The sequence below is a fragment of the Somniosus microcephalus genome, chromosome 11 (assembly GCF_052327205.1).
Source record: "Somniosus microcephalus isolate GS21.2 chromosome 11, FLI_Smic_1.0, whole genome shotgun sequence".
NCBI classification, from domain to species: Eukaryota; Metazoa; Chordata; class Chondrichthyes; order Squaliformes; family Somniosidae; genus Somniosus; species Somniosus microcephalus.
The window spans coordinates 14,749,981-15,038,338 of record NC_140997.1 but is presented as its reverse complement, the minus strand read 5'-3'; the positions used below and the strand labels follow the sequence as shown (position 1 = coordinate 15,038,338).

Genomic DNA, 288,358 nt, shown 5'->3' with positions numbered 1-288,358 from the left:
TGATCAGGCTGCAACGCTATACACTGAATGTTGCATACACACCGGGTAAGCTGATGTATACAGCAGACACGTTGTTCAGAGCTGTTGACCCAAGTGAGCCCGCAAACACCAAAATGGATGAAAAAGTGAACGCCTACGTGGACATGATCACAAGTGCACTGCCCATAGCAGATGCAAAAATGGAGCTCATAAAGACAGAGACAAACAAAGATGAAACAATGAGACGACTGAGGAAAAGCATCTTGGATGGATGGCCCAACATGAAGCAAGACTGCTCACCTGACATGGCAGAGTACTGGAACTGCAGGGCGGAACTATCAATGGTCGAAGACATCATCTACAAAGGAAGTAAAATAGTTATCCCAAAGAGTCTGAGAAAAGAGATGCTAAAAAGGATCCATGGAGGACATCTGGGAATCGAAAAGTGTAAGAAAAGAGCACGAGAGGTGATGTACTGGCCACGAATCAACCAAGATGTGACAAATGAGGTGTCAAACTGCACAATATGCCTGAAATATCGAGCAAGCAATCCGGTAGAACCACTAAAGCCACACCCAGCGCCAGACAGACCTTACCAGAAGGTAGGCGCTGACCTATTCGTATGTCAAGGGAAGGACTATCTTGTAGTCACAGACTATTACTCCCTGTATCCAGAGGTTTGTAGACTGTACACCACCACTGCAAATGCTGTGATAAGATGTATGAAAGACATATTCTCCAGACATGGCGTGGCAAGCGAGGTCTTCACAGACAACGGACCCCAGTTTTACAATGCAAGTTTCCGACACTTTGCCAAAGAGTGGGACTTTGTCCACACAACGTCAAGTCCTCACTTTCCACAGTCCAATGGACTAGTGGAAAAATCGGTCCAGACAGTGAAAAGACTGATGTACAAGGCAAAAGACAGTGGAACTGACTTCTACCAGAGCATGCTTGTATACCGCACAACGCCGCTCGAGTGTGGTATGTCACCAGCCCAACTCCTTATGGGACGTCTGCTAAGGTCAAACCTACCCATCCCGGAGAACCTCCTGAAAACAAAAGAGGGGGAGAAAGTGAGGAAGTTCAAAGAACAACAGAAAGAAAAGCAAAAGTACTACTATGACAGAGGAACACAAAACCTACCTGAACTCCACACTGGTGACCAAGTAAGGTTCAAAGATAAAACAAACATATGGACTCAGAAGGGAACTGTCCTGAGTGAAGTTCAACCAAGATCATACACCATTCAGACAGATGAGGGTGCTGTTCTGCGAAGAAATCGTCGGGATCTTCTCATGGGACCAGCCACAGCAAGTCAAAAGACTGATACTGTTGAACAACCTGATCACACAGCAGGTCAAAAGACTGATACTGTTGAACAACCTGATCACACAGCTGAGAAACCATCATCTGAGGCAACAACTCAGATTCAAGGACAATCAATCAGAAAATCCTCAAGACACGTGAAGCCTCCTGAGAGACTCATTGAGCAAATTTAAGGACTATTGTTATAGAAGGAAGTAATGTTATCTTATTCTTTCTTCAAGTTCTAGGTATTTACATATTTCATGTGAACACACAAAACAAGGTTAAAAAACCTTGATCATAATGATAATGTAAGTTCATTAAGTGTTACAGTTAAAATGCAGAGTAATACAAAGAAAACATGTTGTTAGATAAAAGTAAAATACTTTTGTTTTAAGAAAGGGAGATGTAATGATATCAGCAAATAATGATGGTATTTGCCTGTTTGATTATGATGCCTTACCAGCATATTTGCCTGATTGATTATTTATGCCTGACCAGCAGAGGGCATGTGAGAGACAAGCAGTTTAGTTTTGGTTTCGTTTTAGATGGATCTCTAAGATGATGTCTCCTGTTTAGCTGTTAACATAGTTGAACAAGCTTTAGATTAAAAGGCATTCTCTTTCATGAATGTGTCGTCATTGAACCCACATACAAATCAATACAGTAACCAGCGGCCAAATAACCGTTCTCCGTGGGTGAGCCCAGACGGCCAGTGCCAACGGGCTATTGTACCAGGGTGGGCCTTGCGGCGGAGTGCCGCCCTGGCCTCAACCCTAAGCGCATGGAATTCGCGGCAGAAGCAGGAATCCTGGCTCATTTCCCCACGCCCCTCCTCTCTAACTGAGGGGTGCTCAACCGAGGCCAATTGTTGCACCCCTACTGCCACCCTCGGCTGGGATTGGATATCTCAGAACAGAGCGGGGGTTGAACCGCATTCGATCCTGGTCTGGGTGCTGCCTGTTGGCTGTTTTCAAGTGATTATTTGCCGGAACTTTTATCAGTCCCTGATTTTAGTGAGGCCTGAAAGGAGGAACCTACAGTGCGCCCCTATTCGAAATGGCCCGAATTATCTTTTTCCAGCAGTTTGAACACACTGAGATAAGGGAGGACTAAAACATACCAGTAGGTGTATAAGTATCTCCCTTTAACTCCACGATGCTGACTTAATGCTGGAGCTTGAAGCTTCTCTTGAGTGCCAGGCTCTTTTGCCAGCACTCGATCCCTGGCGGCCCAGCTGGGCCCCGGGTTGCGCTGTGCTAAGCCCCTCCCCTTTAATAAGGGGAGGAAGGCGTGACGTGCTGCAGTGTGTGGTGCTGCGGCACGTAGCGCCGCGACATTCACTCGCAGCGGCCCAAGAGGGAGGCGGGGCGCTTCCCGTAGCACCCCGCCTCCCTCTTGGTGAATTTCGGCCGCGGGGGCACTAATTTTGTTCGGGGCGCTACTTTTAGTAGCGACCCAACTTTTCCCCCCTAAGCTCTTTTAAATAGTTTTAGTACCAATCCAGAACCAAATCAGAAAAGAGCCCTGGGTCGGATTATTCCAACTGAACCCGTGAATTGGCAATGAGCTCCTAATGCACCTCAGATCTGCTGCACTCCTTCTTCATTAATGTGCCTGGATAGTTTACCTATTTTTGTCATTAAAATAATTGGAAAGTAATTACGTGACAGCTGTCTCCCAGTGGATGGTGGCCTGGGACAGAATTACCTTCTAACTGGGCTTCACTAGCAACTTAGGAAGGGTTCCTCGATGTCCTATTACCTCCTAGATCATGAATTATATTACCATTATGGCTTATTAAACCCAGAGCACTGCAGATTGACTGTAGGAATGAACTGAAATGCATCAGTCAAGCTCCACTGTACTGCGTCAGTGTGCGGGTTCACACTGGTGATAACCTACAGCTGAAGGAACCACAGTCTAAGGAGCAATGGCTCCACCTTCCTGGTCTCAACTACGCTATCAAGAAGAGGTAGTGAGGCTAATGCCAGGAATAAGTCAACTTAAGTCAGTATCGTGGAGCTTCAAACACTAGCGTCAAGTCAGTATCATGGAGTTGAAGCTCTGCAGTAGTCAGTATCGTGGAGCTTCAAACACTAACGCCAAGTCAGCATCGTGGAGTTAAAGCTCTACACTAGTCAGTATCGTGGAGCTCCTAGTTCTATGTATGAGTCAGTATCACAGAGTTCCTAGTTCTATGTCCGAGTCAGTATCGTGGAGTTCCTAGTTTTACATTCATGTCAGTATCGTGGAGCTCGTAGCTCTATGTACGAGTCAGTATCGTGGAGCTCCTAGCTCTATGTCCGAGTCAGTATCACGGAGCTCCTAGCTCTATGTACGAGTCAGTATCACGGAGCACCTAGCTCTATGTACGAGTCAGTATCACGGAGCTCCTAGCTCTATGTACGAGTCAGTATCACGGAGCTCCTGGCTCTATGTCCGAGTCAGTATCGTGGAGCTCCTAGCTCTATGTCCGAGTCAGTATCGTGGAGCTCCTAGCTCTATGTCCGAGTCAGTATCGTGGAGCTCCTAGCTCTATGTCCGAGTCAGTATCACTGAGCTCCTAGCTCTATGTACGAGTCAGTATCGTGGAGCTCCTAGTTTTACATTCATGTCAGTATCACAGAGTTCCTAATTCTATGTCCGAGTCAGTATCGTGGAGCTCCTAGCACAACTGACGCCATTCTATGAGACAAAGTTTAATTTAACCTATAAAGCTTCACCTTTACTTTGTCATGTGCAGCTCACTCAATAATGTAAGTGAATAATCCTTTACAAACAGTTTTCTCCACGTTAAGCAATAAATCCCAAAGTTGAGACATTGATACTGCTCTCCCTGACAACAAGGCCATCACAGAAGTGATGTCAACCCGACTTCCAATACTGAAAATGTCCAGGTTCAGTGGAGTAGCTCACAATTATTGACATGTTTCATAAGGAATCCATTGCAATACTTTTTAGAATGAAAGCTAGAGCTTGCGTTTATATAGCATCCATCACCTCCTCAAAATATCGTGGAATCTTTTCTTCTTCTTAGGCAGTCCCTCGGAACCGAGGATGACTTGCTTCCACATTAAAAAATGAGTTCTCAGGTGACTGATGAGTCCAATGTGGGACCTACAGCCTCTGTCACAGGTGGGGCAGACGGTGGTTGAAGGGGCAGGTGGGTGGGGTGCTTGGGTTGACTTGCGCTCCTTGCGCTGCCTCCGCTTGGCTTCCGCTTGCTCCCGGCGAAGAGACTCGAGGTGTTCGGCGCCTTCCTGGATGCTTCTCCTCCACTTTGTGCAGACTTGGGCCAGGGATGCCCAGGTGTCGGTGAGGATGTTACACTTTTTCAAGGAGGCTTTGAGGGTGTCCTTGAAGCGTTTCCTCTGCCCACCTGGGGCTCTCTTGCCGTGCTGGAGCTCCGAGTAGAGCACTTGTTTTGGGAGTCTCGTATTGGGCATGCGGACAATGTGATCCGCCCATCGGAGCTGATCGAGCGTGGTCAAAGCTTCGATGCTGGGGATGTTGGCCTGAGCAAGAACACCGACGTTGGTAAGCCTATCCTTCCAATGGATTTGCAGGATCTTGCGGAGGCAGTGTTGGTGGTACCTCTCCAGTGCTTTGAGGTGCCTGCTGTACATGGTCCATGTCTCTGAGGCATACAGCAGGGCAGGTATCACTGCTGCTCTGTAGACCATGAGCTTAGTGCCGGGTTTGAGGTCCTGGTCTTCAAACACTCTCTTCCTCAGGCGACCGAAGGCTGCATTGGCACACTGAAGGCGGTGTTGGACTTCGTTGTCGACGTCTGCCCTTGTTGATAGTAAGCTCCCATACCTTGGGAGCCTACTGGAATCTTTTACACCCACATGCACAAGCAGACAGAGCGTTGGATTATCGTCTTATCTGAAAGACAGCGTTTTGGACAGTGCAGCACTCCCTCAGCACTGCACCGGGAGTGTCAGCCTGGATTATTGTGCTCAAGTCTCTGGAGTGGGATTTGAACCCACAACCTTCTGACTCAGAGCCAAGGGTGACACATCAATATTTTAATATTAAATCAAATATTAATATTTCAGCATAAAATCAAATCTCTGACTCACTGTCCTTTCCTAACTGCATTTCATGTAAGATAAAGAAAGGAAGTCTAATTTGCATATTGTGTAACTTAATGGAAATGTGTAGTTATGGTCGTGTAGTGGTTATGTCAATGGACGAGTAATCCAGAGGTCTGGACTAATGATCTAGAGCACGCGGGTTCAAATCCCACCATACAGTTTTAGCTAACTCCCTCCCTAACAGCATTGTTAGAGTTTCTTCACCACACGGACAGCAGAAGTTCAAGAAGAAAGCCCACCTCCACCTTCTCAAGGGCAACTAGGGATGGGCAGTAAATGCTGGCCTTGCCAGAGATGCCCACATCCTGAAGAATGATTAAGGAAAAAAAGGTTGCACGAGGTTGGCATTACTGGATTTCACAAGGTTGGCCTCATTAGTTAATAGCGAGTCTGCTGGTGTGGAATGGACCTGCCAGTGGCTCAGTGGGTGGCACTCTCGCCTCTGAGTCAGAAGGTTGTGGGTTCATAGTCCCACTCCAGAGACTGGAGCACAAATATCTAGGCTGGCACTTCAGCGGCAGTACTGACGGAGTGCTGCACTGTCGGAGGTGTCGTCTTTCGGATGAGACGTTAAAACCGCGGCCCCGTCTACTCTCTCAGGTGGACGTAAAAGATCCCATGGCACCATTCGAAGAAGGGAAGGGGAGCTCTCCCCGGTTTTCCTGACTAATTTTTATCCCTCAACCAACATCACTAAAAAAAAAAGATTATCTGGTCATTTATCTAATTGCTGTCTGTGGGACCTTGCTGTGCGCAAATTGGCTGCCACGTTTCCTGCATTACAACACTTCAAAAGTACTTCATTGGCTTTGGGACGTCCTGAGGTCATGAAAGGTGCTATAGAAATGCAAGTCTTTCTTTCAGTGGGAGATTTCTGTCAGAAGGGTTGAGTGTGGAAACAATGTCCAGCTGCAGCTCTTCAGAACATAGGAACAGGGGGAGGCCATTCAGCCCCTTGAGCCTGTTCCGCCATTCAATGAGATCATGGCTAATCTGCGACCTATGTCCATATACCTGCCTTTGGCCCGTATCCCTTAATACCTTTGGTTAACAAAAAGCTATCAATCTCAGATTTAAAATTAACAATTGATCTAACATCAATTGCCGTTTGTGGAAAAGAGTTCCAAACTTCTACCACCCTTTGTGTGTAGAAGTGTTTCCTAATTTCACTCCTGAAAGGTCTGGCTTTAATTTTTAGACTATGTCTCCTGGTCTTAGAATCCCCAACCAGCGGAAATAGTTTCTCTCTATCGACCCTATCTGTTCCCCTTAATATCTTGAAAACTTCGATCAAGTCACCCTTTAATCTTCTAAATTCTAGGGAATACAACCCTAGTTTGTGTAATCTCTGCTCGTAACTTAACCCTTGAAGTCCAGGTATCATTCTGGTAAACCTACGCTGCACTCCCTCCAAGGCCAGCATATCCTTCCTAAGGTGTGGTGCCCAGAACTGCTCCCAGTGCTCCAGGTGTGGTCTAACCAGGGTTTTGTACAGCTGCAGCATAACTTCTACCCCCTTGTACTCTAGTCCTCTCGATATAAAGGCCAGCATCCCATTAGCCTGTTTGATTATTTTCTGTACCTATTCATGACATTTTAATGATCTATGTACCTGGACCCCCAAGTCTCTTTGGACATCTGCTGTTTTTGCTTTATACCATTTAGAAAGTACCCTGTTTATCCTTTTTAGGTCCAAAATGGATGACCTCACATTTGCCACAGTTTTGCCCATTCACTTAATCTATCAATATCCCTTTGTAATTTTACGCTTTCATCTACACTGCCTACAATGCCGCCTATTTTTGTGTCATCGGCAAATTTGGACTTTCTATGCCATCATCCAAGTCATTAATAAATATTGTGGATAGTTGAGGCCCCAACACAGATCCCTACAGGACACCACGCGTCACATCCTGCCAATTTGAGAACCTACCCATTATCCCTACTCTCTGTCTCCTGCCGCTCAGCCAATTTCCTAACCAGGTCAATAAATTGTCCTCAATTCCGTGGGCTTTTACCTTAAATAACAGTCTCTTATGTGGGACTTTATCAAATGCCTTCTGGAAGTCCATATAAATGACATTCATAGACATTCCCCTGTCCACTACTTTAGTCACCTCTTCAAAAAATTCAATCAAGTTTGTCAGCCATGGCCTACCTTTCACAAATCCATGCTGGTTCTCTCTGATCAACTGGAAATTTTTGAGGTGTTCGGTCACCCCATCCTTAATTATAGACTCCAGCAATTTCCTGACAACAGATGTTAGGCTAACTGGTCTATAATTCCCTGGTTTCCCTCTCTCACCATTCTTAAATAGCGGAGTGACACACGCAATTTTCCAATCTAAAGGGGCGGTTCCTGAATCGAGAGAACTTTGGAAGATTATCTTAAAGATGGAATCTTAAAGACGTTGGGCTAGAAATTGACTTTGGGGCGGCCAGCTCGCTTGCGCCCAGAAATTACCGCTGCGCGCGGAGCCACTTGCGCCCGCCGGAAATTCAGTTTCAGCGCCCCAAGTCGAAGCCGGCCGCAAATCAAGGGTTTCGGCGCCCCCGCTTGGGGCGCTGATACTGAATATCGGTGCGCTAAGTGCCGCAGCGCCACCCGCTGCGGAGCGGCAGGCTGCGGTACTGCAGGCCTTCCTCCCTCTCTTAAGGGGGAGGTGCCTGCAACAGCGCGATCGCCGCTCGCTAGTGCCGGCAAATAAGCCCGGCACCACAGAGAAGTGCCGGGCTCCCGGAAAACAGCCGGCAATGCCGCAGGGGGGGGTGGAGGAGGCCGGGGAAGGAGGTGCGGGCAGGCGGCCGCCGAAAAAGCGGCCGGCCGCACATCCGCCTTAACTCGCCCCACTACCGCATCAGGTAGGCCCCGTTTTCTGGTCGCTGTTTGCGGCCGCCGCGGAGAAGGCGGCCGCAACTCAATATGGCGGTCGGGCCGGTAGCAGGGCGGTAGCGGGGCACTGCGCACACCGATGATGTCATCGGTGGCGGCGCAGCGCTACTGGCTAACGCCGCCATTACCGCACCGCTGAATATCAGGGGAAGTTTAGCAAGTGGCGCAAAAGCCCTCTTTGGGCGAAAACTGGGCGCAAAGCCAACCGAATTTCTAGGCCGTTGTCTCTAAGGTGTTAACTTAAAGACAGAATCCTCACGTTCTGAAAGTTAACGCCTTCAGGAAAGGAGGGGAGAAAACTGAGAAAGAAAAAAACATCTTTAAAAAAATAGGGTCACCACCTTCGTGGTTGGGAAACCTGTCGGCACCAGTACGTGAATTCACAGCACGGCGATGCTGATCACATCAAACTGTATCTTCGCACTAAGTGTGCAATTTGGCACTTGTGACACAACTTGGCACAATTCCCCTCGCCCAATTATTTTCACGCAGTCAGTTGCTAACCCAATACTCCCTGGGACGAGAGCTTGGCGGTCTGTCTGAGTTGGCTGCTTGAGCAGAGGTCTTCCAAGTAGAGGTTTACGTTTTCCATCCCTGCTTTTATCTGGGGCTTTGCTTACGGCTTCCTAAAAGGAAAGCCGAAGCCTGCACAGCGTGATGCGCGAAAATAACCAGGGTGGGTGAAACGTTACAGATGGGCTGATATTCTCAGTCACGTTTTATTCCATGCTGTGTCTTTCTCCATTATATCCACTCATTCTCCCTTATTGCCCAGCCCTAGGACCTGCAATCATAGAACCATAGAATGAGACAGCACAGAAGGAGGCCAATTAGGCCCATCGTGCCTGTAGAGCTATCCAATTAGTCCCGTGCCCCTGCCTTTTCCCCATAGCCCTGCAACATTTTTTCCCCTAATAGTGGTCTTTAAAATTATGAAGGGGTTCGATAGGGTAGATGTAGAGAAGATGTTTCCACTTGTGGGAGAATCCAAAACTAGTGATCATAAATATAAGATAGTCACTAATAAATCCAATAGGGAATTCAGGAGAAACTTCTTTATCCAGAGAGTGGTTAGAATGTGGAACTCGCTCCCACAAGGGAGTGGTTGAGACGAATAGCAGAGATGCATTTAAAGGGAAGCTGGATAAACACATGAGGGAGAAAGGAATAGAAGGATACGCTGATCGGGTTGGATGAAGTAGGGTGGGAGGAGGCTCATGTGGATAAACACCAGCACCGACCAGTTGGGCCGAATGGCCTGTTCCTGCGCTGTAATTTCTATGTAATCTCTCCAGCCGCAGGCAAAACATGAATAAAAACCACAAAATCAGCAGCCTTTTCATGACATCCAACTCAATTGTCCTGTAGCGACCCCTGCTGGAAGTTGCCCACATGGGGTCATTGAGCAGGGACAAAATGGAGGTGGCCTTCTGGTCAAATGACCCGACAATAGTGACTTAGGCCTGAACAATAAATGGCCATTTGAATGAGGTGCTGGCAGGTGGGCGGAGCCCGTGGAACCGCCCTCAGCAACAGTCACCTCCTTCGAGCGAGGAGGGGGGAGAAAAATCACACCTCCGGCCCCCCTGGATGCTTTCACTCAAGTGAAACACCGTCTGGTTTTCTTGTTTGGAGAGCGAATTCCTTCTATTTTGTCCTCCCCGCGCTCTGAAAGATGCCCGAGACTATCGGCCGGCCTGTAACTTTGCCCCTCTCGTGTACTGCCAATGTCCCATCTGATGCCCTCTGTGTAGTGTATGTGCCTTTAAGAGCCCCATGTGTACTGTAATGCCGGTAATGGCCACTCGGGCTATATAAGCCTGTATGTTGTGTTGTATCAGTTAGTTCCCCTCCAGACTTTGTTTAGTAAACACCTGTGAAACCAACTCCTGTCTTCAGTGTCTCTATCAACACACGGACACAACAGTGGCGACGAATTGGAAACGGACTTACCTGCAATTCGGCAGCACCTCAAGGACATCGATTCCTCTGGCGTCCAAAGTTGAAGAAAAATCAAGAAAAATAAAAAGCTGTGGTTTCACCAGCTAGCCAAGCTGGTGGCAGGTACTGCAATAATCCTTCCTGGGCGTCGGGCTGGGGCTCCAGTGGCTGGCTCTGCAGCTAGGCCAAGCAGCGAAAGCGGAGGCAAGCAGTAACAGACGGGGAGGGAGCACTCGGGAGACGGCCGGCGCTGCAAGCAGGTCGGCGTTCAGACCTAGAGAGAGAGTCCGGCGGGAACGAGTCTCCAACTGTAAATAAATAAATAAAAAGAACGGAAACCGTGGGAAACAGCGTTGTCATCGGCAGCAGCGGCGGGGAAGCGCGGGAAGCGCCATATCTTTTCTGCAGAAAAGAAAGAGAAGCGCGGGAAGCGCCATTTTTTTTTCTAGGATGCCTAAGTCTGGCAATATTGATGCTTTTGATAACGAGATAGAGGATTGGACCACATATGTGGAAAGAGTGGAGGTATATTGCACCGCAAATGGAATAGAAGATGAAAAAAAAGCTTCAGTACTGCTAAATCTAATGGGTGCAAAGACATACGGGCTGTTACGAAATTTAATCACTCCAGCCAAACCAAAGGACAAGAATTTTAAAGAAATTGTTGATACCCTACAGGAGCACTTAAACCCAACACCGCTGCTGATAGCGCAACGATTCAAATTCTTCAAGAGAAATCAACACAAGAATGAAAGTAACGCTGATTACCTCACCGAATTAAGAAAGCTATCAAAACACTGCCAATTCGGGGCAGGACTAGCAGATTATCTTCGAGACAAATTTATCTGCGGTCTCCTAAGTGAAGGAACACAGAAAAGGCTGCTTTCTGAAAAAGATTTAACACTGGACAAGGCTTTCAGTATGGCTGTATCATACGAAGCGGCCACAAGAGGAGCTGCAGAGATACAACAAAAGGCACAGGACTTCGGCACCCATGAAATGACACAGGGTTTCGAGAGATGTTATCGCTGCGGCAGATCCACCCATGGCCAGAGGGACTGCTGGTTCAAGGACAAAGCATGCAGGCAATGCGGAAAGATTGGACACATTGCACGGGTATGCTGATCTGGACAAAAAAAATCCACGGACAGGAAAAAAAAAATCAATAAAGAAAAGTACAGAAAGGTACAAATGATGACGGACAGTAGCTCCAAAGACCAGAAGAGCGATAGTGACTCAGAAAACAAGAGACTAAGCTGTCTCAAATTACATAATGTAATTGCCAAAGATGATTACCAGACCATTTGGGTTACCCTCACGATAGCAGGGTCCCCAGTTAAAATGGAGCTAGATACAGGATCAGCTCTGACCGTCATAAATCGATGGGATTACGAGCGGCTATTTCCGCATATACCTTTAAAAGACACATCCATTATCTTGAAAACATATACGGGGCAGAAAGTATACCTCAAAGGAAAAATAAAGGTGCCTGTTGTATACAACGGCAAGGAAATACAAAAGTTGTATTTATACATTCTACAAGATGGTGGTCCACCGCTGTTAGGACGTGAATGGATCAGGAAAATACGTTTAGACTGGCACTCCATTCAGGCACTGACGGTGACCAGTAAGAAAAAAAATGATGATGACGTCATACCTGAACGATTAAAAGACATCTTGGCCAACGCCAAAGAAGTGTTTCAAGAGAAACTAGGAACCTTGAAAGGCATCACCGCCTCAATAAAAGTGGAAGATGCAGCAATTCCCAAGTTTTTTAAGGCAAGACCGGTGCCATACGCAATTCGTCCAGCAGTCGAGGCAGAGCTGGAGAATTTGGAAAAGGCAGGCGTATTATCCAAAATAGATTGGAGCGAGTGGGCAACACCCATCGTCCCAGTCATGAAGAAAGCATTGAATAATGATAAATCTGAAGAACAGAGAAAAATTCGCATCTGTGGAGACTTCAAGGTGACTGTAAACCCGGTCCTTCACACGGTACAGTATCCTCTTCCGAGGATAGAAGATATTTTCACCTCACTATCCGGAGGGAAACGTTTCACCAAAATTGACTTGGCACAGGCATATTTACAGATGGAGGTTGAAGAGGCCTCTAAAAAATATCTCACGATAAATACACACAAAGGTCTGTACCAGTACAATCGACTGGTTTTCGGAGTAGCATCCGCTCCAGCTATCTGGCAAAGAGCTATGGAGCAAGTCCGCCAAGGGATTCCGGGGACTCAATGCTACCTAGACGACATCCTTGTAACAGGAGAAAACGACAACGAGCACCTTGCCAATTTGGAGCAGGTGCTCACTAGGCTGAGAGAACGGGGCCCACGAGCAAATCGCTCCAAGTGCCAATTTTTCCAAAATCAAATATCATATTGTGGCCACATAATTAATAAGGAAGGGTTGCATAAGTCACCTGAAAAAATTGAAGTGGTCATAAAAGCCCCAGCACCTGAAAATGTTTCACAATTAAGGTCGTTCCTGGGATTAATAAATTACTATCATAAATTTTTACCGAACTTATCAACTCTTCTACACCCTCTTAATGAACTGCTACAAACAGGAGTAATTTGGAAATGGAGCGAAGACTGTAAACATGCCTTCCATAAATGCAAAGACTTAATCACGTCCAAAGAAGTTTTGGCTCATTACAACCCATCACTGCCAATCAGACTGGCGTGCGATGCATCCCCTTATGGCGTAGGAGCAGTATTATCGCATAAATTCCCCGATGGCTCGGAACGGCCGATAGCTTTTGCGTCACGCTCATTGAACTCAGCTGAGCGTAACTATGCCCAAATCGACAGGGAAGCACTCAGCCTGGTATGGGGAGTGAAGAAATTCAACCATTACCTACACGGACAAAAATTTACCTTGTTGACTGACCATCAACCCCTCATCTCCATATTCAACCCTAAAAAGGGTGTTCCCATTATGACAGCGCAAAGGCTACAGAGGTGGTCCCTTTTTCTAGGGGCACACCAATACAACATAGAATACAAAGGATCAAAACAGCATGGGAATGCTGACGGGTTATCGCGCCTACCGTTGCCAATGGTAGAAGAAGCACCTACCGTAGACCCAGTGGAGATTTTCCACTCTACCATAGTCGAATGTCTACCAGCAACAAATTCTGTCATTGAAAGGGAAACTAGAAATGACCCGACTCTCTCGCGAGTCTACGATTTAACAGTGAAGGGATGGCCAGCACATGGCGAACCACTGTTGCCAGCATTCTCGCAAAGAAGAGAACAGCTGTCAGTGTGCCGAGGAACCTTGATGTGTGGATCCAGAGTGGTGATTCCACCCAAACTCCAGGATAAAGTGCTAAAGGAGCTTCACGAGGGGCATCTGGGTGGAGTGAAAATGAAGAACCTAGCCAGGGCGTTTGTATGGTGGCCAGGTATCGATGGAGACATCGAAGAAATGACCAAGAGCTGCCTAGGATGCCAGAAGGTCCAAAACGCTCCACCACAAGCCCCTCTACATCCATGGGAGTGGCCCTCATCTCCCTGGCAGAGGGTACACATCGACTTTGCTGGTCCATTTATGGACTCAATGCTCTTAATCGCGGTTGATGCACACTCCAAGTGGCCGGAGGTAATAAAGATGTCCTCCACCACCACGGAAAAAACCATCACAGTATTAAGGACCATATTTGCCAGGAATGGGCTGCCGGAACAGATCTGTTCTGATAATGGACCACAATTTGTGTCCGAAGAATTCAGGAAGTTCTTAAAAAACAATGGGGTTAAGCACTACACGTCCGCCCCATACCATCCCGCCACCAATGGATTGGCTGAAAGGTTTGTCCAGACCTTCAAGAAGGCCATAAAGGCCATGGGTAATGAAGACATAAAACTTCAGCACAAGGTGGATAACTTCTTGTTCGCATACAGGAATGCAACACATATGGTTACAAACCAAACTCCCGCCATGATGTTCTTCAATAGAAGCCTAAGATGCCGGCTGGATTTGATCAAGCCAAACATCAGAAGGGACGTGGAGAACCGGCAATTTCAAGGCATGAATGAAAGGCCAACTAGAACCTTCCAGATAGGTCAACAAGTTTTGGCCCGGGACTACCGTACCGAGAAATGGCAGCCTGGAACTATCTGCACACGACTAGGACCGCTGATGTATACCGTGGACATCGGAGAAAGCATAATAAGGCGCCATGCTGACCAAATCATAGAGTCATCCAAAAAGGGACAACCTACACCACAACTCTATACGCCTAATGATGAAGTAGAGATACCCATATCTACCTCCGATCCGGCGATACTGGAGCCCGATGAACCCGACACTGGCATTCAAGCCGAATCAGCCTTGCCAAAAGAACCTACTACACCACCAGAAACTACTACACCACCGAGGCGTTATCCGGACCGAGTCAGGAAGCCTCCAGAGAGACTGACTTATAATTAATTAACTGCAGCAATGTGTAGATTATTTTTCTTGTAACATGTAATTAATGATTACTTAAAATATTATGTACTGGTTGGCTAAAAGGGAAGGAATTGTAGTGTATGTGCCTTTAAGAGCCCCAGGTGTACTGTAATGCCGGTAATGGCCACTCGGGCTATATAAGCCTGTATATTGTGTTGTATCAGTTAGTTCCCCATCAGACTTTGTTTAGTAAACACCTGTGAAACCAACTCCTGTCTTCACTGTCTCTATCAACACACGGACACAACACTCTGTATGGCTCACAATTTGACTTTTTAACTCTCTGTTGGGTGGGGGGGTGTGATGGTGGGGAGCGGTCACCTAACCCCATTCCCCTCAGTCTGTCCCCATAGCAAATATAATCGCCCGGATTTTACGGGGCCTATGGCCGGGTACGCTGTCGTAAGTGCCCCGCAAGTTCCGGGTCTTCACAAGCGCTGCACGTGCACGAAAACCCGGCACTTGCGATCTGTCAAGTTTCAGTTTGACAGATCATCCGCATGCGCAGGAAACGGACATTCGCTGGCGGAAAGTCGGGCGATTTTCCCCAACTACTGCCCGGCGAATGCCCACGTAACTCTTACGCCCGGTAAAAGCGGGCCTAGAGCCTTCTTTTACCAGCGTAAGGGCTTAAATAAATATTCAAATAACATTTTTTTAAACCTTTTAAACATTCAAAAACCTTGAAAAATAGTTCAGGTTATTTTTGGCCCCGTTAAAAATGTTGACATTTATTTTTCAAAAAATTAAATTTTTGTTTTAAATCTTTAATTAAATTGTATTTTAATTCATTCTAAAACATCTGATGATTTCTTTTTATTTTGGTTGCGTGAAAGTGTTTTTTTTTAGGGCATTCCTAAAATGCTCATGGAGATCCCGTATATAAATGGAATCCACAGAAGCACAACGGGAATCCCCCTTTGTGATTGGTTGGCCTGGCCCATAGAAACATCGAAACATAGAAGATAGGAGCAGGAGTAGGCCATTCGGCCCTTCGAGCCTTGATGTGCCAAATAACTGCCCGAATCCAAAGTTAAAGCTTAATAATAATTCAACTTTATTGTCATTGTACAATGCACAAGTACATGAACAATGAAATGTGATCTTGCAAGCTCCCATGAGTCCAGTACAAATAACATTAACATTAAACGTAAATAGCACCGTCCTGGGAGAAGCAAAGCCACTGCATCTGTGCGCGCCGCCATTCCATTTCCACCATTCCTCCTGTCCAACAATCTTCAGCCCAACGCCCGGGCCTGCTCACCAGCCGCCCCTCCTGGGGCTCCTTCCGTGACCTTCTGCATCTGGTCTTCCCTGATGGTCACCCCTCCAGGTACTAACCAGGCCTGACTCTTGCTTAGCTTCCAGAAGCCTTGCCAGTGACCCTGTCCCTAGTCCCAGGAACAGGGAGACTGAAGCCTTTTATTAAATAAGAATCATGGCAGAGTTAACAGAGTCCATCATCGACCGAGCCCTTGGTAGAACATACCAGAAGAGGGGCGGGGCCAGGGAGGAGCATTAGTGGTTCCCCCTAGTGGAACATTCCAGACATTACAAGTGCAAGTACAAATATCAGAACACAGTTATTTCATCACAAGCCTGCTCCGCCATTCAATGAGATCATGGCTGATCATTCAAATTCAGTACCCTGTCCCTGCCTTCTCCCCATATCCCTTGATTCCTTTAGCCTTAAGAAATATATCCAACTCTTTCTTGAATATATTTAATGAACTGGCCTCCACCGCCCTCTGTGGCAGAGAATTCCACAGGTTCACCACTCTTTGGGTGAAGAAATTCCTCCTCATTTCAGTCCTAAATGGCCTACCCCTTATCCTTAGACTATGACCCCTGGTTCTGGACTCCCCGACCATCGGGAACATCCTTCCAGCATCTAGTCTGTCCAGGCCTGACAGAATTTTATAGGTTTCGATGAGATCCCCTCTCATTCTTCTAAACTCCAGTGAGTATAAATCCAATCGACACAATCTCTCCTCATACGTCATTCCTGCCATCCCAGGTATCAGCCTGGTGAATCTTCGCTGAACTCCTTCCATGGCAAGAACGTCCTTCCTCATGTGATCCCAGGGACACTTGCGAACCGCCTGCGCTCCTGGGATTCGTGGGCCTTTGCGCAGGCGTACGCCCGCGGGCCCAGGACTGCAAGAGTCTGCAGATACGGAGGCACCGGGTAGGCGCGTACATTTCTTGCGGATCGGAGGCATTCGCCCGCGGGAAGCCTCCGACCCCAACTTCAGGTCCATTGAAAATAATGGCGACAAGCAGTGGGCTAAACTCGTCCTAATATATTTTCAGTGCAGAGAATCCATAGGCCATGTCTTTATACCGGGCATCTGCCAATATTTCAAAGCCACTCCGTTTATACTTCTCATGGTGTAGAGAGTGGCCATTTAATAGCTTGCCATTATAGCTCTGAACTGACATAAATTTCGATCTGAATGTACTGCTTATTGCTGATGATGAAGAGTGGGTGATGGGCTGATAGATGAGAACGTACTTCCCAGTGCGACTGTCACTGGGTATTTTGGGATCACTGATTCTGCAACATCAGCAGGCTGAAAAAGCGTTCCTTTCTCCGTGTCAGATGATTTGTTATTTCTTGAACCGAAATGACACTTCAAGTTGACAAATTGAATCTCTGCTGGCAGTGAAGTCAAAAGACATTCCACTCCAAAGTCAAGTCACTTTTACTCAAGCATTGTAGAACTTTAGCAACTAAACGATGCAACAAGGAGAAAGAAAGAAGGAAACATAGAAACATAGAAGATAGGAGCAGGAGTCGGCCATTCGGCCCCTCGAGCCTGCTCCGCCATTCAATGAGATCATGGCTGATCATCCAAATTCAGTACCCTGTCCCTGCTTTCTCCCCATACCCCTTGATCCCTTTAGCCTTAAGAAATATATCCAACTCCTTCTTGAATATATTTAATGAATTGGCCTCAACTGCCTTGTGTGGTAGAGAATTCCACAGGTTCACCACTCTCTGGGTGAAGAAATTCCTCCTCATCTCTGTCCTAAATGGCCTACCCCTTATCCTTAAACTGTGACCCCTGGTTCTGGAGGAAGGAGGAAAGAAAGAAAGAGATAGATAGATACAGTTATATAACCTTTCAGGATGCCCCAAAGTGCATTACAACCAATGAAGTACTTTTGAAGTGTAGTCATTGTTATAATATAGGAAACGCAGCAGGCAACTTGCACACAGCAAGCTCCCACAAACAGAAATGAAATAAATGGTCAGATGATCTGTTTTGTGTGTTGGTTGAGGGATCATTATTGGCCAGGACCCCGGGGAGAACTCTCCTGCTCTTCTTCAAGTAACACCATAGGATATTCTACGTCCACCTGAGAGGGCAGACAGGGCTTGGGTCATCTGAAAGATGTCTCATCTGAAAGACGGCACCTCCGACAGTGCAGCACTCCCTCGGTACTGCACAGAAGTTCCAGCCTAGATTACACGCTCCAGTCTCAGGAGTGAGGCATGGACCCACAACCTTTGGACTCAGATGCGAGAGTGCTGCCCACTGAGCCATGGCTGGCACTTGAATGAAGACAATGGGAATATACGTCTGGGTATTTTTATAGCTTCTCCTCCTACCCCCATTGTTCCGACACTTAGGGCAGGGTTTTCATTGGGCCGTGGAGGCGGGATTGGAGGCATGTGGGGGGTTAAAATCGTGAAATCGGGGGGGCACGAACCCATCCCGTCCCCAACCCGCCTCCATGCCAGTTTCAAAGGAGGCGGATACCCGACCCACACTGGGACCCACCTCCCCGAGGTGGGAAGGGGATTAGTGCCAATTAACTGCCTGTTAACAGGTAGTTAACAGGCAGTTTTTAGCCTAATCCCTATTTTTATTCCTGAAGTGTGGGATTCCCGACGGCTCCAAACCACGCCAAGTTAACGAGGTGGACCTTCGGGCTGAAGGGCTTGGAGGGTCCGAGATGTCCGGTGTTCAGGTGAGTGATGGCTGCATGAGTGCAGAGGTAAGTGTGTTTGGTGTGTGTAAAGTGTTTAAATAAGTTTGATTACCTTTACTTACCTTTACAGCCTTCCTTCCTTCAGGTCTCGGGAGTCCCTCATCTCACTGGCACAGAAAGCAGAATGGCCGCGAGCTGTCAAAAGTTGCAGCATTCAGCTTTCTGTTCTGGAGAGATCTCTAAATCAGCCTGAGAGGAAGGAATTAACTTAGAGTACAGATTGTCAGTGTTTGACAGCTTCAGATGAAATGTCAATCTGTGACGTTACCTGTTGCCGGGTGGCCCTTAATTGGCCTGCTGAGCCCGCTGGGCGGGCTCAACCAGGTCAATCAAGTGAAAATCGCGTGGGTTGGCCACGACTCGATGGAGGCAGGACTACAACCCCAAAGGTTGTAGTCCTGCCTCCTACACGCCTCTAGTATCAAAATCCAGCCCTTACTGTTACCTCCTGCCAACGTTTTGCTCCCTAGCCAGGAGATATGAACATCCAGGCCAACAACTGCCCACTGCACGAGAACTGCTACATCGTTAGCCTAAACTAGTGTGGGTCTGCTTGGGAAGGTTGGTAACATCAACTTCTTCCTCCCGCACTGTGCAAACCATCAGATTTTTCTGTTGTGTCATTTCTATTAACCTCACAAGACAATCAATCTGTTGACCATCTTGGCATCCTATTCAATCCCTAGCTGAGCTTTCATCCTCCTATCTTCTGCATCACAAAGATTGGCTACTGCCGCCTCTGTAGCATCGCCCACCTCCGCTTCTACCTCAGCCCATCTGCCGCTGAAATCCTCATCAATACATTTGTCACCTCCAGACTCGACTATTCCGATACTCTCCGGGTCGGCCCCCCATCCTCCACCATCCATAATCTTCAGCTCATCCACAACTCTGCTGCCTGTATCCTATCCCACACCAAGTCCCACTCGCCCATCAGCCCTGATCTTACATTAGCTTCCGAACCCTCAACCCCTCAAGTTTAAAATTCTCATCCTTGCATTTAAATCCCTCCATGGCCCCGTCCTGCCCCCTATCTCTGCAATTTCCTCTAGTCCCACAACTCCACCTCTTCTTCACCCCCTGCCCACCCACCCACCCCCCCCCCGCTCCCCCAAACTCTCCAATCCTACAACTTTGCCCTGTTATGCATTTCTCCCCTCCCTTTGCCCCACCATTGGCTGAGGTACCTTCAGCTGCCTAAGCCTCATACTCTGGCATTCCCTTCCTAAACACCTCTGCTTCCCTCTCCTTTAAACCTTCCTTCAAACCCACCTGTTTGATCAAACATTTGGACAGCCCCCTTAATATCTCCTTCTTTGACTCAACGCCCGATTTGGTATTTTTTTTATTATGCCTCCGTGAAGTGCCTTGGGATGTTTTCCTACATTATATGTTCTATATATATACTGTATATATGCAAGTACTTGTTGATAACCTCATTTTCCTCGTTTGATGTTTTTCAAAGCCTTGCTGCCTAGATAACAACAGCAACACGCCAGAATTGCAGGTTCAAAAAATAGTAATGAGTTAGGAAGCACTTTGGGATTTCTTGATGAAGTGTTAACGCAATAATTGAGTGTTGGCCAATCCACATGTGGCTAATTGTACTTCCGATTAGTAAATTAAAAAATGAGTAATAGACCGCATTGTTGGGCCTGTGATCTCAATACTCATATTCGCACAGCGTGTGAACGTGAACTTCAACCTTTTTGTGTGTTTGTTGCTAAAATGGCAAGATAAAAATCAGAGAATGCGAGTGTTTCTTGATCATTGTGAGTGCTTTACTTTCTTGGTTACTGAATGGTGGTAGAGGTTTGTTAAGTAAATATACACACGTGAAGGATATTTACCTGTATTGGGTGTAAGGCATTTTCTATTAAGATTAGTGCATGCAACTAAAACGGTGTCGCCATAGCCACATCTGTGGCTAGTCAGCGATTTCTACTGGACAACACTGGGACAGATGCATCCAAATCCTTTCTAAATTTATTTATCACAAATTTAAACTCGTGTCCTCTCGTTCAGAAGTAATATTCCGGGTTTATCCAATCTAAGCCAGTTTCAGATGTAGTCCCCTCAGACACAGGGATCACTGAGAAATGGTAAATCTATTTTGATGCTCTATAAAGAGAATACAAAAAAGGAGCTTTTAAGTCTGGTGCTGCTATTGATAAAAGCACTTAAAGGAGTCTGGTGGACTTTGAACAACATTACTGGGGACCTGAAAGGAGAAAAGATGCTCGACGGGCTCTGTTATTAAAGGGCAAAGGGAAATATTAGTCCAGAAACCTTCTTTAAGTGAGTAAAATGGACAACAGTTTGGTGCCCTGTTTAAAATCAACTTCAAATGAATTCACGGCTTGTGGTCTGAGAGAAGGGAATTAAAATATATTACAGTGAAATATTCTGTGCAGAAATATCATGGAATACCATCAACAACTTGCATTTATATAGCGCCTTTAATGGAGTAAAACCTGCCAAGGCCCTTCAAGATGTTCATCAGACAAGGTTTGACACCGAGCCACATGAGGAGATACTAGGACGGAGGTAGGTTTTAAGGAGCATTTTAAGGGAGGTAGAGAGGTGGAGAGGTTTAGGGAAGGAAGTCCAGAGCTTAAAGTCAAGGCCACAGAAGGCACGCCTGCCAATGGTGGGGCGAAGGAAGTGAGGGGTGCACAAGAGGCCAGAATTGGAGGATCACAGCACTCTTGGAGGGTTGTAGGGCTGGAGGAGGTTACGGAGATAGGGAGATACCAGGCAAATCACAATCTTAAAGCCTTGTAACATGGCAGGCTCTACATCAGGACTGTCCAAACTGTGACCCGTGAACCACAGGCAACATCCAAGACCTATCTGTACTTACATTTTTTAATTTGTCCTGTTTGAATTTTACAGGCCTGGAGGTTTGGAAAGTATTATGTCCGTGTATAATTGAGACACGGACTGCAGGAGTTGATTATAACAAGTCTTTACTGAATGGAGACAACCTGGAAACTGAAACTGCAGAAGCCTGCTAGGGCCTTTTATACAGGGGTGGTCACTGCCGGTACTGCAGTCTGAGACCAGTTATTCCCTTAAAGGTACATACACAACAATTCCTCCCCTTTTAGATAAACAGTACATAACATTAATTTAACAACTAAATAATAACTAATTACAATTACAATTACGGTTGCTAGATACATTGGTTGAAGTTAAGCAATTATAAGTTCAGTCTTTGAGGAGGCTTCCTGATTCTGTCTGGATAACGCCTCTTTGGGATATCAGGTTCTTCTGGCAGCGTTGAGTCGGGATCAATGTCGTTGTTTGGTTCGTCTGCTTCCAATATCACCGATTCTGCGGTAGATGCAATTGGTACTTCGGTTTCATCACCAGGTGTATCAGATCGTGGTGTGGAGTTGACGTTTTCCAGTGACTCTAGAATCTGGTCAGCATGGTGTCTTACAATGCTCTCTCCAACGTCCACGGTATACATTAGAGGTCCTTGCCGTGTACAGATCGTTCCTGGCTGCCATTTCTCTGTGCGGTAGTCCCAGGCCAAAACTGGTTGACCTATCTTAAAACTCCTGGTCGGCCTTTCATTCATATTCTGAAACTGCCTGTTCTCCACATCTCTTCTGACGTTCGGCTTAACCAAATCCAAGCGGCATCGTAGTCTTCGATTGAAGAACATCATGGCTGGAGTTTGGTTGGTAACCGCATGTGTCGCATTCCGGTAGGCAAACAGGAAGTTATCCACCTTGTGTTGTAGGGGTATATCTTCATTACACATTGCCTTGATAGCCTTCTTGAATGTTTGAACAAACCTCTCGGCCAATCCATTAGTGGCTGGATGATATGGGGCGGATGTGTAATGCGTAACACCATTGTTCTTTAAGAACCTCCGGAACTCTTCAGACACAAACTGTAGTCCATTGTCAGAGCAAATCTGTTCAGGCAGCCCATTCCTGGCGAATATGGTTCGTAAGACTGTGATTGTTTTTTCTGTGGTGGTTGAGGACATTTTTATTACCTCTGGCCACTTTGAATGTGCATCCACCGCAATTAAAAACATCGAGTCCATAAAGGGACCAGCAAAATCAATGTGCACCCTTTGCCATGGAGATGAGGGCCACTCCCATGGATGTAGAGGGGCTTGTGGTGGGGCGTTTTGGACCTTCTGGCATCCTGTACAGCTCTTGGTTATCTCTTCGATTTCTCTATCGATTCCTGGCCACCACACAAACGCTCTGGCTAAGTTCTTCATTTTTACCCCTCCCAGATGACCCTCATGAAGCTCATTGAGCACTCTATCCTTCAATTTGGGTGGAATTACTACTCTGGATCCACACATCAAGGTTCCTCTGCACACTGACAGCTGTTCTCTTCTCGGCGAGAATGCTGGCAGCAGTGGTTCGCCATGTGCTGGCCATCCTTTCACCGTTAAATCATAAACCCAGGAGAGTGTCGGGTCATTTCGTGTTTCCTTTTCTATGTTTGCATTCGTCACAGGGAGACATTCGACGATAGTCGAGTGGAATAACTCCACTGGATCCACTGCCAGTTCTTCTTCCACCGTCGGCAACGGTAGGCGCGACAATCCATCAGCATTCCCATGCTGTTTAGTTCCTTTGTACTCGATGTCATATTGGTGTGCCCCTAGGAAAAGGGACCACCTCTGTAGCCGTTGTGCCGTCATTATCGGTACGCCCTTCTGAGGGTTGAAAATGGAGACGAGAGGTTGATGATCAGTTAGTAGAGTAAATTTCTGACCGTGCAGGTAGTGATTGAACTTCTTCACCCCCCACACCAGGCTGAGGGCCTCTCTGTCAATCTGAGTGTAGTTACGCTCGGCTGAAGTTAACGAGCGTGACGCAAAAGCTATCGGCCTCTCTGAAGCATCAAGGAATTTATGTGACAGTACCGCCCCAATGCCGTAGGGAGACGCATCACACGCCAGTCTTATCGATAGTGATGGGTTGTAGTGAGCCAATACTTCTCTTGAAGTGATTAGGTCCTTACTCTTCTGAAAGGCCCGCTTACATTCATCGCTCCATTTCCATGCTACTCCCGTTCGTAGTAGGGCATTCAGTGGATGCAGAATTGTGGACAAATTCGGCAAAAACTTATGGTAGTAATTCACCAATCCGAGGAATGACCTCAGTTGCGACACATTTTCAGGCACTGGAGCCTTAACTACCGCTTCAATTTTGTCAGGGGACTTATGCAACCCCTCTTCATCAATCACGTGGCCACAATACGATATCTGTTTCTTAAAAAACTCGCACTTGGGGCGATTGGCTCGTAGCCCATGTTCACGTAGTCTAGTGAGCACCTGCTCTAGGTTGGCAAGGTGTTCACTGTCATCTTCACCTGTCACTAGGATGTCATCCAAGTAACACTGAGTCCCCGGAATCCCTTGCAGGACTTGTTCCATCGCTCTTTGCCATATCGCCGGAGCTGATGCTACTCCGAATACCAGTCGATTATACTGGTAAAGACCTTTGTGAGTGTTTATCGTGAGATACTTCCTAGAGGATTCTTCAACCTCCATCTGCAAATATGCTTGTGCTAGGTCAATTTTTGTAAAACGCTTCCCTCCAGATAGTGAGGCGAAGATATCTTCTATCCTTGGCAGAGGATATTGTACTGTGTGAAGGACTGGGTTCACCGTCACCTTGAAGTCCCCACAGATGCGAACCTTCCTTGGCTCCTCAGACTTATTGTTTAACGTTTTCTTCATGACAGGAACGATGGGTGTTGCCCACTCACTCCAGTCTACCTTAGATAACACGCCTGCATTCTCCAGATTCTCCAGCTCTGCCTCGACGGCTGGGCGAATTGCATATGGTACCGGTCTTGCTTTGAAAAACTTGGGAATTGCATTCTCCTCTATTTTTATCGAGGCGGTTACGCCTTTAAGAGTGCCCAGTTCTTGTTGAAATACCTCTTTGGCGTCAGCTAAGATTGTTGACAATCATCCAGGAGTGACGTCGTCATCCTTTTTACCAGCCACCGTCAGTGCCTGAATGGAGTGCCAGTCTAAACTTATCTTTCTGATCCATTCACGTCCCAATAACGGTGGTCCACCATCTTGCAGAATGTAGAGATACAATTTCCATATTTTCTTGCCGTTGTATTCGACAGGCACCCTTATTTTTCCTCTGGGGTATACTTTTTGCCCCGTATATGTCCTCAAGACAATAGATGTCTCTCTCAAGGGTATGTGTGAGAATAGCCGCTCATAGTCTCGTCGATTCATGCCGGTTAGAGCTGATCCTGTATCCAATTCCATTTTGACTTGGGACCCTGCTATCGTGAGGGTGACCCAAATGGTTCGGTGATCCTCTTTTGCGATTACGTTGTGAAGTTTGAGACAGCTTAGTCTCTTGTTCCTGGATTCACTATCGCTCATCTGGTCTTCGGAACTACTGTCCGTCATCTTTTGTACTTTCCTGTACGGTTCCTTAGTAGCCTTTTTGTTGTCGTTGGTCTTCTTCCCAGACCTGCAAACTCATGCAATGTGTCCCATCTTTCCGCATTGCCTGCATATTTTGTCCTTGGACCAGCAGTCCTTCTGGTCATGGTTTGTTCTGCCGCAGCGATAACATTTTGCCAATCCCCGTGTCATTTCGTGGGTGCCGTATTCCTGTGGCTTTTGTTGTATTTCCGCAGCTCCCCTTGCTGCTGCTTCGTACGATACTGCCACGCTGAAAGCCTTATCTAGCGTCAGCTCTTTCTCTGAGAGTAACCTCTTCTGGGTTCCTTCACTCAGGAGTCCACAGACAAATTTGTCCCGTAAGGTATCTGCCAGTCCTGCTCCGAACTGGCAGTGCTTTGATAGCTTACGTAGTTCCGTAAGGTAATCAGCATTGCTCTCATCTTTATGCTGATTTCTCCTGTGGAATTTAAATCTTTCTGCTATCAGCAGCGGTGTAGGATTTAGGTGTTCCTGTAGGATAGCAACAATTTCGTTAAAACTCTTCGCCTTCGGTTTGGCTGGAGTAATCAGGTCCCGCAATAGGCCGTACGTTCTTGCGCCCATTAAATTTAGCAATACCGATGCCTTTTTCTCATCGGCTATTTCGTTTGCCTCGCAATATACCTCGACTCTTTCCACATACGTGGTCCAGTCTTCTATTGCATTATCGAAGGCAGTGATATCGCCAGTCTTTGGCATCTTGAAAATCTAAGATGGCGCCTCCCGCGCTTTGCCTTCGTCCCCAACGGATCAAAATGGCGCCTCCCGCGCTTTTCCTTCTTCCCCGCCGAGTTAAGATGACGCCTCCCGCGCTTTCCCGCCGCTGCTGCCAACGCTGTTGCTGGCGATTATATTTATTTCACTATCCTGTAATGGCGACGCCCTATGGTCTTCGCGCCTCCCCGATCGCTGCTGCCAACGCCGCTCTCCGCGGTATTTTTATTTTTCTATCGCGCTTCAATATTTGCTCCGCTAATTGAAAAACCGTTCCCGTCGTGGAGCGGACCCTCTGGGACACTTCCCTCCCTCTTCTTAGGTCCGAACGCTGCCTGGCTTCGAAGCACCGGCCGCGCCCTATGTGCTCCACCCTCTCTCTCTCTCTTTGCTTCCCGACTTGCTGCCCGGCCCCGTTGCAGAGCCACCCAATTGAGCTCTAGCCCGCCGCAGCCCAGGAAGGATCAGTGCACTACCTGCCACCAGCCCGATTAGCTGGGAAACCACAGACTGGAGAACCAAGCCTGGCTCTCGACAGTCTCTCCTGCACTTTTCAATTCGATGATTTGGAGGACGGTTGCCCACGGTCGACGCCCGTTTCTCGAGTTTCTTTGGATTATTTTTTTTTTTCTTTCTTCTGGCTTCGACCTTCAATAACGTCGTCTGAGGTGCTGCCGAGTTGCAGGTAAGTTCGTTTCTTACTCGTCGCCAGTATTATGTCCGTGTATAATTGAGACACGGACTGCAGGAGTTGATTATAACAAGTCTTTACTGAATGGAGACAACCTGGAAACTGAAACTACAGAAGCCTGCTAGGGCCTTTTATACAGGGGTGGTCACTGCCGGTACTGCAGTCTGAGACCAGTTATTCCCTTAAAGGTACATACACAACAGAAAGGCCTGTTCTTAGAGCTGTTGCCTCACTTGGGGATAAATCATGGATCCGAATCCCAAGATCCGTTCGTGTCAGCAAATTGAGATATATGCAAATTAATGGGTACAGGTAGTTAGACTTTACGTGCAGTTGTACTATGGAGTCCATAAAGTGCAAAAGTTTGGACTTCTGCGGTCTACATCACAGGCAGGCAGGTGAGTGTATTTCAAGTGGACTGTCTCAGGGATGATCTAAAGACCTCGGGGCCTTTTGCCTGCTGTTTGCCAATACTCCTGATTCCTGCCCAATTTTCTTGTGCATGGCCCAGTCCATGTAAGTGGCCCTCAACCAGAAATGTCCCGAGATCCTGCTTTCCCACCCCCCCCCCAAGGCCCAGGGCACCTCAAAGTCCATTGTGCCAGTTTGGTGGTGCCAGGTGGTATCTATCTCTGTAACCTCCTCCAGCCCTGCAACCCTCCCAGAACGCCGCGATCCTCCAATTCTGGCCTCTTGTACAACCCCCACTTCCTTTGCCCCACCATTGGTGGCCGTGCCTTCAGCTGCCTGGGCCTTCAGTCTGGAACTCCTTCCCTAAACCTTTCCCACCTCTCCACCTCCTTTAAGACACTCCTTAAAACCTACCTCCATCCTAATATCTCCTCATGTGGCTCGGTGTCAAAACTTTGTCTAATGACGCTCCTGTGAAGGGACTTGGCAGGTTTTACTCCGTTAAAGGCACAATATAAATGCCAGCTGTTGATGGTATTCCATGATATTTCTGCACAGTATAATTCACTATAATATATTTTAATTCCCTTCTCTCGGACCATTGCGGTGCAAGCAGAGGCTACCCGTGAATTCATTTGAAGTGGATTTTAAAAGGGGCAACAAACTGTTGCCCGTTTTACCCACTTAAAGAAGGTCTCTGAGTTGGAGTTCTACCCCAATACGTCCAACTCAGAGCAGGAGCAGTCAACGAGAGTGGAGAATTCAGCGCGCAGAAAGGAAGGCACCATTAACGGTAAGATCCATTAACAAGTTTTTAATTGCTAATGTTAAGGAGTTAGCACTGAAGTAATGACAGAACTGTGATGCTAATAAGGCTTTTTTTTTATCTCACAAGGTATGAAACTTGGAATAACGTCAAACGCACCAGCAGGCACTGTTAGCACAGCGTTTATTTTGGCTTTGTTCCCTGTTTACACCAATTTCCGTCAGACAGAGATAGAGAGAGAAATATAGAAAGGTATAGAGAGAGAGAAATATAGCGATATTAGTTGATCGCCCTTGCCATTGCTCACAAATAGAATGCCTTAAGTTATAAATGAATGAGTACAGAGAGAAAGGTAATTCTTAATTTTAGCAAGGGACTAATTCATTTATGAACTTTATCCCATATATGGATTGTTTTAATGTAATAAGTGATTAAATTATCAAGTGCAGACAATAAGTTAAGTAATTATTAAAGGCAATGAGCAACTTAATTAATTATGAAATGCAACCATTAAATTAACAATAAAATTCAGTGAGTTAATTAAATGTAGTGAGTAATTATCAAATGTAGTTATTTATAACACACAGTGGACTGAACAGATATAGATCTCCATCTGCCAAGCATTGAGATAGACCTGAAATATTTTGAAAGTAAGAAGGAAATCCTTTGTTTTGATGATTTGTGTAAGATTCTCAGTGATCACCAGGGCTTTTCCAATCTATTGGTGCCCATTTCAACTTCCAACAGCCCCACTTACTTTCAACTCTCACCTGGATCTTCAGCTTGAGCCATAGCACAGGCCTGTCCGAATGGCAATTTGTTCTTGCTGTCGATAGCAAGTGAATTGCAATATTTCAGAAGCCAGAGGTCCAGAGTGGTCAGTGCCGGACCCAGGAGACAATAGAGGTGGCCTCGTTCGGACTTGGAGAGGCTGCATCGCCTGACGAGCAGGAACATGGCTCAGGCGCCGCAGAACTATTGAAAGCCACAGAGTACACGGCGGTGCTGGAGGACCTAAGGAGAAAGGAAGTGCCTTTGAATGAGGACTGACACCAGAAAGGAAAGCAGAGGAGGTCCGCTTGCAGCCTCGTTCCTGGAGACTAAGCCAGCCTCTTACATGGTGCCAGTCGGCATTGAGGTGGACATTTCAGCCATGGTGCGGATCTTCAGGTTTCATGTGCAGCTGTGCATGCGTTGTAGCATTGAGCGGCTCATGTGACGCTTCCCGAGAACTGTTGTCTAGGGAATGGGACGCCATGTTAAAAAGATCATGGCGTATTTACTTGTACTTCTTGCAATCTAGTATACTGTATTCGCTGCTCACGATGCAGTCTCCTCTACATTGGGGAGACCAAACGCAGATTGGGTGACCGCTTTGCGGAACACCTCCATTCAGACCGTAAGGGGGACCCCGAGCTCCCGGTGGCCTGTCACTTTAATTCTCTGCTCCACTCCCACTCTGATCTCTCTGTCCTCGGCCCTATTACACTGTTCCAATGAAGCTCAACGTAAGCTCGAGGAACAGCACCTCATCTTTCGATTAGGCACTTTACAACCTTTTGGGCTCAACATTGAGAGCAACAATTTCAGACTTGTGATGAAATAACTCTGTGTTCTGCCATTTTTTATTGTTGTTGTTGATGTTGTTGTACTTGTTAATGTCTGGAATGTTCCACCGGTGTAACCACTAATGCTCCTCCCTAGCCCCGCCCCTCTTCTGGAATGTTCTACCAAGGACTGGGTCGGTGATGACTGTGTTAACTTGATGCCATGTTCTTACTTAATAAAAGCCTTTAGTTTTAAGCTTTAACCTCATGGATTCAGGCAGTTATTTGGCACATCAATTTTATTAAGTAACAACTTTTGGAAGATGGATCGATTTTTGAAACCAGAGCATCTGGATATCGATCCCCATTCGGCAGATGCGTCGAAGAAATTTACGCATTGGCTTCGATGTTTTGAACACTTCATCGCATCGGTCGATTCGACGGTTAACAAGTTGGGCCTTCTAACCAACTTGGTAAGTCATCAAACTTACTCGATAATTGAAGATATTACTACATATGAAGAGGCCCTCGCAGCCCTTAAGGCCCAGTACCTTAAGTCGGTTAACGAAGTATACTCCAGGTATCTTTTGTCTACTCGCAGGCAATTACCCGAGGAATCTCTGGACGATTTCCTGCAGGACCTTAAGGCTTTGGCTAAGGATTGCAACTACAAGGCTGTCTCTGCCATAGTGTATCAGGAAGAAGCCATCCGCGATTATTTCATATCTGGCCTCCAATCTAATTATATTAGACAGAGACTCCTCGAGAACGACTCGTTAGTTTTAAAAACGGTCGTCGCTACTTCTCGATCGTTAGATGTAGCCCAGAAAAATTTAGAAGTGTATGCATCAGCCCATGCGTCTCTCTCAGCCTCGTGTGTTCCGAGTATGGAGGCATCCATAACACCAATGGAGCCTCCACTTAATCCTATTGTTGCGGCTGTACCCCATGCGTCTAAGTGTTATTTTTGTGGCCAATCTAAACACCCCAGGCAAAGATGCCCAGCCAGAGAGGCTACCTGTTTTAAATGTAAGAAACAGGGACATTTTAGTAAAGCGTGTAAAGGTAATCCTGTACCCAATGTCTTCTCTGCTGCCGCCCATCGTTTTACTCTAGCCTCGGCTACAGTTGACCAGACCATACCGTGTTCCTTGTCGAAATCTATGATGGACATCAAGATTAATGGTCGTCCTACTGGGTGTTTGATAGACTGTGGCAGTACTGAAAGTTTTATACACCCCAACCTTGTTAACTCCTGTTCATTGAAGGTGTATCCTACTTGAAGTGAAATTGTGATGGCGTCCAAGTCCCTTACTTCGGAGGTAACTGGATATTGTAAAGTCACATTGACCGTTAAGGATACGGAGTATAAGGACTTTAAACTCCTCATATTACCTCAGTTGTGTGTGAACTTAATTTTAGGCTTGGACTTCCAGTGTCAGCATGAGAGCGTTACCCTTAAGTATGGTGGATCTCAGCCTCCACTCACAGTCTGCGGCCTTTCTACTTTAAAAGTAAGTCCGCCTTCTTTGTTCGCGAACCTTGCTCCTAATTGTCGACCTATAGCGACTAAGAGTCGACGGTATAGTTCAGAAGATAAAACATTTATAAAAGAGGAAGTGGACAGGCTTCAACGGGAGGGAATCATCGAACACAGTAATAGCCCGTGGCGTGCCCAGGTGGTGGTGGTTAAAACTAATGAAAAGAAAAGACGTGGTCGATTATAGCCAGACTATAAACTTGTATACCCAATTAGACGCCTATCCTTTGCCTCATATTTCTGAGATGGTGAACCAGATAGCTCAGTACCGCGTGTTCTCCACCATTGATTTAAAGTCTGCCTACCATCAACTCCCCATTAAAATAGAAGACCGACCTTATACGGCCTTCGAAGCTAATGGGTGCCTGTACCAATTCCTTAGGGTGCCCTTTGGAGTGACGAATGGGGTATCTGTCTTCCAACGGGAGATGGATCGTATGGTGGATGAATACGCGTTGGAAGCAACATTCCCGTACCTGGACAATGTTACTATCTGTGGGCGCGACCAACGGGAGCATGATCAAAATCTCGCGAAGTTCCTAGAGACTGCAAAGAGGTTAAACCTGATCTACAACGAAAGCAAGTGTACCTTCAAAACTACACGTTTATGTATTCTTGGTTGTGTTGTGGAGAATGGGGTAATCGGGCCAGATCCTGAAAGATTACGCCCACTTAAGGAATTACCTTTACCTCACACTGTAAAAGCTTTAAGAAGGTGTCTGGGATTCTTCCCGTACTATGCCCAGTGGGTGGCTAACTACTCAGATAAAGTCCGACCTCTTATTAAGTCGACGTCTTTTCCGCTATCGGCGGAAGCTCAGGAGGCTTTCCTTAATATCAAAACGGGACATTGAGAAGGCAATGGTATGTGCCGTGGATGAGAAGATCCCTTTTCAAGTGGAAAGTGATGCATCTGATTTTACGTTGGCAGCAACTCTTAACCAAGCTGGTAGACCCGTAGCTTTCTTCTCTCGTACATTGCAAGGACCAGAAGTTCGACATTTTTCAGTGGAAAATGAGGCACAGGCGATTATCGAAGCAGTCAGGTATTGGAGACATTATCTCGCTGGCCAACGTTTTACGCTCATTACTGACCAGCGGTCCGTGGCCTTTATGTTCAACACTAAGCAGAGAGGCAAGATCAAAAATGATAAGATTTTAAGATGGCGAATAGAACTGTCAACATATGACTATGATATTCAATACAGGCCTGGAGTATTTAATGAGCCATCGGATGCTTTGTCACGAGGAGTATGTGCTAGTCTAGGTATAGATAAGCTTCAAAGTCTCCACGACGCACTCTGCCACCCTGGGGCTACCAGAATGAACCACTTCATTACGTCCCACAATCTACCCTACTCTATTGAGGAGGTCCGGACAATGACCAGAACCTGTCGTGTTTGTGCTGAATGCAAACCCCGCTTCTATAAGCCGTCCAAGCCAGCTCATCTTATTAAAGCAACTCGACCATTTGAGCGTTTGAGTCTCGATTTTAAAGGTCTCCTTCCATCAAGCGACCGTAATGTCTATTTTCTTAATATTATAGACGAGTACTCTCGGTTCCCTTTTGTTATCCCCTGTCCGGATGTGACTAGTGCTGTTGTAATTAAATGCCTCTGCCAACTGTTTTCCTTGTTTGGCATGCCTAACTATATACATAGTGATGGGGGTTCTTCCTTTATGAGCGAAGAATTGCGACAGTTTTTGCTATCGAAAGGGATTGCAACGAGTAGAACTACCAGCTATAACCCTCGTGGTAATGGGCAGGTCGAGAAAGAAAATGCGACAGTGTGGAAGGCTATCGTACTGTCTCTGAAGTCGCGAAGCCTGCCGACCTCTCGCTGGCAAATGTCCTGCCAGACGTGCTGCATTCCATAAGGTCTCTTTTGTATACAGCGACGAATGCCACCCCTCATGAAAGGATGTTTAGTTTTCCAAGAAAAGCTACTAATGGAGTAATGTTACCCACATGGTTGACGACCACGGGCCCTGTGTTGTTGCGCAGACATGTGAGAGGCCACAAGACTGATCCACTGGTGGAGGAAGTACAATTCCTCCATGCTAATCCCCAGTATGCGTATATTCAATATCCGGATGGGCGAGAGGATATGGTCTCTATTAAAGATCTTGCACCTGCTGGAGCTTGAAAAGAGTTCGACTCTGAGAGTAGAGTTTTCAATCGTGGTATTGGACCTTCAGAGACACAAACCCTCAGTGTGGAAAGTACTGATGATTCTGGGAATTCGAACGAACCGGAGTTAGTACTCCGGGAGGAGCCTCAGCAAGAGTTACGTCGTTCCCAGAGGATTATTAGACTTCCTGACAGACTGAATCTATAGCAGGGGGTGAATGTGATGAAATAACTCTGTGTTCTGGCATTTGTATTGTTGTTGTTGTTGTTGTACTTGTTAATGTCTGGAATGTTCCACCGGTGTAACCACTAATGCTCCTCCCTAGCCCCACCCCTCTTCTGGAATGTTCTACCAAGGGCTGGGTCGGTGATGACTGTGTTAACTTGATGCCATGTTCTTACTTAATAAAAGCCTTTAGTTTTAAGCTTTAACCTCATGGATTCAGGCAGTTATTTGGCACATCAAGACTATAACCTCTGCCCCCCATTTTTCAGGCTGTTGATGATTCTGCCCTCCCCATTTGCAACATTTAATCTCTCCTACCTCCTACCCTAGCACAGAATGTTCCTTCAATTCCTTCCTCCCCTCCCCTCCCCCTTTCCCTGCCTCTGCACCTGCTTAATATCTGTTACATCTCTAACCTTCTCCAGTTCTGACGAAGGGTCCCAGACCTGAAACGTTAGCTCTGTTTCTCTCTCCACGGATGCTGCCTGGCCTGCCGAGTGTTTCCAGCGTTTTCTGTTGTTATTTCAGATTTCCAGCATCCGCAGTATTTTGCTACTGTAAAGAATAGAAGTGCCTGGAAGACAAGCGGAGGCCCGAGAGAGAGGGGAGTCCTATGACAGGACAAGTTGTTTTCAGTACTGGAAGATGATACAGAAAGAAGAAAAAGAAAGACTTGCATTTTAACAGCATCTTTCACAACCTCAGGACGTCCCAAAGCACGTTACAGCCAACGAGGGACTTTTTGAAGTGTAGTCACTGTTGTAATGTAAGAAATGCGGCAGCCAATTTGCACACAGCAAGGTCCCACAAGCAGCAATGTGAGAATGACCAGATAATCTGTTTTAGTGATGTTGATTGAGGGATAAATATCGCCCAGGACACCGGGGAGAATTCCCCTGCTCTTCTTCGAAATAATGCCACGGGATCTTTTCCATCCACCTTACAGCAGACAGGACCTCGGTTTAACGTCTCATCCAAAAGACGGCACCTCCGACAGCGCAGCACGGCCCTGGGAGAGTCAACCTGGATAATTGTGCTCAAGTCCCTGGAGTGGGACTTGAACCCACAACCTTTCTCACTCAGAGGCGAGAGTGCTGCCCACTGAGCCACAGGAAGTTTAATGATTTTTTTCTGAAATGCTTTTTCTTATTTGTAGTTATTAGGCAAATTATTCATGCTGTAAATACTTTGTAACCTCTAGTATATTTCTATCACATTATGACAGTAACATCATTGGGATAGTATTGGAACAGAATGAAAGGCAGTATTACAGCAGTCTGTATCTGCTAATTATTCCTTTCAGCTGTATGCTTCATTATAATGTTCTATATTTTGTTACAAAGTTTTGCAAATATTTAATCCTCACTTTTATTTGTTTGAAAATATCCCAGATTTCCATCGTTGCTGAGGTGCTCCTTCAAATACCCTAAAGCAAACCAGAAGCCTGTGGATCCGTGTGTGCCAACACACATCAACTGTGACACACAAATTCAACTCTCAGTTCGACAAGCAGTGCCTCCAGGGGCACGTTGACTCTCCAACCCCCGTCCCCTGTATTATATTGGCCCAGAAATTTGGGTCGGGGGCTTCCCGCAGGTGCAAGCCCCCAACCTGCACTTACCTAGCGCACCGGCCGTTGAGCTGTGGGCCCGCGTGGGATTCCGATCCTGGGCCTCCTCCAACTGCCGGCGCGCAGGGCTTGCGTATCCCAGGGGCGCAGTTAGTTCGAAGCGTCCCCTGGGATCACGTGGGCCATGGAGAGCCAATGATAGCAGGGAATCTCCATTCATAAATTTGACAGGAAGAGCTGTCAAACCTATAAATACAATTCAACCCCAAAACATCACTAAATCTTCAAATAAATGTTTTAAAAATCACATTTTTAAAATAAACTATAAATGACATGAAATAACTATTTTAAACAATAATTTAAATTTTTGAAAAAATTAATTACATTTTCTAACGGGGCTAAAAATAAACGTACCTTTCTTTAAAGTATTTAAAAATAATAAACCTGTGGAAAAAATGTTTTAATTTTAAATTAATTCACCACTTACCTTGTAAAAAGCAGGCCTTACGCCTGCTTTTTACATGTCTAACTTCTGGGCCTAGAAATTCAGTTAAGGCCCGCCAGCAGGCTCACGCCCAAAAGTTAGCGCTGCGCGTGGAGCCAGGTGCGCCCGTCAGATATTCGGCTTTTGTGCCCCAAGTCGGAACCGGGCGCTATTCCAGGGTGTGCCCACCCCCGCTTGGGGCGCTGAAACTGAATTTCCGCGCTGTAGGCCCTGCTACGCCACCCACTGCGGAGCGGCAGGCTGCGGTACTGCAGGCCTCCTCCTTCTCTTAAGGGGGAGGTGCCTGCAACAGCGAGATCGCCGCTGGATTGTGCCGGCAAATGAGCCCGGCACCACGGAGAAGTGCTGGGCTCGCGGAAAGCAGCCGGCAATGCCGCGGGGGGGGGGGGGGGTGGTGGAGGAGGCCGGGGAAGGAGGTGCGGGCAGGCGGCCGCCGAAAAAGCGGCCGGCCGCACCTCCACCTTAAAGCGCCCCAGTAGCGCAGCAGTACGGCCCCGTTTTTCAATCGCTGTTTGCGGCCGCTGCAGAAGAGGCGGCCGCAACTAAATATGGGGTTTGGGCCGGAAGCGGGGCGGAACCGGGGCACTGCGCACACCGATGATGTCATCGGTGTCGGCGCAGCGCTACCGGCTACCGCCACCATTACCGCAGCGCTGAATATCAGCGCACCCTCTTACACTGGCGCAAAAACCCTTTTTGGGCGGTAACTGGGCGCAAAGCCCACTGAATTTCTAGCCCCTGGAGACTTACCCTCCCGGAGAAACCTGCAAAAAAAACATAAGTTCAATGCGCACGCACTGCATCGCATCTCCGGCGCATGCGTTCGACCTCTGAACCCCTTCTTTCAGGGGAACGGAAATGCCGGTTTCCCGCGCATGCGCAGTGCATGCAGGAAACCGGCACTTCCATTGGGCTTACGGGTGAGTACTCCATGCGTACTCACCCGTGGAGACCCGATTCAACCTCAGTATTATTCAGTCTCTCCAGCTTTCCTGCCTTATACATAGAATTTTACAGCACAGACACAGGCCATTCGGCCCAATTGGTCCGTGCCGGTATTTATGCTCCACACAAGCCTCCTCCCACCTCTCCATCTCACTCTATGAATATAACATTCTCTTCCTTTCTTCCTCATGTGCTTATCCAGCTGTGCTTATCCAGCTTCCCCTTAAGTGCATCTATACTATTCACCTCAACCGCGCCACAAAAGTGCCAGTCAATGACTATCTCCAACAAGCGAGAGTCTAACCACCGCCCCTTGACATTCCACGGCATTACCATCGCCGAATCCCCCACCATCAACATCCTGGGGGTCACCATTGACCAGAAACTTAACTGGACCAGCCACATAAATACTGTGGCAACAAGAGCAGGTCAGAGGCTAGGTATTCTGTGGCGAGTGTCTCACCTCCTGACTCCCCAAAGCCTTTCCACCATCTACAAGGCACAAGTCAGGAGTGTGATGGAATACTCTCCACTTGCCTGGATGATTGCAGCTTCAACAACACTCAAGAAGCTCGACACCATCCAGGACAAAGCAGCCCGCTTGATTGGCACCCCATCCACCACCTTAAACATTCACTCCCTCTACCACCGGCGTACCGTGGCTGCAGTGTGTACCATCTACAAGATGCACTGCAGCAACTCGCCAAGGCTTCTTCGGCAGCACCTCTCAAACCTGCGACCTCTACCACCTAGAAGGACAAGGGCAGCAGGCGCATGGGAATACCATCACCTCCAAGTTCCCCTCCAAGTCACACACCAAACCTGACTTGGAAATATATCAGCATTCCTTCATTGTCACTGGGTCAAAATCCCAGAACTCCCTCCCTAACAGCACTGTGCAAGTACCTTCACCACACAGACTGCAGCAGTTCAAGAAAGCAGCTCACCGCCACCTTCTGAAGGGCGATTAGTGATGGACAATAAATGCTGGCCTTGCCAGTGACGCCCAGATCCCATGAACGAATTTTAAAAAAACACTCCCTGTGGTAGCGAGATCCACATTTTAACCATTCTGGGAAAAGACATTTTTTCCTGAATTCCTTATTGGATTTATTAATGACTATCGTATATTTATGGCCCCTAGTTTTGGTCTCCACCACAAGCAGAAACATCTTCTCTACGTCTACCCTATCAAACCCTTACATAATCTTAAAGGCCTCTATTCGGTCACCCCTCAGCCTTCTCTTTTCTAGAGAAAGGAGCCCCAGCCTGTTCAATTTTTCAAAGTTTTGAGATTGCAGATTGAGGGAGATATATGGAAAGATTTCTCATGCCTCTCTTAATAGTTGTCGTGATTTTAAAATTCAACGGACTGGACAAATGTCACCTCCGTGTGGAAGTCGCCAAGGTTTCCAATTATAAGACACTATTTGTGAAGCCGGCATGTGTGGATTCATGAGGCTAAACCCGGGCTGAAGCAGGAGGAACTGCTGTATTGTCCGAATATCTCCTTCTCTGGCTCGGTGTCAATTTTTGTCTGATTATAATCCTGTGGATTAAGCGACCTTTGTTCGTTTTCTGACAATAAAGGCACTCTATAAATGCATGTTTTTGTTGTTCTACTGTTTCATCGGGTAATCATGTCTCCATCATTTTTCTCCATGTCTCTTTTACTGTTGTGGACATGCAAGGTAAAATAAAGAAAATACTATAAAGAAGGGCAGATGGAAAAATGAGTAGCCTGCGGGGCAAGCCAGGAATCCCGCAATTTATTGCTTTAGGGTGGTGTTGCTTGCTAACCTCTTGTCAAGGCCTGCAATCCCAAGCAATGACCATTCCCAATGACCATTCTCAGGATTACTCGCACCTGTCATACTGTGGAGTGAGGTGACTCGGCTCCACACGGGCAGCCCCTCATATGGTGGCCTCCTCCTTCCAATCATGTCACAGTGGGCAGTTTCCAGGTGGCCATTCTACTTGTGCTACGAATTCTGGGATTGGCCGACCTGCTACGAGCGATCCCTCGTTTTCTGCCGCTGGAGAGCAAGCGAGGCATAAGCACAAAGGAACAGCAGTAGGCCATTCAGCCCATCAAGCCTATCACAAAGGAACAGCAGTAGGCCATTCAGCCCATCGAGCCTATCACAAAGGAACAGCAGTAGGCCATTCAGCCCATCGAGCCTATCACAAAGGAACAGCAGTAGGCCATTCAGCCCATCGAGCCTATCACAAAGGAACAGCAGTAGGCCATTCAGCCCATCGAGCCTATCACAAAGGAACAGCAGTAGGCCATTCAACTCCTCGAGCCTATTCCTCCATTAAATTAGATCATCCTCCATCCAATTCTAGCCCCTTGAGCATCCCCGATTTCCATCGCTCCACCATTGGCGGCCGTGCCTTCAGCTGCCAAGGCCTCAAGCTCTGGAATTCCCTCCCTAAACCTCTCCACCTCCCTTTCCTCCTTTAAGACCACCCTTAAAATCCACTTCCTTGACCAAACATTTAGTTACCTGTCCTAATGTCTCCTTCAATGGCTTAGTGTCAAACTTTGTCTGATAACACTCCTGCGAAGTGCTTTGGGACGTTTTACTACATTAAAGGCGCTACATAAATACAAGTTGTTATTGTTTTACCCACCTTGGTTCAAGGTACCCTTACTTAACAACAATCTAGCGATCTCAGTTCTGAAATTTTTAACTGACCTGGAGCCTCAACAGTTTTCTGTGGGAGAGGGTTCCAGATTTCCACTACCCTTTGTTAGGAAGAACAGCATCGAATCCAACTCTCACCAAGTCTTTCAGTCGCAAGGACCATGAATGGAGGCCCAGAGACACAGGAAAGCAGAGCATATCGTTGAAGAACACAGGAGACGGGGATGTGAAAGAGGTCTTTGGGCCGAACTATGAATACCACTGTTTTAGTGCAATAACCCTGCAGTGGGCCTTGAATAGTAAGTTGCCTCAAAGGCAGTTCACTGATTGAGATGATAACGCAACCTTAATGAGTACAATTTTTTTTCCCCCTGTTTGAAAGCTGCCCCAGTTAATGACCGAATTGTAACTTCAGTAACTAGACTTCATTAAGATGCTGCGGTGGAACTGAAATGAAATCATTAAGGCAAATGAACTGCATTGTCGCAGCTGATGGGGACACTTCAGCTCACAGTTATTGCCAGCGACCTCATACCTTCTGATGGGAAACTTCAGAAACAAAATGAGCTATGTGTGGACTCATTAATTAAAAAATAATGATTGCGTGCATATTCAATTATACACAGATTACAACTTCTCTAATTAACGCTTAAAATGGTGGGTCTCTGGGTCTTTGTGAGTCAATTCACTCCCATGCTTCTTATATAACTGCTGCTCGAATGAGCAGGCTTTTTCCGTTTCCAGAGTTCCTACAGCTGAGAAAATATCATAGAAAGTTACAGCACGGGAGGAGGCCATTTCGGCCCATCGTGTCCATGCCGGCCAACAAAGAGCTATCCAGCCTAATCCCACTTCCCAGCTCTTGGTCCGTAGAACCTGCAGGTTAGAGCATCCCAAGTGCACAGCCAAGTACTTTTTTAAATGTGGTTCGGGTTCCTGCCTCTACCACCCTTTCAGGCAGTGAGTTCCAAACCCCCACAACCCTCTGGGTGAAGACATTTCCCCTCAAATCCCCTCTAAACCTTCCACCAATTACTTTGAATCTGTGCCCCCTGGTTTTTGACCCCTCTGCTAAGTGCTGAAGTCTTGTACCGACACTGTAGTCAGTGTTCCTGAGTGATTGGCTGATGGGTGCCCTGTGGTACAAAAATTTCTCCTTCCATGTTTGCCTAACTTCCATAAAACTGCTTCTTATTGTTATGGACTCCTGGAACAGCACCACCTTGTGTGTATGTGTATGTGTGTGTGTGTGTGTGTGTGTGTGTGTGTGTGTGTGTGTGTGACTAACAACAACAACTTGCATTTATATAGCACCTTTAACGTAGTAAAACGTCCCAAGGCACTTCACAGGAGTGTCATCACAGGAGAATCTAGAACTAGGGGTCACTGTTTAAAAATAAGGGGTCGCCCATTTAAGACAGAGGTGAGGAGAAATGTTTTCACAGAGGGTCGTGAGTCTTTGGAACTCTCTTCCTCAGAGGGCGGTGGAAGCAGAGTCTTTGAATATTTTTAAGGCAGAGGTATAGATTCTTGGTAAGCAAGGGGGTGAAAAGTTATCGGGGGTAGGCGGAATGTGGAGTAATCAGATCAGCCATGATCTTATTGAATGGTGGAGCAGGCTCGAGGGGCCAAGTGGCCTGCTCCTAATTCGTATGTTCATAAAACAAAATTTGACACCGAGCCACATAAGGAGGTATTAGGACAGGTAAAGAGGTAGGTTTTAAGGAGTATCTTAACAGAGCAGAGAGAGAGATAGAGAGGTTTAGGGAGGGAATTCCAGAGCTTGGGACCCAGGCAACTGAAAGGACGGCCACTAATGGTGGAGCGATGAAAATCGGGAATGCGCAAGAGGCCAGAATTGGAGGAGCGCAGAGACCTCGGAGGGTTGTAGGGCTGGAGGAGGTTCCAGAGGTAGGGAGGGGCGAGGCCATGGAGGGATTAGAATACAAGGATGAGAAATTTAAAATCGAGGCGTTGCCGGAACTGGGAGCCAATGTTACTCAGCGAGCACAAGGGCGATGGGTGAACGGGACTTGGTGCGAGTTACGACATGGGCAGCAGAGTTTTGGATGAGCTGAAGTTTACAGAGAGTGAAAGGTGGGCGGTCGGCCAGGAGAGCCTTGGAATAGGCGCGACTGGAGGTAACAAAGGCATGGATGAGGGTTTCAGCAGCAGATTATGCCCCAGTTATCATGGGATATATTTTCATCTACCTGTAGAGTGTTATAAAAAATGTAAACACTAGTCAACAAGAAGGCCAGCAGCAAGTGTAAACCAGGGATGTTTCTATCCATCTTTGTCCTGCTCCCATCATAAAAGGGCTGAAAGGCAATTAATTAAAAAAAATTCTCCTTGAAGATTTCTCAGAAAGGATTATTATTCAAGAGAGACAGAAACAGGTTATATAATACCAATTATAGAATTATTAAAAGGAATAAAAGCAAAAAACTATCCTTTTATTGATCTTGCAGATGGCAAGATTCTTTAGCGTGGATTCTTTAGCGCAGTCAAGACCACTTACGGCCCAAGCACCCAAGGTCCTACCCCACTGTGGGCCAAGAACGGAGAGGTACTCATCAAGGACAGAGAGGCAGTCAGTGCCCGCTGGAAGGAGCACTTCGAAGATCTCCTTAACCGAGACTCTGTCTTCGACACGAGTGTCCTCAACTCCACCCCGCAGCATGCTACCCGCCACCACCTCAGCACAACCCCAGCCCGGCATGAGGTTGAAAAGGCCATCCGACAACTGAAGAACAACAAGGCCTCAGGAGCAGATGGCATCCCCGCCGAGGCGCTAAAACATGGCGGAGAAGCATTATTGGCACGAGTACATGAACTCATTTCTCTTATTTGGAAGGAGGAGAGCCTGCCAGAGGATCTCAGAGACGCCATAATTGTGACCATCTTCAAGAAAGGTGACAAGTCCGATTGCGGTAATTACAGAGGAGTCTCCCTGCTGTCTGCCACAGGGAAAGTCATCGCAAGAATCCTCCTCAATCGCCTTCTCCCAGTGGCTGAAGAGCTCCTCCCAGGGTCACAATGCAGATTCCGCCCACTAAGGGGCACAATGGACATGATCTTCACCGCGTGTCAACTACAAGAGAAATACAGGGAACAGCACCAACCGCTGTACATGGTCTTCTTTGACCTCACAAAGGCCTTCGACACTGTCAACCGTGAGGGATTATGGAGTGTCCTCCTCAAATTCGGCTGCCCTCAAAAGTTTGTCACCATCCTCCACTTGCTTCACAACGACATGCAAGCCGTGATCCTGACCAATGGATCCACCACAGACCCAATTCACGTACAGACCAGAGTCAAGCAAGGCTGTGTCATCACACCAACGCTCTTCTCGATCTTCCTGGCTGCAATGCTCCATCTCACCCTCAGTAAGCTCCTCGCTGGAGAGGAGCTAATCTATAGAACAAACGGGAAACTGTTCAACCTCTGTCATCTCCAGTTCAGATCCAAGATCGTCCCATCCTCTGTCATCGAATTACAGTATGCAGATGACGCTTGCGTCTGCGTACACTCGGAGGTCGAACTCCAAACCATCGTCGACACCGTCACCAAAGCTTACGAGAGCATGGGCCTTACACTAAACATCCATAAGGCAACGGTCCTCCACCAACCTGCCCCCGTCACACAGTACTGCTCCCCGAATATTAAAATCCACGACGAGGCCTTGGACAATGTGGACCACTTTCCATACCTCAGGAGCCTACTGTCAACAAGGGCAGACGTCGATGACGAAGTTCAACACCGCCTTTAGTGTGCCAGTGCAGCCTTCGGTCACCTGAGGAAGACAGTGTTTGAAGACCAGGACCTCAAACCCAGCACCAAGCTCATGGTCTACAGAGTAGTAGTGATACCCGCCCTCCTGTATGCTTCAGAGGCAAGCGCTCTACTCAAAGCTCCGACACGGCAGGAGAGCTAAGGTGGGCAGAGGAAATGCTTCAAGGACACCCTCAAAGCCTCCTTGAAAACGTGCAACATCCCCACTGACACCTGGGAATCCCTGGCCCAAGACCGCACAAAGTGGAGGAGAAGCATCCGGGAAGGCGCCGAACACCTCGAGTCTCTTCACCTGGAGCAAGCGGAAGGAGCGCACGTCAACCCAAGCACCCCACCCACCCGCCCCTTCAACCACTGTCTGCCCCACCTGTGACAGAGACTGTAGGTCCCGCATTGGACTCATCAGTCGCCTGAGAACTCATTTTCAATGTGGAAGAAAGTCATCCTCGGTTCCAAGGGACTGCCGAAGAAGAAGAAGATGGCATTTTCGCAAGTTACAAAAACGACTGAGGTGATTTGTTAAATAACAGCACAGGCTTGCTAAAACAGCAATAAACTTAATAGAATTCAAAATAATGAAACCCTTAAGTTGCCTGGAGAGCCTCAATTACAGACATCCAGGTGTCACCAATGATAAATCTGTCTGTGGAATTAATAACACAATTGTTCCTAACCCCGATTTCCACAGCTTCTCCCAGTTTCTTCTGCAATTCCTATCAAATGGGAACAAACAATTTGTTTATATTGAAGTTCAGTTTATGACCCTCCTCCTGGGCTGCAAGAGGTTGACAGATTCCGTGTTCCTCCAATTCTGGCCTCTCGAGTATCCCCTACTTCCTTCGCCCCACCATTGGTGGCCGTGCTTTCAGCTGCCTGGGCCCCAAGCTCTGGAATTCCCTCCCTAAGCCTCTCCACCTCTCTTTCCTCCTTTAAGACCCTCCTTAAAACCTACCTCTTTGACCAAGCTTTTGGTCACCTGTCCTAATGTCTCCTTATGTGGCTCGGTGTCAATTTTTGTCTGATAATCACTCCTGTGAAGTGCTTTGGGATGTTTTACTATGTTAAAGGCGTTGTATAAATGCAAGTTTTTTTTCAGAATGGCATCTATGCATTATTTCTCAAATCGTGTCTTCAAAGGGCAGCTAGTCTCACTAATGTAATCTTAGTCTCACGAATGTAATATTTGTCACGCCAGTCTGTGCCCCTCATTGATATGAAAAATCAAAGGTATCAGGAAGCCAGTTTGAAATATTCAATACACTCAGTATTCTATACTGGGCCTTTACTACAAAAGCTTCAGTGAAGCTTTGATAATGCCATCCATCAGCCGACTCAAGCATTTATAGAGAATGGCAGAGTTACCATCTTTACAGCAATCCGACAGCTTCACACTCGCTTATTCCGATGCCAGGGGCGCGATCTTGCCAGCCCTGGGGAGGCGGGTCTGCCGGGAAAATGGCAGAATTTGGGGGCGGGTGCCCAACGTCGCACGCCGGGTCCCGTCTCCTTGGAGGCAGGAAGGGATTACAGCCTCTTAACTGCCTGTTAACAGATAGTTAACAGGCAGATAAGAGGATTATTCCCCATTTTAAACACACAAGTGCGGGCTTCCCGAAGGCTCCGAAACCCGCCAGGATCACCGAAGCGAGCAGTGGGTCTACGGGGGTTGGAGGGGTCCAAAAGTGCGCTGTGGAGGTGAGTGATGGGTGCAAGTGTGGAGAGGTGAGTATCTGAGGTAAGTGCAAAGTGTTAGAAAAAGTGTACTTACCTTTGTTTCTTCCTGCAGGCTTCAGTCGGTGGGTATGCGGAGAGTCTCGCACCTCCGCAGTAGAGGTGACAGATGGCCATTGCACTCTCCAATGCAACAACCATCTAATTTCGGCAAAAGAAAGAGGTTTGATGAGTTCTTGTTTTCAAGAACTCATCAAACTACAGAGAATGTCAGTATTTGACAGCTTCAGAGAGAATGTCAAACAATGACAATTCATTTGTCAAAAATTTTTGACAGATGAAACGTCATGCGCTGGCGTTCTCTGTAACCGGCTTCCCCTGCTGGGCCTGCTGGGTGGGCTTAACAAGGTCAATCAAGGGAAAATAGCGTGGGTTGGCCTGAAGTTGGAGACGGGACTGAAACCCGACAAGTGGGAGTCCCACCTCCAAAAGCTCCCCACTGAGAATATCTATTTATTGCTTAAACTGAATTCAAATTCTCAAACTACCATGGTGGAGATTTAAACTCACACTCGCTGGATTATTAACTCAAGATCTAGGATTACTAGTCTAGTACCCGAACCACTACACTACCGTAACCTACTTGGGCTGAATGGCCTTTCTCACCCATAAGCATCTTGTGAATGCCTTATACAGCAACAGTAGAATCCCCTTTGATTTTTCTTTTCATTGCTCATGTTCATCTGTTCGAGCGTCTCCAGCAATCAACCTCCTTAACACAACCTTTGATACATAGATTTCAAAGTGCTTTGGGAAAAATTGAATTGAATCAGCCTGTTCAGTAAATGTTCTAATTCTCATAGCAAGAACTGGTCACCGGGAAACCAATTTTTATTTTGTGCTATCTGGAGGCCACTGGATCAAATCCACTTATTAATTCAACACAGACACTCCACCCTTTAAGGCTAATGGGTTTCCCTCAGATGTCAGGAACTCGCTTTGAAATATTCAATACTCCTAATATTTTATAATGGGCCTCGACAACAAAAGCTTCAGTGAAGCTTTGATAAAGGCATCCATCAGCCTACTCAAGACAACATTAAGCATTTAAAGAGCACGGCAGAGTTCTCCATTTTTGCCACAACCTACTAGCCTTCCAGTCACCTCTATACCTGGTGATCCAGAAGTACAAAGGGTCTTAATTCTGCTTCTCAGAATACTCAAAGAAAAAAGAGGACTTGCATTTGTATAGCACCTTTCACGACCACCGGACGTCCCAAAGCGCTTTACAGCCAATGAAGTACTTTTTGAAGTGTGGTCACTGTTGTAATGTAGGAAACGCAGCAGCCAATTTGCCCACAGCAAGCTCCCACAGACAGCGATGTGATAATGGCCAGATAATCTGTTTTAGTGATGTTGGTTGAGGGATAAATATTGGCCCAGGACATATCTCTGAGAAGAAGCAAGGCTGATTCATAAACTCCCTGCCATCCCCCCATCCACCCAGGCATGACTCAATGCCGCCAGTCAGCACAAGAACAGCGAGAGCCTTTTACGCCAGACTCTCGGTAACACCATTTTTTTTCTGGCCACCTCCCCAGCCCCACACTCCAGCACTGGGTAGGAGTGGACCTGAAGTGTGCTGCTCCTGCCCAGCACCTGGATCATGACATTTCCCATCTCAAACCATTTACATGGCCTGGAAGATCTCTCCTGATCCATTGATTTCTACTCATCTCAAGTTGTTGATGCTAAAAGATCTTGGCGTTTTCATTTGGTATTTATCTGCCAATGAGATAATAGCCCAAAGAAAGAATTTGCATTCATATAGCGGCTTTCACAACCTCAGGATGCCTCAAAGCTCTTTACAGCCAATGAAGTACTTTCTGAAGTGTAGTCACTGTTGTAATGTAGGAAACGCAGCAGTCAATTTGCACACAGCAAGATCCCACAAACAGCAATGTGATAATGTCCAGATAATATGTTTTGATTGAGGGATAAATATCGGCCAGGACACCGAGGAGAACTCCCCTGCTCTTCTTCGAAATAGTGGCCATGGGATCGTTTATGTTCACCTGAGGGCAGACAGGGCCTCGGTTTAACGTCTCATCCGAAAGACGGCTCCCCCAGTACTGCACTGGGAGTGTCAGCCTAGATTTTTGCGCTCAACAAATACCGAACCTTTTAACTCAGAGGCAAAAGTGCCACCAACTGAGCCATGGCTGACGACTTATTCTATAAGAGTTGCAGAATTAAGTCCCTTTTTACTTCTGAATCACCAGGTACAAAGGTGACTGGAAGGCTAGTAGGTTGTGGCAAAAATGGAGAACTCTGCCATGCTCTTTAAATGCTTAATGTTGCCTTAAGTAGGCTGGTGGATGCCTTTATAATAAAGAACAGCCCTTTCCAAACCTCCAGGCCCAACACAAACCAGCGAATAAGGAGAATGACGTAAGAAAACTACTAGGCACTTGGTCTAAGCGTTAAACAAGGCTTTAATCAACTGTTTTTCAACATGGAGATCGAGTTGTGTCCTTCACTAGTTCCTGTTAAAGAATGTCCTGCACAAGCTGGGCCCATGCCCGAGTATTTATGCTCTCCCTGGACAGCGCCACCAGCAGGCCGCCCAGTATTATTTCATAAGTCATTTCTGTTGTGTATGTACCTTTAAGAGAAGAACTGATTCTATACCGCAGTACCGGCAGTGACCACCCCTGTATATAAAGCCATAGCAGGCTTCTATACTTCAGTCTTAAGTTACCCTCTGTTCAGTAAATACCTGTTATTATTGTTCTCCTGCAGTCCGTGTATTATTGATACTCGGACACTACACTGGCGACGAACAGGTTCGAACTCACCTGCAGTACTGCATCACCTCACGGAGATCTTTCCCGGAGAAGAAGCTTCTTGGAGGTCGAAGTCAGAGCAACGGGCGTCGACCGCGGGCAACCGCCCAAGGATCCATCGGAGTTCGGAGAGTTGCAGGAGAGGCTGTGGAGAGCTGGGCTTGGCTCCCCAGTCAAGGTGTTCCAGCAAATCGTGCTGGTAGCAGGTAGTGCGCTGACCCTTCCGGACTGCGGCGGGCTCGAGCGGCTCTGCAAAGGGGCCGTGCAGCGTCGTCGGGAGGAAAAAAGAGAGAGAGAGAGAGAGAGAGAGAGAGGGTGGAGCGCACAGGGCACGGTTGGTGCTCAAGAACCGGGCAGTGTAGCAAAAACAAACGAGGGGGAGGAAAAGTGAGACGCACCGAAGCCGCGGGTCACCGCCATTACCCTGTAGAACGCTAGGAGCAGCGTGGCAGAAGGAAAAGTGCGGGAGGCGCCATTTTATTCCATTGGGGAAGAAGGAAAAGCGCGGGAGGCGCCATTTTAATCCATTGGGGAAGAAGAAAAAGCGCGGGAGGCGCCATTTTAAATCACCCAAGATGCCGAAAAGTGGCAGTATCACTGCTTTCGACAACGAGGTAGAAGACTGGACCACGTATGTGGAAAGAATTGAAGTGTACTGCAAGGCAAATGAGGTGGCTGATGGAAAGGCGGCGTCGGTATTATTACATTTGATGAGCGCGAGAACGTACGGCCTATTGCGGAATTTAATTACCCCAGCTAAACCAATGGAGAAAGGTTTTGAAGACATTGTCAATATCTTACAGGAACATCTAAACCCTACACCGCTGCTGATAGCAGAAAGATTCAAGTTCCATAAAAGAAACCAGCACAAAGATGAGAGCAATGCTGACTATCTTATGGAACTACGCAAGTTATCGAAGCACTGCCAGTTCGGAGCAGGACTGGCAGACACCTTACGGGATAAGTTTGTCTGCGGGCTCCAGAGTGAAGGAACCCAGAAACGACTACTTTCGGAAAAGGACCTGATGCTAGAACAGGCTTTCAGCGTGGCAGTATCCTACGAAGCAGCAGCACGGGGAGCTGCGGAAATACAACAGAAACCACAAGAATACAGCGCTAACGAAATGGCGTATGGAGCAGAAAAGTGCTATCGCTGCGGCAGAACAACCCATGATCAGAAGGACTGCTGGTTTAAGGACAAAGTATGCAGGCAATGTGGGAAAATGGGACACATAGCAAGAGTCTGCAGGTCGGGAAAGAAAACCAACACTACAAGAACTACTAAGGAAAAGTACAAGAAAGTAAAGAAATTGACAGACAGTAGTTCGGAAGATCAGGAGAGTGATAATGGCTCCGGGAGCAGGAGACTAAGTTGTCTAAAGTTACACAACGTGATCGCAAAGGAGGATCACCGAACCATTTGGGTCACCCTCATGATAGCAGGGTCCCCAGTAAAGATGGAATTGGACACAGGATCAGCCCTAACTGTCATGAATCGACAAGACTATGAGCGGCTATTCTCACACATACCCTTGAAGGACACGTCTATTGTATTGAAGACATACACGGGGCAAAAAGTCTACCCCAGAGGAAAAATAAGGGTGCCAGTTAAATACAACGGCAAGGAAACACAGAAACTGTATCTATATATACACTACAAGATGGAGGACCACTATTATTGGGACGTGAATGGATCCGAAAAATACAATTGGATTGGCATTCCATTCAGGCGCTAACTGTGACTGACAAAAAGGATGATGACGTCACACCTGGACGACTGTCAAAAATTCTAACTGACGCGAAAGAGGTGTTCCAACAAGGACTTGTGACGCTAAAAGGAGTAACGGCAACGATAAAAATCGAAGATAACGCAAACCCAAAATTTTTTAAGGCCAGACCGGTACCTTACGCGATCCGCCCAGCCGTTGAAGCAGAGCTGGAGAGTCTGGAGCATTTGGGTGTGCTGTCCAAGGTGGACTGGAGCGAGTGGGCCACACCCATCGTTCCTGTAATGAAGAAATCATTGAGCAGCACGCCTGGGGAGCTGAAGAAGGTTCACATCTGTGGGGACTTCAAGGTAACTGTGAACCCAGTCCTGCACACAGTACAATATCCACTTCCACGGATAGAAGATATTTTCGCCTCACTATCTGGAGGGAAACGCTTTACAAAGATTGATCTGGCCCAAGCGTATCTACAAATGCAGGTGGAAGAAGCATCAAGGAAATACCTCACGATAAACACTCACAAAGGCCTTTACAAGTACAATCAACTGGTATTCGGGGTAGCATCAGCCCCGGCTATTTGGCAGAGGGCGATGGAACAAGTCCTGCAAGGGATCCCGGGGACCCAGTGTTATTTGGACGACATCCTGTTTACGGGCGAAAATGACAGTGAACACCTTGCCAACCTGGAGCAGGTGCTCACTAGATTACAGGAATATGGGCTACGAGCCAACCACCCCAAATGCAAGTTCTTCAGGAGACAAATCTCGTATTGTGGCCACATGATTGATGAGGAAGGGTTGCATAAGTCGCCGGACAAGATTGAGGCTGTCGTCAAGGCTCCAGCACCGGAAAATGTGTCGCAACTGAGGTCGTTCCTCGGGTTGGTGAATTACTACCATAAGTTCTTGCCGAATTTCTCCACAATTCTACACCCACTGAACGCCCTACTGCAAACTGGAGTAACATGGAAATGGAGTGATGAGTGTAAGCGTGCCTTTCAGAAATGTAAATGCCTAATCACTTCAAAAGAAGTATTGACCCACTACAATCCAACACTACCGATTCGGTTAGCATGTGCTGCGTCTCCCTACGGCATCGGAGCGGTGCTGTCACACAAATTCCCTGACGGTTCAGAGAGGCCAATAGCCTTTGCGTCGCGCTCGTTAACCTCAGCCGAGCGTAACTACGCCCAGATTGACAGGGAGGCCCTCAGCCTGGTGTGGGGGGTGAAGAAGTTAAATCACTATCTGCACGGGCAGAAATTCACCCTACTGACTGATCATCAGCCCCTGGTCTCCATTTTTAACCCAAAGAAGGGTGTTCTGGTGATGACGGCGCAACGGCTGCAAAGATGGTCACTTTTTCTAGGGGCACATCAGTACAACATAGAGTACAAGGGTAGGAAACAGCATGGAAACGCTGATGGGCTGTCGCGCCTACTGTTGCCTACGGTAGAGGAAGCACCTGCAGTGGACCCTGTTGAGATGTTCCATGCGACCATAGTCGAATGTCTACCTGTTACAAACTCAAGTATAGAGAAGGAAACCCGAAATGACCCGACACTCTCTCGGGTCTATGATTTGACGGTGAAGGGATGGCCAGCACATGGCGACTCACTGTTGCCAGCATTCTCGCCAAGGAGAGAACAGCTGTCAGTGTGCCGGGGGACCTTGATGTGTGGATCCCGAGTGGTAATTCCACCCAAGTTGAGAGATAGAGTGCTCAATGAGCTTCATGAGGGTCATCTGGGAGGGGTAAAAATGAAGAGCCTAGCCAGAGCGTTTGTGTGGTGGCCGGGAATCGATAAAGAAATCGAGGATATGACCAAGAGATGCACAGGATGCCAGAAGGTCCAAAACGCTCCACCACAGGCCCCGCTACATCCATGGGAGTGGCCCTCATCTCCATGGCAACGGGTACACATTGATTTTGCTGGTCCATTTATGGACTCAATGTTCCTAATCGCTGTGGATGCACATTCGAAAAGGCCAGAGGTCATCAAAATGTCCTCCACCACCACGGAGAAAACTATTGCAGTCCTACGGACCATCTTCGCCAGGAATGGCTTGCCAGAACAGATTTGCTCCGACAATGGGCCACAGTTTGTGTCAGAGGATTTCCGGAGGTTTCTGAGGCATAATGGGGTGAAGCATTGCACATCTGCCCCATATCATCCAGCCACAAATTGATTGGCTGAGAGGTTTGTTCAGACCTTTAAAAAGGCCATAAAGACAATGCATAATGACGACATACCACTACAACACAAGGTGGATAATTTCTTGTTTGCTTACCGGAATGCGACATATGCAGTCACCAACCAAGCTCCAGCCATAATGTTCTTCAACCGAAGGCTAAGATGTCGCCTGGATTTGCTCAAACCAAACATAAGACGAGATGTTGAGGATAAGCAATTCCAGCACATAAATGAGAAGCCAACCAGGAGCTTCAAGATAGGGCAACCAGTCTTGGCCCGCGACTACCGAACAGAAAAATGGCAGCCAGGAACGATATGCACACAGCAGGGACCACTAATGTACACAGTGGACGTTGGAGAGAGCATCGTGAGACGCCATGCTGACCAGATTCTAGAGTCACAGGAACAAGCCAAACCTGTACCACAAGCATGTGCACCTGGTAATGAGCCTGAAGTACAGATTGCGTCTACCTCAGAAGCAGTGGTATTGGAAGCTGACGAACCAACCAATGACAATGAGCCAGAATCAACTCCGCCGCCAGAACAGGATACTCGAGAAAGGCGCTATCCAGTCAGGATCAGGAAGCCTCCTCAAAGACTGAACTTATAAATGATTATTTCAGTTGATGTATATAGTACAGCGAAAATTGTAATTGTAATTAGTTATTATTTAGTTGTTAAATGAATGTTATGTACTGTTTATCTAAAAGGGGAGGAATTGTTGTGTATGTACCTTTAAGAGAAGAACTGATTCTATACTGCAGTACCGGCAGTGACCACCCCTGTATATAAAGCCATAGCAGGCTTCTGTACTTCAGTCTTAAGTTACCCTCTGTTCAGCTGCAAGCACGAGTAGAGGGAGCAGCCAGACTTTGGAGAGTGGATTAAAGTGGTGGTCCCCTGACCAGGAAGAGGAGGAGAACGTTGGACCACCACCACCAACTCCACCATCATTACATCAACTGAGGTGCCTGGAGAGAGAGGACAGAGGAGGAGAAGGAGAAAGGAGGCCTACATCAACATCAACCAGGGGAGAGGCCTTTCTATCACTGCCTCCCCAATTTGGCCTCCACTTCAGGAGAGGGAGAGAGGGGAGAGAAACCAACTGCTTGAAAGGAGGGAAGAAAACTTCATCCGGAACATCTACAGGTGGGTGTTATTTGGGGCACTCTCCCAAGACTTTGTATTTTAGGTGGGGGGAGAAAAGAAGAAGCAAGGCCGGATCATCAAGGGGTGTAGTGTGTGTGCTCTTGTTAAAAGCTAGGCCACACACACCACTAATTAGCATCCCTTCTATTGCCTGCCCTGGGAGAGCTTGGAGCTGCCCAAGGTGAAGTCCTTAATTTAATTTAATTACCTCGTTAAGACCTGTTGCAGGACTAAGCCTGGGCTTCTCCAGCTTTTCCAGGTGAAGACGTCTTCTCCCCCTGCCAGAAGACCACCATCACCAAAGACTTTTTCCATCGGAGAGTGCAACCCTGCCTACACCCACCCACCATCCTGAGTGGCAACACTGCCCTTTGCGGCCTCCCTCCTTCCCACCCCCCCCACCTCTCTCTCTCTCTCTTTGTCTCTCTCTGCCTGTCTTTCTAAGGCACCTTAGTTTCATCTATTTTATTAATTGCCAATTGAAGCAGAGGGGCGAGGGCTCCTCTCCCAATTTAAATTAATAAGGAGAGAGGTGTGTCCTCATTTTAATCAGCTCCCTCTGCTCAATAGAGGACAAAAAAATATATATATACACCGAGGCCATTAACACCTTCAGGCCTGTGACTTGGGGTGAGTGTAGCCCTTAAAAAAAAGCACCCCAGAATGGCGACTGCATCTTCGCCGGTGGCGGGGCCAGCCGGGACCTATGCGAGAGTGGTAGCCACAGCCACAGCTGCTCCCGCTGTTCCTGCTGCCCCGTCACCTTTTCGATTAATAACAAAAAAGCTTGGGGTGAAGAGCTACACTCACCCCACTATGACCATCGAGGCCTGCGTCAAGGCCATGGCTGGGGTTGTCGGCCCCTCAGCCATCGTCGCGGCCTCGAAAATGTATGGGAAGGCTGTGTTCTTCCTGGGGTCGGAGCGGGCGGTGTCCCTGGCTGTCGCCAAGGGGCTCACCGTGGGCGGGACTTTCCTGCCGGTGGATCCTCTCGAGGCCACCGCGCAGAGGATCATTATTTCCAACGTCCCGCCCTATGTTCCTGGTGAGCTCCTCCTTCCCCATTTGCGACAACTTGGGGAGGTGAGGTCGGGGATCACGCCCATCCCGCTCGGCTTCCGGGAGGCCAGCCTTCGCCACGTCTTCTCCTTCCGGCGCCAGCTGTTTATCCAGCTGGCGCGGGAGGAGGACACTGAAGGGGCGTTCGTCGTCCTCCACGAGGGGACCGCCTACCGCGCCTTTTGGACGTCGGACGGTGTGAGGTGCCATGCCTGCAGGGAGGTGGGGCACATCAGGAGGAACTGCCCTGCCTCCAAGGCCGCCGGACCGTCTCGTGCGGCCGAGGCTGGCGCCGCCGCCGCCGCCCTTCCCCCCGGATCTGCCCGCGCGTCAAGTACGTCTGATGCGCGGTTGACGTCGGGGGCCGATGCCACCAAGGCCTCCGACGGGGGGGAGGGAGCGTGTCCGGCCGGAAAGAAGGCGCGGGGAAAAAAGAAGCACCTTAGGGCAGGTCCGCCCGTGGATGGTGAGCCCTTGCCCCTTGAGCCCCTTACACCCGCGCTCCTCGCGGAGTTGATCAGGGCAGATGTGAGCGGGAGGGGCCCCGTGCCCGAGCCTGTGGCCGCAACCGCCGCAGCGGTAATGCCAATACCTGCGGCCGGGCTCGGGCCCGAGGAACCCGACAAACCTGCTCCGCCGGAGGGAGTCGAGGAGGAGGCCTTTGCAGACATGGAGGTCTCCCTCGCTCCCTCCGTGCTAAAAAGAAGGCGCGACCCCCTGGATGAGGAGGAGGACCGGGAGGAGGAAGGTCCCTCCGAGCAGGGGGAGTCGTCGCCCGCCGCGGGTACTGCGCCCCCCCGCCCCCCCAGCGCTGTCGTCATCACCAGCGATCGGCAGGGGTCGCCTGTCCCTCGGGAGGCTGAGGCAGATGTGTCTGTCCAGCACGTGCCTCCCGGGGATGGGGATGAGACCCTGCCCGTGGGGGGGGTTGCGGAACAACCCGCGGCAGTAATTGAAGTTGACCTTTTATCGGTGTCGTTACCCCTCGCCGGGTCGGGCAGCCTGGGGGCTGGGTCGGGCGAGCTCGAGGATAATGAGCTCGCCCAATGCGACCCGGACGTCTCCCAGGGGATGCTCGTCCTGGTGGAGCTTTTAATTCAAAACCCCCCGTCCGCTGGGTCGGAGGTTGGTGGCGGGGAGGAGGATGGCCCCCTGGCTGCGTCTCTGGTGCCGGACGTACTGGAGGAGCTGGAAATTGTTCTCTCCCCGGTTTCTCCGGTCATTCCGGCGTCTGAGGCGGAGGGGAGCTCTGAACCGCCGCCGTCTTCTGGCCCGGCACCCCTAGAGGAGCCCAGGGAGAAATCCTCTGCCGCCGATCCTGGGGGTGGGATCCGGGCGGAGGCGGGGCTGGCTGGCGCGGCCGAGTCGTTCGCTTCGCACTGCGCGGCGGACGGGTCGGCCGCTGGTGACGACCCCCTGGAGGAGGATGGGGACTCGGTGATGGGCACGGAGGACGATTCGGACTCCAGCGCCGACGTGGCGATGGATGACCTCGTGCCCCTTGCCGAGTCTCCCCTCATTTCCGTAAGGGAACTCCGGGATTTTATGGCCACGTGCCTGGGTCAGCGCAATAAGGTCCGGCTGGCCCTCGACAGGTGGTCGGAGCTGGCGCTGCTCATCGATTCCGTCCGCGCCGCCGTTAAGATCTTGGGCGCGGACGAGGGTGTGAACCCGCTCGAGCTGCGTCGGCTCACAACGTTTCTCACTGGGCTGCTGAGGAAGTGGCGGCTGACCAGCGGCTGCGCTTCCTCGCCCCGTTAGGTGTAGGTAGAGGTTGCACTATGCTTCTGACATGAAGATAACCATAGCCAGCCTCAACATCAACGGCAGCAGGGAGGCGCGCCGCAGATTCAATAACTTCTCGGTCCTTCGGGACGGGAAGTATGCGGTGTGCTTCCTGCAAGAAACCCACACCGTTCCGGGAGACGAAGCCACGTGGCTCCTGGAGTGGCAAGGAGGGGTCAGCATGAGTCACCTCTCCAACAATTCCAGCGGGGTGGCTATCTTGCTGGCCCCGCATTTTCAGCCGGAGATCTTGGGGGTCAAGGAGCACGTGCCGGGCCGCTTGCTCCATGTCACTGTTCGCCTGGGGGGCGTGCCGCTCCATCTAGTGAACGTGTACGCCCCTCAGACCAGTGCGCAGCAAGTGCGCTTCTTCGAAGAAGTGTCCGCTCTCTTGGGCTCCATCGACGTGGGCGAGTGCGTCATCCTCGGGGGGGATTTTAACTGCACCCTCGAGGCGAGGGACCGTTCGGGTCCCCCGCGAAGCCCGGCGGCGATGGAGAAGTTGAGGGACCTGGTTGGGTCCTTCGACTTGGTGGACGTCTGGCGAAATCTCCACCCCGACTCCAGCGCCTTCACTAGCGTGAGGTCTGGGGGAGGAAGGTCCAGAATCGACCGCCTCTACATTTCCCGGGCGTTCGTCTCCTGCGTTCCGGCAGCTTCCATGCGGCCGGTGCCGTGCACGGACCACCACCTGGTGTGGGCGGAGCTCGCTCCGCTGCGCGCGCGGGGGGGGTCCGTGTACTGGCATTTTAACAACCTGCTGCTGGAGGACGCACGGTTCCGGGATTCGTTTCGTCGATTCTGGGCCGACTGGAGAAGGAAGCAGGGGGGCTTCCCCTCCTTGAGGCTATGGTGGGATGTGGGCAAGGCTCACATCCGTCTCTTCTGTCAGGAGTACGCGAAGGGGTCGACCAAGAGGCGGGAGGCCCGGGTCGGGCGGTTGGAGAAGGAGGTGCTCGACCTGGAGTCCCGTCTCGGTCAGGTCGTCGAGGACCCGGCCCTGCGGAAGGTGTACGAAGAGAAGAAGGGCGCGCTGAAGGACCTGCAGCTCGTCGGGTCCCGAGGCGCGTACGTGAGGTCGCGGATCCAGCTCCTGCGGGACCTGGACCGCGGCTCCCCCTTCTTCTACTCGCTGGAAAAAAGACGGGGGGTCCGTAAGCAGCTCTTGGGGCTGCTGGCCGACGACGGATCTCTGGTCTCGGATCCGGAGGGAATCAACGCGGAGACCCGCGCCTATTACGGGGCTCTGTTCTCTCCGGATCCGTCCAGCGAGGATGCGCGCAGAGTTTTGTGGGAGGACCTGACGAAGGTTGGCCCGGAGGGCGCCAAAAAATTGGACGCTCCGCTAAGTCTGGCGGAGCTGACCGGCGCCCTCCGCCAGCTCTCTAGGGGAAAGTCCCCGGGGCTGGACGGGCTGACCGTGGAGTTCCACAGGGCGTTCTGGGACGTCTTGGGGGGCGACTACGCGCGGGTCCTGGGGGAAAGTTTGGCGACCGGGGAGATGCCCCTCTCTTGGCGCAGGGCGGTCATTGTCCTGCTGCCTAAGAAGGGCGATCTCCGCCTCCTTAAGAACTGGCGCCCGGTCTCCCTCCTCAGCACGGACTATAAAATCTTTGCCAGGGCCATGTCTGCTCGCCTTGGCACCGTGCTGGCCCACATGATCCACCCCGACCAGTCCTACACGGTCCCGGGCCGGACCATCCACGATAACATCCATCTGGTCCGGGACCTGGTCCACCACTCCCAGAGGGCTGGTCTGTCGGTCGCCTTCCTTTCCCTGGATCAGGAGAAGGCGTTCGACAGGGTGGATCACGAGTATCTCTTCGGGACTCTGCGCGCATTCGGGTTCGGGACGCATTTCGTCGCCCGGATCCGACTTCTGTACGCCGCCGCGGAGTGTCTGATTAAAGTTAACGGGTCCTTGACGGCGCCCCTTCGCTTCGGGAGGGGGGTGCGTCAGGGATGCCCCATGTCCGGTCAGTTATATGCCATTTGCGTGGAGCCTTTCCTGCGCCTCTTGCGGAAGAGGTTGACGGGACTGGCTCTGCAAGGGCCGGGCGTGGAGGTGGTCCTCTCGGCTTACGCCGATGACGTGCTCCTCACGGTCACGGATCCCGCTGACTTGCGGAGGATGCGGGAATGCCAGCAGATTTACTCGGACGCATCCTCCGCCAAGATCAACTGGGAGAAATGTTCCGGACTCCTGGTGGGTCAGTGGCGGGTGGACTCCCTGCCGGAGGAGTTCAGGCCTTTCGCCTGGAGCACCACGCACCTCCTCTATTTGGGAGTCTACCTTAGCCCTGCCGAGGACGCTTGGCCGGCGAACTGGCAAGAGCTGGAGGCCAAAGTCACCGCTCGCCTAGGACGCTGGACAGGACTGCTCCGAGTGTTGTCCTACAGGGGTCGAGCGCTGGTCATAAACCAGCTGGTGGCCGCCATGTTGTGGTACCGGTTGGTCACTTTGATCCCTCCCCCTGCGTTTGTCGCCAAGATTCAGAAGAAGCTCATCGACTTCTTCTGGGACAAAAGGAAGCACTGGGTCTCTGCCGCGGTTCTGTGTCTCCCGCTTAGGGAGGGCGGTCAGGCGCTGGTGTGCCTTCGCACCCAGGCTGCGACTTTCCGTCTTCAGACGCTGCAGAGATACCTGTACGTCGAGAATCCTCCGAGATGGTGTGCGCTGGCGACGTTTTTCTTCCGCCAGCTGCATGGCCTCAATTACGACACGCAGCTCCTGTTTGCGAAAGTGGGCAGCAGGCGTGCCGGCCTGCGGGAGCTGCCTGTCTTCTACCAGGAACTACTATGGGTTTGGAACTACGTCGCTTCCAGGCGGAGCTCTCCCCCGTCAGGAGCGGCGGCTCTCCTTCGGGAGCCGCTGCTCAGGAATCCGCACCTCCACGAACACGGGTTCGGGCGGCTGGCAGAGGGTAGGGCTGTGGCTGGCAAGGTGACCAGAGTCGGGGACCTGCTCGATGGCGGAGGAGCGGGCTGGATGGCGCCAGAGGAGCTGGCGCGGCGCCTGTCCTGGGCCAACGTCCAGCTCGCGGTCGAAACCATCGAATCGGTAAAAGCGGCACTGGGCCCCGACTCCACTAGGTGTATCGAGGCGGCTCAAGCACGTGGGGCGATCCCGTCCGAGCTTACCCCCGTTCGGACGGAATTCCTCATCGGCGCCCGGCCCCGAAACTCCCCTCGGGAACCGGCGCCTCACAACTTGAGCCGTCTCGAGGAAATACCCTCCGTGCCTTTTCATTCCGCGCGGAGGGGTTTCCTGTACGGGCTGCTCCTGCACACTCTCCACTTTGCCATCTTCGTCTACCGTCCGGACACGCCTTGGCGTGGCGTTTTGCCGACCGGCGGTAGCGGAGGTCCCCAATGGAGGGCTCTCTATGCGGGAGTCCTCCCTTGTTCCATCGGGGACTTGGCCTGGAGGGTGTTGCATGGAGCGGTCCTGTGCAATAAGGTTTTAAGTAGGTTCACGGACTCCCAGGCCGCCTGCATTTTTTGCGGCCTGGAGGAGTCCGTGTTTCACGTTTATATGGATTGTGAGAGGTTGCAGCCCCTCTTTCACTACTTGAAGGGGCTGCTCCTCGATTTTTGGTTGCACTTCAGTCCCACGCTCTTGATCTACGGTCACCCGGTGCGGAGGGGAGCGGACAGGTTGGAGGACCTCCTTGTGGGCCTGCTCCTGGGCCTGGCTAAAAGAGCCATCAATTGGTCCAGGCAGCGGGCGGTCGAGGGGGTCGTCCAGCCGGATTGCCTGCATCTCTTCCGCGGCCATGTTCGCGCCCGGGTGGCCCTGGAGATGGAGCACGCGGTGTCCGCCGGTGCGCTTGAGTATTTCCGCGACCGGTGGGCGCCGCGGGGACTGGAGTGCATCATCAACACGGAAAACCAAATTTTAATTTGATTTGTTAAGCTTTAGTTGAACTTTTGTTTATTTACAGTCGAATTGGTTTTTTTTGGGTCCAAATAAAAGAGTACCCTCTGTTCAGTAAATACCTGTTATTATTGTTCTCCTGCAGTCCGTGTATTATTGATACTCGGACACTACAATTTCCACATGAATGACAAGATTCATGTCAGAGAACAACTGCAAATGGGACTGAGTTGCCTGGACTTTGAGGCCCAGAATCCCAAGGATTGAGGGCTGCAGTTCGGACACCCTGCATTGGACAATGGGAAATCTGCAAATCCCCGGTCGGTGCTTAATACACACATGTCTTTGAATGATGTTAACAGCCATTAAAGAGGCAAATGTGTAGCAGATCAAGCCTCAATACAGTTGCCTCGGATTTCCCCTTGGCCTGGATTTAAAAAAAACATCCCCCACAGCAGCTGTTGAAACCACTTCAAAAATCACTCTGGTAGGTTGTCGAGGAGGTCAATTCAAAGGACTCATTAAAAACAATTTTTTTTTTTTTTTTTTTAAAAAGCAGTGCGATTGCTTCTAGGAAGCCGTATGTAATATTTATTGACAGAGTCAAAAGTACTTTCAAACAGAATGTCAGGCAGCAGAATTTAGCTCATCTAAGAGCCTGTGACTGTTCCGAGAACAAAGGGATACCAGATAGGGTCCCTCCGAATCCCCACTGCACACTTCAAATGCTGTTACTACCACATCCTGTCGATCCAGCACGATAAGCTCATCTGCAGAGCGGGCTCGAGGGGCTGAATGGCCTCCTCCTGGTCCTATGCTCCTGTGTACAAACTGAGGCTCTTGTGCAATGAAACGTCCGCGATCGAGGTTTGCACAAGCATCCCGCGTCCCGCTTTCAGATTTTTGACTACTTAGCCCGAGAGGAATTTCAGGTCAGTTATATTAAGACGTTGCTATCGGGTAACATTTAGCTCTCAAGGGGATTAAATGCACAACGTACAGCTTCCAGTAATGCAGATTGGATTCAGACGCGATGTCTGTCCAGAATGGTTCTTCCCACGTACCACACCAGCTTGAGACAATGGAGGCTCTTTAAAGAAAGACTATAGGCCCGGAAATTACATTTGTAATGAGGGCAAAACTGTCAGCGTTTGCCGTCATTATTCTGCGAAACTGACAGCAACTTCTGGCGTCCGCATGTGTGCAGTTAAACGCGGAAATCCAGAAGTTGCTGTCAGTGATTCCCCGCTCCTCCACAGGGCGCGGTGCGCTGTTGAAGTCCCCGCAGATGGCAATCTTTAGAAATCAGTTGGACTGACGTGAACTTCCCCTTTTATGCTGTAATACCACTATTAAAATACCCCCCGAAAAAGTTACCTTTTGAATGTGGTGTAGCTGGGTTTTTAATGGCATACTTAGTCATAATTACTGTTGAACAACCTCTCTGGCCCTGAAAAACGAATTTTATATTTGTGGAATGTCATATTTTTCCATTTTGATAAAAAAAATCCATACATTTTAATATAATAAAAATTAATTCTTTTAAAAAATGTGTTTATGCTATTTTAGCATCTACCTTAATCGCATGTGTATGTCCCAATCTTTATTTTGCTCTCTGTAAAATTTATAAAAAGTGAAGGATAATCAGTGCATTTTACTTCCTGGTTTTCTGTCTGTGAGAATTCTTCAATGTGATTGGCTGCTTAGCCTGCTTGGTAACATCACTGTTGCTGGATGCTGGAGATCCCCTTGAGTTAGCATGTGAAGCCAGCAGGGAAAATAGACAAGTGACAAATCCCATCTTAGGAATGTCTGTCATACCAACATCATTTTAGTCTCCAGAGCCTCTTATTTATTCATTGTGAGATGAACATGCATGAAGACAAGGTACCTTTGGCTCCTCTTCATCACTGCGATCAGATACATAATCTCATTAATCTGGGTCTCACTGATCTAACGCAGTCTGTTTGACGGCAGCAACTTAATAAAAGGCTTTTCTTCAATATTTATCTGTAGTTAAGCTACTTAAAAGCCACATCTAGAGACAAGATGTTCAAGCGCCTATTAGTAATGAGAAATTAGACTGCCGCAGCCTTGAAATAGGAGCTTTCCTGTTGCCAATCTCACTTGTCCCACTATCTGGTGCTAAATTGAGTCGGCTTTTAATAAACAAATTTAAATTGACATTGCTAAACGCGTCCCATGTATCATATAAAACATAACTGGTGGATACTGGATGTAAGAGTTTCTACAGAGGGGCCCAGCCTGCATTATGGCCATCCATTTGATTAAGACTTTCAATTTGGTTATAAAAAGCTTCCTACATTACAACAGTGACTACATTTCAAAAGTGGCTTTTGAGGCGGCTCACCTCCACCTTCTCAAGGGCAATTAAGGATGAGCAATAAATGCTGGCCTTGCCAATGACACCCATGACATGAATCAGTCATTCATGAAAGAAAGGCTTATGAAATAATACTGAGCGGTCTGCGGGTGGCGCTGTCCGGGGAGAGTATAAATACTCGGGCCCAGCTTGCGCAGGACATTCTTAACAGGAACTAGTGAAGGACATAACTAGACCTCCATGTTGTAAAACAGTTGATTAAAGCTTTGTTTAACGCTTAGACCAAGTGCCTAGTAGTTTTCTTACATCAGCCCACATCCCGTGAATGAATTTTTTAAAAGTACTCCATTGGGTGTTAAGCGCTTTGGGACGTCATGAGGTGGTGAAAGGCGCTATAGAAATGCAAGTCTTTCTTTCTAAAATAAAAACCTCTCTACCGCGCAGTGCTGGCATAGGGATCGGACTGAAGCAGGAGAAACAATCAATTCTGTCTCACTTACTCCAAGTCAGAAACGTGATGGAATACTCTTTACTGGCCTGGATGGGTACAGCTGCAACAACACTCAAGAAGCTCGACACCATCCAGAGCAAAGCAGTCCACTTGATCGGCACCTCATCCACTAGCTTAAATATCCATTCCCTCCACCACCGGCGCACCGTGGCTGCAGTGTGTACTATCTACAGGATGCACTACAACAATTCACCAAGGCTTCTTCAGCAGCACCTCCCAAACCCGCGATCTCTACCACGGGAACACCATCACCTCCAAGTTCCCCTCCAAGTCACATACCATCCTGACCTCGACATATATTACCGTTCCTGTAGAACTGAACCCCAGCATAAGTCAGCACCTTCAGGAGAGGGAGAAAATGGGGCAGCAGGACAAATCAGACCCCTGAATCACACCCTTCAGTCGAGGGTAGAGAAAGAGGGAAAGGGACGGGGGGGGGGGAAGGGGCAGGTAAACTACTGTACGGAAGACTTTCACCGATAACATGAAATTGGGATGGTGCTTTGCTGTACATAAGTAAAACAGAGCTGAAGTGAGACACTATTTACAGTCTGTAAAGGTCAATTCAAACATTAAACTTGGCGCTCCCGACCTGTCTGTTCCAGATCATTTGGACTGACAGTCGTGGCAGTGAGCCTATTGCTACTGTCACTGTTGTGCAGTATGTGTTCTTTCCTTGTAAATAAAATGCAGTATCAAGTGGTACGCTGGCCCCTCAGATTAAATCATCTTACTCAACAGCAGGAGGCCATCACCCTTCACTGTCCATCACGATCCCGTCCGCTGGACTGAAGTTAAATAAACAAACAATGGCTTGCAATAGGTGTCAGCCTTGGCTCAGTGGGTAGCACTCTTGTCTGTGGAGGCGGAAGGCTGTGAGTTCAAGCCCCACTCCAGAGACTTGAGCACATAATCTAGGACTAACACTCCCAGTACAGTGCTGAGGGAGTGCGGCACTGTTGGCGGTGCCGTATTTTGGATAAGACATCAAACCGAGACCTTGTCTACTCTCTCAGGTGGATGTAAAATATCCCATGACGCTATTGTGAAGAAGAGCAGGGCGAGTTCTCCCCGGTGTTCTGGCCAATATTTATGCCTTAACCAACATCACTAAAACAGATTATCTGGTCAATTGAAATTTTTAAGACTAAGATCAATAGATTTTTGTTGGGTAAGGGTATCAAGGTGTATGGAGCCAAGGTGAGCAAATGTAGTTGAGATAAAGATCAGCCATGATCTAATCTCGAGTGGCTGAACGGCCTACTCCTGTTCCTAAATTTATGACCCATTAGAAAGGAATGGAACATGAATCTACGCTATGTGGATGGGAGCACTGGAAAAAATCACATTTTCGTCTAAATAACCTCAGGAGGACTTAACTTCAAAATTAAAACTGAACTCCCACCTGTTCCAAGTGGGACTTTCCTGCTGCCTTGTAATCTGGAACCAGAAAAGTGCACGATGCATCAAATGAGTGGAGATCCAGCATTACGGTTCCTCGCTGCATTTTCCAATCAATACTTTACGGCTGAAAAGCATCAGTTACCCCTCGGTAAGTCTACCCTACATTGACCAGTGGAATGAATCTTTTAATCTTCCCATCATTTTGATCACTTCTGATACGAACATACGAATTAGGAGCAGGAGTAGGTCACTCGGCCCTTCGAGCCTGCTCCGCCATTCAATAAGATCATGGCTGATCCGATTACTCCACATTCCCGCCTACCCCCGATAACTTTTCACCCCCTTGCTTACCAAGAATCTATCTACCTCTGCCTTAAAAATATTCAAAGGCTCTGCTTCCACCGCCCTCTGAGGAAGAGAGTTCCAAAGACTCACGACCCTCTCAGAAAAAAATTCTCCTCACCTCTGTCTTAAATGGGCGACCCCTTATTTTTAAACAGTGACCCCTAGTTCTAGATTCTCCCACAAGAGGAAACATCCTCTCCACATCCACCCTACCCAGACCCCTTAGGATCTTATGTTTCAATCAAGTCACCTCTTACTTTTCTAAACTCCAGCGGATACAAGCCTAGCCTGTCCAACCTTTCCTCATAAGACAACCCACCCATTCCAGGTATTAGTCCAGTAAACCTTCTCTGAACTGCTTCCAATGCATTTACATCCTTCCTTAAATAAGGAGACCAATACTGTACACAGTACTCCAGATGTGGTCTCACCAATGACCTGTATAACTGAAGCATAACCTCCCTACTTTTGTATTCAATTCCCCTCGCAATAAACGATAACATTCTGTTAGCTTTCCTAATTACTTGCTGTACCTGCATAGTAACCTTTTGCGATTCATGCACTAGGACACCCAGATCCCTCTGCATCTCAGAGCTCTGCAATCTCTCACCATTTAGATAATATGCTTCTTTTTTATTCTTCCTGCCAAAATGGACAAATTCACATTTTCCCACATTATACTCCATTTGCCAGATCTTTGCCCACTCACTTAACCTATCTATATCCCTTTGTAGCCTCCTTATGTCCTCTTCACAATTTACTTTCCTACCTATCTTTGTGTCATCAGCAAATTTAGCAACCATACCTTCGGTCCCTTCATCCAAGTCATTTATATAAATTGTAAAAAGTTGAGGCCCCAGCTCTGATCCCTGTGGCACACCACTCGTTACATCTTGCCAATCAGAAAATGACCCATTTATGCCTACTCTCTGTTTCCTGTTAGCTAGCCAATCTTCTATCCTTGCCAATATGTTACCCCCTACACCATGAGCTTTTATTTTCCGCAATAACCTTTGATGTGGCACCTTATCAAATGCTTTCTGGAAATCTAAGTACAGTATATCCACCGGTTCCCCTTTATCCACAGCACATGTTACTTCCTCAAAGAACTCCAATAAATTGGTTAAACATGATTTCCCTTGCACAAAACCATGTTGACTCTGTCTGATTACTTTGAACTTATTTAAATGCCCTGCTATAACGTCTTTAATAATAGCTTCTAACATCTTCCCTATGTCAGATGTTAAGCTAACTGGCCTGTAGTTTCCTGCTTTCTGTCTCCCTCCCTTTTTGAATAAAGGAGTTACATTCGTTATTTTCCAATCTAATGGAACCTTTCCCGAATCTAAGGAATTTTGGAAAATTAAAACCAACGCATCAACTATCTCACTAGCCACTTCTTTTAAGACCCTAGGATGAAGTCCATCAGGACCCGGGGACTTGTCAGCCCGCAGCTCCAACAATTTGCTCAGTACCACTTCCCTGGTGATTATAATTTTCTTGAGTTCCTCCCTCCCTTCCATTTCCTGATTTACAGCTATTTCTGAGATGTTACTTGTATCCTCTATAGTGAAGACCGATGCAAAATACCTGTTCAATTCAACTGCCATCTCCTTATTTTCCATTATTAATTCCCCAGACTCACTTTTTGTAGGACCAACGCTCACTTTGTTAACTCTTTTTTAAATATCTATAGAAACTCTTACTATCTGTTTTTATATTTCTAGCTAGCTTTCTCTCGTTCTCTAATTTTTCTCTCCTTATTAATCTTTTAGTCATTCTTTGCTGTTATTTATATTCTGTCCAATCTTCTGACCTGCCACCCATCTTTGCGCAATTATATGCTTTTTCTTTAAGTTTAATACTATCTTTTACTTTTTTAGTTAACCACGGATGGTGGGTCCTCCCCTTGGAATTTTTCTTTCTTGTTGGAATGTATATATTCTGTGTATTTTGAAATATCCCCTTAAATGTTTGCCACTGCAACTCTATTGACCTATCCCTTAACCTAATTTGCCAGTTCACTTTAGCTGGCTCTGCTGTCATGCCCTCATAATTGCCCTTATTTAAGTTTAAAATACTAGTCTTGGACCCACTCTTCTCTCTCTCAAACTGAATGTAAAATTCAATCATATTATAATCGCTGCTGCCTAGGGGCATCTTCACTATGAGGTCATTAATTAATCCTATCTCGTTGCACAATACCAGGTCTAGTGTAGCCTGCTCTCTGGTTGGCTCCAGAACGTGCTGTTGTAAGAAACTGTCCTGAAAACATTCCATGAACTCCTCATCTATGCTACCTTTGCCCATCTGATTTTTCCAGTCTATATGCAGATTAAAATCCCCCATGATTATTGCCGTACCCTTCTGACAAGCTCACATTATTTCTTCCTTTATACTCCATCCTACCATATAATTTCCCATATTAAAACCTTTCTCTATTGCCTTGTCTCTAATCTTTGAATTACCACATCTTCCCAAATTTGATCCCATGCCCCCAATATTTAGTTTAAAGCCCTCTCTATCGCCCTAGTTATACGACTCGCCAGAACACTGGTCCCAGCACGGTTCAGGTGAAGACCGTCCCAACGATACAGATCCCACTTTCCCCGGTACTGGTGCCAGTGCCCCAGGAATTGAAACCCATTTCTCCCACACCAGTCTTTGAGCCACGCATTCATCTCTCTAATTTTATTTACCCTATGCCACATTTGCTCATGGCTCAGGTAATAATGCAGACATTATTACCCTTGAGGTTCTGCTTTTTAATTTAGCCACTAGCTGTTCACACTCTCAGCAGAACCTCTTTCCTAGTTCTACCTATGTCGTTGGTACCTACATGGACCACGACCACTGGTTCCTCCCCCTCCCACTGCAAGTTCCTCTCCAGCCCAGAGCAGATGTCCCGAACCCTGGCACCGGACAGGCAACACAGCCATCTGGACTCTCGCTCTTGGCCGCAGAGAACTGTATCTATCCCCCGACTATGCTGTCCCCAATTAGCACTACATTCCTATTAACTCCCCCCATTTGAATGGCTTCCTGTACCTCGGTGCCATGGTCAGTTTGCTCATCCACCCTGCAGCCACCGCTTTCATCCATACAGGCCGCAAGAACCTCAAACCTGTTGGACAATTGCAAAGGCTGAGGCTCCTCCACTTCCTGGGTCCCCATACCTGCCTCACTCGCAGTCACATCCTCCTGTCCCTGACCACTGACCAAATCAGAAGACCCTATCCTAAGGGGTGTGACTGCCTCCTGGAATAAAGTGTCCAGGTAACTTTTCCCCTTCCTGATGCATCGCAGAGTCCGCAGCTCGGCCTCCAGCTCATCAACTCTTAGGCCGAAGCTCCTCAAGCCGCAGACACTTACCGCAGACGTGTTCGTCCTGGATCACACTGGCGTCCAGGAGCTCCCACATACTGCAGTCGCAACACATCACCTGCCCTGCCATCTTTATTGAGTCTTACTTAATTTATTTTTTATTACCCTACTACACCTAATAAGATTTATTACTGCTAGTAAACTAGCACTAATGAAACCTTACAATTACTAATAAATTTCCTGGGCTTTAAAAGATAAGAGAAGTGAGCAAAATACTCACCAACCAATCACTTACCCTTTTCCCTGTGATGTCACCTTTTATTTTTCTCCAAATGCGGTTGGGGGGCGATGTAAGAAAACTACTAGGCACTTGGTCTGAGTATTAAACAAGGCTTCAATCAACTGTTTTTCAACATGGAGATCTAGTTGTGTCCTTCACTAGTTCCTGTTAAAGAATGTCCTGAGCAAGCTGGGCCCATGCCCGAGTATTTATACTCTCCCTGGACAGTGCCTCCAGCAGGCCACCCAGTATTACTTCATGTCATTTCCACATGAATGACAAGATTCATGTCAGGGGGTGTCACAGAGCAGAACTCCTGCTGGTTCTCTGTCCCCTCTTGTGCAGCTTTTTAACTCCTGCTCTCCTGGAAGCTGACAAAGGTAGAAAAAGAAAGGAACACCTCCCTCCCCGAACTCCCTCACTCACCAAACTCGCAGCTTTACACTCTGTTCCGAGCTGCACTCCATGACAAAATGCACTCTAGCCTCCCTTATTTATACTGCTGACATTTAAATAAGTGAGCTCTCTGGCAGTTACAGAACCCGATTAGACCAGTCAATTAATTAACTACTCTCACCTGCTCTCCAGCACAGAGCTTGCTTAGCCCTGCCCAAGCCTGGAAGAAACTTAAAACTTGAAACAGTAAATTTAAATTTAAGCTAAATGCTAATTGCAAGCACACAAGACTAGATTTTATTTAAAAAATGAGATTAACCTTTAAGATTCACTCCCTCACTCACCAAACTCGCAGCTTTACACTCTGTTCTGAGCTGCACTCCGATAGATCCCTCCTTAACCTTTTCTGCTTCAGTGTATAGGGCCCTAGGTATTTTTTTTTTAAAGCCTCCCATCATCTCTATTCTCATCCGAGTGAATTGTTGTAGAGTGAGGCTGAGAGGAAAGGCATGCCAAGCCAGCGTAAAGATGCTTAATTCAAAATGCCAAGTAAACAGTTTTGGAAAAATAAATCTGCAGCAAAAAATCTACCTTCAGTTTTTCTTCATGCTGTGTTAGGATTCCGTTGTGTTCTGTGTGTAATTCTTAGCTTAAAGTACAAAATTCTGCTTTCCAATGCTTGCCTGAGAGTTTTCCGTGGTGCAATTGCAATTGACTGGAGGGGGCAGAGTCAGTATAAATTAGAGCTGTTTGCAATTCTGAAGTTCTTCGATATTTAAAATCATTATAATATGTTAAATTTAAGGAACGGTGCATGTCTTAATTGGCTTTGCTGAAAGTAGGATGCAGCTAATATTGAGATTCAGCTCCCAATATTCTGCCACTTAAAAATATTAAATTACGAAGTGTTTTTTTTTAAAAAGAAATATCGTTTCAACTGGGCTGGGGTTTTGCAGCTGGACAACAACAACAACTTGCATTTACATAGCGCCTTTAACGTAGTATATCATCCCAGGGCGTTTCACAGGCGTGATTGTCAAGCAAAATTTGACACTGAGCCACATAAAGAGCTATTAGGACAGGTGACCAAAAGCTTGGTCAAAGAGGTAGGTAATTAAGGAGCGTCTTAAAGGAGGAGGGAGAGGTAGAGAGGCGGAGAGGTTTAGGGAGGGAATTCCAGAGCTTGGGGCCCAGGCAGCTGAAGGCACGGCCGTCAATGGTGGAGCGATTATAATCGGGGATGTGCAAGATGCCGGAATTGGGGGAGCGCGGAGATCTCGGAGGGTTGTAGGGCTGGAGGAGGTTAAAAAGAAAGACTTGCATTTCTGTATCGCCTTTCATGACCACCTGACGTCCCAAAGCACTTTACAGCCAATGCCTCAAGCCATTTTACAGCCAATGAAACACTTTTTGAAGTGTGGTCACTGTTGTAATGTGGGAAACGCGGCAGCCAATTTGCGCACAGCAAGCTCCCACAAACAGCAATGTGATGATGACCAGATAATCTGTTTTAGTGATGTTGATTGAGGGATAAATATTGGCCGGGACACCGGGGAGAATTCCCCTGCTCTTCTTTGAAATAGTGCCGTGGAGTCTTTTACGTCCACCTGAGGGGGCAGATGGGGCCTCGATTTAACGTCTCATCCGAGAGATGGCACCTCCGACAGTGCAGCGCTCCCTCATACATCTTGTCATTCAGGGAGGTAGTCGCATGCCTTATAAGGACATTTCAATTGGTGATTTGTAGCTCAGAAATCTATAAAAAGTTGGCAAATTGTAACAGGATTTTGGATTCGACCCAGGAAGATGGAGCTCAAAGGCCACATATATTACATAGTATTCACAGCACAGAACAGGCCATTCGGCCCAACAGCTCTGTGTCGGTGTTTATGCTCCGCACGAACCTCCGCCCGCCTTCATTTAATTCTATCACTCTATCAGCACATACTTCTATTCCTTTCTCCCTCATGTGTTTGTCTAGCTTCCTCTTAAATGCATCTATACTGTTTGCCTCAACCACTCCCTGTGGGAGTGAGTTGCACATTCTCACCACTCTCTGGGTAAAGAAGTTTCTCCTGAATTCCCGATTGGATTTATTAGTGACTGTCTTATATTGAATGCCCCTAGCTTTAGATTCTGGGTCTTGATGGACCTTTCTCCCCTGAAGCTTGATTTTGTAAGGACTTTACCTTATTTGAAGGATTTAACTTTGAGTAAGTGAATCACTGCTTGTCTGCCTGTGGTCTTACCGTCACTCAGTGGTGCCCTAGCCACCTGCATTAATTAAATTACAACAGTGACGACACTTCAAAAAGTACTTAATTGGCTGTGCGCTTTGAAACATCCTGAGGTCGTGAAAGGCGCTATAGAAATGCCAGACCCTTACTTTTTCCTTCCTGTAAGCTGCACGGTGCCATTTACCACACAGGAAGATCCCAGACGCAGCGATTAGATGAATCACCAGTTAATGTTTTTTGGTGCTGGAGAGAAGACCGGGAGAATTCCTGCTCTTCTTTGAATAGCTATCTAAATGCAGGTTCTGTTTTTCTTTGTGGCTAGCTGACACAAGAAGCATCCGCTCCCACTTCTGGCGCAATTTGTCTACGTTTGAGAAAAAAGGCCGGCGAACTGGGTCGAACTAAATCCCACCCCAAATTCCGCCCGGGCAATCGGCCCCAATTACACTGCTGCTGTGCCGCGTCCGCCCCCCCGCACCTTAGGAATCTAGAGCCCAACTACTGGGCCTGTTTGATTGGACTGAGCGCTTGGCCTAGGAGTCGGCAGGTAGGAAATGGCGACTGGCGTCCTGGCTGGGGCATCCCAAAGACCACCTGCTCAGGTGGACCTTCGAGTCTCTCGGCAGAGAGAGAGGGGGGGGGGAGCAGCGCCGGCTCCTTTTGAGGCCTTTAAAAGGGGTAAGCCAGGCAAGTACACGAGAGAGAAAGGATTAGAAGGATGTGTTGACAGGGTGAGATGAAGTAGGGGTGGGAGGAGGCTCGTGCGGTGCACAAACACTGTCACAGGCCTGTTGGGACGAATGGCCTGTTCCTGTGCTGCAACATTCTATGTAATTTTACGCTTACTTTACAACAGCATCGCCAAAAATCAGGGTTGCCACCAGCAACGGGGAGGTGCAGCGCAAGACGCGTCAGCTGTCTCCAGGCGCAGCCTGTTCAGAGCCTGCGGACGGCCTGATTCAAACACAATCTGAAACCAGCTGCCTTCACACACTGTTTATTATTTAAACCTCAGGAGCTGAACGCCCAGCAACTGAAAGCCGTAAAACCTTCCCCCTTGCAGGTATATTTAACCAAATAGATTGTGCGCGTTTAATTAAAATAATTCACAATAAGCCCTCTCTCTCCAGACGCATGAATCATAGGTAGAATTAGCACGCTGCAGAGTGACAACACTCTGAGCTACCTGATTATCATATTGCATAATATCTACCTTCCTCTCCACTGGGCAGAGAAGAGTGCTTTGTTGCTAGGGGAAAACGGGCCTAAAAAAAACTTGTCTATTCTGGGAGCCTGCGAGAACAATTGTTACAAACTACATGAGGAGGTGGTGCCCAGGTCACGGCAATACCTTGCCGTCGTCTAAGTAGATGAGGGGGACAGTGTGCGTGAAGGGTCGGTTGTTATGTAACACCTCCTGCTGGAGGACAACTTGACATAATTGTTAGCTCCGGTTCAAACAAGGCACACAAAAAAAAATATGAGGGGAGAGGTACTGTGTCCTGCGACCCCGCTGATAAATTAGGGAGTTGTTGGAATAGCTGAACAAACAGTGTACTCTGTGTAGGCATTCAGCTGATAAAATGTTCAATCATTTAAGAGATAATCACACAGAAACAAAGGTCACTCTTAATAGTTAACAGTGCAGACGGCTTAGCAACCCAAAGACTGTCGTTGAATTTACTGTTAATAATAGGCCGTGCATTTTAAATCCTGCTTTGCCTGCTAGCACCGAACCAGTGCTGTAATTTGCACTTTTGTCAAACCTAATGGACACAGCTGTTGCTGAGATGCTGATTCACTGCAGTGACTATTTTAGCTGTTTTTAATTGTCTGAGTGCACTCTGGGGGTGAATTCCACCCCCCACTCCTTTCCTTTTAAGACTGTGCCACTGTAAACAAAGAGGTCCCACTCCGATCCATCCAGGAGATTCACCTTGCTTCTGAGTTGCGGTCGTTGTTCCATATGACGGGGAAAGCTTACGATGGGATGCCTAATTAACAACAGAAAACGCTGGATAAACTCAGCAGGCCAGGCTACATCCATGGAGAGAGAAACAGAGTTAACGTTTCGGGTCGAAACCCTTCATCAGGACTGAGAAAAAAAGTAGGAAATGAAACAGATTAAAAGGCCAGTTTGGGGGCAGGGAAATGGGGGAGGGGATGAAAGAACAAAAGGGAAGTGAAGAGACATTAAGAGATATTCAAGACGAGACGAGATGGTAATAGGACAGGTAAAGAGACAAAGGATGGCTCTAGATGAAGTGTGAAATGCGCTGGCAGAGTGAGAGACAGCTGCCATGTGGGAGAGAGAAAAAGGAAAAGGATGGGATGCCTAGTTTGGCTACCCATTCGATGCCCTCCCGAGATGCCGAGTGGAGAAATGAGGTGCCTCCCGCAACAGATCTGAGTGGACAGGTTGGTGTGATGTGTTCCCTGGTCTGGGACTCAAGGCCACTTCGGGCCGTCCCCTCATCTTCCACTGGTGGAGCGGGAGGCCGCATCGCCCGTGCCCTGTGCGGATTGGGTTGAGCACGGTCCACTGCTTTCGAGGGAGGTCGAAGCCAGGGGACCTCTGCTGTTGGGTCAGTGATGAGGTGTTGGTTGGTTATGTTGCATGTGTCCCACGATTCCGTCCATCTGGATGGCGGAGCGATACCAGCTGCGTGAATATTGGCTGCTGTTTCCTGGAAAGGCCGGCAAGATTCTAAGCGCTTTCCTGGTGGGTTTTTCGAGTCTTCGTGAACGGGAAGGTTGATGTTGCTCACGATTTTTTCCATCTCACGGAGCGCGGCGGCGAGCGGCAGGCAGGGCAACGTGGGACAGCATCAAGAGCCACTCAGTTGGAGTGGACTTGAGCATCGCTGACACTGTCCTCATGGCGGCATTTAGCTGCACGCCCACGACCTGTGTGTGGTGGATGCAGGACCAGGAGGCAGAGCTTCGGAGTTCGGGTTGCCAACTCTGGTTGGACGTATCCCTGGAGGTTTCATCACATGACCGCCTGCCTCCACAATAGCTCCACCCCCCCACACTCCCACCATTGGTCGCCCGACACGTCCATCCTCACAGCGCCCCGCCTTTCCAAAGGCCAATCAGAGAGCGAATAGACTCTTCATTACCTCATTGGATAGAATCATAGAAATTTATGGCACAGAAGGAGGCCATTCGGCCCATCGTGTCTGTGCTGGCCGATAGAGCTATAAAAAAGAAAAAAAAAGACAGACTTGCATTTATAGAGCGCCTTTCACAACCACCGGACGTCTCAAAGCGCTTTACAGCAAATGAAGTACTTTGTGAAGTGTAGTCACTGTTGCAATGTAGGAAATGCGGCAGCCAATTTGTGCACAGCAAGCTCCCACAAACAGCAATGTGATAATGACCAGGTAATGTTTTTTTTTGTTATGTTGGTTGAGGGATAAATATTGGCCAGGACACCAGGGATAACTCCCCTGCTCTTCTTCGAAATAGTGCCCTGGGATCTTTTACGTCCACCTGAGAGAGCCTCGGTTTAACGTCTCATCCGAAAGACGGCACCTCCGACAGTGCGGCACTCCCTCAGTACTGCACTGGGAGTGTCAGCCTGGATTGTGTGCTCAAGACCTTGGAGTGGGACTTGAACCCACAACCTTCCAGCCTAATCCCACTTTCCAGCTCTTGGTCCGTAGCCCTGTAGGTTACAGCACTTCAAGTGCATATCCAAGTACTTTTTAAATGTGATGAGGGTTTCTGCCTCTACCACCCTTTCAGGCAGTGAGTTCCAGACCCCCACCACCCTGTGGGTGAAAAAAGTTCTCCTCAACTCCCCTCTAATCCTTCTACCAATTACTTTAAACCTTGGCGGTCAGTCAAACTGCCTTTTTTCCCCCATGTCCAATATTTTTATATCAATAACCAAAAGTGTTGAAAGAAATTTTTTTTAAAAACTTTTTATTGCCCCTGTGGTTTTTCTCCCGGGTGTTGCTGGCGGCCGTGTTCTGGAGATTAATCTTCATTTCCTGGAGACTCCAGGACGGTCCTCGAGGGTTGGCGACCCTATTCTGGGCTTATTCTATGCTTTCTTACGAGTCACTGAAAGTGAAGGTGCAGGTGCAGCAAGCCATTAGGAAGGCAAATGGTATGCTGGCCTTCATTACAAGAGGATTTGAGTACAGGAGTAAAGAAGTCTTACTCCAATTATATAGGGCCTTGGTGAGACCACACCTGGAGTACGGTGTACAATTTTGGTCTCTTTACCTAAAGAAGGATATACTTGCCATAGAGGGAGTGCAACGAAGGTTCACGAGATTGATTCCTGGGATGGCGGGACTGTCGTATGAGAAGAGATTGAGTAAACTAGGCCTGTATTCTCTTGAATTCAGAAGAATGAGAGGGGATCTCATTGAAGCATACAAAATTATTACAGGGCTTGATAGGGTGGATGCTGGGAGAATGTTTCCCTTGGCTGGGGAGTCTAGAACCAGGGGCCACAGCCTCAGGGTAAAGGGTAGGCCATTCAGGACTGAGATGAGGAGAAATTTCTTCACACAGAAGGTGGTGAATCTTTGGAATTCTCTACCCCAGAGGGCTGTGGAGACTCAGTCATTGGGTAGATTCAAAACAGAAGTTGATAGATTTCTAACTAGTAAGGGCATCAAGGGATATGGCGATAGGGCTGGTGAATGGAGTTGAGGCAGAAGATCAGCCATGATCTCATTGAATGGCGGAGCAGGCTCGAAGGGCCGAATGGCCTACTCCTGCTCCTGTTTCTTATGTTCTTACCTGTTGAATCATCCCCTCAGTGGCTCAGTCGCTGAATCTGTTGAAAATGAAAAGCTAGGGCGAATCGGGTTCGCATCTGCCCTTTCAACTCAAATTCAAAAACTATACTGCGGAAACAATACTTCAGTGAGCGAGTGGTCCCACTCCAGGGACTTGAGCACATCATCTAGGCCGATACTCCCAGTGCTGCACTGAGGGAGCGCTGCACTGTCGGAGCTGCCCTGTCAGATGAGACGTTAAACCGAGGCCCCGTCTGCGTTCTCAGGTGGACGTCAAAGATCCCACGGCCACTATTTCGAAGAAGAGCAGGGGAGTTCTCCCCGGTGACCTGGGCCAATATTTATCCCTCAACCAACATCACTAAAAACAGATGATCTGGTCATTATCACATTGCTGCTTGTGGGACCTTGCTCTGCGCAAATTGGCTGCCGCGTTTCCCACATTACAACAGCGACCACACTTCAAAAAGTGTTTCATTGGCTGTAAAATGGCTTGAGGCATCCTGTGGTCGTGAAAGGCGCTATATGAATGCAAGTCATTTCCTTTTTCCTTTCTCTGTTGTATATGGCCCAAATTTTCCACACAGGAAGATCCCACATGCAGCGATTGGATGAATGACCAGGGAACCTGTTTATGGTGCTGGGATGGACACTGGGAGAGTTCCTACTCATCTTTGAATAATGTCTGGGGATCTTTAAGGTTCACCTGAAGAGTAAAGCAGGGCTCTCTCTCTTTAGAGTGGTAGCACCTCTGAGAGGACAGCAGCAGCTGCCAGCCTAGGTTACGTGGCCAAGTTCTAGAGTTGACCTTACACCCACAGCCGCCTGAATCTGAGGCGAGAATGCTGCCAACAACAACAGATTGCATTTATATAGCGCCTTTAACGTCGTAAAATGTCCCAAGGCGCTTCACAGGAGCGATTATCAAACAAAACCTGACACCAGTTCAAAGAAGGAAGACATCAGGGCAGCTGTCCAAAAGCTTGGTCAAAGAGGTAGGTTTTAAGGAGCGTCTTAAAGGAGGAGAGAGAGGTAGAGAGGCGGAGAGGTTTAGGGAGGGAATTCCAGAGCTTAGGGCCCAGGCAGCTGAAGGCACGGCCGCCAATGGTGGAGCGATTATAATCAGGGATGCTCACGAGGCCAGAATTGGAGGAGTGCTGAGATCTTGGAGGGTTATAGATTACAGAGAGTGGGAAGGGGGCGAGGCCATGCAGTGATTGAACACCAAGATAAGGCCCAGGCAGCTGAAGGCACAGCCGGCAATGGTGGAGCGATTATAATCGGGGATACGCCAGAGGCCAGAGTCGCAGGAGCGCAGAGATCTCGGAGGGTTGTAGGTCTGGAGGAGGTTACAGATACAGGGAGGGGGGCCGAGGCCACGGAGGGATTTGAACACGAGGATGAGAATTTTAAATTTGAGGCGTTGCTGGAGCGCCAGTCAACGCAGGTCAGCGACAAAAGAGCCTTTAGGGGAGTGGGACTCGGTGCGAGAGAAGATCCGGGCAGCAGAGTTTCCGATCAGCTCAAGTCAGCCAAACCCCAATGGAGGAAATGCAGCTAACCAGTGTAAGGTACAGCTGGTTTCCGTTGAGTTTCCCCCCTGTAGTTGCAAGTTTAAATAGAAGCACAAACACCATTAGCGGAGTGTTCGATAGGATGCATCCATCTTGTTTGGGGTACTGGACCTCCCTCAACCCTACAACCCTGTGAGATCTCTGCACTCCTCCAATTCTGGCCTCTTGCGCATCCCAGATTTTCATCATTGCACCATTGGCTGCCGTGCCTTCAGCTGCCTGGGCCCTGAGCTCTGGCATTCCCTCCCTAAACCTCTCCACCTCTCCTCCTTTAAGACGCTCCTTAAAACCCACCTCTGACCAAGCTTTTGCTTATCTGTCCTAATATCACCTTACGTGGCTCGGTGTCAAATCTTGTCTGATAATCGCTCCTGCGAAGCGCCTTGGGACGTTTTACTACGTTAAAGGCGCTCTATAAATACAAGTTGTTGTTGTGTGGGTGACTCGCCAGATCAGTTGTAAAGTTTTTGTTCTGCTGACGCTCACTGAAACAGGCGTTATTTTTACTCGATTATAATAAGTTGCTCTTGGGTTGATGCTGTCGCCTGCGAGCTTGAAATGTTTTTTTCCGCTTTCCTCCCCTGTTATCAGTCAAAGTCTCCGAGTAACTCTCAGAGCTGCTATTTTAAAACTTTGTCCTGGTTTTTCTGGAGAGTCGCTTCAATTTTTCTTCCTGTCCTTGACTTTTCCCTGCGTCACGCACCGTTCCCTGACCGGGAGGGGGGGAGCGGGCAGGTGGGGCTAGTCTCGGGCCTCCAGCAGGCACAGGGGACGCCAACCCCCCAGGATTGCCCTGGAGTCTCCAGGAATTTACAATGAATCTCCAGGGCACCGTTGCCAGCAATATCCGGGGAGAAAAATCCATTGGGGCATTTTTTTTTTTAAATGTCCCCATTTTCTTTGCGCGCTTTTGTTAGTTATGAACATTTTGGAGGGCTGTTTGATGGGGGTGGGCTTGCTTGGAGGCAGGAGGTGCAGGTGCTGAGGCCGCCAGGAGTACAGCCACCAGAGTTGGCAACCCCAACCAGGCGGATTGGTACACGGGTACGGTCCAGGGGCAACTCACGCTCCGATTTCCTGTTCCCTTCTCCGCGGCAAGGAAGCGCCAGGTCGCTGCTTTGTGCCAAGGTCAATGGTCAGGCCTCTGAGCGAGACCTCATCGAGCGGGGAGTTACGGCAGATGCAGCCATCTCCGGCCACTCTCTAGGGCACAGGGTGTCGTTCCTGGGTGAGCCTTCAGGCTTCAAGATGGGCTTTGCAGATTGCAAGTAAAGGGGCCGAACGGCAGTCTGAGACACGCCCCCCCGCCCCCCGTGGAAAGTAGGGCTGCCCTGAATACAGCCGTCAACTGCGTTCAGGAAAACCAGGCCTATCCGGCGTGTCTGTAAAGGGCCTCCACCAAAAAGGTAGATTTTAAAAATCTACTCGCCTGCATGTGGAGCCGAGAGGAGCAGACGTGCCCCACCGCCCCATACCCCACCCCCACACCCCTACCCCCCCCACCCGCATTAAAACCATAAAGTACTGCCACCACCTCTCCCATCCCCTACAGAACGTCACCTCGACCCCCCTCCAGGTCTCCCCCTCCCCCTCCCCTCCTCTCCCCATCGCCCCCCTCGCCCTCCCAAGCACCTCCCTCTACCGATAGACCCCCTCTCCCGATAGTCCCCCTCTCCCCATTGCCCCCCCACTCCCCATTGCCCCCTCTCCCCATCGCAACCCCCTCCCCATCGCCCCACCTCACCCCATCGCCCCCCCTCTCCCCATCGCCCCATCCCTCTCCCCATCGCCCCATCCCTCTCCCCATCGCACCCCCCTCCCCATCGCACCCCCCTCCCCATCGCACCCCCCTCCCCATCGCACCCCCCTCCCCATCGCACCCCCCTCCCCATCGCACCCCCCTCCCCATCGCCCCACCTCCCCATCGCCCCACCTCACCCCATCGCCCACCTCTCCCCATCGCCCCCCCTCTCCCAATTGCCCCCCATCGCTCCCCCTATCCCCATCGCCCCCCCTCTCCCCAGCGCCCCCCCTCTCCCCATCGCCCCCCCTCTCCCCATCGCCCCCCATCCCTCTCCCCATCGCCCCCCCTCCCCATCGCCCCCCTCTCCCCATCGCCCCCTCCTCTCCCCATCGCCCCCTCCTCTCCCCATCGCCCCCCCTCCCCATCGCCCCCCCATCGCCCCCCCTCCCCATCGCCCGCCCCTCTCCCCATCGCCCCCCCTCTCCCCATCGCCCCCCCTCTCCCCATCGCCCCCCCTCTCCCCATCGCCCCCTCTCTCCCCATCGCCCCCTCTCTCCCCATCGCCCCCACCTCTCCCCATCGCCCCCTCCTCTCACCATCGTCCCTCCTCTCCCCATCGCCCCCACCTCTCCCCATCGCCCCCTCCTCTCCCCATCGCCCCCTCCTCTCCCCATCGCCCCCTCCTCTCCCCATCGCCCCCTCCTCTCCCCATCGCCCCCACCTCTCCCCATCGTCCCTCCTCTCCCCATCGCCCCCACCTCTCCCCATCGCCCCCTCCTCTCCCCATCGCCCCCTCCTCTCCCCATCGCCCCCCCTCTCCCCATCGCCCCCCCTCTCCCCATCGCCCCCCCTCTCCCCATCGCCCCCCCTCTCCCCATCGCCCCCCCTCTCCCCATCGCCCCCCCTCTCCCCATCGCCCCCCCTCTCCCCATCGCCCCCCCTCTCCCCATCGCACCCCCTCTCCCCATCGCCCCCCCTCTCCCCATCGCCCCCCCTCTCCCCATCGCCCCCCCCTCTCCCCATCGCCCCCCCTCTCCCCATCGCCCCCCCTCTCCCCATCGCCCCCCCTCTCCCCATCGCCCCCCCTCTCCCCATCGCCCCCCCTCTCCCCATCGCCCCCCTCTCCCCATCGCCCCCCTCTCCCCATCGCCCCCTCCTCTCCCCATCGCCCCCTCCTCTCCCCATCGCCCCCTCCTCTCCCCATGGCCCCCTCCTCTCCCCATGGCCCCCTCCTCTCCCCATGGCCCCCTCCTCTCCCCATGGCCCCCTCCTCTCCCCATGGCCCCCTCCTCTCCCCATGGCCCCCTCCTCTCCCCATCGCCCCCTCCTCTCCCCATCGCCCCCTCCTCACCCCATCGCCCCCTCCTCTCCCCATCGCCGCCTCCTCTCCCCATCGCCGCCTCCTCTCCCCATCGCCCCCTCCTCTCCCCATCGCCCCCTCCTCTCCCCATCGCCCCCTCCTCTCCCCATCGCCCCCTCCTCTCCCCATCGCCCCCTCCTCTCCCCATCGCCCCCTCCTCTCCCCATCGCCCCCTCCTCTCCCCATCGCCCCCCTTCTCCCCATCGCCCCCCTTCTCCCCATCGCCCCCCCTCTCCCCATCGCCCCCCCTCTCCCCATCGCCCCCCCTCTCCCCATCGCCCCCCCTCTCCCCATCGCCCCCCCTCTCCCCATCGCCCCCCCTCTCCCCATCGCCCCCCCTCTCCCCATCGCCCCCCCTCTCCCCATCGCCCCCCATCCCCCCATCGCCCCCCCATCGCCCCCCATCGCCCCCTCCTCTCCCCATCGCCCCCTCCTCTCCCCATCGCCCCCTCCTCTCCCCATCGCCCCCTCCTCTCCCCATCGCCCCCGCCTCTCCCCATCGCCCCCGCCTCTCCCCATCGCCCCCTCCTCTCCCCATCGCCCCCTCCTCTCCCCATCGCCCCCTCCTCTCCCCATCGCCCCCTCCTCTCCCCATCGCCCCCTCCTCTCCCCATCGCCCCCTCCTCTCCCCATCGCCCCCTCCTCTCCCCATCGCCCCCCCCTCTCCCCATCGCCCCCTTCTCCCCATCGCCCCCTCCTCTCCCCATGGCCCCTCCTCTCCCCATGGCCCCTCCTCTCCCCATCGCCCCCTCCTCTCCCCATCGCCCCCTCCTCTCCCCATCGCCCCCTCCTCTCCCCATGGCCCCCCTCCCCATCGCCCCCCCTCTCCCCATCGCCCCCCCCCCTCCCCATCGCCCCCTCCTCTCCCCATGTCTCCCCATCGCCCCCACCTCTCCCCATCGCCCCCTCCTCTCCCCATCGCCCCCCCCTCTCCCCATCGCCCCCCCTCTCCCCATCGCCCCCCCTCTCCCCATCGCCCCCCCCTCTCCCCATCGCCCCCCCTCTCCCCATCGCCCCCCCTCTCCCCATCGCCCCCCCTCTCCCCATCGCCCCCCTCTCCCCATCGCCCCCCCCTCTCCCCATCGTCTCCCCATCGCCCCCTCCTCTCCCCATCGCCCCCTCCTCTCCCCATCGCCCCCTCCTCTCCCCATCGCCCCCTCCTCTCCCCATCGCCCCCTCCTCTCCCCATCGCCCCCTCCTCTCCCCATCGCCCGCCCTCTCCCCATCGCCCCCTCCTCTCCCCATCGCCCCCTCCTCTCCCCATCGCCCCCCCTCTCCCATCGCCCCCCCTCTCCCCATCGCCCCCCCTCTCCCCATCGCCCCCCCTCTCCCCATCGCCCCCCCCTCCCCATCGCCCCCCCTCTCCCCATCGTCCCCCCTCTCCCCATCGCCCCCTCCTCTCCCCATGGCTCCCCATCGCCCCCTCCTCTCCCCATCGCCCCCTCCTCTCCCCATCGCCCCCTCCTCTCCCCATCGCCCCCTCCTCTCCCCATCGCCCGCCCTCTCCCCATCACCCCCTCCTCTCCCCATCGCCCGCCCCTCCCCTCCCATCACACCCTCCTCTCCCCATCGCCTGCCCCTCTCCTCATCGCCCCCCCTCTCCCCATCGCCTCCCCCCATCGCCCCCTCCTCTCCCCATCGCCCCCCCTCTCCCCATCGCTCCCCATCGCCCCCTCCTCTCCCCATCGCCCGCCCCTCCCCATCGTCCCCTCCTCTCCCCATCACACCCTCCTCTCCCCATCGCCTCCCCCTCATCGCCCCTCCTCGCCCCATCGCCCCTCCTCTCCCCATCGCCCCTCCTCTCCCCATCGCCTCCCCCTCTCCCCATCGCCCCCCTCCCCCCATCGACCCCGTCCCCATCCCCATCGCCTCCCCCTCTCCCCATCACCTCCTCTCTCCCCATCACCCCCTCTCTCCCCATCACCCCCTCTCTCCCCATCACCCCCCCTCCCCATCACCCCTCCCTCCCAATCACCCCCACTCCCCATCACCCCCTCTCCCCATCTCCCCCTCCTTCCCGATCGCCCCCGTCCTATCGCCCCCATCTCCCCATTGCCTTCCTCTCTCGATCGCCCCCTCTCTCCCCATTGCCCCATACTCCGTCCCAAGCACCTCCCTCACTCGATTGCCTCCCCTCTCCCCCCGATCGCGACCCCCCCCCCTTACATGACCTATCTACATCACCGCCAATGACCAAAAATACAAGTGGTCTCCTCCAGCGAGCTGCCTTGGAGGCCGAGCAGGCGTCTGCAGCTTGCCAGTCTGAGGTGAATGAGGCTCGAGGCGGCGCAGGGCTCAAACTCTGCACCCAGTACACGACAGTGGAGCAGTGCAATTTCTAGGTCTTGTTATCTTCGATGCACAGATCAGCGAGTGTGAGCTGATGGTCAGTTCAACCACAGGCAATGAGATGGTAAAATAGTGACACCATGTGGTAGCTGCTTTGAATTACAATCGCGTTCAGATGAAACGCTGCAGTTTTCCAAAGCTGTTCCACAAATCAATGGACCGGATTTTGCGATAGGAGTAATGGTGAGGCTATCAGCGCTCACCTTTATTAAAGTATAAATCGGACAGCAACCTCCTGGAGTTCGCGCACGTGCAGCTGAACGTGGGAACCAGGAAGTTGCTGACCGAGTTACCCTGCTCCTCCGCAAGCTTCGCTACATCGGTACCTCAACGAGAGACTCAACATTCAAACACATGAAGGGCGTGAATTTACGGTACTTACCCACTAAACACGCCAGAAAATGTTAGGGCTTGTCCATTCAAGTGTAAGTGAATTTTTCACAGCATGATAAGCAATGCTCCCTTTAATTTTTGGGGGGGTGCACGGCCCCTTTAAGGGGCAGCGCGGCCCATTCGAAATACCACACGTGCACGGTTTTTCCAATTTAAAAGCCGTTGTGCCGACTGCGCGGGAGCTGCATGGCTGCGCTTCTTAAAGGGAACATTGGTGATAAGTCTTAATTACTGCTAAACAACCGCCCTGGCACTGAAAATTAATTTTTACAAGTGTGGAGTCTCATTCCTTCAGATTTTAAATTATTGTTGGAAATGAAAAAAAATTAAATAAAAATGTTCCTTTTTACTTTTTCTTTCTGTCTCTTTTATCACTCTCTCATGATCCCATTTTTCCTTCCCTCTCATTAGTTCGCTTACTGCACACGATTTTACATTGAATGAACTATTCGAACGGACACTTCCTGGTTCAGACTCTGCGTACTTCAGCAAGGATTCTTCAATCTGATTGGTTTAAGAGACTCACTGTTGTTTGGTCTGTTCACACAGGTCCCAGGTCGCCTGTAGAGGGCGCCGCGCTGTTTTTTGATTTCTAATGACAGCAAGTTCCAGTGTAAAAGCCCACGGAAAGTCTGTGGACGATCAGGGGGGCACGGTGGCATAGTGGTTAGCACTGTTGCCTCACAGCGCCAGGGACCCGGGTTCAAATCTGGCCTCGGGCGACTGTCTGTGTGGAGTTTGCACATTCTCCCTGTGTCTGCGTGGGTTTCCTCCGGGTGCTCCGGTTTCCTCCCACAGTCCAAAGATGTGCAGGTTAGGTTGATTTGGCTATGATAAATTGACCCTTAGTGTTAGGGGATTAAATACGTGGGGTTACGGGGATAGGGTGGGATATGTGTCGGTGCAGGCTTGATGGGCCGAAATGGCCTCTATCTGCACTGTAGATTCTGTGATTCTGTGATTCTGTGAACGTACGTGTAGTGAACGGCTGGTGCGCTTGCTCGTTCGGGTAAAGAACTAGTACTTATACAACGTCGCACCACACTGAAATGACTCAAAGTGCGTCACGCAATGAATTACTTTTGAAGTGTTAAGGCGGTTACCTAGGCAAATGCAATGGCCATTTTGTGCCAGACCCATCCCATAAATGGCAACGAGATGAATGACCAGTTAATCTTTTATTTTGTTGGTATCGATTGAGAGCAATGTTCCCTCTAATTTTTTTTTTGGTGCGTGGTCCCTTTAAATTTGCTGCGCGGTATGTTTTCCACTGGCAGCAGCTGGTGAGCGGCCTGCGCGGGAGTCGAGTTCGACTGGATCAGCCCCCTACTGATTACTCCGAGCCATTCTTGTGGCACGCTCGCGTTATTCACCAGCTCCGCGAGCTATCACGTGCACAGGTTCTAAGAGGGGTCCCGTCAGTTCTCAGCCACACTAAGGGCATTAGTAGAAAACTTGGGTTAGTTGCCGGGTAAAACTCGCTCTACTCTGCACCAACAAAGTGCCTCGGCCTGAACCTCCGAAGAGGAAAGCGCCAGTGAAACATTTTCTCCCACCGCAGCCTCTGAGCGAGATTGCCAATTTAATGCCATCTTTGGGACAGTTTAAGCCCCTGCCCACCGCAAACTGGGTGGAGACCGGGCCAGAACTCATTTCATAAAGGGCAGCAGTAAAGACTCGTCCCACCCATTTGGATTTAACGATATTTAACGGTCTTTGGGCCACAGCGAGTGACCATGTTTTACACTGCTGCCGTCGCTCTCTCTTCACTTATCAAACGCAAGTACATCAAGACAGAAACACTTCATTAAATGGAACCAACTGGAATTTTAGAAAGATATCCTCAGATATATTGCAGAATCCCTCCACAATTACGTAAGTCGGTAACACATCGAGTCTCCCTCATTTCCCTTCTTTGGACATTTTAAAGGGACATCTCCCTTCATAAAAACATCTCACAATCCTTCATTTGTCTACAAACACAGGGCTCAGTGATGTCCAAACACATTACTGCATCACTTGTGAGCCGCTACATAGGAACATAATAAGAAATAGGAGGAGTTCCTCAGGGCAGTGTCCTAGGCCCAACCATCTTCAGCTGTTTCATCAATGACCTTCCCTCCATCATAAGATCAAAAGTGGGGATGTTCGCTGATGATTGCACACTGTTCAGCACCATTCGAGACTCGTCAGATACTGATGCAGTCCGTGTCCATATGCAGCAAGACCTGGACAACATTCAGACTTGGGCTGACAAGTGGCAGGTAACATTCGCACCACACAAGTGCCAGGCAATGACCATCTCCAACAAGCGAGACTCTAACCATCTCCCCTTTACATTCAATGGCATTACCATCGCTGAATCCCCCACTATCAACATCCTGGGGGTTACCATTGATCAGAAACTGAACTGGACCAGCCATATAAATACTGTGGCTACAAGAGCAGGCCAGAGGCTGGGAATTCTGCGGCGAGTGTCTCACCTCCTGACTCCCCAAAGCCTTTCCACCATCTACAAGGCACAAGTCAGGAGTGTGATGGAATATTCTCCACTTGCCTGGATGAGTGCAGCTCCAACAACACTCAAGAAGCTCGACATCATTCAGGATAAAGCAGCCCGCTTGATTGGCACTCCATCCACCACCTTCAACATTCACTCCCTCCACCACCGGCGCACTGTGGCTGCAGTGTGTACTATCTACAAGATGCACTGCAGCAACTCGCCAAAGCTCCTTCAACAGCACCTTCCAAACCCGCGACCTCTACCACTTAGAAGGACAAGGGCAGCAGACGCATGGGAACATCACCACCTACAAGTTCCCCTCCAAGCCACACACCATCCTGACTTGGACCTGTATCGCCGTTCCTTCACTGTCGCTGGGCCAAAATCCTGGAACTCCTTTCCTAACAGCATTGTGGGTGTAGCTACACCATATGGACTGCAGCGGTTCAAGAAGGCGGCTCACCACCATCTTCTCGAGGGCAATTAGGGATGGGCACTAAATGCAGGCCTAGCCAGCGACGCCCACATCCCATCAATGAATAAAAATTTTTTTAAAAAGGAGTCGGCCATACGGCCCCTTGAACCTGCTCCGTCATTCAATGAGATCGCAGCTGATCACAACTCCACTTTCCCGCCCGATCTCCATATCCCTTGATTCCCCTAGAGTCCAAAGATCTATCGATCTCAGCCGTGAATATACCCAATGACTCAGCATCCACAGCCCTCTGGGGCAGAGAATTCCAAAGATTCACAACACTCTGAGTGAAAAAATTGCTCCTTATCTCGGTCTTAAATGGCCGACCCCTTACCCTGAGACTATGCCCCCTAGTTCTAGACACTCCAGCCAGGGGAAACAACCTCTCAGCATCTACCCTGTCAATCCCCCTCAGAATCTTGTATGTTTCAATGAGATCACCTCTCATTCTTCTAAACTCTGGAGAGTAGAGGCCCATTCTACACAATCTCTCATCATAGGCCAGCCCTCTCACCCCAGGAATCAATCTAGTGAACCTTCGCTGCACCGCCTCCAAGGCAAGTATATCCTTCCTTAGATAGGGAGACCCAAACTGTGCACAGTACTCCAGGTGTGGTCTCACCAAGGCCCTGTACAATTGGAGCAAGACTTCCTTACTCCTATACTCCAACCCCCTTGCAATAAAGGCCAACATGCCATTTGCCTTCCTTATTGCTTGCTGTACCTGCATGCTAGCTTTCTGTGAGCACCAACGTTTGAAAGTTTCTCACCATTTAAAAAATGTTCTGTTTTTCTATTCTTCCTACCAAAGTGAATAACCTCACATTTCCCTACATTATACTCCATCTGCCACCTTACTGCCCACTCACTTAGTCTATCTATATCCCTTTGCAGACTCTCTGGGCTTGATTTTAACTCAGCCGTCAGGTGGGCTTTGAGGCGTGTGGGGGGTTAAAATTCGCAAAACCCGAGGGTCGGGGACCCCCCCCCCCCATGCCTGGTTCCCGACACCTAGCCATTTTGTCTGATGGTCTCGAATCAGTCCCGCCTGCAACAGGCGGGACTGGGTCTTTAGGGCCCTTAAACAGCACTCATTGGCCTTTATAATCCCATTTTAACAGGCCCTTGCCTGTTTAATCCTTTTCCCACGTAAAACACGCCTGGTGGGGACCACGCCTGTGAAACCTGGCGGGAGCACTATTGGATTGCTGACTATCAGCTGCAGGTCAACCATTAAAGAGGAGATTTGATCAGCCATGATTTGCAGGTGGCAGGACTTTGTTGTTTCAGGCCTGGGGCAACTTTTACCAGGCTTAACCATACCTGTGGAAGGTTGGAGCCTGACACACTTCTCCAGTGTGACCTCCTGCAAAACCCCTCTCGCCAGCCTCACTCAGCACTTCCTCAACTGAGGCATCTACCAGAAGCATGGGAGGCCTTTTTTTCCTTCCCTTCTTGGCATTAGAGGACCTCCAGCCCCATTCGCGAAATGACACACGCCACAACTGCAGAAGTTGCCATCAGAATTTTTATGCAAAACAAACAATTGATGGCATTTTTACAGAATACACAACATTTCACCCAAGTGACTATCCTTGTGACTATTTGTGCTTTATTTTCCTCTTACGCGTGCTCCTATGTAGTGGTTCCCCTGTGGCTTCAGCAGATGTGGAGGCCCCTTGCTCACTTTCCTGCTGCTCCTCTGGGGTGGCGAGCCTGTGAGGGCTTGTCAGCATTCTGCTGCTCCTGCGGCTGTGCAGGAGTTGAGACGTCTATCTCCGGCGGGGCTCTGACCGAGGGCTCTGCAGTGGCATGGAAGTGTGAGCGCTTGGAGAGGAGCCCCCACTTCCTTGAGGTCTGCCACCAACCTCCCTCTCATGGGTCAGGTCCCCCTCAGTGCCTGCAAGTGGCTTGAGAGCACCTTGCTGCACATCAGGGGGGCCATGGGGACCCGTATCTGCAATGGCAGTCCTACTCAGAAGGATTTCCATGAAGGTCTGGTTTCTCTGTTCAATAGATGCCCATCGCTCCTCAAGAGATGTCATTCTATTCTGAACACTCACCATGTTTTCCATACTCTGGCGACTAACCTCCTCCATGGCCGTGGCCCTCCTCTCCTCTACGGTAGCCAGCCTTACCACGGAGGCAGCAATCATTTCCACGTAGGTAGCCATCCTTTCCGTGTTGATGCGTTCATGCGCCAATGACTCCACAAAGGCTCTGCTCATGTTCGCTATGGACTCCTCCATTCGCTCCACACTCGCAGCAACCCTGGAGACAAAACCTGCCAGAGACTCCTGCATCTGTGCATGGAGTTCCATCACCTCTGATCTTATGGATGGACCCAGAGGCAGAGGGTCGACATGCAGCTGAGCCGAGCTGGCAGAGTCCTGCGCCCTCCGACAAGGACTCTCCACTGCTGTCCCTGTCTCCACAATCTGCTGATGCTCACTTGTAAGCTGTGATACACCAAGTGATAACTCTACTCTATGTCCCGAAGGTCCCACCGAGGTGTGAGTGTCTGCGCTGGTGCTGGGTGCGCTTATTTCTGCTGATGCTGCGCCCTCAGAGGTTGCAGATTCCTCTGAGGAGTGTGGAAGCTCAGGCTCTTCCTCCTGCACACTGGGGACGGGGGCTCTCGATGGTCCTGTGGAGGAGTCAAGGAAAAAGTTAGAGATGTGATGCCAAGGTTACATGCACATTGCATTTTGCAGATGATCATAAGTCCATATGATGTAGCTTCAGAATCATTATCAGCGACTCATGCAATGTCAATGAGATGGAAAACGATTCTGTCACCAGCTTGCGGGGATGCACCTGTCTCTCCTTCCCCAACTTCCACATCTATGTCAGCCCCGACAATCTCCAGGACGCCTTCCTCCCAAGGGGTGAGCTGGGCTAATGAGGGCGGCCCTCCTGTCCTGGCTCGCTCTCTCCTGTTGTGAGCTCTCTTTTCCTGCAATGAGGGAGACAAGTGGAGGTTGAGTGAGAATGAAGGAGTGAGTGCAGAGATTGCATAGCATTGATACTTAGAAGGAGACAAAGATGGAGTGAGGTTGCAAGACAAAGGGCCCTCCCAGTGTGTAGTCAGTTGTGTTCAAAGCATCAGAGTGAGAGGGAGTGTGAGGGCTGCATGGTGGAATAGTTATGTGATTGTGAGCATAGAGAGAGAGGGAATGGGTAAGGGTGCATGGATGTGAGTGTCTAGTGGGATGTGGAGGAAGAGATTTCTAAAGCTGAGTGCTGGTGAGGAAAGGCAATGGGGATCAGATTGGGGGTGATGGAAACTTCATACTTACTTTTCCAGTGCGATGAAGATCATGGAATTTTTCCCTGCACTGCATCCAGGTGCGCCGTGTGAGCCCCAAGTTGACTTCACCAGCCATCTGTAGCCACACAGCCTTGGTCTGACTGGGAGGCCTCTTCCTCCCTGAAGAAGGGAACAGGACCTCCCTGTGGGCCCTAGCACCATCCAGCAATGCCTGGAGTGAAGCCTCATCAAATTTGGGGGCAGCTCTTGCCCCCCCGCTGGCCGTTGCTCCTGTGCCATCTCAATGGTGAAGTTTGGAAGCCTGCAGAAGCAGCAAGGCTTGCTGTGGACCTTAAAAGCAGCAGCAATGATGACGTCATAATCTGCGACTTTCTGACTGGAAATACTCAATTGCCAAAGCTTCCCACACATTGGAAATCAATTGGCCAATTGAGTTAAAATTGCATCAATCTCACACACCCATTTAGATTCGTGTGGGAAACACCAAATTCGGGGAACCCGACAATTCCCCGCACCCGAGTTAAAATCGACCCCTTTGTGTTCTTCTCACACCTTACTGTCCCACCTAGCTTTGTAGTAAGGCGTGTAGCTCAGTTGACACGCTCAGTTTTGAGTCAGAAGGTTGTGGGTTCAAGCCCCACTCCAGAACTTGAGCACATAAATCGAGGCTGACGCTTTAGTGCCGCATCGAAATGCGTTGTGGGAGGTGCTGTCTTTCAGATGATACGTTAAACCAAGTGCCCAATCTACCTGTTCAGGCGGATGTAAAAGATCCCTCGGCACTATTCAAAGAACCGTCGGGGGGGGGGGGAGCTCTCCCAGTGTCCTATTCAACATTCATCCCTCAACCAACACCACCAAAACAAAATAACCAGTCATTTATCTCATTGCTCTTGGTGGCATCTTGCTGTGCACAAATATGCTTATTGATAGTATCCACACTTCCTATATTACAACTATATTACTTCAAATAAAGAACTTCATTGGCTGTCGAGCTCTTTGGGACGTCCCGAGATTGTGAAAGGCGCTGTATTCAGTTGTGATCTGGAACGCACTACCCGAGAGGGCAGTAGAAGCAGGTTTTATAGTAAATTTCAAAAGGGAATTGGATAAATACTTGAAGGGGAAAAAAATTTACAGGGTACTGGGGAAAGAGCAGGGGAGTGGGACTTATTGGATAGCTCTGCCAGAGAGCTGGCACAGGCACGATGGGCTGAATGGCCTCCTTCTGTGCTGTATCATTCTATGATTCTACATAAAAGCAAGTGCCTTCTTTCTTTCAACAAGCTGTGACGTGCTTTGGGATGCTGAGAATGTTACAGGTACTGCACAAACGCAAGTTCTTTCTTTTAATTAAGTGAGACACAGCTCTTCAACCTCAAACAAACTAAAGGTTTGTCTCAGACCTATCATGAGATCATCGTCCCTTTAGCAACTAACATCAGTTCACTGCTGTATAAACCCCAGTTGATAGTTCCTAGTATCAGAAATTAGTGCTAATAATTTCAAACTGGCCAACTCAGCCAGTGGTGAGGATCTGGAATGCGCTGCCTGAAAGGGTGGTGGAGGCAGACTCGATCACAGCTTTCTAAAGGGAATTGGATAAGCACCTGAAGGAAAAAAAATTGCAGGGCTACAGGAAAAGGGCAGGGGAGTGGGACTAGCTGAAGTGCTCTTCCAGAGAGAGCCGAATGGCCTTCTTCCGTGCTGTAACCATTCTACGATTCATTTGCACTGCACAATTTTTTTTTACCTCAAAATCGGTCAAATTACTACACAGGTCATTCAGCCAATTATAATTGAGAGTTGAGTTTTCAAATACAATGCAGATTCTGTTAGATCTAGAGAACACTGCTGTGCACAAGAATGCAGGGTTCAATTGCTCCCATTTTTCTTTACCGTGCTGCTACTGTCAATCACACCGGCCGAACCCCAAGACGAAGGACACCCTTTCTAGACTTTGGACTGGGCCCCTGGTGCCTGTGGCCCAGGTGGAGATGCGGCCTTCAGCTGAGGAAGGTTAGAGGGAGAAAACTGGATCTATGAATAACAAAGTGCACACATACACGAGCACGTATCCGATATCCTCTGTCAACATGAGGCCATTAACAGTCTGCTGCTGCTGCGCCAGGTGTATTAATAATTAATGAGGAATACTTCAGACAATGAAGGCTGCTTCCCCTCTACACAGTCTAAAAACACCAGCGCCTAAAACAATTCCCCATTCCCGATAACAACCATTATGTGCTTTGGAGAGATTATCTGCCAATTTGTCACACGATTCGTACTCGATGAAGAGTCCCACCCGAAACAATAACCTCGCTTTCTCTTTTCTCAGATGCTCAACTTCTGTCTGCGTTCCCTGCCTTTCTTTTAATATCGACACTTTTACAGTCCCCGCACTACTTCGTGGCACTTTAAGACATTTTGATGTGAGAAAGTGCCACAGAATTGCAAGCGATTTAGTGTACGGTGTTTTTTTTGTATTTGAGTATTCTGTTACTTAATGGTCCCATTTTTCTATATCCACAGAATTGAATTAATAGCCATTCAGGCCATTTCTCTTTTGCAAATACTGCCACGGGAGGCTGTACTGGTATATGAACGGCCGTGAAGCCTCTGGCAACACAAGTACCAACTCGCGAGGTACTTTCTCCCAATGCTGCTGGAGGCAAGGCTCACCGATGTCAAACACGACCAGGGGGGCGGGGGGGAAGGGGATTGGAGGGAAAGGGCGCATGTCGACTGCGACTCGCAAGTAAGCCTGCTGCCAATTTGTTTCAGCTGCGGGCAGGTTCTCACTCTGGCAGGCATCGCGGGGCCTGCAAGGTTCTCGCTCTGCTCGTAGGGCCCTCGGTCCTCACTCTGTCTATCGTCTTTGAATTGTTGCTGATCCCACTCTTCCCACTGAATAGAAGAGACAGCACTGGTGAAATACCAGTTATAAAGCAGGCTAGAAAATCATTACTGTAGCAGGGCTAATTTGCTTCATTTTCAGCTAAGGTCATGCTTGTGATGGAAGTGTGTGAGAATTGCATGTTAGTGTGACTCAATATCCTGTCTCTCAGTGCCAGCTTTAGGCAGGCAAGAATCAGTGAAAGAGAGAGGGTTAAGGCAGGAGATTAAATTACTTGGGGGCGGATGAGTGCTTTCAGAAGTACATGACTCAGAACAGTTCACAGATGTGTCACTAATGGAGTATATTACTCCACTTAGGAGAGGAAAGGGCATTGGCAGTTCAGAGAGAAGCAGTGGAGAGTCGATGATGAAAACGGAAAGGGGAGGTCTGTTGGAGCGAGGCAAGGAAGATCAAATGGACCAGGGTAAGGAGCAGACACGAGCAACGGGGACGCAATGCTGAAGGTAGAAGAATGGCTCAATGGGAGGGAGGGAGAAAGAAGATCCGAGATGGAATAGGGAAAAGAAATGGAGGCAGGCGATTGTTGTTGCGGCGGGATCCGTCACTCAGTCACCATAACCTCATGGAGCTTGCTCGATAAAATCATCGAAACTTACGGCACAGAGAATCAGAGAGGAATTTCCCAGAGCTTTCCCCCTAAATTAGCCCAAGGAATTTTCTCCAAGTTCACTTCATGAGCGCCAAGCAGTTAAGTTTGCTGCATGGACGGGTTTAACACTGAGGCCCCGATATTAATGGGGAGAATGCAGGGAAGCCCGGCAAGGGAATATGCTATTGAGATAGAGGATCAGCCATGATCATATTGAATGACAGAGCAGGCTCAAAAGGGCCGAATGGCCTACTCCTGCCCCTACTTTTCTTTGTTTCTAAGACCTCATTTGAATAATTCTGGGCCCAACAGCTGGCCAGATTGATTGCCTGGGCTACAGCGTGGGACCCACCCCGGCACTCAGTGGGGGGAGGATGGGGGGACAGGATCCAGATCCGGACCCTGACCAGCAAGGGGGGGGGGGGGGAAAGCCTGCTGATGGCTGCGATCGGGAGGGGGAGATCGGGAAGACCAAAGGCTTCCATGTGAGGCCTGGGGGGCGGTGGGGGGAGCACTCCTGCTCCTCCTGGCCCACAAGTTTAAAACCGGGCATGTAGTGTATGTGATGTGCCTCAATTATTCCGAGACTCGAAGTTAGCAGAACAAAAGTAAGGCTTTTATTAACTCAGAACATAACACGTAAAATAGAGAGATGTCTACCTTCAGGAGGCTGATGCCGGACTGAAGTTAGATTACAAAGGAGCCAGGTATGGGCGGAGCCCTGCACACAACCAGTTCCAGCACATTCCAATGCATAATACATGAGGACTGGGGGAAGGGAAAAGACACAGAAAGCAGGCAGTTAGAAGACACAGAAAACAGGCAGTGATGAATGGAATATATTTCATCACATTCACCCCTTCTATAGATTTAGTCTGTTCGGGGGTTTGATAGTCCTCTGCGACCGACGTGGCTGTTGTGGTGCCGCGGGTGTCGGCTGGGTGTCCCCGGTAGCCTCCTGGGTCTCTGCCGGGGGTGCCGCCGGGGTTGTTGAAGGGGTAGTTGGTGGGGGTGCCGTTGGTCGATGTTCTTCCGGGGGTGATGAAAGAATAGTGGGTGGGTAAGGGTTGTTGTGATCGTCGTCGCTGCTATTGCCGTGGTTGTTGTCGATGCCGGCTGGGGCGACGTCTTTTATGGACACGGTGTCCTCCCTTCCGTCGGCGTGCCGGACATATGCGTATTGGGGGTTGGCGTGGAGTAGGTGTACTGGCTCCACGAGAGGGTCCGTCTTGTGGCCCCTCACATGCCTTCGCACGAGTACCGGACCTGGGGTGGAGAGCCATGACGGCATGGATACGCCCGAGGTGGATTTCCGGGGAAAGACAAACATTCGTTCATGAGGCGTGGTATTAGTGGCCGTACACAATAGCGACCGTATCGAATGGAGCACATCCGAGAGGACTTCCTGCCAGCGGGAGATAGGGAGGCCCTTGGTCCTTAGAGCTAGAGTGACTGCTTTCCACACTGTCCCGTTCTCTCGCTCCACCTGGCCGTTACCCCGGGGGTTGTAGCTGGTGGTACGGCTCGTGGCGATCCCCTTGGACAGCATGTACTGGCGTAGCTCTTCACTCATGAAGGACGCCCCCCTATCCGTGTGGATATAGCTCGGCATACCGAACAGGCAGAACAGGCTGTTGAGGCATTTAATGACCGTGGCGCTGGTCATGTCTGGGCAGGGGAAGGCGAATGGGAAACGGGAGTATTCGTCCACAATGTTCAGGAAGTAAACATTGCGGTCGACGGACGGGAGGGGGCCCTTGAAATCTAAGCTGAGCCGCTCGAAGGGCCGTGTAGCTTTGATTAAGTGGGCTCTATCTGGGCGGTAGAACCGAGGCTTGCACTCAGCGCAAGTGCGGCAGTTCCTGGTCAGAGACCGAACTTCCTCAATCGAGTAGGGTAAGTTACGGGACTTTATGAAGTGGAACAGCCGCGTGACCCCTGGGTGGCAGAGGTCGTTGTGGAGGGTCTGTAGCCGATCCTCGGTGGCGCTGGCACACATCCCTCGTGAGAGGGCGTCAGGGGATTCGTTAAGGGCCCCTGGCCGGTAAATGATGTCGTACTCGAAAGTGGAGAGCTCGATCCGCCACCTAAGAATCTTATCATTTTTAATCTTCCCCCTCTGTTTATTGTTGAACATAAACGCTACCGATCGCTGGTCGGTAAGTAGGGTGAAGCGTTTGCCGGCTAGGTAGTGGCGCCAGTGGCGCACTGCCTCCACGATGGCTTGGGCCTCCTTTTCCACGGAGGAGTGTCTGATCTCGGGGCCTTGGAGGGTCCTCGAGAAGAAAGCTACGGGCCGCCCCGCCTGGTTGAGGGTGGCCGCCAAGGCGAAGTCGGACGCATCACTTTCCACTTGAAATGGAGTGTTCTCGTCCACTGCCTGTAGCGTGGCCCGCTCAATATCCTGCTTAATGCTTTTGAAGGCGGCGTGGGCCTCAGCAGAGAGCGGAAAAGAGGATGCTTTCAAGAGGGGGCGGGCTTTGTCGGAGTAGTTGGGGACCCATTGGGAATAGTAAGAAAATAACCCCAGGCACCTTTTCAGGGCTTTGGGAGTGTTGGGCAGGGGCAGCTCCCGTAGGGGGCGCAATCGGTCGGGGTCTGGTCCGATTTCCCCATTCTCCACCACGCTGCCCAGTATGCAGAGGCGCGTGGTGTTGAAAACGCACTTGTCCTCGTTATAGGTGAGGTTGAGTTTTTGTGCGGTTTTCAGGAACCTCTCGAGGTTCGAGTCGTGATCCTGCTGGTTGTGACCGCAGATGGTGACGTTGTCGAGGTAGGGGAAGGTTGCCTGCAAGTGGTGGTCATCGACCATGCGATCCATCTCCCTCTGAAAGACCGAGACCCCGTTCGTCACCCCAAAGGGGACTCTGAGGAATTGGTAGAGGCGTCCGTTCGCCTCGAAGGCGGTGTACGGGCGGTCCTCTGGTCTGATAGGGAGCTGGTGGTACGCTGACTTGAGGTCGATGGTGGAGAACACCCGGTATTGGGCGATTTGGTTCACCATTTCTGATATGCGGGGTAGCGGGTAGGCGTCTAGTAGGGTGTACCTGTTGATCGTTTGACTATAGTCGATCACCATCCGTTTCTTCTCGCTACCCCTTACCACTACCACTTGGGCGCGCCACGGGCTGTTGCTGTGTTCAATAATGCGCTCTTTCAGGAGCCTGTCTACCTCGGTCGCGATAAACCGCCTGTCCTCCCAGCTGTACCTCCTGCTTTTGGTCGCTATTGGCCGGCAGTTAGGGGTAAGGTTCGCGAATAGCGAAGGCGGCTTTACCTTCAGGGTAGCCAGACCGCACACTGTGAGGGGCGGCTGGGACCCACCGTACTTGAGCGTGATGCTTTGGTGGTTGCACTGGAAATCCAAACCCAAGATCACGCTCGCACATAGATTCTTCATGATTAATACTTTAAAATTATCATACACAGTTCCGTTAACGCACAATTGTACCGTGCAGTAACCCAGAATGGTCGATGTCTGGGTTTTATCGGCCATAGAGATGGTACCCTGAGCAGGGACCACCTTTAGGGAGAGTTGTTGTGCCAGTTCAGGGTGGATAAAACTCTCCGTGCTTCCACTGTCAATTAAGCATTTAACCCGGCACCCGTTTACCTCGATGTCCACCATTGATTTGGATAGCGGATGCGGCCTGGTCTGGTCCACTGTGACCGATGCCACTGTAGGGCCCTGATCGAGACAAGATGGCGTCCACGCTGTCTGCTCATAAGATGGCGGACCCCACGAGGTCGGGCAAGATGGCGTCCAAGATGGCCGCTCCCACGGCGCACACGCGGCGGTGGCGGGTTTTCCGGCGGTTGGTTTTCCGGCGGGGTTCCCTCTGCACACCTTCCCGAAGTGCCCCTTCTTACCGCACTTAAAGCAGGTGGTGCCTTTCGCCGGGCACAGGTTTCTGGTGTGCTTTGGCTGCCCGCAGAAGTAGCAGTTGGGTCCTTGACGCGTCGCGGCTGTCGTAGGGCTTCTGGGGGGAGAGCTGGGCCCCGCCGGTGTCGGGCTGCCGGGCGGGGAAGATGCCTTCCAAGATGGCGGTGCCCTCGGCGCACACGTGGCGGCGTGGGCGGCGCGGGCTGAAGAGTAGGCGTCCGAGTTTCTCTGGGCCATCTCCAGGGACCGCGCGGTGTCCGCAGCCTGTTTCAGGTCCAACCCCGTTTTTTCCAGCAGTCTTTGCCGGATGTGAGTGGAGCTGAGGCCTGTGATAAAGGCATCGCGAACAAGCTCGTCGGTGTACACTGCGGCTTTTACATCTCGGCACTTACAGTCCTTGCCAAGCTTTTTCAGGATGCTTAGGAACTCCTCCACCGATTCCCCAGGTCGCTGTGCGCGAGTAGCGAGTAGATGCCTAGCATACACCTCATTCGTAGGCTGCTGGTAATGCGCCTTTAAGGTGTTGCAGGCGGCCAGGTACGTATCGGCGTCTTGGATGAGGGGGTAAACCCGGTGGCTTACCCAATTCCGTAGCATTCCGAGTCTCATCTTCGCAGTGTCCGTAGCGTCTTTGACGGCTGCGGAATTGCCCAGGAAGAATTCCATACAGTCAAACCAGTGTCCGAAGCGTGCTGATGCGTCCGGAGCATGTTGATCCAAATCCAAACGTTCGGGTTTCAGGAGTTGATCCATAGTGTTGAAAATTGAGTTAATAAAATTGATGTGCCTCAATTATTCCGAGACTCGAAGTTAGCAGAACAAAAGTAAGGCTTTTATTAACTCAGAACATAACACGTAAAATAGAGAGATGTCTACCTTCAGGAGGCTGATGCCGGACTGAAGTTAGATTACAAAGGAGCCAGGTATGGGCGGAGCCCTGCACACAACCAGTTCCAGCACATTCCAATGCATAATACATGAGGACTGGGGGAAGGGAAAAGACACAGAAAGCAGGCAGTTAGAAGACACAGAAAACAGGCAGTGATGAATGGAATATATTTCATCACAGTATGTGCCTTTAAGTCAGAACTACTTTTACAGCTCCTGTATACTGTAGTACCGGCAGTGACCACACCGGTATATAAGCTTTGCGCATGCTTCTGTACCCCCAGTCTTGAGACTACCCTCCTCCAGTAAAGACCTGTTTATTGTTAATGTACAGCATCCGTGTGATTATTTAATAACAGCATATCCACTGAATCACGGATCCAACAGTGGCGATGAGTGTCGATTCGAATCTACCTGCAACATAAAAAATAAAAAAATAGTCGAGGCCAGGAACACGGGCGTCGACCACGAGCAACCGCCCAGCTGTCAGGCAGAGATTGAACTTCGCAGGGGAGGCTGTGGAGAGGCGGGCTTGGTTCCCCAGCCACGACGAGCAGCAAGAGACCGACGACAGGTCCAGCGCAGACCCTTCCCGAGCAGCGGCGGCTGGAGCCGACCGACGGCGGAGAGAAAGCCAAGCAGCGTCGACGGGGTAAGACAGAGGGTGAAGAGCGCAGGGCGCAGCCGGGGGTTGAACACCGAGTGGCGTCGAGAAAAAGAAAACAAACCGGAGGGAGGGCAAAGAAACAGCCGGGTTCTAGACTGAGCGGCGTCAAAAAATATAAAAAGAACGCGCAGAGCACAGCCAGGGCTCACGGGCTGAACAGGGTCCGCGGGGCGAAGAAAGGGGAGCGCGGGAGACGCCATTGAGCCGCGGAGAAGGAAGAGCGAGGGAGGCGCCATTTGTAGGAGCCGCAGCGGAGAAGAAGGGCGAACGCGGGAAGGAAGGAAAGCGCGGGAGATGCCATTTTGTGCCAGCGGAGAAGAAGGGGAAGTGCGGGAGGCGCCATTTTTGACAGTTAACTCACACCCAAGGATGCCGAAGAGTGGCAGTATCTCTACGTTCGACAATGAAGTCGAAGATTGGGCGACATATGTGGAACGTATTGAGGTGTACTGCAGGGCGAATGAAGTGCCAGATGTTAATAAAGCACTGGTTCTGTTAAATTCCATGGGTGCAAAAACTTATGGGTTACTGCGAAATCTAATAGCCCCAGAGAAGCCGGTAAACAAGAATTTTGAAAGCATAGTAGAAATCCTACAGGACCACTTAAACCCCACACCGCTGCTGATAGCAGAACGATTTAAGTTCCATAAAAGGAACCAACACAAAGACGAAAGCAATGCTGAGTACCTAACGGAACTGCACAAGCTATCGAAACACTGCCAGTTTGGAGCGGGACTAGCAGGTTAGGTTGATTGGCTATGATAAATTGACCCTTAGTGTTAGGGGATTAAAGACGTGGGGATAGGGTGGGACATGTGTTGGTGTAAGGGTTACGGGGATCGGGTGGGATATGTGTCGGTGCAGGCTCGATGGGCCGAAATGGCCTCTATCTGCACTGTGTGGTTTCTGTGATTTCTGTGATATGTTAAGGGACAAGTTTGTGTGTGGGCTACAAAGTGAAGGAACCCAGAAACGGCTTCTATCAGAAAAGGATCTTATGCTGGACAAAGCTTTCAGTATGGCAGTATCACACGAAGCAGCCGCAAGGGGTGCTGCAGAGATACAACGGAGACCGCAAGAATATGGCACCAATGAAATGTCCTATGGAACAGGGAAGTGCTATCGCTGCGGCAGAACAACACATGACCAGAAAGATTGTTGGTTCAAGGACCAAGTGTGCAGACAGTGTGGGAAAGCAGGACACATAGCAAGAGTCTGCAGGTCTGGGAAGAAAACCAACAGTAAGAAATCTCCACAGGAGAAGTACAAAAAGGTACACCAGGTGCTGGACAGTGGTTCACACGAACAGAAAAGTGACACAGACTCCGGAAGCAAGGAGCTGGGTTGTCTGAAACTACATAAGGTAACCGAAATGGAGAATCACCAGACTATCTGGGTTACACTCAAGATAGACGGAGTCCAAGTGAAAATGGAATTGGACACAGGGTCAGCTCTAACAGTCATAAATCAAAGAGACTACAAGCGGCTATTTTCACACATACACTTGAAAGCTACAGAGATTGTCTTGAAGACGTATACGGGGCAAAAAGTCTACCCCAAAGGAAAAATAAGGGTGAAAGTGACATATAAAGGCCAGGAAATACCTAAAATGGATATATATGTATTGCCAGATGGAGGACCACCACTGCTAGGATGTGAATGGATCCGGAAGATACAATTAGATTGGCATTCCATACAGGCACTGAAGGTTGAGGCCAAAAAGGATGACGACGTCACACCTGGACGACTGTCAAAAATGCTAACTGACACAAAAGTAGTGTTCCAGGAGGGACTAGGAACACTAAAAGGAATAACAGCAACGATTAAAATAGAGGAAAATGCAAGCCCAAAGTTTCTGAAGGCCAGACCAGTGCCTTATGCGATCAGACCAGCTGTTGAAGCAGAGCTGGAAGGGTTGGAATGTTCAGGAGTACTGTCCAAAGTGGACTGGAGTGAGTGGGCTATACCCATCGTTCCTGTAATGAAGAGGTCGTTGAGTAATACGCCTGGGGAACCAAAGAAGGTCCGCATCTGTGGGGATTTTAAGGTGACAGTGAACCCAGTCCTTCACATGGTACAATATCCACTTCCACGAATTGAGGATATTTTCGCCTCGCTATCTGGAGGTAAAAGCTTCACCAAAATTGATCTAGCCCAGGCGTACTTGCAAATGGAGGTAGAAGAAGCTTCGAAACAATACCTTACGATCAACACTCAAAGGTCTCTATCAATATAACCGGCTGGTGTTTGGAGTAGCCTTGGCTCCGGCTATCTGGCAAAGGGCGATGGATCAGGTCCTGCAAGGGATTCCAGGGACCCAGTGTTATTTGGACGACATCTTGGTCACGGGCGAAAATGACGGTGATCACCTCGCCAACTTGGAGAAGGTGCTCACCAGATTAAAGGAGTATGGGCTACGAGCTAATCGCCACAAGTGCGAGTTTTTCCAGAAACAGATCTCGTATTGTGGCCACGTCATCGATGAAGAGGGGTTACATAAGTCCCCTGACAAGATTGAGGCAGTAGTCAAGGCTCCAGCACCGGAAAATGTGTCACAACTGAGGTCGTTCCTCGGCCTGGTAAACTACTATCAGAAGTTCTTACCAAATTTTTCTACGGTATTACACCCACTGAACACCCTACTGCAAACAGGGGTACCATGGAAGTGGGATGACGAACGTAGACGAGCTTTCCAGAAGTGTAAAGAATTGATCACATCAAAAGAGGTGTTGGCCCATTTCAACCCAGCACTACCAATTCGTTTGGCATGTGATGCATCACCCTATGGTATTGGAGCGGTGCTGTCGCACAAATTCTCAGACGGGTTGGAGAGGCCAGTAGCCTTTGCGTCTCGGTCACTAACCTCAGCCGAGCGCAACTACGCCCAGATTGACAGGGAGGCCCTCAGCCTAGTATGGGGAGTAAAAAAATTCAACCACTATCTGCATGGGCAGAAGTTCACCTTGCTGACTGACCACCAACCACTTGTCTCCATCTTTAATCCTAAGAAGGGCGTTCCAGTGATGACTGCACAGCGGTTACAAAGATGGTCAGCCATGATGTTATTGAATGGTGAAGCAGGCTCGAGGGGCCGATTGGCCTACTCCTGCTCCTATTTCATATGTTCTTATGGTCCCTGTTTCTAGGGGTGAATCAATATGAAATAGAATATAAAGGCACGAAACAGCATGGGAACACTGATGGGCTATCGCGCCTGCCACTGCCTACTGTGGAGGAAGCACCAGCAGTGGACCCTATCGAGATATTTTATTCGTCAATAATTGAACGATTGCCAGTAACAAACGCAGATATAGAGAAGGAGACCCGCAATGATCCGACGCTGTCACGGGTATATGAATTGGCGGTGAGGGGATGGCCAACACATGGCGACTCACTGTTGCCAGCATTCTCATCCAGAAGAGAACAGCTGTCAGTATGCCAGGGGACAGTGATGTGTGGATCCAGAGTGGTGATTCCACCCAAGTTAAGGGAGAGAGTGCTAACTGAGCTAGATGAAGGTCATCTGGGGGGAGTGAAAATGAAAAGCCTTGCTTGGGCTTATGTGTGGTGGCCGGGACAGCCCAGCCCCGTAATGTGCTCCTCCTGCTCTATGTGGGAAATCAGGGACGCTTTCTGCGTCCCTGACGACCATGTGTGCGGGAAGTGTGTCCAGCTACAGATAGGGAATCGATCAACAAATCGAAGACCTAACTAAGAGCTGCTTAGGATGCCAGAAGGTCCAAAATGCACCACCACATGCACCTCTACACCCATGGGAGTGGCCCTCCTCTCCATGGCAACGGGTGCATATTGATTTCGCTGGTCCATTCATGGACTCAATGTTCTTAATAGCAGTGGATGCTCATTCAAAGTGGCCTGAGGTGATAAAAATGTCTTCAACCACTACAGAGAAAACGATTGCAGTCCTACGGACCATATTTGCCAGAAACGGTTTGCCAGAGCAGATTTGCTCTGATAATGGACCACAGTTTGTGTCCAAGGAGTTCCAAAAATTTATGAGAAGGAATGGGGTAAAGCATTACACATCCGCCCCGTATCATCCAGCCACAAATGGATTGGCTGAGAGGTTCGTACAAACCTTTAAGAAGGTGATAAAGGCCATGTGCGATGATGAAATTCCACTACAGCATAAGATGGACAATTTCTTATTAGCCTACCAGACCCCAGCCATGATGTTCTTTAACCGAAGGTTGAGATCTCGTCTGGACTTGCTCAGACCAAATGTGCAAAGAAATGTTGAGGACAAACAATTCCAGCACATCAATGAGAAGCCGACAAGGAGCTTCAATGTAGGGCAACCAGTCTTGGCCCGTGACTATCGAACAGAGAAATGGCAACCCGGAACGGTATGTACAAGGCAGGGGCCACTAATGTACACAGTGGATGTCGGGGAGAACATTGTGAGACGCCACGTCAATCAGATCTTAGCGTCACAGGAACACGGCAACCCCATGTCTCGAGTACCTGGGGATGAACCCGACATACCGGTAGCATCTACTTCAGACCCAGTAGCAGTGGAACCCGATGAACTACCCGATGAAAAGGGGTCAGAATCGCCTCTGCACCAAGAACAAGAACCTCCGGAAAGGCGCTCTCTCGAAAGGGTCAGGAAGCCGCCCCAAAGACTGAATCTATAAATGGACTTTTGTTGTTTAATGTACGTTAATTGTTATTTGAATATTAGGGGTACTACTAATCTAAAAGGGGAGGAATTGTAGTGTATGTGCCTTTAAGTCAGAACTACTTTTACAGCTCCTGTATACTGTAAGTACCGGCAGTGACCACACCGGTATATAAGCTTTGCGCATGCCTCTGTACCCCCAGTCTTGAGACTACCCTCCTCCAGTAAAGACCTGTTTATTGTTAATGTACAGCATCCGTGTGATTATTTAATAACAGCATATCCACTGAATCACGGATCCAACAGGGCAAAGTACAAAAACCTACCTTGGCCTCTTCTGGGCAGTCGACTCCTCCCAGTGTTGCTGTTGCCAGGTAACAGAGCACGGGACTTCTCGTGTGGTGTGTTACTGTTGTCGGGTAACAGACAGCGCGGGATTCCCGTGTGTGGAGGTGAAAAATAAGTCGCGCCGCCGATGACATCATCGGGCCTCAGTCTCTAGGCCCACATATGAGCAATGCCCACTTGGATGCGATACTTTGGGCTGTGGATTACGGAACAGGAGGGTTGGCACGGGGGGGGGGGGGGGGAAATAGGAGCAAAAACGCCAAGCAATAAAACACAGAAGCCATTATTAAAAACAATGCCTTTTTTTATTTTTGTGTACATATGCGAGGAAAAAACTGCTTTGGCGTAACAGCCACTGAACTGGCACACCGTATAATCTCAGACCAGTACCCCAATCACATTAACACACATGCTCAGCAAGACAGCGAGACAGCAAAATAAAATAAAAATTATACAGTGTCAAAACATTGCAATATTGAATTAAAACACAAAGGTGAAGTAAATGGCACCGTCCCAGACAAGGTTACTGGACCTCACATCCTATCAATACATAATCCACATGGCCTCTGATCCCCGTGCAGTGGAGAAGGTGGAACAGTTTGCGACTCTCTATAAATCCTTGCAGCATGCACACCAGCTGTGCTATAATTTCTCCAGGTAAAGTGGGAAAAAAAACAGCGATACAAATAAAAAGTCTACAGGTTTTGCTAGATGGGGGAATCTGAACACAGTTGGTGCCTATTACGTACAGCCTGCATCAATGCACCAGAACATGGAGGGGTTGAGGCGATGCTTGTTGCTACAGATACCAGGCCCTGGTTAGAGACATGCTGCCTCGGCAGATCTGACCTGCTCTGCCAACTCCCAGGTTGCTCTCTGCCAATGAAAAAAAAAGAACCTTTTCCTTGGGCACAACTTAACCTTGGCTTTGCACCAGCCTGTAGTTATATTGCAGTGGGTGCACAGCTCAAACAGAGTGACCGCTGGAGATGCTCTCACATTTCAACTAAGGGGCCTTCGCGCCTGAATTACACTTCGACGCAAAGCTGAAAGCTATTATGCATCAACATGAACTGTGCAACTGGCTTAAGTAGACCATGTGAGCAAAGGCCAAGCAGTTTATTAACAGGCTCTCAACCTCCAACGGGATCACGTTCCAGAGCGTGTTACTGTAAACAAGCTCTAGAAACTTGGGGTGGAGGGAGGGGGGTGAGGAATGTAGGGTAGATCATTTGCCCTGCCCGCTATATTTAGTGAATAAGTAGGTGCTGGTTTAAAGTGGTATTTCTCGCTACTCTGTACCTAAAAAGGAGCAACGCATAGCCCTCTACATGTTTTCTTCCCTTCCTTAACGCAAGACTATGGAGACCAACTGTATCACTGCCTGCCTGTCGACACAGACCACAAACTGCGCTCAGTACCAGACAGATCAGAGCATTTATTGAGCCGTTGAGGGAATTCCTTGCCAGCTTTTTCTGACAAGTAAATTAAACTTTTCATGGACTTTTGGTAGACTCTAATTTTAGCAAAAGCATTAAAAAAACACACATGGGGTTGGAAGGTAGTTGGCTGCAGTACATGGGGGTGGGGGGAGAAAGAGAGGAGAAGAGAAAGGGTGGGAAGGCCCCTTCAACTGACCAGGTCTCTCAAGGTGGTGTTCATAATGGAAGCAAAAAAATGAATGACCGCAGCAGTCACTGGACATGTCCTTGTTTTTTCAAACCCGGACACCAGGCAGTTCTGACGAAAGGTCACCGACCTGAAACGTTTTAACTCTGTTTCTCTCTCCACAGATGCTGCCTGACCTGCTGAGTATTTCCAGCATTTTCTTGGCCATTCAGTATCTCATAATCCTAATGAAACTTGTTGGATCTCAACTGTTGGGATTTCACGATGGCTTCTAAATGGGGAGTACCCAACACTTTTTCAGGAGTGGGTGGGCGTTGGGTTGAGAGCAGCAGATTGTGAATCCACAAGCCCTAGACCTCATCCACTTATGATCTGCTGCCAGAGAGAACACGTCTTCCCACTTCCTAGCTCCATCAGGCATAATGCAATGAGAGGTATCTATAGCAGGTGGGGCATCCAAGCCTCAGGCTGACTGCCCTCCCAACCCCCTATGTCCTATTATTTTAAAAGTGTGACTTTAGAACAAAACATGCCAATGAGCAAGGATCCAACTTCAAAATCTAACTTCAATATCGTGAACAGCAATTGGAGGCACCAGGCGTCTGTCCAACTGTGGAAACGCCATCATGCAATTTCATTTATGGGACATTTCCTTATCCAATTCACAGCTATTTATTCCCTAAACATTCAGGGGCTCTGTCCCCATCGTAGGTTTTATGTTAGTTAAAGGGTCCGACCTAGATCCTCTGTCAAGGCATCATCCTTTTATTTTCATGTGATATTATCGCGTTTCAGAAATAATTGACAATATTAAAAGAATGTTTAACAATATTCGACCCGTCATTAAATGCATGATTTAGATTTTAAAAACATCTTTAAAAGGCTCTGAAAACTGCGGTCTATGCAAATAGTGTTTTCTTGTTAAACGTAACGCACATTTATATTTTTGTTTAAAACTTGCCGTCCTTTCAGTCATGAAACAAAAAGTTGAACATACATTCCGGTATAATGCTAACAAATGGAATACAATCCCCTGGGTCAATGGGAAATCCTCCATCTGTGCTTGGGCTACATAACTCCAGAGGTGAGCTAACGAGGGGTGAATCAACCTAGTGGAAATTTAAAAAACAGAACATGTGGAATAGGCTGACCTAGCATCGGAGAGAAAGATAGATTAACGCTTCAGCTGGGAGTCTTCACCAGAGTAGAGTTCCAATGCAAGACAGCACCCAGAGCGTCCACCATCTCCTTCAGATACCAATCGACCCGCTGTGGATTCACGGCATTCGTCTGCCCTTCCGATGATTGCGACAGGCAAACCAACAACTTCTCTGCCCTTTTAAGTAATAAAGGCACGCGCAAATCACACAATCCAACGCCACCCCTCCCACTTGGTAAAATAAAAAACTTAGGATCAAAAAAAAAAAAATCACAAATCAGCTGCTCACCCCAGAGCTCACGAGCAAACAGATTAATCTGTTCACACCAATTCCTACACATCACATTTGCCATCCTCGATCTGGAGACCCAGGGGGCAATTTTAAATAAACCTGTCAGTCGGGAAATCCAGAGGATTGGTTTAACACCCCACCCGACATTACTCTCCACTGATACAAAAGCAAAATACTGCGAAAGCTGGAAATCTGAAATAAAAGCGGAAAATGGTTGAAATACTCAGGAGGTCAGGCAGCATCTGTGGAGAGAGAAACAGAGTTAACGTTTTCAGTTCTGATGAAAGGTCATCGACCTGAAAAGTTAACTCTGTTTCTCTCTCCACAGATGCTGTCTGACCTGCTGAGTGTTTCCAGCATTTTTTTTGTTTTTATTTGCTCTCTAACTGACTTCAATGGAGTGTAAAATCAGGCGGGGCGTAAAACCAGCGTCGCACCCGACCCCCTCGGTTTCCCGGCAGGCGTGTAAATTCTAGCTAATGTTCCCTTTACGTGGCGCAGTCACGCGGCTGTGCAGCGCTCTGGAGGTCCCGCGCAGCTGGCTCACCGGCTTTTAAATGGAAAAGCTGGGCGTGCGTGGAATTTTGAATGGGCTGCACAGTCCGTTAAAGGAGCTGCGTGGCCCCAAAAATAAATTGGAGGGAACATTGTATCTAGCCCACATCAAGTGTGTATAGTATATATTGCATACAGCGGTCACTCAAATATGATCTTCGGCTACAAGACATTTTGATTTGGTGGCAACTTGACCTTCAGATAAAGTAGTCTTTCTCCTCTACCCCCTCCCTCACCATGACTGAGAATCTTAATTCTGTATATTCGGACCAACGTGAGAGAAACCATTAGGGATATATATGCCCACTTATTAAGAAAACCTTTGAAGTAGCCAGGCGCCTGAAACACTGCACTAATATACAATGGTTGCAAATCTGGCCCATGGTACTTCCTATTCTGAACGTGTATTAAACCTAGGGACCCAAAAATATAGAATTCTTTTTCTTAAAAAAAAAATTCAATAAAAGATCTTATGCAAATACATTCACTCCACCACTCCAGAGTAGAAAATCAGGTAAAATTATTCCTCTACAAGTTCATAAAAAGTTAATTCTTTAAGTAACTATAAACTATATACAGCTGATATAGCCACGTTAAATACCTGTATAGTTTATAGTGTACAAAATATAAGTGTCGATCATTGGTGAAGCTTCAAGTAGGTTTTCAAAATGTAAAGCCGTGTTATTAACGCTCTACACAATTCCCAGAATTGATTACCTTTAAAACCAATGAAAACAAACATTTGCCAAAGATTAACTGGCGAATATTAATTGACATTTACAATGACCAGGTTGCCCAGTCTGGATATTTCAGCGTGACACAAGCCTGTAATGAGGAGCTCAGCTACATTCACATTAGAATTCGTATGCAAGTCCAATCATTAAAGTATACCCAATACCCATGTAGAATTTTAAAAAGACTTTTCTTTGGTAAATTGAATTAATTTAAGTGTAAAATTATCTAAATCGGGAATTAAACTATATTTAAAAAGCGAACTACGGCAAATACAGTTACTTTCCAATCTCCTGCAGACATTGGCCTAGAAATTGGATTGCGCTGTGCCTGTTTTACACTTGTAAAATGGGCGCCTTAATGTCCAATATGGCAGGCGGCTGGCGTGCGCTTATTCCACGCCAGCCGCTATACTGGTTAGGACTCTTGCACAGGCGTCCAGGGCGCGCACCTGAAACAGGCGTTGGGCACTTTGCATATGCAAATCAGGGACCTAAACCCCGTTCCAAGCCCCCCCCCGTTGCAAAATTTATCTGCACAACCGCAGCATTCGCCGTGCATACTGTGGTCAGTTTCTTCAGGTGCTTACAGCAGGCAAACCAGTGGCCCTTAAAGGGACCTCAGGAGTGCTCCTCCTGGCTCCTCATTAAATCTGAGGGTCACAGACGGCCCCTGATCGCGCCCCAACCCAATTGCCTTCCAACCCCCCCCCCCCCCACCAGACCCTCTAAAGGCCCTCGGACCAGCGCGAGTGCTGGCTGTTCCCCCCCCCCACCCCCCTTAACTGGCGCCCGCAGCTCGCTGGTAATAAGCAAATGAGTCCGCAGACCAATTTGCCGTGGTCTTGTCGCTCGCCTCATTAGGCGCGTGCGGTGCACCAGGATCGCACCCTAATTCGGACGCAATCCAATTGTAGACCGCTGACTCTTGTGTGGGGGTACGAATCCACAGGCGCTAGTTGCCCTCCAGTATCTCCCCCAAGTGGTCAGCATTCATGTGCGAACCTTGATGTTGAGTGTTGGCAGGTTATTTGACTGCAGAGGCATCACGGTTGAGCCTTCCTGCCCTCGCCCAATCTTCACAGGATTGCACATCCAGGGTCACCTGAAAGTCATCAGGGTATGGGACCCCTGGCTGATTTCCCCACACCCCCCCCCCCCCAAAAACGCAGAGAGACACACGCCAAGGCCAATTTACAGCACCTCTGCTGCAGTTACTTAACACAGCATGACATGGCAATCGGACCTGCGACCTTCCTGGTTTAACTACCTGCGAGATAAGCTCGCTGAGCCATCTTGGAGCCCACAACTGTAACATATTAATAAGCAAATATCAAAGTGTTTATGGACTTGATTCCTAAAAGGACTCAACTGTTTAATAAATGGCACCCCTGCCACCATCCTTGACTGAGATTCGCTAACTCTGCACAGGTCAGACATTGAACCTGGGATCTTGCCAGTCTATCTGGCTCAGTTCCACACTGGGCAGTGCACTTATTAACTGAGTAACCGAGGGAGCTATGCAGTGTGTTTCTAAATTATATAATTCTACTTGGTTTACAGTAGATCAATGGTATGAGATTGTATTATTCCTGACAATACAGACTGCTGTATAAATTTGCATCTTTTAAAAAAAATGTTTTGTACAGTTGTGCAGCTTCGACGTCAGTGTAACCTTACACTAATGTGATTTATAAAGTATGCTTAAAAACAGGGATTTTTCTTCTGCACAGGCCATTTTGTGCGGATTCGCATAAATTGTTATCATGTTACAGCATTGTCACAGTACGTGGAGCAACCATGTGCGAAGTCAAATTTTTTTTTTGTTGGAAAAAAAAAATCAGCACAGCAATGACAGCTCCTCACAGAATGTACCCAGTGGTTTCTCAATGTAGGTCTCAAAGTGCAAAGGACTATACAAGCTCTGCAGGGACCTCGAAACACTTATCAACGCTTATAAAACAAGGAGCAGATGTAACACAGCTGGGCGCAATAAAATGGCGCACGTGACAAGAGCAATGAAGTAGGAATGGCTCTTTCCCAATCATTCCCGAACATCTTTTTATAAAGTTGGGATATCCCAACTTTCAATTCCTGAAGGAAGTTAGGATCCAGTTTGTTCACATTCCAATATTTTTTTTTGGGGGGGGGGGTACATTTTTGCAGGTCACTATAGACTTCATATCATTTAATTTTCTTTCTACACTTTTTTTTTTTGCACTCCCTCCTTAGGCTGCACTACCACGCCTGCACCCCCCCTCCTTTATCCTCTACAGCACCCAGTATTTAGGCAACAGGTCGATACCAATGTGGGTGGCTGTTGGAGTATCCGATGGCAAACTCATCCTCCTATTTTCCGTGGCATGTGGACTCCACTCAGCACCTTTCCTCTCGCACAGCCACAATAGTACAGGTGCGACCTGACCTCCCATGTGGGGAGGGCAGCAGCGAACCCTCATCATTCCATTCTGCCGCGCAACATAGCGTGCTGCCCCGGAATTCAGTTGTGGAATTTTTTTTGCCATTTTGTATTTTTGAAAAACATAATTTGCCCTGACCCAGATGTCCTGATTGCTATCAAGATGAATTGCTTATTGTATGGCTACATATCTTTAAATACAGCAAATCATGTTTTTGAGAGGCGAGAGACTGATTACTGAGATTAGAAAACTTGGCACCACCACAGTAAGAATCGCCAACCTGAAGACGCCATTTCATTTAGTAACCATGCAAGTTACATTGCCTGGGGAGATCTTTCCTCAATTACTACCTAGGATTGCCATTAAATCGCGCACCTTTTCACAGCCGGTTGTATTAACTCTGCTGGTTTTCACAGTAACTGGTCTACTTCGAGATCCTTGCAGATTTCTGAAGTGCTACACGTTTAAACCCCATCAGTGACACTCAGAATGATAAACCATGCAACAAAAAAAAAAAACGATAAATTTAATCAAGAGCATATGTGTCTGTCAAAAATAAGAACTTTTTTTTTTCTTTTTCTGTTCTTTACAACCAGGACTCTTTCACTTAAATATATACAAATGGCCACCACTAAACTGACCGGGAGTGGAATTACCAAGAGTTTATGGCTGCTTGGGCTTGGACTGAATGTTAACCTAATTGAGAGAAGCAAAGAACATGGTCTGGAACAGGGGCAATAGACCATCTCATCTCCAGGCCAGGCTTGCACTGGGAGAGGCAATAGTTGGGCTCTTCTCCTCCTCCTCCTCCTCCTCGCTCCCCCCGTCAACAGAGGGACAACTGGGCTTGGATTTGCTTTTAGATTTGCAAGTCCTGCTTTTGGATTTTTACAGCCAGTGCCAGCTTGGGTTTAAGTCACAAAGGTGCAAACAAAAGCCCCTCAGAATCTTTCGGGTGTAGCACAGAGATTTCTGCCCGGCACGGAGCAATTTGCACAAACGGCCATAAACTCAACTGCCTCTTCTTAAGTAACTAGGTTCATTCTTAAATAGAAATTCCGTTGGATGATAAGTGAGAACAAGAAAGGAATCAATGCTGGATTTAGAATTCACTCAGTCGTCAGATAGGGTCATCTCCTAAAACCTCTTTTACAAAGGAGGCCACATCTGTTTCGTTGGCATCGTGTATTTTGAAGAAGGGGTGCTCCTGTTGGAACAAAAAAAAAGAGGGAAAATTCACACATCACACTGCAAGACTGGGAAATGCAAGCCGCACATTCAAACTGCAAATGACAGAAGGAGGAGTTCTCACCATAAGGTCAATGTAGTTCATTCGTTCTTTGGGGTTCTTCTTTAAACTAAAAAGAGGAATAGGAATAAAATCAGAATTGGGTATCACAACATTAATAATGCTAGGATGTGCCGTGGGGTGACATGACGCTGCTTCACAATGACAATTCCCCACAGTCTCTGTTACGTTCCCCATTTCTATCCGTCCCTATCGCTGTAACCTCCTTCAACCCCACAGCCCTCCGAGATCTCGGAGCTCCTCCAATTCTGACCACTGGCGCATCCCCAATTTTCAATCGTTCCATCATTGGCGGCCGTGCCTTCAGCTGCCCGAGCTCTGGAATTCCCTCCCTAAACCTCTCCGCCTCTCTATCCTCCTTTAAGACGCTCCTTAAAACCTACCTCTTTGCCTGTCCTAATATCTGCTTGTGTGGCTGGGTGTCAAATCTTGTCTGATAACGCTCCTGTGAAGTGCCATGGGGCGTTATACCATGTTAAAGGCACTGCATAAATGCAAGTTGTTGTTTAGCAAATTCATTTGGCGTGAAAGCCTAAACCGAGGTCTTGTGCAAGGTTATTCTGCCGCTTCTCAAAGGCATGAGGAGGATCTGTTGGTGGCAAGGGTTAGCACCAGTAGCTGAAGCGAACAAAAGGGTTTTTTCTCTTCATTACCATGGGGATACCAGCAGAGATATGTAGATGTCAGGGCAAGTGCCAACACTCTCAAGAACACAGAATGAGCAAGAGCTCACTTATGAGAGTAGCTAGAAAATCAGATGCTAAAAATGTCTAGAATAATTGAAGTCATCGCAGCAATATCATCAATAATCAATTCATTATTGGGCGTTATTGATGGTAATAACATTTTCACATGAGCAGAAAGGATATGCCTACTTCTCTCCCCAAGTCTGTTTTAAGAAATTAAAATTAATTTCTATATCGAACGTAACATTCTCCAGAGTACTCGAACAAATTTGACAAACCTGAAGTGTAACTGATTGTAAATATTTAAGGAGCTTACTCAATTTCCTCATTCAAAAACTAAAAACAATGACACTTAATATTTGTGAAATATTACCCTACACCTGCCTCCCCCCCACCCCACTCCATTCATAATTGGATGTTGGCCCCCACCGCCGCCCGAACCTCACCAAGAAGCCAAGCAACAAGAATTGGATTTCCACACTGTTATAGTTTGGCCTGTTTAAAAGTCCCAAGGTAAGAAGTAACATTTAAACCGGTTTGCACGCTCCACAAACTCACCACTGTGCCGTGAATTCCACAAACTCCTTGGAGAAGCGGTCTATGGGTAACTGTGGCGAAGGCTCTTCCACAACCTGCTTTAGCTGTTGGAACGGTGTCCCCCAGGAATCGTAGGGAAACCGTAGGATTGCTAATTCAATCTGCAACAATATTTTAAAAAGATTAAAATCCTTCGTTAATATTATATATACAAGGAAACGCTCGTTTAAATGCACCTAAGTATCCGGAATTCTCTATTAACCGGCAAAATTCTCGCTCCGAAAATAACACCTCAATAACCGGCAGTGTTGCCGAGTCCGAGTCTCCCGCGGTGGCCGAGTGAGTCAGTGGGGGTAGTTCTCCAAACTGCCACTACTTGACTTCTTGTGGGAAGTCGGAACACCTCAATACCCCTGTAACAGGAGTCTGACTCTCCCGCGCTGCCGGTAGTCTCTTCTGATCCGCCATTTTACAGGGGTACTGTGCGTCTCCCACGCTGCTGGTAGTCATTGCATTGCATTACCCTCAGCTGGCAGTACTGTACTTAATCAAGCATCTTCCACCATCCATTTAACAACATTCTGTAGGTGAGTACCCAATTACTGTATACTGCACATTTCTTGATTTTTTTAAAATTTTCTTTGTTAAAAATAGCCTCGGTAGATAACCCTCTCCGTCATCCGGAATTTTTGATCAACCGGCAACACGCCGGTGCCAGATAAAAGAGTTTCCTGTACACACACACGCGCGCACACACACTAATTAACTGCAACACTGCAGAAAAAACAAGCGGTCACTCAGGTACCTTAGCTACAGCTATTTTTTAAATCGGAGTTATGAGTACAGTTACAGACTGCAGTCTAACTGTACTCATATCTCCGATAGAAAATTGACCCTTAAATTTATTAATACAGCCCTTTCTTGTTATACCAGCAGTTACAATTCCACTATATCTTACCAACATGACAATCATCTTTTCATTATATTGTCCAAGTGCTGATAGCATCAACAAGGCTAATCTGGTTTTTTTTTTTACGATGTTGATTGAGGGATAAATATTGGCCAGGACACCGGAGTTAACTCCCCTGCTCTTCTTCGAAATAGTGCTATGGGAGCTTTTACGTCCACCTGAGAGCGCAGACTCTGGTTAACGTCTCATCCAAAAGACGGCACCTCCGACAGTGCAGCACTCACTCAGTACTGCACTGGAGTGTCAGCCTAGATTTTTGTGCTCAAGTCTCTGGAGTGGGACTTGAACCCACAACCTTCTGACTCAGTGGCGAGTGCGCTACCAACTGAGCCACAGCTGACACGATTATTTGGTTATGGAGATCGGGCGGGAAAGTGGAGTTGAGGTTGATGATCAGCCATGATCTTATTGAATGGCGGAGCAGGCTCGAGGGGCCCTATGGCCTACTCCTGCTCTTATTTCTTATGTTCTTATTATCACATTGCTGTTTGTGGGATCTTGCTGTGTGCAAATTGGCTGCCACAGTTCCTACATTACAACAGTGACTACACTCTAAAAGTACTTCAATGGCTGTGGAGCGCTTTGGGACGTCCCGAGGCCGTGAAAGGCGCTGTACAAATACAAGTCTTTCTTTTCTTTCTTTTTTTTGGGTCAATTATCTCTCCCTTTGTCTCTCCTCCTCCAATGAAGATGACAACTGTCATTGGGGTACAGTTCCACATGCGCTATAGCCCTCCTGTACCCATCCCAAGTTGTCTTTCTTCATGTCCGAGTCTAAACGGAAAGAACCAGCAGTCTGTTCAATTACAGGCCAGCCGGTCCTTTCCTCATCCATCATCCGCATCCATGCACATCCAACAGGAGAGACTGCATGGTGCAAAGGAGCAAGAATCCAGACTTCCCCATTCAATAGACCAGGGATTCTGAGGTAAAAAGTGTAGTGCCCTGATTGTTTTCCTGGCTGAGATCCCATACAGACTGGGTATCAAAGCATGGGCTTTCTGATCTGTATGGCTTAGTACCAGACTGGATTCATCCACGTGGCCATGTTTGAAGCCTACGGTTAAGTGGAAGAGCTATAAAATAATGAAAAATAAATTTATAACATATTAGGAAGAACTTCAAATTAAAAGAGTGAGCGATGTTTGTGATAATCTGCAAGTTATAGACATAAGGGGTGTTAAAAATGGGCTTGGAGAGAGTGTACTAGAGGGACAAGCATTGATGAGCCAATGAACTGTTCCTATCCCTTACTGTATTTGAGCTCCTTTGCTGCTGGAGTTAGAGGAGCTGTGGTGGGAGTAGGGGAAATATTGTCTTCATCACTGAAAACACAGCTGCCCAAGATCTTGCAGGAGACGACATTCTAGGGAATGCAACCTCTGAAAATCTTCCCATTAAGAATAAGCCGGCTGATTTCTTCACGTACCATTGTGATTCCTAAACTCCAGACATCAGATTTCACATTGTATCCTTTCTGGTTCAGATCTGGGTTAATCCTCTCGGGCTGCAAAATAAAACAGGCACACACCATGATCAACTGGCAGGAATGCATGCTGCAAATACCCTCACCATTAAAAAAGGGAGTGCATGAATAGTGTTACAGAACCATTAGAGTTCAACTCTGACTGGAGGTGCAAAGTCCAATAGGACTGACTCCTATCTCTGAAGGCATCAAGACTTGCAACTTTCCCCTCTCACTCCTGGATTCATGGAACCTACATGCCACTAAACCCAGGTCATATTGGGCGCAGATCCACAGCAGCAAACCACCAGTTATTGAGCTCTAAATTGGCAACCTTTCCCTACACAGCAATCACTGTGTAAAGCACTTAAGAGACATTTCAGCACGGCTCAGATTGTAGCACACTCGCCTCGAAGTCAGAAAGTTGTGGGTTCAAATCCCACTCGAGACTTGAGCACAAAATCCAGGTTGACATGCAGTACTGCACTGTCGGAGGTGTTGTCTTTCGGATAAGGCGTTAAACCGCGGCCCCGTCTGCCCTCTCAGGTGGACGTATAAGATCACACGGCCCGGTTTCGAAGAAGAGCCGGGAGTTCTTCCCGGTATCCAATATTCAGCCCTCAATCAACATCACTAAATCAGATTATCTGGTCGTTATCACACTGATATTTGTGGGACCTTGCCTAGTGAAAATTGGCTGCCGCATTTCCTACATTACAACAGTGACTACACCTCAAAAGAACTTAATTGGCTTTAAAGCACATTTGGACATCCTGAGGTGGTGAAAGGCACTATATAAATTCCCCCCCCCCCTCCCCCCAATTGTATCTTTCCAGCTGAAAATCAAGGTAGGCAAATCACACAGTGGGAGTCTACTGATCCTTCCCCCTCCGCAACATTAAATCCATGCAGCTGGACTCTGCAAGGTACAAAGTGCACCTAATCATGTCTTTCTTTAAGGGTGACTAGTGTGGGAAAGGGAAAATCTACATTGATGTGGTGAGGGGTCTTCTACAAAGATTGGGGCTAGGACAGTGCAGAACGAGCTTTACTTCACTACACCTGAACTGAGCGCGCTTGATGCCCAACTGAGAAAGTGTCCCATCCACAGCACTGACACCCAGCACATCGATGGGTACAGATATTCACTGAGAAAACAGTGATCTTGGCGGATATAAATACTGGAGGATAAGAGAGTCATAATTCCAAGATTTCACTCACAGCCATGTACGGTTTGCAGCCTGCATCCATCGTCTTAGCAACAGAGTCTACCAGATATCCACTAATGCCAAAGTCGCACATTTTCACATGCCCTTCTTTGTTGATAAGAACATTTGAAGGTTTCACATCTGTAAAGGGTAACAGATGATAAATACCAGTTACACAGATAATTCTTTCAGTATCAATATGCCCTCCTGAGAAGAGAGGGGGGGGGGGGGGGGAAAAGAGAGGAAGGGAATAAATTAATGTTGTGTAAATATTAAGATTGAAACTTCATAAAAAAAGTGTGGGACAAATCACAGAGCTATTTAAAATCAGGAGAATATGTTGACCCCCTGGCTATTGTTTATCTAGACAACTGGGCAGGTAAAGGCACACCCCAGACCATAGAGGACATGAGGTCCACCAACATGAGTGTTTTGTGACACTGAACCAGAGTACAGGAAACTTTGTGCTATCCGGCACCGACGGGACCGAGCTGTTGCCGTCCCATCAAAACTGCCGGACAAACCAGCGCTAATGTTGAAACATACGGAGATTTTGAGCTCAGTATCTGGCAACAAACCCTGTTGCTTAGCAACAGCTTCTAAACAGTCGGCCGTACCTTGCAAGCGTCTCTGTAGCTTAGCAACAGCTTCAGCGAGACCTTGCAGAGCCTGACTGGTGAAAAAAAAGCAACGAAAAGAAAAAAAACCCTAACGAAATGGCTCCTGATTTTTGCCGGTGACTCGAGCATTCCGGACAGTTAACCTCTGGATAAACCAAAGTTTCCTGTAGAATATTTAATCTAAAAACCGAAAAAGCAACAGCAAGATGTATCAACACACATATCGCAAGAGGATTTAGTTTATTGAAAAGGAAACATTACAGGTACTTTTGCCAATTGTGCACATTTCTTGTATTTTGTTTGATACTCAGCCACAGTCTGTCTACTTAGAGCACTGATTCCCACTCTTTACTACTGGTTCTACCTACCACAAAACCAAAAACCAAAGGCAAAGAGCAAAGATCAGTGCTGTGGTGCAGAAAGCATTTGCGTCCTGCTCCGATTTCCTGCTACAAAGTTAAACGTTGGTTTTGCAGCTGGAGTCATTTTCAATTCTGAAATTAAAAACTAAAGGATGAGGCTATTGTGGAATATTGCAACTTCAGTTGGCTTTAATGTCTAAAAGTGTCCATTAACTCTCCTCTTTCCACATCTTCAGGAAGCAGGTAAAAGGGTGTAATTTTTAATTGAGCAGTGTGTTGGTGCTTCAGTGCTGGTAACACAAGAGCTGTCACAGAGAGGTACCAAGCTTAGGCCCGATCCTACCCCACAGGAATACAGTCAGATAGTCAACGCAGATCACCTTAACACAACTCAACTACCAGCTGCAGGGCAGCATTGAGAGGCCAGGATATGGTTTGTGGCTGTAAGGCACCAGAGGAAAGAAAGAAAAATGACTGTAATAAACACTGCAGGTTCCACTCAGAAGCTTTCATAAAAAAAACTCCAAATTAGTGGCACCGTCCATCAGTGCTACAAAAGCACCTGGCTGCCACCTACTGTAGAGAACATTTTCGCTCTTAATTAACTTGAACACGACATGCTTCACTCATTACCTCCTGTCTGAAGTGGCAGTACTCACCTCTGTGAATCACTGACAGCTTGCTATGCAAGTGTTCTAATGCTTTTACAATCTGCAAAGAAAAAAAAAAGCACAAAAACAAACCTTTACTGACTTTCCGTACATACCACAATACCGTCGTCAATACTACGCAGACTTTCCGAAAGGGTGTACATTCCTTACTGTGTAAAATTACAGAAAAATTGTTTTATTAAACATTATAAACCAATGACTGGTCTGACAAAAGGCCTCTATTTTAAAAGTTGACCCATCTTTTCTCTTGAGGTGCTGATGGACCTGCTGTGTAATTCCAGCATGGTCTGGCTCTTTTCAAATTTCCAGCCTTTGCCGTTTTTCCTCTTTTTATCCCTTAAACATACCCCTCCATTTTAAAGAGGCACCAAGGAGATCATTACAGCCATGTGGCATTTTCACCACAACCAAGTGATGCGATGGCACTCTTTTGTCACAACCCGAGACAACGTACGTCATTGCATTGCAGCATTTATGGCGTCCATTTCCCTGTGCTCATCAGCAATTGACGAGCTAATTATGGATTGGCTGAGCGACTTCTGGTTTTTGAGTGGCAGAAGAAAAGCTGTCTTGCACCTAATTTTAGTGGTAACAGTAGGTGCGTTAAAATATATGTGTCTCAACACCTGCACAGCAGGCCAAACACTATGGAGTCACAATAATCAAAGCAGAGTAGTGCTTGTTAAGTGCATCAAGTATCCATTTAAACCAGAGACAAAAGGGAAGACTAGTACGGTGGGATTTCACAGCATTAAATACAAGGGATAAGAAAGTATGCTGGTGAACAGAGCAAGGGGGTAATTTTGACTTTGCGCGATAGTATAAAACGGGCAATAGTAAATCGGCAGCCCGTTTTACACCTCTCCCCATTTTTTATTCCATTGAAATCACTGGGAGAGACGTAAAACAAGCTGCCGATCCACTACAACCCACTTTACACCATCGCACAAGGTCAAAATTAGCCCCGAAGAGTTTAGGTCTACTCGCTGTTTTCATGAAGTAGCAGCTAATGGGTTTAATAGCCTATTAACCACTTTTAAAATGCTTGACAGACATGTGTGAAGTGATGCACATTAGATGAATTTTGCAGGAAGTAAATGACCAATATTCTATTTACGTCCTGAAAATTCAGACACCGACAAGTCTATTTCAAATGAAGTTTCATCTACGTCATTACTCCACAGTTCCAAAAACGGTATGTGACACAGACACAAGGCACTGCTGCAATGCGCCGGGACGTTCCATGTAACCTGAACTCAGGTCACATGCCATTGCAGTTCCCTATGTGTTGGCAGATTCATTCCTTTAGACAGGCATTCACAGTTTTGCCCACAAATAAATAGCAAGCAGAGGAAACCGTCTCCCAAGATGTTCAAATACAACGAGCAGACAAGGGGGTGTGGCTCTTCAACGCCGATTACATAACTCCGTTGCCATGTTAGTATTTGGCCTCCAAGCTCAGGAGCAACGCCCATCAGAGTCTGGCGCATCCAAGCTACCTTGAGCTAAAGCTCTCAAGAGTAACCTGGGAGCACTTTGTTCAGAACCATGCTGGGTCCAGATAGTATCTAACTCCAGCTCGCAATTTAATTTGAACTGACATTTTTTTTTTGGCAGGATTTACTAGCACTTTTTTGACGGCTAAGCAACGAGCAAGGTCAAAACTATTGCATATTATGTAGCTGCTGGGCCAGTTAGCTCAGATGGTTAGAATGTGGTGCTAAGAACTGCAAGGTCGCTGGCAGGTAATTTCAGAGCTTCTCCGATGCCTCAATGTCCAACGTGAAACTGAGCCAAACTGATCAGCCACGACCTTATTGAATGGCGGAACAGGCTCGCGGGGCCGTACGGCCCACTCCTGCTCCTATTTCTTACGATCAAGTCCCGGGTTCAATCCCCAGTCTGTACATAGATATGGTAGCATCGTGGTTATGTTGCTGGTCTAGTAATCCAGAGGCCTGGACTAATAATCCAGGGAAACAAAGTCAAATCCCACCATGGCAGCTTGCGAAATTGAATTCAGTTAAAATCATCTCTTGGCTGCGGTTGGGGTAGTGCGATTTTGTTCTCAGCATTTTAGGGAATATTTTAGCAGTTCGACCGATATATGCTTGCATATTTTCCCTGCTTATTTGCAAATAAATTACAAAGTAAAAACAGCACATAACTGCGGAGTCCATGCACACAGAATTATGGGGGTTTATGTTCCCAACTAGCACTGTTCCAGCATGAATACTTAACACATTTGCACGAAATCCTTCCCCCCACCCCCAGCAATGTCAGACCGACCTGCCACCCACTCCCCGGCTGCTTTCCAGCCCCGACAGACAGCCAGCCTGTGAACCTGGCTGGCTGTCGGGTGGGGAAACCTGTTGAGCAATGTTCCCTCTAATCTTTATTTGCCCTGCATGGGCCCTTTAAATTTGCTGCTGCAGCTCTTCCAGTGGCAATGCTCGTGGGCGGCCCGCGCAGGGACCCCGCAATCGGTGCACGGCCACACACCTCGGAGGGAAGAACATTGCTGTTGATATCATTTAAAACAGGTCCTCCCGTTAAATTTGACAGGACCGGCGGGAAACCCTCACTTACGGATTTCCCATCTGCAAATCCTTCCCTCCCCTGCTGCTCTCTTCCTGGCTCCGAGTTATTAATCGGGCCCCATAGGTTTAAGATCAAATTGCAGAGTCCCTACCTCCTCCGAAATTATCTTGCTTTAGGAAAATAGAAATTCTACGGTGTAAAATTCTCAATAGCTTGGTTTGGAGACTGTTAAACATGCCAATGGGTCTCCATTGTTCTTAAACATCTGGCTGACCTTAAAAAAAAAAGTAGAACTGGACGTTCCATTCCCTTGCACCACACAAAATTCATTGCCAAAAAAAGCTTCAGGAGATGCTAGAAAAGGAGAACTGCTCAGCATCTATCGATCTACACCCACTGTGGAACTCAGGTGTCATAGGGAGCATGTAAACCAAACGCTAAAGGCATTTATTGATTTGCATGTGAAGAGTCCACAAGCGTATTTACTTAACGGTTTTAAAATAGACGAGTTAGTCACTGGAGTAAAAATGCAGTGGACAAGTTGGTAAGCAGCGTCATCTAAGCCTACCAAAGAGCCACCCTGACACCAATGTGGGTCTCTAGATGCAATGGTTAATTGGACAGTGAATTCAGTACCAATCAGAGCATCAAACTTACAGACACAGCTATTTTTCCCAAAATATCCTCAGGAAACGTTTTCCCTTTCTCAATCACTTTTTTGTAAAATTTGTCCAGCGAGGTGTCCAGTAGTTCCATACATATCCACACGTCACCCTGAAATTACAAAACAAGACAATCAAAATTACAAACACTCCAGTCTGCGAGCTCGGAAGTTGCAGAGAGGTAAAAAGTAATCGGGGTGTGACGTCACCAGGGAGCAGGTAAGTGATTGGTTGGTGAGTATTTCTCTCTTTTCATTACAAGCTTGAATTCTGTGGTGTTAAATTTCTAGGGGCTCTGTGTTGTAGTGAGGACAGTTGGTAAATAAAGCGCCCTAGAGTATACTTGTAACTGGGGTATTGAATAAATTTTTAGATTAATTAAAGGAGTAAGTCATGGCAGGAGAGCTCAGACCCGTGTTCTGCTCCTCCTGCTCTATGTGGGAAATCAGGGACACTGCCAGTGTCCCTGGCGACCATGTGTGCGGGAAATGCATCCAGCTGCAGCTACTTGTAGACCGCATTGTGGCGCTCGAGCTGCGGGTGGATGAGTTTTGGAGCATGCGCGATGCTGAGAGGCTCGTGGATAGCACGTTTAGCGAGTTGTTCACGCCTCAGGGTAGGGCTGCACAGGGGGTGACCATCAGGCGGAGCAACAGAGGCAGGCAGGAAGTGCAGGGGCCCCCTGCGGACATCCCCCTTTCAAACAAGTATACCAAGTTGGATACTGTTGAGGGGGATGACTCACCAGGGGAAGGCAGCAGCAGCCAGCTTCCTGGCACCAGGGACGCTTCTGCTGCTCAGAAAGGGAGGATAAAGAGTGGGAGAGCAATAGTGGTAGGGGATTCTATCGTAAGGGGAACAGATAGGCGTTTCTGTGGCCGCAAACGTGACTCCAGGATGGTTTGTTGCCTCCCTGGGGCCAGGGTCATGGATGTCACTGAGCGGCTACAGGGCATTCTTAAGGGGGAGGGTGAGCAGGCAGAGGTCGTGGTCCACATTGGGACCAACGACATAGGTAGGAAGGGGGATGAGGTCCTGCATCAAGAATTTAGGGAGCTAGGTAACAGATTAAAGAGCAGGACCTCAAAGGTTGTAATCTCTGGATTACTCCCAGTGCCACGTGCTAGTGAGTATAGGAATAGGAGGAGAGAGCAGATGAATGCATGGCTAATGAGTTGGTGTAGGGGGGAGGGTTTTACTTTCCTGGATCACTGGGCCTGCTTCTGGGGAAGGTGGGACTTGTACAAGTTGGATGGGTTGCACCTGAACCAGAGCGGGACAAATATCCTTGCGGGGAGGTTTGCTAGCACTGTTGGGGGGGGTTGGGGGGGTTTAAACTAACTTGGCAGGGGGATGGGATACAGAGGGGAGCTGAAAGAGGGGGTGATGTGCTGCCAATTATAGAGAAAAAAACAAGTCAGCTTGGTAGACAGGGCAAATATACAAGGGCAAGGCTGGATGGCATCTATTTTAATGCAAGGAGTCTTGCAAATAAGGTGGATGAACTGAAGGTGTTGATAAACACATGGGAGTATGATATTGTTGCTATCACGGAGACATGGTTGAGGGAGGGGCAAGACTGGCAGCTCAATATTCCGGGGTACAGAATCTTCAGGCGAGACAGAGGGGGGGGGTATAAGAGGAGGGGGTGTAGCAATATTAATTAAGGAGTCAATTACTGCAGTAAGGAGGGATGACATATTAGCAGGTTCGTCTAATGAGGCCATATGGGTGGAGCTTAAAAACAAGAAGGGGGCAAGCACTTTGCTGGGAGTGTACTATAGGCCTCCAAACAGTCAGGGGGAGATAGAGGAACAGATATGTAGGCAAATCTCAGAAATGTGCAAATAATAGGGTAATAATAATGGGGGATTTCAACTTCCCCAATATTAACTGGGATAGTCAGAGTGTGAAAGGCACAGAGGGTGTAGAATTCGTAAAGTGCATCCAGGAGAGCTTTTTGAGCCAGCATGTAGAAGGTCCTACAAGAGAGGGGGCGGTACTGGACCTAATTCTAGGGAATGTGGCCGGCCAAGTGGAAGAAGTGCTAGTAGGTGAGCACTTTGGTGACAGTGACCATAATATGGTGAGATTTAAGGTGGCCATGGAAAAGGACAGGGATGGGCCGGAAATAAAGGTTCTAAATTGGGGGAAGGCCGATTTTAATAGGATAAGGCAGGATCTGGCCAAAATGGACTGGGATCAGCTACTGGTAGGAAAATCCGCATCGGAGCAATGGAAGGCTTTCAGAAGGGAGATTGAGATCACACAATGGCAACATGTTCCCGTAAAGGTCAAGGGTGGTTCCAAAAACCACAGGGAACCGTGGATGTCAGGGGATATACGAGAATGGATTAGAAAAAAAAGGAGGGCTTTTGGCAGATACAAAAGGCTAAAGATGGAGGAAGCCCTAGAGGAGTACAAAAAGTGCAGGGGGATACTTAAAAAAGAAATTAGGAGATCAAGGAGGGGCCATGAAATAACACTGGCGAGCAAAATAAAGGAAAATCCTAAGATGTTTTATAAGTATATTAAGGATAAGAGGATAACTAGGGAAAAAATAGGGCCCATTAGGGACAAAAGTGGCAATGTGTGTGTGGAGCCGGAAGACGTAGGAGGGGTTCTAAATGAATTTTTTGCATCTGTTTTCACTATGGAGAGGGACGATGTAGACATAGAAATAGGGCGGGGGGACTGTGATATGCTCGAACACATTAACATCGAGAGGGAGGAGGTATTGGCGGTTTTAGCAGGCCTAAAAATGGATAAATCCCCAGGCCCGGACGAAATGTATCCCAGGCTGCTGTGTGAGGCAAAGGAAGAGATTGCGGGGGCTCTAACACACATATTCAGAACCTCTCTGGCCACAGGGGATGTGCCAGAGGACTGGAGAACCGCTAATGTAGTTCCATTATTCAAGAAGGGGAGTAGGGAAAAACCGGGGAACTACAGGCCAGTGAGCCTAACATCAGTGGTGGGAAAATTATTGGAAAAAATTCTGAGGGACAAAATCAGTCTCCACTTGGAGAGGCAAGGATTAATCAGGGATAGTCAACATGGCTTTGTCAAGGGAAGATCATGTCTGACTAATTTGATTGAATTTTTTGAGGGGGTGACTAGGTGTGTGGATGAGGGTAACGCAGTGGATGTGGTATACATGGATTTCAGTAAGGCCTTCGATAAAGTCCCGCACAGGAGACTGGTCAAGAAGGTAAGAGCCCATGGAATCCAGGGTGCCTTGGCACGTTGGATACAAAACTGGCTTAGTGGCAGAAGGCAGAGGGTGATGGTCGAAGGTTGTTTTTGTGACTGGAAGCCTGTGGCCAGTGGGGTACCACAGGGATCGGTGCTGGGTCCCTTGCTGTTTGTGGTCTATATTAATGACTTGGATATGAATGTAAAAGGTATGATCAGTAAGTTCGCAGATGATACAAAAATTGGTAGGGTGGTAAATAGCGAGGAGGGTAGTCTCAGTCTGCAGGACGATATCGATGGGTTGGTCAGATGGACGGAACAGTGGCAAATGGAATTTAACCCGGAAAAGTGCGAGGTGATGCACTTTGGGGGGACTAACAAGGCAAGGGAATACACAATGAATGGTAAGACCCTAGGCAAGACGGAGGGTCAGAGGGATCTGGGTGTGCAAGTACACAGATCCCTGAAGGCGGCGGAACAGGTGGATAAGGTGGTAAAAAAGGCATATGGGATACTTGCCTTCATTAGCCGAGGCATAGAATATAAGAGCAAGGAGGTTATGATGGAGCTGTATAAAACACTGGTTAGGCCACAGCTGGAATACTGTGTGCAGTTCTGGTCACCACACTACAGGAAGGATGTGATAGCTTTGGAGAGGGTGCAGAGGAGATTCACCAGGATGCTACCAGGGCTGGAACGCTTCAGCTATGAAGAGAGACTGGGCAGATTGGGTTTGTTTTCCTTGGAGCAGAGGAGGCTGAGGGGGGACATGATTGAGGTGTACAAAATTATGAGGGGCATAGATAGAATGGATACTAAGGAGCTTTTTCCCTTAGTAGAAGGGTCAATAACTAGGGGGCACAGATTCAAGGTAAAGGGCGGGAGGTTTAGAGGGGATTTGAGAAAGAACTTTTTCACCCAGAGGGTGGTTGGAGTCTGGAACTCACTGCCCGAAAGGGTTGTGGAGGCTGGAACCCTCACAACATTCAAGACGCATTTGGATGAGCACTTGAAATGCCATAGCATACAAGGCTACGGACCAAATGCTGGAATATGGGATTAGATTAGACAGGGCGTGATGGCCGGCGCGGACACGATGGGCCGAAGGGCCTCTATCCGTGCTGTATAACTCTATGACTCTATGACCAACACAAACATCTTCAGCTTTTACCATTTCCTCATACAGGAAACTTTCGATTTACCGGCACCTAAATAACCGGAAATCTCGGTTAACCGGCAAAATTCAGGAGTAGGTTTGATTTCATATTGTATTTGCCTTCCTCCGTCTGTTGCTGTGCAAGGGTGTGGCTGCAGCTGTTGCTAAGCTACAGAGATGCTTGGAACTTGTGGCCATTCTAAGCAACGGGGTTTGTTGCTTTACACGGAGCCGTCAGCTCTCCCTATCTTTTACTATAGCGTTCGGTTATCCGGAATTTTTGATGAACCAGTACCACGTCGGTCCCGTCCGTGCCGGATAAAAAAAAGTTTCCTCATACTCTTTCTGCTGCATTGAATAAACAACCACTGAGTTTCAAAGGATTTCTGGGCAAGGCATTTGTTATTCTCCAATTCCATGACTAACCTTATCCAGTGTCGAAGTTGTCAGACTGCTTGTCCGACATACAGTTCTGGATGAGCAAAAATTTTCTCCAATTAAATATTGGGAAGATCGAAGCCATAGTTTTCGGTCCCCGCCACAAACTCCGTTCCCTAGCCACTGACTCCATCCCTCCCCCCAACATCTGTCTGAGGCTGAACCACACTGTTCGCAACCTTGTTGTCATATTTGACCTGGAAATGAGCATCCGACCACATATCCGCAGCATAACCAAGACCGCCTACTTCCACCTCTAACATTGCCCGTCTCCGCCCCTGCCTCAGCTCATCCGCTGCTGAAACCCTCATCCATGCCTTTGTTACCGCTAGACTTGACTATTCCAACGCACTCCTGGCTGGCCTCCCACATTCTACTCTACGTAAACTTGAGGTGATCTAAAACTCGGCTGCCCGTGTCCTAACTCGCACCAAGTTCCATTCACCCATCACCCCTGTGTTCGATGACCTACATTGGCTCCCGGTTAAGCAGCACCTCGATTTCAAAATTCCCCCCACCAAAGATATCTGTGCTCCTAATTCGGCCCTCGCCCCTCCCGGATTATAATTGCTCAACCTTTGGCGGCCGTACCTTCTGTTGCCTAGGCCCTAAGCTCTGGAATTCCCTGCCTAAACCGGTCCTCTTTGCTACCTCTCTTTCCTCCTTTAAAATGCTCCTTAAAATCTACCTCTTAGACCAAACTTTTGGTCATCTGCCCAAATTTATCCTCATGTGGATCGGTGTCAAATTTTTTGTCTTAAAATACTCCTGCACAGCGCCTTGGGACGTTTTATTATGTTAAAGGTGCTATATAAATACAAGTTGTTGTTGTAGTAGGAGGAGTCCAGCTTCATCTTGGTGGAGACATTGAGGAAAAGAATCGTTTAAAAAGCTGAGCTGAGTTTCTATTTCCTTTTGGAGGGATAAGTCTACAAGATACCAATATCCTTAACTTACATTTAATATTTATATAACCATTTATATATCCCACTCCGGGGACTTAGCACTAAATCTAGGCTGACACTCCAGTGCAGTACGGAGGGAGAGCGGCACTGTCGGAGGTGCCGTCTTTTGGATGATGTTAAACCGAGGCCCCGTCTGCTCTTAGGTGGATGTAAAAGATCCCACGGCACTATTCGAAGAGGAGCAGGGGAGTTCTCCCCGGTGTCCTGGCCAATATGTACCCCTCAACCAACACCTAAAAACAGATGATCTTGTCATTTATTTCATTGCTTTTTGTGGGACCTTGCTATCTGCAAATTGGCGGTCACATTTCCTACAAAGCACTTTGGGACATCCTGTGGTCTTTAAAGGCGCTACATAAATGTAAGTCTTAAGGCAGGATACTGATCTACAAAACAAGACAAAACCCTCTACCTTCTGTCATCCGACTCCATTACTCTTGTGGTTAAGATACTGTAAATATACCCCTTCCTTTAAATGCGACACAGTTACATAGAAAGGCTCTCTGCTCAGAAAGGAAGTGGCAACTCTGACAAAAGCTCCAAAAAGATGAACACACGTGTATGCACCATTTAAAGTGCAGAGTTTTGTTCAAGGCTGCAACACACGCGAGGTCTTTTGAACATACTGGAGAGGTTTTGATAAGAGTACGTAGGGAGAAACTGTTTCCACTGGCAGGAAGGTCGGTAACCAGAAGCCACAGATTTTCGGTAATTGGCAAAAGAACCAGAGAGGAGATGAGAATTATTATTATTATTTTTTTTTTTTTTTTTTTTTTTAAATAAACACAGCAAGTTGTTATGATCTGGAATGCGCTGCCTGAAAGAGTGGTGGAAGCAGATTCAACAGTAACTTTCAGAAGGGAATTGAATAAATACTTGAAAGGGAAAAATTTGCAGGGATATGGGGAAAGAGCAGGGGGAGTGGGACTAATTGGATAGCTCTATCAAAGAGCAGGCACAGGCAAGATGGGCCAAAAGGCCTCCTTCTGTGCTGTACGGTTCTATGTTCTGTGATATTAATATGGCACTAGAGAGAAAAGCCGCATTAATACTTCTCTAAAGACTTTTTATGTGGCGCCTGAAGACTAAATGACAGCAGGAAAAAAATCATCCTCTTGTGTAGTGCTAATGAGGAGCTCATGTAGAACATTTCATTAAAACGAATACAGGTTGCTGCAGGAGAGAGCTACGCTGGTTACTCTCTGTGTTAATTTATGTAGGTCTATCAGCTAAACAATTAGCCAAGTGTTATACAGCTTTGTGCAGCCAGGCCACATTCTTTCATCGCCTGACTACAGCGCAGTGCGCTGCTGTGAAAATAGCCAGATAATATCAAACAGCACTTTATCCTCATTAGGCCTGTCGTTAACTCATTATCAAGAAAGCAATCTTGAAACCAATCCCAATGCAAATGCGAGGGTGCAGTTAGAACTTGAATGAACCAAAGACATCCTTCTGAAAGCAAAAGGAGGAAAAAATGCAGCTCTTTCTGATCTTTGTGGGGGAAGGCAAATGATTAAATGTTATGTAAAATTCCCTCCATTCAAATTTTTAGCTCCATGCGACCAATCGGTTAGTCGATTCCAACCGCTGTTTTGACATGCAAAGCTGCTGTGTCTACAACAAGCACAACTTGCATTTATATAGCGCCTTTAAGGTAGGAGAAAATGCCCAAGGCACTTCACAGAGGTATGTGGACACCTAGCCAAAGGAGGAGGGCCGACCAAAAATTATGGAAAATATTCCTAAAAAGTTAATTAAAATACAGAAAGGAAATTTTAGATTTTTGACCCGATTTACGAATACTAAAGTACAAGTAAAAGTTAGGGAACAAAAACGTGAATAAAATTAGAACTAAATTTCTTATGAAGACTTTAAATAAAATGACTTAAATTTGAAATAGAGACCAAATAAAAAGCTTCTAGGACACTGAGAATTTTTGTACAAACTCCCGGCCAAGCCAGGACTAGATAGTGCAGGTGAACACTCGGCTCCAATTAAACCAGAGTCTGGCTGGATTCAACTTTGTCAGGGAAAAGGTGTACCGATTGGCAAACATATTAGTACTTGGACAGTACTGTGCTAAAGATGGGTTTTGCAACAATAATGAAAGAGAGAAATGTACCGGCACTGGAGTTTTGAGAAGACTCAACAAAGCACTATGAGCAATGTGGGGGGTGAGCACTGAGATGCTTTCAGCAATGAAATATCAGATCGTCTGATGTATCCATTACAAAATACGAAGTAAAAAAATTATTTCGATTCAAACAATTGCCCTCCATTCCCATGTCAGAGTAGACATCAATCACAAAAGTCAATTTTAAAAAGTGATGGGAGAGTAATGATGCTTTGGTTGACCTATAATAAGATTCTCAACCTCCATTTTCAAGCTGAAAGGTTGCTTTTTTATTTAACACTTTCCCCTCCCACAAAATCTCCATTAAACATTTCTCGCTACCTCTCGAAATAGAGCGCCATAGAATGTGACTGTGTAGAAACAGTCAACAGTTCTCATCGAGATATCGAGGTCCATTAGCAATCGCTTCTGTTCCTGGCTGTTCACAGTTGCCCGGATTCTCTGAAAAACAAAACAAAGAAACATGCACGTTAAAACGGCTTTATTCCACAGCCTTCCCAGATGGCTTTAGCCGACAAGTGTGTCAGCAGGTGAGCGACTTAATCTGCGCTAGGTTACTTATCTCAGCCAAAGTAGCAGCAAGAGCACAACTGGCCACAACACCACTGGGTTAAAGAGACTAAATTTGCTACCAATCCACCTCCTGATTGCTCTCCAGTGACTGTGTGTGTGAGAGTGAGAGTGAGAGTGAGAGTGTGAGAGTGTGTGTGTGGACATCTCAAGACTTGCATTTATATAGCGCCTTTCATGACCTCCAGACATCCCAAAGTGCTTTGCAGCCAATTAAGTACCTTTGAAGTGTAGTCACTGTTGTAATGTAGGAAACGCGGCAGCTAATTTTGCGCACAGCAAGCTCCCACAAACAGCAACGTGATAATGACCAGATAATCTGTTTTAGTGATGTTGGTTGAGGGATAAATATTGGCCCCAGGACACCGGGGAGAACTCCCCTGCACTTGCTCGAAATAGTGCCGTGGAATCTTCTGACTCGGGAGAGAGTGCTACTAACTGACACGGTTTTTAAAGGTAGTGTTTCTGGATCATATGCTTTGAGCATTATATTCAGCCACATGCTCTACAATAGAAAATTGGAATAAAATGAGCAGGAAAAAAAAAAGACGTTTTAGTATAACTTTAGAATGTGAACATAAAAGATCCCGTGGCACAATTTCGAAGAAAGCAGGGGAGTTCTCCCCGGTGTCCTGGGCCAATATTTAACCCTCTACCAACATCACAAACAGATTACCTGGTCATTATCACATTGCTGTTTGAGAGACCTTGCCTAGTGCAAATTGGCTGCTGTGTTTCTTACAACACTTCAAAAATATTTAATTGACCTGAGGTCGTGAAAGATGCTATATAAATGCAAGTATTTCTTTTTGTCCACTGTATCTCTCTTGCTGAAAATCAAGGTAGGCAAATCAGAGTGGTTGGGGGGGGGGGGGGGGGGGGGGGTCCATTGATTGTTTCTCCTCCGCTACAATAAATCCATGCAGCTGGACTCTAAGGTACAACTTCAGAAAAGCACTCAAAGTATAAATGGGCAAAATTTGTGTACCGACATGACATGTCTAGGTCACCCGAAACATCTACGCGAGATGGCACCTTGCCCATCATAGGTCTGTAACCTGCAAATGGCCAATTACAGATCCAAGCAGGCTTTGAGGTCATGACATGGTGGTCAGATTTAGCACCAAGGCACCGTTGCTCAATAGACAGGAGTGACTCACGTTTGGCCTTAGGTGTCCAAATTGAGCCGTCGCCCAATGGCATTTGCCAGTTTTGGGTCCTTCCTCACAGCGCAGAGAAAACACAACAAACCGTGAAGGTTGTTCGGTGCCCGACTCCCAAGAACCTCCAGCACAGAAGGGCCAGAGTTGCCCGGGCCACAAGTGTACACAGCATTCCTTTAGTGCCTGTAAAAAGAAGCTTCTTGCGACAAGAGTTCAGGAGCAAAGCAGCAGCAGAAAGGCTCAGCTTACTGCCAACTCGCAACAAGAGCAAGTCAGTAGGCTTACCATATTCAAAACTCACTGGTGGGGAGGTGACACCATTGCGTATTTGGCGATCAAAAAGCTGGGGTTATCCCTGAAATGCCGATAAGAGAAACCATGAATTAGGGTTAACCCGCTCTCTCCCATCAAGGGCTATTAGCAAAGATTCAGAGGCACAGGAGGTAGGTACTTTTTGCACACCAGGGGAAAGGCTAATTTGCTATGGTGAACTTTTAACAGAAGAATAAAACAAAACACAAATACCATCTGAAACTGGTTGAACATAATGACTCAAATGAGATAACAAAACATAAAATCTGGGACGGCATTATACACCTCGCCTAGTTGCGCCAACAAAAGGGGATCCTTCCTCAAATATTTGATTCAAATATTTGTTATTTGAACTCTGTGGTGCCCTCAAACAGAAAAAGGATGGGAGTGGTGGCGACCCAATCCTGGCAAGAAACTAATGAGGGCCGCGACAACCCGTTATTCTTCTAACTGAGCGTTCCAGCAATTATTAAAAACAATTAATCATACTCTGGGAGCTGAAAAGCTTGTCTGGTACCATGCAAACACAGTACGACGGGAGACAGGGAACACAAGTTAACTGGAGAGCAATGAGGCGGAGCAAATCCAGCTGGTTTTGCCAACCTCCATTTTCCCAGCAGTTACATGGAACGGAGTTAAAGTGTCTGCTTAATAAAACTGGAGAACAGAAAGAGAGAATGAATTACTTATGCCTTCTGTTTATTGCAACATTGTCAGCTGATTTCTGGGAATTAGAAACGCAACGATTGCATCGAATCAGTGCACCACCCACCCCTGCTTGGCCACTTTGACTGATGGAGAGTAGGGGCAATTTCTGTCAATTTGACTTAAAGCTGCCCACTCCCACAATGTAATTATTTTTATTTGTTTACAAGCCTCGGCCTGTGCTGAGTGCAGTGGATCGCAGGCAAGCCGGCAGTGGTTGGGGTGCTGCAATTGGTCTTCGTGCCTCCAGGGTCGGGAAAGGAGAAGTAAAAGGTTTCCATCAATCGCCAGCGACTCTCTGCTCGAAACTGAGCACAAACACATTTTAAAAAAAAGACAAAGACCAGTAAAATAGAAATTCTCCTTTCTCGATTTGTGTTCTGCATTACCTCGAAAGTAAAGATTGAGTCACACAATACCAAATGCGACAGTTTCTGTGCTGCGTGTTATTCCCCGTCCTGCAACAAATGTGGAGTCGCAAACCTATGATGTTGAACTCAACAGCGTTTGCATAAAGAAGGAACTCCAATGCGGCGCAGAAACAACATCACTGAATCTTACAGCGCAGGAGACCGCCATTCAGCCATCGTGCCTGTGCCGGCTCTTTGAAAGAACTATCCAATTACAGTAAACTTCTTCGTATCCGGCACCTACGGGACCGGGATGGTGCAGGTTGATTAAAAATTCCGGATAACGGAGGGGTGTACCTACCGAGGCAATTTATATATCGGCCGACCTCAGACCAGAAGAAGGGACATGGAGTGACAATGGTCCAAGGTACGAGAGCCCCGATCACACAGCCACAGGTACAGGAGCCCCGATCACACAGCCACAGGTACAGGAGCCCCGATCACACAGCCACAGGTACATGAGCCCCGATCACACAGCCACAGGTACAGGAGCCCCGATCACACGGCCACAGGTACAGGAGCCCCGATCACACGGCCACAGGTACAGGAGCCCCGATCACACGGCCACAGGTACAGGAGCCCCGATCACACAGCCACAGGTACAGGAGCCCCGATCACACAGCCACAGGTACATGAGCCCCGATCACACAGCCACAGGTACAGGAGCCCCGATCACACAGCCACAGGTACAGGAGCCCCGATCACACGGCCACAGGTACAGGAGCCCCGATCACACGGCCACAGGTACAGGAGCCCCGATCACACAGCCACAGGTACAGGAGCCCCGATCACACGGCCACAGGTACAGGAGCCCCGATCACACGGCCACAGGTACAGGAGCCCCGATCACACGGCCACAGGTACAGGAGCCCCGATCACACGGCCACAGGTACAGGAGCCCCGATCACACAGCCACAGGTACAGGAGCCCCGATCACACAGCCACAGGAGCCCCGATCACACAGCCACAGGTACAGGAGCCCCGATCACACAGCCACAGGTACAGGAGCCCCGATCACACAGCCACAGGTACATGAGCCCCGATCACACAGCCACAGGTACAGGAGCCCCGATCACACAGCCACAGGTACAGGAGCCCCGATCACACGGCCGCAGGTACAGGAGCCCCGATCACACGGCCGCAGGTACAGGAGCCCCGATCACACAGCCACAGGTACAGGAGCCCCGATCACACGGCCACAGGTACAGGAGCCCCGATCACACGGCCACAGGTACAGGAGCCCCGATCACACGGCCACAGGTACAGGAGCCCCGATCACACGGCCACAAGTGCTGGAGCCCCGATCACACGGCCACAAGTACAGGGGACCCGATCACACGGCCACAGGTACAGGGGACCCGATCACACGGCCACAGGTACAGGGGACCCGATCACACGGCCACAGGTACAGGGGACCCGATCACACGGCCACAGGTACAGGGGACCCGATCACACGGCCACAGGTACAGGGGACCCGATCACACGGCCACAGGTACAGGGGACCCGATCACACGGCCACAGGTACAGGGGACCCGATCACACGGCCACAGGTACAGGGGACCCGATCACACGGCCACAGGTACAGGGGACCCGATCACACGGCCACAGGTACAGGGGACCCGATCACACGGCCACAGGTACAGGGGACCCGATCACACGGCCACAGGTACAGGGGACCCGATCACACGGCCACAGGTACAGGGGACCCGATCACACGGCCACAGGTACAGGGGACCCGGTTACACGGCCAGAGGTGCAGGATCCAAGGTTACACGGCAAATGATACGAGAACCCCGGTTACACAGCCACAAATATACAGCATACGGAAGCCTCAAAACCTACTCCTGAATTTTGCCGGCTATTAGAGAATTCCGGATAATTAGGTGCCGTTTAAACGAGAGTTTACTGCAGTCCCACTCTCCTGCTGTTTCCCGAAAGCCCTGTAATTTTTTTCCCCTTTTCAAGTATATATCCACTTCCCCTTTTGAAAGTTACTACAGAATCTGCCTCCACCACCCTTTCAGGCAGCGCGTTCCAGATCAGAACAACTCGCTGCATAAATAAATTGCTCCTCATCTCCCCCCGAGCAACTCATTATATTTTTGTGTGGTGCAATCAAATGTGGTTGGTAACAATACCTGAACTACAAGTGGGACGATTTTGTGAATGGGGGCGCGTTGGCGGCGGGACTGCTGCTTGGGGGGGGGGGGGGGGGGTCGATGTCCCGCCTCCATCGATTTGTGGCCAACCCACGCCTTGTTAAGCCTGCCCAGCGGGCTTAGCAGGCCAATTAAGGGAAAGCCGGTTGCAGGGCATGTCAACATATGATGTGTCATGAGTCGTTATCGTTTGACAGCGCTGTGAAGCGGTCAAACAGTGACATTCTCTGCAGTTTGACGAGGTCTTGAATACAAGACCTCATCAAACTTCTTTCTTATACAGAAAATGCAACGGCCGTCTCTCATCTCTACACGGAGCTCCGAGGCTCTACACACCGACTGAAGCCTGCAGGAAGAAACAAAGGTAAGTACACTTTTAAAAACACTTTACACTTACCTCATATACTCACCTCTACACTCTTGCATCCATCACACCACACTTTCTCCCCCCCCCCCCCCCGCCAGACCCAGTACGAGCGGAGTTGAGCTGGCGTGTTTTGGAGCCTTCGGGAAGCCCTTGAGGGCAAAAAAGGGGATAATCCTATTTTCTGCCGGTTAACTACCTGCCTCCTGGGAAGATGGCATGGAGGCAGGTTGGGCGCCCGCCCCCAAATTCTGCCATTTTCCCGGCAGTCCCGCCTCCCCAGGGCTGGCAAAATCATTCCCAAGGTGTCTGGTAACTGAAACATTACACATTAGCCAAGTGAAAGAACCGTGGGTTTGGCAGTAGTGCAGCATTCTGCAGACTGAAATGGCACCATTAATGAGATCTGCTCAATGCTAATTGAAATGCATTCATTGATCTTTCAAAATATATTATTGTTCACACAATGCAGAAGAGCAGTAAACAGTTGTTGCAAGCTACAGGTCCCATCCTGCGTCCTGAGCATCTCATTACTGGTTGTGAGATTCCTAGCTCCTTGCAAGGAACTCTATTTCTACACCACTAGATGGCAGACAGAATTATTAAATAAATTGGCAGAGACTACCAGAAAACCAGAACTCTAAGGTGCAGCAGCACATCTTCTGAGATGAGGAGAAATCTCTTCACTCACTCAGAGGGTGGTGAATCTTTGGAATTCTCTGCCCCAGCGGGCTGTGGAGGCTCAGTCGTTGAGTATATGCGAGACCGAGAGCGATAGATTTTTGAATATTAAGGGAATCAAGGGATATGGAGATGGTGCAGGAAAGTGGAGATGAGGTAGAAGATCAGCCATGATCTTATTGAATGGCGGAGCAGGCTCGAGGGGCCAAATGGCCGACTCCTGCTCCTATTTCTTATGTTCCTATTTCTTATGTTCAAACGTATGCAGAGTTTCTGTTATACCAGGAAAGAGTTGAGAACATACAGGAAACAGAACAAAACAAAAATTATGAAGTAATAAATGGTGATTAAGAAAAAAACTTAAAATGGGAACAAATGATGACCACAGACAGCATGGAAAGGGAAAGTAAAGGAAAACTGATTAAAAATGAAAGAATGCGAAAACTTGGATCTGAAAGACAAACTGATGAACTGGAGATACAATGGCACCTCAATTATCCATCATAATGGTGAAACCCCCCCCCAAACAATGAGAAGCAAGAGTCCTCTCTATTTAATCTGACAGTGAGGTTTGAAGCTTTTGATTAGTCTATTTAGATTACCTCATGCCATATTGTCAGTTTTAAAAATGTTAAATCAAGAACCCAGAGACCGTGAAAGCAATGTTCCCTCTAATTTTTTAACGGGCTGCGCGGCCCATTCAAAAACCCGTGCACGCGTGGTTCTTCCATTGAAAAGCCGGAGACCTGGCTGTACGGGACCTCCAGAGCGCTGCATGGTCACGCAGCTTAAAGGGAACACTGCGTGAAAGTACATTAAAAGCCTTCATTTTAGCAGTTATATGCAAGACAAGCACCGACTCGGACAAAAAGATTCTTGCGGAGAATCGATAGTGCGGAAAACTGGAGTGCGAGTAAACAAAATTCCACTGCAAGTAAGTTGTGTAAGATGTAGAATCAGCTGTTTAGGTTCTGGGCAGAACAAGAATACAAATGGGAAATACAGGACATTAATTAAATATTGGGTCTATGAAAAAAATATATAAAGTTGCAAGTTGATTCTTTGGAGGTTTAAAAGAAAAATTCTGCTCCACTTCCTCAACACAACCCAAGAACAGGAGTAGACCATTCAGCCCCTCGAGTCTGTGCAACCATTCATTCAGTTAGATCATGGCTGACTCCAGTTGTCAGCTGTGGCTCAGTTGGTAGCACACTCGCCTCGGAGTCAGATGGTTGTGGGTTCAAATCCCACTCCAGGGACTTGAGCACCATAAAGCTAGGCTGACACTTCCAGTGCAGTACTGAGGGAGTGCTGCACGGTCGTAGGTGCTGTCTTTCGGATGAGATGTTAAACCGAGGCCCTGTCTGCTCTCTCAGGTGGACGTAAAAGATCCCACGGCACTATTTCGAAGAGCAGGGGGCAGTTCTCCCCGGTGTCCTGGGGCCAATACTTATCCCTCAACCAACATAACAAAAACAGATTATCTGGTCATTATCACATTGCGGTTTGTGGGACTTTGCGGTGCGCAAATTGGCTGCTGCGTTTTCCACATTACAACAATGACTCCGCTTCAAAAAGTACTTCATTGGCTGCAAAGCGCCTGGAGACATCGGTGGTCGTGCAAGGCGCTATAGAAATGCAAGTCTTTCTTTCTTTCCCTGTCTTTGCTCCACATCACTTGACACCCTTACATAACAAAAATCTCTCAACCTCAGACTTGAACATTTCAAACTGCATTTTGGGGGGGGGGGGGGGGGAAAAGGGAAGAGCGTTCCAGATTTCCACTACCCTTCGTGTGGAAAAACGGCTTCCTGATTTCACTCCTGAAGGGCCTGGCTCTAATTTTAAGATTATGCCCTAAAGCTTCCTTTATGATATCTAACCAGCAAAGAGGTTCGAGGCCAGTACCTTCACAGCCATTATGGTTCCGCTGGGCGTGTGCCGCACTCTCTCCACCACTCCATAGGCTCCTCGGCCCAGTTCATTGATGGGCACTAAATCATCCGCTTCCACCACAAAATTCTGCAATTAAACCACAGGAAAAAATCAGTTTACTGTCCGCATAAAAAGTATTAGAAAAAGAGCCAAGGAATACAAATCTCAATCTGCAGAGCGATGAAACTTATTAATGCTCCGGCATAGATACAGCATTATGATTCGAGCCCAATAGTGACTTGTTTCATCAGGGGGGCAACATCGAGCAAATGAAGTGAAAGATCTGTAGAGCAGTTCATCCGCGAAGATTGCATCCCCATAAAGGTGGTTAAGAAGGTACACGGGATACTTTCCTTCATTAGCCGAGGCATAGAATATAAGAGCAGGAAGGTTATGCTTGAACTGTATAAAACACTGGTTAGGTCTCAGCTAGAATACTGTGTACAGTTCTGGTCACCACATTACAGGAAGGATGTGCTTGCACTAGAGGGGGTACAGAGGAGATTTACGAGGATGTTGCCTGGGCTGGGGAATTTTAGCTATGAGGAAAGATTGGATAGGCTGGGGTTGCTTTCTTTGGGACAGAGGAGGCTGAGGGGAGATTTAATTGAGGTGTATAAAATTATGAGGGGCCTGGATAGAGTGGATAGGAAGGACCTATTTCCCTTAGCAGAGAGAGGTCAATAGCCCAGGGACATAGATTTAAAATAATTGGTAGAAGGATAAGAGGGGAGTTGAGGAGAATTTTTTCCCACCCAGAGGGTGGTGGGGGTCTGGAACTCACTGCCTGAAAGGGTGGTAGAGGCAGAAACCGAAACCCTTGTCACATTTCAGAAGTACAGGAAACTCTCGTTTAAACGGCAGCTAAATATCGGGAATTCTCTAATAACCGGCAAAATTCATACTCCGAAAACAACACCTCAATAACCGGAAATATTGGCGAATCCGAGTCTCCCGCGGTGGCCGAGTTAGTCAGTGGGGGGGCTATAGGAGGCCGTCAAACGGCCTGCAGAGTGCGCAGCATCCCTCCCCTTTAACGGAAGTGGAGGGGCGATGAAGCGTGTCAGCATCATATGGAGCGGCCGCGTAGTGCTCCGGTGCTACTGCGCTTTGCACTCCAGACACCGCCCCGAGGAAGTGGACTGCCCGAGATAGCGCTCCGCTTCCTCGCCAGGACGGTAAGCCCAATTTAGCGGCCGGGGTGGTACTCCCGCGCAGGGCACTATCTGGCTGGCGCTAATTCGGTTATCCGGAATTTTTAATAAACCGGCACCATCCCGGTCCCATCGGTGCCGGATACGAAAGAGTTTCCTGTACTTGGATGTGCACTTGAAGTGCCGTAACCTACAGGGCTACAGACCAAGAGCTGGAAAGTGGGATTAGGGTGGAGAGCTCTTTTTCGCTGGCACAGACACAATGGGTCGAATAGCCTCCTTCTGTGCTTTAAATTTCTATGATTCTATTACGCACCTCCTAGCTAGCAGATCATAGAACTGGCAGGCAACTAAAAGGGGGGGGGGGGGGGGGGGGGGGGGAGGGGGAGAACGATGCAATTTTTGATCATTTCCTTATGACACAATTCTATATAGGTAGTTAGTTTTGAATTGTTAAACACTAGTGTTTCTGGTGCTTGCTCCATGTAATAAAACTGGCAGCCAGCCATAAACATCAGTTGATTTTCTTGATAGTGGGCAGGGCTGTCATATTTCAGCTTGTTTCCTGGTGGAAGGTGGGATTCTTCATCCCCTTCGCATTTCACTCTGCAGGCGCATGACTCCCACTGAGCTTATGTCTATAGCTCATGCTCATCAGATTGTTAAAAACTGCACAGCTTTAAAGCCAGATTCCTTGCACTGTAAGGCAAGGTGGTTTTTTTTTTTTTTTTTTTAAACTGTGCATTGTTTTAGGGAGCTCCCATGCACCATTTCTTAGCTGCCTGGTACCTGAAGTTGGAAGACTTGCAATAAATCTGTGTCTGTTGCAAAACCTCAGAACATTTTACATTTGTCTGCAGTGTAGGGAACGGCTTTAGTAGCTCAATTGAGGAAATTACATAACGTGCTAAAGCAGCAATCAGCTAATCAATTTGGAACAGCACATCAGAAAAAAGGGTGTCAAATAACAAGCTGGCTTTATGTAGAAACCCCTACAAACACAGCAATTTTCTATTAAAATACTGAGGTTGCTAACATGACCCTGCTGTTAGCAGCTTTATATTGTGTGTTGTGTACATTGGTATTTCTCCGACATTGTTGCTTGCCCACCCCCATTTGATTTTCAGCCCCCAGATTTGTTGTTTCTCTGCACGAAAATTTTACAAATTCATCAATAACAAGTATATAAAAGAGATCAAGTTAACCGCTGATAGAACATGTGAGCTCTAAAATAATAGGTCAGCATACGCATTATGAGACTCAACCCATCCCCCGCCCCATAAAACACACTGCAAAATGGCTGATCCATAGACTGTCCAGTGCTCCTAGATGTTACTGTAAATTCTGCACAGATCGAATAAAATATCACTAGGTCTTTGTCATTGCAAGATCAATCTTTCTGAATATAAGCAAAATGCTTTGTTCCTTCAAGTAGTGCAGGTTGCTTCAACAAAATCAGTTCTACAGACTTCTTGCGAAGACCATTCTGACTTGCATAATGGCAAACTGCCACGTTGCCATGGTTAAATCTAATCCTTAATCATAACTGTAATGACACAAGCTTACAGCCATAATTTGATCCCATGCCATTTTTGGGATCCAACCGGACAACGTGGTAAAATTAGAATGTCACTTCATGTGCGGGAGGTTCCTGCGTCGACACCGAGATGGTGAGGATGGTCTGCTGGGAGCGGAGCTTAGTGGAGAGTTTAACTGACTCGATCTGCAGCAGTCACGTCAAAAAGTAGTGCAACATTCAATTCTGTTCGATGCAATACGGCAGGCCAGCCACAGCAAAGTCACTTGCTTTGCCCATGCTTACCATATGCCGTTCCTGCCCCAAGTCAAGGTCGTGCAAGACATCGGCGACCATGTTCTATGGCACTTTTTTCACATGGAGCAGAGTCGTATGCTGTGAGCCCACAGGCAAGCAAGTTACGGAAAGTCAGTCACACACAGAGGGGCACACAAAACTGAAAGCAGCTCCGCAATACAAATACAAAACGACAAATCATTCCACTTTTGAAAGCTGTTCTTAAACGCTTTGCGCACTGCTGGGACTAAATAACTGTAGCTGCATCTCAATGACAAATCTCAACCAATGGACTGCAACCAGTTCAGTGAATACTCACTGTATGTAGAGAGCAGCACACTGGAAGGAAACTCCTTTGCTTAACTGTTTGGAATATGTGGCAACGGGCATCTTTGAAGAGGCACTGGGGGTCTAGTTTGACTTTTGGTCGACTGATTGGCGGAGTGCGCTGGTCGGCCACCCATTCAGACGGCAAAGAGGTACTGCCCGCCCCCGCCATTTTGAATCTGGCAGGCGAGCTGCGGGGCGCCAAATAGGCTTGCTGAAGGTGGGTGTGCCGGGGCAGCTACGACCCAGAGGCAAGCCTCTTCAGTTCCATCGCCCGTGGAACTGGTCAGAGGCTGCACCATTCCCGACCAAAAATGGAAATCGGTGTCCTATGACGTAAAAAGGTCCTCCGATTTCTATATTAAAAGGGGGGCCCCCCATCAACTGAAACGGGCGGGTGCTTTGGATACCTGTCGGTAGGCCCCTTTCAAAATGGAGCCAGCTGCGTAACGGGGCGACCCACCCCATCCTGAGACAGTTACCGTCCCTTTAACGCCAGGCGAAAGAAGTGAAAATCAAACCCGCTGTGTTCCTGTCTGGGTAGGGAGAACAGCAGAGCATTAATTTAGCCCAAATATGAAAATGAGAAGAGAAAAAGTCTGCCAATCACCTCTTCAAAAAGACAGTGCCCCTTTAAATTACACTGGTACCAAGGAAGCACTGCATTTCGGAGGTGCCATCTCTCGGATGATGCATTGAATTCGGGCCCCTTCCGCCTGCTCCAGTGGCTCAAGTGAATGTTAAGAAAATCCCATGGCATTATTCGGAGAGCGTGGAATTCCCTCGGTGTCCGATACAACATTCCTCCCTCAACCGAAAACACCAAAGATAGAATAACCGGTCTTTCATCACACTGCTGTTTGTGGGAGCTCACTGGAGTGCAAGATGGCTGCTGTATTTGCCTACACACCAGTCAAAATGTAATTCGGTGTACATGGAGTGCTTTGGGACATTACTGGGGACATGAAGGGGTTACATAAATTGATATTCTTTCTTTAATGCATGGTTTAGTCATTTACAATTGCAGCAAGAACTTTACATTGCCATGATTAATTTTGGAGGGGTTGCAGGGGGAGAAGAATAGATGCCTTTAAAGATTTAAGATGGCTTAGCATATGTTAGACTAGCCATACAGACCAGGTTAAATTCCTAGTCAGCAATCCTGGCTAGGGAGATGAAACAAGCTATATAAAAAAAGTTAGGGTATTCCAGACATTTTCTTAGCCCTCAGTCTTCTTATTTAAACACATTCCCATTGCACAATAGTGACAGGAGGGCTGTCAACATGCCAATTATATTCTGATAAAAGTAAGCTTCCTTCAAACAGTTAGCTTTTGTAATTGAATATTCTGTCAACCAACAATCCAGATACAGTAAAACATCCTGGAAATAATACTGGATCAGCTTTGTGTCTTCACAATCATGAGAAGCTACTGACCCGACACAGAATCACCTCCATCTCATTTAGATGAGTTATTTCAGACACTGCATATGAATTTACTGGGGAAAGGACATGTTTCTTTCTTGTTAAAGGGACTATTGCAGCAGTCTTTCTTGATCAAACTACATAATCAAGTGATGTGTGCAGTAGTTTGTCATGTTAGCTGGCGTGGATCTGCAGGCATCAGTTTAAAGTATAGTGCGGATGGTTGGCACGGTTTTTAAATAGTAACGATTCCTGAACAAACTAATGAGGGAAGAGAGGGCCCATCGTGGTTGTCTGCTAACATGCAAATGGTGTAGGGCTATGCAGATGGAAATGCATCTCGGCTTGGATTTTGTTAAATGTTGTAGAAATTTTTTTTTTTTTTTTTTTTTTTTTTAAATAAAAAAGCATAATATTATTAAAAGAAAGATTTTCTGTTCTCCCAGGAATCCAACTACAAGCATCCAAAAGTAATGGGCCAGAAATTGCGGTCGGAGGCGTACCTCCGGAGTACGCCTCCGACCCGTGAAACAATTATGAAAGTACCTGCTGGTGGCCAGGCTGCGAAAAGTTGCGGTCTTAGGACTCGAGGCGGAGGGCAGCGTAATGGCCCACAGATCCCAGGGACGCAGGCGGTGCGGAAGCGTACCTGGGATCACATGGGCCTGGTCCTATCAATAAGCAGAATTCCATTTCAATCATTTACGAATAGAATCCCCTAATGATAAAGCAATGGAATCCCGAAATGTAATAATTATACAATTAACAGAATTGGAATTTTATTAATAATTACCTTCATTCTACCAACCCCAATAAAAAATGATAATTTTATACATCATTAAAACTATAATCCGGGCCAATATTTGCATAAACTCATTTAATACAGTGTATGTGCATAATTTAGAATATGAAAATGTTTAATTTAAGCCTTAGATATCCCCTTACGCTGATGCAAGCAGGCCCTGCGCCTGCTTGTGGCATCAACCACAAGATTTACGTGGGCAATTGCTGGCCAGTCGCTGGGCAAATAGCCCAACTCTGCGCCAGTGATTGCTTTTTCATGGCCCCCATGGATGGCCTGTCAACGTCGACAGGTCGCAAGTTCTGCAAGCGCATGTGGAAATCCTGAATTTGTGCGGCATTTTAAAGGGAATACGACGGCGTACTCAGATTCAAGACCACTAAGAAATCATTTTCTCTTGCTGCAAAAGGGTTTCTTAGGAAGGATGGCTCCGACAGTTAACAGGTTTAACACCATAAGGTTTTCAGTTCAGTACTCCAGACTGAATTGCGGGATTTGCCGAGACAGGAGGGCTCCATAACATGAGACTTACACTGCACACATCACAATTCAGTTCCAATCTACACCGATACTGAAAAGGAATGAGAGGTCATGATGGGTAAAATTTTCCAATCCAGTGATGTTATCATTATCCAAAGATATAACTCAAAAAGGATAATAAACCCTTTACGGTCTTTGCACTCAATGGGGGCAAAATTGGGTCACGCCCCCTTTGGGGACGCTAACTTTGCTGGGGCACTACTATGAGCGCCCCAAAAAGGTTAGCGCCCCCAAGTCCGAAATTCATTGGTAGCACCCCAAGAGGGAGGCGGGTCGCTACTGGAAGTGCCCCACCTCCCTTTTGGGACGCTGTGAGTTAATATCATGGTGCTATGGTGCTGCGGCACATCGCACCGTGGTACTGCAGGCCACCTCCCCTTATTAAAGGGGAGGGGCTTTGTGCAGTGTGACCCGGGGCCCAGCTGGGCCACCTGGGATCGGAGTGCCGGGCTCACGGAGCGCAACCGGCACCCCGCAAGGAGGGGGTGGGGGCTTCACAGGAGGCCGGGGAGTGCAATGGGGGCAGGTGCTGGCAGGTGGCCAGCAACAAAAATGGCCGCCCGGCATCTTCCCTTTAATTTGCGCTGCCCTAGCAGCATGTACGCTCCCCTGACCCCGTCAGACATATCATCTGGCGGTTGGTCAGGGGGGCGCTACTGAAGATCACGGCCGGGGTACAAGCAGGGCGCTGCGCATGGTGAGGACGTCATCGCTGGAGGTGCAGCGCCACGGGGTACTAATGGTTACCGCCGCCACTAACCTCCCGCTGAATTTCGTGGGAGGTGTTAGTGGCACCGTGCCCGGGCGCGAGTTGCTTTGCGTCCAGTTAGCGCCACAAAGAGGCGCAAAACAACCGAATTTTTCCCCTCAATTTCTTTTCTAAGCAACGCCTTGATTTTTAAAATTCTCATCCTTCTGTTCAAATCCCACCATGGCCTCGCTCCTCCCCATCTCTGTAACCGCCTCCAGCCCTACAACCAATGTTCCCGCTAAGCTGCGCGGCCGGTCTGGAGGTCCTGCGCAGGCCGCTCACCGGCTTTTACATGGGAGAAACTGCGCACGCGCGAAAATTTTAATGGGCCGTGCAGCCAGTTAAATGGACCGCGCAGGAAAAAAAACCTGAAAAAACATTGCCTACAACCCTCAGAGATCTCTGCGCTCCTCTAATTCTGGCCTCTCGTGCTTTCCCGATATTAATCGTTCCACCACTGGCAGCCGGGCCTTCAGCTGCCTAGGCCCCCAAGCTCCAGAATTCCCTCCCTTAAACCTCTCCCCCTCACTCTCCTCCTTTAAGACGCTTCACTCTCCTCCTTTAAGACGCTTCCTTAAAACCTACCTCTGTCCGAATATCGCCTTATGTGGCTCGGTGTCAAATTGTGTTTGATAACGCTGCTTGGGACGTTTTACGACATTAAAAAGGTGCGTGGGTTTCCTCCGGGTGCTCCGGTTTCCTCCCACAGTCCAAAGATGTGCGGGTTAGGATGATTGGCTATGATAAATTGACCCTTAGTGTTAGGGGGATTAAATACGTGGGGTTACAGGGATAGGGTGGGATATGTGTTGGTGTAGGGGTTACGGGGATCGGGTGGGATACGTGTCGGTGCAGGCTCAATGGGCCGAAATGGCCTCTATCTGCGCTGTGGGGTTTCTGTGATTTCTGTGAAATGCAAGTTGTTATTTCCATTTAATTGAAAAATAAATATGTATTAGTTGCTGGAAAACACTCTGGTCAGTGTTTGATACTCCACTGAGGAGAGTGGTATTGTAGCACGAGATTACGGTTAATTCTGTAAGCAGGTTACTGCAACTAAGGACAATTGTTAATCTTTTGAGTCACACTATTCTGCAAGGGCATATTTCTGAAGAGGCACAACTTCCAGATCATAGTCGGCAAGGTCCATTTACTGATGTGAAACCACAGAGAGAAAAACCACAAATTCTAACAGCTGGATTGATTGAAGGATATTCAGTTGAAATTCTTCCTGATTATATGTAAAAGCACTTATACTGAAATGTTCCAATATGGTACAGATGGAGCACCCAAAATCCGGAGTTCCGGACTCCGGGACAATTGGTGGCAGGGTCGTCCGGAATCCGTAAAATGTTCCAGAATTCAGACACCCCGTTTCCGCTGCCAGCTGGGCCCAGGCATTTCCAGACTCGGAACGTATTCCTGATGTCCGAAGTCCGGAAATGCCCGAGCCCAGGTTGCGATATTTCCGGACATCAGAAACACGTTCTGAAGTCCAGAAAAACACGAAAACCGGCTTGGCCTTGGTCCCGAGGTTGCTGGATTCGGGACATTCAACCTGTATAATGACTGATATCACCAAGGTTTGTTGAGGTTTTTTTTTTTAAAAAAACGGGTGTTACATCTCACAGTGCACAGTCTGAGTCCTATTAACAAAACTCACGTTTATCATAGCTTATTTGAATTTTACGAACAGGTAGTCATTGCAACATTGGATTATCAGGTTGTAAATATGGAACCCAAAAACAGAGAACAACAATGGTTACTAAGGATGGTAGCAGAAGTGAGAGAACAGAAAAGTGAAAGCAGAAAGAGAAAAGGGGCCAAGATACAGCTCATCAATATACAGAGTTATTCTGATCAGACTACAAATCACTTGAAAGCAAAGTGCATCTTTCGTAACAATCTACAATGGAGACTCAATACGCGGAAGACTGAATTTTTTAATATATCAAATGCATTTCTGTAACATAAATAAATACTAACTCAACATAGAACAGGAGTCAGCCATTCAGTCCCTCAAGCCTGTTCTGCAAGTCAATTAGATCATGGCTGATCTGCATCTTATCTCCATCTAACCGCCTTCGTTCCGTAACCCTCAATACCCTTGCCTAACAAAAGTCAACTCACCTCATCTCCTTGATTATGCTTTTAGATCCCCGGTAATCAAAGTTAGTGTTATAAATATAGAAAATCAATGTAATATAGTTTTAAAATAAAGGTTCAATCGCTCTTTCCCCCTTGGGCTGCTCCCTTTGAACCTCAGCTGTTGTAATATCTGCCTAAGCATTCTGACGTAATTGCACATCAAGAATGAAGATAAGGAAAATGTAACTGAAGAATCCACAATACATAATTCTGGCTACATTTCTGGCGTAGCTTGTGAACCGAGTGCTGGGGGAGTGCCTCAGACAGCGAAAGCCACAGCAACAGGGAGCAGTCAAGTGCCCGTGCCCCAGGGTTTGGTCCATTACTTCCCATTGGCAAGTGTTTGAGACTTCCTGTGGTGTGACTCTGCACTGGGTCCAACCCTACCGCTGTGGAGATGCCAATATTTGCAGTGGTTTGGGGAGGTGTAGAACGCTTCCTTTAGCATTTGACAATCTTGCTACAGTTCACAGAAACATTTTTTTTCCATAACCTGTTCCCTTCACTTCACTGGAGTGTTGGCTGTAGAGGTATTTAATGGTTGATTTGATCTTTGTGATTGACTACCATGGGCTGTTTATAGTACATTCCAATGTAAGTGGAAATTCTCTCACTGGGTAACCGAACATCAAAGAGGAAATTGAGGGGAAATCCCAAGAGTTTTAAGAGTCAAGTATCCCGATTCCAGAATAGAGCCTCCATATGTTTAATGTTGTCGCTACATTCACACGCACTGCCTCAACTATTAAAAGCCATTTGTGTGGAACATGATCTTGTGCTGTATCTAGCGGTCTGATAGGTACACTTATGAATACTTCCTGAATAATAAATGGGAAGGAAATAATCCTGTGGGTTCAGATTCAGAAGTTTCAAATTCTATTTATATTCAGCACTGGTGAGATAGGTGGACGAGAACCCTCAAGAGAACTAAATGCATCCAAGACGGGATGTGGCTCCTGAACAGACTAATCCTCTTCTAGACGCTCCAGCAGTTTTTGCATTTCCAGCGTGCTCGGGTTAAGGGAGGGGTCAGGTGAAGGACGCTCCCACCTGAAACAGGCAAGAGCGTCATTTTTTTCCCCGTACCTTTAACAGCGTCTACAGCAACCGCCATCAACACCACTGTAACTGAACGGCCAGGGGATGCTAGGCACCGAGCAGCAAAGGTGATTAAGGCGGAACAGGCTAGAGGGGCTAAATGGCTTATGTTCCTATGTTAATTTAAAATAGCCAAAATGATGATTCTTTTTATAGTTTTGTGGCCATTTCTGGCCCATTTTCATTTTTATCCTCCTGGCACTTTGCTTCTTATGCTCATATTTGAGCGATTTTTTTTTTGTCCACGGCACAATTACTGATTGCCACTGGGGTTTGCCAATGGGAATCCAGTGTGAGGTGTTGGGAAGAGGAACAGAACCACCCAAAGGGATGCCAGGCCAGTCAGGATGCACGAGAGGTTCGCTGTGCCCATCCACACCCACAGACAGAGGCGACTAGACTTTGCTTTGGCAGACAATTAGCACATGTGGAGGCTCCAGCTCCAACAGCAGGCTTGATTGCACAAATATGTGCGCGTGCTTGACTAACCGTTAAGCTGCATGGTTCTTCAGAAACTATCCTCACAACAAGGTGTCAGCCGTGGCTCAGTGGGTAGCGCTCTTGCCTCAGAGTCAGAAGGTCATGGCCTCAAGCCCCACTCCAGAGACTTGAGCACATAATCTAGGCTGACACTCCAGTGCAGCACTGAGGGAGTGCTGCACTGTCAGAGGTGCCGTCTTTCGGCGTCTACATGGTGTTGCATGAAAGACGACAGGCCAAGGTGACCATTAGCCTGCACCATCTGATTGGCTGCATCCTGGCAGGATGCTCGCAGCCATATTTTCCTTTGGCAATGGTCATATCTACCTGGAAATGGCTTCACAGAGTTGGGCAGATGCAAGGCTGTGCTATAAGGACATCCGCTGCTTACATACACCATAGGGCTAACGCAGCTAGTGACAGAACTGTTCTGCCAGGCCTCAAGCCTGCACATGGTTTTCATTTCTCTTCATTTTTCTTAATGAAAGAAAGGCTTGCATTTATATAGCGTCTTTCACAACCTCAGGACGTCCCAAAGCACTTTACAGCAAATTAAGTACCTTTTTTTCCTGACATGTAGTCACTGTTGCAAGGTAGGAAATGTGGCTGCCAATTTTTGCACAGCAAGATCCCACAAACAGCAATGTGATAATGACCAGATCTGTTTCAGTGATGTTGATTGAGGGATAAATATTGACCAGGAGACCAGGGAGAACTCCCCTGCTGTTCTTCAATATAGTGCCCTGGGATCTTTTATGTCCACCCGAGAGAAGATGGAGCCTCGGTTTAACATCTCATCCGAAGGACGGCACCTGACAGTGCCTCCCTCAGTACTGCACTAGAGTGACACCCTAGATTATGGGCTCAAGTCTCTGGGGTGGGACTTGAACCCATAAACTTGACTCAGAGGCAAGAGTGCTACTCACTGAGCCACAGCAATCCGTTGCCCTCAGTCTGGGCAAGTGTCACTAATGGGTTGTGATGCCTTTTGTTGTCTCCATCCTTTAAATATTACTTGTATGCATTTTCCTGCTCCCACTACCAGTCTGCTTGTTACACTTGAGCTAATCTACACCTGGACCGGTGAATACTGATGGAAATGAGCTGACCCAGGAAATGAAGTACCCTTAGCACAGGATTGGGACTAGTTCTTAGCGATTCAGACAGGACTAGCACAGCAAGGGGAAAATCAGGCTACTTGCCTTTAAACAGACTTCTAGGCATATAATAAACAAATGCCCCGTTATCCATCTAAGTGATGGTACAGACGAACCACACAATAGAAGTACGGTTACTGTTGAGTGGTGCGAAAATCATGGTCACCCATCTGCATAGAGGGAGTGTGATCTCCAAAACATCGGTGGTGCGAAACAGTAACAAATTTGACTTAGTAATCTTGGACGGGAGCAGTAAATGGGCATTATCGGATCAGCTGCCTGACATACTCACCGCCAGATATTCAGGTCCATTACCTTCAATAGAACTGATGCTCTACCCGCCCAAGATGAATTTCTACCTCAGTGTATGGATAAGTCAAATTCCACTATTATTGTTCTTTAGGAGCGACTATTTCATAAGAGATAATAGCAGTAACAATACAAGGAATTTTCCCCTTATTTCCTCCCTGGATCTTCCCCCAAAAGGCATCAAACTGCAGCTTTTTTAAAATTCGCTTATGGGATCTGGGCGTCGCTGGCAAAGCCAGCATTTATTGCCCATCCCTAATTGTCCTCGAGATGGTGGTGGTGAGCCGCCTTCTTGAACCGCTGCAGTCCGTGTGGTGAAGGTACTCCCACAGTGCTGTTAGGTAGGGAGTTCCAGGATTTTGACCCAGCGATGATGCAGGATCGGCGATATACATCCAGGTCAGGATGGTGTGTGACTTGGAGGGGAACTTGGAGGTGCTGGTGTTTCCATGCACCGGCTGCCCTTGTCCTTCTAGGTGGAAGAGGTCGTGGGTTTGGGAGGTGCTGCTGAAGAAGCCTTGGCGAGTTGCTGCAGTGCATCTTGTAGAGGGTACACACTGCAGCCACGGTACGCCGGTGGTGGAGGGAGTGAATGTTTAAGGTGGTGGATGGGGTGCCAATCAAACGGGCTGCTTTGTCCTGGATGGTGTCGAGCTTCTTGAGTGTTGTTGGAGCTGCACTCATCCAGGCAAGTGGAGAGTATTCCATCACACTCCTTACTTGTGCCTTGTAAATGGTGGAAAGGCTTTGGGGAGTCAGGAGGCGAGACATTCGCCACAAAATACAGAGCCTCTGACCTGCTCTTGTTGCCACAGTATTTATGTGGCTGGTCCAGTTAGGTTTCTGGTCAATGGTGACCCCCCCCAGGATGTTGTTGGTGGGGGATTCGGCGATGGTAATGCCATTGAATGTCAAGGGGAGGTGATTAGATTCTCGCTTGTTGGGAGATAGCCACTGCCTGGCACTTCTGTGGCGCGAATATTACCTGCCATTTATCAGCCCAAGCCTGAACGTCATCCAGGTCTTGTTGCACGCGGGCATTGACTGCTTCATTATCTGAGGAGTTGTGAATGATGTTGAACACTGTGCAGTCATCAGCGAACATCCCCATTTCTGACCTTATGTTGGAGGGAAGGACATTGATGAAGCAGCTGAAGATGGTTGGGCCTTGACACTGCCCTGAGGAACTCCTGCAGTGATGTCCTGGGCCTGAGAGGATTGAACTCCAACCACCACAACCATCTTCCTTTGTGCTAGGTATGACTCCAGTCAGTGGAGCGTTTTACCAGATTCCCATTGACTTCAGTTTTACTAGGGCTCCTTGATGTCACACTCGGTCGAATGCTGCCTTGATGTCAAGGGCAGTCACTCTCACCTCACCTCTGGAATTCAGCTCCTTTGTCCATGTTTGGGCCAAGGCTGTAATCAGGTCGGGAGCCGAGTGATCTTGGCGGAACCCAAACTGGGCATCAGTGAGCAGGTTATTGGTGAGTAAGTGCCGCTTGATAGCAATGTCAATGACACGTTCCATCACTTTGCTGATGATGAGAGTAGACTGATGGGGCAGTAATTGGCCGGGTTGGATTTGTCCTGCTTTTTGTGGACAGAACATACCCGAGCAGTTTTCCACATTGTCGGATAGATGCCAGTGTTGTAGCTGTACTGGAATAGCTTGGCTAGAGGCGCGGCTAGTTCTGGAGCACAAGTCTTCAGCATGATAGAGGCAGAGAGGTGAACTGCTCCCTGGACTTCATCAGCGCTGTGCTACTGTAAGTTGAACAACTGAGTTTCCAAAGTGACAATCCATCCAAATTCACTTTTCCCCTTCCAGAGTTAAAAAACATGGCCTCCCCATGACAGCATGGCAGGAATGGAGTGCGGAGATTGGTAACCACTAGGGTTGCCGACTTTAGTTGAACATCTTCCAGGAGGTTTCATCACCGCCTGCCTCCAACCTCACACTATTGCTGTCCTGACATGTCCATCCCCGCGGTGCGGCCCTTCCTACACCAATGAAAGCGAACAGACTCTTCGTTACCTGATTGGATGGTTCTCGACCAGTCGAACAGCCTTTTTGACCCCATCTCGTTTTTTCTCCTGGGGTTGCTCGCAGTAGTGTCCGGGAGATTAATCTTTAATCTGTGGAGACTCCAGGACAGTCCGGGAGGTTTGGTAACCCCCTAGTGACCGCAAACCCATTGGCTGGGGCTCTAGAGCATATGGAGAACATTGTTTGCTCAACAGTACATCTGATTAACCTGGGGAAGATGTGTAAAACGATGCTTCCACCACATTGTTACATCTACTCCCTTTGTAGATTTTGGGTGATGTTAAATGCAGACTTCCAAGATATTGCAAAATGCCAGAGAGCTTTCTGTTGGCACTGAATAAACATTTGTACTGATTACCAGCATAAGATTGGAAGTTGAAAGTTTGCCTAAAGGAATGACCTAAATTCATTCCTAGTCCTGCTACAGTTCCACATCCTAATTTATCATAGCTGTTGTACAAGCAGGCTCTGTATATTGTTATTGATGAGCTAGGAAACTTCTAACCATTGCTTGCAGCTGCACAAGAAATCCTCGGTCTCCTTTTTTGTAGGGCATTTTCTTTATAAAGAGGCTTTAAATCGCTCAGAATTCAGGTATCCATCAGCCAGTGAACGCCAAAAGGGGCATAAATTCAGGATTTATACTAAAAGCATAAAAAGGGAAGCTAAAAGGATTTTTTTTTTCATGCAAAGAGCTATTAGGAAGTGGAGTGCTTTACAAGTGACCATTGAAACCGAATCAATTTATGGGGGAATTAGATAAACACATGAAGGAGAAAGTTAATAATGGATATGAGAAAGAGCAGAGATATGGGACTACAATAGATAGCTCTAGTAAAGGGTACTAGCACTAGAGTCACAATGGACCAACATTCTCCGACTCAATAAAGCCCACACTAAACTGTAAAGAGGCTGCAAATCTGTTATGCAGACGTCATGCAGAAAGCTACTGAAATTCATATTTACTGTACATTTAAGTCATGTCAGAGAAAGAAAGACTTGCATTTATATAGCGCCTTTCACACCTCAGGACGACGTCCCAAAGCGCTTTACAGCCAATGAAGTACTTTGTGAAGCGCAGTCACTGTAGTAATGTAGGAAACACGGCAGCCAATTTATGCACAGCAAGCTCCCACAAACAGCAATGTGATAATGACCAGATAATCTGTTTTAGTGATGTGATTGAGGGATAAATATTGGCCAGGACACCGGGGATAACTCCCCTGCTCTTCTTCAAAATAGTGCTGTGGGATCTTTAACGTCCACCTGAGAGAGCAGGCGGGGCCTCGGTTTAACATCTCATCTGAAAGACGGCACCTCCGACAGTGCGGCACTCCCTCAGTACAGCACTGGGAGTGTCAGCCTAGATTTTTGTCTTCAAGTCCCTGGAGTGGGGACTTGAACCCACAACCTTCTGACTCAGAGGCGAGAGTGCTACCCACTGAGCCACGGTTGACACATTTCAGCACCCGAGTTAGTGAGCGAGGACAAATAATATTTCACTGAGTGATGAACTACTGTAAGCAGAGGTTTGCCTGTTGTGTGGCTTTGTGTGTCAAGTAAGGGTATGGTAGCATAGTGGTTATGTTACTGGACTAGTAATCCAGAGGCCTGGACGAATGATCTCAGAGGCCAGTTCAAATCCCACTTCGGCAGCTGGGGAATTTAAATAAAGTTAATTAAATATAAATCTGGAATAAAAAGCCACTATCAGATCAGTAATGGTGACCATGAAACTACCGGATTGTCATAAAAACCCATCTGGTTCACTAATGTCCTTTAAGGAAGGAAATCTGCCGTCCTTACCTGGTCTGGCCTATGTGACTCCAAACTCACAGCAATGTGGTTGTCTCTGAAATGGCCTAGTACAAGGAGGCTCACCACCACCTTCGCGAGGGCAATAAATGGCCTTGCCAGCGACGCCCACATCCCGTGAATGAATTTAAAAAAAAGAAATGTAAACCCCATGAAAGCAAGCTTCCTGTTTTGTATGAAGTTTGAAATTCTGGCTGCTTATGGCACACGAATCTGACTTTTATCAAAAGGATGTAGGGAAAGATGATACCTAATACTGTAATACATTCAATTCTTTTGCCAGTTTTCTGCCCTACTCTCCTGGGAGAGTTGTGTCAGCAGTCGTGCCCCACGTGTGATCCTTCTTCCTGTGCGAGTTTAGACAGTGATCATTAGCAAGCGGATCAACCTTGGAACAAACACACACAACACACACAACACACACACACACACACACTTCAAATTCCACTGCCGCTCTCCCCACCCCACCCCCACCATCATGGGTCATCCATAAACACAAAGCGTATCTGAAGGGATAGAGGGGCAAAGAGCAGGCTAGTGCTTCATGAATACTTTAATACACATCTGAAAATGATTTTTCATCTATCTACAGTGGAAACACAACAGTACTCTCTATACTGAAAGGACAGAAGACAAGATGATGAGCCCCTAGGGAACCATACAAAACCTGTAGAATGGCTATCTTTTAGCAAGGAAAGCATAACTTGTATTTCTGTTACAGTGGACAGGAGTTTCCGCTCGGTTGCGCTGGGGTTTTCAGTGCAATTCACCCGAATATGGCCAAACCAGCGCAGAAGATTGCGGAATTGTAAGCACAAATTACATCCAGCGCAAATAGAATTTCCACAATCTTTTGCGCTGGTTTAAAAAAAAATCCCGCTGGAAGCTGGCCCCGCCCCTAGATTGAATTAATCACCAATGCAAGTTTCCGCTAATTGCGCCCGTTTGTGGGCCTTCGAGGAGGCGCATAAAATTAGGCTTTTTTTTTTTTTTTTTTTAAGCGCAAGGATGCGAATAGGCATGTTTTAAAAGCTTTAGAATATATTTTTTAAACTTAAGAAACTGGCTACTGTATACCAATATAAACTTGCAAATAGTTCTGTATAGCTTTTAATAAAGTAATTTTCAGTTATTTAAAATCAGGTTACTCTCAGGTGATTAAAAATGCTTATTTTTTTGTGACAAACCCTTTTTTAGCTGTATTAAAATCGAACTGCACCAGGTTACCACTCCTAAATATATCTCAGAATATTTTTAAAGCAAAAAATTTATCATTTTAAAATTACGTTCTAAAACACTGCCCGATTGTGCTGGTTCATGACAGAGTTTACATTCGGCGATATTCAGATACGAGTTTGAGCGGAAACACGAGGGGGGAAAAAAAAAACTCTTCAAAACTAGTGCAATTTTGGAGTTGGAAATTCCAGGCCAATATATTTGAGTATATATATTTACTTTATTGTAATTGCAGTCCTGGTAACTGCAAGTGGGAGTTGTGAATGTGGAAATTTGATGCACGCACTCACTCCCTCATGCACGTAGACGCATATGTAGTGCGTGTTCGCATGCACACAAGCACAATTAATTTTTACACCACCAGTTAAATCCCCATCACCCCTTAACTCTTCACTCAGGAGCAGCAGAGGCCAGCTCTGCATCCAATTACTGTTCTAATATCATGTAATTTATCTTACAATACTAATGCTTTTACCAGACTGCTGGCACCTGTTCTGCCGAAGGTGTATGATCTCAGCAGGCATGCATGAATGGGACCACCATACTGACCAACACACACCTCCCCCCAGAGCTGTTGTCCCTTAAGATTACCAGGACCCGAGGAATGTCGTACACTCTAGCCAACTGCCCACGAAATGAGGCATCTAATCTTTAAGTCAGGAATCAAGCTGCGCGCAATAAAACAAGTGAAATAATATCTGCAAGTCTTGAAGTTTACCAAATTTCATCTCACAATTCCATCAAAATTCACAGGCCACAAATCCTCTGCTGTTACCAGGACTACTGTGCATGGAAGTGAAAGGTTGTGAATAGAGTACTTCAACACAGTACTGTGACCTGTCGAGTATAGCATCTGGGAAGCTAATCTAATTGGAGAAAGAGGCAGAACATTTTCAGGGAAGCTGCACACAATCTTCACAAGCAACACAATCTTCACAAGCAAATGGCTTTTGATTGCATTTTGTTTTAATGTTGTACATCACTGATAACGTTACTGCCACGAAAAGCAAAACTGAGGGTGGGAAGGGAGCGCGGGGGATAACTTGTTATTCAAATCCGTTGCATAAATATAAAGTGGCTTTTATTTAACACGTCAAATCTTTAAACAAAAAAGAGCGCCTCTAGGTAATCTCCCAGCTCCTGGGTCACTCCGGTGACCTCACCAACAGAAAGGAGCCCGGGATGCGTTGGAAGCAGCTCCTTTGGAAGCATGTGGGGACCGTGACTTCAGACTGGCTCAAGGGTCGATCCAAACTTGCCAGACTGTAGGGGAAACATGCTACCCCCTGGGTACGCAGAGTATCCAGTAGTTGGAATAATAAAGTATTCCCCTCTCCTCCCCCCGCACCCCACCCTTTACCCACTTTCCTCCGTAAATTTCAGGCAGGAGATTCTGTTCAACCAGCAAGCAAGAATGTGAAGGAACCTGGTTGTTTTGAGCCGCTTCATGCTACCAAAGCCACACGCAGCACGATAATGTGTTGATTAATGACTTCAGGGTGAGCATTAATCCAACGCTGGACACACCAGTATCGGTTTTACATTATGACAAAAACAAACATAATTACACTAAAAACTAAATACACATCTGTCCTGTTCATTATTCAATAAGCAAAGCATCTTTCGTCCTCTCGTCTAAATATAATCACTAAAATTGGATTTAGCCTCCAGCTTGAATTTATTATCAGCACGGTACAAATGACTCTACAATATAGCATGCATGAAGCAGGAGATAAAGGGCACGCAATTCTATTTTCCTTTTTAAAAAGACCAACTCTGAGCTTAAATTCAGATATCAAAAGTCACTAGAAAGGTTAAACTTACACAATATTTTCTTTAAATTGCTCAGGCATTCCACAAAAAGGTTCCATCATGGGCTAAAAAGGATTTCTACCCGTGTCCAGAGCAGTCCAGAGAATTTAATTGTGTCAAACAGCTGCGACGTTATAACTGGTACAATGCTACAGAAAGCGAGTCTTCATGTTTATCGTGCCTATCAGCAGCATCTAGTCCTAAAACAATATATTATGTTGGCAAACAAACTAACTCAGGGCTCCAAAGGTATAGCAAGGAATTTTGGCAACCCATCAACTTGTTTGACAGCCCATAATTAAGGCACCACTAATGAAGGCAGCCGCTCGTATCTCATTTGCTTTGCTCTTCCAACAACGTGCATTTATAGAGCGCCTTTAACGTAGTAAAACATCCCAAGGCGCTTCAGAGGAGCAATTATCAGACAAGATTTGACACCAAGCCACATAAGGAGCTATTAGGACAGGTCAAAGAGGTAAGTTTTGAGGAGAGAGGTGTGGAGTGGCTGCCGTTCCTTACTCCCTCTATGTTTGTATCGAACCCGAGGGTAGCAGGTAGTGAGGAAAGGAACACGCTTCCAATTGTGACATCTTGGTGCCAAAATTCCGTTGGCGGGACCTCTCGGCAAACGGTGGAGACCCGGTCGCACTTTGACATCTTTTCCCCTCCCACCACCCACTGCTCTTATAAATCTATTTTTACTGTAAATTGTGATTAGTGATGAGATCATTGGGAAGTGGCTAGGGAAGATCCAACAGAGGAAAGGAGAGATAGAGAGGCAGAGAGGGAGGGAGAAGAATGAGGCAGAGAGGGAGGGAGAAGAATGAGGCAGAGAGCGAGGGAGAAGAATGAGGCAGAGAGCGAGGGAGAAGAATGAGGCAGAGAGCGAGGGAGAAGAAGGAGGCAGAGCGCGAGGGAGAAGAAGGAGGCAGAGCGCGAGGGAGAAGAAGGAGGCAGAGAGCGAGGGAGAAGAATGAGGCAGAGAGGGAGGGAGAAGAATGAGGCAGAGAGGGAGGGAGAAGAATGAGGCAGAGAGGGAGGGAGAAGAATGAGGCAGAGAGGGAGGGAGAAGAATGAGGCAGAGAGGGAGGGAGAAGAATGAGGCAGAGAGGGAGGGAGAAGAATGAGGCAGAGAGGGAGGGAGAAGAATGAGGCAGAGAGGGAGGGAGAAGAATGAGGCAGAGAGGGAGGGAGAAGAATGAGGCAGAGAGCGAGGGAGAAGAATGTAGAGATGCCGAGACACCAAAGAGTGCAAGAGGCATAAAGTATCAGTGAAATATACGAACAGAATGGCCTAGGTTCCCCAATTGCAACGCCTAGGGGAACCCATTCATTTTGAATGGCATTTCATTAGTGACACAATTGGAACATCTATGTCAAGGAGTAGAAGGCAGATGGGAAGACAGAGGGAGAAAGTAAGAACAAGGAAGTACAAGACAAGCAGACAGAGGTACAGACACAATTTTTTTAAATTTTTTTTTTTATGTCCATGAGTAATGTCATGAAGAGCAAGTCCGATAATAAAACCACGTGTTACTGGATCGAACCCACTTGTATAATATATTGCGTACACACTCGCCATTATAAAAAGCGTATCCCCATACTCACAGTGAGCAACTTCAAGAAGATCCACCTATTTTCCTGATCAATATAAAGGGGAGAACAAAAATTACTTTCCCCCCCCACCTCCACCTATTTAAACACACCATAAATGCTTTCAGAAAGCCGTTGAGAATATTCAAGACGGAGATAGAACGATTATTGGACCCTGGGGGAATCAAGGGATACGGGGTGGGAAGGTGGAAAGATCAGCCAGGAACTTATTGAATGGCGGAGCAGGCTTGAAGGGCCATGTGGCCGACTCCTGCTCCTAATTCTTATGTTCTTATCTTAACTGTACTTTACAGCCAGCACTGCGGTGAGCCCATGAATGCTAAGAGTACAAGAGTTTGTGCAAAAAGACATCCAAGAAAAACACAGACATAGTTGATGTAATTTTGAACACATTCCCAGTATGCCGTTATATACGGACTTTTACTGCACATTGAATAGATTCTAGTCTGGATTCATACTTGGGCTGTGCCTGGTCTCGTAAACATTGCCAGAGCAAGGGTCAGTGGCTAGATCCAACAGTTCCACAAGTGTTTGAACTGCTCAATGCACTGCTGAACTAGTAGAGAAGAAAATACCGACATCTGCAGGCAAAATTGGACCTTTCTTAAAATAACCGAGCTGGCCAGGCAAATGCCAGCAGCGTGATGTAATTACAGACAGGAAAAGCTGCAGGCATACAGATGATGTCACTTTACTACAAGATCTAATTAGTTAGGCACTCCCTTGATATTAGGTCAGTCCCTTATTAAGGGAATACCAGATTTAGTACAGCTATACAGTTCAGCAGAACCCCTAAAAGGAAAGTACTGTACACTAGTTAAATTGGTAGTCGGGGGTGCAATTGGTAAAAGATAGAGCCAGGCTCACCACAATGACCCAGGCTCAGTTCCCAATCTATGCTGAGTTAGCAGGTCTTGGGGGTGACAACAGGGTCGCTAAAATTGGCCTCACTTGGCCCTGGTGTAGGGAGGGGAAAAGGCTTATTGATCCTAACCAGTATTTATTTATTTATTTATTTTTTATTTTTTTAAATTCATTCATGGGATGTGGGCGTCGCTGGCAAGGCCAGCATTTATTGTCCATCCCTAATTGCCCTAGAGGTGGTGGTGGTGAGCCGCCATCTTGAACCGCTGCAGTCAGTGTGGTGAAGATACACCCATAGTGCTGTTAGGGAGGGAGTTCTAGGATTTTGACCCAGCGACGATGAAGTAACGGTGATATATTTCCAAGTCAGGATAGTGCGTGACTTGGCGGGGAACTTGCAGATGGCGGTGTTCCCATGTGCCTGGTGCCCTCGTCCTTCTAGGTGGAAGAAGTTGCGGGTTTGGGAAGTGCTCTCGAAGAAGCCTTGGCGAGTAGTCAACGCAGATGTTACGGTGGGCGAGGTCGGAGGTCAAGCTCACCGGTGATGTTCGCCAAGTAAAATAACCCGTCAACGCTCACTGTGCAGGTTCACATGCGAGGAACGGCCACTGAAGCCGCAGCAGGAGTCAACATCTTCAGAATAGTAACCACAGATGTTTACGGCACAGGAAGAGGCCACTCAGCCCATCGGTTTTATACTGACAGCAATTCAAATCTAATCCCACTGCCTTGCTCTGTCCCCTTACCCCTGTCTCTTCCTCTTCTTGAAATGGAAGAAAATTGGAAGAGGAGGAACTAATGAAGAGGTCACTGGTCTTTTTATAACCTCATCTTCATAAAATATTGTTTTGTGAAGTGAAAGGGTCAACCAGAAACAATTTTATATAAGGGACTGCTTCTCTGAATCCAATAGCTGACCTGCTGTTCGACTTGTTCACTGCAGTCTCTTATATCCAGGTGGCCAAACTCTCAACCATTTTAGTGGCATCAAACTATTTAGACGGACAAAGAGAATTTCACAGCACACAGAGGCAACTGCAAAGAAAAAAAACCAGCTGAGTGCAACTCTCTGTTCAACAACAAAATGCTTTTAATAGGATGTTTTTTTTTTTTTTTTAGGACAGCTCTTAGAATAATTAAATGTCAACAGAGAAATAACCGGATGCCTCTTTACTATCAGCTCAGTCCGCCAGTCCTTGCCAGGTCCCTATATGATTACGGAAATTAGTGTTCAACTGCAATAATAGAAACCCTGCAGAATGAGAAACACTTAGAATTCTTTGGGGATGTCTGCGATTGTCACCATCAGCACAACTACACAATGTAAACTCTTCAAATTGCCCATTATTCCTCATCAGAAAATGTATAGCAAGAGGATTTTTATTCCCCCAAGCAACGTTCCCGCTAAGCTGCGCAGCGGTCTGGAGGTCCCGTGCAGGCCGCTCACTGGTTTTTATATGGGAGAAACCGCGCATGCGCAAAAATTTGAATGGGCCACACAGCCACTTAGGGAACCATTGCCGCCTCCCCCCCCCCCCCCCCCCCCCCCCCCCCAAAAAAAGTTTCTTGGACCCCCTTAAATGACCTGGCCTATGGGAGTCTGCAAAGTTCGGTCATTATCAATCTCGCTTTTTAATTACCCCTCAGTGTGCTACTCTGGCTTTTGCCCTTCAACGTCTCCCTACTTTTCCAGTTTCTTAAATTCTGACACTACTTCCCGCTCCCTCTTCTCTTCATTTTTCCTCCTAAAAATGACACATTCAGCTGGAGAATTTCAGATCCACTTGCAACAAAATCAATTATCTGTGGTTGGCCTCATGTCCGGACAATGCACCTCGGAGGCATTTTGTGCTTTCGCTCCCACTACTCTTGTTAGAAGTTAATGAACTATGAGGCAAACCAGACAGACGCAAAATGGGATGTCAGCACCTCAGACCAATGAAACTCTCGGGTAATTTAGAGTCAACAAAATGTTGACTTAAAGGCAAAGGGTAAAGATCACTCCCTGTCCCATTACTGCTGGTCATAGAGCTCCTTGCACTTCACTCCCACTTGTGCAGACAATGATGCAACATTAAGCATCAAGCAGCACAGATTAAAGCCTAATTTAACAAAGCCTGAAGTGGTATGCATAATGCAAATCCACACGTCCCCTCACCAATGAATTCAGAAAGAGTGACAGTAAATTACCCAGCTACCACTTTCGTGCTTCAAGAACTTGCCAAACTTTTTCTAGATACTAGATAATGTGCATCAGCTTCATGGCCTCAGTTTTCCCAAAGAAGAACTTGCCTGTAATGACCTCAGGATGTCCCAAAGCACTTTACAACCAATGAAGTACTTTTGAAGTGTAGCCACGGTTGTAATGTAGAAAATGCGGCAGCCAACTTGCACTCAGCAAGCTCCCGCAATGAGATAACGACCAGATCATCTGTTTTTAGTGGTGTGGGTTGAGGGATACACATCGAAAATAGCTCGACTACTCTGCTTCAAAATAGTGCCATGGGATCTTTAATATCCACCCGAGAGGCCTCAGTTTAACATTTCATGCGAAAGACGGCACCTCCGATAGTGCAGCACTCCCTCAGTACTGCACTGGAGTGCAATGTTCCCTTTAAGCTGCGCGGCTACGCAGCGCTCTAGGGGCCCGCACAGCTGGCGAGCCGGTTTTTAAACTGAAAAAAAAAACGCACACGCGGAATTTTGAATGGGCCACGCTGCCCGTTAAAACAGGCTGCGCAGCCCAGAAAAAAAATGATAGGGAACATTGCTGGAGTGTGAGCCTAGATTTTTGTGCTGAAGCCTCTGGAGTGGGGCTTGAACCCACAAGCTTCTAACTCAAACTTCATCCATCCCCAGAAAGATTAGTTCAGCGCTCACATGCATACAAGCAAGTGAGCACCAATTGTTCAGAAGCAAAGCATTAGCACTTGACTCAATTATCGATTACCAGACCACTTCAAGTTGGTCTAGAATATGAGCCAGCAGTAGCTGCTAACAACTCCAGCACTGAAACGTTGCCTCTGCAAAAATGGTCCACAAATGTATATGCTATCCCATGATATTTTAGGTATCAATGCCCATCAAGCTTTTGCACCTTGCATTACAAGTTCCTAGGTTTATAAGCCAAATGCCCTCCATGGTGATGTAGCCTACTCCTGCTCTTATTTCTTATGTTCTTAAATGCATCAGCAGTTTGGGTGACCTTGGCCTTTAGATTTATCCCCGCTTTCCACTGGGGAAGCACCTAACTTCTGGTCTGTGTCTCTGTGACTATCCACACACTCCCTTTTTAGCAGCAAGAGTGGAGCAGTGCCTTCAGGCCAATTTACGTCACGGGGGCTGGGCGAGAAAGGAAGAGTTCCTGAAAATCTATATGGGTCGGTTCTGTGATTCTGGGCTATTTAAAAGAAAAAAGAAATAACTTGCATTTCTATAGCGCCTTTTAGAAGCTCAGGATGTGCCAAAACGCAGTACAGCCACTGAAGTACTTTTGAAGCGTAGTCACTGTTGTAGCGCAGGAAACACGGCAGCCAATTTACACACAGCAAGATCCCACAAACAGCAATGGCCCGTATTTTCCGATCCCTACGGGTGTGTATGAGCTGTGTACACACCCGTAGGGACCTTGCAAATGCTGGTTTCAGTTATGCCAAGCGCATGCGCTGAAAACCGGCATTTCCGATCCGTCAAGAATCCTCTTGACAGATCGCATGCCTGCCCTGGAGAAGGGCCTCTGCGGGGGGGGGGGGGGGGGGGGGGGGGGGGGGAGTTCCGCTTTCCGCAGAACCTCCACCCGCTGAAATCTCTTAAAAATCTTACGCCTGGTAAAAGCAGGCGTAAGGCCAGATTTTACCAGCATAAGAGTTTTAAAAAATTACCTATTTATAATGTAAAAGTACTTTTTAAAAAAAAGTTTATTTTTAGCCCCATAAAAAAAACTTTAATTTTGTTTTCAAAAAATTAAATTTGTTTAAAATTTAATTTAATGTAATTTTAACTAATTTTTTTTAATTTTTTTTTTAAATTATTTAATGTTTTGATGTTTTTTCATTGATTTCCATTCATACTTTTGACGGGTCTAAGCGGAGAGACCTGTCTAAAGTATGAAGGGAGATTCCCTTCTCCCATTGGTTCCCCATGGCCCATGTGATCCCAGGGACGCTTGCGAACCGCCCACACCCCTGGGATACCTGGGCCCTGCGCATTTCATCGTGGAGAGGCCCAGGAGCAGAAATGGCCGGACCTCTGGAGCCCTCAGGTAAGGGCTTAGATTTCGGAGGCCTCCGCACGCAGGAAGCCTCCGATCGGAAAATACGCGCCAATGCGATAATGACCAGATAATCTGTTTTTAGTGATGTTGGTTGAGGGATAAATGTTGGCCACGATACTGAGACAACTCTCCTGCTCTTCTTCAAAATAGTGCCATGGGATCCATTACGTCCACCTGAGGGGGCAGACGGGCCTCGATTCAACATCTCATCCCAAAGTCAGCAGCACCCAACCTTGATGTTCGTTTATTACAGAGATTGATCAAGTTCATTCGATATTAGACAGAGCACATTACAATTTGTTGATGCTTCGAAACTCCACAAACGGATATGCAGCATTTGTTGTTACAAGCTCAAAGTTATGTGACCATGGTTTTATACACTATATATAAAATTCATTATAAAACTGTACTGACTTAAAGAAATCCCACTAACTCAGTTTAAAAATCAGCAGATTCAGCTAGTAAATCATCTCAAACGTTGCTTTAGACAGAGTACAGGAAACAATTTTGAATAATCCAAATTAGCCAAAGGTTAAAATAACAATAAAAAAAAGAATCCTTACTTGATCTCCAATTGTAATACAAGCTTTTGAATCCAGATCTCGGGGTGGTCTATGAAAGAAATTTGAACAGAAATGTATTTAAGTTCCCAGCAAACTGCATAAATTGTACAAAAACAGTGACACCACAAGCGAAACATATTGGTAAATTATTAGAGCAAACCTTCTGTATGGCAGATTTCTAAATGTGAGGAAAACACCATAAAGATTTCAGGAGAGAGAGAAAAGTGTAAAATTGTGGAAACTTGAAATATAAAATTGCCATTTTTCCGGTTCTAGAGTACTCTCCGAGTATGATAACACACAAATAAAAATGTATCTTACAGAGGACTGCAGTGGAGTCTAAGGGTGTAGAAGTCATGGGAATGGAGGTAAAGAAAGACACACACAGGGCTCTTGGCAGTGCCAATAATAAAAATTGGCCACATCTAGACAGGTTCCTCCCTGGTCTGTTACCCTGAATGGTGAGTCAGAAAACCCTGAGCCACATCTCACTGCCTGCTGGATCCCCTTGAATAGAGGCAGTGTCTCCATTAAACGAGACCCAAAACAATGTCCTCAAAGCCAAATTCCAGTGACAATCTGGACAGCCTGGGAAATTCCAAAAGGGTCTAAACTGGGAATAGTTTCTATGCATCACACATGGCCCGAGGAACCTGCAAACATTCCTCAAATAGCTGGCTCAGTCTGTTGCTGGAAAATCCCCCCCCAAAAAAACGGAGCACCTGAGTCACGCGATCAGACAGTACTATCATTCTAGTAGGGAACAGGCATGTTGTCAAGTCTGAGCAGCGAGTTCCTCTCAAAGGCAGATATGCAATTGCTTATACCCGAGACTGGTCTTCTGGTAGTTGTATGGCAGTTTGAGAAGATTCTGGCAAAAGAACTAGAGGGCGAGATGAAGAGAATTTTTATTTTTTTAACGCAGCGAGTTGTTGTGATCTGGAATGCACTGCCTGAAAGGGCGGTGGAAGCAGATTCGATAGTAACATTCAAAAGGGAATTGGATAAATACTTGAAAAGGAAAAATTTGCAGGGCTATGGAGAAAGAGAAGGGGAGTGGGACTACCTGGGGAGCTCTTTCAAAGAGCCGGCACAGGCACGATGGGCCGAATGGCCGCCTTCTGTGCTGTATGATTCTAAGTTTCAAAGAAACCCCACAAGGACCTTTTTATGCTTCCCTTAGTAGAGAGCAAATCTACAGAACAACAACCAATACTGTGTCTAGCAGATCACTATGAAGAATTCCCTTCTATAGTATTGCGAACGCGAGAGGAGGGAAATAAAGCATCACTCGCGATGAAACGCCTAAATCTCCGGGGGGGGGGGGGGGGGGAGAAAAAAAAACACGATTTCCCGTTCGGCGGAGAATGGCTTCCTCTCAGCCTGTTGAAAAAGGCAGCGGCCTCTAAGTGAGTGAGTGACTAGGAGGTCATCTTCTCTTCTTAGGCAGTCCCTCGGAACCGAGGATGACTTGCTTCCACATTAAAAATGAGTTCGCAGGTGACTGATGAGTCCAATGCGGGACCTACAGTCTCTGTCACAGGTGGGGCAGACAGTGGTTGAAGGGGCGGGTGGGTGGGGTGCTTGGGTTGACTTGCACTCCTTCCGCTGGGCTTCCGCTTGCTCCCGGCAAAGAGACTCGAGGTGTTCGGCGCCTTCCCGGATGCTTCTCCTCCACTTTGCGCGGTCTTGGGCCAGGGATTCCTAGGTGTCGGTGGGGATGTTACACTTTTCCAAGGAGGCTTTGAGGGTGTCCTTGAAGCGTTTCCTCTGCCCACCTGGGGCTCTCTTGCCGTGCCGGAGCTCCGAGTAGAGCGCTTGTTTTGGGAGTCTCGTATCGGGCATGCGGACAATGTGACCCGTCCATCGGAGCTGATCGAGCGTGGTCATAGCAGGGGATCAACAGTTTGTGGCAGCAAAATGGAGGGGCGAGAGCAGGAGCGAGTGCCATTTTTAAATTAGGCCTGGGCCCAAACTGGAGCCTGGGGTACCGGAGCCTATCGAGCCGCCTCCGAGGGGGAACAGGTGGCTCAATGATCACCTCTTGGCGCCACACCACAATACAGGGGATTAGCGGGGGATTATGGAGCAGGGGCGGTAAGCCCGCGAATGTACCTACGGCCACCGCTACCTCCTGCAGCTGTCCAGTGAAGAGCATTTGCCGTTGCCCGGGCAACTGGCTTGGTGGCGGGGTAGGAGAGGGATGCAGCAGCAGCAGGGTCTCCAGGCTACTGATGGCGGTTGATGAGTTCAGCAAGCGTCCTGCTCGTCTTCCCAATTTTATTTGGAGGTGGTGCGCACAAGGTAGGGATCCAACTCACTATCAACTGTGATATGAATGTCTTGTGAGTTATTGAGGCAGACTGACCTGGTGTATGCAGAGTCGGGCAGCAGTCACTGCAAGCATGAGCTAATCTCATTCTTCACCCAATTAAACATGTGCTCCGTATTAAAACCTACAATTTCTTCAGATAATAGCCTACTGACTGTGCAAAATTCTACATATGCAGTTGGATTGTAGCCACTGCTGCTATATGGTTTATGTTTTGTTTTTGCTTGCAGCATAAACAACATTCCAATAAATTAACAGCCATTTTACACCTAATTTCAATCTTTCCTGGTCTGTTTAATTACACTGGTACATTGAAGAGTGTTGATCACTAGCTTACAGGTTACATTATCTCAAAAGGAGGAAATTAATTGACCAGAAGTCGCTAACAGCAACAAAAACAACAATTTGCATTTACAGTATATAGCGCCTTTAAAGTAGTAAAACGTCCCAAGCCGGTTCACAGGAGCGATTATCAAATAAAATTTGACACCGAGCCACAAGATATTTGAGCAGGTGACCAAAAGCTCGGTCGAAGAGGTAGGTTTTAAGGTGCGTCTTAAAAGGAGAAAGAGGTGGAGAGGTTTTGGAAGGGAATTCCAGCGTTTGGGGCCTTGGCAGCTGAAGGCACGGCCTCCAGTGGTGGAGCGCTCAAGATTGGGAATGCGCAAGAGGCCAGAACTGGAGGAGTGCAGAGATCTCGGAGGGCTGTAGGAGGTTATGTTCCTGAAAGAGTAATGGTCAAAAGCGAAGCCGGCCTGTGCGTGACGAGACAGTGGGTCCACCGATCCACCTACTCCTACTTCTTTTGTTCTTATGCCAGTAATCGGTTAGTGATGGACGAATGCACTTCCTGTCCGGGAGCAACGGTCACGGAATGCACTTCCTGCCCGGGAGCAAAGGTCAGCGAGGGGTCGGGTCGGGAAAAAAACCTCATGATTTTTTATACCAAATCATGTGATTTTAAGATTTTGTCTCTTGATTTATGAGACAGTGGGGTTGACATTACTGCTTCTATTACAGAACAGCTTCATTGCCAAGAGGCAGTGTAATAAGCTGGGCCTGGGAATCCACCCCATTTACACTTGGACTGATTCCACAGCACTACTGGTAAGAGAGAAAACCGCACATGAATGATCTTGCCCATGCGTAGCTGTTTTAAATGTCACAGAACACAAGTTTCTTTTTTGGCTGCATTTCTCTGGATGGATGGGAAGGTTCATGCAGGCCACCGACAGCTAGAAACAAAATGGCAACCTCCCGAGGTGGTTCTCCACTTCCCTGGTGGCTCCTCATTTATAGTGAAAGGAGGATTGATTTAGGACTGCTGCTGGCTACAACACTGCAATATAAAAGGGAGAAGGAGGTTTCAGATGTTAACCAGTATTAAATGGCTATCTTTCCATAAAACCGTCCAGGTCAGGCACAAAAGGTGATTGGAGATATTTCACTTTCAGGCCTGCAAGAGCAAATTCCTGTTGCAATCTCAACCAGCAGCTTGGAAAGTTTATCCAGCGTGTGGCTGACCGTACAGGCCTGGAAGGTGCCAAGTTGAATCCCCAGTCTGTGCTGAATTACCCGATCTCAGCTAAGACGGAAGTAAGAGTGCTACAATTGGCCTCAGCCACGGTTCTCATTCCTGATTGCCATGCATGTGGACATTGCGAGAGGACAGGATCAGGTTTGACTTGTGATATCCCCACAATCGAACAGCCTGACACCAGTCACAGTCAAGGCTCGTACATTAACAACGATCAATTGGGCGAGGCATCAGAGTGTCGGCTGCCTTTGAACCTAGCTCAGTAACAGCCAGCCCCTTATGAAGAAGGGAAGGAGAAAATTGTCAAGTAAAAGTTTCCTATTGACAGATACTATTTGGAATATGTTTAGTAGGTTAAATTTATTGCGTGACAGGTTTAAACAAAATGATGCACAAGTTGCAAAAGAGGCCAAAGAACCATTGGCAACTAAATAGCTTCAATACTTTTCTCTCTGTTGAGGTGTCAATGATCCACATACCCCCTCATTTTGAAAAACAACCCTCTCGCAACACAAGTTGCATCACCTTGACATTATGTGTTAGCCTTTTTAAATATATACAGGAGCATCAGAATGCAGTAACACAATAAATTCCTCTTGGTGTCAAGCATGAAGAACAATTAAAGAAATATCTATGGTCTCGTATTCAAATATGGTCAAACATTCCACCGCCAGGCACATGATGCAAGGCTACATGGCAAAATTCAGTGGCCACATTGCAGGCAAAGCTTAAACAAGAGAGTAAATGTACAGCTACCCAGATGACTAGGTTGGCAAAGGTACTCTCCAGCGTAGAACTGGGCCACACAGACTGGGAAAGTTATCCATTTGATCGCCAGTCTGTGCTCAATTGCCTGGTCTCAGCTGGAGCCATGGTGAGGGAATTAAAATTGGCCTCTGCTGTCCCTGGGCTGGGGCAAAGCAAAGAGGCTTCCAATACTTGATTGCTATCCAAGTACTCTTGGAAAGTGCATGTGTGTTGATGTCAGAGTTAGGAGAGTACAGGATCAGACTCCGCTCCGATACCACCCCTCCCCAATGAATCACCTACTAATGCTCAGTGTCTAACATCATACATGAAGGTCCACTAGGACAAGGTGCTGGAGAGCAGTTGATGTTGGTGGAGCTGTACCCAAACTTGAGCCTTTAGAAGACTAGAGAAAAAAAAAATCGGATGGCAGGAAATTAGGTACAAAAATCCTCGGGCAAATAGTTAGGTCAATAGAAAGACATATTTTCAGATACTCATTCTATCTAAAAATTCTGAACTGGCTGGGCAAGTGTTCCAAGATACAACAGACTCTCAAGGTTTGCAGGACTTTATAAACCACTGTCTTGTGGTTTAGAAAACATGCTATTCTCTTGCAGACTGAATGTTTTTGCAGCTTTCAAAATATATACCGATGGCTTTTAATGACAACTGCAGCAAAAAGGAACTTTCATTCAGTTTCTGATGCAGAGTATAAAGTAATATTAAATAAATTGTCAAATGAGCCAAACCTTAGTGACAATATTCCTGGAATAAACAAGAGGAGACTAGGCCTATATTCCCTAGAATTTAGAAGAATGAGAGGTGGTGATCATATAAAATTTTTAGAGATTAACAGGGTAGATGCGGAGAGGCTGTTTCCCCTGGCTGGGGAGTCTAGAACGAGGGGTCACAGTCTCAGAATAAGGGGTCGGCCATTTAGGACTGAGATGAGGAGAAATTTCTTCACTCAGAGGGTGGTGAATCTTTGGAATTCTCTACCACAGAGGAGAATAGCATGTTTTCTAAACCACAAGACAGTGGTTTATAAAGTCCTGCAAACCTTGCGAGTCTGTGGAGGCTCAGTCGTGGAGTACATGCAAGACTGAGAGCGATAGATTCTTGGATATTAAGGGAATCAAGGGATATGGGGATAGTGCGGGAAGGTGGAGAGGAGGTAGAAGATCACCCATGATCCTAATGAATGGTGGAGCAGGCTTGAGGGGCCGAATGGCCTACTCTGCACCTATTACTTATGTTCTCATACTTTTTATTCAGTTGGTTTCTTCCCCCCAGTCTTGTCCTTCTTCCCTCCTCTCCCGTAAGTGCTGACTATTGCAGTTAGTGTTTGTATAGGTGCTGCCAGCCCTCTAGTACTTCACCTAGTGTCCATTGACAGCGAGTGCCAGCAGGTATCACGCTCAAACACAATCCACTTCCCGTGACATCCATATGGGCTCTTCAGTAGGGGGGGGGGGGTCACTGGATAGCAATTAGAAACGGATTTTTTTTTCTGTCCCTGACCCAGGAGCACTCTGAGCAATTCTCACACCACTAACTCAACACCATCCAGGGTCCAAGCTTGCAACTTTCTGGTCTGTATGGCCTATTGCGATGCTGAGCGGTGCTTTTCTCTGCAAAGCCATCAGGAGGGACTTTTGCTACTTTCTTTAAACGCACGCGCCCGCACAAACAGACAGACATTAGGGCAGATATGCGACTCCAGTTTAGTAAGGGGTTCTCTTACGTCGGGCTGGTAACTGGCTGTTTGAAGACATCATCGGAGATTTTTAAATTAGGTTTTTTCTTCACTTTTCCTGTAAAACAAACAAAAAGAGAGATGTAAAAGGTCAAATGAGTGCTAGCTTTCACACTAATTTCATAGCTGATGAGCTGGCAAAAAATAATCAGGCAAACAGAGTTTTTCCCTGTGCACTTGCACTATACAAGTTACTTGGCTTATTTATTATCACCAATATACTGAAAACATTGACATGGTGCGTTATTCTTCCTTGTACCCCTCGGCTTCTCTGCAGCCTTTGACATCCACTTCTATTGCCTTTCCTCGACAGTCCACCTTCAGGGGCCTGCCCTTCATTGCTTCTATTCTAACCTATTGGAACACAGCTAGTATATCTCCAGCAATGGTTTCTGTTGCTTCCTTCGCACCATAACCGTGGTCCTTTCCATTTCCTTATCTGCGTGCTGTTCCTTGGTGACGTCATCCATTTGCATGGGATCAGTTTCTTATCCGAATGCGGATGACAGGCAGGCCTACCTCTCCAGCACTTCCTCTGACCTCTTGACCATCTCTGTGCTGTCAGACTCTGTCCGACATCATGGATGAGTCACAACTTCCTCCAGCTCAACGCTGGAAATATGGAAACCATCATTTTTGGCTTCCGCCACAAGCTCTGCTCCCTTGCTATTAGCTCCAGCACCCTCTCTGGCCAGTCGCTCGGGCTGAACTAGACCACCTGAACAGGCAAGCGAGTCGTCGGTTTTATGTCTCATCCAAAATATGGCACCTCTGACGATGCTGCACTCCCTCACTTCTGCACTATCAGTCTACATTATGCGTTATAGTATCATTTCAGCCCCAGTCTGTGCCAAGTTAGCGAAGCTCAGCCGGGGCAACAGTTAGAGTGCTACAATTGATCTCTGGGTTTGGAAGTTTGGGGGGGGGGGGGACAACAAATCATTCCTGAATATCATCCAGTGATCCCGGTTGGAAATGTACACATGTAGACCAGATTGGGCTTGACTGTGATAAACTCCAAAGTCAAACACCATCTCGACATGCATTGCTTGGGCTCACCCATGAAGAATAACCACCTCTACCTCTGGGAGCTGCTGGCACATGTGGAACCACGCCCCAGAATAGTCAGCAGCTTCCGGAGAGCTGCAGAGAAAATTGGGATGATTTAATAAGACGACGCGGATTGGAATGTGGACCTTTGATCTGTACGAGAAGGAATATAAACTGAACGTGTTGTCAGAAGTGGGTGCAGCTAAAAGATAGCAAGGTAAAATCTATCAATTTCCACCTGTACTTTGGCACACGTTGGATACTGCAGGAGATGCAATTACCGCTAGGCGAGTGGTCTACTCCTCTTCATTCAAAGTCCCTTCAACCAAATGATCTGATTATTTTTTTTTTTTTTTAAAGCACTAAATTCATACTTTCCTGTGGTATTTATGTTGCTCAATTCAAATTACCGGATAATACAACTTTAGCACATTAATAAACACTTTGAATAACGAGGAAAACCTTGTAGTCACCAACACAAACCGTGGCTGAAACTGTCACAGCACTAAAATAATTTGACATGAATTGCGATACTTCACCCTATCAAAACGTTGAAAGAATCATGGCTGCAGTTCCTCTGATATACAATATCAAACAATGGTGAGTGCTGGTATACAATAGCAAAAATGTTGTTTAGAATTCCTGTTCAGTTATGAATAACGCTAATACAATCTACTTTGTTTAGGTTAAACCACCTTCACTTTGGCTTTATCTGTCTCAACAAAGAGGGGAGTTACTGCATCAGCTCTGCCACTTCCTATTAGAAAGAAGAAAGCCTTGCACTTATACCGCGCCTTTCACGACCTCAGGACATCCCAAACTGCTTTACAGCCAATTTTCAAGTGAAGTCACTGTTGTAATTTGTGCACAGCAAGCTCCCACAAACAGCAATGTGATAATGACCAAATAATAAGTTTTGTTTTTTTAAGTGATGTTGGTTGAGGGATAAATGCTGGCCAGGATACTGGGAAGAACTCCCCTGCTCTTCTTCAAATTTTGCAAACATCAAATTGGTTAATGCATGAAATGGAGTCAAAAAGAACAATCATAAAATGATGAATATTCAAAATTAAAAACAGAACAGGATGGAAATGGACAGCACGTCAGTTAAGATTAAATGGTAAGAAATGAATTAACATAAGAAATGTCTCCCTTTCAGATACTGATCAACTTGCTGTGCATTTGCACCATTTTATGTTTTTTATTCAAGACTTCAACACATCAGTGACATGCCTGCACTTGCCCAAGTTCAACATCCCAAAATTTGGACACAGGAAGGATGTAGGTGAAGGAGTTGGAGTCGCAACAGAAGGGAGGTGAGGAAATAGAAAAAGACAAGAATGAATGCAACGTTGAACTGCACAGGCAGTGCATCAACATGTTGAAAAAGAAATGAAATGAAACTATTCTCCCCCGTCCTCCCCTCTCCTAAAGAACAAGGTGAAATCAGGAGAAGTGCCACAAAGATTTGTGGCAATTAGCAAGTAAGCATATCTGAGTAATGCATGTGGTTTTGTCTTCCTGCAATACTGCCCCAGGGCTTCTCTGTAAACACATTTAGAAAGTTCTGGTTAAGATTTTCTTAAATCTCATCCCAAGGCCACTTTTCTACCAACAGAGGCGTATTATAGAAAACTGTCAGTGGATAAATTAAGAGTGTGTGCGGGAGAAAAAAATTGAAAATGTCAGTAGACAGCAGGCACATCAGCACCTGCAGAAGAAAGCAAATGTTAACCCACCCTCCCTCTTTACACATTTCAGAATGATAGGGGCGAACAGGGTTAAATTAAGAGGACAGGTTGCATCAACTCGGCTTATAGTCCCTCGAGTATAGGAGATTAAGGGGTGATCTAATTGAGGTGTTTAAGATGATTAAAAGGGTTTGATAGGATAGAGAGAAACTAATTCCTCTGGTGGGGAGAGAGTCCAGAACAAGGGGGCAAAACCTTAGAATTAGAGCCCGGCCATTCAGGGGTGATGTCAGGAAGCACTTCATCACACAAAGGGTGGTGGAAATCTGGAACTCTCTCCCCCAAAAGCTGTTAAGTCTAGGGGTCAATTGAAAATTTTAAAACACAGAGGTTGATAGATTATTGTTAGGTAATAGTATTAAGGGTCACAGAACTAAGGCAGGCAGATGGAGTTAAGATACAGATCAGGCATGATCTAATTGAATGGCAGAACAGGCTCGATGGGCTGAATGGCCTACGCCTGTTCCTATGACTGCTGCTGTGTATTGCCAACATTGAAGCTTCCCCCATTTCCAATTCTGCCCCCCACCCACCCTTTTTATTCAGTTATCATATAGTTATGATGCAATTGTGATCACACAAAAGTAAAATGCACTCCTTCACGTGCTCTATACAGAGTACTGGATTGCACAATGTTCACTGTTTGTGCATCACTGCTATTATTTCTTGTCCCCCATCCCAATGAGTCATCTGCTTGTCATCAGCACCTGACAGGAAACTTGGAATTTTTTTTTCCCCCAGATAAAATGATAAAATAAAAATGTTGGCACCGTCACAAGCAGAATTACAATAATAGCCTCCTGTTGGACTTGGCTGTAAGATAGCTCTTCTGGAGAAATTATCGCATTATAGCACAGACTTGGATCCAGAATGTATGCAAATTCAAAATTTAAATAAAAGCACCTGTCCCTTTTCTGTTTAAAAAAAGAACAATTTATTGGGTCTAATTTATGGTCATCAAGGTGAAGGATGTAGTGGGGAATGAAACATTTTTTCCAATTTTATCATCTACAGATAGTTTCAGCATCAAGCACTCGGTCAGACACAGCTCCATCCAATAGAGCCTCAGCCCCAGAAGGACACCTCCTACTGTACCAGTGTGATGGTTTCTACTGCATCCAGCAGCTGTCATTATGGCTCGAGATTACCATTAGCGCAGATGGGTGTTGTGGGTTTGCATCCGCTTTGGAACCACGTTAAAACTGCTAGTCCGTTATGGATTCAAACCAGACCCCAACGTGAATGGCCAGCTAATCCTTGCCCACCCAGACCCCTACACACCAATTCCATTAAAAAGTGAGGGGAAAAGAAGCATATCTAAACCCAAAGGGCTGTGGATGCTGTCGTTGAAGCATATCTAAACCCAAAGGGCTGTGGATGCTGTCGTTGAGTATATTCAAGGCTGAAATAGATAGATTTTTGGACTCATAGAAACACAGAAGATAGGAGCAGGAGTAGGCCATTCGGCCCCTCAAGCCTGCTCCGCCATTCAATGCGATCATGGCTGATCATCCAAATTCAGTACCCGGTCCCTGCTTTCTCCCCATACCCCTTGATCCCTTTAGCTGTAAGCAATATATCCAACTCCTTCTTGAATATATTTAATGAACTGGCCTCCACCGCCTTCTGTGGTAGAGAGTTCCACAGGTTCACCACTCTCTGGGTGAAGAAATTCCTCCAGAGGAATCAAGGGATTGGGCGGGGAAGTGGAGTAGATATCGAAGATCAGCCATGATCTTATTGAATGGCGCAGCAGGCTCGAGGGGCCGTATGGCCTACTCTTGCTCCCAATTCTTATGTCATGTTCTTATTAAGCTCTATAGGAACGAAATATTTACTAGTAACCACAACACGGGATTCCATTCACACAGACGCTAGTTACAGCAAATCCAGCCCAAACCCAGGACCTGGTGACGGAAGGGAATTGTCTTGTGCAAGGATTCTCACACAGTCTCACTCCACCTCTGGTCAGTTTGGGGTTCATCAATTTACACTCCAAGTTTAGTGTCAGCGTAAAGCAGTTTTCACTTCTCGCCAATGGTGAACTTGTGGAATGAGTACATCGCAAGGAAAATCAATGTTGGAGAGATCACAATGATTTAGCAACAGATAATCTGAACACACAACAGTTGCACAAAACTGTTTTGCTTGACAGCACTGACACTAGTAACAGTAAGTTGATGGAAACGCTCATGGACTTTGCCATCTGTACAGAATATTCCCATTTCTTTTTTTCCCCCAGAAGTTTTTTAATTCTGGCTCTAGAACCTGCATTGGGCCATGTCGTTCCTGACTAGGAGGAGGAAGAACTGTTCTGTTCACTATGTTAGGGAAATGGTAAATCTGTTCATTTTGAATGTATTTATGATTTTGCTAGAAAATATCAACTTTGCAAACGCCTCTCCAATGCTGCAACATGTAGCAACCAGAGCACTTCTCCCTCTCCTTCCAATGCACCATCTACAAGAACCTGCCAATTACACTAGTGCGAGGAACAGGTCAACAGGAGGGGCACGGGTCACGATGGCTTTGTTTTTCCTGAGACTTTCTCCCTTCACAAGTTACTGAAATCCACTCAGTCCTTTGCCAAAAGGCCCTGATAGAAATCAGGAATTCGCCAAGTGTTTCAAGATTTGGAGTGGTTGGGGGGGCGGAAATCGCATACTTGAAGAAAACACGAGCAAGGATTTGGTCACTAGAAAAGGAGCAGTTTTCCCACTCAAAAAGATTGCATTTGTATAGCGCCTTTCACAACCACCAGATGCCCCAAAGCACTTTACAGCCAATAAAGTACTTTTTGAAGTGTAGTCACTGTTGTAATGTAGGAAACGCGGTAGCCAATTTGCACACAGCAAGCTCCCACAAACAGCAATGTGCTAGTGACCGGATAATCTGTTTTAGTGATGCTGGTTGAAGGATAAATATTGGCCAGGACACCGGGGAGAACTCCCCTGCTCCTCTTTGAAATAGTGCCATGGGATCTCTTACGTCCACCTGAGAGAGAGCAGACGGGGCCTCGGTTTAACGTCTCATCCGAAAGACGGCACCTCCGACAGTGCAGCATTCCCTCAGTACTAGTGGAGTGTCAACCTAGATTTTTGTGCTCAAGTCTGGAGTGGGAGTTGAACGCACAACCTTCTGAATCAGAGGCGAGAGTGCTGCCCACTGAGCCACTCAGAATCCAAGGAGGTCCCTGGACCCCTTCAATTGCCACTTAAATCAAACTCTTTCCCTTTCTGCTCGAGTCCACCACAAATCTGCAGCCATTTCTCAGAGGAAGATACTGTGCTCGGAGAGCAAGGCAGTGGGATCAGTTTTGAGTTGCCCTGGTAAAGAGCCAGCACAAACACATCAGGCCAAAAGGCCATCTATGGCTTCACATTGTTTTAGTCTTAGAATTTTACTTTCAGCCTCAGAATTTTACTTTTGGTCTCATCTCTGGGCCTTGGGTTTCAGTTTCACTTCCCTTACAGTCTGGAAGAAATGTTACTTGTAGTTTTAGTCTTTGGTTCCTAAATTTTAGTTACTTTTTTTTGTATTGTTTTTAGTCAAAACTATTTTCAATCTGATCTTTTCTTTTGTAAAGGACAGTTGAGAAATAATAAACCGAGGCTTGAATTACTGAGAAAAAAAATAAGCCAATACCCCTTTCTCCTCATCAGGACCCTCAGTCCCACTTTTATGCTCCCAGCATTTTCTGCTATCGTTACAGATGTCCTGCATCTGCGGGATTTTGTTCCTTTACCTCCATATTCCCCCCCATTTTCTTGCCCATCATCTTTGTCTGGACCTTTCCCATGCTTTTCCACTGTTTTGCCCAGCTGCATCAATCTTTTGTTCTTCTAATGCCTTTTCATTGACGGTGATGATCTGTTGTATCATCTAACTGTTTCCTGCTTTTCGATTAAGCAGTTTGCAGGCTATTCAACCCAGTTACTTCCTCTATGTGACTGAAGTACAGGAAACTTTGGTTTATCCGGAGGTTGTATGTCCGGAAACCTCGATCTAACGGCAGAAATCAGCAGCCATTTTGGTTAGGTTTTTTTTCTTCTCCTAGCATTTTTTTTTATAAAACAGTCAGGCTCTGGAAAGCATCTCTGTAGCTTAGCAACAGCTTCAGAGACGCTTCCAAGGTACGGGCCGAGCGTTTACAAGCTGTTGCTAAGCAACAATGCTTGTTGTCAGATACGGAGATGAAAACCTCCGTATCCTTCAACATTAGCGCTGGTCTATCTGGAAGTTTTGATAGGTCGGCAGCAGCTCGGTCCCATCAGTGCCGGATATCGCGAAGTTTCCTGTATCTGGAGTTTCTTTCCCCACTCCCCTCCCTCCCATTTCTCCTCTCTTTTCCCAACCCACTCGGAGGTTTGCTTACTTTTCAGTTCCGACAAAAAAGGATCTACACCAGAAATATTAATCTGTCTTTTCTCTGTACAGATGCCAACAGACCCAATGTGTATGTCAACATTTTCTGTTTTTAGCTTTTAAAAAAAGGAAATATCTTTAACATGCTCTGATTTTTTTAAAAACAGACAGTGATGCAGAGATTCTCTGTAATTTTGTTCAGCATCGACTAGTTCCGAAATATAACTAGAACTAAGGTTCTACCTAGATTAACACCACCAAAGCCATGGATAGCTCATCTTGTCAAGACGCAGTTGGATTCCCAGGGCCTAGAATGAGACAATCACATACAGGCTCAGAATAAGGGGTCGGCCATTTAGGACTGAGCGGAGGAGAATTCTCTATCCCAGAGGGCTGTCAATGCTCAGCTGTTGAGTATACTCAAGACAAAGAATTATAGTTTTTTTGGATACTAAGGGAACCAAGGGATATGGGGATAATGCAGAAAAGTGGAGTTGAAGATCAGCCGTGATCTTATTGAAGGCTCGAGGGGCTGAATGACCTACTCCTGCTCCTATTTCTTATATTCTCATGTTAGGCGGTTAGTAAAAGCTCAAAGCTGCCCAGATTGAGGGACACTCTTAGGAAGAGAGAAAAAAAACTGTCTGACAGGTAGAAAACAACAGGTACTTGTTAGAAGAGTTATGTTGGGGTGGGGGGGGGGGCACGTACTAAGTGGGGTGTCCAGGGTTCGGTGTAGTTTCTAGTTTACATCAATGACTTGGATTCAAAAGCTCAATGCAAATTGGTTAAATTTGCAGCGAACACCAAACTAGGAGAGGTACTATCACAGTGCACTTCAATTGTGTAATTCAGTGTGTAAAGCACCAAGATATTTCAATAGGAAATGTGCTCTATAAAAACAACCCTATGATGATGAACTAAAAACTTTTTTTTTTTTTTTTTTTTTAAATGGCTAGCCCAGAGGGTCTGGAATTTCCCCATCAGTTTAAGGTCAGCATGCACTAGGATGTCCAATTGTTCTGGTGAAATTAAACTACGTATATAAAAAAAAAACACTTCAGGATTAGCCAAATAAACCTGCAGCCTTCCGCAGAGTCCATATATCCCCATTGAAACCCTATATTGTGCGTGGGTTTGGAGCAGAACACTTCACTATGTCACATTGCAGCTCACCATCCAATTTCAGCAGCTTGCAAATCAGGAGTCTGTCCAAGAAAACGGCAAAGGAAAACCCCTTCTGCGGTCCAATTCTCCCATTTCAGAAGAGTTAATACATTAACTTTGCAGATGTTATGGACGAGTAACATTCAGAGTTTGAGACACACACACACAAAGGAAATACCATGTTGAAAGGTTTAAGAACAGAACATTACAATCTTCAAAGATCACAGAAGTGTTTCACTTCATATTGATGCAAAATTAGACGATTTCTAAACTGAAGTCATTCTACTAACAAGCCCAAATACATAAAGTTTCAAACAAACAAGGAAGTATTGCATCATGTTTTTATCATAACTTTTTGACCACTCTGATCCAATAAACCTTTGCAAAGTTAAGAGCCATTAAATTACTGTTTTGCGATATTAGCAAATGAACACTGCAGTAATTTTTGGCTCTCTAATGCTTATTATTTGACAATCTTTTGGGGGGGGGGGGGGGGACAAAAATGTTTTATTTTATTAAAACTTTTTCTTTTACAAATGTTAAGCATAACACAGGATGTTGTGTACTGTTCAAATATTATAATACAAGATTGATTATGGCAGTTTGTCATCAGATGATCAGTTATGGGTAGCTTGTGGATATTCGGCATGTGTCAGTATTCACTGCATTTACCAAAAGGGTATTACAAAAAAGACAGTTGATCACAGTGCCACATTAATAATGAATATGTTCGTATGAAATTCGGATGAGACATTGGCCCAGATATTCCGATCGCAGGCCTCCCGCGGGCGGAGGACTGCGATCTGGAAAAATCTGCGCCTGACCCGAGGGCTCCCGGGAGGCGCACAATTCCGCTCCTGGGCCTCTCCAAACTGCCAGTGTGCAGGGCCCATGTATCCCAGAGGCGCAGGTAGTTCGCAGCGTCCCTGGGATCACGTGGGCCATGGGGAGCCAATCACAAAAGGGAATCTCCCTTCATACACTTGACAGGAAGACCTGTCAAATATATGAATGGAGATCACCCCCACAACATAGTAAAACTTTAAACAGATTTTTTTTAAATCACTTTTTAAAATGACTTGAAAGTCCATTAACTATTTTATACAAAACTTTACATTTTTGAAAAAAAAAAATTAAAAGTTTTTTACGGCACTAAAAAATAAACTTACCTTTTTTAAAGTATTTTTAAATGATAAATCAGTGGGAGTTTTTTTTTTTTTTCGCATCTTGGTAAAAGCAGGCCTTATGCCTGATTTTATCAGGCGCAAGAATTGTAAGTGTTTTCTGCGGGCGGAGGGTCTCCAAAAAGCGGAACTCTCCACCCGCAGAGGCCCTGCTCCACGGAGGATCAGTAAAGAGCTTTCTTGACAGATCAGAAATGCCGGTTTCCAGCGCATGCCTGAAACCGGCATTTCCGATGTCCCTACGGGTGGGTACACAGCGCGTACCCACCCGTAGGGGTCGGAATTTCCGGCCCATTAAACCGAGGCCGCGTCTGCGCTCTCAGGTGGATGTAAAAGATCCCGTGGCACTATTTCGAAGAGGAGCAATGGAGTTCTCCCCAGTGTCCTGGCCAATATTTATCCCTCAATCAACATCATTAAAAAACAGATTATCTGTTCATTATCACATTGCTGTTTCTGGGAGCTTGCTGTGCGCAAATTGGCTGTTGTGTTTCCTACATTACAACAGTGACTACACTCCAAAAGTACTTCATTGGCTGTAAAGTGCTTTGGGATGTCCCGAGGTCGTGAAAGGCGCTATAGAAATGCAAGTCTTTCTTTTTTTCCTCTGTCTGCTGGTCTGACAAAGGCACCAAAATAAGACAGTTAACATCTTTGTTAAAATAGCAAAAGAATTTCATACAAAAAGGTTATATTAGATAGTAATCTTACACAATGCAATTTCACTATAATTATAGCATGACCTAATCAGTTTCTCCTCTCAGCCTTATGGTGCTTTTCTTTTTGTTAAATTACAATCCGACATGCTAGTTCAATGTTTGCATTATATGGGGCGGGTTACTGATGTGCTTATCTGCTAACAGTCTGAGAATACAGACCTAAAAAGATTTCTCCTTAAGAAAACATAACGTGGTGAATTTTAACCCCCAAAAACAGGTGGGTTTGGGTCGGGTGGCACGTAAATATGTTAACAATCTGAAAGCCGCCTCCAACCCGCCCACTTCTTGTTTCAATGGAGGCAGGCAAACAACCCGCTCGCAGGGGGCAGGTTGGTCTATTAAATATTGTAACGAGGCTGTGGGCCTCAGAATTAAGTACCATTTTAAATTTAACCCTGGCCAGCCGGGGCAGCTAAAGGAAGGGGAGGACTGCTGGATCCAGGTGCCTTTTCATTTACCTGCTGGATCTAGCTTACCCTCTTCACCCACCCACAGTAATCAGACACCCCCACCCCGATCTCTCCCTCCAACCTTTACAATCTTCCCCACCCCGACGCTTCCGATCGCCCCTCTGCTCCGGGACCCCGATCCTCGCCCGACCCTGGCCTCCCAATTGCAAAATTGCTCCCCATCCCAGATGTAAGATCGGGCCAATATTTTTGGACTGACCCATCTTTTACAGTGCTGCAAACCACACAGGTCTATTAGGGGAACACCTGTTGACCCTTCAGGATGCTGCATCACTAAGTGTTTAAATTGTAACTAAAATTTTAATTTTAAACGTGGCCCCCAAAAAGCCATTTGTGCTGATCTAGGCTATGGCGGTTGTCCCATGTACCTACTAGACTAGTTTCATAGATGCATTTTAAACCAGCCTGGAGCAGGGGAAGAGGGTGGTACTAGGGTAAATCTGGAATCTACTGACCCCGGAAAAAGCCATTACCAAGTGATATGGAAAAATATCCCAGCTGGTAGTCATTTTTACTGGCTTGGGTGGCCTCTAACCCAGTCAAAAGCACCAACACTCATTAAAGCCAAGCAAGCCATGCCAGAAGGTACACATGGTGCTACTACCTTCCATAATACCAGTGTGGTTTGGGAGGGCTGAAAGTTCCCTGCAAAAATAGGCATTTACTGAGAGGCACGGTACACTTTGAAAGGCAGCGATTCTGATATTCCCATTTACACCACTTCTAGATCCATCTTTTGTTTCTTTACTTGCCCCATTACCATCTCCTTTTGCCTTGTACAATCATACCTTTTATCATTTAATCTCTCCTCCCTGCCACCCTATCACTGACCTTCCCTTTTGTTCTTTCCTCCCCCTTTCCCTTTCCCTACACTTGCTTAAATCCTAATACAGGAAACTCTCTTTTACCGGCACCTAAATAACCGGAAATCTATCTTAACCGGCAAAATTCAGGAGTAGGTTCAGGTAAATTTTACTTCATATTAGTGGCCGTGTAACCGGGGTTCCTGCACCTGTTGCCATGCAACAGGGACGCCTGGATCTGTGGCCGTGTACGGGGCTCTCGTACCTTAGTACGTATACCTCTCTGTAATCCCAACTTTTTGATCAACCGGCACCATGCCAGTCCCGGATAAAAAAAAGAGTTTCTTGTATATCTCTAACTTTTTCCAGTTCACACGAAAGGTCACCGACCTGAAACGTTAACTCTGTTTCTCTCTTCACAGATGCTGCCTGACCTGCTGAGTATCTCCAACATTTTCTGCTTTTATTATGGGAGGTACTTTACTAGGCAAGTATGCTACCGAGCTTTTCATTTTCCTTCAACATCCCACCTACTAGTAATTCCACTCATTGGTGTAGGTATAATGAGGTAACTATTTACTGTACACCCAGCAGGCTTTATATTTTGGCTTTTGGTGGTCGGCGAGTGTGAAAAGGGTAAATAAATGGATTTTTTTGCGACATTGTTAGAGGGGCAGAAGGAGACTGTGCCCCACTGCTTAGAGGATTCGTAAAGAGTAAGCAGCTTTGTTGTCGAAAGCATCTCGCCACATGGATGCTGGAAGATTGCATTACAGCACTTGGCCTACCTGGAAGGTTAGCATGACAGACCCAGTTTCTGGTGGTGCATAAGCATACACTGTGTACCTGGAAAAGCATGCAAAATGCCAATTTGATTTGGATTGGGCGGGGAGCGGTTAAAGAAATGTCACTTTTGAAAATAAACCTTTAAATTCAAGAGAGAAAAAGTAAAACTATAAACTTGAGCTCATTACTTGGGAACATACTGAATACTTTGAATAACTGAACCTTACAACAGCAGGGCACCAAAGCCAGGCACACTGCAAATACAACTGACCTCTCTCCACCAGTCACTCGGTTTTTGATTCCCATTTCTTTCATAGCAGATATGATGACTGTAGCCTAATACTTGAGAAAGATCTGCGTAGAGATATGAACTGTGCAAACTGACTGGCTTCAAAATCATATAGACACTGTATTAAAAAAAAAATACTACTTGTGGGGAAGAAGTCTCCTTTGCAAATGGCACATCCAATTCATATCTAGTTAAACAAACTAGCTTCAGATCTGACACTATTACAATGCCACAGAACTTGTGGTTAGTAGCAAAGCGAAGGTGTTCGCTGCTGGCCGCGAAGTACGCTTCGCACAAGGATCTCGCAATCCCCGTGTCGAGCACTTCGGGTTTTCCGCAGTTCAATTCAAATCAATGAACGGTTGTGGGGATCCCCTTGTGTGAACTGCCGTGACGTCAGCAGGCTGTCTAAGCAGCCAATCGAAAGGCAGAATTCTCAGACAGCAAACAAGGAACTGAGTAAGCTCTTAAAATTTTAACTTTTTAAAAAAGAGCAAAAGAAAGATTGGGGTTCTCACATGGGAAAAAGGCAAACCTGAAATAAAGAGGGACAAACATTTAAAAAATTTAATTTTTTTTTTGAAAAGGTTCTTAAATTTAAATTTTTATTAAAATGGACAAATTTGACACTGCACAAAATTAAAATCAATTTTCATTTGTTTAGCAGTAATAATGCTGTCAAAACCCCAGTTACACCTAATCCCTTTGGGCTGAACTTTTAGTGGGGAATTTAACCATGTGCTTACTGCGGATGAGTCGAAGTTTCAATGATTGGGCTGATTACACAGATTGCTGGCTCTGTGGGCTGGGGGCACAGCGCAGCCTGTTTCGGAGCGGTCAATCACTGACCGCAACTTCAGGATTTCCACATGGGGCTGCGCGTGCACCAAATCCCGAAGCTGCGGTCAGTTTCAAAGGCGGAATGATGGCGAACGCTGCCAGTTTGCCGTCATCCCGACTGCAAATTCCGGGCCATTGAATTTACTGATTCTACGTTTTCTAATCGTCAGCATGCTTTTACTTACTATCTTGTTACTTGGAGTTTGAGCCTACAATTTTAGTGTGCCAATCCTTGAATAAGCCTAACAACTAGGAAATATACAGGCCTAGATTTTCAGTGTGCCATGAGGCGGGCTTTTAGGCGGACGGGGGGGCAAAAATCCCGAATTCGGGGGTCCAGACACCATCCCGCCCTTCAGAGGAGGCGGGTACCCGCCCCGCACTGGGACCCGCGGCGGGAAGGGTTTAGTGCCAATTAACTGCCTGTTAACCGGTAGTTAACAGGCAGTTTCTAGCCTAATCCCTATTTTGAGGGGTGTCGTGTGGGATTCCCGACGGCTCCAAACCACGCCAGGTTAGAGCAGGTGGGCCGTCGGGTTGAAGGACTTGGAGGGGTCGAGATGTCGGTGTTCAGGTGAGTGATGGGTGCATGAGTGCAAAGGCAAGTGTGTTTGGTGTGTGTAAAGAAGTTTAAATTACTTGTACTTACCTTAACAGCCTTTCTTCCTCTAGGTTTCGGGAGTCCATCACTCAGCCGGCACTGAAAGCAAAATGGCTGCGATCTGTCAAAAGTGACAGCCTCCAGCTTTCATTGCTGGTGTGAGTTCTAACTGAGTCTGTGTAGAAGGACTCATGTTAGAAGTCAGACTGTGTTTAACAGCTTCAAACAGCTGTGAAACGCTGATATTTCATCTGCCAAGGCCTCTTGACAGATGAAATTTCAGTCTGTGACATCACCTGTTGCTGGGTGGCCCTTAATTGGCCTGCTGAGCCCGCTGGGCGGGCTCAACAAGGTCAATCAAGGGAAAATCGCGTGGATTGGCCAGACGTCGATGTAGGCGGGACTAAAACCCGAAAGTTGTAGTCCTGCCTCCTTCCCGACAGCGTAATGAAAATCAACCCTACAGAATTTGTTACATTGCAGCCCAGCACAGGCAAACAGCTTCAGCACCTGCACTGGATGAAAATGGGGCCTAGTTAAAGCGTACAGAAGACTGCAATGGTGGATTTTACAACATTGTAGCAACTGATAAGTATAAATGTGAAGGAAAATGAAAAACTAGGTTCACTAGATTGATTCCTGAGATGAGAGGATTGCCCTATGAGGAGAGATTGAGCCTCTACTCTGGAGTTTAGAAGGAGAGGTGATCTCATTGAAACATACAAGATTCTGAGGGGGACTGACAGGGTAGATGCTGAGAGGTTGTTTCCCCTGGCTGGAGAGTCTAGAACTAGGGGGCATAGTCTCAGGATAAGGGGTTGGCCTTTTAAGACTGGAGATGAGGAGGAATTTCTTCACTCAGAGTGTGAATCTTTGGAATTCTCTTTCCCAAAGGGCTGTGGATGCTCAGTCATTAAGTATATTCAAGGCGGAGATCGATAGATTTTTGGACTCTAGGGGAATCAAGGGATATGGAGATCGGGCGGGAAAGTGGAACTGAGGTTGCAGATCAGCCACGATCTTATTGAATGGTGGAGCAGGCTTGAGGGGCTGAATGGCCTACTCCTGCTCCTAATTCTTATGTGCCCTGCCCACTTCACAGTTAAGTTGGAAAGAGTTACTTGCAGAATATAATCTTGGGGTTCAAACAATATTTGTAAGACTTACCATGTTTCACAATATCATCTGTGCTCCCCAGTTATGTTACAAAGTTATAACCTAATACAAACCAGCTACATTTCTGTACTTTAAAAAAAAACTGGTCCCACGGAAAATACATTGAGCAAAGATCTTACAGTGAGAGGAGAATCCAATTCGGATTTAGTCACGTTAAAGCCACCAAAACAATTTCTTCTCTTTCTCCCTCACCCCCCAGCAAAGCTAACCTTTATTATACGCTTAAACCTATTTTCAGACACGCGCGTTAAGGCACTTATGACAGTGAAGTTGCCAGAAGTACATTCACTCGCTGGTCACTGGGAACACTGCATTCCAAACACAGAATCGTAACTCACCACCAGCTGCAAGTTATAATATCCAACAGAAACTTGGTATCTGCACTATGCTTAAAAGGACATTAAAGTATCAGTTTGGCTCAGCTGGTAGCTCTCATGCCTCAGAGTCAGACGGTCATGGGTTCAGGTCCCACTATGGATTTGAGCAGATAATCTCGGCAGACACTTCAGTGCAGTACTGAGGGAGTGCTACATCGGTAGAGGTGCTAAACCAGGGTGACGTCAGCTAGCTCAAGGGGATGTAAACGGCCTCATAGCATTATTTGAGGAAGAACAGCGATTTTGCCTCGTGTCCTGGCAAACCTTCTTCCCCCAAACACCAGCGCCAAAAACAGGTTATCTGGTCGTTCATTCGCCGTTTCTGCGACCTTGCTGTGAGCAAACTGGCTGCCACATTTTTCTATGTAATAACAGTAACTGTGGTTAAACCATTGGCTTTGGGGCATTCGGAGGTGATTAATTGCTTTATAAACACAAGTTGAGTATATTCAAGGCCGAGGGCGATAGATTTTTGGACTCAAAGGATATGGGGATCGGACGGGAAATTGGAGTTGAGGTCGAAGATCAGCCATGATCTTATTGAATGGCGGAGGAGGCTCGAGGGGCCGTATGGCCGACTCCTGCTCCTAATTCCTATGTTCTTATGTAAGCTTGTTCTTTTCTTTAAAAAAGGGTGTAAAATGCATTGCAAAGTCAAGTACAAACACCACCCCATTTTAGAGAAGCTGAATTTTTCAAAACATTTTTTTTTTCCCCCCACACATCAAATGCAACTGCAGAAGTTCCAAGAACATGACTGCAAAATATTCCAAACTTCCGAAAAAGGTAGGCAGCACCTCCTCAGCTTCAGAACTGTCCAGCAAGCATGAAATGCAGTGCTTTTAACAAATGCCCTATACAGTAGGAGTACATCGCTTGCTAATATCAGATTGCAAATTCACGACTCCCATTTTCTGTTTGGCATTAAGTAGGCATAAAAAATGATCACAAATCAAAATATAGGCAACTCATAAAAGATCTGAATGTCAGATGGAATCACTCCAATCTCGGTCTGTTCAGGAAGTACGGTGACAAGGGTGGCGATTCATTTCCACCAGGCTTTCCAGAAAGACGCAACAGCATGCAGTCATTTTGCTTCACGGACTCAAACATTCCTGGACCAATCATGACTACTGCATGTTCGATGGATGAGCAAATATAAACAACGGCTGGTGTAGTACGAAGCCGTACAGACCAAGAGCTGCAGGTTCAATTCCCGTTCAGTGCAGCATCAGCTTATTGTAGTTAAGGGTCTGAGCATCCCTAGGGAAGGAAGGGAAATCTGCCAGGGTTCCTGCTCCCGATCACTAGCCAGTGACACTTGCTGGAAAATACCTCGTCAGCTGTTGAGCCTGGAGCACAGTTTTGGTGTCCATACTTAAGAAAGGACATACTTGCTCTCGAGTCAGTACAAAGAAGGTTCACTCGGTTAATCCCGGGGATGAGGGGATGGACATATGAGGAGAGGTTGAGTAGATTGGGACTCTACTCATTGGAGTTCAGAAGAATGAGAGGCGATCTTATTGAAACATATAAGATTGTGAAGGGGTTGGATCGGGTGGATGCGGGGAGGATGTTCCCGATGACGGGTGAAACTAGAACTAGGGGGCATAGTCTTAGAATAAGGGGCTGCTCTTTCAAAACTGAGATGAGGAGGAACTACTTCACTCAGAGGGTGGTAGGTCCATGGAATATGCTGCCCCAAAAAGCTGTAGAAGCTACATCATTACATAACTTTAAAACAGAAATAGACAGTTTCCTAGAAGTAAAGGGAATTAAGGGTTACGGGGAGCGGGCAGGAATTTGGACATGAGTCTAGGTTCGGATCGGTCATGGCCCTGTGGGTAGCGGAGCGGGCCCAGGGGCCGTGTAGCCTGATCCTGCTCCTATTTCGTGTGTCTAATTCTGTTAGATTCAGGAGATGGTTCTGTGATAGTGGATTGGCGGTTAGGATCAGATCAGCCATGATCTTATTGAATGGCGGAGCAGGCTCGAGGGGCCGATTGGCCTACTCCTATTTCTTATGTTCTTATAATCCAGGCTGAAACTTCAGTGCAGTACTGAAGGAGTGCTGCACTGTCGGAGTTGTCGTCTTTGGGTGGAGATGTTAAATCAAGCCCCCTCAGGTGGACACAAGATCCCACAGCACTATTCCAAAGGAGAGCAGAGGAGTTCTCCCCGGTGTCCTGAACAATATTTCTCTCTCAACCAACATCACTAAAAAAAAAAAACCCAGGTTATCTGGTCATTGTTGTTTGTGGGAGCTTGCTGTGTGCAAACTGGATGCCACGTTTCCTACAATACATCAGTGACTACACCTCCAAAGTAATTAATTGGCTTTGGGACTTCCCGAGGTTGTGAAAGGCTCTATGTAAATGCAAGTTTTTCTTTCTTTGCTACATGTGTGTATGAATGCCAGTGGAGTAGATACGGCTCGGTCTGGATGTTCCCCATGGCTGAAAAGTCTGTCATTCACCATCAAGGCTCACAAATAAAGACTGGTCATTGGGCGAGAGATTAGAAAGAAAAGGCAGACCTGCATTTCTATAGCGTCTTTCACACCCACCGGATGTCTCAAAGTGCTTTACAGCCAATAAAGTACTTTTTGACGTGTAGTCACTGTTGTAATGTAGGAAACGCAGCAGCCAATTTGCACACAGCAAGCTCCCACAAACAGCAAGCTCCCACAAACAGCAATGTGAGCATGGCCAGATCATCTTTTAGTGATGTTGATTGAGGGTTAAATATTGGCCAGGACTCCCCTGCTCTTCTCAAAATAGTTCCATAGGATCTTTTATGTCCACCTGAGAGAATAGACGGGGGCCTTGGTTTAACGTCTCATCCGAAAGACAGCACCTCTGACAGTGCAGTGCTCTCAGCCTAGATTTTTGTGCTCAAGTCCCTAGAAGGACTTGAACCCACAACCTTCGGAATCAGAGGCGATAGTGCTGCCCACTGCCCACTGAGCCACTCAGAATCTAAGGAGGTCCCTGGACCCCTTCAATTGCCACTTAAATCAAACTCTTTCCCAAGGTGCTACCAACAGAGCCATGTATGACACATTAGATAGTTCAGCATGGACCAAGACCAGACAAGAACCTTCCTGTTCGATAGGACTCCACTCCATACTGGGCAGTGCATCTACCAACTGAACCACCAGGAGAAGCTACAATTTTAAAATATGTAAAATACTAGCTTAAGCATCTCATTTATATTTTGTTTATTATTGTGACCTTATCAGCAAATGCATACATGCATATCAAGATATGCAAATCAAATTTCTTTAGCTCTTGAACCGCCAAAGTGTTTGTTATACTTTCTCCTGTTATCACCTCTACCACACTGTGAAGTCGACACTGAACAGTTAAAACAAATGTTTCAAAACAGAAGTAAACCGTAGGCCATTAGAGAGAGCAATCAGCTGGCAGGGAATTTAGGGCAGCAATTCAATCTAAATTCTACTAACGTTCATAAACCACTCACACAGTTTATACCATCACAACCACTTGAACACTGCCCTGTGACTCACTGCCAGAGGACTATTGTTCTGTATTTATTGCGTGCTACACATTAACTAGTTCAGAGAACATATCAGGATAACAAATAAAACAATATTTTCAAAGAAAGTGATTAATAATCAATTCATTAATGTGACTTCACTTCTTCTCCTCCTCCCTCACCTCATTGGGTTCCTTTGGTTTTCCTCTGGCCAAGAAACAGATAATTGATTCCGTCTTCTTGTGGCATGGTTCTGGAGTGCATGTTCCATGGTACAGGAAGTCAAGTTCACAGCACACTGAGAATTTACTTCCTGGTTCCAGCCCCGACAACAGTCAGTTCTTTCTATACCACTCTATTTACATTGCAACCTGGAGCTCACTTGCAGCAATCCTCTTGCCACAAAGAACATACCTTCCCCTTTCAACTTGATGTCTTGTAACAGTTTGTTGGAAGCATGCAGATACAGTCTTTAAGAATGTTAAACAGCCTTTTCCTTTTATTCCCGCTCCCATTTTCTTGCCTTCTTTCTTGAAGGTACTACGTCATGCTATGGTACGGTTCCACAAGTGCCAGGCACCCTCGGGGAACTTGCCCAAGTCTTTATTTGTGAGCCTAGACAACAACAACTTGCATTTAAACAGCACCTTTAACTTAGTAAAACACCCCAAGGCACTTCACAGGAGTGTTATCAAAGAAAATTTGACACCGAGCCACATAAGGTGATATTAGGACAGATTGATCAAAGAGGTAGGTTTTAAGGAGCGTCTTAAAGGAGGAGAGGCGGAGAGGTTTAGGGAGGGAATTCCAGAGCTTGGGCCCAGGCAGCTGAAGGCACGGCCATCAATGGTGGAGCGATTAAAATCAGGGATGCGCAAGAGGCCAGAATTGGAGGAGTGTGGAGATCTCGGAGGGTCGCACGGCTGTAGGAGGTTACAGAGATAGGGAGGGGCGAGGCCATGGAGGGATTTGAAAATAAAGGATGAGACTTTTAAAAATCGAGACGTTGCCAGACCAGGAGCCATTGTCGGTCAGCGATGGGGGAATGGGACTTGGTGCGAGTTAGGATACATGCAGCAGCATTTTGGATGAGCTCAAGTCTGCAGAGGGTGCAAGGTGGGAGGCCGGCCAGCGAGTGCCCACAGTGTATTTCAGAGAGCTCGGGGTGCAATGCAGCCTCACCCGTAACTAATGTCCACAGGCACGTTCCAGCAGGAGTAACCCAGAGAGCAATCCAGGACAGGAACCCGGACTGATTTTAGTCTCTAGTCCAGGGAACGGAGGCCCTAACACTCCGTGGTGGAGATAACTAACTCAGCACAGATCAGAGGTAGACTGAATGTTCAAGTTTAAATAGTTCAGTGGACAATCTGGCTGTGTTTTTACCCACTAACCCACAGGAGTAGCAGATCAATTGCTCTTCAACTACTGCTGCAACACAGACATTTCTTCTGCTTTATACTGGCAAGCATGAAAATTCTGCTTTCTGATCATTTATGGGCAATAGGATAAAACTAGATTCCCTGCCCCTATCTCAGAGACAGGCCCACTTTTAACAGATTGCTTGTTGTCGTTTCACAGCTCAGTGGTTTACATAACTACCTGGCACAATGCAATACCTTCAGGTCTCGCATTCACAAATCAACATAAATTCTCTTATACAAGTCCTCCTCAACCTCCAGATCAATGACCCCAGCAATGGGATGAAAACAAATCTCACGAGTTAAATGATACAGCACATTAACCAATATCTGGAAATGAGTTTAGGGCTGCTATTCAGTTTCTATCAGAAGACATTCATGGGTTATTCAAGTTTGGCCCTTGTGGTTGAAGATATCATCTGCTCTGTTTGACTTAAGCCCTGCAGCTCACTCCCACAGGTGCGTCGAACTCGACATGCTTTCCAACAATCGAGCGCGGAGGTCCAATTAGATGTAAATGCTACACTCGCTACTCTGAACAGCTGTACAAGAGCCCCTGTATAGCAGTTCAGATTTAAATTACTTATCTGACCTTTCTTAGCTGGTTTCCTGTCCTTCCCTTACACACAGTATTACACCTCAAGTCTTGCAGACTTGTCAGCAGCCCTTTTTCTTCCACATTTCACTCCGCTTGTGGCTACACTGTCGCTCCTAGAGAACGAGGCAGACGATTTGCATGTCCAAATAAAAGATGAATGGCTGAGAACCGTTGGCCTCAGGACAGGATGGGCTTGCTACAAACATTCATCCTGCTGCTTTGAACATCAGTTGCTGCTGCAAAACAGATATATCCACTAGTCTGCTGGGATTTCCTCTCCGCCTAATGGAGTATATTGCACCAACCTTCCGCAATTGTTACAGCGAGTGGACCATGCAGTTAGCATACCCCTCAATTATTTAAAAAAAATAGCCACCATAGTAAAATGCAACAAATGTCACTCAGTGCGGACACTGTTCCCGTTTTTAAAGGCATCTGATTTATGTCCATCACCACCCAAACCCCTAGTTATTCATTATTCCACAGAGTGGGGTATGGGGGAGGGTATCCTCAAAACAGTGTGACCGATTCTCTCCCCCACAACAAAAATGACAACTTGTATTTACATAAGCGCTTTTCAACATAGTAAAACATCCCAAGGCGTTTCACAGCAGCATTCTCAAACAAAATTTAACACAGGAGCGTTATCAAGCAAAATACAACACCAAGCCACATAAGGAGATATTAGGACAGAGGACCAAAAGTTTGGTCAAAGAGGTAGGTTTTAAAGGAGCATCTTAAAAAAGAGGAAAGAGAGGCAGAAAGGTTTAGGGAGGGAATTCCAGAGCTTAGGGCCTAGGCAGCTGAAAGCACAGCCACCAATGGTGCAGCGATTAAAATCAGGGATGCTCAAGAGGCCAGAATTAGAGGAGCCCAGATATCTCGGAGGGTTGTGGGGCTGGAGGAGATTACAGAGATAAGGAGGGCCGAGGCCATGGAGGGATGTGAAAACAAGGATGAGAATTAAGAGATGTTGCTTAAGCAGGAGCCAATGTAGCTCAGCGAGCCCAGGGGTGATGGGTGAACGGGACTTGGTGCAAGTTAGGACACAGGCAGCAGAGTTTTGGATGGGCTCAAGTTTATGAACGGTAGAATGTCAGAGGCTGGCCAGGAGTGCGTTGGAATAGGCAAGACCCTCATATGCCAAAATAAAAACAAATGAGTAAATAAGGCCATCCAGCTCACCACTTTACCACACCCTGAAGATAAGCACATTTTTCAAAATGCTGCTAAAAGTTGAACTTCCCTCAGCCCTCTCATCATCTGATCAAGAGTGAAGCAAATTCCATGGTATTAACTGACATTAAACCATGTCAAATCATGTATATGCCAAAGTATTTTAAGGCGGCAGTATTTTAGATTGTGCCATAACCCACAGTAGTCAAAAGGAAAAGTATTTTCAGCATACTCCGTAACCAGAGATGCCGCCATTTCATTTTTGCCAAGAACAATTCTGTTTATAAAATACAAAAGCAAATCCTATAATAACGTAGGATTACTGCTAACCATTTGGCTCTTTCAAGGTTAAGCAAACTCTTCAAGTTGGATTTGTCTTTTGAAAGGCATTTGCTTTAATAAACTAATTAAAAACCCCGATCAACAGAAAGTAGAAATCATTTGATAAATTTCATCATTATCCTAAATTTAAATCTAAAAAAAGCCACTTTTTCTTCTCAGCCACTTTTTTATTGATCTGTTAAATTATTGTAACTCCACAGTAATTTATCCTGACAGTGAAGGGCATCTTATTCCAATATAAAATTGTACTTCAGCCCATACATTTAGTTTTATGGAAATGTGCTGCTGGCTTGTAAGATACTCTTAATTCACCATCTCAAACTGCTTCCACCACTGCTGTTACTACCAGTGCTTCTCACTAGTGTTATCCAGCTCAACACAAAGTGTTTCCTTTACTTGTCCCATTACCATCTCCTTTCGCCTTGCACCATCATCCTTTTTGGCATTTAATCTCTCCTGCCTTCCACCCCATCACAGACCTTCCCTCTTGTTCTTTCCTTCCCTCCCCCTGCACTTGCTTAAAACCCGTTGCATCTCTTAACTTTTTCCAGTTCGGACGAAAGGCCATCGACCTGAAACGTTAACTCTGTTTTGCTCTCCACCGATGCCGAGTATGTCCAGCATCCCAGTGAAACCACTGCTCAGTGAACAAAGCCGTTGGCGTGGTGATTCAGAGTTACATTGCAAGACCAGGGCTATATCGAGGTCACTACCTGAAAACATGCCCACAGCCACAATCAGAAGAGATGGGGAAATACTGGAGTCCTGATTAGAATGTGTCATTTTTAGAATTCATTCAACAAAAAGCTTTACTAAACAGGTCAATTGCTGAATTGCCCAAGATATAGGAAAGGGATGTCCAATAGGTTTCATTTCTATTTTGAACACATAGATCAAGTGTGTTCAGCTTCAAAGCAGCAGCATCACTCTGTGCTGGCTACAAAGCTCTAAAACATAATGCTGTATACAACTGCAGAGAGACATTTTAATCCCATGCTTCCCGTCGCACTAAGACCAGATTTGATTAAGAAAATCAAGCTGCATCAGTAAACCACAGCATTGCTCAATAGCAGAACCGTGCCCAGCAGTAGCACAGCCGATTCCACACACAAATTCCAGATACCGCAAGAGAAAATTCCTGCCACATTCTCATCACACCAAGTCACAAGATTTTGCTTACATAATCAGTCCTATTACAGTTTGTGCCCAGCAAGGTCCCACAAACAGATGATGACCAGATAATCTGTTTTAATGATGTTGGTTGAAGGATAGATAATGGCTAGGACACCGGAGAGAACTCCCTTGCTCGAATAGTGTCACGGGATCTTTTATGTCCACCCGAGATGGTAGATGGGACCTCAGTTTAACACCTGTTCAGAAAGATGGCACCTCCAACAGTGCAACACTCCCCCAGTACTCCGACATCCAGTACTGGATGAGCAGAAATTTCCTCCAACTAAATATTGGGACGACCGAAGCCATCGTTTTCGGTCCCCGCCACAAACTCTGTTCCCTCGCCACAGACTCCATCCCTCTCGCTGGCAACTGTCTGAGGCTGGACCAGACTGTTCACAACCTTGGTGTCGTTTTTGACCCCGAGATGAGCTTCCGACCACATATCCGTGCCATCACCGAGGCTGCCTATTTCCACCTCTCCAACATCGCCAGACTCCGTCACTGCCTCAGCTCATCCGCTGCTGAAAACCTCATCCATGCCTTTGTTACCTCCAGACTTGACTATTCCAAACGCATTCCTGTTTTCTACCCTCCATAAACTTGAGCTCATCCAAAACTCAGTTGCCCGTACCCTACCTCACACCAAGTCCCTCGCCCCTCCCCATCATTGACCTCCTCCAGCCCCAGACACCCCACCCCAGAGAGATCGGCACTCCTCCAGTTCTGGCTCTCTTGTGCATCCCCGATTTTAATCGCTCCACCATGGGCGGCCATGCCTTCAACTGTCAAGGTCCTAATCTCTAGAGTCCCTCTCTAAACCTGTCCAGCTCTTTTTCCTCCTTTAAGACGCTCCTTAAAACCTACCTCTGACCTCATCTGCCCTAATATGTGGCCAGGTGTCAAATTTTGTTTGATAATGCTCCTGGTGAAACACCTTGGGATGTTTTACTATGTTAAAGGAGCTATATAAATGCAAGTTGCTGTTGTTGCTGCACAGGAGTGTCAGTCTGGATTATGTGCTCAAGTCTCTGGAGTGGGACTTCAACCCACAACCATCTCACTCGGGGACAAAAGCTGCCAACGGAGCCAAGGCGGACATGACAAGAAAGCTGTGGAAAGGGTAGATTTGGAGAAGGCTTTTTACAGGCAGGAAGAGAAGTAGCAAGGCAGCGGGGTTTAGAGAGGAAGTTCCAGAGAGAGTAGGGCCAAGACAGCTGTACATTCTAATATTTTATATGTATCATACTTATGGCACCAGCTTAGTCTAGCCTTTCATTATCCACTAGCAGTAGCGATATACCAATAATATAGGCAGTCATCCACTACCAACAGAAGCGGTACTGTCTGCTACCCTTACATGACCAAGTAAGATTTGTGCATATATTATTGGGAGTGGGGGTGGGGGGGTTAAAGATATAGATACCGACACACGCGTAGAAAACTGCATGACGCCACAATGTTCTCCATTTAATTATAAAGCACTGCCCAAGATAATCTGAGTTGAAAACAAATTTTCTAAAATATCAACCTACAATTTAGTTTAATTACTGAGTTATAGTAATACATGGCTTGTGTTTGTTTACATTTAGAATCATCTTTTGTTAACTATGGGGGCGCGACTAAGACGAAAGGCTCCAGATCCGTAGCAGGTTGTGGTCGGAGATCAGCTCTTGAAACGGAAGGATTGGCATTCGCAACTGTCCATGCTGAGACTTTGGTGGACGTGTCATATCACACATTACAGCAAAGAATGCCTGAAGCCAGGTTATCAAGCCAGTCACACCAAGGGCAGCAGTCTCAAAACAACCAATACCTTAGAGTTACCAAAAGTGGGGATTCAAATCTCAACAACCACTCCACCCAAGTCTTGGTCACACCCAGATGGCTTAATGATCACAATGAGACGTAGCAGATACAACAAACTGAGCTGTTTTAATATTGGCATGGTTTTGGGAGACTGGCATTCGGGAGCCAGCTCTTAGTACTTACATGACTATGTCAGGCTCCCTTATCCTGGTGGCACACCAACAAAGAAACAGCGTGGACGGTGCAAGAGCGCTGGATTAAGCAGTGTATATGCTGGAAGTTAGCTCACAGACACTGGCCTCCCAGAGTCTATACCAAAACAGCGCAGTATAAACAACAACTTGTATTTATATCGTGCCTTTAACGTAGTAAAACGTCCCATGACACTTCACAGGAGCATTATCAAACAAAATTTGACACTGAGCCACATAAGGGGATATTCGGGCAGATGACCAAAAGAGGTAGGTTTCAAGGAGCATCTTGAAGGAGGAGAGGTGTAGAGGGGCAGAGTGTAAGATTTGGATCACAGGTCACACACAGATTACCCAAAGGGTCTTGGGAGTTGTAAGGCTTTTTAATTAAAGAGCTACAGTTTAAAGCATAATCAGATATTACTACACGCGATTGAAATAGATACAGTAGACATACAACCTGTGACAGAAGAGGGCGATCTACAGCCCTGGAATGGAACGAATCAACCGGACAGACGGTGAGGCAGCACGGTGATCTCAGATTGGGTGGATTCCTGCAGTCTGCTGCAGCAGTCACTTCTGTTGGGTCATCCCTCGAGCTGTTGGAGCTGTTAGGCTGTCAGCCACTTCAGAGGCTAAACGTGACCACGGTGTTAGGCAGTAGCCACCTCGAGGAAGCCTTCACCCCTAACTGCCTGACTCTTTCTTTCTCAGTCCTTTATTTTTATACGTTATTTCAGTGGGCTGGTGGATACCTGGTGTCGATCACGTTTACCCATCCCATTGTCCAATTACAAGGGAGAGGCTACCTGTGACAGCCCCCTCCCAGCCTCAGGAGGTCATTTTCCTCCTCATCTCTGTTCTAAAGGTCTTGTTACCCTCTCGTAGACAGCTTGTTTATCCTACAGCTCCTTGCTGCATCCCTTATCAACCCAGTTATACTCACTCGAAAGCCTGTTTCTGTGTTCGGACCTCGTAATTCAGCTCTCTGTACAGCTATTTTTCCTGACATGACTGGAATCTTTCTGTGCCATTAACTTAGGCAAACTGCTGATCTAGGGAACCCGTAACAGACGATTATTTCTTTCAATCCATGATTTCTTACAAGAGAGGCGGAGAGGTTCAGAGAGGGAATTCCAGAGCTTAGGGCCTTGGCAGCTGAAGGCATGGCCACCAATGATGGAGCAATTAAGACCGGAGATGTCCAAGAGGCCAGAATTGGAGGAGCGCAGATATCTCGGAGGGTTGTAGGCAATGTTCCCTGTAATTTTTTTTTGGGCGTGCGGGCCCTTTAACTGGCTGTGCGGCCCATTCAACTGTTCGCGCACGCGCGATTATTTACATTATAAAGCCCATGAGCAGCCTGCGCAGGACCGCCAGGCTGCTGCGTGGCCACGTGGCTTAGCAGGAATGTTGGTTGTAGGGCTAGAGGAGGTTACAGAGCTAGTGAGAGGTGAGGCCATGGAGGGATCTGAAAACAAGGCTGAGAATTTTTTTATTTTTTTTAAATAATCGAGGCGCTGCCTAACGGAGAGCCAATGTAGGTCAGCGAGCACAAAGCTGATGGGTGAACGAGACATGGTGCGAGTTAGGACACGGGCAGCAGGGTTTTGGACAACCACAAGTTTACGCAGGGTAGAACATGGGAGGCCGGTCAGGAGTGCGTTGGAATAGTCAAGTCTAGAGGTAACGGGCACGGATGAGGGTTTCATCTGCAGATGAGCTGAGGCAGTGACAGAGTCAGGGCGATGTTATGGAGGTAGAAACAGGCGGTCTTAGTGATGGCATGGGCATGCTCAGAAGCTCATCTCGGGGTCAAATACGACACCAAGGTTGCAAACAGCCCGGTTCAGTCTCAGACAGTCTCGGGATAGAGTCAGTGACTAGGGAAACGGAGTTTGTGGCTATAATGAGTCACAGCGATCAGGGAGAATCGGAAGCTGTGTTTCTTTCCTCCATCCTCAAGGTTAGAACTGCTCAAAAAAAATAAAAATAATAATTGCAGATGCTCTTAGACCTGCTGTGTATTTCTAGCACTTTCTATTTTCATTCCAAGCAAGCATTTGCTCTTGGAAAGTGCTTTAGGATTATATAAAAAAATATTCAAGTCACACAGCTTTATTCACAAGTGGCCAACAGGCAAACGTTGTAGCTGGAGTTGGCATCAGAGATCTTTATATCTAACTGATGCGACATGGGCCTAATGTTAGGAGAGATGACCGACGACATGGTCGGAAGGGCAAGTTTTGAGGTAGGGAAGAGAGGTTGGAAGGCAGAGGGCTTTTGGAATGAGTTCTAGAAAGTAGAGGCGAGACGACTACATTCTAAGATTTTGGGATGCGTCTACTACTTCTGGCGCCGGCTTACTCTAGCCTTTCATTATCCACCAGTGGTAGAGATAGAGATATACCAATAACATAGGCCGTCATCCTCAACCAACAGCAGTTCCACTGTCTCACTGTCGTTATACAGCAGTAAAAATGTAACCGTAGCTTTGACCATTTACAACTACTGCAGAGTGTAATCCTATTGCCCCGGTTTAAAAATGATTTGCCCCAAGCTGCGATTGCCCAGCTGACAAAAAGTTGAAGCATGAATCTTGCACTCTGCGTTCAACTGAACTTTGGCACCATAGTATGAATGCCGAGACAATAAAAAGAACGATACTGGTATCTCACCAACCTTTGAGAGAAAGGCGATAACATCCAACTGACACCCTTGGTCACAATATAAAGAATTATAGAACCTTAAAGCACAGCAGGAGGCCACTCAGCCTGTCGTGCCTGTGTTGAGGAAAAGAGGGGGGGGGGGGAAGAAAAATCAGACAACAGCAATTTGCATTTATATAGCACCTTTAACGTAGTGAAACATCCCAAAGCGCTTCACAGGAGCAATCCAGACAAAATTTGCCACCGAGCCAGATAAGACGACATTAGGACAGGTCAATGCTTGGTCAAAGAGGTAAGTTTACTACCCCACCTGTCCTCTGTGGTGTCTGCAGCACTTGGATGGCTCTGACCCTATCGACAAGATACGCAGAGTAAAGAAAGCAGTCTTCAATCACGTTGGAGATTTGCTAGTTAAATGAGGCACAGCCGGTATGCCAGCATTTTCATCCATTAATTTCAGATTTAAAAGGGGACGGGAAAGCTGCATGCAGCTGGTTAAACTAGAGAGAGATAAAGAACAGGGATCTGCAACACCAGCAGATCAACGGCATAAAAACTGACAGGGTGCCAAACTTGCTCACACTTTGATCCACTGTATTGTTCAGATGCTGTGTTTTGCACGCTGCTGCTTTGTGCTCGTAGCAACATTACGTCACACGCCTTCTGGGTCTCCGAGCCAAGGAATAAATTGGAACCATCAAGGATAAAAACTAGAATTCATCTGCAAGAGAGTTGCCTGGTGGTTTAGTACAGTGGTTCTCAAACTGGTGTCCGTAAAGACTTTCCAGGGGGTCACCGAAATAATAAGTACTGAGCAGGGCCGGCCTTACGATCCAGTGGGCGATGTGGTCAAGAGTAAGTGAATGAGCTGTTGCCGGAGGCGGGCTCGCTGCGGGCTGGGAGCGGAGTGCAGCTGCCGCATGTGCAGCACAGAGTGGGCTGGCTGTCTCACCTAGGAGGGGAGCGCGCATGGCGGAGCCCCGAGAGCGGCACGGAGATTGCCAGGTTGACCTGCAGTTACCAAGGCTGGTGGTGGTGGCCAAAAAGTTGATCGATGATAGTGTGGCACACCATCACATGGATATCTGTAAGCAAATGCCTGTTTTCTTAAAAGCATTATTAAAACACTCTTTACATGCAGCACCTTCATATTAAGAGTATTATAATTTAGATGGGGGGGTCCGTGATTACTCATCCATTTGAAAAGGGGTCCATCAACCAAAAGAGTTTGCGAACCATTGGTTTAGTAACAAGTTATGTTACAGGGTGATGGGGCAGAACTCCCTGCAGAGAGGCTGGGCAACAAACAAAAGCTTGATTTTAAAAAATAATTTCATTCAGAAAAGGCAAGACAAGGAAAGAGGGGAAAATGGCACATTCACAAGCATAGACAGCCCTTTTATGGTGCAAGTCGGAAAGATTGTGGATTCAAGCCCCACTCAAGAACTTGAGGCCATAATCCAGTCTGACCCTGCAATGCAACACTGAAGAGTGCTGCATTGTCAGAAGTGCAGAAGACGTTAAACCTACTTCTAGTGAACGTAAAAGCTCCCAAGGCATTATTCAAAGAGCACGGGGTCCTCCCAATATGCCGGCTAACATTCCTCCCTCAACCAACACCACTAAAGAGAGAGATTAACTGGTCATTCATCCATTGCACAAAACAACTGCTACATTTGCCTACATTCCAATGGTCGCTGCTCTTCAAAATAATTAATTGTATAGGAGGTGTTTCCAAGCAATGTAATAAAGATGCTGTATAAATGCAAGTTTCTTTCTTTTCCAGAATGCCTGTTCATAATGACCAAGGTTTAGATAAAACTGACCCTCGATCTGCACTGTGGAGAATAGAGAATGAAAGGTCACATGATGGTTTGTCTAATTTGGTAAATTTATGCATACATTACTGGGAGAATGCAAGTATACTTATTAATTAACACAGGTATAGGTTATTCATGATTCAGAATTTACAGATGGAAGCCGAAATAAGGATTATTTTTTTTTGTTGCAAAATTTGTTTACATTTGATGTCTGAAAACATTGATTGCAAATAAATTTTAAAACTCCCAGATAGCTCAAAGACAGCTTAAATGAATTTTTTGCATCTGTGTTCACTATGGAGAAAGACGATGCAGACATAGAAATCGGGCAAGGGGACTGTGACATACTTGAACATATTAGCATCGAGAGGGAGGAGGTGCTAGCGGTTTTAGCAGGCCAAAAAGTGGATAAATCCCCAGGCCCGGACGAGATGTATCCCAGGCTGCTGTGGGAGGCAAAGGAGGAGATTGCAGGGGCTGACACAAATTTTCAGAACCTCTCTGGCCACAGGGGATGTACCAGAGGACTGGAGAACAGCTAACATAGTACCATTATTCAAGAAGGGTAGCAGGGATAAACCAGGGAATTACAGGCCAGTGAGCCTAACATCTGTGGTAGGGAAATTATTGGAAAAAATTCTGAGGGACAAAATTAGTCTCCACTTGGAGAGGCAAGGATTAATCGGGGATCGTCAGCATGGCTTTGTCAAGGGTAAATCATGTCTGACAAATCTGATTGAATTTTTCGAGGGGGTGACTAGGGGGGTGGATGAGGGAAATGCTGTGGATGTGGTTTACATGGACTTCAGTAAAGCTTTTGACAAAGTCCCGCATAGGAGACTGGTCAAGAAGGTAAGAGCCCATGGGATCCAGGGTGCCTTGGATCCTAAACTGGCTGAGTGGCAGGAGGCAGAGGGTGATGGTCGAAGGTTGCTTTTGTGACTGGAAGCCTGTGTCCAGTGGGGTACCTCAGGGATCGGTGCTGGGTCCCTTGTTGTTTGTGATCTACATAAATGATTTGGATGAGAATGTAAAAGGTATGATCAGCAAGTTCACAGATGACATGAAAATTGGTGGGGTGGTAAATTGCGAGGAGGAAAGCCTCAGGCTACAGGACGATATAAACGGGTTGGTCAGATGGGCGGAAAAGTGGCAAATGGAATTTAACCCTGAAAAGTGCGAGGTGATGCATTTTGGACGGACAAATAAGGCAAGGGAATACACAATGAGTGGTAGGACCCTAGGAAGTACAGAGGGTCAGAGGGACCTTGGTGTACATGTACATAGATCCCTGAAGGCAGCAGAACAGGTAGATAAGGTGGTTAAAAAGGCATATGGGATACTTGCCTTCATTAGCCGAGGCATAGAATATAAGAGCAGGGAGGTTATGATGGAGCTGTACAAAACGCTGGTGAGGCCACAGCTGGAGTACTGTGTGCAGTTCTGGTCGCCTCACTATAGGAAGGATGTGATTGCTTTGGAGAGGGTGCAGAGAAGATTCACCAGGATGTTACCTGGGATGGAGCGCCTCAGCTATGAAGAGAGAGGCTGGACAGGCTGGGGTTGTTTTCCTTGGAGCAAAGAAGGCTGAGGGGGGACCTGATTGAGGTGTACAAAATGATGAGGGGCATAGATAGGATAGATAAAGAGGAACTTTTCCCCTTAGTAGGGGGGTCAATAACAAGGGGGCATAGATTCAGGGTAAGGGGCAGGAAATTTAGAGGGGATTTGAGGAGGAACTTTTTCACCCAGAGGGTGGTTGGAATGTGGAACTCAATGCCTGAAAGGGTGGTAGAGGCAGGAACCCTCACAACATTCAAGAAGCATTTGGATGAGCACTTGAAATGCCATTGCATACAAGGCTATGGGCCAAATGCTGGAAAATGGGATTAGACTGGACAGGAATGGATGGGCGGCGCAGAAACGATGGGCCGAAGGGCCTCTTTCTGTGCTGTAAAACTCTATGACTCTATGACCATCTGGTGTAGCACTGAGCCACACAGGCCAGAAAGCTCCAGCTTCAAATCCTGGTCCATGTCAAGTTGGCTAATTTCAACCGGAGCACTCTTTGGGAAGCTACAATTGACCTTCTAACCCTGGCCGAGCAGGTGGAGACAGGGTTACTGCTCCTGATCATTACACGGTGACTTCTCCTGGAAAGCGCACATGTGCGGACACTGGACGAATACACAACCAAACTCAACAATACATCCACCCCATGGCTGAAGTCTGTCACAACTGACTGTCTAAGAAGATCCATGGCCAAAGCACCAGAGAGAGACCAGCACCTGCAGAACCATACCCGAGCATGAGACACTGCTTTGAGGAGAGTTACGGAGAAAATCGGATTAAAAAAAAAAAATCTGAATAGTCAGTCAGTTATACGTATTAGAATTTTGGATTGCATGTGTCAATATATAGGTATTACCAAATCGCCATGGCGCTACTCGCTGCAAGTCAGAAGATGTGAGGTCAGATGGGACAGAAGCTTTATACTGTGTGACACACAATGTATTATTCTGCTGCTAAGGAGCAGGTATGTAGCCCTTTAATTGTTCAGCATTCTTGAAATTAATTGGTTGATGATTGCTGTAAGTAGATAGTCAGGTCAATTAGAGGTCATCTGTCTTTTTTTAAAAAGAGGGAGTGCAATAGCCAAGGTCATTATTAGGAACTACTTGCATTCAGACTTGTGGATCAATCGACTATTTTTTATTGTGGGGGAGTTGCTCTGTATATACCAAATGATTGCTTTCACCTTTTTTGAAATGCAATACAAAATTTGCATATAGGAAACTGTGACACCCAAATGTGACCATCACGTCTGTCTCTCCATTGTGTTCTGCCCTAGGGCAGGTCCTAACTCAAGTTTCGTACACAAGATCTTGAGCTCATTGCCTTCCTTGCGTATTTTTTAATCCGTCTCCTAGTTGGGCTGCAACCAAAGGCGAGAGGCCCCTACCTACCAATGGGAGGGCGTGGGCCCCCCCGCACCCATAGGACTCGGGTACCCCCCCCACCACCAACTGGATGTCAATCCTATCCAGATGCGACACGCCAGTCTCCGCTCGACGGGGCTGTCTGGAGCGGGGCTCAAACCCAACCCTTCTGACTCAGACGGGAATGCTAGCACTAAGCCAGTGGCTTACTCCTGATTATGCATGTTTATTTTGAAATATTTATTTCGCTCCGCTTACTTTAGTGTCTTTGATGTCTGAAAACTTTGATCAAAATCAATTTAAGATACGCCGAGAATAAAGCTCTGCTCTGCATCTAATCATGCCATACCTGACCTGCAAGTGCTCGAGGCAGATAGTGAGTGCTCTAAATGGGAAGTGTTCCACTCCCCAGAACTAACATTAATCACCTCAATGAGCAGAAAACCCACACTAAAAATGTTGCAAGTCACTTTTGCAAAATAAAAGTTGCAATATAAAACATGCAATCCACTCTCTCTTTCGAAGTTATTTTACACAACTTCATTGATAGGACACATACATATTTTCAAAGTTTAAAAAGATTTAATATTCAAAACAGAAGTGAAAATATTGTATAAACTTTTTTTTAAATGGATATTTGATCTGAATTTTGCTATCTCCACACTTGTAGTAGTTTAAGAACACTGCGGCGATACAGATGCAGAACGCACGACACAGAAAGCCACAGACAAAACAAAGTTATCTTTACCCAAATGCTTCTATTAAAAGGAACAATGCACAGCAAGCAGACTTAATTGGTGGCTGAGCTAATGTTCCCTTTAAAATGAACACTCCTAGTTGCAGGCTGCCCATTAAGTGCTGCACAGTACTGGAACAGCAAAGTCTGTGCACTGCAGATTTCAATAACCGATCACCATGCTGGGTCACTTTAAAAAAAGGACAAAACTTGCATGCAAGAGTGCTGAGTTAGCAACCTCCAGCGCCCAGAAGCTGGCTCCATTTGATATTTGGCACTGCAGCTCACGGTAACTCCCTGCTTTCGGTCTCTGCAGCAAACAAGCTACTGTAAATGAAGGCTGATTGTGCAACGAATGGAAGTAAACAAGCTAGCTCCAAAATCCTTGCTGCAGTGAGCTAGCTCCATGCACCGTGCAGCTTGCAACACACAGAAAAAGATTTAAACAGAAAACTCACAATAAATTAGATGGGGAGTTTCCAGATAAAATTGCAAAACTTACCTTGTCTCCTGTCCATGAGTTCCCAGAAGTGCAGCTGAGGCGTGACGTGCCTTTAGGGGAAGTCTCATCAACAAACTCAAAAGACCTCGCTGCACTCTCTGGGCCCCACTCTGCAGACCTGCATGCACGCTGTTCCTGCAAAATGCTCAGCTGCTGCTTTGCCTGACAATGCTTTCTCCTCCTCCTCTCCTCTCCGCTGTCTGACACAAGCTGATGGCAATTTGCTTCCTTATGTTAAACACCCCACACTCTCGCTCTCTCTCCCCAACTGCACCGGCTTCAATCCTTCCTTTCAACTCAGCTGCCACAAGCTGAGTAGAAGCTGCAGCAATAAGCCAATCTCGACCATGACATCACACAGGAAGTTGGAAAGCTGCCAGACACGGAGGCTACAGAGGTATGAGTTTTTTTAAATAACACACCCTGTCTAAAAGTGACTGTGGTCTTTATGTAGGTGTTTCCTTACTTTTTCAGGCTTTCTCTCCCTTTTAAACGCAAAAAAAAAACTCTGATGGACAGCTAGGTGCAGAAGGAAATGCTTTATTGAACAAACTACCTCTGCACAAGTGTGCGGTTGCTCTTTTCCCTGACCAAACCCCAGCAACTGGCACCAATGGCATGTTGTTAATCATCGAACCTTACAGCACAGGAGGCCGCCATTCGGCCCATCGTGCTTGTGCTGGCTTTCTGAAAGAGCGATCCAATTAGTCCCACTCCCCCGCTCTTTCCCCAATCACCCTGCAATTTTCTCCCCTTCAAGTAGTTATCCAATTCCCTTTTGAAAGTTACTATTGAATGCGTTTCCACTACCCTTTCAGGTAGTGCAGTCCAGATCACAACAACTCGCTGCATAAAAGAATTTCTCCTCCTCTCCCCATTACCTTACAGGCGGCGAGCTTGATGCCTCCACTAATCTCTGGGATCTGACTTTTTTTTTTAAACGGAGTCCAGAGAGTTGCTGTCAGAAGCAGTGCACAAGATGGGACTCCAGCCTCCAGTTTATTGGTCCTCCAACAGCCCGCTGAGGACCAGCAACACGCCACAAAAGAAACACGGGGAGAGAGACGCTCGTTCTTTGGGTCTCCATTTGAACACTCTTCTCCCAGCCCCTCGTCATCACCCTAGTAGCACCTTTAACACTGCAACAACAGCACTATGATACAGTCACAATGAGCGAGAGAGAGAGACATGGTTTTTTGTGGGTGCTCCTGGGCCTTGATAAAGAAGTGGTGTGGGGAGACACACGATTAGTATTATTAGGAAATATCCACCTATAACGCACAAGCAGCTATGAGCACAATTTGTGCTACTTCAGTCTTTCCCCTCGGGCTTATTCAGACGCTGCTCAGTGATGACTTCCAGGAGGATCGGGCTGAATCTCATGCCTGCTCGCTCACTGCCCGGGGGGGGGGGGGGGGGGGAAGAGAAAGTGGCTTGACTCCTTTGCCTCCAACAATAGTCCTGCTAAGATCAGGAACTTGCCCCAGGTGCAAGTCCATATCCTGTCCCAAATGTGCTACAGTCACTATCTTTTCAGATATACAGGCTGAGATTACTCCCCCCCAATATAAAGAATGTCAATCATTTGTATTTTGATCTTGATTTGCGTCAGACTCTGGTGGGGTTGCCTGAAAATATCTCAACAGTTTCAGCTTAAAAAAATGGAAGGGGAAAAATATGATAGGGTGTCTTGTATATTTTTTTTTGGAACGTATATTTAACTCAATGCTCGAGTAAAAGTTTAACAAGTTACCTGCTGAGTAGAACTTTTACTGAATTTAACACTTCAAATTATTAATCTGATAAGAATAATCTCTCCAAAGTACAGTATTTTAAATGAAATTTAAAAATCTACCTTTTGGTATAGGCAAGAAGCCAATCAATTGAAAGAAAGCCGCCACTGGCTACAAAGAGCTAGACGGCACAAGAAGCATTAGATGATGGAACACACCTTGAGAGCTTATAATTTAACTTAACAGCTTTGCTGGCGAGCAACATTTTCCGACCGCAAGTTAACCGAAAGCCTTTTAAGCAATTGCAATTATTAAACTGAGTAATTCGAGACAACCAGAAAGCACATAAAGGCCAAGAGTTCACATCCTGACTTGTGCATCCACAATGCAGTGCAGTCTGGAAAGGCAAGTGTTAATATTCATTTCGTCCAAGGCAGTGCTGGGAAAGCGTTGCACTTTCTTGCACTCCTTTGGAAAGGATGTTCAAGCACGGTCTTGTGCGCCAGACCGTTCAGGAGGACATTAGAGAGCCTCGATGAAAAAGAGCAGGAAGTTCTCCTGGTGTCCTGGTCAATATTCCTCCATCAACTCCAAAATAAACACAGATTAAACTAATCATTTATTTTTCTGTTTCTGCAGAATGGCTGTACTTTAAAAGTAATTTATTAAATTAAGCATTTGAAGGTGCTTCAGTGGTATGATCAGATGCTATATAAAATGGAAATATTTTTTCAGCAATTATGGTATAAAGTTCCCTCCCAAAAGTATATTAAAACAAGACAGAATTTACACTATCCAGGTAACACAGCACATTAACATCTGGACACACTTTGGGATGTTCCACGGTCTTGAAAGGCACTATCTAGATGCAAGTTCCTTCTTTCTTTCTTTCACAACATGATCAGAGGCAGGATTTCCCTTGCACAAGCTCCTGATCTCAGCCATGCCTAACTGGAGACGTGTCAAGATTCTATACTATTCATGCACAAGAGAGAAGGAAGGGGGAGGAATAAAAAGGAAATCATTCCATACACTCCTTACCAGCACCGATAACGGTAATGTCTTGGGCCATTACTGCCTGTCTTGCCTGCCTGCCCCCTCAGATAGGGAATAGCGCTGTCGAAACACAAGCAGGCAAGAGAAGATGACATATAAAGGCAGGAAACAGGATGTGGTCCAGGACTTGTATACCATCCATTAATACTACTGGACGGCTTTTAAATTGTGAAATTAAAAAGCAGCAGGGAGCCTCTAATTAAATTTTGCTATCACTCCCCCTCCACACATACACAAAATCCCCTGTGTTTCCATATTACTAATTATACCTCAATGATGGATTTTGAAGACTGGAAGAACCCTACGAAAACCCACGTCAAATGTAAACCATGCATACTATATATTAAAGGGTGAAATACCAGCATTAATTAAACATCCCCTCACCCCACCAGTGTGTACTTTGCACAAGATGCACTGCAGCAACTCGCCAAGGCTTTTTCGACAACACCTCCCAAACCCGCGACCTTTACCACCTAGAAGGACAAGGGCAGCAGGCGCACGGGAACACCACCACCTCCGAGTTCCCCACCATCCTGATTTAGACATATATCGCCACCTCCTTCTCAAGGGCACTTAGGTATGGGCAATACATGCTGGCCTTGCCAGCGATGTCCACATCCTATAAATGAATAATTTAAAAAATTCACAAATACCCAATACCCCGGTAAATCTGTGACACTGTAGTTTGGTGCACTTCGCAACTTTCTTTTGGTATTTTGCATCATGCACAATTTTATGACTAACATCTGTAGTCAACATGCTTCAGATCCAGGTACAGCACTGTCCTGGCAAACTTTCAATACTACTGTGCACATTGCAGAATACGCGGCAGGAGAATTTGGATGAAAAAAAGCTTCAACTATTTTATCAACTGTTCCTGGGTCATATTCAAGGATTGAAAGTGAAGTCTCCAGGACAGTAGAACAGTAGCTGTGAAAAGGCACTTATCTACCCGATGGCAATGCAGTACTGCTAAGGTTGGGGGGGGGGGAGCGGGTGAAGGTGAAATAGAAAAAAAAAAAATCAGCCAGGGTTCTCACCCGTGATCATTATCCAGCGACGCCTGTTAGAAGTGCGTGACTGTCAGATGAAGACAAGATCAGATTCAGTTGTGATGCTCTCCACAGTAAAAGGCTCACTGTCGAATCTGCCACATGAAGACCAGCGACATGGCCATGATATTGGAAGGTGCACCAAAGCAAGAGTCATCGCCTTCAAGGGAGGAGGTTCAACGATCTATCAAAATTACCTCTGCCCTCCCCCATCCCCATTCTTTGGGCAACCTGAACTTCCCACCTCACCCTCTTCATTTCAAACTAAAAAGAGGGCCACAGTTTTGAGACCATGCAAAAGAATAAGTTTTTGTCGGAAATAATTGGTAGTTCTTTTAAAGAGCCGGCACAGGCACGATGGGCTGAATGGCCTGATTCTGTGGTGCAATGTGTCTCGAGGAGGAATTCCTACTCGAAGTGGGATGCCCTGCTTGCAAAGAGTGCAGTTCAGAGAATCAGGGCTCCCTGGTGGAAAGAGAATTAGCCCTTTGATTTCAACATAATGATGTAGGGAGAGGAAAGAATGTGCCACAGAGCATATTTAGAACTTGGGGGTAAGGACAAGACTTTTGTGGGGTGGGGGGAGAAATGTACATGCTTGTCAGTATCGCAGAGTTGCCGCTAACACTTAGACATAAGTTTATGTTCCAATAGTCCCAGGCCCAGCTACCACGGATAGGAAAATCATAACCGTGGTGCCAGTAAATTACTCATCAAATTTTCGTCAAACCTAAAATATACAGCACTGGAGCAGAAAGTTCCACCTGCAAACACCCCCCAACAACCTCGCCATGGACTCGAAACTTCTGCTCACAAATAAGGATGAAATAGATTAAAAGAGGTACAGGAATCTCAACTGGAGACCTTTATAACAGATTTTATAAATCTATAAAAAGCTCAAGGAAATAGGAAAACATCATCTCCAGTTTTTTTCTGTTTACAGGAAGCAGATGCCTACAGCCATGTGTATGGGATGAAGTTTTTTTATTATTATACAACACATCCCGTTGACTGCATCCTACATGTCCAATACTTCATCGTTCTCACATCTGTCAGTCTGACTGTTGACGCACCTGATCTTAAAATTAATCTTAGTGTGTAACAAAGGGTTTTTTCACCTTTTTCCGCTGAAGGCACCATTTCTGCTGCCACTCGCATTCCCCAGCGATTTGCCCGAATGGCAATTCTTCCTGTTGGTTTAGACAACCAAATCAATCCGGTCCTCATCAGACATTCGCACAGGAGCGCCATTTAGAACAGGTCACTGGAAAGCAAATCGGAAGTGGGAACCCTGGAAGATTTTCCTCTCCCCAGCCTGGAGATGCAGAGGTCAACTGCAGTATTCCTTCTGCCACCCATCCAAGATCAACTAATACAGCAGTTTAAAAAAATTAATATACAACACATCCCGTTGACTGCATCCTACATATCCTACCCAGAGATGGTGCAATGAAGGTTCACTAGATTGATTCCTGGGATGAGAGGGCTGTCCTATGAGGAGAGATTGTGTAGAATGGGCCGATACTCTCTGGAGTTTAGAAGAATGAGAGGTGATCTCAATGAAACATACAAGATTCTGAAGGGGATTGACAGGGTAGATGCTGAGAGGTTGTTTCCCCTGGCTGGAGAGTCTAGAACTAGGGGGCATAGCCTCAGGATAATGGGTCGGCCTTTTAAGATTGAGATGAGGAGGAATTTCTTCACTCAGAGGGTTGTGAATCTTTGGAATTGTCTGCCCGAAAGGGCTGTGAATGCTGAGTCGTTGAGTATATTCAAGGCTGAGATAGATAGATTTTTGGTCTCTAGGGGAATCAAGGGATATGGAGATCGGGCGGGAAAGTGGAGTTGAGGTCGAAGATCAACCATGATCTTATTGAACGGTGGAGCAGGCTCGAGGGGCTGTATAGCCTACTCCTGCTCCTAATTCTTATGTTCACAGTGCGGGAATCTAAACTGGGACTTTCTGATCTATAAAAAGGTCCAGTTAAACACTGCCTTCGCCAACTGAGCCATTAGGGGAGACCAGTAAAGTTACTTTATATATTGATAAATAAATACATCCAAGATAAATATTGGACTAGGTTTTCCAATGATTCATAGTCAAAGGTCAGAAAATCTAGCCCACCACTACAAGGCTTTATAGCACTTATTTAAGACGACTACCTCACACCTTAATTAATGAGACCAGCTGTCTTGGCTCAACCTAAAAAAGCAGGAAGTGCCAGACATGCACAGGTTAGTCAAAGAGAAAGATGAGTTCATGTTTCAGGCAGTACCCTTCACCAGAACTGTCCTGGTGAAAGGCCTAATCAAACCATTAACAAATTACCCATTGTGCATTTCCAGCAGTTTCTGCCTTTATTTCAGTTTTGCAATTTATCTTTCCACCTCCAGTTTTGACTTGCCTGTCCTGAAATGCTGGTTCGGGAATAGTGGGGAGAGGGGCACCTAAACTCCTGGTCAGTTTGTCGCATATACCCCATGGATTACTAGCTTCAATTACACCAATATAAACAACGGCCAATTCTGCAATGGCCAATTTAAATTTCCCAACACTATTCTCTGTATGTCACGGTTTCACAGATTAGAGATCTGCTCACTCTAACCTTTGTTGGAAATTGCAGAATATTCAAAGTACTGGTGGTTTACAGGGAGGCCGGTTGGTTGGCAAACTTGGCACAATAGCAGGATGTGGGGTTTCATGTTTGCAATCTCCCACACAGCAAGTTTCAATCTCCGACGCATCAGGAAGGACAGGAGCTGAAGAGGGTAAAAACGTGGCCAAAAAAGGAAGGACTGGGCAAAATCGGGAGGGCCAGCCACTTGCCTCAATTACCTGTCCATCTTCAAATAGGTCAGAGGCACAATTACATGGCAGGTATCTGCTTAGAGCAGAGCAGACCCAAGTTACAATTGCCCAGCTCTAGGCAGGGAAATCAGAACTCGTTGGCGTCCAAATGCCAGTTCATTTTCATCGCTAGCAAAAAGTCTGCTCATTGCTAAAATTAAGAAGGTGGAAAATTATGTTTGAAAAGTCCCCAGACTACCTGGGAATTTTGTAAAATTTGCTCGACACTGATGCGCTATCAATTACTCATAAAAGACTGAGAGTTAAGAGAGTAACTAAAGGCTTTTATTAACAAAAGAATGAAGGTCTGCCTCGAGTGGTCGACCGGTCCAGAATACAAAGGGCTGGGGAGCAGTCACCTTTATACTAGGACTTGTGGGAGGAGTCAGCCGAGGCATGTCCAGGCATGTACACAGTGGAATACAAACAGTGGTTTACCACAGACACCAGTTGCAGTTATGCTCTAGCAGGTGCGATACTGAAGCGGTGCGAGACACTGTTTACACTCGTACAAATGGAGCTTGCATTGATTCCAATCTAAAAATCACTTTGCAACTGTTGCAAACTGCATAGTATAACTAAGTGGATCGCAAACAGGGGCCCAGTAGAGATTTTCCACAACCGGAGATAATTTCAAGCCTGCTCCTCTTTATAAAACCGACACTGATTCAGTTCTTGCGAATTATTCTCAACGGCTGGGCCCGCCCCCTCACAGAGGCCCCGAGTTCTCACTCACTTTGCAATGAGCGCTCCCTGCCAGTCGAGCCAATTCCTCTCCCTGGCGCCGCGACCCTGTGCCATCCTCCCGACACGTGATCAGAGCGTCTGCGGGGCCCTTCAAACACGTGCCTGAACGTGTTAAACACGTACAATCCCACAGTGCAGTTGTTACAGAACATGCCAGTGGGACAGTACGGCGGTGAGTCAGGCTTCCAGCAGCATCCCAGCAGGTGCACGGGTGCTCGTGCCCTCACCCACCTTGGCCAGCCTGCTGCCGGCTTTAAAAACTGTCCAGCACCAAGTGGCTAATAGTAATCATCCGTTGCTGCGAAGTGCCCAGAATAGGTGCGAGAAGCAGACACACCCATCTCACTGATATCTGTAATTAAATACCTGTTTTCTTAAAAGCATTATTAAAACACTCTTTACGTGCAGTATTCATATTATGAGTATTATAATTTAGATGGGGGGGGGGGGGGTCCATGATTACTAATCGATTTCAACCAAAAAAAAGAGAACCACTGGTATAACTGACCTAAAATGTCTATGTTCACAGCCATTTGACAATGGTTTGTTTAATGTTTCGTACACAGAGGCAAAAGATTAAACTGGTCCTGCAGCAATTCTGTACAGAACATGTTCAAAGATTATCATACTGCTGTAGTTTGGCCATGTCTTCAGCTGCCTGGGCCCCGAGCTCTGAAATTCCCTCTCTCAATCTCTGTGGCTCTCCACCTCTCTCCTCCTTAAAACTGACTTCTTTGACCAAGCTTTTGGTCACTTGTCCTAATATCTCCTTATGTGGTTCGGTGTCAAATTTTGTTTTATAACGCTCCTGTGAAGCACCTTAGGACATTTTACTACGTTAAAGGCGCTATATAAATACAAGTTCTTGTTGTTTGCACCAGTCTTGAACTCCTCCTCTCCCCAGTATATATAATTTGAAAAACCGTGGAGCTTCAGAACTTCTCGTTCATACAAACACGGCACCTAGTCCTAGAGAGGCAAAGATTTTTATGTTTGTGCACGAATTATTGCGCTGTGATGCATGGTTGCAAAATTCAAATGAATACCAATCTGGAAGATGGATGATCTTTTTACGTAACACCGCTGGCGACAGCAGCGATGCCAGGTAAGTGAGGCAGCACTCCTCCCAGAGGGGTGAGTTATCCAGGTCTCCTCCAGAGGCATCAGTGGTAATTGTCTGGCTGTGTGTGTGTGTGTGTGTGGGCTGAGTGCTGAGTAAAACCCACGCGGGCCAGGAATGCACTCAATCGCTGGTGTTCTGTTCGGACTTTTCCCAGCCTTTTGGGAAAAACCTGAAGCCAGAAACAAAAGTTGCAGTTTGCAATTTTCCCACACTGTTTTTTTCCATCGATTCCACAGCACTGCCCCACAACGTAAACGGGATGGTCTCCAGCAGGATCACAGAACTATTTCCACTTGGGAGTTTTGGTCCACTGAATCATTGCCATGGCAATGCATGTTTACCAATGCTGTACTTTCCACGCCCACGACTCCAGACATCAGCTGTATAATGTCCAGTTTACTGCAGCAAAAGGTTGCAAAATTGAATTTCCTTTGCACTATAAGCTACCTGAATTACCTGTACCAGTTCTACATCAGCACTCATCTAAACACGAGTCCCACCAACAGAGTAGGCCTCACATCACTCTCTATTCAGAGGCGCTCCAGGATAGCAAACTGCTGGTTCCAGACGCTCAATACTTCCTAATACCAAAACATATATACATGCAGGCAATGCCTAATGTGTACACTTCAACTCCCAATATTAGAAAAACCAGGGAAGTGGGACCGATGGGATGAAAGTATCTGGTATCAGCAGTGACTCAGTGGGTAGCACTCTCACCTCTGAATCAGAAGGTCGTGGGTTTAAGTCCCCACTCCAGAGATTTGAGCACATAATCCAGGCGGACACATCAGTGCAGCACTGAGGGAGTGCTGTACTGTCGGAGGTGCTGTCTTTTGGGCGAGACATTAAATTGAGGCTCCGTCTGCCCTCTCGGGTGGACGTAAACGATCCCATGGCATTATTTTGAAGAGCAGGGGCGTTCTCCCCGGTGCCCGAGCTAATATTTATCCCTCAACCAACTTCACAAAAACAAATGATCTGGTCATTATCACATTGCTGTGGGATCTTGCTGCCGCATTTGCTACATTACAACAGTGACTACACTTCAAAAAGTACTTCATTGGCTGTAAAGCGCTTTGGGACATCCGGAGGTCATGAAGTGTAAAGTCGTTCTTTTTTCCTTCATGTGTAGCAGAAATGCAGCTAATCCTCCCAGCACAAAGGTGGTACTTCTCTCCTCATTTATCACCGTGTTAATGTTTTCACATATTAACACAGAAATTTATTTTATGCTGGTTACTGACTTCAAGTGTGTATTTGACTTTGTTTTGCATTAGGACGATGTCTGCACCTGTGTTTTTCTCCTAATCTAATTCACTCTCCTGCTCACTCCACATCCCCTTCTCTTTTTCAAGCAACTTTCAAATTCCCTTTTAAAAGGATTTATGGGATCTGCTTCAACGATTCCACACTCTGGGTAAAGAAGTGTTCTCTAATCACCCCCTTTAATTCTTTTGTCATTATCCTAAATTTGTGCCCATTTGTTACTGTCTCAACAACTAATAGTATAAAAATTGATGAAGAGGTATTCGAAAGGCTGGCTGTACTTAAAGTAGATAAGTCACCAGGAGCGGATGAGATGCATCCTAGGAAGCTGAGGGAATGGAGGGCGGAAATCGCGGAGGTACTGGCCATAAAATTCCAGTCCTCCATAGATATGGGGGTGGTGCCAGGCGACTGGAGAATTTCAAATGTTATGTCCTTGTTCAAAAAAGGGTGTAAAGATGAACCCAGCAACTACAGGCTAGTCAGTTTAACCTTGGTAGTGGGGAAGCTTTTAGAAACAGTAATCAGGGACAAAATTAACAGTCACTTGGATAGGTGTGGATTAATTAAAGAAAGCCAGCACGGATTTGTTAAAGGCAAATCATTTTAACCAAATTGATTGAGGTTTTTGATGAGGTAACAGAGAGGGTTGATGAGGACAATGCGGTTGACGTGGTGTACAGGAAACTTTGGTTTATCTGGAGGTTAAATGTCCGGAATACTCGATCTAATGGCAAAAATCAGGAGCCGTTTTCTATATTTTTTTTAGTTCTCGTTGCTTTTTTTTTCCCCAGTCAAGCACTGCAAGGTCTGTAGCTATAGCAACAGCTTCAGCTACAGCCGACTGTTTTAAAGCTGTTGCTAAGCAACAGGGTTTGTTGATTCACACGGAGCTTCTGAGTTCCGTATGTTTAAATATTAACTCTGGTATGTCCGGCACTTTTGATATTACGGCACCAGCTCGGTCCCGTCAGTGCCGGATATCAGAAAGTTTCCTGTACATGGATTTCCAAAAGGCGTTCGACAAAGTGCCACATAATAGGCTCGTCAGCAAAGTTGAAGCCCATGGAATAAAAGGGATAGTGGCTGCATGGATACGGAATTGGCTAACTGACAGGTAACAGAGAGTGGTGGTGAACGGTTGTTTTTCAGACTGGAGGAACATATATAGTGGTGTTCCCCATAGGTCGGTTCTAGAACCACTGCTTTTCTTGATATAGATTAATGACTTGGACATGGGTGTACAGGGCACAATTTCAAAATTTGCAGATGACACAAAACTTGGAAGTATAGTGAACACTGCGGAGGAGAGTGATGAATTTCAGGAAGACATAGACAGGCTGGTGAAATGGGTGGACACGTGGCAGATGAAATTCAACGCAGAAAAGTGTGAAGTGATATTCTTTCTACCAATATGTGAGGAAAGGACATATAAACTAAATGGTACAATCCTAAAGGGGGTGCACGAACAGAGAGACCTGGGAGTATGTGTGCACAAATCGTTGAAGCTGGCAGGGCAGTTTGAGAAAGCAGTTGAAAGGGCTTCCAGGATCCAGGGCTTCATAAATAGAGGTATAGAGTACAAAAGTGTGGAAATTATGATGAACCTGTATAAAACACTGGTTCGGCCCCAACTGGAGTACTGTGTCCAATTCTGGGCACCACACTTTAGGAAGGATATAAAGGCCTTAGAGAACGTGCAGAAAAGATTTACGAGAATGATTCCAGGAGTGAGGGACTTCAGTTACGTTGATAGAGTGGAGAAGCTGGGGTTGTTCTCCTTGGAGCAGAGAAGATTGAGAGGAGATTTGATTGAGGTGTTCAAAATCATGAGGGGTCTGGACAGAGTAGAGAGAGAGAAACTGTTCCCATTGGCAGAATGGTCAAAAACCACAGGACACAGATTTAAGGTGATTGGCAAAATAGCCAAAGGCGACGTAAGAAAAAAAACTTTTTTACGCAGCGAAGTGGTTAAGATCTGGAATGCACTGCCTGAAAGCGTGGTGGAGGCAGACTCAATCTTTCAAAAGGGAATTGGATAATTATTGAAGGAAAAAAATGTGCAGGGCTACGGGGAAAGGGCAAGGGAGTGGGAATAGCCGAGAGTTGGCATGGATCGCCAGGCCGAATGGCCTTCTTCCGCGCTGTCCTCAACTCCATCCCGCAGCATGCTACCCGCCACCACCTCAGCACAACCCCAGCCCGGCATGAGGTTGAAAAGGCCATCCGACAACTAAAGAACAACAAGGCCTCATGAGCAGATGGAATCCCCGCCGAGGCGCTAAAACATGGCGGAGAAGCACTATTGGCACAAATACATGAACTCATTTATCTTATTTGGAAGGAGGAGAGCATGCCAGGGGTTCTCAGACGCCGTAATCGTCACCATCTTCAAGAAAGGTGACAAGTCCAATTGCGGTAATTACAGAGGAGTCTCCCTGCTGTCTGCCACAGTCATCGCAAGAATCCTCCTCAATCGCCTTCTCCCAGTGGTTGAAGAGCTCCTCCCAGAGTCGCAATGCGGATTCCACCCACTAAAGGGCACAATGGACATGATCTTCACCGCGTGTCAACTACAAGAGAAATGCAGGGAACAGCACCAACCGCTGTACATGGCCTTCTTTGATCTCACAAAGGCCTTCGCCACCGTCAACCATGAGGGATTATGGAGTGTCCTCCTCAAATTCGGCTGCCCTCAAAAGTTTGTCACCATCCTCCGCCTGCTTCACGATGATATGCAAGCCGTGATCCTGATCAACCGTTCCACCACAGACCCAATTCACGTACGGACCGGGGTCAAGCAAGGCTGTGTCATTGCACCAACGCTCTTCTTGATCTTCCTGGCTACAATACTCCATCTCACCCTCAGTAAGCTCCCTGCTGGAGTGGAGCTAATCTACAGAACAAACGGGAAACTGTTCAAACTCCATCGCCTCCAGTCCAGATCCAAGATCGTCCCATCCTCTGTCATTGAATTACAGTATGCAGACGACGCTTGCGTCTGTGCACACTCGGAGGTCGAACTCCAAACCATCGTCAACACCTTCACCGAAGTGTCAGAGAGCATAGGCCTTACACTAAACATCCATAAGACAAAGGTCCTCTACCAACCTGTCCCCGCCACACAGTACTGCTCCCCGATTATCAAAATCCATGACGAGGCCTTGGACAACGTGGACCACTTTCCATACCTCGGGAGCCTACTGTCAACAAGGGCAGACGTCAATGATGAAGTCCAACACCACCTTCAGTGTGCCAGTGCCGCCTGAGGAAGAGAGAGTGTTTGAAGACCAGGACCTTAAACCCACCACCAAGCTCATGGTCTACAGAGCAGTGGTGATACCCACCCTCCTGTATGCTTCAGAGACATGGACCATGTACAGCAGGCACCTCAAAGCACTGGAGAGGTACCACCAATGCTGCCTCTGCAAGATCCTGCAAATCCATTGGCAGGATAGGTGCACCAACGTCAGTGTTCTTGCTCACACCAACATTCCCAGCATCGAAGCTTTGACCACGCTCGATCAGCTCCGATGGACGGGTCACTTTGTCCGCATGCCCGATACGAGACTCCCAAAACAAGTGCTCTACTCGGAGCTCCGACACGGCAAGAAAGCCCCAGGTGGGCAGAGGAAACGCTTCAAGGACACCCTCACTACCTCCTTGAAAAAGTGCAACATCCCCACCAACACCTGGGAATCCCTGGCCCAAGACCGCACAAAGTGGAGGAGAAGCATCTGGAAAGGCGCCGAGCACTACGAGTCTCTTCGCCGGGAGCAAGCGGAAGCCAAGTGCAAACAGCGGAAGGAGCGCACGTCAACCCAAGCATCCCACCCACCCGCCCCTTCAACCACCGTATGCCCCACCTGTGACAGAGACTGCAGGTCCCGCATTGGACTCATCAGTCACCTGAGAACTCATTTTTAGTGTGGAAGCAAGTCATCCTCGGTTCCGAGGGACTGCCTAAGAAGAAGAACTACTATTCTATGATGCTAACCAGTGGAAATAAGTAGTCACCATCTACCTTACCGCCAACGTTCCCTCTAGGCCAAGCAGCGGTCTGGAGGTCCCATGCAAGCCGCTCACCGGGCAGCCAGTTAAAAGGGCTCGTGCACCAAAAATAAATTACAGGGAACACTGCTTACCGCAGCCCTCAATACTATCAGGTCAGCCTTTAACCTGCTCCGATCGAGTCACAAAAAAAAACCCTAACTTCTCAAGTCTCCCTTCAACAACAGCAGCAACTTGCATTTCTATAGCGCCTTTAACATAGTAAAACGTCCCAAGGCGCTTCACAAGAGCGTAATCAGACAAAATTTGACTCCGAGCCGCGTAAGATGATATTAGGACAGGTGACCAAAAGCTTGGTCAAAGAGAGGTAGGTTTTTAAGGAGTGACTTAAAGAGTCATAATCATCACCTCTCATCAATGGTTCCCTCAAGTGTTTGAACCATTGAATTGGTGGCATTGCTTCTCGATCTCTCTCATACAGGCTGCAGCCCAGCATATCAGAGACTGCCCCCTAATGTAAATGTGGGAGAGACACACTAAATCGCTCTCCCAAAGTAAAACTACCTTTTGAGTAAGTCAACTTCTATTATGTTGGTGAATAAGTAGCTTCAATCAGATATTTTTTCCTGCAGCCTTAACTTTAAATGCTGGGGCATGTGATTTAATGAAACAAGCCAACCTTGTTACATATCATTTATTAATTATTAAGGGGTAGATAAACAAAATGTTACTATAGCTAGCCTCAACAAAAAACACAACAACAACTCGTATTTATATAGCACCTTTAGTGTATTAAAATGTCCCAAGGCGCTTCACAGGAGCATTATCAAATAAAATTTGACACCGAGCCCCATAAGGCAATATTAGGACAGAGCTTGGTCAAAGAGGTAGGTTTTAAGGAGCGTCTTAAAAGGGGAGAGGTAGAGAGGCGACGAGGTTTAGGGAGGGAATTCCAGAGCTCAGGGCCCAGGCAGCTGAAGGTGCAGCCACCAATGGTGGAGCGATTAAAATCGGGGATGCTCAAGAGGCCAGAAGTAGAGGAGTGCAGAGATCTCGAAGGGTTGTAGGGCTGGAGGAGATTACAGAGAATAGAGAGGGCCGAGGCCATGGAGGGATTTGAAAACAAGGATGAGAATTTTAAAATTGAGGTGTTGCTTAACCAGGAGCCAATGTAGGTCAGCGAGTACAGGGGTGATAGGTGAACAGGTCTTGGTGTGAATTAGGACACTGACATACCTATCCTCGAACAAAAGACATACCATTTTATTAAAGGACACAGTCTGTGAAAGCGACTGGAAACAAAAAGGTGCTTTGGAGATACCACACACCCACACCCCAACATAAAGTATGTGTCGAAGTACAAGGCTGGAGCACAACCATTGTCACTTAAAACTCATCTCCTGCAATCATTGTCAGCTAGTACTCATCATTAACAGTAACTCACCCCATCTACCAGCAATTTTCATACATGTTATCCAAAAAACAAGCTGGTTTCAGCTGCTGAGTAATCCGGTACAACTTCGGAGTGGCCCCACACCCACAGATCAGACAAGCAGAGCTGATTACATCCTGTTGCCTTCCCTCAGTTTCTGTGATTTAAGACACTCCTCGAATTAACCTAAACTGAATTCCATACAGTTCATCATCACTCTGCAAACAACAGCTTGCATTTATGATAACATCTCAACGTACAAAAGTGCCCCAAGGCGCTTCCCGGAAACATAAGCATACAGTAAAGCGGCACGAGTAAAGCTGCAACGTTAGAACAGCACGTGCAGGGGACCTCAGACCTTTATCTGAAGTGCCTTAGGCATTTAGACTGCCTGAGGCCTCAGATCAGTTGTACAGCCCAGGGTATTTACAGATCAGCTCCCCTTCACTTGGCAGACTTGCTGCTTGCTCCCCATGTCTCTGACCCTGCCTGGCTATGAGATGTTGGGATTCACTGCTGTTCCATCTCCTCTTCTTGCCCTCCAACAAAGAAAAGGCACGGTAATACTAGGAGGCAGAGCTGTGGCAGTTTCTACAGAGCAAGTATCAAGGCTTTGGATATATGGGCTGGATTTTTAAATCAGAGACGGGGAGGGAGCGGGGTTTGAGCGGGGGGGGCGGGGGGCAGTGGTGGATTGAGGTCAGGAAACCCTGCCAAATTTAACGGCAGGAGCTGATTAACATTTATTTTGTCCATTTCCCGGCCGCAGCCAAGAGGCTGGCTGTCGAGTGGGTAGGCCTTCGGCAACAGGAGAGCGAGGAAGAGGGAGAGGGGGATCGGAGGCCTGGGGGTGTGGGGGGGAAGGCGGGGGTGGTTTGGAGATCGGAGACCAGGGGTTGTGATGGGGGGGGGGGGAAATGGGGACGGAGATCAGAGGCGGGGGGGGGGGGGGGTGCGGTCGGAGGGAGATCGGCGACTCCAGGGGTGAGGTCAGAGGCCTGGGGGGGGGGGGGGGGGGGGTTGGTGTCCAATCACAGTGGGTTGGCGAGGCAGGTACATGGAACGGCACTGACCTCCTGGATCCTGCAGTCCTTACCTCCCATTAAGTCAGCGGGTTTCCGGAGGCCTGGGAAACCCAACTGGCCAGAGTTAAATTTGAAACGGTAGATCAATGAGGCACGCAGCCTCATTATAATGGGCCGGATTTTGCGGGGCCAATGGCAGCAGAGAGTACGGCTTCATAAGCTCCTCAGAATGGCCCCGCAAGTTCAGGGTCTCGGAAATGCGCGAAAACCTAGAACTTACCAGCGGTCAAATTTCACATTGACAGATGGTTGGCATCAGCTGCAAAAACACTTTGCTGGCTAAGAGTTGGGCTGCCCAACTACTGCCCAGTGAATGCCTACGAAACCCTTACGCCTGGTAAAAGCAGGCACAAGGCCTTCTGTTACCAGTGTAAGGGTTAAAATAAATGTTAAAATAAAATTTTTATAATGATTGAAACATACACATACATTTAAAATTAGTTTAGGTAAAATTTTGGCCCGTTTTAAAATGTTTAAAGTTAGTTTCAAAAAATTTATTTTATTTTAAATGCTTAAAGGGTCTTTTAATTAATTTTGAACATGGGAACATTTATTTTTATTTCAGTTGGGTGAATTCTTATTTATTTGGGGATTCTGAATATGCTTCTGGAGATTCCGTAAGTAAATGGAATCCCTCTATAACAACAGAAAATGCTGGAAAAACTCAGCAGGCCAGACAACATCCATGGAGAGAGAAACAGAGTCAATGTTTCGGGTCGAAACCCTTCGTCAGGACTGAAAAAACACAGGAAATAAAACAGATTCAAATCATAAGCTCGGCCCCTATTTCATTTTTTCTTGTAATTTTTCCACTCCTTTCCCCCCCCCCCCTTTCCTTTTGTTTCTCTCTCACACCTGGCAGCTATCTCTTGCCCTGCCAGTACACTTTACACCTAATCTCAGCCTATTACCATCTCGTCTAGCTTCTAATCTCTTTTACTTCTTTTGTTTCTTTTATTCTTTTGTCCGATCGCAGCCCTGCCTTCGATCTAGTTTCTTTTCTTTCCAGTTTTGAAGAAGGGTTCGACCCGAAACGTCAACTCAAATTTCTCTCCACGGGTGTTGCCTGACCTGCTGAGTTTTTCCAGCATTTTCTGTTGTTATTTCGGATTTCCAACATCTGCAGTATTTTGCTATCAGATTAAAAGGCCAGTTTGGGGGCTGGGCAAACACGAGATGAGAAACTGAAAGCAATGAAGATGAACAAGGTTGAAGAGCCAAACAGAGATCCCGTCGAAGAGAAGAGCAGAACTTCTTCAAGGTAGGCATTCCGAGAAGAGGTGTGGCAGCGAACCAAACACTAGTACGATAGCAAAATACTGAGGATGCTGGAAATCCGGAATCCCTCTGTTTGGTTGGTTGACCGGGCCACGTGATCTCAGAGACACTTGCGAACCGCATGCACCCCTGGGATCCGTGAGCCTTTACGCAGGCGTATGCCTGAAGGCCCAGGACCCGAGGAGTCCGAAGCTCCGGAGACACCAGGTATGTTCGGATTTTTTTTTTCTCGGTTCGGAGGCGTATTCTTTTGGTCCGCCTCTGACCGCAAATTCAGGGCCAATATTTAACTTGCCAACCCGCCTCCTGGGAGCAGGCTGTTTGCCCGCCCCGCCTCCGTTAAAACCGGAAGCTAGTGGGTTGGAGTCGGGATTCAGATTTTTAACATTTTAACCTCCTACCTGACTCAAACCCGACGTTTTGTGGGGGTTAAAATGCCCCCATGGTCTTTGCTTCACCAATTACAATCCGGCTACACAGCAAGTACTGGATACTGTTAAGCATCACTAGAGATTGCCAATCTGAACTTTTAGAGGCATGATTTTCATTCTAGCTATCTGTAACCATGAAGCGTTAAATCATTCCGAATCAATTACAAACCAACTTTGAGAGGTGTAAGATACAAATCTCAAATTACCAAGGCCTGTGTGGAACTTAGTCAACAGAAAGTGTGGCAGTGGGAGCTGTGTTATGTTACCTGGCAACATAAGTGCTAGAACATCAAGCAATGAAAATGTAAATGCTTTTCTCAAAGAAAGTGAAGCAAACTTGCATCCCGATTATGCAGCCACAATTTTAAATGCAGGAAGGCTGAGCTACAGCAGTTTCACAGGCAGCCTACGACGTGTGTCTGTAAAATTAAAGCTCTCTTCAAATGGTTCAGTGTGGTAATCAGCCATATAGATCAGGACGCTGCCAGGTTCTCTCTCTCTGGTCGGTGCCGAGTTACATAGTCAGGGCAGCAGTACAGGGTGCATTAATTGCCTCAACACCACTGGGCAACAGTACATAGAAATAAAGAATTTGGATTTATATTGCGCCTTTCGCGACCTCAGGATGTCCCAAAGCGCTTTACAGCAAACTTTACTACTTTAAGTGTAGTCACTGTTGTAATATGGGGAACACAGCAACCAATTTTGCCTAATAGTAAGCTCTCACAAACAGCAACGTGATATTAATCAGATAAGCTGGGGGGTTTTTTAGTGATGTTGGTCGAGGGATAAATATTGGCAAGTATACCAGGGAAAACTACCCTGCTCTTCTTTGAAATAGTGCCGTGGGATCCTTTACGTTCACCCGAGGGCAGACCGGGCCTCCATTTAATGCCTCATCAGAAAGACTCCCTCAGTACTGTACTGGAGTGTCACCCTAGATTGTGCGCAAGTCTCTGGAGTGGGGCTTGAACCCACGACCATCTGACTCAGAAGCGAGACTGACCCACAGTTGACACTACGAATGTAAAGGACTGGAAAAGACCATTGCTGATCATCTCTGTGATCCCATCGTCTGGAAAGAATCATATACCACGATACTTCTTGTACCTCTCTATCAAATTCATTCCAGGTACTCTCGCGAGGGTATAAAAGATAATCCAGGGCTCCAGCTCCTGATCAGTGCTGCTGAAAATTGCACATGTCTGGATATCGGTTAAGGACAAATTTACTATTAGCTATGGTGATGTCACAGTGGAATAGCTTGGTAACTCACTCCATGGGCTCAAACATCAAGAATGGCACCTGTGATGTGGTATCAGGGTTGACGACATCCATGGAATCATACCATAGGACAGGAGGAATGGAATTGTGGCAAGGGGTTCATTTGTGAGAATGGGCTTTTAAAAACAGTCACCTTTTGAGGGGCGACGATACATTCTGTTTGTATTTACAAAAGGAAAAGTTGTGTCCCTTTACGCACAAATGCATTACACCAAGCTCAGGAATAGAGGCGGTCAAAGGAATTCAATGCAATTTGAGAAGAATTACCAAACAGGGCTTGTGTTTGCTCCTTATAAAAAGGTCATTTATTTATTTATTTATTTATTGTGTCCTTGATTCCCTCCCCCTCATGCCACACACAACAGCCCCAGCAGGGAGGGTGGCACGTAGATCAGGCATTTACCAGTGTCATTCCGGTACAGTCCTCCCTGCCAAAGATGCTTGTTGCCTCTACTGTCAGCCATGGCGGAGTTGGTAGCACCCTCACCTCCGAGTCAGAAGGTTCTGGGTTCAAGTCCCACTCTAGAGAATTAAGAAATAGGAGCAGGAGTAGGCCATTCGGCCCTGAGCGCCTGCTCGAGACTTGAGCACAAAAATCTAGACTGACACTCCAGTGCAGCACTGAGGGTGTGCGGCATCATCTTTTGGATGAGACGTTAAACCGAGGCCCCATCTGCTCTCTCAGGTGGACATAAAAGATCCCATGGCATTAGTTCGATGAACAGGGGAATTATCCCCAGTGTCCTGGCCAATGTTTATCACTCAATCAACATCACAGATTATCTCGTCATTACCACATTGCTGTTTGTGGGAGCTTGCTGTGCACAAACTGGTTGCTGCGTTTCCTACATTACAAGTGACTACACTTCAAAAAGTACTTCAATGACTGTAAAGCACTTTGGGACGTCCAGGGGTCGTGAAAGACGCTATATAAATGCAAGTCTTTATTTTCTTTCTTTACTCCAGCACCTTCCCCCACTATGACACAGCCGAGATTGGGAACTCACCTGATGCCGAGGGGGGGGGGGGGGCGGGGGGGTATGTGGGGAGGGGGATGGGAATTGCAGGTACACTGCTGTGTATGACCACACAGTGGCACTGTGCTACCACAGGGATGGTTCCAGCATGGTCTGGAGTTGAAGATGCCAAAACTGATAAGTCAGCATTTTGACAAGCACAAACTGTTTTTACAGTGCAGGGTTGTAAAGACAGACACTTGACCGCCTACAAGAAGGAGCATGCGGCATCACAGGCTAGGGATTTTCATTACTCAACCTAGCACAACTTTAACCAAACCTTACTTATTGATCATTTTGTCAGCTATTTTTGAAAAAGTAAAAGCAACTCAATGCTAATAACATCCATTGATTAAGTGTGGGCGACGTAATAAAACTCACTATGCACTTGGTTCAAGTATAAAGCAAGGCTTTAATCAACTTGTTTCAAAATATGGAGGTCTAGTTGTCCTTCACTAGTTCCTGTCTTACAAAATGTCCCTGGACAAGCTGGGCCCACGCCCGAGTATTTATACTCCTTGGACGGCGCCACCAGCTGACCGTCCAGTGTTATTTCATGAGTTGTTTCTTCATGATGATGAGATTTATAACATTGGGTATGGGTATGCAAAGACGCAGATATCCCAGTCGTCAATGCGTTAATACAGTAATATTCCATCTAAACCAACCAGGGTATGTAATCCTAGCACATCATACTGTACCACACCAGAGAGGCTGTATCATTTCCTCTTGCTGTGTAAAACTGTTTTCCCCCATAACTTTCTAGAGGTTAGACACTTTTTTAACTTCTGGGAACTGAGTTCACACCCAGTTATGAGTTATAAGGCTCCTCTGTATGTTGGCCAGAAGGGTCCTATGTAAAAAAGAGAGTTCGGAGTAGACTCAATCTAGGACCTAGTGGGTATGGCCCTAAAGCACAAAACTGTCCCAAATACAGCACTGACTAGCAAGTTTACTCAGGCAAGTGGGAAGTGGGCACAAATGGCATACAAACAGTGCAGTAAGCCATGCCCTTCTGAAGTTGGGGGCTAGAAAGAAACACTTGCATTTATATAGTGCCTTTCACGGCCTCAGGATGTCCCAAAACGCTTCACAGAAAATGAAATACTATTAAAGTGTAGTCACCTTTGTAATGTGGGAAACGTGGAAGACAATTTGCACACAGCAAGATCCCACAAGGGCTGAGGCACATCATACACCAGAGCAGGAGCTTTCAGCTTTATTCTGCATCTAGCTATGCCATACTTGACCACTTGCCGGTGGGTGCTTGATCTTGACAATGATCCAGGAAGGGTTCTTCTCCCCAGCACTAACATCCCTCACCTTAATGGTTTTTTTTTTTTAAACCCGCACATTTTTTTCCACAAAAAAAGTGTTTTACTTAACGGCTTGCAAAAGTGCACTACAAGTGGAAACAATATTATGAAACATGTGGGTGGAACACGAACCCCTTTGGTGTCCTGGGACCAATATTTATCCCTCAATCAACATCACTAAAAACAGATTATCCGGTCATTATCACATTGCTGTTTGTGGGAGCTTGCTGTGCGCAATTTGGCTGCCACGTTTCCTACATTACAACACAGTGACCACACTTCAAAAAAGTACTTCAGTGGCTGTAAAGCGCTTTGCGATGTCCGGTGGTCATGAAAGGCGCTATATAAATGCAATTATGTCTTTCTTTCCTTACATCGCCTCCTTCCAGCAAGGACTCTTCCTGCTCTTGTGAAAACAAGAATTGTAAATAGCCCCTAACTGGCCACTTTATTTCATTCATAGAAATGTGGAGAGAAACTAGAAATGGAGGGAAAAAGAAACAAACAATCTCCAGCATAAACCAAACACAAGAACGTTCAGCTGTGGAGGTTTTATTTGTGGGTGTATTTTTTTTTAATGTGGGCTTATTTTTTGAAAGGGTCAGGCTGTTTATCTGCACGCTGCACGACAAGTGAAAAAAAGCTGCTGTGTGAATCATGGCCAAACTTAACAAGTCTGACAAGGAAGGCTTGCTTTTTTTTTCCTTTAATCGTACTATGTGCTACATCTTAGGTTTCTGTGCCCATTGACACTAATCCAATCAGACAGCAAGTCAACAGGAAACCTTCTGAACCTACAATCATGTGTGTCAGGTTTCGAGCCTCGTGGGTACCTTTCAGTGACTGTGACTATGCTTGCCACTAGCCATGAGTCACCCCCTCCATTCAGGAATATTACACTGACTTGGCTCACTGCTGACTCACAGCCATGACTACAGTACGTCCACACAAAGCAGCAACAGGAAATAAAGAGACTTCAGGATGATCCCATTGAAAGACATTACCTTTCCCCCGCATTTAACACGCACAAAAAACACAGCAGCAACTGATCTTCGAGACAATGTCAGCGATGTTCTGGTTGCTAGAGCAACAACCAACACTTTACATATTTATATCTAAAGTTCTGATTTGTTTTTCTCCATTCAGGCTTGCTTCTTTCTTTATACCATTGTCTAATACAGACTGTAATGCTGCAGTTAAAATTTAAAACAGCACATATACAGTTCCTCTATAATGAGCCCCTTCGTGCATTTATTTTAATAACCCATTTTGTGCGGGTGTACATTGATGCCTATTACCTCCTACAGATCTTATGCAACACCATGCAAAAGAATCAAACCCACTTATGTGTCACTGACTAAAAATTAACACGCATGAGCTTGAAAATTAAAGAAAATCGATGCCAGATTAGAGTATGTACAGAGATGAAGAGAGAGACAGACAGAGATGCAAGAGACAGATAGACACACACACATTTTAAATCATGCACTGGCGAACAAGAACATGAAAAAACACGAGCAATTTAGAAAACAAAGATGATGAATAAAATGGGGGGTGGGGGGGGGGGGCGAGCGAAAGAATTTAATGCTAAAGTGTAAAAATATAGAAAAAGCAAGCAACGGCAAACAGAAACGTGAAGAAATTGCAAAGAATGATAATTAATGAATACCATGCCAAAAAATAAAGCCAATTGCACATTAATGCATCACATCGTTGCACTTACCTTTGGAAAGAGACATGATGGGTGCTTGGAAATTATTCACCAAATCCAAATGATGCACAGGTTCATGAGTGCTTGTTTTTATCCCCCCAGCACACAGTGAGGGGAGAGGGCTGACTGAAGATGCACTGAGGAGGCTGCAGACCCGACTTGTCCCTCTGCCAGTTGTCCCTCTGCCAGTCTGGGATGCCCAGGCCGGGGTGGGGTGGGGGGCAACACAACCGCCGGGTTGCCTTCCTGTGAGAATTTTTTTTTTTTAATGCACCCCGAGTTACCTCAGGAAATTAAATGTCCGAGGCGCGGGGACCCGCTCGCGCTCCAACTTTCCGCTGGAGACAAGTTTTAAATTCCTCTCACCTTCGCCCGCCCTTTTTGCCGCCCTGGTCTCCGCCCCCTCCAGCTGATGGACAGCTCCCCACCGCCAATCACCTCCGCCCATCCCAGCCCCTCCACCAATCGTTGCGGAGTATCGCGCGGCGCCCGCCCCAATCAACGTGATCGACAAGGGCCCCCGCCAATCAGCTCCTCCACACTGCCAGCCGCACCACCCCACCCGTCCACCAATCGTTGCGGCGCCCGCCCCTTTCAACGTGATCGACAACGGCCACCACCAATCACCGCCCCACCCGTCCACCAATCGTTGCGGCGCCCGCCCCTCCCGCGCGATTGACGGCGCGTTCGACCTATCGCAAGACGGCTTGATGGCGGTTGCGTGACGACCGCTCCGCCAATCGGATCGCCAGGGAGGCGGCGAGCCGCACCGCCTTGTCAGTTGTGTGTTCCCTGCCGGCGTTTAATTTTTAAAACATCGCAGTTATTTTTTTTAAAACATGTAATTTCAAATATGAATCGAAGACGGTGAGAGGCAAGTATATAGTAGCCGAGTTTAGAGATATGACCGCACCCCTTCGAATAAAAAAAACACATTTAGCGCCTTACCTCGGCGTTGCTGCGCTGCGTTATTGACAGCCCTGTGCTCCAATCAGAACCCGGCTTGGTGCCGTCATGCTCTACCCTGGACCAATCAATGCAGAGAAAGGCGGGACTTAGCGCAGCCTGTTCAGGCCCATTGATACTCTGCAGGAAAGAACAAGTATTTTATAAAATCTTTGATAATTTGCTGAAAGGTTATGCAGCATTTTGTTGCATTTCTTTGTGCCTTCCAACTAAAGTTAGCTTTGCAAACTAATAGAAGTGCATTATTTCTGTGTATCTGATGCAATGGAATGTTACTTTTTTTTATTGTGCCTATATATAGCTTGGTGTATTTTCTCTGCACCTAAATATAGTTTTCGTGATAGTGGTCAGTCCGCCTCCGGGTCTCGGCACCCAGTGCTAGGCGTGCCTAGGAAAAGCTTTTAGCTACCATGAGTCACTCCAACAGGAACACCCAAATTTGGTGGGGGTTCTTCACCATAATGGAATTAAGTCTAACCCATGCAGACTGCTTTTTCCCCCCCACCAGTCAATTTATTTTCCTTTTCTTCATAGCCCTACCGTTTTTGTTTCCGCAGCTTGAGATGATGAGGTACTAACAGTAGGGCTGGAAGTGATAGAAACCAGATCTTTTGCTAAAATAATACACCCTTGGATAATATTAGGGCAATCAGACTGTTCCTAAAATTTAGACCAGTGTGTACTTTTCTCAGAACCACATGCAGACATCCCAAGTTTCCAAACCCCATTCCAGGGAACACCTCTGTCTGCATAGTCAGTATTTGGTCTAAATTCCTCTTGCTTTGCCCTACCCTACTTCAAAATAAAATCAGTTTCACCACTGCCCTAGACCTCAACACTGACATGATTTCCACTGCTTAATTGAGAATATTGGAGAGGACGGGAACTAATTAATGCATGTGTACCTCCACCTGCTTCTGCCCTCTCTGTTCGTGTGCCTCGATCCGGGGGTAAAACTGGGCACGCCTGGGATGCAGGACAACTAGCACAATTGCAGAGCCGGCGATGGTGAGCAGGAGGCCGCGGTGACCGGAGCGTTCACATCCCGACGATGTGCAGCGCAACGAGCAGCAGCAGCAGCCATGACGACCCGCTGCAGCACGTCGGCCGGCAGCTCCATGGCGGGAAGCTCGCAGTCCGATGGGAGGAGGGGAGCCGGGCATGGCAGCCAGAGGTCGGATCGTGAGCGGGAGAAGCAGGCCACCACACGTGGAGCTGAGCCGGCAACAGTGAGGAGGAGGCCGCCGCGGTGACGAGGAGGACGGAGCGGCTGAGGGACATCATGCTCCCACTGCCGCTGGAAGCCATTGTATTGACTTTCTGAACACGGCGCTGTAAGAATAGCTGACGTGTCCCGACGGGGAGTAAGCATTCCATTGTAATTGTACTTGTACTCAGAGTCCACATCATGGAAGACCTCTCCTGGTCCCTCAATACCTCCTCTCTGGTGAAGAAGGCCCAGCAGCGCCTATATTTCCTAAGGAGGCTGAAGGGATGTAACCTGTCACCCCTGATCCTCTCTAACTTACCGCTGCACAATAGAGAGCATCCTGACGAACTGTATCACAGTATGGTATGGCAGCTGTAGCTACTATGACCGGAAAGCCCTGCAGCAGGTAGTCAAAACTGCCCAACACATTACCGGCACCCGGCTACCGACCATAGAGCACATATACCAGAAACGCTGTTTACGGAGGTCACGGACCATCATCAAAGACCCTACCCACCCCAGCCACAGTCTGCTCGCCCCCCTGCCATCTGGGAGACGCTACAGATGCATTCGCACCCGTACGACCAGATTTAGGAACAGCTTCTTTCCCAGGGCTGTCATCCTACTGAACTCCACAAATAAACGCTAAAGCCTGCACATCTGCCAATGCACTTTATTATGTTTATGTTAATGTATTACAAGCCAAATGAATGTTGAATGTTTAAATGTCTTAATCTAACTGTAAGAAGTCACACAACACCAGGTTATAGTCCAACAGCTTTATTTGAAATCACAAGCTTTCTACAATCTAAATGTACACTCTCGGGAGCCGCAAGCCTACATTTCGTTGTACTGCACTTGTGCACTAACAATGACAATAAAGTTGATTATTATTATTATTATTACATATGGCAAATAAAATTGAATTGAATTGAATTATGTTATTCCACTTGCAGACACTGGAAAGCACTTTTCCGAGGTTCTAAATATTCACAACCAAACTCGTCTTTTCTGGAAGCTGGGGATCTGTCCTGAGCCTCGGGGAAATACAAACTTGCATCTGCTCCAGAAACAAAGAATGATTTTGAGTTTCGCCTCTTCAACTTTATTTTCAAGCATCGGTGGCAATTTGGCCCCCAAATAGCTTTGGTGCAAACAGTCGTCTCCTGTCAGTATCTTGTGTGGTGAGATTGATATTTGAGACATGAGTGGAGGAAGACAGTGCGGTTGTTACCCGAGTTGGGCATGAACAGATTTACTGCGGTCAAGCTGTGGGAATAAATCCACGGAGGGAACTATGTATCAGTGAGGCAGAAATAGGATTTGGGAAAATTTGGTGGATAGACGGTTTATTTGAAGGAGTGGAAAATAAGGATCGAATTTCGATGCTACGAGTTCTAAACCAGAAACAAAATGTTCACTTGCTAAATGCTTTTAAAGGTAAAGTTTCTAGGAAGATGTAACTTCCTGCTGCAGATGTGGTTTATGTCATTTTTCTCACCCCTGTTCAGTGGGTATAAAGCTCCTTATCACATCTCTGAGAAAGACCTAAAACAAATAGCAGAGTGCCATAAATAGCAATGGGATCAATGACCAGTTCATCTGTTAATCAGTTAATCTACATTTTGATCTTGGGCACCCCTCTGTCCTTCTTTAAATAGCGCCATTGATTCTTTAACATCCACCTGGACTGTTTACAGTTTAACATTTGATCTGGCAATAGAGCATTCCCTCAGCACTGCAATGACGTGTCATTTTAGACGATGTGCTCAAGCTCTAGAGATGAATTTGAACCAATCTTCTACTTCAAAGGCAAGAGTGCTACCAACTGAGCCAAAATGACACTTAAGTGTACAGTAAATTGAACTAGAAACATAGAAGATAGGAGTAGGCCATTCGGCCCCTCAAGCCTGCTCTGCCATTCAATGCGATCATTGCTGATCATCCAAATTCAGTACCCGGTCCCTGCTTTCTCCCCATACCCCTTGATCTCTTTAGCCTTAAGAAATATATCCAATTCATTCTTGAATATATTTAATGTATTGGCCTCTACTGCCTTCTGTGGTAGAGAATTCCACAGGTTCATCACTCTCTGGGTGAAGAAATTCCTCCTCATTTCTGTCCTAAATGGCCTACCCCTTATCCTTAGACTGTGACCCCTGGTTCTGGACTCCCCGACCATCGGGAACATCCTGCATCTAGTCTGTCCAGTCCTGTCAGAATTTTATAAGTTTCAATGAGATCCCCTCTCATTCTTCTAAACGCCAGTGAGTACAAGCCCAATCGACCCAATCTCTCCTCATACATCATTCCTGCCATCCCAGGTATCAGCCTGGTGAATCTTCGCTGAACTCTTTCCATGGCAAGAACATCCTTCCTCAGATAAGGCGACCAAAACTGCACACAATACTCAAGATGTGGTCTCACCAAGGCCCTGTATAACTGCAGCAAGACATCCTTGTTCCTGTACTCAAACCCTCTCGCTACGAAGGCCAACATACCATTTGCCTTCTTAACCGCCTGCTGCACCTGCATGCTTACCTTCAGCGACTGGTGCACAAGGACACCCAGGTCTTGTTGCACTTCCCCTTCTCCCAATCTTGCCATTCAGATAATAATCTGCCTTCCTGTTTTTGCCACCAACGTGGATAACCTCACATTTATCCACGTTATATTGCATCTGCCATGCTTTTGCCCAATCACCCAACCTGTCCAAATCATCCTGGAGTTTCTCGGCATCCTCCTCACAGCACACACGCCCAACCAGCTTTGTGTCATCTGCAAATTTGGAGATATTACATCTAGTTCCCTTGTCTAGATCATTAATATATATTGTGAATAGCTGGGGTCCAAGGACCGATCTCTGCGGTACCCCACTAGTCACTGCCTGCCACTCGGAAAAAGACCCGTTTAACATCCCATCCAAAAGACGGCACCTCCGACAGTGCAGCACTCCCTCAGTACTGCATTGAAGTGTCAGCCTAGATTTAGGTGTTCAAGTCTCTGGGGTTAGATTCATTGCATTTAGTAACCCTTGCAGCTTGCAGAGGTAAAACTTTATTCCAATCAAACTCAAAGCACTGCACAATCCAGAATCCTGCACTGTTCCCTCTTCAAATTATTTTTTTTTAACTTAAAGATGTATATCACCTCAGCAGTCCCACCTCCTGCTGAACTTTTACAGGCAGGTATGGTGACGGGATAATTAGCCAACAGTGTCTCTCCATGTCGGCACTGCTTCCTGCGAAGTGGGCTCAGACTGAAAACAAGCCAGAGCCTTTCCTCAGTTACTATTAGTTCAAATTAGTAGGCTTGGCAGAGAGCAGTGACTTGAATGACTTGGATATATGCTTATATTAACCAATGTGATGTTGCTAACAATAGTAAGAAGTCACACAACACCAGGTTATAGTCCAACAGCTTTGTTTGAAATCACAAGCTTTCGGAGCGCTGCTCCTTCGTCAGGTGAAGTGGAGAAATGCATAAAGACACAGCTTATATAGTCTCCGCTCCAGCTTGCCAGGGACATTTTGTAAGACAAGGAACTAGTGAAGTACAACTAGACCTCCATGTTCTGAAACAAGTTGATTAAAGCCTTGCTTTATACTCAAACCAAGGGCGTAGTGAGTTTTATTGTGTCAGTTCCTTTTCTTACTAATATTTTGCGGGGGGGGGGGCAGTTTCCATCTGTTTTCCGCCGTGAACAGGGCGATGAAAATTTAGTAAAAAATACATTGTGGCAACTTTACGCCAGAGGACCCCCCCCCCCCCCCAATCGATGTGTGCAGAGTGGGCCTCGAAATAGGTGGCGAGCACTCCCGCCTGAAACAGATGAGAGCCTCGTTAAAATATTTCAGTCATACTTGCAGGACCCCGATACAATTTTGGTCTTTCACCAGGCTGACCAGCCAGTGTAACTGAGCATTTTGCGGCTGAACCAGCGGGTCTTAAAGGACTTCCGCGGGCTGCTCGGACAAACCGAATGCTCCTCCTGGCCCCACAAAGATGTTCCCATTCGCTGTCGATCTGTCTGTTCCCTCCCTTGAATTGAGAAAACCTAATAGCTGCAACAAGTAGAATCTTGTGATTCTTCCTCCGACCCCCCACCACCACCACTTTTCTCCACTCCTTGAAGTCACTGACGCCTGCCGAGCTTCAGCTTTCCATTTCTTGGTCAAGTGACCACTCTTCGTCTCTGAGTCTAGACATTGAGTGCCAACAGGCTGTTCAACTATAAAGGGCATCACAGCGAGCCTCAACCTGACCTCATCTGATACCCGTGCATGCGTATATTCAACCGTGGGGCATTGCGTAGGGACCAGGAGCAGGAACCATTGCAGGGTTTTTCCCTCTCCCTTGTCCAGGGTGCTGAGACCAGTTATCTCAGCACGGACTGAGCATCAAACCTGACCTGTACAGCTGAGGCAGTCAGTCGGCAATGCCTTTACCCACCAGACCACCAGCAGAGCCTGAGCAATTTATTAATCAATTTACACCATTTGTTGTCTCCTTGTAAAAGACCCATTGGGGTAGATTTGCAACCTGCCACCCGGGCGTAAAACTGGCGTTGCGCATCTGCCGCCTGCTATGGAAACCGCCTGATTTTAGTTTCCATTGATTTCAACGCCAGCTCACAAGGATGATACCAGAACTGAGAGGGCACAACTATCAGGAAAGATTGAACAGGCTGGGGCTCTTTTCTCTAGAAAAGAGAAGGCTGAGAGGTGACAATAGAGGTCTTTAAAATTATGAAGGGTTTTAGTAGGGTAGACACAGAGAAGATGCTTCCACTTGTGGAGAAATCCAAAACTAGGTGTCCTAAATATCAGATAAATATAATCACTAATAAATCCAATAAGGAATTCAGGAGTCACTTCTTTACCCAGAGAGTGGCTACAAGAGCAGGCCAGAGGCTGGGAATTCTGCGGCGAGTGTCTCACCTCCTGACTCCCCAAAGCCTTTCCACCATACAAGGCACAAGTCAGGAGTGTGATGGAATACTCTCCACTTGCCTGGATGAGTGCAGCTCCAACAACACTCAAGAAGCTCGACACCATTCAGGATAAAGCAGCCCGCTTGATTGGCACTCCATCCACCACCTTCAACATTCACTCCCTCCACCACCGGCGCACTGTGGCTGCAGTGTGTACCATCTACAAGATGCGCTGCAGCAACTCGCCAAAGCTCCTTCAACAGCACCTTCCAAACCCGTGACCTCTACCACTTAGAAGGACAAGGGCAGCAGACGCATGGGAACATCACCACCTACAAGTTCCCCTCCAAGCCACACACCATCCTGACTTGGACCTGTATCGCCGCCGTTCCTTCACTGTCGCTGGGCCAAAATCCTGGAACTCCCTAACAGCATTGTGGGTGTACCTACACCATATGGACTGCAGCGGTTCAAGAAGGCAGCTCACCACCATCTTCTCAAGGGCAATTAGGGATGGGCACTAAATGCAGGCCTAGCCAGCGACGCCCACATCCCATCAATGAATTTAAAAAAAAAGAATGTGGAGTTTGTTGCCACAGGGAGTGGTTGATGCAAACAGCATAGATGCATTTAAGGGGAAGCTGGATAAACACATGAGGGAGAAAGGAATAGAAGGATATGGTGATAGGGTGAGATGAGGTGGGGTGGGAAGAGGCTCATGCGGAGCAGAAACACCAGCCTAGACCAGTTGGGCCGAATGGCCTGTTTCTCTGCTGTACATTCTGTGTAAACGACAGGGGCAGCAATTTGAAAACCTATCCCGTTGCATTTTTTCTGTTGACAAATTTAATGGACCAATTTGTCAATTTATTTTCAGAATTTTATCAACTTATTCCCAGATGTTGCCAATGACATGCCGATTAAACCACCCCTGCGTGTGGGAGCTTGCTGTGCGCAATTTAGCTGCCGCGTTTCCCTACAGTGCAGCAAGTGACTACACTTCAAAAGTACCTCATTGGCTGTAAAGCACTTTACAGGACGTCCTGAGGTCGTGAAAGGCGCTTTAGAAATGCAAGTCCATTACCCGTGGCATTGGTTGAGGGGGACCTTGCTGCTGGGTTTGCCCACACAGAACAACAGTGACCGCACTTCAATTCGTTGGCTGTGAAGCATTTGTAAGGATGCAAAAGGCGCTCTCTAAATTGCAAGTTCTTATCATTGAGTTTACACCACCAACCTTTGATCTAAAAATGAAGGGCGTCCTGCTGCCTAACCTCCTGTAGGTGGCAGTACAGCCCCACACGAATTAAACCCACAGAAGTTAGTACAGTAATGAAAAAAACAACTTAATCTACGTTATCCTGCACTAGCTGACAAAGGAATGCCGTAAGAAATCATTAAAGGGTAGCAGGCCCTGCCGTGTTGTTACAGTAATGATTTTTAACGTGGACAAATAGAATAGTGAAGATGTGTAACATGTTTATACCCGTGTCAACGTCACATGTTTCATGTCTTGTGGAAACGATATTAGGATCAAGAAAAAAAATAGCATCGTGATTAAAAACTGGAGCCACTCTTCAATCAGCACATAACTACAGTTCATGTCTCATGTTCATCATTTTAATTGCTTACCAAAATTTGGTATAAACAAAATGCATGAGGAGAGTAGCTGTTGAAAGTTCCAACTCATCGTGAATCATCAAGTCACACCACTCGTTCCACATCATGTATGTACATGTGCACCTTAATATTTTACTGTTAAATGTTTGTCGTGGAAATATCAGTTCGCTTCTGATTTACAGGACCATCTTTTGCCTATTGATCCACAGTAAGTTGGCAGCACTGAAGACTGTTGGAGCAAAGTATCATGACACGACTGTCACTGTTGGTTCCTTGGACTGAAGCCATTGAACGTACAAGTCTTAAGTGAACTCTTAAGGCTCCCAGTAACACTGTCACAGCACCATGGTGGGACTGTGAGATCATTGAATTTACTGTCGAGTTTCAGAGGTGTTTGTGTCATGGCCACGAGGGGGTCTTCTGCCAGTGGGATTGTTGAAGCGTTGGAGTTCATGGACGCCCAAGTTTGCCTAGAGAGTAGAACAATGTCACTGAACTGGTCCTCTGGCTAAACCCCTCAATGAAAACATCGGGACAAACTTCCAACCAGTGTATTTTTTTTATTCATTCACGGGATGTGGGCGTCTCTGGCAAAAATAGCATTTAGTGCCCATCCCTAGTTGCCCTTTGAGAAGATGGTGGTGAGCCTCCTTCTTGAACCGCTGCAGTCCGTGTGGTCAAGGTACTCCCACAGTGACTTTGTCGTAGCGGTTTGGTACAACTGAGTGACTGGCTGGGCCGTTTCAGAGGGCAGTTAAGAGTCAACCACATTGTGGGTCTGGAGTCACATATAGGCCAGACCGGGTGAGGATGACAAATTTCCTTCCCTGAAGGACATTAGTGAACCCGATGGGTTTTTACGACAATCCGGTAGTTACAGATACTAGCTTTTTTTAATTCCAGATTTACCTAATTAACAATTTAAATTCCCCAGCTGCCGTGGTGGGATTTGAACACACGTCTCTGGATCATTAGTCCAGGCCTCTGGATTACTAGTACCGTTCCCATTCTGTGACAATGGAGTCAACACTGTCAAACATGACCCTGGTCAAAAGTAGCAGGAGTGTCCTGGTGGCTGGATTGCCAAAAGAGTTAGAGGGAGATGAACACTCTGTGTTGGGCAGGCCGTGCATAACTAGGATTTGGAGTACGGGGCAAGTCCTGGAGTGATTCTGGAGCCAACCTTTGATTTGTTCATTTGCACAATGCTTACATATTGCAACAAAATATTTATATTTCAGCAGGGTGATTCACAACTATAACATACTGTAATTGAAAGAGAAAGCTCTCCACTTGATTGAAGAATAATTCCAGTGAGGCCCTGTGGCTAAATTTATATTTTTAAAAAACCAACACTTAATGGAGAGTGAATAAAAATGTAAAACTCTGATATTTGAGGTGATTAAATTATTATTTTTGAAATTGATTTTCTTTTTTCAATTTAGTCTATCCAATTAAAAAACATATAGGGTTCAGGGTTACTGGAAATGTACCAAGGGATTGCTGTGGATAGGTGGGCTAGATGGACCAACGGTCTTGTCCTGCCTGAAAATGTTAACTATAAATGCTCAATATCTACATCCCTTCTCTCGGAGAATGCCAGTATTGTGTCCTATCCCAAGAACACAAGTTTGGGACAGGATTCATCCAGGGTGCAAATCGTGGTTTTTCCGCCTCCAGTTTCCACTCCTGAAGGCACTGGCTCATTACTGAAATATGGTCCCACGGGCGTGTTGTGCCTCCTACTCCCTCACTCAGTCAGCCATTCTTCACCCGCTAGCTTAGACAGCAATTGTCAGCAAGCTATGGTTCTGGCGCTCATCCCAACACCCAGACTCAATTGCCAGCAGAAGTCACTGGATAGCAAATCGGGAGCAAGAATCATGACTCTTTTTCCGATTCCAAGGACGTTGAAGCCGTTGTGGAATATTTTAAACCAACACTCGACACAAGGTTTTGGATCGATAGTCAAGTTGTCTTTATTGCACCGGGGGGGAACAGTCTGCTCTGTCTTAGCCAGACCTTTCCAAATTGTTACAGAAAACACTACATTTTTATACATTACAATAAGCATGGCCACCTCATGTTAAATTCATTCCTGACACCTGATTGGATCTTGGTCCACATGCACCTTCACGGATTGGTTATGAATCTTAATATAAACATGTCTAAGCTGCCTCTTCAATCAATCACTCAAACTGCTGAATGCTAATTAAAAGATACCTTGGAATGTACCCTAGGTAATAAAGTTCTTACGGGCAGTTGAAATACTGGACACGCTGTCTCCATTTAATTGTTTTATATCTCTCCAAAGGTCAGCTATCTTTCACCACATCTTTATGGATGTGGTCTTTCATGGTAGTCCCTGTCTTCCTGACACTATTCAGTGAAACTGCCAGCGATGTCAGTTTAACTCATTCCCCACCGCAAAGCCAAAAAGAAGTACATCCTCTACTGCCCCGATTGAGGCCAACTAGCTCAGCACAGACCGGGGAATAAATCGGGGACCTTCCACCTCTGTGGTTCAGGCAACTTAATGGTTTATATATATTTTGGGGGGGGCAACTGAATTTTGTAAGTAGCTAACCCGAATGGCTACTAATAAAAACATTTTTCCGAGGAGCTCTGGGCTGCTCCAATTCTGGCCTCTTGCGCTACCCTGATTTTAATTGGCTCCACCATTGGTGGCCGTGCCTTCAGCCACCTGGGCCCCAAGCTCTGGAATTGCCTCCCTAAACCTCTCCGCCTCCCCACCTCTCCTCCTTTAAGACACACCTTAAAGCCTACCTCTTTGACCAACATCTCCTTATGTGGTTCAGTGTCAAATTTGATCTGATTACGCCCCTGTGAAGCGCCTTGTGATGTTTTACTACGTTAAAGGGGCTGTATAAATGCAAGTTGTTGTTGTTGTTGAGGATACTAATCCCTCCTTTTCACGTTACTTTCTCCCTTTTCCCCCTTGTTTTTGCACCAGGTTGGGAGATGGCAGATGCACTATAATGTGGATAAATGCGAGGTTATTCACTTTGGTGGCAAAAACAGGAAGGCAGATTATTATCTGAACGGCAATAGATTGGGAGAAGGGGAAGTGCAGCGAGACCTGGGTGTGCTTGTGCACCAGTCGCTGAAGGTAAGCATGCAGGTGCAGCAGGCGGTTAAGAAGGCAAATGGTATGTTGGCCTTCGCAGCGAGAGGGTTCGAGTACAGGAGCAAGGATGTCTTGCTGCAGTTGTACAGGGCCTTGGTGAGACCACACCTTGAGTATTGTGTGCAGTTTTGGTCGCCTTATCTGAGGAAGGATGTTCTTGATATGGAGGGAGTGCAGCGAAGATTCACCAGGCTGATACCTGGGATGGCAGGAATGACGTATGAGGAGAGATTGGGTTGATTGGGCTTATACTCGCTGGAGTTTAGAAGAATGAGAGGGGATCTCATTGAAACTTATAAAATTCTAACAGGACTAGACAGACTAGATGCAGGAAGGATGTTCCTGATGACCGGGGAGTCCAGAACCAGGGGTCACAGTCTAAGGATAAGGGGTAAGCCATTTAGGACTGAGATGAGGAGGAATTTCTTCACCCAGAGAGTGGTGAACCTGTGGAATTCTCTACCACAGAAGGCAGTTGAGGGCAATTCATTAAATATATTCAAGAAAGAGTTAGATATATTTCTTAAGGCTAAAGGGATATGGGGAGAAAGCAGGGACCAGGTACTGAATTTGGATGATCAGCCATGATCGCATTGAAAGGCGGAGCAGGCTCGAGGGGTCGAATGGCCTACTCCTGCTCCTATCTTCTATGTTTCTATGACTTGCTTCCAAACCACACGGGTGCTCAAGAATAGTCTGTGATTCTCCTAATAGCTGATTAAACCAATAGAAAAAAAAAGGCTTGCTTTTATATAGTGCCTTGCACATCCTCCGATCAGCCCAAAGTACTTCAAAGTCAATAACCTTCTTTTGAAGTGCGGTCTCTGTACTCTCCTCGGGTAGGGCTTGGCGAGGTGGTGGACAACAATAATTTTACACAGGGGTGGAACAAGGTGAGATGCTCCAAGAAGGAGAAGATGAAAAAGGAGTAGAGCAGAGAACAAGGAATGACTTGCTGATGAGAGCTACATCATTGCCACGGCAGGTATGACATAATGCTATTGTTTGCTTTGTGGAACACCTCCGTTCAGTCCGTACGGGTGACCCTGAGCTTCCGGTCGCCTGTCACTTTAATTCACCGCTTCACTCCCGCTCTGATCCCTCTGTCCTCGGCCTGTTACATTGTTCCAATGAAGCTCAACGTAAGCTCGAGGAACAGCACCTCATCTTTCGATTGGGCACTTTACAGCCTTCCGGACTCAACATCGAGTTCAACAAATTCAGATAATTATCCCTGCCCCCATTTTTCATGCTGTATGATTTTTGCCATTCCCATTTGCAACATTTTATCTTTCCTGCCTCTTACAAAATTACAGTATGTTCCTTCAATTCCTTCCTCCCCTCCTAACCCACCGCCCCCCCCCCCTATCTCTGCACCTGCTTAATATCAGTTACATCTCCAGCTTTTTCCAGTTCTGATGAAGGGTCCCAGACCTGAAACGTTAACTCTGTTTCTCTCTCCACGGATGCTGCCTGACCTGCTGAGTATTTCCAACATTTTCTGTTGTTATTTCAGATTGCCAGCATCCGCAGTATTTTGCTATCGTAATAATACTATTGTTGATTTACTCAACTGCAAAGTAGCCCTTCGTGGTCCCGGTCTTTGTGGGAAAGTATTTGGGAAACATTTTCAATTGCTAACCAGACACGATAACCTAATTTACATGATTATAATGTCATTGTGTCATTATTGAATTGCTCTTTATTCTCCAACACTGATAACAACAAAACTTATATATTTATATAGCACCTTTAATGTAATAAAACATCCCAAGGCGCTTCACACGAGTGTTATCACCAAGCCATATAAAGAGATGTATGGGCAGATGTCCAAATGCTTGGTCGAAGAGGTAGGTTTTAAGGAGCATTTTAAAAGAGGAGAGAGAAGCGGAGAGGTTTAGGGAGGGAATCCCAGAGCTTAGGACCCAGGCAGCTGAAGGCACGGCCGCCAATGGTGGAGCGATTATAATCAGGGATGTTCAGAAGGCCAGAATAGACGGAGCACAGAGGTCTAGGGGGATTATAGAGCTGAAGGAGATTACAGAGATAAGGAGGAGGCGAGGCCATGGAAGGATTTGAAAACAAGGATGAGAGTTTTAAAATCGAAGCGTTGCTTAATTGGGAGCCAATGTAGGTCAGCGAGCACAGGGGAGATGGGTGAACGGGACCTGGTGCGAGTTAGCACACGGGCAGCCGAGTTTTGGATGACCTCAAGTTTATGGCGGGTAGAACGAGGGAGGCAGTTGTTCAAATCATTTGACGTTGTTTGTAAATAAAGGTTCAGTAAGCATTTTTCTCTAAGATAAGTTTCCAATATTATTTCACATGTTGTTTTATTGGAACCAGCTCTCAGAGTTCCTAGATTGCACCACCCGCATAACTTAATATGTCTTATGTAAACCGAGACTTCCAGTATTGCTTCACGGGTACAATGTTGCTTATTCATGTTGTAAACAGCGCTACAAAACGCAATACATAACTGCCCTCTGCTGGTTTCCATCTATAAGCAACTCAACACCGAAAGGGTTTGTGGGCACAAAGCCAAAACCCAGCTCTGTCTGGCATGTTGCATTAGTGCTCCAGTGTGTAGTACCAGTGCGCCATCAGAGAGAATCATAGGCTTGCTCTCCTACATCCGTGGTGGACGGTTTTGGGTGCAGAGGGCTTGGATGCAGGGTGTTTTAGGAAATCTTCTTAGGCAGTCCCTCGGAACCGCGGATGAATTGCTTCCACACTAGAAATGAGTTCTCAGGTGACTGATGAGTCCAATAGTGGGACCTACAGTCTGTCACAGGTGGGGCAGACGGTGGTTGAAGGGGCGGGTGGGTGGGGTGCTTGGGTTGACGTGCGCTCCTTCCGCTGTTTGCGCTTGGCTTCCGCTTGCTTCCGGCGAAGAGACTCGATGTGTTCAGCGCCTTCCCGGATGCTTCTCCTCCACTTTGTGCGGTCTTGGGTCAGGGATTCCCAGGTGTCGGTGGGGATGTTGCACTTTTTCAAGGAGGCTTTGAGGGTGTCCTTGAAGCGTTTCCTCTGCCCACCTGGGGCTCTCTTGTCATGTCGGAGCTCCGAGTAGAGCGCTTGCTTTGGGAGTCTCGTATCGGGCATGCGGACAATGTGGCCCGTCCATCGGAGCTGATCGAGCGTGGCCAAAGCTTTGATGCTGGGGATGTTGGCCTGAGTAAGAACACTGACGTTAGTGCGCCTATCCTGCCAATGGATTTGCAGGATCTTGCGGAGGCAGCGTTGGTGGTACCTCTCCAGTGCTTTGAGGTGCCTGCTGTACATGGTCCATGTCTCTGAGGCATACAGCAGGGCGGGTATCACTGCTGCTCTGTAGACCATGAGCTTGGTGCTGGGTTTGAGGTCCTGGTCTTCAAACACTCTCTTCCTCAGGCGACCGAAGGCTGATGATGAAATGCGCTGATGATGAAATAGCAACATCTTTGTGTTGTTTGTCTTGGCTGTGCGTGCTTTTGAGTTACTTCTTGTGCGTGTTTGCTTCACGCGTGTTTGAGTTTAGGCTTAGCTTAGTCTGTGTGTATTTCTGCATCTGTGTGCATGCTGCCTGCATTTGAAGATGCTTATCTTTGAGTGTGCGTGTTTCATGTGTACTTGTACACATGTGTGTTTCACTTTGTGTCTATGTGGATATCTTCATGTGTGTGCTTGCAGGTGTTTGCTTATCTTTGTGTCAGGTTGGCTCAGTTGTTAACCTCCTCACCTACGCGTCAGAAGGTTGAGGGCTCAAGCCCCACTTGAGCACCTAATCTAGGTTCACACACAGTGCGATAAACCCTTTGACGTAAGAAAACTACTAGGCACTTGGTCAGAGTACTAAACAAGGCTTTAATCGACTGTTTCACAACATGGAAGTCTAGTTATCCTTCACTAGTTCCTGTTTACAAAATGTCCCTGAGCAAGCTGGGCCCGTGCCCGAGTAGTTATACTCTCCTTGGACAGCGCCACCAGCAGGCCGCCCAGTATATTTCATAAGTCATTTCTACATAAATGGCACGATTTATGACACCCTTCGTTGAATAGTACCATTCTTAGAGCAGCAGAAAGATGGCCTAGCCAACATTCTTCGCTCACTGGTCACTTACATTATTGATGTTTGTAGGACCTTGCTGTCCATAAATGGCAGCTGCGTTCACCCACATGTGATGAAATATTCCATTCATCACTGCCTGTGACTGTGGTTGGTTTCAGGTTTCAGTTCCCTTACCTCAGTTCCGTCTCCTCACCATTGTATTGTATATTGTAATGTATTGTGTGTAGGGCTCCGCCCATACCTGGCCCCTATGTAAGCAAGCTCAGTCTGGCCTCATATCCAGTACTGCAGACCTCCAGATGGAAGATACCTCTCTCCACTGCGTGTTACCTTCTAAGTTAATAAAAGCCTTGTTTTGTTTCGCTAACATCGAGTCTCGGAATTATTGAGGCACATCACCACGTAATTGCACATTCTATGTGAATCATTTTGAGAATTTTCTGAAAGACATGATCAGGCGCTATATAAATGCTAGTTTTGCTCTTCCTTTGTACATGTATGTGTATGTCTGTCTCTATGTGTATGCAGGTGATTTTCCGAGGTGACACAATATTGGGCCAGAAATTCGGGTCCCCACGGGTGAGTACGCGCTGGGTACTTGCGCGTAGGCCTAACGGAAGTGCCGGTTTCGTGCATGCACTGCGCATGCGCGGGAAACCGGAACTTCCGTTCCCTTAAAAGAAGGGGTTCACAGGTCGAACGCGTGCGCCGGAGAGGCAGCGCATACGCCTGGAACTTCCGTTTTTTTTACAGATATTTCTGGGAGGGTAAGTCTCCAGGAGCTACGCTTTTAAAAAGCAGTCGCAAGGCCTGCTTTTAACAAGGTAAGTGGTGAATTAAGTAAAATTAAAACATTTTTTCTACAGGTTTATTATTTTTAAATACTTTAAAGAAAGGTAAGTTTATTTTTAGCCCCATTAGAAACTGTAATTAATTTTTTCAAAAATTTAAATTATTGTTTAAAATAGTTATTTTATGTAATTTATAGTTATTTTAAAAATGTGATGTTTTAAAAAAAAATTATTTGAAGTTTTAGTTATGTTTTGGGGCTGAACTCTAATCATAGATTTGACAGGCCTTCCTGTCAAATCTATGAATAGAGATTCCCTGCTACGATTGGCTCTCCATGGCCCACGTGATCCCAGGGGACGCTTCAAACTAACTGCGCCCCTGAGATACGCAAGCACTGCGCGCCGGCAGTTGGAGGAGGCCCAGGATCGGAATCCCATGTGGGCCCACAGCACAACGGCCGGCGCACTAGGTAAGTGCAGGTCGGAGGCTTGCAGCCGCGGGAATCCTCCGACCCGAATTTCTGGGCCAATAACATGTAAGTTGTATTGCTGGCGATAAAACACTGGGAAATAACTCTCCACTGTTTTTGTGGTCTCACTGCTTTTGCCTCAGTGTTGGTGTTTCAGTAAAAATTCAGCAGAGACAGAAACAACAGCAGAGACATATCTGTAAACAGTCCATGATCACAGCCCATTGGCATCAATCAGGTTGGGTGAAAGTACATCAAGGTGATCCCTTTTCTGCCGCTTAAAAGGCAGGAACCTTCCCCGGTGATTGGCAAGATCTACGTAAGCTAGAGATAGCACCGCTGTTTCATTGGCATGTACAGAGCTGTCGCAAGTGCTGCAACTCCAATGGCGAGCAGCTTTGGATTTGTGTTCTGATTGGACTCACTGCAAGTCAACACAAGTCGACGAGTCTGGCGCCAACTTCAGTGCTGTTGTTGGGGGCAACCCCGTTATGTAAATATGCTGTAAGATAAATTTCCAAATACCTTTGTAAACCAAATTAAGTTACTGCGACGCACAGAATTTCAACATGCTGTCGGTTTATTAAACACTACAGTCCACCCCGCATAAATGCATTTGCTAATCTAAGCATCATTCTGCTCTAGGATGTCAACGTACCCTGCAGCACCTCCTATCCACTTCCATTGTACAGCATTATAGACCCAGGCATACATTCTGCAGTCCAAACACATCATGTTCCTTCTTTATCCGGATTTCAATAGTTTAGCACACTGTCAAGTCACTGCCCAGCTCCAGATGTGTTTCTCTTACATGTTTTCTATTGTTTCTGCTTAGATTATGTTCCTCAATGAATGATCCAGCGGGGCGTAGTACTAAGATTAGCAAAGTCAATTTTTTTTTCTCTTAGACACAACAGCCATACTGATCTGAGTTTCTCCTGATCCAAGCCTAACGTTTCTTGGCAAAGTGGCTACAAATGGAGTGCAATAATTCGTTACTTACCTAAGCATTTTTCCCGTCAAATGAACAGTAGCTTTGCCTCCCACATAAAGGCTGGGGCTGAATGTGACCCATGAATGTCACAGGAAAAACAACATGGCGTCTGCAGATAACAAAGAATATTAATACGATTTCCTGATTAATGGCTTTTTGTTTTCTCCTCTCAATCCCAAGGGAGCCCAAGGTCAATTGTGAACTTGGCTAGACCAGGTATCAAAACTGGGACCTTCTAGTCTGTGTGATTTAGTATTTCACGAGTGGTAATTTTGCCCCCTCGGCCATGGGGGGAGGTGGGACTGACATCAGTGCATTGACTAGATCAGCGTTACATCTAGGTTTCTTACAACTCCCAATTTCCTAGCATTCAGTAAGAGCAAGCTGAAGAAGAATATTGATGCAGTGATAATAGTCATCCCTAAGTGTCTTTACGGTACTTTCCTGGTATCGGACTTTTGCCAGCTAGGACATTAGTGAAATCTAATGATGTGCATGTTAAAAAAATGCCCAATGTCAATTTGGGAACAGACGGCAATATGATTCTAGACAAATTTTGGTTACATCTAGAATGAGCATTTTAAGCGTTATAACAACAACTTGTATTTATGTAGCGCCTTTAACATTGTAAAATGTTCCAAAGCGCTTCACAGGAGCGTTATCAGACAAAATTTGACACCGAATCACATAAGGAGACATTACGATAAGTTTGGTCAAAGAGGTAGGTTTTAAAGAGCGTCTTAAAGGAGGAGAGCAAGACGGAGAGCTTTGGGGAGGGAGTTCCAAAAGCTTAGGACCTCGATGGTTGAAGGCACGGCCGCCAATGGTGGAGTGAAGGCAGTGGGGGATGGGCAAGAGGGCAGAGCTTGGGGAATGCAGATTTCTCGGAGTGTTGTAGGGCTGGAGGAGGTTACAGAGACAGAAAGGGGAGAATCCATGGAGGGATTTGAATCGTAAAATTGAGGCATTGCTGGGTAACATATTACTGGTTGCAGGTCTGTTGCACCAAGTCCCGTTCACCCATCACCCCTGTGCTCACTGACCTACGTTAGTTCCTGGTCCGCCAATGCCTCGATTTTAAGATCATTGTTTTCCAATCTCTTCATGACTCCACCACTTGCAGGCAACCTTCCCCTATCTCGACAACGTCACCATCTGCGGCCACAACCAACAGGACCACGACTCAAACCTCGCGAGGTTTCTGAAAACCGCACAAAAACTCAACCTCACTTACAACGAGGACAAGTGCGTTTTCAACACCACGCGCCTCTGCATACTAGGCAGCGTGGTGGAGAATGGGGAAATTGGACCAGACCCCGACCGATTGCGCCCCCTACGGGAGCTGCCCCTGCCCAACATTCTCCCTGTGTTTGCGTGGGTTTCCTCCGGGTGCTCCGGTTTCCTCCCACAGTCCAAAGATGTGCGGGTTAGGTTGATTGGCCATGACAAAAATTGGCCCTTAGTGTTAGGGGGGGATTAAATACATGGGGCTATGGGGTTACGGGGATAGGGCTTGTGTGGGATGGCTGTCGGTGTAGGGACCGGGTGCTAGGGTTTGGATGATCAGCCATGATCTCGTTGAATGGCGGAGCAGGCTCGAAGGGCCGAATGGCCTACTCCTGCTCCTATCTTCTATGTTTCTATGTTTCTATGTTTCCTATCCCTGTAACCTTTTCCAGCCCTACACACCGCCGAGATCTCTGCACTTCTCCAATTCTAGCCTCTTGTGCATTCCCGATTTTTTATCACTGCACCATTGGTGACAGTCCCGTCAGCTCCCGAGGCCCTAAGTTCTGGAATTCCTCCCCTAAACCGCTCCACCCCTCTCTCTTCTTTAAGATGCTCCTTAAAACCTGCCTCTTTGACCAAGCTTTAATATCTCTTTATTAGGCTTGGTGTCAAATTTAGTCTGCTAATGCTCCTGTGAAACGCCGTGGAACATTTTACTACATTAAAGGCGCTATACAAATGCAAGTTGTTGTTACGGATAGGGGTAGTGATGGAAGCAATTTGAAGAGATGAATTGTGAACATCACACAAAAAGCACATGTAATAACATAAAAATATGCTATTTAAGTTTTCTTCTAGCAAAGTGACACCCTGTCTGATTGTTCCTTTCCCTACTCCAAATGCACGACGGCCATTTGTTGACAAATGTCTTACTAGATATTGGGGTTGAAATGGGCCCTTAAACTTCTGTTTACTTGATGCTGCTTATCAACGAGTGATTTTCAGGAGGAAGTAAGTGAGGTACAGTTATATTGTCTGATATCAATGCAGAGTGGTTTTATGCAAATGTGGCAGAATAACTCTGATCCCATTGCAGAGCCTCATTTTAAAAGTGTGCAGATGTTTGTTGGACTACCTTGGGACTTAATGCTCTTACTTGGGACATCCCGAGACCGTGAAAGGCGCTACATAAGTGCAAGTCCTTTACTTTCCAATCTTTTTCACGCTAAGAGGGAAGCAATGGCTCCTGCATGCTCTCTTGCCCGACATTAAACATCAGCTGCCCAAGCACACACATGCGCAGAGTTCCATTGGTGGTCAACCTCAAGCAAGACCAATATCAAACAAGATGGTCCAACCGGCACCTAAATAACCGGAAATCTCTCTTAACCGGCAAAATTCAGGAGTAGGTTCAGGTAAGTTTTACTTCATATTAGTGGCCGTGTAACCAGGGTTCTTGGATCTGTGGCCGTGTAACCGGGGTTCCTGCACCTGTTGCCATGCAACAGGGACTCCTGGAACGGTGGCCATGTAACCAGGACTCCTGCACCTGTTGCTATGCAACAGGGACTCCTGGATCGGTGGCCATGTAACCAGGACTCCTGCACCTGCAACAGGGACTCCTGGATCGGTGGCCATGTGACCAGGACTCCTGCACCTGTTGCCATGCAACAGGGACCCCTGGATCTGTGGCCGTGTACGGGGCTCTCGTACCTTAGTAACTATACCTCTCTGTAATCCGGACTTTTTGATCAACCGGCACCACGCTGGTCCCGTCGGTGCCGGATAAAAAAGAGTTTCCTGTAAATGGAGTGGAAGCAGAATGGAACCAAGGTACATTAGACAAGGCAATACAATGCTCACTATGGTAACCGTGGGTGGTAATCTGCCAATGGGACATTCAACATAGCCACAGGCAATGGAGCAACAATTCTTAAACATGGACTGTTCCATCCATTTATAACGTGAAATTTACCAAGACACAAACATTTAGAACTACCCGCAGTCAGCAGTATAACTCAGGTCCGCCTACTGCATCAACTTCGCAGCCAGCCATCTGAAACCAATAGTTGCAGGATGAGTTCTTCAAGTAAAATCAACATCAGTGGCACTTTCGAGCAATGCTGCCATCAATTTAGGCTTATTTCATTACAGAAGGTTCTCCATTTGATTTCATTGTCAAGATGTGGGGGTGGAGTTGTAGAGGAGGTAATGTTTAATTTTCTCAAAGAACAATGAAAGATGCTTATCCCTGATTTGAACGAAGGTTGAAAAGCAAGAATTCAGTCTCTTGTTTATCAAAACAAGTGAGCTCAGTTAAAAGGGATAGCTATTTTGTAATGCGAGCAAGATTAGTTACATAAAGCACGTCACACTGCTGTTAAATTTGAGCTGTAAGCAGTTTCCATTATAAATGTGGACATGATGAAAGAAAGAACTTGCATTTATACAGCGCTTTTCACAACATCAGGACATCCCGCCTTGCTGTATGCCTCAGAGACATGGGCCATGTACAGCAGGTACCTCAAAGCACTGGAGAGGTACCACCAACGCTGCCTCCGCAAGATCCTGCAAATCCATTGGCAGGATAGGCGCACCAACGTCAGTGTTCTCGCTCAGGCCAACATCCCCAACATCGAAGCTTTGACCACGCTCAATCAGCTCCAATGGACGGGTCACATTGTCCGCAGCCTGATACGAGACTCCCAAAACAAGCGCTCTACTCAGAGCTCCGGCACGGCAAGAGAGCCCCAGGTGGGCAGAGGAAACGCTTCAAGGACACCCTCAAAGCCTCCTTGAAAAAGTATAACATCCCCATCGACACCTGGGAATCCCTGGCCCAAGACCGCACAAAGTGGAGGAGAAGCATTCGGGAAGGCACCGAACACCTCGAGTCTCTTCGCCGGGAGCAAGCGGAAGCCAAGCGCAGGCAGCGCAAGGAGCGCACGTCAACCCAAGCACCCCACCCACCCGCCCCTCAACCACCGTCTGCTCCACCTGTGACAGAGACTGTAGGTCCCGCATTGGACTCATCAGTCACCTGCGAACTCATTTTTAATGTGGAAGCAATTCATCCTCGGTTCCGAGGGACTGCCTAAGAAGAAGACATCCCACAGGGCTTTACAGCCAATGAAGTACTTTTGAAGTGTAGTCACTGTTGTAATGTAGGAAGCCCCACTCCAGAGACTTGAACACAAAAATCTAGGCTGACACTCCAGCTGCAGTATTGTCGAAGGTGCCGACTTTGCGATGAGACGTTAAACCTCTCGGGTGGACATAAAAGATCCCATAGCACTATTTCGAAGAAGAGCAGGGGAGTTCTCCCCGGTGTCCTGGTCAATATTTATCCCTCAATCAATATCACTAAAACAGATGATCCGGTCATTATCATATTGCTGTTTGTGGGAGCTTGCTGTGTGCAAATTGGCTGCCACCTTTCCTACATTACAACAGTGGCTACACTTCAATAAAGTACTTCATTGGCTGTAAAGCACTTTGGGATGTCCTGAGGTCATGAAAGGCGCTATAGAAATGCAAACTCTTCTTTCAAAGAAGTTGACAGGAATTGCACACAAACATAAGTGCCAGGAATCTCTCGGCATTTCTCCCAATCGACCATCGTGACTTCAGTGAGTGTCTGGTGGAAACCCCATTTACGCCGGTTTCTGAGGGTCTCCCACAGCAGTCACGGTGGCCGATCGGGAGAACCCCCGCGGAATTTTTAATACAGATAGATAAACAGGGGTGTCTCGCATCCTGTTACAGAAAGGTTATAAACAACTAACTGTTCTTTTTAACACCCTTTTTGCTTTGTTTTTCCATATTTTTCTTTTCCTTTGTTCTGTGTGTTTTTTTTATGCGATTGCTGCACATATCGTGAGTGCTAACGACATCATATGGGGAATTCTGGCCAGGGGTAACCTCTGTGCTTGAGACCATGAGCAGCCAATATTATTTCAGAAACTGTTTCCGATTGTGACTGAGCCCAGGACAAGGGAGCTTAAACATAATACAGTAGCAAAATACTGCGGATGCTGGAAATCTGAAATAACAACAGAAAATGCTGGAAGCACTCAGCAGGCCAGGCAGCATCCGTGGAGAGAGAACTAGCAATACTGAGGGAGTGCTGAGTTATCAGAGGTGCTGTCTTTCAGATGCGACATTAAACCGAGGCCCCGGTGGATGTAAAAGATCCCAGGGCACTCTTTCGCAGAAGAGCAGGAAAGTTTTCCCCGGTGTCCTGGCCAATATATATTCCTCAACTTGCTGTTTGTGGGACCATGCTGTGTGCAAAATGGCTGGTGCGGTTCCTACATTACAACAGTGACTACACTTGAAAAGTACTTTAGCAAAATACTGCAGATGCTGGAAATCTGAAATAACAGCAGAAAATGCTGGAAAAACTCAGCAGGCCAGGGCAGCATCCGTGGAGAGAGAAAAACAGAGTCAACGTTTCTCTGAAACGTTGGGGTAGATTTTCCTGGAGCTGTCAGGCGGGGTTTCAGGTGTGTGGGGGGGTCCCGACACCATCCCGCCCAAAACCCGCCTCCACGTAAGTTTCAGAGGAGGCGGGTACCCGCCCCGCACTGGGACCCGCCGACCCGAGGTGGGAAGGGATTAGTGCCAATTAACTGCCTGTTAACAGGCAGTTTCTAGCCTAATCCCTATTTTGAGGGGTGTCGTGTGGGATTCCCGATGGCTCCAAACCACGCCAGGTTAGAGCAGTCGGGCCGTCGGGTTGAAGGATTTGGAGGGTGTCATAAATCGCAACTTCTACAAGAAGTAACTCAGGAAGTACTACTGAATGGCCAGCTGAGGGCGCCGCCCGAGGAGTATAAATACTCGGGCGTGGGCCCAACTTGGCCAGAGACAGTCTGGAAACAGGAAGCTAGTGACTACTAACTAGACCTCCATGTTTTGTTACAAATCGATTAAAGCCTTGCTTTATGTACAACCAAGTGCGTAGTGAGTCTTTATTACATCAGAGGGGTCGCGATGTCGGTGTTCAAGTGTGTGATGGGTGCATGAGTGCAAAGGTAAGTGTGTTTGGTGTGTCTAAAGTGTGTAAAGAAGTTTAAATTAACTGTACTTACCTTAACAGCCTTTCCTCCTCTAGGTTTCGGGAGTCCATCACTCAGCCAGCACTGAAAGCAAACTGGCTGCGAACTGTCAAAAGTGACAGCCTTCAGCTTTCTGTGCCGGCGAGATTTCTAACTGAGTCTGTGTAGAAGGACTCAGGTTAGAAGTCAGACTGTCAGTGTTTGACAGCTTCAAACAGCTGTGAAACACTGATATTTCATCTGTCAAGACCTCTTGACAGATGAAATTTCAGTCTGTGATGTCACCTGTTGCCGGGTGGCCCTTAATTGGCCTGCTGAGCCCGCTGGGCGGGCTTAACAAGGTCAATCAAGAGAAAATCGCGCGGCTTGGCCGAACGTCGATGTAGGTGGGACTAAAACCCGAAAGTTGTAGTCCCGCCTCCTTCCCGACAGCTTTATGAAAATCTACCCCATTAACTCTGTTTCTCTCTCCACAGATGCTGCCTGGCCTGCTGAGTGCTTCCAGCATTTTCTGAGCTTAAACATAAGATAGCCACTAACAGATCAAAAAAATTAGAGGGAATTTCTTTACATGGAGAGTGGTGAGAATATGGAACTCGCTGCCACATGGAGATAGCACTGATGCATTTAACTGGAGGCTTGATGCACACACGAGGGAAAAGGGAATAGAGAGACACAGGGGCCGGGTGGGAAGAGGCAATTAGACAGGGAGGAGGCCCATGTGGAGTAAAACCACCAGCATAAACAAGTTGGGCCAAATAGCCTACTTCTGTAGATTCTATGTAATTCACTTTAAAATTGCATGATGCACAGAATTAGAAAGATTGGCTGCACAGCCCAGCACAACCGAATTATCCTGGGGAGACTTCCTTCATACAGGACTACAAGCTGCTGCATTGTGGGGCCTTCAAGTGACATTTGGCAAGTTCACTGTCAACATGAACAGAGCAGTTCGCGAGCTTTCTGTTCTTTATTATCATTCTTTATTTTTTTATTTTGTGCTGGGTCCAGGCCGGCATTTATTACCCATCCCTAGTTGCCCTTGAGAAAGTGGTAGTGGGCCTTCTCCTTGTGGTGATCGTGCTCCCACGGTGGTGTTAGGCAGGGAATTTTTTTTTATTCGTTCACGGGTTGTGGGCGTCGCTGGCATGGCCAGCATTTATTGCCCATCCCTGATTGCCCTCGAGAAGCCACCTTCTTAAGCCGCTGCCGTCCATGTGGTGAAGGTACAGTGACTTAATTAGTTAATCCTGGGAATACCAGGATTTTGACCCAGGATTTTGACCTCGCGATGATGAAGGAATGGCAATATACGGCCCAGTCAGGATGGTGTGTGACTTGCAGGGATCTTCAAGAAGTTAATATTACATAGGATATACAGCACAGAAACAGGCCATTCAGCCTAACCAGTCCATGCCGGTGTTTATGCTCCACTCGAGCCTCCTCCCGCCTTTCCTTATCTAACTCTAACAGCATAACCCTCTAGTCCCTTTTCCCTCATATGCTTATCTAGCCTCCCTTTAATAGCATCTATGCTAATTGCCTCAACCACTCCCTGTGGTAGCGAGTTCCACATTCTCACCACTCTCTGGGTAAAGAAGTTTCTTCTGAATTCCCTATTGGATTTCTTGGTGACTATCTTATATTGATGGCCTCTAGTTTTGCTCTTCTTCGCAAGTGGAAACACTCTCTCTGTATCCACTCTATCAAAACCTTTCATAATTTTAAAGACCTCTGTTAGGTCACCCCCTCAGCCTTCTATATTCAAGAGAAAAGAGACCCAGCCTGTTCATCCTTCCTGATGGGTTTAACCTCGCATTTCTGGTATCACCCTTGTAAATCTTTTTTGCACCAAGGATTGAATAAGTCATTAAAAATTATTTTGTATGAGCAAGGTAGGGTCATTTAAAAAGTGACTAGAGTGCATTGATCCACTTCATGATGGTAATTTTAACCTTGAGTGATAGCGGAAGATGGGCAGTAGTGAATTGGCAGCCCATTATACAACTCTCCCCATTGTCCTTTCCATTGACTTCAGTGCAAAAGAAAATGGGAAGCAATGTGAAATGAGCAGCGGATCCGATCTCATCCGCTGTATACTGTCGGCAAAAGTTAAAGTTACCTCTCATGTTTTCTATCTGACGTTAGCACAGTGCAGGTCAGAAGGGAGGGAACAGTTGGTACAGGCTGTGCTGCCAGGGTTGTTCTGAGCAATGCATGTAAACTGTTCTGGTCTATGTTCGTGCATGTGTGTGTGCCGTGACGCACAGTGCAATTTCAATAGTGACAGTGCCAGTTTCAGAGTTAATCCACGGCAAGTAAATCACTGATACCCAGTCCACCTGTGCAGTATCAGTCATGCATGAAATGGTATTACTGAAGCGTGGCAGTCTCCAGTGTAGCCAGGATGTGTACATTTCAACTGGATATCAAGTTAATTAGCCATGCGCTTTAACATCTAAGCACATCAAAAGAAGGAACTGAATCCACTGCTAGTCCCACAACACAAACTCCCAAGAGCCAGTAATCATAGCCCTTTAATTACTCCAGAATATTTATATTTTTACTGATGCACACTGTGAACTTTGTGGAGCAGTTTGATCTTGTTTTGGATTTCTCTGCAGTTCCTGGTGCTGGCGCCAGGATTCAGCGCACTGTGTATCATTGATATATCACGACATTCACCCTATAGGATTAATGATTACTCGCCAGTCTTCTTCTTCTTGTTCCGTATGGTAGTAGTAAAGCAAATCAGATGTCAATATCTAAGTCAGATATCCAGGCCAAAGCTTCTGGTGTAACAGCGTGGATATCTTGTAGGCTGCCTGCGAATTTCCTCTGAGGGCAGTGCTGAATGATGTGCTCCAGGGTCTGATCAGAAGCTCCACAGTCGCATGATGGGGATGCTTTAATCTTCCATCTATGGAGAAGGTGGCAGCATCTACCATGACCGGTTCTGAGGCGGTTGATGGTTGTCCACTTTTTGCGAGGAAGGTTTGATCCTTCAGGTTGTACTGTGGGGTCCTCTGTAAGGAATCCATTCCGTATGTCACAGTTCTTCCAAGCATTTCGCCATCGATCATCAAGGCTGAGGGGAGATCGCTGAAGGGCTTCGGCGACGGTCCAAAATAGCCTTCCAGATTTGAGACGGGTTGGTGGTAGGTTGTTCAAGTCGGCCTGGATTGGCATGGCCTTGCTGGTGTAGCGGTTGTATTTTCTGGAGACTAGTCGGTCACCCATGGCGTTACCACATGGGGAGGCAAGACCAAGTGTAGTCTTCAGGTGAAGTAGGGTTAGAGAGCAGGAGAAAATTGGACAATGAATATGCTACACTTTTCCACATTGATGGGTTGTCTTTCTTGACTTAAATAAAATAACTCCTATTTTCAATCCTGCATTCTAACCGTCTCAGTCTGCCAGTGTTTATGACCTCTACCCAGACGGATATTTTATACTTTTCTCATATTTTTATGGCACTGCAATTTGAATAAATTATTCAGTGCTTTCTATAGTTCTGGCATGCGCCCTGGACACCTACGGAGAAGCCCAATCCAATATGGCGGGCGGTGCACTTCTGGCTCTAAATGAGCGGGCACTTCCTGCACAACGGCTTATGTGCCCATTTAGCGCCTGTAAAATTGGCATGGTACAATCAAATTTCTAGGCCTTCGAGTGGCCTGGGTATACACCTAAGTAGCACAGAAAGATTTTGGATGCACCTGCCTTCGTCTCCCTGAATTCCCCAGGTAAAAGTGAGCATTAAAAGGGACACTGAGGAGATTTAATCGCTGTGCTGCATTCTGAAACTCAATGGAATGGCAATCGGGCGGGTGCTTCAAAGGACAGGCGACCCGCTCTGCCAGGTTACCGCCTGGCTGGCAAAGTTAGAGTCATAGGGCAGGATTTTCATTGGGCCGTGGAGGCAGGATTGGAGGCGTGTGGGGGGTTAAAATCCCGAAATCAGGGGTCCTGACCCCATCCCGCACCCAACCCGCCTCCATGCCAGTTTCAAAGGAAGCGGATACCCACCCCGCACTGGGACCCGCCTCCCCGAGGCAGGAAGCGGATTAGTGCCAATTAACTGCCTGTTAACAGGTAGTTAACAGGCAGTTTTTAGCCTAATCCCTATTTTTAATGCTGAAGTGTGGGATTCCCGACGGCTCCAAACCACGCCAAGTTTGCGAGGCGGGCCGTCGGGTTGAAGGACTTGGAGGGTTCGAGATGTCAGTGTTCAGGTGAGTGATGTGTGCATGAATGCAAAGGTAAGTGTATTTGGTGTGTCTAAAGTGTTTAAAGAAGTTTAAATTACCTTTTCTTACCTTTTCAGCCTTCCTTCCTTTAGGTCTCAGGAGTCCCTCATCTAACCGGCACAGAAAGCAGAATGGCTGCGATCTGTCAAAAGTGACAGCCTTCAGCTTTCTGTGCAGGAGAGATATCTAATTGAGTCTGTGGTGAAGGACTCAGGTTAGAAGTAAGACTGTCAGTGTTTGACAGCTTCAAACAGCTGTGAAACGCTGATATTTCATCTGTCAAAACCTCTTAACAGATGAAATTTCAGTCTGTGATGTCACCTGTTGCCAGGTGGCCCTTAATTGGCCTGCTGAGCCTGCTGGGCGGGCTCAACAAGGTCAATCAAGTCAAAATTGTGTGGATTGGCCGCATCTCGATGGAGGCGGGACTACAACCCCGAAAGTTGTAGTCCCGCATCCTACCCGACTCCTGAATGAAAATCCAGCCCATAGAGTCATAGATTTATACAGCACAGAAAGAGGCCCTACGGCCCATCATGTCCACGCCGGCCATCAAGCCCTGTCTATTCTAATCGCATTTTCCAGCATTTGGTCCGTAGCCTTGTATGCTATGGCGTTTCAAGTGCTCATCTAAATGCTTCGTGAATGTTGTGAGGGTTCCTGCCTCTACCACCCTTTCAGGCAGTGAGTTCCAGATTCCAAAAGTTTTTCCTCAAATCCCCGCTAAACCTCCTGCCCCTTAACTTCAAACTGTGCCCCCTGGTTATTGACCCCTCTACTAATGGGAAAAGTTCCTTTCTACCTACCCTATCTATGCCCCTCATAATTTTGTACACCTCAGTTGAAAATGACCCCCAAGAATTCTCCGGAAGGCTCAGTGCCAAATTCTAATCCAACCCGAGATTTGTAAGCAGACCAACAGTTGGCTGTATTATAAACATTGTAAAATACAGATGTTCATATATAAACATAGAAACATAGAAGATAGGAGCAGGAGTAGGCCATTCGGCCCCTCGAGCCTGTTCCACCATTTAATGAGATAATGGCTGATCATCCAAATTCAGTACCCTGTCCCTGCTTTCTCCCCATATCCCTTGATCCCTTTAGCCTTAAGAAATATATCTAATTCCTTCTTGAATGTATTTAATGAATTGGCCTCAACTGCCTTCTGTGGTAGAGAATTCCGCAGGTTCACCACTCTCTGGGTGAAGAAATTCCTCCTCATCTCAGTCCTAAATGGCTTACCCCTTATCCTTAGACTGTGACCCCTAGTTCTGAACTCACCTGCCATTGGGAACATCCTTCCTGCATCTAGTCTGTCTAGTCCTGTTAGAATTTTATAAGTTTCAATGAGATCCCCTCTCATTCTTCTAAACCCTAGCGAATATAAGCCTAATCCACCCAATCTCTCTTCATACATCATTCCTGCCATCCCAGGTATCAGTCTGGTGAATCTTCATTGCACTCTCTCCATGCCAAGAACAGCCTTCCTCAGATAAGGCGACCAAAACTGCACACAATACTCAAGGTGTGGTCTCACCAAGGCCCTGTACAACTGCAGCAAGACATCCTTGCTCCTGTACTCGAATCCTCTCGCTATGAAGGCCAACATACCATTTGCCATCTTAACTGCCTGCTGCATCTGCATGCTTACCTTCAGCGACTGGTGCACAAGGACACCCAGGTCTTGATGCACTTCCTCTTTTCCCAATCTATTGCCGTTCAGATAATAATCTGTCTTCCTGTTTTTGCCACCGAAGTGGATAACCTCGTATTTATCCACATTATACTGCATCTGCCATACATCTGCCCAATCACACAACCTGTCCAAATCATACTGGAGTTTCTCTGCATCCTCCTCACAGCACACACGCCCACCCAGCTTTGTGTTGTCTGCAAACTTGGAGATATTACATCTAGTTCCCTCGTCTAGATCATTTAAAAATATTGTGAATAGCTGGGGTCCTAGCACCGATCCCTGCGGTACCCCACTAGTCACTGCCTGCCACTCGGAAAAAGACCCGTTTATTCCAACTCTTTGCTTCCTGTCCTATCCAAGTCAGTACCTTACCCCCAATCCCATGTGCTTTAACTTTGCACGCTAATCTCTTATGCGGGACCTTATCGAAAGCCTTCTGAAAGTCCAAATACACCACATCCACTAGTTCTCCCTTATCTATTCTACCAGTTACATCCTCAAAAAATTCCAGTAGATTAGTCAAGCATGATTTACCTTTTGTAAATCCATGTTGACTTTGTCCGATCCTGTCACTGTTTTCCAAGTGCTCTGCTATTACATCTTTTATAATGGACTCTAGCATTTCCCCCACTACCGATGTCAGGCTTACCAGTCTATAATTCCCCATTTTCTCTCAATTTCCCTAACACCATTTCCCTACAAATACTGATTCCATTCATTTCCTCCCTCTCATTAGAACCTATGTTCCCCGACATCTCTGGGAGGTTATTTGTGTCCTCCTTTGTGATGACAGAACCAAAGTATGTATTTAATTGGTCTGCCATTTCTTTGTTCCCCATTATAAATTCCCCTGATTCTGACTGCAAGGGACCTACGCTTGATTTCACCAATCTTTTTTTCTTCACATATCTATAGAAGCTTTTACAGTCAGTTTTATGTTCCCTGCAAGCTTACTGTCATACTCTATTTTCCACCTCTTAATTAATCCCTTTGTCTTCCTTTGCTGAATCCTAAACTGCTCTCAATCCTCAGGTTTGCTGCTTTTTCTGGCCAATTTATATGTCCTCTCCTTGGATCTTATGCTATCCCTAATTTCCCTTGTTAGCCACGGTTGAGTCAGCTTTTTTGTTTTATTTTTATGCCAAACTGGGATGAACAAATTCTGTAGTTCATCCATGCGATCTTTAAATGTTTGCCATTGCCTATCCACCGTCAACCGTTCAAGTAACATTCCCCAATCCATCCTAGCCAACTCGCGCCTCATACCATCATAGTTTCCTTTATTTAAATTCAGGACCCTAGTCTCTGAGTCAACTACTTCACACTCCATCTTAATGAAGAATTCTATCATATTATGATCGCTCCTCTCCAAGGGGCCTCACACAACAAGATTGCTTATCCAGGTGAGCAGTAACAATAAGGAAGTAAGATGTATCATTGTCTCCTGCACGTGGCATTTGATCCATTTACATGAAAAGAACACAACAGGGCTCTGCCTCCAACACTCAGGCCAGAACTTCTTCAGCCGATGATCCTTATCTGAGGAAGGGTGTTCTTGCCATGGAGGGAGTGCAGCAAATATTCACCAGACTGATACCTGGGATGGCAGGAAAGACGTATGAAGAGAGGTTGGGTCGATTAGGTTTATATTCGCTAGAGTTTAGAAGAATGAGAGGGGATCTCATTGAAACTTATAAAATTCTAAGAGGACTAGCCAGACTAGATGCAGGAAGGATGTTCCCGATGGCGGGGGAGTCCAGAACCAGGGGTCACAGTCTAAAGATAAGGGGTAAGCCATTTAGGACAGAGATGAGGAGGAATTTCTTCACCCAGAGAGTGGTGAACCTGTGGAATTCTCTACCACAGAAGGCAGCAGAGGCCAATTCTTTAAATATATTCAAGAAGGAGTTAGATATATTTCTTAAGGCTAAAGGGATTAAGGGATATGGGGAGAAAGCAGGGACAGGGTACTGAATTTGGATGATCAGCCATGATCTCATTAAATGGCGGAACAGGCTCGAGGGCCCAAATGGCCTACTCCTGCTCCTATCTTCTATGTTTCCATGTTTCTATGATTTGATAGAGAGTAAGACACATACAGTAATGTTCAAACACACATTATTGCAAAATAGTCACTGTCCTGTATAGTGAAGAGGATTCAGCCAGACATAGTTATATTGGCGCAGAACGGAACAAGCTTCAGCAATAGAGTTGGAGCTTTGAGACTTGACCTAAAGACCACAAAAAATCAAATACTTTCTTCAAAACTGGAATTCATCAACTTTGTAGTGTTTTAAGTTGAGAAACGTAGGTGAAGGGTCAAGGTGGATAGTGCAGGACAACGCCAAGGTTAGAAAGCATAGGAAAGACCACTAGAAGGAATTAATTATTAGGTGACGCCAAGGTTGCGTTCTGAAAGCTTGAAATTGATTGGCGTAAGGAACTTTGCGGGAGATAAGGGGTTTGCAGGCAAAGCAGAACAGGAAGGTACAGGAGAGTGATTATAAGAATGCGGTGGAGAGGATTGATAGGGCGGAAAAAGGAGAGACAGTAATAGAAAAGGGACACGTGACCACCCAGGACACTGGAGTAGACTTGTGGGACTGGGCAGCATCTATGAAAGAAAGACTTGCATTTATATAGCGCCTTTCACCACCACTGGACGTCTTAATGCGCTTTACAGCCAATGATGTACTTTTGGAGTGCAGTCACTGTTGTAATGTGGGAAACGCAGCAGCCAATTTGCGCACAGCAAGCTCCCACAAACAGGAATGATCAGATAATCTCTTTTTTGGTAATGTTGATTGAGGGATAAATATTGGCCAGGACCCCAGGGATAACTCCCCTGCTCTTCTTCGAAATAGTGCCGCGGGATCTTTTACATCCACCTGAGAAGGCAGGCAGGGCCTCAGTTTAACGTCTCATCCGAAAGACGGCACCGCCGACAGTGCAACACGCCGGTCGTAATAGAACTCTCCTAGACAATCCATGGTCTATGATAAAGGAGTGTGACAATAGTCTATAAAACAACAAACAAGTCATTTTTACAGAGGTTTTCATGTCAGGAGTGAGATCTCATCTTTGCTTCTTGCCCCAACATTTTAGGGAGAGCGAGAGACCAGGGGGGAAAAATTCGGTTGGTTAGCGCCTCCCATTAGCGCCTCCGGGGGCGCGAACGGGGCGCTAGCCACTTAGCGCCCGGGCGCGGCAATTTTAGCGCCGCTCGCGAAATTGATCTGTCGTTTTGCACTGTCGCTCTAAACACTACCGCCACGATCTCCTGTGCCTGCAGCTCGTGACGTCATGCAAGCGTGCAATGCCCCGATAGCGCCCCGAACTGGAAATTGATTCTCGCCCCCTGCCTTAGCGCCTGCCCCTAGGAACGACAGGTAAAGGGGAACGTTTTGAAGTCGGGAAGGAGCTAGGGGAGCGCTATTTATAGGCGGGCGCTTCCTGCTTTTTCTTGTCTGCAAAACTTTTGGCATACTCAGGTTGAGAGGGAGAGAGACCTCTGGAGAGATTTAACGCTGTCCTAAGGAGTTTTGGTCCTCAGCACCACTTTCCAGGTTCCTATTTATCTGAGCTTTTTCTGAGATAATTAAACTTTGCGCCCGGCCGATATTAGCGCCCCAGAATGGGCGATACCCAATATTTCCCCCCATGATTTTAATTCTTCATTCTTACTCAAGGAATTTCTGATATGCCAGTCTCTGTTAGTGTCAAGCCTCAGCTCACAGGTAACACGCTTGACTCCAAGTCCATGGGATCAAAAGGGCAGTAGCAGCATGGATACAAAATTGGCCAAGAGATAGAAAACAGAGAGTTGTGTTGAATGGCTGTTTTACGGACTGGAGGAAGGTATACGGTGGAGTTCCCCAGGGTTCAGTACAAGGACCACTGCTGTTTTTGATATACATTCATGACTTGGATTTGAGGGTACAGGACACAATTTCAAAATTTGCAGATGACAAGAAACTTAGAAGTGTAGTAAACAGTGAGGAAGATAATAATAGACTTCAAGAGGACATAGACAGGCTGGTGAAATGGGCGGACATGTGGCAGATGAAGTTTAACGCAGAAAAGTGGGAGGTGATACATTTTGGTAGGAAGAATGAGGAGAGACAATACAAGCTAAATGGTACAATTTTAAAGGGGGTGCGAGAACAGAGAGACCTGGGGGTGTTTGTGCACAAATCTTTGAAGGTAACAGGATAGGTTAACAAAGCATATGGGATCCTGGGCTTTATAAATAGAGGCATAGAGCACAAAAGCCAGGAAGTTGAACCGATATAAAACATTAGTTCAGCCCCAGCTGGAATATTGTGTACAATTCTGGGCACCGCACTTTAGGAAGGACGTGAAGGCTTTGGAGAGGGTACTGGAGAGATTTACTAGAATGGTTCCAGGGATGAGGGACTTCAGTTACGTGGATAGACTGGAGAAGCTGGGGTTGTTCTCCTTAGAGCAGTGAAGGCTAAGAGGAGATTTGATAGAGGTGTTTAAAATCATGAAGGGTTTAGATAGAGTAAATAAAGAGAAAATGTTTCCAATGGCTGAAGGTTCAATAACCAGAGGACACAGATTTAAGATGATTGGCAAAAGAACCAATGGAGACATGAGGAAAAACCTTTTTTACGCAACGAGTGGTTCGGATTTGGAAAGCACTGCCTGATAGGGTGGTAGATACAGATTCAATAGCAGCCTTCAAAAGGGAATTGGGTAAATACTTGAAGGAGAAAAAATTGAAGGGCTATGGGGAAAGAGCGGGAGAGTGGGACTAACTGGATTGCTCTTCGAAAGAGCCGGCACAGACTCGATGGGCCGAATGGCCTCCTTCTGTGTTGTGCGATTCTAAGATTCTATAACACAGATGGATGAGGGTTCAAACCCCACTTCAGAGACCTGAGCCCATAATCTAGGCTGGTGCTTCGGAGTTCACACTGCCAGCGGGAAACCTCGCTGGTGAATTCCCAATATGCATATATTTAGGGAAAGGCTGGGAATGCAAACTCAGATAGTTATCCCAGGAAAGCACGTGAGAGTTAGAAGTGGCAAATATTCCACCCAGGGTGGAAGTATTGTCAGCAAAGGAGAATTGGGGAGATAAAAGATCATCGTTGCAATGAAGTTTTTGTGACACGTTTGACGTTTCCAAATCCCCTCCCATGTTTTGAAACACAGTTGAGATAGTCCAAGTTGAACAGTATTCCAGGGCACGGTAGACGATTGACCAGCCCGCATGGCTGCTGTTTTCTCAACAGCCACCAGATGGACCATTTCCTTCACAAGGAAGGACTGGGTCCCTTCCAGACAGAAAATGAATGGGGAGATCAAGCAAACAGTTGCAATAATCTCACAGAGACAGAACCGTGTCCAACACTCTCACCACAAGGCAGAGCATAAAAACTTCCCAAATCTTGAGTGTAGTTTATGCGTTGTAATGGTTCGCAATTTAGCCAGGAGCTAAGCAAGGTCTCCTTGGGGTTAAATTAGCTCCAAGGTGACACACCTGGCGATGGGAGATTGGAACTGGGTGATGCCCTGTGGCAGTCTCTGCAACCCAACACCTAAGTGAGGCAGGATCACCGTATTCCAGGGCGCTGATGATGACTGAACATAACATAAGAACATAAGAAGTAGGAGCAGGAGTAGGCCATACGGCCCCTCGGGCCTGCTCCGCCATTCAATAGGATCATGGCTGATCTGAACTTAGACTCATGTCCACTTCCCTGCCCGCTCCCCATAACCCCTAATTCCCTAATCAGCTAGGAAACTATCTCCGTTTTAAATTTATTTAATGTCGCAGCTTCCACAGCTCTCTGAGGTAGCAAATTCCATAGATTTACTACCCTCTGAGTGAAGAAGTTTCTCCTCATCTCAGTTTTGAAAGGGCAGCCCCATATTCTAAGATTATGCCCCCTAGTTCTAGTCTCACCCATCAGTGGAAACATCCTCCCCGCATCCACCCGATCAAGCCCCCTCACAATCTTATATGTTTCGATAAGATCGCCTCTCATTTTTCTGAATTCCAATGAGTAGAGGCCCAACCTACTCAACCTTTCCTCATAAGTCAACCCCCTCATCTCCGGAATCAACCGAGTGAACCTTCTCTGAACTGCCTCGAGAGCAAGTATATCTTTTCTTAAATATGGAAACCAAAACTGTACGCAGTATTCCAGGTGTGGCCTCACCAGTACCCTGTATAACTGAAGCAAGACTTCCCTGCTTTTATACTCCATCCCCCTTGCAATAAAAGCCAAGATTCCATTGGCCTTCCTGATCACCTGCTGTACCTGCATACTAACCTTCTGTGTTTCATGCACCAGGACCCCCCGATCCCTTTGTACTGACCAGCCAGCCTGACTGATTAATGGGACATAGGCCTGCCACTGGGCCTGGGATTCCTCCCACTCATCTCCAGGTAAGCCTGAAAAGCAAAGCCCCAATGGGTAGGGCGGCACTAGTTGGACAAGCTGCACTGTTTCAGCTGGTTAAACTTCAGCACCACCAGCAATACATTAGGAGGTCCTAGGCCTTGACTATTGCCAGCCAGTTGCCTAAATTCTCTGGGCTAGGGTAAGTGGACTGGAACCCTACAACAACGTTAATGTAGCAAAACGTCCCCAGGAGCTTCACAGGAGTGTTATCAATAAAAACATTTATCGTTACTCATATCTGGAGGCTCTTGTAACAACAACTTACACTTACATGGCTCCTTCGACGTCCAAAGGTGCTTCTTGGGACAGAGGTGGGGCAGAAACCGACACCAAGAAAGAGATAGGGCTGAGTTCGAGAGGTGGCTGAAAGCACAGTTGAAGGGGTGGGTATTGGGGGAAGGCTTTTTGAAGGTGGGAGGGATGGAGCAAGGTGGAGGGGTTTAGGGAGACAGTTGCATTGGCTTGTGCCTCCGAGGGCTGAAAGCTTTCTCACTGATGATGGAGCAGAGGGAGGGGGGCAGCACACTAGAGTGGAGAGGTAACGGAGCTGTAGGACTGGAGGAAGACACAGAGATACGTTTGGGCAAGGCTACGTACAGATTTCTAGACGGTGATGAGAATTTTAAAATCAATGCAGTGAAGACAAAGGAGCCAGTGCGGGGCAGATGGATAGGGGTGATAGGAGATTAGGAGCGGGTGAGTTAAGCAGAAATTCGGATGAGTTGGAGTTTGCACAAGGTGACAAGTTTCCGTGAATATCAGACATCCAGTTGACCAAAAATTAATGGTAAACAATATTCTGCAATTAGTCAATAAACGAAGACAATCCTATTTTTAAAATAACATTAAAAGACGCAGGACAAACAACTAATACTCATTCTGCCGCTCCCAACCTGGTTTACCTTCGGTATAGACACTAGTCCTTCCAGAATTGGATCGTCAGATGTTTACACCTTGGCTGGGGATAGTTGGGCTCAGACTGCATGTTCCAGACTAAGAAACAGGATGGAAAGAGACGCACCAGTCTAATGCAGCCAGACTAAACTCTACGCTGTATGCTGACACTTTGTCAAATAGAGACTGCTGTTTTCAAAGGGTTTTCTTCCGCGAAGTACGAGCATTACATAAACTTGTACCAGAGCCCTATCGTGAAAGGATACAGCTTCCTGTTATTGCCACAATGCACTGACAGCAGCCTTAACACTTACGCCAAAACTTGCAAAAAGCATTTTATTACGAAAGTCTTGTATTTTTAATCGAACTGTTAACAGTGAGATCTCAAACAAGAGGAGTGAGACAGAGTCTATAGCCATGAAAACACATACAAGCCCATGGAAATATATTGAAAATACAAACCCACTGAAACACAGAGCTGTACAAACCTATTTTTAAAAATTCATTTACAGGATCTGGGTGTCGCTGGCAAGGCCAGCATTTATTGCCCATCCCTAACTGCCCTTGAGAAGGTGGTGGTGAGCCGCCTTCTTGAACCGCTGCAGTCCGTGTGGTGAAGGTACTTCCACAGTGCTGTTAGGGAGGGAGTTCCAGGATTTTGACCCAGCGATGATGAAGGAGCGGCCGATATATTTCCAAGTCAGGATGGCGTGTGACTTGGAGGGGAACTTGGAGGTGGTGGTGTTCCCATGCGCCTGCTGCCCTTGTCCTTCTAGGTGGTAGAGGTCGCGAGTTTTGGAGGTGCTGTCGAAGAAGCCTTGGTGAGTTGCTGCAGTGCATCTTGTAGATGGTACACACTGCTGTTGTGTATGTATCTTTAAGGGAATAACTGGTCTTAGACTGCAGTACCGGCAGTGACCACCCCTGTATAAAAGGTCCTAGCAGGCTTCTGTATTTCAGTCTGACGTTGCCTCCTGTTCAAGTAAAGTACCTGTTAAACTGTTCTCCCGAAGTCCGTGTATTATTGAGGCGCGGACTTTACAGTGGCGACGAGTAAGTACGAACTCACCGGCAATGTGGCAGCATCTCACGGGGATCTCGCCCTGAGAGGAGGGTTCTGGAAGGTCGTAGTCTGAGCAACGGGCGTCGACCGAGGGCAACCGCCCAAAGAATTCATCGGTGTTCGGGGAATTGCGGGAGAGACTGTGGAGAGCTGTGCAGTGAAGGTGTTCCAGCAAATCGTGCTGGTAGCAGGTAGCGCGCTGACCCTTCCGGACTGCGGCGGGCTCAAGCTCGATCGAGCGGCTCTACAAAACGGGCCGCGCAGCATCGCCGGGAAAAGAAAACAAGAGAGAGAGCGGGTGGAGCTCACAGGGCACGGTCGGTGCTCAAGAACAGGGCAGCGGAGAGAAACTGAACGGGGGGGAAGGAAAGTGAGATGCACCGCCATTACCCCGTAGAACGCTAGGAGCAGCGTGGCAGCAAGGGGAAGAAGCAAAAGCGCGGGAGGCGCCATTTTATTCCATTGGGGAAGAAGCAAAAGTGCGGGAGGCGCCATTTTAAGTCACCCAAGATGCCAAAAAGTGGCAGTATCACTGCTTTCGACAACGAGGTAGAAGACTGGACCACGTATGTGGAAAGAATTGAAGTGTACTGCAAGGCAAATGAGGTGGCCGATGGAAAGAGGGCGTCGGTATTATTAAATCTGATGGGTGCGAGTACGTACGGCCTATTGCGGAATTTAATTACCCCAGCTAAACCAATGGAGAAAAGTTTTGAGGAGATTGTTCATATCTTACAGGAACACCTAAGCCCTACACCACTGCTGATAGCAGAAAGATTCAAGTTCCATAAAAGAAACCAGCACGAAGATGAGAGCAGCACAGTGGCATAGTGGTTAGCACTGTTGCCTCACAGCGCCAGGGACCCGGGTTCGAATCCGGCCTCGGGTGACTGTCTGTGTGGAGTTTGCACATTCTCCCCGTGTTTGCGTGGGTTTCCTCCGGGTGCTCCGGTTTCCTCCCACAGTCCAAAGATGTGCGGGTTAGGTTGATTGGCTATGATAAATTGACCCTTAGTGTTAGGGGGATTAAATACGTGGGGTTACGGGGATAGGATGGGATATGTGTTGGTGTAGGGGTTACGGGGATCGGGTGGGATATGTGTCAGTGCAGGCTCGATGGGCCGAAATGGCCTCTATCTGCACTGTGGGGTTTCTGTGATTCTGTGATTCTGTGAATGCTGACTATCTGACGGAACTACGCAAGTTATCGAAGCACTGCCAGTTCTCCCGAAGTCCGTGTATTATTGAGGCGCGGACTTTACAACTGCAGCCACGGTGTGCTGGTGGTGGAGGGAGTGAATGTTCTATTGAAACACACAGAGCTATACAAATCCACTGAAACAAACATGGACGAAAGAGCTGAAATCCAGAGGTGAGGTGAGACTGCCCGTGACATCAAGGAGCCCTAGTAAAACTGAAGTCAATGGGAATCAGGGGAAAAACTCTCCACTGACTGGAGTCATACTTAGCACAGAGGAAGATGGTTGTGGTTGTTGGAGGTCAATCATCTCAGGCCCAGGACATCACTGCAGGAGTTCCTGAGGGCAGTGTCCTGGGCCCAACCATCTTCAGCTGCTTCATCAATGGCCTTCCCTCCATCATAAGGTCAGAAGTGGGGATGTTCACTGATGACTGCACAGTGTTCAGTTCCATTCGCAACTCCTCAGATAATAAAGCAGTCCATGCCCGCATGCAATAAGACCTGGACGACGTTCAGGTTTGGGCTTATAAGTGGCAGGTAACATTCGTGTCACACAAGTGCCAGGCAATGACCATCTCCAACAAGAGAGAGTCTAATCACCACCCCTTGACATTCAGCGGCATTACCATCGCCGAATCCCCCACCATCAACATCTTGGGAGTCATCATTGACCAGAAACTTTACTGGTCCAGCATCAAAATACTGTGACCTCAAGAGCAGGTCAGAGGCTGGGTATTCTGCGGCGAGTGTCTCACCTCCTGACTCCCCAAAGCCCTTCCAACATCTACAAGGCACAAGTCAGGAGTGTAATGGAATACTCTCCACTTGCCTGGATGAGTGCAGCTCCAACAACACTCAAGAAGGAAACATGGCAGCCAATTTGCGCACAGCAAGCTCTCACGAACAGCAATGGGATGATGGGATAAATGTTGGCCAGGATACTGGGGAGAACTCTTCTCTCCTTGTAAATAGCGCCGTGGGATCTTTTACGTCCACCTGAGAGGGCAGATAGGGTCTCGGTTTAACGTCTTGTCCAAAAGACGGAATCTTGCATGCAATTTCATTTCCAGCCCATCCGTTGGGTGTGTGCGAGGCCCTGATTGTCAGTGTGCAGTGCGGGGGTGGGGAGGGGGTGGGTGTGGCTTGGAAAATTTACCCTTATATCTCAGTTCAGGTCTTTCTGAATCATCTCTATTTGTTCTGTCCTGTGTTGTGATGTGTTTAAATAAGGACATAAGAAAATAGAAAAGGTCAGTTGCCCCGATTCGCTTCATAATTTTACGCCTTGGTCAGTGCCTTATATTGCCCATCCCAACCCAAACTCTATTCCAGCTTAAGCACCACATTTACTTCAGTCTTTAGTCTCAAAATGATGCTATCTGCTGTCCTATGTCTGTCGTTCTCTAATTATTCCTGTCCAGCTCTTTATTAACTTAACCCACAGTAGGAGGCTGATTGATGCAGTCGGTTTAGAATAGTGGTCTTTAAGCTCTGGCTTTTGGTTTCAAGCCGAGGCCAGACTGATAGGATGAAAGCTTCTCCTCCCTGGCGTGCTGGGAGGATCCAAGATGAAACGAGGTTGACTCAGCCTCAACCTACTCCGCACATCAACACTGTCCAAGGTTCAGCCCAAATTAGTGCAAAATTAGAAATGGAAAATAAACCCCAGAACAGCCCGAGATCACAGTAGGTGCTTTTACTAAGGTCATGTTTAATACATACATTGAAATAATTGGAAATGGAAGAGCGGCTTCTCTAACGGGCAGCCGATCCACATTAACAGTTTTACAGCCAGGCGGCAAGAAAGAAAGACTTGCATTTATATAGCGCCTTTCATGATCACCAGATGTCCCAAAGCACTTTACAGCCAATGAAGTACTTTTTGAAGTGTAGTCACTGTTGTAATGTACGACAGCAAACTCCCACAAACCGCAATATGATAACGACCAGATAATCTGTTTTAGTGATGTTGGTTGAGGGATAAATATTGGGCAGGACACCAGGGATAAACCCCCTGCTCTTCTTCGAAATAGTGCCGTGAGATCTTTTACGTCCACCTGAGAGGGCAGACAGGGCCTCAGTTTAATGTCACATTCTAAAGACGGTACCTCCGACAGTGCAGCACTCCCTCGGTACTGCATTGGAGTGTCAGCCTGGATTATTGTGCTCAAGTCTCTGGAGTAGAACTATGAACCCGCAACCTATCTGATTCAGAGACGAGGGTGTCTACCCACTGAGCCATGGCTGACACATATGAAAACGAAAAGATGAAAACCTACCCCACTAATGTCACTTTAGCGCAAGTGAAACTTTATCCTGCTTCTAACCCACGCCGTACTAGGAGTGCTTGCTGCCGTCATTCGGGTGAGAATGTATTCCTTATGAAACCCCTCATCCCTGAGGGTAGAAAGGAAATATAATGAATGCCAAAAATCTAAAATGAAAAGTTGGCGTAAGAAAACTACTAGGCACTTGGTCTAAGCGTTAAACAAAGCTTTAATCAACTGTTTTACAACATGGAGGTCTAGTTGTGTTCTTCACTAGTTCCTGTTAAGAATGTCCTGCGCAAGCTGGGCCCGTGCCCGAGTATTTATACTCTCCCTGGACAGCGCCACCCGCAGGCTGCTCAGTATTATTTCATAAGTCTTTCTTTCATAAATGACTGATTCATGTCACACAGCGTGTTGATCAGCATCTGAAAGGGACAGGTAGGTTAATACTTAAGGTGAGGTTGAGTGTTTCTTCGAAATGTCCCACCAGAAACATTAACCAGGTGCTAACTGGCCGACTGTACGTTTCCAGAATGCTCCGCATTTATTGGAGTGGATTTTCTTTTCTTTTTACAAGACTGACAGTCATAATTGTGGTGAAAGTACCGTATTGGCAATCCGACTCCACTTAACGAGGGAGAGAATTAGAGAAGTTTATTATCTTCAGCTACTTCGACAACAGCCTGTGGTGGTTGTGGAAATCCATGATTGCCGCCAAGTAGATATTAGGCTTGGCTCCAGAATTAATTATGTTTCCAGTTTGAAGGCCAATCAACATTTAACGTCTGGCTGACTGCAGAACATAATACTGCATTTTTCACTTGGTGACTGGCCCTGTCACTGTAATAATTGGAGCTAAAAAGAAAAAGAAAGAAAGGCTTGCATTTCTACAGCGCCTTTCACGACCACCGGACGTCTCAAAGCGCTTCACAGCCAATGAAGTACTATTTGAAGTGTAGTCACTGTTGTAATAGAGGAACCACGGCAGTCAATTTGTGCACAGCAAGCTCCCACAAACAGCAATGTGCTATAATGACCAGATAATCTATTTTTAGTGATGTTGATTGACGCATAAATATTGGCCACAGGGATAACTCCCCTGCTCTTCTTCGAAATAGTACCATGGGATCTATTGGGCTGGATTTTGATTCTGGAGGCACGCCTCCATCGAGTTGTGGCCAACCCACGCGATTTTCACTTGATATTGACCTTGTTGAGCCCGCCCAGCAGGCTCAGCAGGCCAATTAAGGGCCAACCAGCAACAGGTGACGTCAGATCTTTTGCCAGATGAAATATCAGCGTTTCACAGCTGTTTGAAGCTGTCAAACACTGACAATCTGTACTTCAAGTTAATTCCTTCCTCTCAGGATGATTTAGAGATCTCTCCAGAACAGAAAGCTGAATGCTGCAACTTTTGACAGCTGGCGGCCATTCTGCTTTCTGTGCTGGTGAGATGAAGGACTCCCGAGACCGGAAGGAAGGAAGGTAAGTAAAGGTAAGTAGAACTTCTTTAAACACTTTACACACACCAAACACACTTACCTCTGCACTCATGCACCCATCACTCACCTGAACACCGGACATCTGGAACCCTCCAAGTCCTTCAGCCCGACTGTCCACCTCGCTAACTTGGCGTGGTTTGGAGCCGTCGGGAATCCCACACTTTAGGGTTAAAAATAGGGATTAGGCTAAAAACTGCCTGTTAACTACCTGTTAACAGGCAGTTAATTGGCATTAATCCCCTTCCCGCCTCGGGGAGGTGGGTCCCAGCACAGGTCAGATACCCGCCTCCTTTGAAACTGGCATGGAGGCAGAATGGGGGCGGGCCCCCCGATTTCAAGATTTTAACCCCCCCACACGCCTCCAATCCCACCTCCACAGCCCAATGAAAATCCTGCCCATTATGTCCACCGGAGAGAACAATTGACATCTCACCCGAAAGACAGCACCTCCAACAGTGCTGCACTCCACTGGAGTGTCAGCCTAGACTTTTGTGCTCCAGTTTCTGGAGTGCGACTTGAACCCACAACCTTCTGACTCAGAGGCGCGAGTGCTACCCACTGAGCCACAGCTGCCATTAAGTAGCTGGTTGATGTCTCAGATCCACATGTGATCTGTTACTTTGAAAGAACTTGCATTTCTATAGCGCCTTTCACGACCACCAGACATCTCAATAGCGCTTTACGGCCAATGAAGTACTTTTGAAGTGTAGCCACTGTTGTAAGGTAGGAAACGTGCAGCCAATTTGCGCACAGCAAGCTCCCACAAACAGCCATGTGATAATGACCAGATAATCTGTTTTAGTGATGTTGATTGAGGGATAATTATATGCCAGGAACTCCCCTGTTCTTCTTCGAAACAGTAGCCATGGGATCTTTTACGTCCACCTGAGAGGGCAGACAGAGCCTCGGTTTAACGCCTCCTGCAAAAAGACGGCACCTCCGACAGTGCAGCACTCCCTCAGCACCGCCTAGATTATGTGCTCAACTTGCTGGAGTGCGACTTGAACCTCAAAGGTGAGAGCGCTACCACTGAGCCACGGCTGACACAATTGTTACTCTCGATGTTTTGTTGGATTTGTGAGGAAGGGGAGAAGTATACAAGAGATCAGCAGGCGTAGAGTGTAGCATTGACTCTGGAGACGGGGCTGAGATTCAATGACTGAGCTTGAGATCATTTAGAAATTCGCTATTTGCTTACGAATGCAGTACCAGTTCAGTTAGAATACCAACTATCTCCTTGCATCTGCTCTGCCCAACACAACTGTAGTCCTTGAGCATATATTAGTGCTTCTGTCAAATGTGTACAAACAAGATTCAACTTATGCAAAGCACGGCAAGCAAAAAAACGACTACAATTACTTTTTAAAATGAACTACAAGCTACTATAGTGACTTGATATGGAACAGCAAGTGCAGTTTATGCTGCTGAGTAGGAATCAATAATCTGTAATTTTAGCTGAAAGTATGCATGGGACTGATTAAAATGTAGATGTAGAGAAGATGTTTCCACTTGTGGGGGCCAGTCCAAAACTAGGGCCCATAAATATAAGATAGTCACTAATAAATCCTATAAGGAAATCGGGAGAAACCCAGAGAATGGTTAGAATGTAGAACGCGCTACCACAGGGAGTGGTTGAGGCGAATAGTATAGATTAGTTTAAGGGGAAGCGAGATAAGTACATGAGGGAGAAAGGAACGGAAGGATATGCTGATAGGGTGAGATGAAGAGGGGTGGGAGGAGACTTGTGTGCAATGTTCCCTTTCTTTTTTTGGGGGGGCCGTGCAGCCCCTTTAATGGGCCGTGCAGCCCATTCAAAATTCCAGGCAGGCGCGGTTATTTCTATTTAAAAGCAGCTTAAAGGGAACATAGCTCGTGCGGAGCATAAACACCAGCATGGACCGGTTACATAGAAACATAGAAGATAGGAGCAGGAGTAGGCCATTCGGCCCCTCGAGCCCGCTCCGCCATTTAATGACATCATGGCTGATCATCCAAATTCAGTACCCTGTCCCTGCTTTCTCCCCATATCCCTTGATCCCTTTAGCCTCAAGAAATATATCTAACTCCTTCTTGAATATATTTAATGAATTGGCCTCAACTGCCTTCTGTGGTAGAGAATTCCACAGGTTCACCACTCTCTGGGTGAAGAAATTCCCCCTCATCTCAGTCCTAAATGGCTTACCCCTTATCCTTAGACTGTGACCCCTGGTTCTGGACTCGCCGACCATTGGGAACATCCTTCCTGCATCTAGTCTGTCTAGTCCTGTTAGAATTTTATAAGTTTCAATGAGATCCCCTCTCATTCTTCTAAACTCCAGCGAGTATAAGCCCAATCGACCCAATCTCTCTTCATACGTCATTCCTGCCATCCCAGGTATCAGTTTGGTGAATCTTCGCTGCACTCCCTCCATGGCAAGAACATCCTTCCACAGATAAGGCAACCAAAACTGCACACAATACTCAAGGTGTGGTCTCACCAAGGCCCTGTATAACTGCAGCAAGACATCCTTGCTCCTGTACTCGAATCCTCTCGGTTGGGCTGGATGGCCAGTTTCTGTGCCCTGCGTTCTATGTAAATTCTACATTTGGTGGCAATTGATTGGGTCAACAGCCTAAGCAGACACATGCAGAGAGAACTGAAGACAGGAGCTATTACACGGGGAATCATTTTTCAAGTATGCACTGATGGCAAGGAACCTTGGCTGTTGGCAGCAGATCAGAAAATTGTGAACAATGCTATAGTACTTTATTTTATAAGCAAAATCCCATGAGGGAACTTATCTGTTTTTGCAATGACATATTCATAGGAGTACTTACGGAACATGGAAAATCACACAAGACTCAAGGCTAAATTCTAAATGAGTCTTAAGTTGGGCTCATAATTAGGTTTCCCCCCAGTTCTGTGTCACTTCAATATTCAGAAAAGGGTCAGTGTCTTGATAAAAACATTTTTCTATTTTGCAAGGGAGTAGAGCCATACGTCACTTCAATCCCAATAACGACACGTGCGTGTGATGCATTGTGTCATTCAGCTCAATTCCATTCATCCCTTCCAGAATGTCGTTTCACTTGTGAACAAGGCCCTTGCCGTCCATGAGCTGATTGTGGATGATTGCATCGACATCACGGCCTTGACGGAAGCCTGGCTGAGGGGTGAGGACCAACGTTCCCTGTCAATTTTTTTGAGGCCGGGCTGCGCGGGCCATTCAAAGTAACGCGAATGCCGACTGCCTGGGTTCCCTGGAGCGCCGTGCAGCTTAAAGGAAACATTGGTGATGACACCTTCCACCTAAATGATGCCTCCCTGCCTGCTTATACCTTCTGCCACTTGCCCAGCCCAAACCGCCGCGGTGGCGGTGTGGCTCTTAGCACCAAATCACGCCTTGACCTGTCCCTCTACTCCTCTGCCACCTTCTCCTGCTTTGAGCATCTCACCTTGTTTCACCCCTCTCTCCTCTCATTTAAAATCCTTAATCTCTCCCGCCCACACAAGTACCACACCAATTTTCTCACCGAGATATCTTCACTGCTTTCCTCGCTCAGCCTCGGCACCGAGCGACTTCTCATCCTCAGTGATTTCAACCTCCATCTCAACTCACCATGCACTCTCTCCTCTGAGTTCACTGCCCCCCTGTCCTCCCTTAATCTCTCCCTCCATGTAAACTCCCCAACCCATATTCATGGCCACCCTCTTGACCTTGCCATCTCACGCGGCCTCGCTACTCCCATCCTGTCAATCACAGATAAGGCCATCTCTGATCACTTCCTTGTATTGCTCCCCATCCACATCCCCTTTCCCCCTCCCAACCCTACTTCCTTCTGTGTCCACCCCTGGAAAAACTCTCTCCCAATTCTCTTACAGCTGCATTTTCAAAATCCCACCAGTCCAGCCTTTGGCCTTCCATTCACCACGACATTTCTGCAGCTACCAATCTGCTCAACCACACGCTCTCCACCACCTTTGATGCCCTCATCCCTACTAAAACCATTACTCTCTCTCACCCTGGTTATTCCCCCTGGTACAGCCCTCATCTCCACTCCCTTAAGTCCAAAGGATGCAGAACGTATATGGTGGACAATTGGTTTAGCCATTCATTGCCAGATCTGTCTGGACCACATAAAGCACTATCAGGTCCTTCTCTCCTCTGCCAAAACTGCTCACTATTCCAGGATCAGCGTGGATTGCAACATAACCTCCGGCTTCTCTTCTCCACTACAAACTGTCTTCTTGAACCCCTCCCCCTGGCTCCTCCACCCTCACCTCCAACAAGTGCGAGGAACTCATGGACTCTATGGGGGCGATTTTCCCACTGGAGGCGGGTTGGACGCGGTTTTCGGTTTGGGTGGGTTTGAAACCCGCCTGCACTGATAGTTTTCAAAAAATTGAGATTTTTCCCCTGATTGGCCAGTTGATTTCAGAGGTGTGAAACATAGAAACATAGAAGATAGGAGCAGGAGTAGGCCATTCGGCCCCTCGAGCCTGCTCCGCCATTTAATGAGATCATGGCTGATCATCCAAATTCAGTACCCTGTCCCTGCTTTCTCCCCATATCCCTTTAGCCTTAAGAAGTATATCTAACTCCTTCTTGAATATACTTAATGAATTGGCCTCAACTGCCTTTTGTGATAGAGAATTCCACAGGTTCACCACTCTCTGGGTGAAGAAATTCCTCCTCATCTCTGTCCTAAATGGCTTACCCCTTATCTTTAGACTGTGACCCCTGGTTCTGGACTCCCCCGCCATCGGGAACATCCTTCCTGCATCTAGTCTGTCTAGTCCTGTTAGAATTTTATAAGTTTCAATGAGATCCCCTCTCATTCTTCTAAACTACAGCGAATATAAGCCCAATTGACCCAATCTCTCCTCATACGTCATTCCTGCCATCCCAGGTATCAGTCTGGTGAACCTTCACTGCATTCCCTCCATGGCAAGAACATACTTCCTCAGATAAGGCAACCAAAACTGCACACAATACTCAAGATGTGGTCTCACTAAGGCCCTGTACAACTGCAACAAGACATCCTTGCTCCTGTACTCGAATCCTCTCACTATGAAGGCCAACGTACCATTTGCCTTCTTAATCACCTGCTGCACCTACATGCTTACCTTCAGCGACTGGTGCACAAGGACACCGAGGTCTCGTTGCACTTCCCCTTCTCCCAATCTATTGCCATTCAGATAATAATCTGTCTTCCTGTTTTTGCCACCAAAGTGGATAACCTCGCATTTATCCACATTATACTGCATCTGCCATGCATCTGCCCAATCACCCAACCTGCCCAAATCATACTGGAGTTTCTCAGCATCCTCCTCACAGCACACACGCCCACCCAGCTTTGTGTCTTCTGCAAACTTGGAGATATTACATCTAGTTCCCTCGTCTAGATCATTAATATATATTGTGAATAGCTGGGGTCCTAGGACCGATCTCTGCGGTACCCCACTAGTCACTGCCTGCCACTCGGAAAAAGACCCATTTATTCCAACTCTTTGCTTCTGTGTGGGTTGTCCTTGGCCAATTAGTGTTTTGGGACTGAAACTCGCCTCTGCTGACATCACTTTTCCAGCCTGATTTTAGGGCTGCCTTGGATCATTCCACTGGATTTCTGCCGATGCTGCACCTCCTGCAGCATATTCTGAGAAACCACTGTGTCCAATTCCAAGGCAAGGACCTCCCCGAGGCTCTCCCCAAGGATGAGGCGCTGCAAATGTTGGTTGAGGGGTTGAGAGCTAGCGGGGAGGTGCTCTTCCCCTCATCTGGGAGGAAGAGGCCTCCCAAAGAAACCAAGGCTGTGTGGGTCCAGCTGGCAAGAGAGATCACCTCCAGATCTGTGTGCAGATTGGGTGAATGTTTATGTGTATTGATGAAATGCCATCCCTGTTGGAAAGCATTAAAATGATTTGATGCCAAAATGTTAGAGAGGCCCTGAACGAGCATTTAAGCCTCTTAACAAGCTCTCTGGCCAGCTGGAGGCGGGACCGTTTCCCGCCCTGCAAAACCGGCACCGGCAAAATCCCGCGGAGGCGGGTCGGAGGCGGGTTGTGAACCCGCACTCATTTTTTCCGATTTTCCCGCCTTTCCCGCTTCCAAACCCGCCTCCTCAGGCATCAGAAATCGTCCCCTTGGTCACTAATATTGAGACCATCCGTTCAGCTGCCTCTACTGCTTCACTCCCTTCCTCTAGCCCAACGGGCCAAACTTCCTCTAAGGTTCCCCCTGCCCTAGCCCTGAGCTCGCATCTTTCTCCAGTTTCTCTCCTCTCTCCCCTCATGCTCTCTCCGAGCTCATCTTGTCCATGAGACCCACCTCCTGCTCGCTCGACCTCATTCCCACCAAACTGCTGACCACACAACATCCCTTCCTGGTCCCCATGTTAGCTGATATTGTTAACGGTTCTCTCTCCTCAGGTACTGTTCTGCTCCCCTTCAAATCTGCCGTCACCACTCTCCTCAAAAAAACAACTATTGACCCCTCTGTCCTTGCAAACTACCGCCGTATCTCCAACCTCCATTTCCACTCCAAAGTCCTTGAATGTGTTGCCGCCTCCCAAATCCATGCCCATCTTTCCCGCAACTCCACATTTAAATCCCTCCAATCAAGTTTACGCCCCACCACAGTATGGAAGGTTCTTATCAAAGTCACAAATGACATCCTATGTGACTGTGACAAAGGTAAACTACCCCTCCTCGTCCTTCTCGATCTGTTTGCAGCCTTTGAGACGGTTGACCACACCATCCTCCGCCAACGCCTCTCCACTGTTGTCCAGCTGGGTGGGACTGCACTCGCCTGGTTCCATTCTTATCTATCCAGTTGTAGCCAGAGAAACACCTGCATTGGCTTCTCTTCCTGCTCCCGAATCGTTACCGCTGGTGTCCCCCAAGGATCTATCCTTGGCCCCCTCCTATTTCTCATCTACATGTTGCCCCTTGGTGACATCATCCGAAAACACAGCATCAGTTTCCACATGTACGCTGATGACACCCAGCTCTACCTCACTACCATCTCTCTCTACCCCTCCACTGTCTCTAAATTTTCAGACTGCTTGTCCATACTGGATGAACAGAAAGTTCCTCCAATTAAATATTGGGAAGACTGAAGCCATTGTCTTCGGTCCCCGCCACAAACTCCGTTCCCTAGCCACCGACTCCATCCCTCTCCCTGGCAACTGTGTGAGGCTGAACCAGACTGTTTGCAAACTTGGTGTCGTAGTTGACCCTGAGATGAGCTTCCACCCACGTAGCTGCATCATCACTAGGACCGCCTACTTCCACCGCCTCAACATCGCCAGACTCCGTCACTGCCTCAGCTCATCCGCTGCTGAAACCCTCATCCATGCCTTTATTACCTCTAGACTTGACTATTCCAACGCACTCCTGGCCGGCCTCCCATCTTTTAACTTCCATGAACTTAAGCTCATCCAAAGCTCATCTGCTGCCCGTATCCTAACTCGCACCAAGTCCCGTTCACCCATCACCCCAGTGCTCGCTGACCTACATTGGCTCCTAGTTAAGCAACGCCTCGATTTTAAAATTCTCATCCTTGTTTTCAAATCCCTCCATGGCCTCGCCCCTCCCTATCTCTGTAATCTCCTCCAGCCCCACAACCCTCCGAGATATCTGCGCTGCCTAATTCTGCCCTCTTGAGCATCCCCAATTTGAATTGCTCCACCATTGATGGCTGTGCCTTCAGCCACTGAGGCCCAAAGCTCTGGAATTCCCTCCCTAAATCTCTCCGCCTCTCTTTCCTCCTTTAAGACACTCCTTAAAACCTACCTCTTTGACCAAGCTTTTGGTCACCTGCCCTAATATCGCCCTATGTGGCTCAGTGAAGTGCCGTGGAATGTTTTACTACGTTAAATGTGCTATATAATCAGCAAAGTGATGGAAGGTGTCATCGACAGTGCTGTCAAGCGGCACTTACCAATAACCTGCTCACTGATGCCCAGTATGGGTTCCGCCAGGACCACTTGGCTCCCGACCTCATTACAGCCTTGGTCCAAACATGGACAAACGAGCTGAATCCCAGAGGTGAGGTGAGAGTGACTGCTCTTGACATCAAGGCAGCATTTGACCGAGTGTGGCATCAAGGAGCCCGAGTAAAACTGAAGTCAATGGGAATCGGGGGGGAAAACGCTCCACTGGCTGGAGTCATACCTCACACAAAGGAAGATGGTTGTGGTGGTTGAAGGTCAATCATCACAGCCCCAGGACATCGCAGCAGGAGTTCCTTAGGGCAGTGTCCTATGTCCAACCATCTTCAGCTGCTTCATCAATGACCTTCCCTCCATCATAAGGTCAGAAATGGGGATGTTCGCTGATGATGAATAGTGTTCAATTCCACTCGCAACTCCTCAGATAATGAGGCAGTCCATGCCTGCATACAACAAGACTTGGATGACGTTCAGGCTTGGGCTGATAAGTGGCAGGTAACATTCACACCACAGAAGTGCCAGGCAATGACTATCTCCAACAAGCGAGAGTCTAACCACCGCTCCTTGACATTCAACATCATTACCATCACTGAACCCCCCACCATCAACATCCTGGGGGTCACCATTGACCAGAAACTTAACTGGACCAGCCACATAAATACTGTGGCAACAAGAGCAGGTCAGAGGATAGGTATTCTGTGGCGAGTGTCTCACCTCCTGACTCCCAAAAGCCTTTCCACCATCTGCAAGGCACAAGCCAGGAGTGTGATGGAATACTCTCCACTTGCCTGGATGATTGCAGCTCCAACAATACTCAAGAAGCTCGACACCATCCAGGACAAAGCAGCCCGCTTGATTGGCACCCCATCCACCACCTTAAACATTCACTCCCTCCACCACCGGCGCACCGTGGCTGCAGTGTGTACCAGCTACAAGATGCACTGCAGCAACTCGCCAAGGCTTCTTCGGCAGCACCTCCCAAACCCGCAACCTCTTCCACCTAGAAGGACAAGGGCAGCAGGCGCATGGGAACACTACCATCTCCAAGTTCCCCTCTAAGTCACACACAATCCTGACTTAGAAATATATCGCTGCTCCTTCATCGTCGCTGGGTCAAAATCCTGTAACTCCCTCCCTAACAGCACTGTGGGAGTACCATCACTACACGAACTGCAGCGGTTCAAGAAGGCGGCTCACCACCACCTCTCGAGGGCAATTAGGGATGGGCAATAAATGCTGGCCTCGCCGGCGATGCCCACATCCCATAAACAAATAAAAAAAGATATAAATGCAAGTTGTTGTTGTTCTGTTGTTTGGAAATGAAAGTAAACTAGTTTGCTGAACATGTCTCCTTTTTAATCAAGGTTTGAGGTAAAAGCATAAGAAATAATCAAAGTCGAGAAAAGGCTGTTGAACCCCACTAATGCCTTTGATTCCACTATCTTACATTTATCAACCTTTGGGTGAATATATTTTTCCTAAGGGCTGTTTTGAATTTACATTTCATTAATTTAAATTTATGTCCTTTGTTCCTGCTGCCCTGACTGACCTTAAAATGTTCTCCTGGTTTCATCTATCTATGCCATTCACTACTTTATATACACCAATAGTGGAAGGGTCGAGAACCAGAGGACACAGATTTAAGGTGATTGGCAAAAGAACCAAAGGCGACATGAGGAAAAACTTTTTTACGCAGCGAGTGGTTAGAATCTGGAATGCACTGCCTGAAAGGGTGGTGGAAGCAGATTCAATCGCGGCTTTCAAAAGAGAGTTAGAATTGGAATCAAAGATTGGCAGGCAAAACTGTAGTGGAACAATGGGCTGCCTTTAAAGAGGAAATAGTTTGGGTACAGTCGAGGTACATTCCCACTAGGGGGAAAGGTAGGGCAACTAAAGTCAGAGCTCCCTGGGTGATGAAAGAGATAGAGAGTAAGATGAAACAGAAAAAGAGCGGGTATGACAGATATCAGGTCGAGAATACATCTGAGAATCGGGCTAAATATAGAAAGTTCAGAGGAGAAGTAAAAAGAAAATAAGAGGGACAAAGAGAGGGTATGAGAATAGAATGGCAGCCAACATAAAAGGTAATCCAAAAGTCTTCTATAGGCATATAAATAGTAAACGGGTAGTAAGAGGAGGCGGGGAGGCGATTAGGGACCAAAAAGGAGACCTACGCATGGAGGCAGAGGGTATGGCTGAGGTACTAAATTAGTACTTTGCATCCGTCTTCACCAAGGAAGAAGATGCTGCCATAGACATAGTGAAGGAGGAGGTAGAGGAGATACTGGATGGGATAAAAATTGATAAAGACGAGGTACTAGAAAGGCTGGCTGTACTTAAAGTAGATAAGTCACCAGGACCGGATAGGATGCATCCCAGGATGCTGAGGGAAGTGAAGGAAGAAATCGCGGAGGTACTGGCCATAATCTTCCAATCCTCCTTAGAAACGGGGGTGGTACCGGAGGACTGGAGAATTGCAAATGTTACACCCTTGTTCAAAAAAGGGTGTAAAGATAAACTACAGGCCAGTCAGTTTAACCTCGGTAGTGGGGAAGCTTTTAGAAACAATAATCAGGGACAAAATTAACAGTCACTTGGACAAGTATGGATTAATTAAGGAAAGCCAGCATGGATTTGATAAATGCGGTTGACGTGGTGTATATGGATTTCCAAAAGACATTCGACAAAGTGCCACATAATAGGCTCGTCAGCAAAGTTGAAGCCCATGGAATAAAAGGGACAGTGGCAGCATGGATACGGAATTGGCTAAGGGACAGGAAACAGAGAGTAGTGGTGAACGGTTGTTTTTCAGACTGGAGGAAGGTATACAGTGGTGTTCCCCAGGGGTCGGTTCTAGGACCACTGCTTTTCTTGATATACATTAATGATTTGGACGTGGGTGTACAGGGCACAATTTCAACATTTGCAGATGACACAAAACTTGGAAGTATAGTGAACAGCGAGGAGGATAGTGATAGACTTCAAGAGGACATAGACAGGCTGGTGGAATGGGTGGACACGTGACAGATGAAATTTAGCGCAGAAGAATGTTAAGTTGATACATTTTGGTAGAAAGAATGAGGAGAGGAAATATAAACTAAAGGGTACAATTCTAAAGGGGGTGCACAATCAAAGAGACCTGGGGGTATATGTGCACAAATCGTTGAAGGTGGCAGAGCAGGTTGAGAAAGCAGTTAAAAAAGCATACAGGATCCTGCGATTCATGTGGAGTACAAAAGCGTGGAAATGATGATGAACTTTTATAAAACACTGGTTCGGCCCAAACTGGAGTATTGTGTCCAATTCTGGGCACCGCACTTTAGGAAGGACGTGAAGCCCTTAGAGAGGGTGCAGAAAAGATTTACGAGAATGATTCCAGGGATGAGGGACTTCAGTTACGTGGATAGGCTGGAGAAGCTGGGGTTGTTCTCCTTAGAGCAGAGAAGGTTGAGAGGAGATTTGATAGAGGTGTTCAAAATCATGAGGGGTCTGGACAGAGTAGATAGAGAGAAACTGTTCCCATTGGCAGAAGGGTCGAGAACCAGAGGACACAGATTTAAGGAGATTGGCAAAAGAACCAAAGGTGACATGAGGAAAAACTTTTATACGCAGCGAGTGGTTAGGATCTGGAATTCACTGACTGAAAGGGTGGTGGAGGCAGATTCAATCATGGCTTTCAAAAGGGAGTTAGATAAGTACCTGAAAGAAAAACATTTGCAGGGCTACGGGGAAAGGGCGGGGGAGAGGGACTAGCTGAGGTGCTCTTGCAGAGAGCCGGCACGGGCTGGACGGGCTGAATGGCCTCCTTCTGTGCTGTAACCATTCTATGATTCTATGATAAAGAGGAAAACCCTCAACCTTCTCTCTAGACTGCAAAGCTCTCATCTTTCCCATAGCTCATCCATTTACACTTGGGATCCATCTTGTAGCTGTTAACTGCACCCTTTCACTATTTTGAAGAAGAGCAGGAGAGTTCTCCCGGTGTCCTGGCCAATATTTACCCCTCAACCAAAATTTTAAAACAGATTATCTGGTCATTATCACATTGCTGTTTGTGGGAGCTGCCGCGTCTCCTACAGTGACTACACTTCAAAGGTAGTTCATTGGCTGTGACTTTGGGGTGTCCTGCGGTCATGACCGGCGATATATAAATGCAAGTTCTTTCTTCTTTTCTTTCTAAAGCATGTACGTCGCCTTTGAAGTGCGGAGACCAAAACTGCACGAACCTTTCCAATGGCCTGAGTACTGCCATGTAAGGCCTCAGCGTAACCTTTGTAGCCTTCCAGGCCTGGTATGCCCACAGAGTCACTGCCCATTTCTGGGAGCAGCGAGGAGGCATTCCACTACTCCTGGGATTTTCCACAGAAAGGGCTTATGAGAGAAATATTGCATCCGACGTATTTTCTGTCATTGGTGATACGGAGTGTCAGGACTGCTGGTGTCCACCGACACTTGGGAGACTGAAGGGGTGGTGAGTTAAAAATTAAAGTGGCTGTATTGCACTGTAGAAAGTGGGAACGTGTTATTCTTCTGCCAGCTCCGCTACCAATGTTCCCTGTAAGCTGCACTTCGCTCTCATTACTTTTAATGCGCGGTTTCTTTAGATTTCTGTGCGTGTGCGGTATTTACACTGTAAAAGCCGGTGAGCGGCCTGCGCAGGATCTTTCTCATTACTGCACGGCGCGGCCGCACAGCTTAGAGGGAACATTGACCAAGTGCCAGAGACTTGCCTCGCACTCCTCCTGAAGCGGGTGACCCAGCGGGACTGGGAATACCACCGGGATCCCATCCTCCCACCTCTCCCGTCCAACAAAATCAGAATGACCCTGCGCCCCCCGGACGTCGCGCCAGGATCAGGGCGCCGGGAAACCGGCGGAAGCAAAGGCTGCCCGACCACCAATCCAGCGGGATTCCCGGCTGATCGGAAACCCCCCCCCGGCAAACTCCGGTTATGCATCCCAACAGTGCATCTGCTTAGTTGCTCCTCCACACCGTCTTGACGAGGGAAGGGCCGAGTCTCTGGCCAGCTCCCTTTCCGCAGTCTGCCTGTGCTAATTACTCTTCAGGCATGCTCCGTAAATCAATCCTTTGCCCCCCCAGAGCAACAAGACATGAGCTCCACAATGTAGTAATCTGTGGACTGCTGGCTAGGCCTGGGGAAACTCCATTTTTCCTGTGCTAACCAGTTTTGTTTGTTTTGAGTTCATGCACCGTGGCACTGTGTAGAACATGAATTTTACTGCCATGTAGCTGCTCAGAAATCAAGAATTGCTTTATCGTCGTGACGTTAAACACCCAACACATTTATTTTTGAAGTGTAAACCATGTGCCTGCGCTCTCACTCTCTTGTCCCCTTTTTCCTTCCTCTTCTCTTTTGGTTTACTCTTCAGCTTGACTCTCGCCTCTGAGCTAGAAGGGTGTGAGTTCAAGCTCCCACTCCAGAGACTTGAGCACGTGATCTAAACTGACACTCCCAGTGCAGTCCTGAGGGAGTGCTGCTCTGTCAGAGGTGCTGTCTTTCGGATGTAGACATTAAACCGAGGCCCCGTCTGCCCTCTCAGGTGGATGTAAAAAATTCTGTGGCACGATTTTGAAGAAGAGCAGGGGAGTTCTCCGACGTCCTCAGACGATCAAAACTAGTCCAGCAGACCACTCTGGCCCTGACTGATGTCATACAGTACCTACTATTTTCTTTTCTTTCCGCGTTTCATCTCCCGGGAGCCAGCTGTGGACCGGTTGACCTCCCTCTGTTTCTTTTCTCCACGCCCCGCCCCGCCCCGTCCTCAACATCCCACAAACAGTAAAGCGATGTATGACCAGTTAATCTGCTTATTTTTCTTTTGGTTGGCAAAGACATCAAATAGCTCCCTGATCTTCTTGGAATAGTGCCGTGAGGATCTTTACCAACCCATAACCATCGGATCAGGCAGGACCTCGGTTTAGTACCCGGAGAACAGGACCTCTGGCAAAGTGAACAATGCGGTGGGATCTTTCTGAACCGTCAGACAGGGCCTCACTTTAACATTTCATCTGGTGTTGGCAGCAGTCCGATATTATAACGGAGCTATCAGAATTTCACGTGTCAGCCATGGCTCAGTGGGTAGCACGTTTGTCTTTGAGTCAGAAAGTTGTAGGTTCAAATCTCGCTCCAGGGACTTGAGCACAAAAATCTAGGCTGACACTCCAGCGTAGTACTGAGGGAGCACTGCACAGGCAGAGGTGCCGGCTTTCGGATGAGACGATAAACCAAGGCCCCATCTGTGCTCTCAGAAGAATGTAAAAGATCCCATGGTATTATTTCAAAGAAGAGCAACGGACGTGACTTGGCCAATATTTTTTTCTCAATCAACATAACAAAAGCAGATTATCTGGTCATTATCACATTGCTGTCTGTGGGAGCTTGCTGTGCACAAATTGGCTGCCACGTTTCCTACATTACAACAGTGACTACACTTCCAAAAAATGCTGGAAACACTCAGCAGGCCAGGCAGCATCCGTGGAGAGAGAAACAGAGTCAGCGTTTCAGGTCTGGGACCCTTCATCAGAACTGTTAGTTCTTTCTCCATGGATGCTGCCTGGCCTGCTGAGTGTTTCCAGCATTTTCTGTTGTTATTTCAGATTTCCAGCATCCGCAGTATTTTGCTATCGTATTAGTGACTACACTTCATTGGCTGTAAAGCGCTTTGGGATGTCCTGAGGTCGTGACAGGCGCTATAGAAATGCAAGTCTTTCTTGTATTGGTGATGATAAATTTGCTGGCTTTGTCTTCTGCCCTTCACTTGCAGGTCTATTAACCCCTGCCCTCCAATCCGAGATGACCGTTCTACAAAGCATAATATATAACACCTTACTCTCTGCTATTTCCTTTCAACTCGAACTTTATAAATCACTGGTTAGGCCTCAGTTGGAGTACTGTGGATGATTCTGGGCACCGCACTTTAGGAAAGATGTAAAAGCCTTAGAAAGGGTACAGAGGAGGTTTACAGGATGTTACCAGGGATGAGGGACTTCAGTTATGAGGAGAGGTTGGGAAAGTTAGGACGGTTCTCCTTGGAACAGAGAAGGTTGAGAGGTGACCTAATGGAGGTTTTCAAGATGATGAGAGGTTTTGATAGAGTAGATAGAGAAAAATTGTTTCTTCTGGCGAGTGGGTCAATAACCAGAGGTCATAGATTCAAAATCATTGGAAAAAAGTCTAGAGGGGAGACGAGGAGAATTTCTTTCACTCAGAGTTGTCGGGATCTGGAACGCTCGACCTGAAAAGGTGGCGGAAGCTGATTCCATTATAATTTTAACAGGGAATTGGACAATTACTGGAGGTTGAGGAACTGACAGGGTTATGGACAAAAAGCGGGGATCACAGAAATCACAGAAACCCCACAGTGCAGATAGAGGCCATTTCGGCCCATCGAGCCTGCACCGACACATATCCCACCCGATCCCCGTAACCCCTACACCAACACATATCCCACCCTATCCCCGTAACCCCACGTATTTAATCCCCCTAACACTAAGGGTCAATTTATCATAGCCAATCAACCTAACCTGCACATCTTTGGACTGTGGGAGGAAACCGGAGCACCCGGAGGAAACCCACGCAAACACGGGGAGAATGTGCAAACTCCACACAGACAGTCACCCGAGGCCGGATTCGAACCCGGGTCCCTGGCGCTGCGAGGCAACAGTGCTAACCACTATGCCACCGTGCTGATGTGGGATGTGGGACTAATCACAACTGCTCTTTCAAAGAGCCGGCACAGGCACGACGGGCCGAATGGCCGCCTTCTGTGCTGTAAGTTTGTATGATTCTATAGAACTCGAATTTCAACTAGACACGTTCTGCATCTCTCATCCTCTGTGAGATGTGAAGCCCAGTTTCCAAACCCTATTAGATAAACACTCAGCAGTCAGTTCAGCTGAGAGGATGGACTGGGCTGAGATCTTCCCCTTGTAGTTACTAACCTGTTAACATGCCATCTGTCATGAATCTTATCATGATTCATGAAGTAACACTGGGCGGCCAGCTGGTGGCGCCGTCCAAGGAGTATAAATACTCGGGTGTTGGCCCAGCTTGCTCAGGACGTTTCTGTAACCAGGAACTAGCGATGTAACTAGAATCTCATGGTTTTGAAACAGTTGATTAAAGCCTTGTTTTATACTCAAACCAAGTGCTCAGTAGTCTTTTTACGTCACCGTCCTTGGGCGAGAAAGCACTCAATTGCCCGCAGCTAGCATCCAGACTTACTGCCACATAAAGAGGGGGTGGGCTGGACTGGGTTTGAATGACAGCTGACTAATTTGGTCCACTGAAAGCTAGAACTGTATCACACCGAGCGCAGCTTAAAGTTCATTTTTAGCAAACACTTCTAGATGCAAAGGTGGCCTTTATTTTCTGCTGTGTGCAATAGACGCCCAGCTAAAGCACTCAATATTACATTGATTGACAGCTTTGTAAAGGGTCTGGACAAATACCTCATTAGTTGTGGGGCTGGGGGGGGGGGGGGCGGTGCAGTACATGTCATTATATTCTGTTGGCAACCAGCCAGAAAAGATTACATGCTGTGATCAGCCATGCAAACACTTCTGGGTCAGAGGGCAGAGTCAGGGAACTTCCTGTACTTGGCTTGATTCAAAGCTCCATCAATATTGACACGTAAGAAAGTAAACTTTCAAATAAGAGCATTTCATCAACAACAACGGTACAATCTATACATCAATTCTAAACTCCAACTGTTCCAGTATTGGCAGTTCCAAGCCACTGATGCTGTTTTTGCACTATTCCCCCAGTCCTTGAGATTAGCATAGAGGGCTCGTTATTCGTCGGGCCATCAGAGGTTCTAGTTGGCGAGTTTTATCCACTACATCTTTTGGTTAGGAGCATAGGAATAGGAGGAGGCCATTCAGCCCCTTGAGCCTGTTCCGCCATCCGGTTAGATCATGACTGATATGTCTTAACCCCATCGACCCGCCTCATGAAATGTGATGCAATTTCAGAAATGTCCCAATTTCCCTTTAAAGCTTTTCCAGTTGATTGCTGGATTAGCTGCTCATTCTAGTTTTGCCAGCAATGGTACGGTTTGAGTGTCAGCTGTGGCTCAGTGGGTAGCACCCTCGCATCTGAGTCAGAAGGTTGTGGGCTCAAGTTCCACTCCAGGGACTTGAAGCACAGAAAGCTAGGCTGACACTCCCAGTGCCGTGCTGAGGGAACGCTGCACTGTCGGGAGGTGCCGTCTTTCGGATGAGACGTTAAACCGAGGCCCCGTCTACTCTCTCAGGTGGACGCAAAAGATTCCATGGCACTACTTCGAAGAAGAGTAGGGGAGTTCTTCCCGGTGTCTTGGCCAATATTTCTCCCTCAACTAACAAAAACAGAGTATCTGGTCATTATCACATTGCTGTTTGTGGGAGCTTGCTATACACAAATTAGCTGCTGTGTTTCCCACATTACAACAGTGACTCCACTTCAAATAGTACTTCATTGGCTGTAAAGCGCTTTGAGATGTCCGGTGGTCGTGAAAGGCGCTATATAAATGCAAGTCTTTCTTTCTAATAGGTTTGCAGAACTGTACAGTGTTTTAATCATTTTTCATTTTATTTGGTATTTTGGCCTATAGTTACACAAAGTAGAAGACGGCCGAACAAAAACCATATTCAATCAGTTGACAATACGTTTGAAGCATTTCACTGAAAAGCACAGAGCTGTAGGAAGCTAGCTTTTTTCATAAGGTCATAAGAATTAGGAGCTGGAGTAGGCCACATGTCTCCTCGAGCCTGCTCTGCCATTCAATAAGATCATGGCTGATCATCGACCTCAACTCCACCTTCCCGCTCGATCCCCATATCCATTGGTTCCTCTAGAGTCCAAAAATCTATCTTAGCCTTGAACATACTCAATGACTGAGCATCCACAGCCCTCTGGGGCAGGGAATTCCAAAGATTCACAACCCCCTGAGTGAAGACATTCCTCCTCGTCTCAGTTTTAAATTTCACTTTGGATTTTCTTCTTTAATCTTTTGTATCTCCTTTTC

At 47.2% G+C, this 288,358-nt stretch overlaps 1 protein-coding gene across 3 annotated transcripts; it reads right to left on the bottom strand.

The window, feature by feature from the left end:
- Positions 1 to 102,434: 102,434 nt before the first annotated feature.
- On the bottom strand, positions 102,435 to 226,967 carry LOC147110336 (dual specificity mitogen-activated protein kinase kinase 6-like). Of its 3 annotated transcripts, XM_086000252.1 has the most exons (13): positions 226,622 to 226,967; positions 205,992 to 206,066; positions 168,754 to 168,823; positions 162,391 to 162,439; positions 136,132 to 136,245; positions 128,181 to 128,300; positions 119,964 to 120,080; positions 116,754 to 116,805; positions 115,126 to 115,253; positions 113,869 to 113,946; positions 111,491 to 111,630; positions 110,250 to 110,295; positions 102,435 to 110,144 (listed from the first exon to the last, which is right to left on the bottom strand). In XM_086000252.1, the coding sequence occupies exons 2-13, from the start codon at positions 206,020 to 206,022 to the stop codon at positions 110,058 to 110,060; spliced, it is 1,032 nt and encodes a 343-aa protein (XP_085856378.1). In that variant the 5' UTR covers positions 206,023 to 206,066; positions 226,622 to 226,967; the 3' UTR covers positions 102,435 to 110,057. The 3 variants fall into 3 exon arrangements, with proteins under 3 accessions (XP_085856378.1, XP_085856380.1, XP_085856379.1); XM_086000254.1 differs by lacking the exon at positions 205,992 to 206,066; XM_086000253.1 differs by lacking the exons at positions 205,992 to 206,066; positions 226,622 to 226,967 and adding an exon at positions 203,218 to 203,510.
- Positions 226,968 to 288,358: the final 61,391 nt, after the last annotated feature.

What these genes read in the sequence shown, in the direction of transcription:
- LOC147110336 (XM_086000252.1), bottom strand. Translation starts at nt 206,022, where the DNA reads ATGGCCCAAGACATTACCGTTATCGGTGCTG. An exon ending in CAGCCAGTTACCAGCCCGAC is followed by an intron (nt 162,440 to 168,753) that starts GTAAGAGAACCC and finishes TTTCTTTCATAG; the next exon opens with ACCACCCCGAGATCTGGATT. An exon ending in GAACCATAATGGCTGTGAAG is followed by an intron (nt 128,301 to 136,131) that starts GTACTGGCCTCG and finishes TTTGTTTTTCAG; the next exon opens with AGAATCCGGGCAACTGTGAA.